At 37.2% G+C, this 288358-nt stretch overlaps 2 protein-coding genes across 2 annotated transcripts; both read left to right on the top strand.

The window, feature by feature from the left end:
- Positions 1-166645: 166645 nt before the first annotated feature.
- UFL1 (UFM1 specific ligase 1) lies at positions 166646-227997 on the top strand. Its single transcript, XM_060115163.1, has 19 exons — positions 166646-166796; positions 168168-168313; positions 169599-169627; positions 184505-184602; positions 185127-185241; positions 187333-187463; positions 206944-207002; positions 209336-209482; positions 210786-210961; positions 211599-211778; positions 213519-213639; positions 215755-215871; positions 218920-219037; positions 220171-220334; positions 220418-220548; positions 222587-222667; positions 222987-223072; positions 223600-223780; positions 226087-227997. Exons 1-19 carry the CDS (start codon positions 166720-166722, stop codon positions 226300-226302), a joined length of 2373 nt encoding a protein of 790 aa, XP_059971146.1. The 5' UTR covers positions 166646-166719; the 3' UTR covers positions 226303-227997.
- An 8897-nt stretch (positions 227998-236894) lies between these two features.
- Positions 236895-276434, top strand: FHL5 (four and a half LIM domains 5). Its single transcript, XM_060114727.1, has 6 exons — positions 236895-237093; positions 261378-261545; positions 262409-262583; positions 264564-264733; positions 269196-269382; positions 274317-276434. Exons 2-6 carry the CDS (start codon positions 261390-261392, stop codon positions 274478-274480), a joined length of 852 nt encoding a protein of 283 aa, XP_059970710.1. The 5' UTR covers positions 236895-237093; positions 261378-261389; the 3' UTR covers positions 274481-276434.
- Positions 276435-288358: the final 11924 nt, after the last annotated feature.

Raw genomic sequence — 288358 nt, 5'->3', positions numbered from 1 at the left:
AACCTCAACTGTGCAAGTTTAATAAACTAATATGGACTGTACTCCAGTCTGAATAGTCATTAGTTTTAAGCCCTTCATTTATGAGAAACTGACACGTTAGCTCTATTTCCAAGGCTATACTTTCCCAATACCACATTCTGAGGTTTTTGTTTTTGTTTTTGTTTTTGTTTTTCAAAGAAAGAGAAATGTGCTGGTACCTCACAGAAACAAGGACAGGGAAATAAAAATTCTTGCTTTACACTATAAGGTGTTACAATTTAACAAGAGTAATGCTGTAATAGGAAGGTATCAGAAGTGGGGAGACAAAGAAGGCTGCTGTTTCTCCTGCAAGTCATCAGAATGTCTCCTTGCTCATCTGCTTAACAATCAGATGTGAATATCTGCAGAATGAAGCCCATTAGGTACAAGAAGACAGTGTTACAGATTCATAGGGCAGGGTGTGACAGCCTTTCACTCCCAAACACAAGCTTTTGCCTGTGCTTTTTAAACATAAGTAGCACATAAGAGCACATTAAAATTACACAATGTGCAATGTAAGACATTTTCATTTTAAGCCTCATTGCATCTATTTCTGACACATATAATGCAGTAAATCAACCAATAAAGAAAAATCATAAATTCTCAGAGAGGACTTATGATATGAACCATGTTATCTCTTCTGTGAAGTTAATAACTTCCTCTGTTTTTTGGCTAAAATCTCAACCCTTTTTCTAATGTCCCTTAAAAACTTCCTTCACTTTCTCCCCAAGATAGCACTACATTTCCCTGATCCACAATAAGCTCTTACTCATTTTATAAAGTATTATCATCCCTTCTCAGAAACTCACTGAAAATAGAAAAGAAAAAGTGCTGATTATCCTTCTCTTTTGGTGGCAATAACAATTTTTCCCCATCAAATAGAAGTGATAAAAAGAACAAAATTCAGGTCCTCCCAGCCAGGCAAATGAACTCACAGGAAATTATATAGTAAATTATACAGTAACATCTAAGCTTTGTGTATTTTTATATGAAAAGGGCATCAGATTAGGTGAATTGAAATGACCTATCACCTAGACATTTTATTTATTTAAAAATACTACTTGCTGAAATTGAAAAGGCAGAACATTTTGATAAAGATGAAATTTTACTCTTTTAAAACATTATTATCAAAGATTACCCAAACTCCACTCCTGACTACCACCCTTTTCTTTAGCCTCAACCTTCTCACACATCATTGCCCTCAGCAGTGTACAGTAAGGTGACATAACATGTATGCCTGGAATGGAAGGATGCTCAGGACAGAAGGGAATCAGAGAGGGCGTGATATTAGAGAGGGCAATTCAATAGCAATTTTAAAAGCCTCAAAGTTCAATGACTTAGCGTTTTGAGTTATGAAATAAATGAAAATGAAAAAAAGTCCTGAGTATGAAAGTAGACAAAAAAATTACCTTGTCAAACTGCCATGCATCCATCAACGGTAGAATCTGTAAATAAATGGTTGCAAATGGTTGCAAATGGAATCCAATACAGCAGAAAAAATAAACAAATTGCAGCTAAGTACAACAACATAAAAGGATCTTAGGAAAATAATTTTGAGTGGCAAAAAAAAATTGTAGAAAAATATATAACAGAATAATTCAGTTGAGTCACATAAACTTCAAACACTTAATCTAAACAAAAGCTTGGTATATAAACATAAAATTAAGCTATATAGAAAAACAAGGGAATAATAAACCCAAAATTCAAGACAGTGGTTATATCCGAGGGTGAAGGAAATGGAACGAGGACTCAGAGAGGAGTGTCTATGACCTCAAGGGAATGGATTTCTTTGTACGTTGGGTGGTAGATACACAGGTGTTCATTGTGCATTGCTTTTTAAAATGCTTGCATGTATTTAAAAGTATCCTTTGGATTTTATTTATATCTAATTTTTAAAAAACAAATTTTAATAGTGTCATGTACCTTGATACTGACTAGTCCTTAAACAAACACTGATCATCTAAAGAGATAGTTCCTGAAACTGAAACTCAAACTGAGAAGACAGGCTTTGGGTCCCATGCTTTTGGATCCCAATATTGAGGAAGGATGTCTAAGATATACTTCTGAAGGTTATTTGCTGATGTGGTGCCCAGCACAAGGAGGAAAGCCAGAAATGGAATTCTGCTAATTCTGGGAAAGCCGGAAAGTCAGGAATTCCTAGGGAGAAAGTCAAGTCCTAGTTTAGACAGTTATTTTTAGTAGTCTGTTTCTGAGAGACTATTTTTTTTTTTAATGAACATACTCTGGAAATCCATATTTTCAGCACCACAGAAATAAATAGCCCCTTATCTTGACCTATGTAAAGTCAGGAGTGTACTAGAAAATCTGTAGTTCCATGCACTAATCACAGATTTATCAGAAATGACTATTGCATAATGTATACTCAGAGGATGTAGAACTGACAAGTGATAATGCATATGTTCCTATTTTAGAAATCAATCTCTAGATAAAGTTCCTTTTTTGTTTTAGCTGAATATTCAGTGTTGCTTCTGATGGAAGGTGATTTAAATTTATGATTAAATTTCAGGTTACTTCTCCTGAGACTGCTATCAAATTTCCCTCCAGTATTGAACAATATTCTAGAAGAATATAATCTTTTAGATATTGAGAGAAAAACCTTATCAATAATATAATTAACATAATTCTTTCCATATAATGTCTATCCTAGATTAGAATCCATGAATTCCCACAGGAATTTTTTTAAAAAGGGAAGATAAAATCCAATTTTATGTCGGCTAATTTACTCTTTATAGTTATAGTTTATTGGAAGCAATGAGAAAAAGACAGTACAAGCATACCTCAGAGATACTGAGTGTTCGATTCCAAACCACTACAATAAAGCTAATACCACAATAAGCAGAGTTGCACAGATTTGTTAGTTTCCCAGTGCATATAGAAGCTACGTTTATGCTCTACTGTGGTCTGTTAAGTGTGCAATAGTATTATGTGTAATAAACAATGTACATACCTTAATTTTAAAATATTTTATTTCTCAAAAATGCTAACCACCATCTGAGACTTCAGTGAGTCATAGTCTTTTTGCAATAGTAACATCAAAGATCACCAGTCACAGACAACCCTAACAAATATAAAGATTTAAAAGTTTAAAATATTGCAAGAGTTACCAAAATGTGACACAGAGACATGAAGTGAGTAAATACTGTTAGAAAACTGATGCCTATAGACTTTCAGGATGCAAGGTTGCTAAAACCTGCAATTTGTAAAAAAAAAAGAAAAAGAAATATCTGTGAAGCACGATAAAGCGAAGTGCAATAAAACAAGGTATGCCTGTATCAATTCCAAGCGATCAGAGAAATTTCCGGAGTTAAAATATATATGTATGACTATACAAATATATGATACACATATGCATAAGCATATATATTTATATATAAAATATATAAGACAACAATAAAGATGGAAAACCAAAGATAAAAATCACAGAATCTTAAGCGAGGGTAATGAGCTAAATTAAAAATGTCACAAATATTATCTCAAGGCATACAACATTCTGTTTACAATGAATGAGTGGGAAGGTGATTAGAATAGAAGTGTCCATTTAATATATATGTACTTATATATATGATATATACATGTAATACTCTCACATACATAGGTAATATATAATATATTTTTATATTATATATACATAAACAATCTCACACACTACAACAGTTAACTAAAAGGTTTTGCCCTTTTAGGGCCAACATAATTAATATCAATCACAATTGGCTCTTCTTTTTGCTGACTCGCAGGTCCACCTGGACACCAATCAATGTTGCTGGTCTATAGGATGCTACCCCCGTTATTCATACCGAACACCTTCCAAGGATTCTTTAAATTCATGTATCAAACGCAAAAGCCATAGCAGCCAGAGGGGTACATTGCAGATGAGACCAGTGACAAGTTGGGAGAAGGAACAAATGGATATATTATTTCCACTAAAATCTCATACTTAAGTACTTTTTTAAGAAGCATACCCCCAGCCCAACCCAGAAGTCTGGAAGGAGAGAATTCAGATCTAAAATCTTAACATGCTTCCTAGGATCAAATCAAGTCCCAGATGAATGGAATGGTCAACCCAGATTTCTGGGTCTTTAAACACTGGAGTCCTTGAAGATAATGAGGTCTGGACTGAGGCCAGTTTGGAGGTCCTCCAGGCAAATCTGTTTTCTGTTTTCAGAGCTGATTCCTTAAGTAGTTGGTTCTAAATATGTAAGGATTGTTAAAACTAGGAATACCAATGAGGCCCGGCCAGACTTTATTGCAAACATAACATCACTCCCTTTTTGTATTGCTTTCATTGTTTGCATGAAACTAATCCAGAAATAATTTTCTTTCAACGAAAGATGTGTAATACATGTTTAAAAAAATATTTGTGAAGAATATCCGGTTTCACAGTTAAGAAAACATTAATTTTATGTCCATCAGCATTTGGAACACCCTCTTTTGTTAACATATTTGACTGTAAGATTATGTGTCTATTTATTTATTTCATTAAATGCCAAAGCAGAGATTTCCAGAATTTCAACAGAATTGTTGTTATATAATACAAATATCCCTTCCTTGTTGATGAAGACTCTTTTTTTTTTTTTTTTTGCGGTACGTGGGCCTCTCACTGTTGTGGCCTCTCCCGTTGTGGAGCACAGGCTCCGGATGCACAGGCTCAGCGGCCATGGCGCACGGGCCCAGCCGCTCTGCGGCATGTGGGATCTTCCCGGACCGGGGCACGAACCCGTGTCCCCTGCATCGGTAGGTGGACTCTCAACCACTGCGCCACCAAGGAAGCCCCGAAGACTCTTTAATGATTACACATTAGCTAACACGGAAACAGAGAGCAGGGATAAAATGGAATTTGTGGTTTTAATTCTTGCCTTAGTCACCAGGTGAGCCCCACAATTTCTCTAAAAGAACATTTAAGCAGAGAAAAAGTAGAGGTACAGTACCAACAAAAATCTGGGTGTGTGGAAAAAGAACACATTCCAAAAACTTCCTTCCAGGGACGTAGCCTCTAGAATGCCAAAGCCATACTTTAAATCTAACAATTCCTCCAAATGAAAGCCTACTGTTAAAGGTATAATAAAGCTGTCTTCAAAAGGATTGTACTTGACTATTTTCAGACCTCATTTCTCATAAAAATCAGAATGCTTTGTCCATCAACAGCTAGCAGAAGGTAATCCCAAAATTTTCACAGAAAGAAAGTAAAAAGTGCTTTTTAAGCACAGGTGTTCAACAAGTGTGTAAGGGTTTATGTGTGAGAATGAATGAATCACTGACCTGCCTCTAATGGCGTGGCTGAGAATTTGTGGGTAACACTAGGAAAGAGAAGCATACCTCTGGCACTTGGCTGCTCTACATCTTCTGGGTAGCATTAGAACAGAATCAGAAAATGGTGGGCTAGCTCACCTGCCTCTACCCACAGCCTAACGAGGCACATGCCCAAATATATCTTTTTTGGAAGTAACAGTAAGATCACCATGAAGTAGGTCAAATACCTTTGAAAATAATTTTCATAGAGGAAGGGTTCAAAAATAAGTGGAAAGGGATAAACTTGCTGGTTGTATTGTAAGGACTCTTATTGCAAAGGTGTCTATGTCACAATATCTATGAAAAGGATCTGGAACAAAAATCCCACACACTTAGTGTATAGTAATTTGAAACTTAACTGTGAAGTGATTCTGATCCACCCAGCAATTTAGCCTATAAGAGAAAATGCATTTTGTTTCATCTTAAAAAAAAATCACCTTAAATGCTTGTCTCACCCCACTACAGAAGGTAGTCATTGGGAATGCATAAGTTACTATTTAATGGGTACATAATTTTACAATAAGTCCCAGCTATCTGCTCCTCCCTCTAATTATGAACTCAAGAAGGACATAATTCACTACATATGGTACAAAAGGCTGATGGAAAGGATTTAAGTATCATGTATAACTTCTTTCTAAAATGTTCCTTTTCAAGATAACACAGTTTTCAGACTTAAAACACAAATCAGGGGAATTACTCACTCACTTTGAAAATTAGCAAATGCTTCTGAAGCAAAATGGGAATTGATAAGAAAAGAAGATTTTAATTATTTCATACAAAGACTCAACATTTTTGCAACCCATGTATTCTTTCATTGGAATCCACTCAAAGAGGTGTTTTAGCAAAAGGAGGGAATTAGCCAAGAAATATAAGACAATGGGACTCAGAAAACAGAGAAACCAACACAAAGACAATAAAGTCCAAGAGGATAGATGCAGCAGTCTTAGAAAGGTCCGAGGCTAAATTGTACCAGGAGGGTGGAGGCTTCCTGGAGGTAGGTCACCAGGGAACAAAATGATACTGATAGATCACATTTGAGAATGAACAGATATACATAAATATAAGCAAAAGGTGAGGCCATTATTAACTCTAGGAAAAACAAAAGAACGCACAAAAAAGGAAGCATAGCATAGCACACTACTGTGGCAGAGACTACGGGTAGCCAATCCCATATTCATCTTCCCCTTGTTTCCTTCTAGCAGAACTTCAATTTATTTGGGGGGCAAAAATGTGTTCAGCTGAAGAACATTTCCCAGCCTCCCTTGCAGGTATGGGTGGTCATGTGAAACTATTATGACCTATGGAATTTTAATAGAAGCTGCTGTGTAAGGCTTCTGGGAAAGCCCTTTAAAGGAGACACAGACTGTATGCCCTTTGCCCTTCCCAGACTTCCTCACCAGGAATACGATTACAATGCCTGATGTAGTGGGACAATTCTGTCGCCATGAGGATGCAATACATGGTAAACCTGGAAAACAGGAAAGGTAGAAGGATCTTAGCTTTCTGATGACATCTTGGAGTCTCCTAATGAGCCCTTAACTTCATGTTTTGTGAGAAAAATAAACTGCTAATTTGTTTGAGCTAATGTTTTGGAATCTGTGTTACTAGATGAACACAATTCCTAACCGAAATGATTATATTAAAAGGAAGTGGGGTGGGGATGTGTAAGAGAGATAAGTCCTTTTTGATATATGTAGGATGTTAAAGATAATGTCTAAAGTTCATAAACCAAGAAATAGTGGTAAAAACACATTATGGAAAATATGAAAGTACATACCAGAGGAAATTTTACAAGTTGAAAGTGATTACTCCTAGAATGGAGTGGGATGGGGTAGGAATAGTTATTTTTCATTACATGTCTTTAGTATATCTGTACTTGGAACATGTATTACTTTGATAAAAATTAAACTAATTAAAAAGAAACAAAAAGATGAAAACAAAACAAACAACAAAAAAAGAAGATTTTGTTTAAAATCTATGTTTTAACTCTCCAACTCAGAAAACATTTTTAATATCAAAAGGTGCAACCATAAGCTTGATTTAAATGTTACTTTCAGTTGGGATTTCTTTTTTTAAGGGAGAGGGGATGCCAGAAACTTTTCTCCATTTGTTTTGCACTCTTTCTCAGTGTGAAATTGACAAGAAGCAGTACAAAGCTAATGACAGGGAAAGGTGGGAATTAACAACACAGGAAGAGTATTTTTGAGCTTTTATTTTGACTAAGATAAATATTTACTGCTATTGTCTTGCCTTTCATTTGTCACAGAGACGATACAGCTCATACTATAAACCCTCGCATGAAGGATTTATTGTCTTTAATAAAGCGAGACAGCAGTGCTTACATATATTATCTTCAAGATCCTCTTCTGCTTGTAGAGGGGATGGTTGATAAATGGAAGTAAAGCTCCATGGAACAAACTGAAGAGAATGGCTATGCTATTTTATGGGCAACATTAGAAATAGTCTTACCGAGCCAATTCCCAAAACAGAACGGCATCATACACCTTTAGTGCCACACTTTGAAGAATTTCACACTTCAGTTCTCAAAATTAAGAAAAGTACCACAGAGCTTTCTAGTGCTCCTTTTTCTTTACATTTCAATCAACCAGGATCACATTTATCAAATGGGGGTAGGAGTGGTGACGGGGGATCAATACAGTTTTTAAAAGGATACACAAGGAAATTAAAACTCTTCTGTTCCTCTACATGTTTCATCACTGAACAAAAGGAGGTTAGTGGGTATTTTGCTTGTATCACATGCTGCCAGCCGAATTCTTTCATCAGGTCTCCAGTTGAGACCTCTAACTGTGGAACATGCTGTGAACTTCCTGAGTGCACGTGTCCAGGAAGATTCCTGGGTAGTTTTTACAAGTGATGGTGTTGGTTCTTTTTTAGCTGCTCACTCTCATCGTTTCCCATCTTCCTCAGAGGTGAGTACAAATCTCCCTGGCTTCTTGTTAAGTAAACAGATAAAACACTGGAGAGGTGACATGGAAAAGGTAAGGTGCCCTCCATTTTGTTCTGACTGTGAGACAAAATAAGGAGTGTAGTTTCTTCAAAATCTTTCCTGTTCATCATGTTGAAATGAAGAGAAACATTATTTAAACAATAAGGAAATTCTGGCCCTTCAAGTTGAGGATTGTTTTTAAATATACAAATATTCACTGTAATAGAGGGTGTGGCAAGAGAGGAACCTTGGAACAGGTGTGCACAGGCACTACTAGAAGAAAAGCATATTGGTCCATTTTGTAGAGACAGCAACTTGGCAATATGCATGAGCCTTTCAATAAATTTAATTGCCTTTGACTCAGTAATTTCACTTTGAAGACTCTGTCCTAAATAAAGTGGGAAAAAATCTGATGTTCAACAAAGACATATGCTATTGAAAAAGCTAAAAGCAATATAAGCACTCAAAAATGTGAGTGACAAAATGCATCATGGAGCGTTCATACATGCAATAAAATTGTATTTCTTGAAAGAACAAAGGACTTAGTTATATGCTCATAGAAAATGTTAAGTTAAACTTTGTTATAAAGCAGAAACTAATACACCATTGTGAAGCAATTATACTCCAATAAAGTTGTAAAAAAAAAAGAAAATATTAAGTTAAAAAGGATAGGATACAAAACTATGTACAACATAGCTATACATATAATATATTCCCATATATATTTATGAATACATCATACATATGCATATAGTGTTTTCTAAAGAGATATGAAACACATAAACATTTACCTATATATGTATATTAAATGATATATGTATTACAATATATTATATATGTCTAATATATTTGAGGTCGTTAGAAATACCTCAGATATTATTAGTTTTTGTTTCCGGATGTTAGCATTATAACTATAGGTGGATTTTATTTGCTTTCTAGTTTCTGTACCATCCTGTATTGTTATAATTGGGTTGCATTTTTTATATTAGAAAAATAAATGTTAAAACTGTCTGGTTTAGTAGGCTGTACTTAAGAAGTCAGCATTTTTCATAGTACAGATCACAGTAGTTCCATAACTTTGAACCACCCAGTTAACTCCTCCAGTTGGGAGGAACTAACGTCCAGAACTAGATTCGTTAGCAGGAACAAGGCAGGCACTAGGGAGTATACAGATATGGAAAGAAGCTCAGAAAGAAAATCACACGTGGAACACTATGTATATCTGGAGACTAACACTAACCACAAAATGGTGCCCAGACAGGCTGTCAACACTGGGAAAGTCCCACCCTGAAGATTCCCGAAAAGATGGGCAGAGCAAGGAAAGACAGCTGTGGCTCCTAGAATAGGGGCTCTTCAGCGACCCAAGCAGGCCATACGGACAAGAGCTACTCAGTAGACTATCAGCAGGTTGCCACATTCCAGACTCTAGGACAGAACTTCAATCTCCAAAGATATGGATAATAGGAAAAGCAAGATGAAATAAGCATTGGAAATAAAATAAGACATTAAATTCCTAGAAGTGTAATTCAAAGTAAAGATTGGGTCCCAGCATTAAGGGAGAAAGGCAATACGGTCCTGGAATTAGAATAGTGGAACTTGGAGACAGGTCAGAGTAAATTCTAAAGCAAGCATGGCATGAATTGAAATATAAGGCCAGTTCAAGGTTAGGTTTATAAAAACAAAAGAAATGGTACTTGCTTTTAGACATATTATGTTTGACGGAATACCAAAACATATGGAAATAGCCAAAAGACAGCTGACCTAGAAATTAGATTAAGGTGAGCAATCCAACAGGAAAAAATATTTGTAGTCATTGGCACAGAGATGATGCACTGTTGTCTTTGCCGCCTCCCAAGATCTGTCAGTCTCTGCTCTTCTCTGCCCACTCTGCACGTTAGGAAGCTGATCTCTGTCAAATGTTTACACAGTCTTGCTTACCAGCTGGCTTCAGGTTACGTTTAACCAGAGGAGGCAGAGACAGGGAATTACAGAGGGTGGTAGGAGCAGGAAGTGGTCAGGGTACTTCTTATTTCTTTTACCATTTGATTCTTTTTTTTTTCTTTTTCTTTTCTTTTTTTTGCGGTACGCGGGCCTCTCACAGTTGCGGCCTCTCCCGTTGCACAGGCTCCGGACGCGCAGGCTCAGCGGCCATGGCTCACGGGCCCAGCCACCCCACGGCATGTGGGATCTTCCCGGACCGGGGCGCGAACCCGTGTCCCCTGCATCGGCAGGCGGACTCTCAACCACTGCGCCACCAGGGAAGCCCTGATTCTTTTTTTTTTTTTTTTAACTGGAATAGTTGCTTTACAATGTTGTGTTAGTTTCTGCTATACAGCAAAGTGAATCAGTTCTACATATACATATGCCCCCTCTTTTTTAGATTTCCTTCCCATTTGGGTCACCACAGATCACTGAGTAGTGTTCCCTGTGCTATACAGCAGGTTCTCATTAGTTATCTGTTTTATACATAGTAGTGTATATATGTCAATCCCAATCTCCCAATTCATCCCACCCTTGGTATCCATAAGTTTGTTCTCTACATCTGTGTCCCTATTTCTGCTTTGCAAATAAGTTCATCTGTACAATTTTTCTAGATTCCACATATAAGCAATATTATATTTGTTTTTCTCTTTCTGACTTACTTCACTCTGTATGACACTCTCTGGGTTTATCCATGTCTCTGCAAATGGTACTATTTCGTTCCTTTTTATGGCTGAGTAATATTCCATTGTATACATGTACCACATCTTCTTTATCTATTCCTCTGTTGATGGATGTTTAAGTTGCTTCCATGTCCTGGCTATTGTAAGTAGTGCTGCAGTGAACATCAGGGTGCATGTGTCTTTTAGAATTATGGTTTTCTCTGGGTATATGCCCAGGAGTGGGTTTGCTGGGTCACATGGTATTTCTATTTTTAGTTTTCTGAGGAACCTCCATACTGTTCTTCTTTTTTCACATCTTTCTTGCTTCCTCCTTGCTTCCAAGTCTGGCTTCTGACAGTAACTGCATCCTTCCATGACTATAGCTCCCACTTAGCAGTTACCTCCTGCCAGGTTTCAAGCCTCACTAGCTCTTATAAGTTAGATTACCCACTTTTTCCTTCAGCCCTTGAAGTGGAGATAATTTCCCACCACCATTATTCCCTGAGTACTGCACCATCATTTTGTTGAGACTTTAACCCTGTCAACACCTCTGAAATCCTTTTATTAAATACTTGTATTAAATAATCCAGGGGTAAAATTACTTTTCTAATAATTTCATGACTGAATCAGATGATGGGGAAAATTTGATGGGGTGTGTGGAAAGGCGTTTATATAAAGAAAAGATTCCTCTTTGATCTAGAGGAACTAGACAGTATTGAATATAGACACTTGGTATCTTGGTGACATAGACAAAGAGTGGTGAGGAATCTTAGAGAAACAAGATGTGACGATGTCACAGAAATTATGGGAAAAGAGAGGATGAGGAAAGTTTCAGTCAGTGATGTGAAATGCTTCAAAGAGGCCATGGGGAGTAAGAATAAGGGAAAGGGCATTTAATTATTGAGTAGGCATTAAGTGACCTTTAAGAGAAAAGAGTATAAACAACAGAGGGCATATTTTCAGGGGGTGTGAAAAACGAGTAGTGAAGAAATTGGAACAGAAAATAGACTCCATATTTGTGGATGCTTTGGCAATAAGGAAATTCAAAGTAAATGATAACCATAGTACAAGATAGGTAAAAATTTGTTTCTTTGTTTTCAAAACAAAAGAGAATTAAGTGTTTGAAGGCAGAGAGAAGCAGAAAGGGAGAAACTGAAGAGGGGTGGGGGTGGGAACAGTAGAGAGGGCATCACTGCAAAGGTGAAAGGTTTAACTTTGAGAAGAAAACACGGTTAAATGTAAGAATGCTATGCTTCAATTTCTTTTTTCTTTTTTAATTAATTTATTTTATTATTATTATTATTTTTGGCTGTGTTGGGTCTTTGTTGCTGTGCGCAGGCTTTCTCTAGTTAGGCGAGCTGGGGATACTCTCCATTGTGTTGCACGGGCTTCTCACTGTGGTGGCTTCCCTTGTTTCGGAGCATGGGCTCTAGGTGCATGGGCTTCAATAGTTGTGGCTCAAGGGCTCTAGAGTGCAGACTCAGTAGTTGTGGTGCATGGGCTTAGTTGCTCCTTGGCATGTGGGATCTTCCCAGACCAGGGCTCGAACCCATGTCCCCTGCATTGGCAGGTGGATTCTTAACCACTGTGCCACCAGGGAAGCCCCAATTTCTTTTTAATGTACGGTAATGCTTTCTTCTAAACTAGAGAAAAAAGTAGATAAATAATATCACATAGAAATATTTTATATTCTGTTCGGAAATGAACTATTGCAAAAGCTCATAGTGTATGGTAGAAGGACCCTCTCCCCTACCCCCTATAGTATTAAGTCTCATCTGTGCTGTTAGCTCAATTCTGGGGCATCTTGAAGCAGGAGCTATGCATAGACCAGTGGTATCTGGATATTTTCATCCTGAACTCAAATGGTAAAAAAGGAAAATGTGAACATATATCCCATGTGCAATATTTAGAAATTATTTGCATTAAGTTCTATAATATATTAATTCCAAGGTCTGGTTTATAAATTCAGTCCATTTCCCTATTTGGTTAATTGGCATATGTACCTGGGAAAGACACTCTATAAAAACATCTAGATCCAAATAAAAAAAGTATTTCACTAGCTGCTTCTACTAAACCATTATACCTTTTTTTCTATCTTGTCCAGCAGAAAGGATAACTTTGAAACTGAACTGGTGAATTTTACCTTTCCTGATATCAGTCAGATCTTACAAAACAACAAACATAATATTCTATTTGAAACATAGAGATAAAACCTACAAAAGCTCTTCATTTGGGAGATTTTGAAGAGATTAGAAAATTCTGTTTTCAGATATGCAGACTTTAGGGTTTATAGGTGATAACGCTTACCACTGTTTTTGTCAACAAAGCTACATAGATGGGAACATTTCCAAGAACCTATTTTCAAAATTCTCTTGTCATAACATAAGACTCTTTAAAAAAGCATTCATTTTCTCAATCTTTGTTAAAATGTCACCTTTAACTTGAAGAGTTAGATTATGTGTTTATTTCTTTTAAAAAATATTTTCCAGGTAGTGGTATGCCTCCTCATCCTCAAAAAGGTCAGCAAATTTGTAATATTTGTCTTTTTTAGAAGAAAATTTGTATCTTTTTTTTTTCAGTTGTCAACTCCTTTAAGTACTTGCCATGAGACAAGCAGAAAATTGCTGGGTTAAAAAAAACTTTCATGGTCACTCTTTTGTGTTTAATAAAAAATAGAGTTCTACCATTCAAAAGTCTTTCTTTTACAAAACTAACTACATTAATAACATTTGAAATGGTACAATTTTATTTTCAAAGTCTTTGCTACAAGTAATAAATAAATGAATTTCAGTTGTGAAGATATCTCTATAACCATAACCAAGAACCTTGTTTATAATTCCAAACAAATTGGCAATTTTATCAATGGTTATATGTATATACTTGTCCATAAAACAAATAGTTTGCAGTTAATGTTTTTTTAATCTAGTTATTTATACTGAGAATATATCTTCTATGGGACATCTTCCTTTGTTTGTCCACAAAAAGAAATATAATCTAGCAAGTACCATGTAGTCTGAATGTTAGACAGTTATCCATCTATATAGTAAACTTCCACAACTACATGAAATATATTTAATACAGTTTATTTTAATCAGTGTTTCCCATGCATGTTCCAATAGAATTTTCTGACAAATATGTTTTAGTTTAGCCCAGTATTAATTACCACAAAATATTTCAACTATTTTTTTTAAACTAGGGCAAGAATCAATGTTTCCCTAATGGTACATGGTATTTTTTCTTCACTACTAAGAAACCTCAAAATTGTCATCCAAACATTTATTATATTTGATTTAATTTTATAAAGTACTGGATTATTATATGATTCTAAACATTACTGAAAAAAATGGTCATCTTATTCCAAATGCTTAGTTTTTCAATGTCCTGCTACTCATGCTGGCTTTATACCCTGATTAAATCAGGGCTAAATAAACATGACAAGATTCATCCTTAATGACACGAAATGTGTAAATTTCAAATGGTTTCTGATAATTTCAATTATTTTTTATCAACATCTCAAATATTGTTATGATCTTACTGTTTTTAGCTTGAAATGTGGCTGAAGGAGAGCCAGTGTTAGAAGTCTGAGCTCTGCCATTTTCTTGTTTATTTGCACCTGTGTTATTAGTAATATATTCAAGCTATAATTTCTTTGCAGGAATCTTTTTTAAACAATTTGTTCACTTTGAGAGGCTTAGTTTCACCAAAAGTAATTAATATAATCTGCAAATCCACCTAATCAGGCCCAAATACATTGCAAAAATCACAATATGCTGAAATCAAATGAGTGCACAGAGGACTTGTGTCAACACCTTTGTTATAAGACACCTAATCCTGCCTCACGATAGCTCATGATGGCTGAGTTATGACACACATGCCTGCGAGGGTGTCAGCATCAATCCTGAAATTAATTATTAGCAAATCCTAACGAATAAACTCACCTAACTCCATATTGGAAACCACTGGTATAAATGACCCCTTGAATTTCATCTCATCACAGTGACTGCGTCTGTAAAGATGTTCATATGGTTCACTGACAGTCAAGATTTCACTCTGACCCAGCACCTTTAAAAACCTCTTCTAAGGCTTCCCTGGTGGCACAGTGGTTGAGAGTCCGCCTGCTGATGCAGGAGACACGGGTTCGTGCCCCGGTCCGGGAGGATCCCACATGCCGTGGAGCGGCTGGGCCCATGAGCCATGGCCGCTGAGGCTGCGCGTCCAGAGCCTGTGCTCTGCAACGGGAGAGGCCACAGCAGTGAGAGGCCCGCGTACCGCAAAAAAATATAAAAACAAAAACTCTTCTAATCATTAGTACTTTTAAATCAGTCACTAAATGATTTGCAACATGCTAAGTCAAAATTATGTATGTACATGAACATAAATCCAGTATTTTGAACAGAATTTGCACATTATATTTTCATTGTTAATAGGAGATATCTTACATACAAGAGAGTTCCAAATTTGGGGAAAACAATATCAAAATCACATACATTAGTAAGAAAATTATTTCCAGATCAAACACCTACTTTTAATATACTTTTCCTTCCATTTTCTTTAACATAAGGAAACATCTTAACTGATTGAATGATATAGCTGGCCATTTCTTTTGTTCTTTATTCAAAGTAATGGACTAATTCCAACTAGAATATAACTGGCAGCCATCTTAAAGGTGATTTTTTTTTAACCTTCATGTAACTATATCATGGTAGTTGACAAAAGAGTTCATTTTTACACTTATTTGTTTAAAAACACAAAACTTTCTTCCGCAGACCTAAGAGAAACTATATGTCATTTGCTATTTCAATTATATCATGAAGATATTTCTAAAATGTATTCAAATCCACATCCCTTTCCTGGTAAATTGATATGTATAAAACAGAAAATGCAATATTACAAAAGGCTCTTATGTGAATGCTACAGAAAAGTCTATCACCTCTAGGAAACCTGGCAGTGTAATTAGTCTAGCTGCCTAAAATAAAGCTTCCCACTCAGATAAAGCGCTGGCTCCCAGATCAGCACTGCTACCTTAGATTCAGTCAGCTAGGAGTTCTTTTGCTTTAAAATTCACTTATTGAAAACCAAAAGCCTAATTACTCATTCAGTCACATTATCATATTGCTCACCTTATGTGAGCAGCATAAATAAAACAATTTACTTCACACATTTCAGTCTTTACATTTTAGCAAAGATATCCAGTTGCCTTACAGCATCACAGCTCTACCCAATTAGATTAAATTCATAGGGATCAAGAAGTAGGGCAGGTTCTCCTGTTGCTTGCTCTTGTGCCCCTGTAGCCAAGTAGCCTTTAAAAAGGCTAAAGACAGCCAAGCTTCAATTCAATCCAATTGTTGGAAAGCCTGAGGAAGTTGGCACCTTAGATCTTAGGGAGTTAGAAGCCAATGAGTGCCCTTTCTAAGATCCTCTCCCTCAATACTAGACAAGGGGAAATTTCTCAACAACTTCTCCGTACGATCTCTGAAAAAGAAAAATTAAGTTACAGCATAAGAGGCTGTATCTGCCTTTGATAAAGTATAACTAATAAAATATTAATAGTGCCATAACCCAGAATTTTGACAGTTAAAATTCAGATTATTTTCAGTAAGGTATGCATTCCTAGATTTCAGCTGAGAAGTTTTTGGACAAAGAACAGTTCATAAAATAGTCTTTTCTCAATATTATTTTGATCAGGAACCTCTAAGGAATCATAAAAGTTGTTACATAGTCACTTAACTTAATTTACAAAATTGTACATGACATTTTTAGGTGAATTTTCATGGAAGTTTTTGAAAGGATATTCATATAAAAACATTGTTTTATTTTATAATGTGTAGTTAGGGTCATGGCTGCAACAAATTCCCTCTGACTGGTACAGGAAACATCCCTGAGAGAAGTAAGCAGATGGCAGACAGCAGAGCGAGATGCAGAATGAGCCCCATTTACAGAGGTGGTTACTACTACTCAGCTCCAGCTGACTGCTGGCCCAGGCTTCTCATAAAAGTCTTCTGATTTTTCAAAAGAAACCAAAAATCTAGTTAGACCAGTTAGAAGAATTCCAAGGTAATAATTAAAGTGAACTGTGATGGTAAGTTCAACTACCTGGTTAAGGTGAGGTTAATGAAAAGTGACCAGATCTGGGCATATATTGAAGAACAAGCTAACATCCCAATTCACACAGCATTTGTGCCAACAGTTTGAAATGCAATGAAAAGATGCTGACCATTTCTTATAAAACTCAACCTCTCTAGTCTTGGTAATAAATAAAATACGGCATTGGCTTCAATTAAGGGAAAAAATAAAAACACCTAATGTCTTCCAGAATCTGGCCCCGAATCTCTCTCTCATCATTTATTTATAAACATCCCCTCCCCTGCACCTCCACTTCCATTCTAGCAAATGACAATTTTTTCCTGAACACACTGTGTTTAATTTTGGTCAAGACTTTGACCAGACTCTGTTTTTCTTCTGCTTGGAATGTCCTCCGCTTATTAAGTCCCACTATTCTCTCAAGTTTATGAGGACTTTATTAGCAGCCCAAGTGATCTCTCCCCATTTCTTCCTTAAATTTGCAATGTGTTTAAAGAAATAGGACTAGATAATGAGGGAACTTTGCATTTGTTCCCACTTCTGCCTCTTTGGAAAGAAAATACCTAAAACTTGCAGCAATATATTTCTTACATCCTCTTAAATATTTCTTCTTATTCAAAGACCCAAGTCCTATATAAATCAGAAAACAAAATTACTATAGTGGAAGCAGATGCAGGAAGAACTCTGTAACCGTGCATATAGCATAGTGCAATTTTTCAAGGACTAGTGACTACTGAGAAAAGCAGATAACCAGAGACACAGGTGGGAGGAAGATAAACCTGCAATAGGGCAGAGGTGCACCTGTGAGTGCTTACTGGCTTTTGGAATATGAAATAGGAAGGGCACATTGAATCAACCTGTTCTCTGTCAATCTGAGAAAAAGATTTAACCACTCTTGAACAGCAGCAAGACCAAGGACAATTTACTCACTCTGTATTCTAACAATCTATGTTTTAACACATCTTCAATGGGGAAAAGAGAGTAGCCATGGAACATAAAGGAAAAAATATCACATAGTAAGGGAAAAAAATACAGCATCTGGAGACTCAAACAGCATATGTCTGAAAAAGATCTACTCAATGATTTGGAAGAAAAGTTAAGGAACTTATGCAGTGTGTGTATGTACGTAGTATATAGAGAGAGATATTGTGCATAGTTTTGTGTCCAACTTTTTTAACCTAATTTTTTTGTGAATATTTAACCAAGTTTTAAATATCCTTGGGAAAAACTAATTTTTACTTGCCATATAATATTACACGTGGGGATGTTCCAGAATGCATTTACCATTCACTTTGTTTAACCATTTTGTTATTTCAGCTTTTCACTGTAGCATGTATGTTTGTAGAACATTTTTTTTTCACTGTTAGGAAGATTAATCAATGTAGAATTAGAGTCAAAGGCAAAAATTATTTAATAAATATTGATGGAACAATGCAAATATTTTTTAAAAACAATTTAACATATACTGCATATGGAATATAGAATAGAGATAGAAGAAAAGGAAGAAAGAAATAGGGAGAGAAAAAGGAAGGAAGGAAGGGAGGGAGGGAGGGAAGAACAGAAGAAAATTCCAAGATTTGTCTCACAGGGAAAGAACAAGCCACCAGTACTCCAGCCTGACACTTCATCCTTGAATGAAACTATAAAAGTGGTGGCACCTCAAAGACAAGGCAAGGTGAACCACACCCCAAGCAGAGATCAACAAGAAAGAACACTGGTCCAGGCCAGGACACAAGGAAAGGACAGGGATTCACTGCTATCCTGAGGATATATTCTTCTACACAGACACCATCATGGGATGAGGAGACATTTTGAGAGGTCAGAAATTCCTGAAAAGGAATTAAATTTTGTATTGACCTAAAAAGGACTGTTTAAGATGTAACGGGCTAAGTTAATTTGAATAAGCAGGTTTAAGATCTTTTTCTACTCTTGGAAGAAATGTACCTTGCAAGAAGTAAGAAATCATCTAAAAAAATAAGGAAAGCTACATCTCAGTACCCATATAATTTCTGACTGGTAAAATTATGCACACTATAGTCAGCTTTTTATTTTTTCCACCTTTTTAAAAGTATAATTAACAAATAAAAATTTCATACAATTGTATGATGATGTTTTGATAAATGTATACACTGTGAAATAATCACCTACAGTTAACTTTTTAAATACTTCAAACTATATGCTTCCCTACACTGCTACCAAAATGGCTGAGAAGAAGAAAAAACAAGCAGACAATATCAAGTGCAGACAGGTTGTGGGAATAACAGATACTCTCATTCTGCTGGTCTAATTTAGTAAAATCCCTGGGGAAAACTGCTTATCAGTATCTTCCAAAGCTTGACATATGTAATCCTTATGACTCAGCAATTCTATTCCTGTGCCTAGATCCAAGGGAAGTGTTTACCAAATAGCATTCGTAAGAGTGTTCTCAGCTGTGCTTATTTGCAATTGCAAAAAGAAGGGGAAACTCAATAGCCATCTACAATACAATTTACACACCCTCCCTCCCTCAGAATTCCCTCTCACCCTCCCTCTCTCAGGATTCCCTCACACTCTCCTGTTATGGAAAGCTTGGCCTCTGTACACTGGTGTTTGCCGAATCAAATCTCGGGACATAGAGCTTTGGGTGAAGTAGAAAAGCATAGCTTTATTACTTTGCCAGGCAAAGGGGGACACAGTGAGTGCCTGCCCTTGAAAACTGTATGTCCCAACCCAAGAGGATTTGCTGAGTGTTTTATAACAATGGTTCAAAGGTGGGCTCTCTGACAAGATAAAGGTGTGATCAGGGCTTGCACTCCCTTCATCTTGTCTCGTAGCAACTGTTCGAATCTGCCCTTTGGAACTCGGAAAGTCATGGAGGCTGCAGTCTTGCCTACAAGAAATGGGGGAAGAAAGGGCCTCCAGGCTGGGAGCCCCACAGGGCCTCATTTGGTTTCACTCCCTCACTCAGAATTCCCTCACTCCCTCCTTCATTCAGAGCTCCCTCAAACCCTTCCTCTTTTAGAGTTCCTGTCAGAGTTCCCTCATACCCTCCCTACCATTTCTCAAAATCATGTCCTTGGGTGAAATGAAATCCTCTTGGGAATCCACCATATCTTCAAGAAAACCTGTCCAAGTGCTCAGGTTAAATTTGTGCTGTCTCAGAACTAGCGTCAGTCTTCATAAAAAGCACTGCCAACATATGTAATGGATGTAAGAAACTGCAGATTGATGCCTTTGAGCTAAGACATTAATTGAATGCACCTCTGTGTAATCCCTGATTCACTGCATAGAGCTCACAATCTACAAGGTAAGAAAACATATGACCAAGGGAGAAAAAGTGAGCCACAGTTACCAGGGCTTCTGGTAAAGGTCCTATTATGGACAGAGGAAATTTATGTGGCTCAGTGAAGAATATAAAATGAGATTATTCTCTTGAGAGTAAGTTTAAGAAATACTTTAAAAGATTTACCAGTTTTCCTTCACCAAACTTTCTCAAACTTGGACCTCTATCATCTGTCTGTAAATTATTCCCAGAGATTATACTATTGTTCCTCAAAGTGATAGAATTGTATGAAGCAACTCCGAGCTCCTTCAAATCAGAGGCTTAGAGAGCAGGATAAAAGGTGACCATATATCTGGTGCCCACAGGGAAAGTGGGGATCTTGCCCCCAAGCAAAATGACCGTAGTGCAAAGAAAATGAGACAGCCTCTGGCACAGATAGCCCTAGAACATGCTCCTCCATTTCCAGAAATTAGGCATTAGATCAGAATTTGAATATCTACAATCTCTAAGCTAAAAATTGTGTAATTTAACATGTAAGGCAAAGAAGGAATTCTTGTGGATATAATGTTTCCTCACTTCCCTCATTGTTCATTTTCCTTAGGTCTACGCCTTTCACATTCACTCTGCTTTGGTCTCCTCCTTGCCCCAACCCGATCTCTACTTTTCAATGGCCCATTCAACAAGCATTTATTGAGCATATACTATACTGCTCTGAACCTTGAAGATATTAACATATGTAGTAAGTACATAGAAATAAATCTTGCAAAATATATCAAGTATTATAGTAACAATACAATAATAATAATGAGGGATTAAAATTCAAGAAGTGACATAGGAGGAAAATCCTAATTATAGAGTTTGAGAGAATTGTGGCTTTTCCTTGGGGATTCATAGTAAAGGGTTGACTGCTAGTTTTCTGGAGTAATCGAGGAATAGTTTTAAACTAGAGCCAAGCGACTTGACCAGATTCCTTGTGCAAAGATATTCCTGCTCCACTACTCTGAGATCCAGACTTTTCTGTTGGTGGTGATGCATCTCTAAAGGAGTCAAGTGATATCTATTGTGAAATGCACAGTTTATTGTTGCTTGAAAGGAAATAACAGAGAGACACACAGAGAGGGTTATTAAAGAAGTATCCAGCTCTACTCTCACATTAAGGTTTCTCTAGTTTTTTCAAAGGCTAATCCAGGGAAAGAAAACTTATTTCAACACTTGCCATCCAACATTAATATTTCAGACCAACATAAAAAAGAAAATGCAAGGAATAAAACCAGTCAAATATATACAATCTGCTGCAAATACAAAGAAATCCAAAAGTGGCTTGCCAATGAATGAGATTTTCTAGAGTTACGGGCATTATGAACAAGTCTGTCATTAACAAATCTGGAGAAAAAGCCTATGTTAATCCTGTGAGTCCGTCACATTCCCATTTTCTCTGTGTGCCTTTCTTTCTTCCACTGTTAATTCTTCTCTAATTCCAAAGGTATGAAGAAAGAAAACCAATTACCAAGAGAAAATGAGAACGATGTTAAGAATGTTTTTCTCCTTAGATTTTGATTAGTGGCTTTATGTGACTCAGTTACTTTTAGCTATTGGCTTGAAGATATTCACTTCACTTACATAATTCTCATTGTATATATATTTTTCTTTTTTGTTTACAGGGCTTTAAGCATGGTATATGATACACACCTTGACAGTATACATTGAAAAATTCATATGATAGTGAATACTGATTTTGTATATAAAATGAGCAAGCTCAAATCTGCCTAAAATTGCCTTATGGTAGCTGAATTACACCTAATGATTTAAGCTACAAAATAATGTGCCTTATTTTATAAATCAGTTAATTCTTAAAACTGCCTAGTTACTGATCAAAATTAGATTTTTTAAAAATCAAACATGATTCCTAGCTTTTGTATAACTAGCATGAATGTTACTTTGGGAGCTAATGAGTTTTATTGGCCCAGCTATTATGTAAATTTTTTCTTGCCAGCTGTAGCTAAACGTTTCTGGGTTATTTTCTAGTGCAAATATAAGTAAGGAGGGTATTGCAAGTGGTAACCTTAATAAACAACTGTTTAAAACAACTTTCTCACTGAAAATAATACAAATGCAATTTAATTTTAAGTAGAAATAAGCAGATGAAGATAAAAATAAGGTCTACCCGTCTATTTCAGATAAAACCCACTACTAAATTTCCAGCTGGGAAAAACAAGAAATACACTGCAGCAAAAATAGAAGGCATTTTCTGGGAACTTTGGTGGTATTATTATTAAAATATTTGCAAATTCTTGAGACCCACCTATTGGGAAATAATCACTGTTCTCTATTTGCACCCTTGAGAGTCAGAGGCATGCAATGTTATTGTGTCCTGCACAGCATGCTTACAAATCATAGACTGTCAAAATCAAGCATGCAGACTGCAAATAAAAAGCGAGAGCATCTTGGAATGAAACCCAAGAGATTAAGATCAGAAGAGTCTACACCTTGAGTTACGTTGCTGAGAGGGAAACCTGTGATTTCCTATTGGTTTTTTATAGGTTTTGAAGTGATCTATCCTGGACAATCTTCTTCCATGTGGGGCTCAGATAAACAGTAAAAGTCAGTTGAGTTCATTCATTATTCTTTTGTTATTTATTTATCACAAAATATTTGAATCAAGATTTCACAGAAAATTTCCCAGTAAGCCTGTTAGCAACTAGCTGAGCCATATTCAGGGTTTATCTGAACATCTGAGTCTACTGAGAGAATTCTACATATGCATCCACATGTGAAACTGTGAAGAATATAGTGAAATGGAAAATATGCTCCTCAGAACTTTGATGTGCTCAGTAAAATCTTCATCTAGTACCTAAGCATTTGAGAGCAACATTTGATAAAGTAGCCATGGCTAGGGAGCAGGGAGGTAGCTTTTACCATTTTTTCTTTTCCTTTTTTTCCACATGTTTCTCCAAACCTGGGAGTTACAAAGATGCACTCAAAGGATCGGGCATCTTAATGACTTTAACAATATAAGAAAACATTTCAAGAACATTTTAAAAAACACTTGGACATTGGGATAAGATGCCCATGAGAACTAAGCTTACATTGTTTCTAGCACAATTATAGAATTTATATTGCATATCTCTTTTTTTTTTTTTTTTTGCGGTGCGTGGGCCTCTCACTGTTGTGGTCTCTCCCGTTGTGGAGCACAGGCTCCAGACGCTCAGGCGCAGTGGCCATGGCTCACGGGCCCATCTGCTCCACGGAGTGTGGGCTCTTCGCGGACCGGGGAACGAACCCGTCTCCCCTGCATTGGCAGGCGGACTCTCAACCACTGCGCCACCAGGAAAGCTTTCTCTGTGTGTTTTATTATTTGTTTTTCACTTCTCTCTCTCTCACAAGTATAAACACATCAAGGATGAGAATTCTTTTGCATTTTTTTCATGTGTGTAACAAACATGATATTGGACACAAGGAAGGAGTCAGTAAATATTGTACCTGAAATAATTAATTCAAAATATTGCGTGAAAGGGAGAAGGAAAGAATGCTAACTGAAAAAATCAAAATGAAGGGCTTCCCTGGTGGCGCAGTGGTTGAGAGTCTGCCTGCCGATGCAGGGGACACGGGTTCGTGCCCCGGTCTGGGAAGATCCCACATGCCGCGGAGCAGCTGGGCCCGTGAGCCATGGCCGCTGAGCCTGCGCGTCCGGAGCCTGTGCTCCGCAACGGGAGAGGCCACAACAGTGAGAGGCCCGCGTACCGCAAAAAAAAAAAAAAAAAAAAAAATTGAAGCTGAATGTTAGAAGGATGAAAGTCTGACCCCAGTAACAAAAGACTTTAGTTTGCGAATAAATCTGAAGGGCCAAAGGAAGGTTAAAGTTCTTAAGTTCTCTGCAGGAGATCACTTAGGGCCTGAATCAGGAGATGGAAATATTAAACTCCATGAAACATATACAGAAACAATGGTACTAAGAAGGAAACAATAATTTAAGAAAGAAAGAGAGAAAGAGAGAGAGAGAGAGAGGGAGGGAGGGAGGGAGGGAGGGAGGGAGGAAGGAAGGAAGGAACAAAAGAAAGAAACAATATGGATGAAGTAGGAGATCGTGAAATGACTTGACAACAGGATTAGGAATTAAGTATAATGAGTGATTTTCAGTTCAGAATCAACTTGAAGGAAGGCTGAATAGCTCTGAGGACTTCTGGCCAGGATTCAGATTACATGTAAAGCTATTACAGTGGTGGTGACCACAACTACAAGATAAAAAAGCCTACTCTTTTAATAGCTTGAATTTGACAATACATTTAGTCAAAATGGGCAGTCATATCAGGTTGACAGTTTTGCCTCAACTGATCTAATTTGTTGGCTGATTAAATCGACTTGAAAAGTTTTTTTTAACAAACATGGGTGCACACAAATATAGTCAGAATCAACCAATCCAAGAGCTGGTATTTATTGAATGTATCTATGGATTAGCATATCTGTTAAGTAAATTAACATACTTGGGGGAATTTGTAGCTTTCAGCAGATGTTTGGCTACTGGCAATAAATAATTATATCACTCCTAAACATTGCTTAACTGATAATATAAAGAGTACAGCAAGGGCTTCCCTGGTGGCGCAGTGGTTGAGAGTCCGCCTGCCGATGCAGGGGACACGGGTTCGTGCCCCTGTCCAGGAAGATCTCACATGCCATGGAGCGGCTGGGCCCGTGAGCCATGGCCGTTGAGCCTGCGTGTCCGGAGCCTGTGCCCCGCAGTGGGAGAGGCCACAGCAGTGAGAGGCCCACATACCGCAAAAAAAAAAAAAAAAAAAAAAAAGAGTATAGCAAGGATGAAAGAATAATTATTACATTCCAGTAAAACTCTGGCTCAAAAGCAAATTTTAAAACACCCTGTTTAAAAGCCTACCAGCAAACAGTGTGGAGGAGTATTGAATCCTGTTCTACATAGCACTGCTAATGCAGCTGAAAGGAGGAAATGGGTTGAGTTTTTTAAAGGTAAAGAGATGAAAATAAAAAGGAAAGCAGGTCTCATAAACTGAAACGGTCCGTTGAGGAGCTTGTCACAGAACACACAAGGTCTGGCTGTGAAAATAAAACCTCTGACAATCCTGATTAAATCTAAAAACAAAATAAATAACATAGGAAAATACAATCTACGTTATTAGGTAGCAAAGAGCAGATCCTGGCAGAAGAGCTAAGGGCCACGCTTTCTGCAGTTGGCTTGCTGACCCAGCAGTTTGCAGGTTCAGGGTTGGAGCAAGAAAAATAACTGCCCTGGGTCTGACATGCAGTGAGGCTCAAGCAGCTGCAACAGCCGATTTGAGGACCTTGTTCCAGTGGCTTTGTTTGTGAGAAAAGACTAATTAGTGAGGACAGAGACAGGGGTTTAATGTGAAGGTTGGTCAAGCCTGCAGACATTTTTCTTGAAGTGGAAAACTTTTCATGTTGAAGAGTAAGTTTCAACATTCTTTATTTCTTGGGATAGAAAAACAGATCATTATCCCATCAACACCAACACATTCAGTAGAAATATGAAGATTCATTTTTGCATTTGTAAAGATGTATGAGAGTGTGTGTTGTTTATTCTTTAAAGTACTTGCCTTTGACGACAAGGTTTGTGCCTTTCGTGAAGTTTGATGAGAACCTAGGCATTGGCATGGACAGGTAGCTCCTATAAATATTTGAGTGATTCCCCTGGTCCTTGAATTTTTGCCACCAGATGAAAAGGAAATATTGATGCCTAGCGTTCTCCCCAGAAGTCCCTGAAAGGCAATGGCTCCTCCAGAGAAGTCTGTCTGGCTCTAACATAGAGCTTCATGTCTCTATTTTGCAGCACCGAAAGCAGAATGAGAAAATACTGAAGGGAGGACAGGACCATCATTCCACATTGTCAATTCACGAGCTACTGATAGGGCATGTAAAGCACAGTGTCGCAATCACCTGAAATTCCAACCCCTGACTCCACAAATCAGCCAAGGTGCTTGTGCCTGGTGGTGAAGCTCTAAACTGCTGTAAGAGGGAAACATCTACTCATGTATTTTTGTTTAGATGGAATGGTAGACAAATCCAGTTAGCCATATGTGCTTAGTTTTTTCTTTTCCGATTTCAGTGTCTAGGAGGATTAAGCAAACACTATCTAAAAGTAGCTAATAATCATCCCAAGAATATTCTTCTTAAATATGCTCAAAATAACACAATATGCCATATTTTTGCATGTGTTCTTAAATGTACATAATTAACATAAAGACTCCTACTGTTCAGTGATTCTGCAATATGCTTTTTGCATTCAATATTCAATTTTGAGACCTGCCCATGTTGATACTTAGCCCGCTGACAGTGGGGAGGCCTGATTTTACAAAAAGATAATTGGGTGTCAGAATTCCAAACCAGGAAAGTCATCTACACAATGGTAACCAGACACCCAAATCCAAGGCAAAGTTCAAAGTGAGATGTGCCATTGAAACCTACCCCAGCCACTGCATATTATCACCAGCTGATCAGCACTCTGAGACTTTGTTTTCCTAATATGGGACAGAGATGATTTGAAATGTTTCAGCTTTAAAAGACTTACCTTCTTCCTTCAAACACGTCCATCAAAGTTATATGCTGTGTAGGATTGGGCTCCGCCTTGCCCTAAAAATGACTTCCACTCAGCACTCAAGCTTTGGTCTTTGAGTTTTTATTTCTAGCTCTAGATTACTCTACCTGCTGTATGATATCCCTTTGTTTGAACCTTTCAAAATTTATTTCTCTATTCACACAGTAATGAGTTGTTTTCATTTTTTCTAATTACTATACAAATAATGCTACACTGAAAAATGTTGTTCATGTTTTTCTGTATATAATACCACAAGGATGTGATGACAAAATCAGTCCCAACTGTCAAAAGAAGTTCATGTCAGTTATTCAGTTAAATACTCAGCTGACATTAATGTTTTACTGTCAAATAAGCACCCCCAACACCCTCAGAGATCTTAAATATCACAGTCCCACAATATTTGCTCTAAATAAATATTCTGAGTTGCCTTGTTTACAAGTCTATACGGCTGATCTTTTTTCAAGCCATGTATGTTCAGTTTTCTCTTTCAAAATTTGTTTCTTGTGAGTATACACGTTCCCTATCAGGTGTATCACCAAGAAGTTCCTGAATCCATGTGTATGTATATAGGGAATAGGGGAGTATAAGTCTTGAATTCACTGAGTCATTTTTTTTCAATCGTCTAATTTTGGTGTTTAAGGAGATGAGGATGGTCATCACCAGCCCAAGCTACTAAACCTCCTTCCTACACTGCAAGTCTTTAAGATAGCAAAGTTGTTTTCTTTTTTTAATAGAATTCTTTGGCCTTTTTTAAATTATAGAATATACCTGAAAATGGAATTTTTGGTACTAGCATATGGACATATTCAAATTTAGTAACTATTACCAAAATACTCAAAGTTTTGGTCTCCTTTATTCTCTTATCATCAGTGAATGAGAATGATGTCTTTTAAATTTGCTGATGATCTTTTGAATAGTCCATTTTGATGTCATTTAACTTATCCTTTTTTACTTTGTGACTTGTATTTTATTGTGAACTTATTTTTTATTATTAAGATATTTTCTTCTAGTAAATATAAAGTAAAATGGATATGATACACATATTAGAGAAAGAGATGGAGACAGACAGACAGATAGATGAATAAATAACTTCATCTAGAAAGGCCAAAAAATTGCATTGTTTTATGAAAATGTCTCAATATGCCCTCACATGCACTGAATATCATTGATATGTCTTAATTTTTGTTCAATTTGATAGACCAAAAAAGGACCTTAATGTTTCAAATTACATTTACATTTATGAATAAAATAATTGAAATTCTTTCTACATTATTGACTATTCTGAGTTTTTTCGGTGTGAATTCTGCTTATGTTTATTTTCATTGAGACACCAGTGTTATTTTTATTTTGTAATATTCTTTATAGCAAGGGTCTTGAATTCTTTTTCTTTAAATAATTTCTAAAAATATTTGTTTAAAATGATTTGGGAAATCAGATATCTTGTATTTCTAAAGTAGATATTTTCACATTTATTTTTCTTTTTGATTTCTTCCATTGCTTTTATTAGTTTTATTTATTTTAGGATCTCAGATTCACAGAGATGGTTATCTTTTTTTTTTTTTTTTTTTTTTTTTTTTGCGGTACGCAGGCCTCTCACTGTTGTGGCCTCTCCCGTTCTGGAGCACAGGCTCTGGATGCGCAGGCTCAGTGGCCATGGCTCACGGGCCCAGCCGCTCTGCGGCATGTGGGATCCTCCCAGACTGGGGCACCAACCAGTGTCCCCTGCATTGGCAGGCGGACTCTCAACCACTGCGCCACCAGGGAAGCCCTATTTAATGTTCTTAAATGGCATATTCTTTACATGTTTTCTTTGGAATTACCTGTCCATTATTTAATGTTTATGTTCAAGAATTTTAGAACAAACATTTATGTTTATCAAAAATAATATGTGCTAAAATATTCATGTCAGTCAAGCCATAACCATGGCATGTATCTACTCTTCAGAACACTCACTGTGGCTATGATGGAGGTGCCACATTATACCTCTTTATGACCTTTTATGTCCATATCAGTCAAAACACCTGTGAGGAACTTATAATCTTCATGAGTGATGAAGTCACAAATCAAAATAATGTCCCAATTGAAAATGGAAAGAAATTTAATTCATAATGCTCAAAAACTAGGTAGGAGATAGATGTGAGGAGGAACTTTGAATGAATCAAATTAAGTATGGAATGTTCAGAGTGTTTAAAATAACTGATAGGTGGAGGAGCAATACATTATTGATAATTAGTTAATAATTATTGTTAATTGGGTAAAAATTCTTAAAGCTCCTCTTGTTTTACAGTGGGACTTGATGTTGAGTTCTGATACTTCATCTTACAAAAGTTAAAATTGCAATCAAATATGAGATTTAAATTTTCTTTCAACACTGCAAATGGAATCTAATGAGTTCATAATTTTTCCATCACACTGGACCTCTCTCTTTCCCACTATTTTTCAAGCTTAGCAGATAAGTAACATGAATGAGAAAATCTAAGTTTTATTTGGTTATAAAGGTTTATTGACCAACTGGAATTTTAGAAAGTATTTTTCCACTTGGAAAATGACACAACATATTTTCGAATTTATATTATGCAAAGAAAACCACCATCTTTCATTTTTTGAAGCAGGTAGAGACATAGCAAAGGAAATGTAGAAAGAATGTGAACAACAGATATTATGGAGTATGCCTTATAGGTTGCTTCTAGGACTATTCCTACTGCACAGTATTTTTTAAATGCCAGTTAAGTGCTAAATGTGGTCTATGTCATTTAACTCAAAATGTTATGAGATAGGTACCACTTTTATTCCCATTCAGATATGAAGAGAGTAAGGCAGAGAGATATTAAGTAGCTTGCTCAGGGTCAGCCAGCTAGTGAATGATGGAGCCCAGAATTTCAGTCCAGACAGTTTGAACCTAGGCTTTTTAGCTGCTACTTGGTACCACTTCTTTCCAAGGACTTATACTCTTCAATGGCCCTGTGGTTTTAGGTCGTGACAAGCCACAGGCTGATGTGATGCCACTGAGACTAACTGATCCTTGAGCCCTCTGACTTTAACCCTCTGTGCACTGGCATGAACAGGTGCAGCTTTTAGATTATCTGAGCACCTAAAGTAATTGTTGAAGATTTTGGCTGTTTTCTGGGAGAATCATTGAAAGGGCAGAAGCTTGCCTTGCTTGTTAAAACACTTTACACATGTGAAAAGACTTGGTGGAAAAAAGGACTCGGAAAAAGGACAATTTCTGAGTTTACATGGCATTACATAGACGAGAACAATTTCTGATTTTTTAAATTCAACATTTAAAAACTGAATTGAGTCAATAATTTTACTTTGCTAAACAAAACACAAATTTATTTGGGGCAATTAATATGAAATTACAGATTACCTCAGATGTTCATCCTCTGCTTAAATGAATACCATCCACATTTGCCAAGTTTTTTTTCTTATGTAAACTCATTTTTTTCTAAATATAAGCATTAGTGATTTAACTAACTCTTAAAAAGCGTGTCTTTTTCCAGATTATAGAGTCTTATTGTTGTATTAAATGTCTCAGCTTGTAAGCTTTGACCACACAATAAACATAGCACCACATGATATTAAAATCTAATTAGCCAATTCCATATTCATAAATTCACAGTCATCATAGGCAACATCTTACACATTCTGAAACTTCTTAGTTTATAGGGAAATTTTTTAAATGCCCAGTACCTTTTGCAAAACTCAGTTGAACATTTCCCTGCAGTTTTGCATTATTAATTGATAAAAATGAACCACCTCAAGAGAATTGAAAGATAACATATCCTTTATTTTACCTTTAACCTTTCATCAAAAGAATCTACATATTAGTTTCATAGCACTAAATTATATATATGATAAAGTCTATTAAAGAAACATGCACTAAACATTCCAATTTCAGAAGTCAGAAGGGCAAAAAATGTAAGCTGTGTCTCTGGTTCATTGAATGAAGTGTCAGGCATTTCATGCAGCACAGTGAACAAATTATTATTTCTGAATTGTACATCAACCCAAATCTCCTAAAAGCTCTTTCTTATACCAGCTGCTAAATGATTAATAGTGTTGCATTGATAATTTTCACAAAAGACACTGCTGAATAAGAGAACAGTGTGTCCAAGAAAATGAGTTTGAGGTTCAGGGAAACAAAACACTTTTTCATAGTTTTAAAAGAAACATAGTATTGAGTTATGCAGACTATCAGTTTCTCCCAGTAAATAAGCATGTGCCAACCCCAACTTTCTTCACTAGAACATGGCTTAGGAAGTTTATTTTTAGTACTCGGCATATATAGTAATATTACATATTAATATTAATATAAAATTATATTATATATTGTATAAATTTTTTCAATATTTTATATGCTGAGTATTGAAAAATAGATATTTGTATATACACACATACATACATATGTAATCTTGACTATGTATGTTAGACTGATGGTTTTAATACAAATATCATTAATAAAAATATTTTCTTTTGAAACTTTACTAGTGATTTGCTTTATGGCTTTTGTTTGTTTGTTTGTTTTTTGTTTTTTTTGCAGTATGCGGGCCTCTCACTGTTGTGGCCTCTCCCGTTGTGGAGCACAGGCTCCAGACACGCAGACTCAGTGGCCATGGCTCACAGGCCCAGCCGCTCCATGGCATGTGGGATCCTCCTGGACCGGGGCACGAACCCGTGTCCCCTGCTTCGGCAGGCGGACTCTCAACCACTGTGCCACCAGGGAAGCCCGAGTTACTTATTTTATAACTGGAAGTTTGTACCTCTTAATCCCCTTCACCTATTTTACCCAAACACCCACTTCCCTCCTCTCTGGCAACCACCAGTTTGTTCTCTGTATACATGAGTCTAAATTTTAACACAAGTCACTATAAGTACCTTTTCCATTCACTAAAGCTTTCCTCTCCCAAGACAAGCCTCTAAAAACCAAAGTGACAGCCTATAACTTCGGACTTCATCTTTTTCTTACCCCAGCTATGTGGTTTCCACAGTGCTAATATCTGCTATTTAAGTACTCTACATGTACAGTAAATACCTGCCAGCAAATTCCTAGAGCTTTAATATATTTTGAGATTGTGCTCATACACATCTTAATTTTACTGTATTATTTTGTTACAGGACTTTATGACATCATGAGATACAGGTAAAAGAGTGAATAAAAAGGAAACTCATGACAACATCTAATTAGTGATTACAGTTAGCAAACCTATGATAGGAAAGACTACTGTAGACATACAAGCTGGGAACAGAGAAGGAGTGAACTCAAGAAAGCATAAGGTGAGGCAGAACAGCAACAGCCAGAGCAGTCAGGAAGCTACATTCTTCAATGTCCACAGGGGCAGCTTAAGGCTTGCCTGGCTTATCCTAGCATCAGCCAATGAGACACTACCTGCCATCCCAGCAATATAGCCCAACTCCTCAGATGCCTACAAAATCTGATAGTACGCTAGTGCTAAGAAAGAAACAACAACAGATAAGTAATTCAGTATAAGGCAGGTAAGGTATTCAATCCCAGCCAAATGCAAGAAAGAGTGGCAAAACAAAGTTTGGGAATGGGACGAATAAGTAGAAAGCTTGCCCCTGCCAGGTATGTATGACAGGGTACACAGGAAGACAGTGATCAGCATTGTAGAAGCCATCAGAAGCTGGTATAGGCTCAGAGGAAATAACTTTCTGATCATCAGATTTCAAACCCATGAAATGTTTAGAGGAAGGATGGAAAGGAACTTGGCGTGTATCGAGCACTTACTTGTTAATTTGCAAAATCATACTATGAGGAAGGTTATGTTTCCATTTAAAACAGATCAGAAATGGCATTGGTCATAATTAGGCAATCTAGAATTTGAGCCAAGCTGCCAATGACTTTATGACTCTCAAGCCAAAAACACTGATGATCACACTGACATTCCATGAAATTCTTCTTGTATCCAAGTATGATGGGGTAAGTGTCCTAAGAGCTATTACTAAAATTCTTCCTAATAAGGGGTGTGCCTTTGTTTAAAAACAGAACTTAAGGAACCATTTAGGGAGGAGGTGGGACCTGAGGTTCAGCTGGAATGAGGCTGTAGATGAGAGAGCTAAAGTGGGTCTGGGGTAAGGAGTGGCCAAGAAGAAGGCAGGGAAATTGGAAAAGTGGAAAAGAATGACGGAGGAAAAGAGAAGGTGAAGTAATGTGACAGGCAGATTGTGCCTCATTACTGAAATAGCCAAGAGACTTTTGAAACCAGGAATATCTTACTTTGATTTTGTAATTGTTTGTATTGCTGCCATGTTCCTTCATCTTTTCAAACCTTTGCCAATCCATCTACTCAAATGCCTTTGTGTGAGTGGTTTGTTTGGCAAAATTTAAGAAATGGTATTGAGTTTCACATTTAGATCAACATGGTATGAACCAGGGACCACACAACAAAAATGGAAAAACAACCTTTAAACAGAACAAAAGCAGCAACCAGAACCAGAAAACAGAAAGAAAGCATATGCCCTCTAGGAAGTCACAAAAATTTTCATAAAAACATTGTGATCTTCAAGAGTAGAAGGTGGATTTTGAGGATTAGAGAGATGCTGACAACCAAGTAGCCCAAGTGATTTGGAGAAATCATTTATCAGTGAACATCCTTGAGGAGGACTTTAAATACCAGATTTATTCCTTAGTAGTAAATCAGAACATTACTATTTTTGAATCAAAATTCTTTCTCCTCTACCCAACAAACTGTCATGTTGAGTTTCTTTATCAGTGTCTGTATGTTGATATCACTCCTAAGCAGGTTTAGGAATTGCCTACAGAATAAGCCAATGAAACATGTTCCTCGTGTAGTCTATATCTCAAATTAAACAGTGAAGTGTTGTTATATATAGAGATGTTGCTATAGAAATGTATAGTTGAAAATGTGCTTCCTGACAGTAATGAAATTGTCTGCTTTTTATTTAAATGTGTTCTGATATGAAAGTAATAATGCACCTTTCAAATAATTCTTTTAAACCTTTCATCAGTTCTTTTCCAGTGATGGCACAACTTTGGAGTTATTAAAACTTTAGCTTCATTTGTCAAACCCAGACAGGTATTGTATCCTCTAAAAATGGAATTGAAGCATTGTGTAAAGACAGCAGTGCCATCAGAGTGGTGGTGTTTGAAAGTGAACCTGTCATAAATTCTAAGTGTGGTTCAAATAAAATCATTCTCTGCTTATGTCAAACCAGGACTCAGATAGCAAGAATACTTAACTATGTTCAATGGGGCTTAATGTTTTGTCAGTCATTTATCTGCACATTGAAAATATCCTGTCAAGCAGAGGTAGACTTTTACTAAAATGAATTACAAACCTCCAGAGGGAAAGTGCCCCATTGCCCAACTGTAAAGTATCCACAGAGACCAAAGAGATTGTTTGTTTTCCTTTCGTTTTTTAACCAATGGAAACTGTATTACCCAGAAATTCTCTTCATTATAGTAAATATTTAATAGATTTATTTTTCCAAGGTTAGTTTTTGAAGGAAGTGTTTATAACTGGTGTTTAGTGTTTAATAATTAGAAATAAGAAGTATAATAAAGTGCCATTTATTGGGAATGCAAACAGCCAACAGACTCAGGTAAATGGTGCTTTAGACATTTTTAATAGGCTGAAAAAAGTTAACCTGTCATTTCAAGAATTTACTGGAAAATTGGACTAAAAATGAGTTTCAAGTGAAGACTGGATATGTCTGTTTACTGATTATAAAAAAGTAAGAAAGCATCGAGGGCAACAACAAAGGACACAGAGGCCACTACAGAGCAGAAAACTCTGTGAAAAGAGTAAGGGAAAAGTGATGGAGATTTATTCTTTAGTATGCATTTTATTATTTGAGACACTGTAACTGGAAAGGTAAGAGACAAAACTAGCCAGAGGGAGGGCTATGTACATAATTATAAATCTAATCAGAGGGTTGAGGGAGTAAAGGTGAGTTCAGGAGGTGCTGTGGGTAAAAGAATTGTCATTCCATGGATCTCAGAAAATTGTGCTGGGCATGGTAGGTGCTCAGTACACTGACTAAATGAATTCTGAACTTTAGATGAAGGTGACACTGGATATTGCAGTTGACCCATGCATACGGATAACAGAATAGGATAATATGGACTTTGGTCTCTGGAAGACTTTGGTTTAAACTCTAGTTTTGCATTTTTAACCATGTGAACTTTGTGCCTTTCATCAAGTCACTTGACTTAATTAACTTTGGTTTTCCTTAGGTGTAAAAGAAGGATAGATAACAATAGGAGACGCCATAAAAGGCTGCTGAGAGGATTGATTAGGGTAGTATATGAAAAACATTCAGCAAAGTGATTCGCAAATAGTAACCTCTCAAACAATGGAAGCTTAAAAAGGGTTGAGGATCTAAATTGTGACTTTAAAAAAATTTATATTGAAGTTATTTTAGGCCTATAGAAGACTGTGTACAAAGAAAAATAGTACACAGGGCTTCCCTGGTGGCGCAGTGGTTGAGAGTCCGCCTGCCGATGCAGGGGACACGGGTTCGTGCCCCGATCCCGGAAGATCCCACATGCCGCGGAGCGGCTGGGCCCGCGAGCCGTGGCCGCGGAGCCTGTGTGTCCGGAGCCTGTGCTCCGCAACGGGAGAGGCCACAGCAGTGAGAGGCCCGCATACAGCAAAAAAAAAAAAAAAAAAAAAAGAAAAATAGTACACAGATGTTCCCATATACTAGGGGTCTGTAGACTTTTTCTGTAAAGGGTCAAATAGTAAATATTGTAGGCTTTGTGAGTGAGATGCCTCTATCACAGTTATTCAATTCTGCCACTGTAGGGTGAAAGCAGCCCTAGACAATAGGTAACACAATGGGCACAGATCCCTTCTAATGAAATTTTACAAAAAACCGTGATGGGCTAGATTTGGCCCATAGTTCTCAGTTTGCCAACCCTAAACTAAACTATAGACTTTATTCAGATACCCCCAGTTTTGGCACCAATGTCCTTTTTCTGTTCCAGGATCCAACCTGGGATATCACATGGTCCTTTCTCCTTGATCTTCTCCAATCTGTGACTGATAGTTACTTGTTGTTTACTTTTTTCAAGAACTTGACACTTCTGAAGAGTACTGGCCATTTTGTAGAATGTCCCTTAATTTAGTTTTTCTTATATTGTTTAATGATTATACTGAGGTTATGAAATTTTGGAAGAGTACCAAAGAGGTGACATTCCCTTCTCATGGCATCGTACTGGTGTATATGATATCAGCTTGACTTATTATTGATGCTGTTAACTTTGACCAGTGGTTAAGGTGTTGTCTGCCAGTTTTCTCCAATGTAAAAAGTATCGTTTACCTTTCTAAACTCTATTTATTACAAACAAATCACTAAGTCTGACCCCCTTAAGAGGAGCGGAAACTAAGCTCCACATTTTGGAGGGAGGACTATTGCTATAGACTGAATATGTGTGTCCTCCTAAAATTCATATGTTAAAACCTAAACCCCAATGTGAAGATATTAGGAGGTGGGGCCTTCGGAAGGTTATGAGGGTGATGCCCTCATCAATAGGATTAGTGATCTTTTAGAGACCTCAGAGATCTCCCTTCTGCCAAGTCACAACTCAGCAAGAAAACAGTCCTCTATGAACCAGGAAGTGGGCTCTCAACCAGACATGAGATCTATCTGGCATTGCCTTGGAATTCTCAGCATCCAGAACTGTGAGCCATAAATTTCTGTTGTTTATAAGCTACCCAGTCTATGGTATTCTGTAGAGCAGCCATTATAGACTAAGTCAACTATCAAATAATTTGTGGACATGTGCTAAAAACACTGTAGTAATCAATAAATATTTTGGTCGAGGCTCTGCAAATATTCTGTGAATCCTTAATTATCTTGTCCACTAATGTTAGCATTCATCAGTGTTTCATCCACCATTACTACTGTGGTGTACAAATAATCATTTTTTTCCTTAATTCCCTCTATAGCTATTAATTGAAGTTCTTCTGTAAGGAATGTTTGCTGTTTCTTTCCTTCTTCCTTCCTTCTTTTCTTCCTTTCTTTCTTCAATCATTGATTTATAACAGTATGTACTCAAGGATATTTATTTTATTTTTTGACTTATAATCCAATACTACCGTTATTTATTTTACTGCTCAAATTATACAGTTTGGGCTGTCAGGAGTTCTTTTAGGATGGCTCCAATTTATTTTAGCATGACTTCATCATTTTTCTCTTCTTCATTTTGTCTTGTTTTGTTTTGTTTTAAGCACTTCTTAACTTTCTAGAACTATAAAACACCCCAGTCTCATCTTTATTTCCCTACCCCAAATATGTAATCAGCTATTCCTTCAAGAAGCCCTTGTTCATTATATCGGAGAACAATATTTAGAAACCAAAATCTGGGGGTTTGTTCTGCTTCTGGCTACTGAGATTTCATGCTTCCAGGCCCTTTCAGAGAACAGAACTAGGAAATTTAAGTACGTATCTTCATTCATGTACCATATATATAAATAAAATACTACATACCCAGTTAAATTTAAATTTCAGATAAACACTGACTTTTTTAGTATAACTGTGTCCCAAATATTGCATGGGGCATACTTACACTAAAAATATTTCTCGCTTATCTGAAATCCACATTTAACTGGATGTTCTGTATTTCTAATTGCTAAGTTTAGCAACCCTATTATTCATTTCTATATATATCTTTCTAAATGTATATGAAACTAAGCATTAGTTCATAATGATATCACCCATTCTAATCCGTCACCACAGGGCCTCATTCTAGCCTTCCCCTAACTTGCTGATTTGTAACTTCTTCCTATGGCAGTGAGAAACCTCACTCTCTGTATCTACAGAATATTTATTTATTTGTTCAATCCTAGTTTACATGAAAAGTAATCTAAGGATAGTGAAACCATACCCTTGTGAGAAACAAACTTACTAAAGTACAGTTTTTTTGGAGAGTTTACACTTTTAGCCTTATAGTATTTAGATGAAACAAAAAAATTTTAGCTCACTTCTTTTCTTCCCCACTGCCGTCAGTGAGGTTGTGCCATGCATTTGCAATAGATTTAGGATTTATTTGTCCTCGTCTGCATTCCATCCTGGGATCACCCAAAATTTTTTAAATTTTTTATTTGCACATAATGAAAGTCACTTTGTAGTTTATAGTTCTATGGGTTTTGACAAATAAATGGAATCATGTGACCACTATCTCAGTATCATATAGAACAATTTAATCACCCTAATAATTCTCTTATGTAACCCTTTGTAGTCAACTCTTACTCCCATTCTCCCAATCTCTGGCAACATCTGATCTATGTTCTATTCCTATGGTTTCACTAGAATGTCAAATAAATAAGATCATATACTATGTAGCCTTTTGAGTCTGGTTTTCTTCATTCAGAACAGTGCATTTAATATTTATTCATGCTGTTGCATGAATCAATGTTTCATTCCTTTTTCATTGCTGAGTAATATTTCATCATATGGACTGAACACAGTTCTGTTTATGCATTGACCTGTTGAAAGATATCTGAATTGTTTACAATTTTCAGAGATTGCAAATATTCACATACAGGTCTTTGTGTGAACATAAGTGCTTAGTTTTCTTGGGTAAATACCTATGTGTGAGACCACTAGGTCCTATGATGGTTTTTTAAAACTCTAGTATTTAAGTTTCAGGTGTTCAAGTATTATAATTTACCATATGGATACACTGCTAAGTGATCACCAGCACAAGTGTAGTTATCCACCACTATACAGTTGACCCCATTCACCCATTTCATTCATCCTCCAAACCCCTTCCCCTCTGGTAACCACTAATCTGGCCTCTGTATCTATGAGTTTGTTTTTGTTTTATTTTGTTTGTTCATTTGGGTTTTTTTTATATTCCATATATAAGTGAAATCTTATGGTTTTTGTCTTTATCCATCTGATTTACTTCATTTCACATAATATCCTCAAGGTCCATGAAAACAAATGGCAGGATTTCATTATTTTTGTGGCTAAATAGTATTCCATTGTATATATATATGTGTGTGTGTGTGTGTGTGTGTGTGTGTGTGTGTGTGTATACATATATCACAATTTCTTCATCTATTCATCCATCAGTGGACACAGGTTATTTCCATATCTTGACTATTGTGAATAATGCCATGAGGAACATAGGGGTGCATATATCTTTTCAAACTAGTGTTTTCATGTTCTTTGGCCCAGAATTGAAATAGCTGGGTCATATAGTAGTTCTAGTCTTAATTTTTTGAGGAATCCCATAATGTTTTCCTTATTGATTTCATCAATTTACATTCCTACCAATAGTATATAAGGGTTCCCTTTCCTCCATATCCTCTCCAACATTTGTTATTTCTTGTCTTTTTGATAATAGCCATTCTAACAGGTAAGAAGTGGTATCACATTGCAGTTTTAAATTTGCACTTCCTTACTATATCATGCTGATAGAGCATTTTCTATATGTTCATTTGCCACTTGTATACATTCTTTGGTGAAGTATCTGTTCAGACTGATTGCCTACGTTTTTTCTTGTTGAATTTTAAGTTCTTTATATTCTGAAAACAACTTCTTTATTGTATATATGATATCCAAATATTTTCTCTCAGTCTGTGGTTTGCCCTTTCATTTTCTTAACATTGTCTTTTACAGAATAAAAATTTAATTTTAATAAAATATAATACTTATCAATTTTTCTATTATGGATCATGCTTATGGTGTCATACCTAAAAACTCATTGTCAAACTCAAGTTGACTCAAATTTTTTCCTCTGTATTCTTCTAGAAATTTTATAGCTTTGCATTTTATATTTAGAACTATAATCTATTTTTAGTTAGTGTTGTATATGGCTTGGGGTGTGTGTTGAGGTTATGTTTTGTTTTGTTTGTATATAATTGTCCAAATGTTCCAACACCATTATTTGAAAAGATTATCCTTTCTCCACTGATTTGCCTTTGCATCTTTTTCAAAATGAGTTGACTAATATAGCGGTCTATATTTGTGTGGGTCTATTTATGTGCTTGCTAATAAGTTTCATTGATCTATATATCTCTCCTTTCACTATTACTTTGCTATTTCACTATCACCATACTATACTAAAGCTATTATCACTCTAGCATTATAGAAAGTCTTGAAATCAGATAGTAAGTCTTCTAAATTTATCTTTCTTTTTAAAAATTGGTTTGACTGCCCTAGTTCCTTTGCTTTCTCATATGTTATAGAATCAGCTTTAACTGATTATTTTGCTCAGACTTTGAAATGGCATTAAATTTATATGTCATTGGGGATAATTGACCTCCTAACAATATTAAGTCTTCTAATCAATAGACATGGTATTTTTTTACCTCTTTATTGGAGTATAATTGCTTAACAATGGTGTGTTAGTCTCTGCTTTATAACAAAATGAATCAGTTATAAACATACATATGTGCCCATACCCCTCCCTCTTTCATCTCCCTCCCACCCTCACTATCCCACCCCTCCAGGCGGTCACAAAGCACCGAGTTGATCTCCCTGTGTTATGCGGCTGCTTCCCACTAGCTATCTATTTTACGTTTGGTAGTGTATATATGACCATGCCTCTCTTTCACTTTGTCACACCTTACCCTTCCCCCTCCCCATATCCTCAAGTCCATCCTCTCGTAGGTCTGTGTCTTTATTCCTGTCCTACCCCTATGTTCTTCATGACATTTTTTCCCTTAAATTCCACATATATGTGTCAGCATACAGTATTTGTCTTTCTTTTTCTGACTTACTTCACTCTGTATGACAGACTCTAGATCCATCCACCACATTACAAATAGCTCAATTTCGTTTCTTTTTATGGCTGAGTAATATTCCATTGTATATATGTGCCACATCTTCTTTATCCATTCATCCGATGATGGACACTTAGGTTGTTTCCATCTCTGGGCTATTGTAAATAGGGCTGCAATGAATATTTTGGTACATGACTCTTTTTGAATTATGGTTTTCTCAGGGTATAAGCCCAGTAGTGGGATTGCTGGGTCATATGGTAGTTCTATTTGTAGTTTTTTAAGGAACCTCCATGCTGTTCTCCATAGTGGCTGTACCAGTTCACATTCCCACCAGCAGTGCAAGAGTGTTCCCTTTTTTCCACACCCTCTCCAGCATTTATTGTTTCTAGATTTTTTGATGATGGCCATTCTGACTGGTGTGACATGATATCTCATTGTAGTTTTGAATTTCTTTAATTATTAAAGATGTTGAGCATCCTTTCATGTGTTTGTTGGCAGTCTGTATATCTTCTGTGGAGAAATGTCTATTTAGGTCTTCTGCCCATTTTTGGATTGGGTTGTTTGTTTTTTTGCTATTGAGCTGCTTGAGCTGCTTATAAATTTTGGAGATTAATCCTTTGTCAGTTGCTTCATTTGCAAATATTTTCTCCCATTCTGAGGGTTGTCTTTTGGTCTCGTTTATGGTTTCTTTTGCTCTGCAAAAGCTTTGAAGTTTCATTAGGTCCCATGTGTTTATTTTTATCTTTATTTCCATTTCTCTAGGAGGTGGGTCAAAAAGGATCTTGCTGTGATTTATGTCATAGAGTGTTCTGCCTATGTTTTCCTCTAAGAGTTTGATAGTGTCTGGCCGTACATTTAGGTCTTTAATCCATTTTGAGCTCATTTTTGTATATGGTGTTAGGGAATGATCTAATCTCATACTTTTACATGTCCCTGTCCAGTTTTCCCAGCACCACTTATTGAAGAGAATGTCCTTTCTCCACTGTACATTCCTGCCTCCTTTATCAAAGATAAGGTGACCATATTGTGTGGATTTATCTCTGGGCTTTCTATCCTGTTCCATTGATCTATATTTCTGTTTTTGTGCCAGTACCATACTGTCTGGATTACTGTAGCTTTGTAGTATAGTCTGAAGTCAGGGAGCCTGATTCCTCCAGCTCCATTTTTCGTTCTCAAGATTGCTTTGGCTATTCGGGGTCTTTTATGTTTCCATACAAATTGTGAAATTTTTTGTTCTATTTCTGTGAAAAATGCCAGTGGTAGTTTAATAGGGATTGCATTGAATCTGTAGATTGCTTTGGGTAGTAGAGTCATTTTCACAATGTTGATTCTTCCAATCCAAGAACATGGTACATCTCTCCATCTATTTGTATCATCTTTAATTTCTTTCATCAGTGTCTTATAATTTTCTGCATACAGGTCTTTTGTCTCCTTAGGTAGGTTTATTCCTAGATATTTTATTCTTTTTGTTGAAATGGTACATGGGAGTGTTTTCTTGATTTCACTTTCAGATTTTTCATCATTAGTATATAGGAATGCCAGAGATCTCTGTGCATTAATTTTGTATCCTGCTACTTTACCAAATTCATTGATTAGCTCTAGTAGTTTTCTGGTAGCATCTTTAGGATTCTCTATGTATAGTATCATGTCATTTGCAAACAGTGACAGCTTTACTTCTTTTCCAATTTGGATTCCTTTTATTTCCTTTTCTTCTCTGATTGCTGTGGTTAAAACTTCCAAAACTAGGTTGAATAAGAGTGGTGAGAGTGGGCAACCTTGTCTTGTTCCTGATCTTAGTGGAAATGGTTTCAGTTTTTCACCATTGAGGACGATGTTGGCTGTGGGTTTGTCATTTATGGCCTTTATTATGTTGAGGAAAGTTCCCTCTATGCCTACTTTCTGCAGGGTTTTTATCATAAATGGGTGTTGAATTTTGTCGTAAGCTTTCTCTGCATCTATTGAGATGATCATATGGTTTTTCTCCTTCAATTTGTTAATATGGTGTATCACGTTGATTGATTTGCGTATATTGAAGAATCCTTGCATTCCTGGAATAAACCCCACTTGATCATGGTGTATGATCCTTTTAATGTGCTGTTGGATTCTGTTTGCTAGTATTTTGTTGAGGATTTTTGCATCTATGTTCATCAGTGATATTGGCCTGTAGTTTTCTTTCTTTGTGACATCCTTGCCTGGTTTTGGTATCAAGGTGATGGTTGCCTCGTAGAATGAGTTTGGGAGTGTTCCTCCCTCTGCTGTATTTTGGAAGAGTTTGAGAAGGATAGGTGTTAGCTCTTCTCTAAATGTTTGATAGAATTTGCCTGTGAAGCCATCTGGTCCTGGGCTTTTGTTTGTTGGAAGATTTTTTATCACATTTTCAATTTCAGTGCTTATGATTGGTCTGTTCATATTTTCTATTTCTTCCTGATTCAGTCTTGGCAGGTTGTGCAATTCTAAGAATTTGTCCATTTCTTCCAGGTTTTCCATTTTATTGGCATAGAGTTGCTTGTAGTAATCTGTCATGATCTTTTGTATTTCTGCAGTGTCAGTTGTTACCTCTCCTTTTTCATTTCTAATTCTATTGATTTGAGTCTTCTCCCTTTTTTTCTTGATGAGTCTGGCTAATGGTTTATCAATTTTGTTTATCTTCTCAAAGAACCACCTTTTAGTTTTATTGATCTTTGGTATCATTTCCTTCATTTATCTTTCATTTATTTCTGATCTGATTTTTATGATTTCTTTCCTTCTGCTAACTTTGGGGTGTTTTTGTTCTTCTTTCTCTAATTGCTTTAGGTGCAGGGTTAGGTTGTTTATTCGAGATGTTTCCTGTTTCTTAAGGTGGGATTGTATTGCTAAAAACTTCCCTCTTAGAACTGCTTTTGCTGCATCCCATAGGTTGTGGGTCATCATTTCTCTATTGTCATTTGTCTCTAGGTATTTTTTTATTTCCTCTTTGATTTCTTCAGTGATCACTTCGTTATTAAGTAGAGTATTGTTTAGCCTCCATGTGTCTGTATTTTTTTACAGATCTTTTCCTGTAATTGATATCTAGTCTCATAGCATTGTGGTCGGAAAAGATACTTGATACAATTTCAATTTTCTTAAATTTACCCAGGCTTGATTTGTGACCTAAGATATGATCTATCCTGGAGAATATTTCATGAGCACTTGAGAAAAATGTGTATTCTGTTGTTTTTGGATGGAATGTCCTATAAATATCAATTAAGTCCATCTTGTTTAATGTATCATTTAAAGCTTGTGTTTCCTTATTTATTTTCATTTTGGATGATCTGTCCATTGGTGAAAGTGGGGTGTTGAAGTCCCCTTCTATGAATGTGTTACTGTTGATTTCCCCTTTTATGGCTGTTAGTATTTGCCTTATGTATTGAGGTGCTCCTATGTTGGGTGCATAAATATTTACAATTGTTATATCTTCATCTTGGATCAATCCCTTGATCATTATGTAGTGTCCTTCTTTGTCTCTTCTAGTAGTCTTTATTTTAAAGTCTATTTTGTCTGATATGAGAATTGCTACTCCAGCTTTCTTTTGGTTTCCATTTGCATGGAATATCTTTTTCCATCCCCTTACTTTCAGTCTGTATGTGTCTCTAGGTCTGAAGTGGGTCTCTTGTAGACAGTATATATATGGGTCTTGTTTTTGTATCCATTCAGCCAATCTGTGTCTTTTGGTGGGAGCATTTAGTCCACTTACATTTAAGGTAATTATTGACATGTATGTTCCTATTCCCATTTTCTTAATTGTTTTGGGTTCATTATTGTAGGTCTTTTCCTTCTGTTGTGTTTCTTGCCTAGAGAAGTTCCTTTAGCATTTGTTGTAAAGCTGGTTTGGTGGTGCTGAACTCTCTCAGCTTTTGCTTGTCTGTAAAGGTTTTAATTTCTGCATCAAATCTGAATGAGATCCGTGCTGGGTAGAGTAATCTTGGTTGCAGGTGTTTCTCCCTCATCACTTTAAATATGTCCTGCCAGTCCCTTCTGGCTTGCAGAGTTTCTGCTGAGAGATCAGCTGTTAACCTGATGGGGATTCCCTTGTGTGTTATTTGTTGTTTTTCCCTTGAGGCTTTTAATATGTTTTCTTTGTATTTAATTTTTGACAGTTTGATTAATATGTGTCTTGGTGTATTTCTCCTTGGATTTATCCTGTATGGGACTCTCTGTGCCTCCTGGACTTGATTAACTATTTCCTTTCCCATATTAGGGAAGTTTTCAACTATAATCTCTTCAAATATTTTCTCAGTCCCTTTCTTTTTCTCTTCTTCTTCTGAAACCCCTATAATTCGAATGTTGGTGCGTTTAATGTTGTCCCAGAGGTCTCTGAGACTGTCCTCAGTTCTTTTCATTCTTTTTTCTTTCTTCTGCTCTGCAGTAGTTATTTCCACTATTTTATCTTCCATGTCACTTATCCGTTCTTCTGCCTCCATTATTCTGCTATTGATCCCATCTAGAGTATTTTTCATTTCATGTATTGTGTTTTTAATCGTTGCTTTATTCATCTTTAGTTCTTCTAGGTCCTTGTAAACTGTTTCTTGCATTTTGTCTATTCTATTTCCAAGATTTTGGATCATCTTTACTATCATTATTCTGAATTCTTTTTCAGGTAGACTGCCTATTTCCTCTTCATTTGTTAGGTCTGGTGGGTTTTTATCTTGCTCCTTCTCCTGCTGTGTGTTTTTCTGTCTTCTCATTTTGCTTATCTTACTGTGTTTGGGGTCTCCTTTTTGCAGGCTGCAGGTTCGTAGTTCCATTGTTTTTGGTGTCTGTCCCCAGTGGCTAAGGTTGGTTCAGTGGGTTGTGTAGGCTTCCTGGTGGAGGGGACTAGTGCCTGTGTTCTGGTGGATGAGGCTGGATCTTGTCTTTCTGGTGGGCAGGTCCACATCTGGTGGTGTGTTTTGGGGTGTCTGCGGACTTTTTATGATTTTAGGCAGCCTCTCTGCTAATGGGTGGCGTTGTGTTCCTGTCTTGCTTGTTGTTTGGCATAGGGTGTCCAGCACTGTAGGTTGCTGGTCGTTGAGTGAAGCTGGGTGCTGGTGTTGAGATGGAGATCTCTGGAAGATTTTCGCCGTTTGATATTATGTGGAGCTGGGAGGTCTCTTGTGGACCAGTGTCCTGAAGTTGGCTCTCCCACCTCAGAGGCACAGCACTGACTCCTGGCTCCTCAGTTTGGGATGATTTGTTGTCTATTCATGTATTCCACAGATGCAGGGTACATCAAGCTGATTGTGGAGCTTTAATCCGCTGCTTCTGAGGCTGCTGGGAGAGATTTCCCTTTCTCTTCTTTGTTCTCACAGCTCCCGGGTCTCAGCTTTGGATCTGGCCCCGCCTCTGCGTGTAGGTTGCCGGAGGGCGTCTGTTCTTCGCTCAGACAGGACAGGGTTAAAGGAGCAGCCGCTTCGGGGACTCTGGCTCACTCGTGCCGTGGGGGAGGGAGGGGCACGGAGGCGGGGCGAGCCTGCGGCGGCAGAGGCCGGTGTGACGTTGCACCAGCCCGAGGCGCGCCGTGCGTTCTCCCAGGGAAGCCGTCTCTGGATCCCGGGACCGCGGCAGTGACGGGCTGCACAGGCTCCCCAGAAGGGGGCCGTGGACAGTGAACTGCGCTCGCACACAGGCCTCGTGGTGGCGGCAGCAGCCCCAGCGTCCCACGCCCGTCTCTGGGTTCGCGCTTTCAGCCGCAGCTTGCGCCCGTCTCTGGAACTCCTTTAAGCAGCGCGCTTAATCCCCTCCCCTCGCGCACCAGGAAACAAAGAGGGAAGAAAAAGTCTCTTGCCTCTTCGGCAGCTCCAGACTTTTTCCCGGACTCCCTCCCAGCTAGCTGTGGCGCATTAGCCCCTTCAGGCTGTGTTCTCGCCGCCGCCCCAGTGCTCTCCCTGCGCTCCGACTGAAGCCCGAGCCTCAGCTCCCAGCACCGCCCGCCCTGGCAGGCGAGCAGACAAGCCTGTTGGGCTGGTGAGTGCCGGTCGGCACCGATCCTCTGTGCGAGAATCTCTCCGCTTTGCCCTACCCAGGTACGTGGGGAGTCCTTCTTGCCTTTTGGGAGGTCTGAGGTCTTCTGCCAGCGTTCAGTAGGTGTTCTGTAGTTGTTGTTCCACGTGTAGCTGTATTTCTGGTGTATCTGTGGGGAGGAAGGTAATCTCCGCGTCTTACTCTTCCGCCATCTTCCCCGGAAGTCCCATGGTATATTTTTAACTTAGATATTCTTTGATTTCTTTTATCAGAGTTTTGTAGATTTTAGCACTCAGAACCTGCCCTTTTTTTTTTTTGAAGTTACATGTATAATTTTATTTTTAAAGCATCATACAATAAAATAGATTTTTTAGGGTACAGTTCAATGAATTTTAACACATGCAACCACCACTATAATCTGGATACAGAACAGCTCCATCACCCCCAAAATTCCTCATGCTACCCTCCATATGTCACACTTTCCGTACCCCCTGGCAACCATTGATCTGTCCTCGTACACTATGGTTTTGTCACTTGGAGATTATCATATCAATGGAGTCGCACAATATGTAACCTTTTGAGACTGGCTTCTTTCACTCAGCATAATTTTTTTTTTTTAGCAATTTAGCATAATTTTTTTGAGCTTGTGGGTAGAGAATGCTTTTCCCCTTAAGCTTTATTTTTTTTAACATCTTTATTGGAGTATAATTGCTTTACAGTGGTGTGTTAGTTTCTGCTTTATAACAAAGTGAATCAGTTATACATACACATATGTTCCCATATCTCTTCCCTCTTGCGTCTCCCTCCCTCCCACCCTCCCTATCCCACCCTTCTAGGTGGTCACAAAGCACCGAGCTGATCTCCCTGTGCCATGCGGCTGCTTCCCACTAGCTATCTATTTTACGTTTGGTAGTGTATATATGTCCATGCCACTCTCTCACTTTGTCACAGCTTACCCTTCCCCTTCCCCATATCCTCAAGTCTATTCTCTAGTAGGTCTGTGTCTTTATTCTCGTCTTACCCCTAGGTTCTTCATGACCCTTTTTTTCCCCTTAGATTCCATATACATGTGCTAACATACGGTATTTGTTTTTCTCTTTCTGACTTACTTCACTCTGTATGACAGACTCTAGGTCCATCCACCTCACTACAAATAACTCAGTTTCGTTTCTTTTTATGGCTGAGTAATATTCCATTGTATATATGTGCCACATCTTCTTTATCCATTCATCTGTTGATGGACACTTAGGTTGTTTTCATCTCCTGGCTATTGTAAATAGAGCTGCAATGAACATTTTGGTACATGACTCTTTTTGAATTACAGTTTTCTCAGGGTATATGCCCAGTAGTGGGATTGCTGGGTCGTATGGTAGTTCTATTTGTAGATTTTTAAGGAAACTCCATACTGTTCTCCATAGTGGCTGTATCAATTTACATTCCCACCAGCAGTGCAAGAGTGTTCCCTTTTCTCCACACCTTCTCCAGCATTTATTGTTTCTAGATTTTTTGATGATGGCCATTCTGACTGGTGTGAGATGATACCTCATTGTAATTTTGATTGGCATTTCTCTAATGATTAATGACGTTGAGCATTCTTTCATGTGTTTGTTGGCAACCTGTATATCTTCTTTGGAGAAATGTCTATTTAGGTCTTCTGTCCATTTTTGGATTGGGTTTTTTGTTTTTTTGTTATTGAGCTGCATGAGCTGCTTATAAATTTTGGAGATTAATCCTTTGTCAGTTGCTTCATTTGCAAATATTTTCTCCCATTCTGAGGGTTGTCTTTTGGTCTTGTTTATGGTTTCCTTTGCTGTGCAAAAGCTTTGAAGTTTCATTAGATCCTATTTGTTTATTTTTGTTTTTATTTCCATTTCTCTAGGAGGTGGGTCAAAAAGGATCTTGCTGTGATTTATGTCATAGAGTGCTCTGCCTATTTTTTCCTCTAAGAGTTTGATAGTGTCTGGCCTTACATTTAGGTCTTTAATCCATTTTGAGCTTATTTTTGTATATGGTGTTAGGGAATGATCTAATCTCATACTTTTACATGTCCCTGTCCAGTTTTCCCAGCACCACTTATTGAAGAGGCTGTCTTTTCTCCACTGTATATTCTTGCCTCCTTTATCAAAGATAAGGTGACCATATGTGCGTGGGTTTATCTCTGGGCTTTCTATCCTGTTCCATTGATCTATCTTTCTGTTTTTGTGCCAGTACCATACTGTCTTGATTACTGTAGCTTTGTAGTATAGTCTGAAGTCAGGGAGCCTGATTCCAGCTACATTTTTCGTTCTCAAAATTGCTTTGGCTATTCGGGGTCTTTTGTGTTTCCATACAAATTGTGAAATTTTTTGTTATAGTTCTGTGAAAAATGTCAGTAGAACCTGCACCTTTTTTTGTTTAATTTGTATCTATTTTGTCTTTTGAGCAATTGTAAATGGTATTTTTACATTTCAAATTCCAATCGTTCATTGCTGGTATACAAGAATGATTGACTTTTGAATATTGACCATTTAGTCTACAAACTTGCTAAACTCACTTATCTACTCTAGGACTTCTTTTTGTAGAGTCCATGGGATTTTCTAGGCAGACAATCCTGTTGTCTGAAAATATAGGTCATTTTATTTTCACCTATCCAATCAATATGTCCTTTATCTCTTATTCTTATTTCACTGGCTAAAACTTCCAGTACATTATTAAATAGAACTGGTCAGAGACAACATCTTTGCCTTGTTTACACCTTAAGAAAAAAGCATTTACACTGTCAACACTGAGTGTGATGTTTGCTGTAAGTTTTCTGCAGATGCCCCTTATTAGGTAATGGAAATTTTCTTATTCTTAGTGTGCTGGGAGTTTTTTTAATCACAAAGGGAAATTGAATTTTATTGAATATTTTTTCTGCATCTATTGATATGATCATGTTTTTTTTTCTTATTCAGTCTGTAATATGGTGAGTTACATTGGTTTTTCAAATTTCTGAAGCAGTCTATCATTCTCTGAATAAATTTCATTAGATTGCTATATACTGTTCTTCTTTCATAGATATTGCAGGATTTGATTTACATGTATTTATTAAGAATATTTATGTCTAGTTTCATGACGGGTATTGGTCTGTAGTTTTATTTTTGTGTAATGTCTTTTCCAAGTTTTGGTATTAGTGTAATGTTGGCCTCATAAAATGAGTATGGAAGTATTCCATCTTCTATTTTCTGGAAGAGATTGTGTAGAACTGGTATTATTTTCTTTCTTTATATTGCTAGAACTGGCCAGTGACAACATGTAGGCCTGTAATTTTATTGTTTGGAAAGTTTTAACTATGGTTTAATTCTTTTATAGATATATAACTATTCAGGTTTTCTATTTCTTCTTGAGTGAGTTTTAGTTTGTGTCTTTCAGGGAATTAGTCTGTTTTTCTTAGTTGTTGAATATATAGGTACAAAGATGTTTTTAATAATCCCTTACTATCCATTTAACTGTAGTTTTGTAGTAATGCCTTATCTTTCATTCCTGATACTATTAAAATGTGTTTTCTCTTTATGTTTCTTGGTCAGTCTTGCTAAAAGTTGATCAACTTTGTTGATATTTTCAAGAACCTCTGCATTTTAACTTTAAGTATGTAAGTAATTAAATTTCTTCTCTGGCAAGTACAATATCTATATCATATCTGATTCAGGCCTGTTGATACTGAGATAATGTATTTTATGCTTGAAGATAAGTAAACTTTCTCTTCTGCTAGGGCTTCAGTGAAGGGTTTTGTTAACCTGGTTAGGAAAGGAGCTGTGTTTGAAGTTTGTTGTTGCTACAGTTACCAACAGTGCACCAGAGCCTTCAAATTCCTCTGCTGATATTTTGTGTTTAGAGTGTGGGCTAGTTGTTAGAGGGTTTTCCTTAGTGTTCGCTCCCACTTGCTTTGGGTCCCCCCTTTGCCATCTTCTCAAGAGAGAATCTGCCTCAGATGTATTTCACTCTTTTTGGTTTTTTGTTTCTTTGGGGGGTTTTTTTGTCTGTGCCCCACGGCATGTGGGATCTTAGTTCCCCGACCAGGGTTTGGAACCGCGGCCCCTGCAGCGGAAGCACAGAGTCTCAACCACTGAACCACCAGGGCCTACCGACTCTTGTTAGCCTGGAGGGTGGTGGTCTGGGAGGGGAGGCCTTCTCTGATGTTCCACTTAAACCTCATTCTTAGGCAGTACCTGTGAAGCTGTGCCTAGATGTTTTGCTTTCACCATTTCCTGTTCCTTCTCCAGCTGTAATGATGGGTCTAGCACGTACTCTTGCCCTTTTCCCAGAGGTGGAGTTTTTTTTTATTCCCCTCCTCATTTTTCTTCTCCCTTCTGCAAAAATCCAGTTTTTTGCAACAGTTTTATAAAGTACATGCAACAGTTTTTTGCTGTTCTTCCCTATGCATATCAACGCTTTTGTTGCATAGGTGAAGTAGAAAACATGGATCTGGGAGGCCTTTTGTCAGTGACTGCTATTCCCTTCATCCAGTCAGAGCCACAGGGAACTGTTCTCAGGATTCTTTATGATCTTCTGTGTGAGCATTTGATGTCTGTCATGGAGAAAAAGCCTACAAAGGGATATAAACTACCTATCCTGTGGCCCCCAAAGGCTTCACACTCACACTAGCCCATATGTGGCTTTTAACAATGCCTTCAAAAGAATGTTAGCTCCATGTTCTTACTGGTCAGGATGGTTTTTTGGCAGCATCTGCCCAAGTAATCAAATTCCAGGGTCCCATTTTTCCCTCTCTCACCATTTTTTTGGAGGTAGTTGTTTGCTCTGAAAATTCTTTAATTTGCAGTTAGTCCATCAGTTTTCTTGTTGTAAGGGTGGGAGCAATGTCCTTTCCAGCTCTCTACATCTTTGAGCTCTCAGCTGACATTTTAAAAGATCCTTTAAATATATTCAAGGATATTGCTAAGATTAGAGTCTTTATTCAGCTCAAAGAGCATCATGATTTGCAGTAATGCCACAGATATGGAAATAGGTGAGTCCTTATGTTAGCAAGATATAGATTGGCAAGAACTATGATATCAGTATATAAGGATGATTTAAAAATTCAAAATTTAATCACAAATGCTACAACAGATGTTTTGCAAATGTGAATGGCTTAGCTGTTCTAACGCTAAAATGTACTTTATAAAACAAAAGTCAACAACACAGGGAATGAATTTCATTAGAGTTACATCAACAGTTCTATAAGAAAAAAGCCTATAGCATGGCATTTACAAGTAGTGTCACTATACAAGTTGACAAGAAAAAATATCCAGAGTGTGGACTTGGCACTCAGGAAAAAAATGACTAAGAAATCCCAGAAGAATGTGAAGAGAGTTCCAACAACAACCTCTAAACACCCTTCAAGGCACAGCCAGAGAAGAATCTCACTCTAATTGTCACTTTCACAGAAAGTCTGGATCCACGTATGCTTACAAGGTAATCCCAATAGTCATTTACGTCTCAGCTTTGTATAAGCCAATGAACAATATTACAAAAATATTTACAGATAGAAAATGCTACACAGACCTCACAGAAAAATAACTATCATATATAAATACAAGTGCCTCCAAAGGAGCAGGGAAATTGTTAATTTGTACTCCGTGCACTTTTATCACTGTAAATTTGCAAGTTTGGGCCAGGAACTAGAGATCAGTGTTGCTCTACATAATAGTGAGAAGGTCATAAGGAGAAGTGATGCAAAGGTCAGCAGAAGAGCAAGGAAGTTGGCAGTCAGCCCGGGTGCTACCTGGATAGGAACAGCGACAGTGGTCTCTAAGTGGGAAATAAACTGTGTGATTTTAAGTTATTGTGAGGTGAGCAAGCTGACCCTTTAGTAAAGCTTTAGTAAAAAAGCTGCTTCATGTAATTTCCTTCTATCTGTGGTGCTTTGGAGTGTTCTGATCCCAAAGTAGAAGATGTTTCCACATTTGGATCAACCCCAGGGCAAAGATAAAGGACTTTGTCCCGAAGCAGGAATTAGTCAAAAGGGACTTAAAGAATTTTATAAAGAACAGATACATGTATACGTATAACTGAATCACTTTGCTGTACACCTGGAACTAACACAACATTGTTAATCAACTATGCTCCAATATAAAATTAAAAAAAATTTTTTAAAGATGAATGAAAGTCCCTTTACCTCTTCCCACCCCCATTCTATGCCACAGAACTCAGCAAAGACTTGAAAGGGATTTTGGATTTTCACAGTTCCTGAAATGAGGCAGTCTCCACGCCCCCTGTGTCTGCCAGCAGCCATCTATCTCCCTATGTGTCTCATTCTTTGTAACACTGGAGTCCCATTGCCCCCTTGTTCCCAGCATATATCACTCATCTGGGAAATCAGAAGAATGTACTTGGTGTTTTTGTTTATGATAATTCCAGTGAAGAAAATAATCCACTTGCTCCTCCATCCTTGCAGCTTCAAACACATGAACCACAAAGCCCCCAAAGGGAGAACGATGACCCAGGACCTATAGAACAAAATGTTTCATGAAAAGTCGTCACAGCAATCCACTGGTACTGGTTCCTGGCATTATTTTCAACACACTGTTCTTTGTAAGGATCTCACGTTTTTCTAAAGCTAACCCAGTAAAATGTGCTGTAAAATCTTCAGGGAACTTAGGTATTTGACTCTAAACCCCAAATGCTACCCACCAACCACAGCTGTCTACTCCTCACTTTATCATCCAGCCAGAACTACCCTCCTACAAGTACACGGCATTATCAGTCATGAGCACTGGTATATTTTCAACATGCTCATTAGCTGTATAGAAAAAAATTGAAAAAGTTCCTTGAGAAAGAAAGAACACTTTCTCTTAAACATGAAGTGTTTAGCTAGTTGCCTAAAAAACCTGAAAATAAGGACTTTGAGCCATGTCATTCAACACTGAAAATACTTATGGATACTGACAGACCATCAAATTTAAGTATTAAACTTCACATTTTCTCTAATTGTAAACAACTAGAAGACTATGTTAACAGTGCCCCTCAAAAATTTCAGAACAGAACAAAACGTATTAAAACTGTATAACAATATTTCACTGTTATCTCTCTGTGGTGAATTACGTGTAATTTTTACTCCACAAATTTTTTTTTGGTATTTGTCCAGTTCTCTCCAAGTTGTGTGAATTTAATCTGTGAGCTAAATAAACTAAGAAAAATTTGTCTTTTCCACTATTAGATTCTTTGTGGCAGATATTTATATTCTATAGTTAGAAGGGTTTTTCTCCCACACAGCTTAACTGTCCTATAATTTTAAAAATGAAATGTTATTTTAAAAATAGCCAAGAAACTATTGAGTATGTAGAGGGGTATACTATCTTAGGTAAGCCAGAAAGGTCACAAGCTTGGAAGCAAAAACCAATGTATTGGGCTTCCCTGGCGGCTGGGCCCCTGAGCCATGACCGCTGAGGCTGCGCGTCCGGAGCCTGTGCTCCACAACGGGAGAGGCCACAACAGTGAGAGGCCTGCGTACGGCAAAAAAAAAAAAAAAAAATCAATGTATTTTAAAGTAGGATCTTTTAAAAAGGCCAAAATTATCACTTTAGAAAAAAACAGCTAGTCAAATGTCTTCATTTTACAAGTAGAAAACTAACACTGGAAAGGCAAAACGACTTTCCCCAAATTACAAATGGAGTGGGATGCCCAGAAACTTAGGTCTTCTTTCCCTCTGTCCTGCCCATGATTTTTACCTTACCACAGAAATTTTAACTACTTAGTACAAAATGACATGTGGTCTTTCCTAAAGGTACATAATGCCAGCGTCTTCTCCATTTGTTCATCTTAACGAGTGTCAAGTATAGAGAATTAAAAACTAAGCTTATAAAGTTGAAATCCTGGCTCATCCCACACAATTAAATTCCATCATCATACATAAGCAAATGGGAAAAAGAGGGAAATATCATTCTATTTTGGCGAAACAAGTTTGTTATTTGTCATGCATTGAGAAATATATGTATATGTGTATATATATATATATATATATATTTTTTTTTTTTTCGGCTGTGTTGGGTCTTTGTTGCTGTGCATGGGTTTTCTTTAGTTGTGGTGAACAGGGTCTACTCTTCACTGTGGTGCATGGACTTCTCATTGTTGTGGAGCACGGGCTCTAGAGCACAGGCTCAGTAGTTGTGGTGCCCAGGCGTAGTTGCTCCGTGACATGTGGGATCTTCCCAGACCAGGGCTCGAACGTGTGTCCCCTGCATTAGCAGGCGGATTCTTAACAACTGTGCCACCAGGGAAGTCCTGGTTAATGCATTTTTGAACCGATGATATAATTTTTTCTAATTCTTCTGCTCACTATTGCCATTTTCTTTACTTTAATTTTAATATTTTACTTTTAAATCTTTCATTACCCTGAAGTTAAATATATCTCTTTAATTGCCATCAAGTTTGCTTTGTAAATGTCATTAGTTGTGATCTAAATAATTTTCCTAAACATTTTAGCTTCATTACATATCACCAAAACAAACAAGCAAACTAAACTAAATTAAAGTGAGTTAAGCCTTGCCTAGAGATAAGCGTCACCCCTGATTTTGACAAGCACCAAATACATGGTGAAAATAGAAGTGAGAGACAAGAATCGTCTGGTGTTAGGTTTGCATTTTTATTTTTACACTTATGATTCATATCAGTATAACCCAGATGCCAACTGGGGTCATGACATTTCTTAAGAATTAAATGAAAATTGAGTTAAACTTCTATCACAAAAATGATGAGGCCAATGTTTCTCTTAATGTGTCAGGACTGCTTGAAGGAGATGTACTTTCACGTTAGAGTTCTGTAACTTCTCATCTTTTCCTACCAAGCTTTTGTTCCCATGGAATTCAGTCTTACCTATTTTTTTCCTCCTAGAGCTGCTATTCTTTTTCTGCCTCAGGTATAAATTATTTGACTATCATGAAAAAAATAAAATGAAATGGAATCTAACAGGTGGCAGATAAGGAGTAACGCCAACATTATACAGAATATTATATCAATCACACAACAAAGAGGATTCAAATAGTTAAATGGACAAAGAACATTTAAGGTTATTCAAAAGAAGAGGAAACCCAATTTTAAGTAAATATTTAAGAAAATTTATAACCATATGTTGACCAAAATAATTAAAGTTGAAATACGATGTTTATTACCTGATACGTTGATGAAAGAAACTTCTTTAGTGATAATATTTCATGCCAACCAGGATGTCAGTTCATCACCAGGATGTGACCAAACTTGGTTATATTTGCAATGCACAGTGTGTAAAAAACCTTATATTGGTACTTTTTTGGAAAACAAAATGACACTATTTACCCAGAATCACAACAAAGTGTTTACCCTTTGACCTAATAATTCTAAGGAAATCATAATTTTTAAAAATTTTTGTTGTATATATTCTTTTTTTTTTAATGTTTAGATTGCACGTATAAGTGATAGCATAGAAGATACATGTTTCTCTGTCTGACTTATTTCAGTAAGCATAATACTCTCTAGGTCCAACCATGTTGTTGCAAATGGGGAAATTTTATTCTTTTTTATGGCCGGTATTCCATTGTGTGTGCTATCTATGTTATCACTTATATGTGGAATCTAAAAAATAAAATAAATGAGTTTATGTAACAAAACAGAAACAGACTCACAGGTACAGGGAGCAAACTGGTGGTTACCAATGGGAAGAGGGAAGGGGGAGGGGCAAGAAAAGGGAATGAGATTAAGAGACATAAACTACTATGTATAAAATAGATAATTAACAATGATATATATTGTACAGCACAGGGAAATATAGCCATTTTTTGTAATAACTTTCAATGGAATATAATCTATAAAAATACTGAATCACTAAGTTGTACTTGAAACTATAAATCAACTATACTTCAATTAAAAAAACCAACAACAAACAAAAAACAAATTTAGTTTAGATGTCACATTAAAAAAAAAAACTTACCCTAAAAATTAAAAAAATAAGGACGGAGAAGTAAATTATGAAATAGATCAATGAAGTGCCATTTAACAATTTTAAATGTTGAAAATATGACTTTTTAACATATCATGTTAGGTAAAAAATACAGAACGGAAAATAAAATCTAAGTTCAGCATACATATGCATATATGCATACATATGTGTGTATATACATATATATACGTGTATGTATATATATACAAGCAGCATGGGGAAACATGGTAAGATTAAAACAGTTTTTTGAATTAAGTGAAATATATAGAGAAATTTCTTCTACTCTCTTTATTGTTGTTATAATAGTCATACGAGAAATGAAGTGTTTTTAGGGCAGAAGAGGACATGTTGAATAAGGCTTATATATATCTCCTGCTTTCCTAAGTTATGTCATTTCACTGTTGACGTATCCCATATCCTCATTAATTAAAAGAAATAAGAAAGATATATTCCTTGCTCCAAATTTTTATTTTCTTTACCTAATATAGAAAACTCATTCTAAGCAATAACAATTTCTTGGAAGGAAGTTGTCTCCCAGCAATAGTGAGATATACTGCCCTGATTAGGCATCAATACCAACACTGGAAATGAAATCATTTATTCTAAGGTGAATTTAGACATGCCCTGATATTACCAACTCACTTTTTTGGGTTATGAATGCTAACAGATTTTCTAATATTTCACTTATTTATTTATTGAGGTTCTATTATTTGCACCCAGCAAATTGAGTTCCAGGTCTTTCACATTTTTCCCCATACCATATTATCTGACTGTTCCATTTTAGTTATTCCAGTGGGTTTATACAACATTGTGGTGCCAGGTGTTATTTTAGGTGCTTTATTGGTAATATCTGTTTCATCTCTAATAAACCCATATGGAAACTGAGGCACTAATAAGCATCCCACTAGCGTTGGAATGTGAGGTGTCAGACTGCAGGGTCTGGGCTCATGACATTTGTGGTGAGACTGCATCTACAAACACCATGCCAATTCTCTACTTGGTAATTCTGCAGGCTATTGCACAAGCATGGTTGTTTTAGTGAAGGAGGTTAGAATCAATCATTCTTTTCCCATTAGCTCCAAATATTAATAAACTGATGTTGCATTTTCTCCCTTTAACCTATGACATTCATACAGCTGTCTTTTGAGCACTAAGAAATCAGCGTCCAAGCTGAAATATCAGTTAACATGACTGATGAAGCAGAGAGAAATTCTAGAGCTGTCACCCAACTATAATTATATACAATTTAAAGTTTTAAATCATAACTGTGTGATGAATGCCTCACTTAACACACCTAAAAATACGTTTGTGGTCAGGCTGAAAGTTTAACCAGTCCTTATGGCATACTAATTTACTCTTTCATCTGTTCTCCATAGAATCAGTCTCAAGGTTGCAAACGGTTTTCTTAGTAGCAGTGTACGTAAATGAAGTCAATAACTCCTTCCCTTGACTTCTTACTGACTTTTCTTTTTTCATTAAATAAAACAGACTGCTTAAAAATTCCAAATTTTATGATGAATTGTATTAGATACATTTTTCTTTTAACCTTTAAATATCTTCTAACTGTTAATGACTGTTACCTTTTTTCTGTCATTTAAACGAGTCTACCATACCAGATAGTAGTTGGAGTCTAAGGAACATGTTTTAATTCAAGTTTCTAGAGGTTAAAAATTAATTCCATATCTAATTTATAATCTAGAGACAGAGCAAAATGTAACAATTTATTTTGCAATTTTTATTTTGAATTTTGGTTGGCAGGGTTGGGGGTGGGAAGAGGTAGCATTCAAGAATGCACAGTTTTTTAAATGTATTTAAGCAAAAGTAAGGGGAAGGGAGGTATGGAAGAAGGGAATTACAAGGAAAAAAGATTAATTTGGGAAAGAAAAACACTTTCATTAAGGCTTAAAACTCATGTATCAAAAACTGCAGGGTTTTAACTGCACATTATTCTGAGTGCACGTATATTAATAGCATTTTCTAGTGTAAACAGTAAACATTTGTGGAAAGTTTACCTTTATCGCATAGTACTGTGACTCCTTTCATGACTTAGTTATTATAAACTATGATCATGTACATGGGCTTGAATGGACATCTTCATGAGCTACTTGAGGTGATGAATCATAATATTTACGTAGCTCATTCCCCATGCTAGTTTTCACAAAGCGCTAAGTGGTACTAAGAGTAGTACAGAAGACAAAAAAGTCACACTCTAAAGTCAACACAATTTTAGTGAAGAATAGTGTATTTGTTCTCTAAGTATAATGAAAAAAAATGGTATTTTGCAGTGTTGAAAATGTAGAGAAAGACAGGGAAAGCTGTTTCATTATAGAAACGTTAGTCTATAATGGTCTAATATGATGTTGAGATCACCATAAACAGAATAGATTATTCAAATTGAATTTTCAAGGCTCTATTTCAGTTTTTGTTTTCTGTTTTATTTTAAGGGAACCCTAAATGGGCAATTGAGTCTAATTTCCAAACTTGTTCCGCAGTTACATATTTGAATGGAGAAATTTTGTACACTAAAGTCTTCTATAATATTATTTCATGTTTGCAAAAAATTGAACTATCAAGACTAAACTCATGTTTGTCTGCGAATCTTTCAAAAATCAATCCTAAATCTGGTCGCTATCAAGTAGAAATAACCTTAATGTTAAGATGTTAAACAAGATCATCGCTAATTATTAGAGAAATGTAAATCAAAACTACAGTAAGTTATCACCTCCTGCCAGTCAGAATGGCCATCATTAAAAAGTGTACAAATAACAAATGCTGGAGAGGGTGTGGAGAAAAGGGAACCCTCCTACACTATTGGTGGGAATGTAAGTTGGTACAACCACTATGGAGAACAGTACTGAGGTTCCTTGAAAAACTAAAAACAGAGTTGCCATATGATCCAGCAATCCCACTCTTGAGCTCAAATCCTGAAAAGACGGAAATTTTAATTTAAAAGGATACATGCACCCCCATGTTCATAGCAGTACTATTTACAATAGCCAAGACACAGAAGAAACCTAAATGTCCACGAACAGATGAATGGATGAAGAAAACGTGGTATATATACTCAGTGTATTATTCAGCCATAAGAAAAATGAAATAATGCCATTTGAAGCAGCATGGATGGACCTAGAGATTATCATACTAAGTGAAGTAAGTCAGAAAGAGAAAGACAAATACCATACGATATCACTTATATGTGGACTCTAAAATATGACACAAATGAACTTATTTACAAAACAGAAACAGACTAACAGACATAGAAAACAAACTTACGGTTACCAAAGGGGAAAAAAGATAGGGGAGGGATAAATTAGGAATTTGAGATGAGCAGATACTAACTACTATATATAAAATAGATAAACAACAAGGTCCTACTGAATGGCACAGAGAGCTATATTCAATATCCTGTAATAAACCATAATGGAAAAGAATATAAAAAAGAATATATATATATACACACACATATATATCTATAACTGAATCACTTTGCTGTACACCAGAATCTAACACAACATTGTAAATCAATTATACTTCAATAAAAAAATTTTTAGGGACTTCTCTAGTGGTCCAGTGGCTAAGACCCCCCACTCCCAATGCAGGGGACCCAGGTTCGACCCCTGGTCAGGGAACTAGATCCCACAAGTCAACTAAGAGTTTGAATGTTGCAACTAAAGATCCTGTACGCCACAATTAAAAGATCCAGCATGCTGCAATGAAGATCGAAGATCTCATGTGCTGTAACTAAGACCCAGTGCAGCCAAATAGGTATTTATTGAAAAAAAAAAGGAAAAAAATTAAATAAAATTGAAAAAATTTTAAAGATGTTAAACAAGATCAAAGTTGTAGACCTGTCATTATGTCTTAATTTACCACATGCAAATCAAATTGTACATTCAATCACCAATATTTTAATTTATTGACATACATAGGTTTGATGTAGTCTTTTATAGGCATGGAATTATATATGCTTCCTAAAACTTTCAAGAAAGCTTGCAAATTTTAAATATCTTCTCTCTACTATCAGATATACAAAATATCAGCACTTTCTCAGTAATAATGATGTCATATTAAATATTATGCCATTAACAAAGAGTTTAGATCATTGTTAATAAAACTAACTAAACCATTAAAATCTATAGAATGAAATCTTTTCTCATATAAATCATATGGGTAAATCACATGTTTTTATTGCACTACTTTAGAACAGCTTTCTTACCATAAGCAAAACCAACTTGAACTAAATTCATCTCTCCATCACAGAGTATTATCAAGCTGGTCACTAAGCTATAATTTGTCCATATTTTTAATATAGTTATGAAAGGATTCAAGGTCCATGTTATTTTTTAAAACTCTGGAGGCTGGGATTAACATATACACACTACTATGCATAAAATAGAAGGCCAACAAGGCCCTACTGTATAGCACAGGGAACTATACTCAATATTATGTAATACCCTATAAAGGAAAAGAAACTGAACAAGAATATTTACATATATGTGCATATATATGTATAACTGAATTGCTGTACTGTACAACTGAAACTTACACAATATTGTAAATCAACTATACTTCAATTTAAAAGTTTTTTAATAAATTAAAAAAACTGAACTCTAAAACAAACAGAAAATATAAAATTTTTCTAGAAATTTTCATTTAACAGCAGACGGTGTTAGGAGAAAAAAGAACATTTTGGACTAAATTAGGAGAATATTTTCAAGTGAGATGTAAAATGAGAAAAACATGATTTCCCACCAGAGCCTAAGTCATAAATCATTTTCAGGGAAATCAGTGTACATTCCTTTCTGTGTCTGGGATTTCAGTCCATTATATAATACATCTTTCTAAAACAAATGAAACTCTTTTATACCCTTGCTAATAGAAAACTAATGGTAATGGTAGGTTATACCTCAGATACCTCATTTATAATATTTCTATGCTTATCATTTTGTATCTCTATAAAGCTTCATTTTTATGTTCCACTGCGTAATTTTTAAGAAAAGAAAATCTGTTCTAAATCATTAGTTTTGTGTATTAGAAAACATACATTCACTATATACCATGGCATGTTTTTAAAGTCAATTAAAATCAAAAGTAAATGTGTTGCATTAGATTTGCAAGGCCTGAACTAGTCTTTAATAATAATCTTTAAAAAGCTTTCACATAGATCTAAGCGGCTTTCATAACTTCTTTCAGGGTTGATTTGTCCTGGAAAGAGAAATAACAATAGGATAGGATTAGATGACTATTGTGCTTTCATCTCTAGCTTTCAAATAACCATGTTATTTAAATTAAGAGGTAGGATTATGCTTTATTTTGTGTGTGCAGTGTATCGAGATTCCGACGTCAAAGAACATAGAATCTAAGAGAAAAGGTAAAATGTCCTCAAAAAACACCAACACAAGATGAAAGTTAAAACACCCATAAACTGGGTGCCCATAAAGAGCAATGGAGGTGCAAGGGTTCCTTTCTGCTTGGGAGGAGAAGGGTCAGGGAGGACAGCTGAGAGGGAAGTGGTATTTGAGCTAAACCTTGAAGGATGAGTACAAGAACAGAGTGTCAAAGAGCATGGAACTATTCTTTCACAGCACACTCATTCATGCCTAGGAGTATTTTTGGAACAGAGCACTGAGAAAGACCAGCTTGGGAAATATCACTGTACAAAACTGGTAGCCATGACATCCATGAGGCAAGTAGGGGCCATGCTCTGAGCAGTGTTGTTTTATTTTAACTACCAATTTAGTTATATGATATTGATATATTCATTAATTAATATGGTAATATTTAACCCTGCAATCTAGGGCAAACCATATTTGTTTGTGGCATATTATTTACACATTTAAACTGTATTCCCTAAAAAACTTTTTTGACATTTTTACATCTATATTGAAAAGTAAGATGGGTATGACATTATTTTGTGACATCTTTACCAGTTTGGGTTTCAGGGTTGGGTTAACTCTGTGAAACAAGATGGGAAGCATACTCCACCTACACACAGACTGGTGGTGTTAGATGTGGCATACAAATTACCTATGGCAAAAAAAAGTTCAAAAGAGTTCACCAATTAGGCATTCTGTTTCCAGAGCATTCAGCAGAGTTTCTGGATGCTTTTTCAGGTTTTACCTGTTATTTTCTACTTTCTATGTAAGAAAATTCTGGAAATACATATACATATATATGTATTTCATAGGTATATAAAAGCATACGGATATTTTCTAAATATATTAGCACAAAGCATAGCCTAGTCAATGTAGCTTGGTGTTAAGAGCCTACTTGAGTCAAAGTATCTGGATTCGAATCCCAGAACTTGAATTCCAGTTCTACCACTTACTGAACATGTGAGATTTGGCAAATAAGTTTACTTCTTTCTGCATCACGTTTCCCAGCAGTAAGAGAGGGTGTGTAATAGTACACATCTCTTTGGGTTGTTCTGAATGATTTGATACATATAAAGCGTATATGGAATGGAAACATAGCATTTAGTATTTCAACTTCCTGTGGGCTAAAAATGAAAATAAAACCACCCCATGAGTGATAGACCTTTTTTATGATAATTAAGATTAGTTTTATTTAAATTTCTGGTTCATGCTTATGCAGCACGTGCTTTGGAACCCTTTAGCTTTTTGGGTGTCTCTCTGCAAGAATTTAATGATCTGTAACTAACACTTGATCAGGTGTTATATAAAAGGAACCTATGATAATTTTGTGATGTGAGGAATTCACTGTTGAGGTGAATAGTTTCACCTGCTAATTTATGTATTTATCAGTAAGGTATTTAAGTTGCATTAACCATTCTGTTTGCTAATATGGTGGGGCACTGGGTTCCTGGGTTCGCTGCATCGGTATTTCTTGGAGAACATCAGACCAGCCTCCTAATCTCTAGTTTCTTCCCTGGGAGGTTTCACTTATCATTCCTCTATCCTCTGCCACTCAGAGTTGCATGTTCCATCTTCCATGTTCTCAGAGCTCTCGGTTTTTTTCCTCAGCAATTTTCAGGATCACAAATGTACTTTTGCAGTTACTTCTGTAATTAGTTTAAAGTCAGAATAGAATGCAGGCTCCATAAACACATGGACTGTATCTGTCTTATTTACATGCTGTATCTTGATTACCAGTTTCAAAATCTGAGAACTAGTAGACTCTCAATAAATATTTCATAAAATAAATGAATGAATAGATGCAGTTAATCAGTACTTACCAAACAGTACAATATAGTGTTAATAATATAGACTTTGGAGGGAGAAACTTTTGATTTTGAGTCCCTCTCTGCCATTTTGCACAGATAAGTTTCCTCCAAGAAAGTTACTCACATCTTTCTAATATTCAGTTTCCTCATCTGGAAAAGGGGTGCAACAAAAATTCCTATCCTCACAGAACAATTGTGAAGTTAAAGTGGGATTGTATTCCTGAAAGTCTCAGCACAGCTGCCAGTACATAGAATACAATATACTGTGGTTATTATTAAGGATTATTATTGAATAGGTTATGATACCTTCATTCTGATTATACCATTCATTAATATGAAATGAACTTCTCTATCTGACATTATTTGGTTTGTGTTTAAAATATATTTCTCTGGAAAAATTCTGAACATTAGTTTCTCTTTTGTTAAATGTATGTGTTTGCTGTGAACTAAGTCAGTTTGGTCCCCTATGATTATTAGATTCTTTGGACGGCAGTATTTCAAATGGCCTGAAATACTTCAAGACTGAAGAAGACTACAGGCCCTACCTCACTACCCAGTAACAGGCTGGATATTTCGGTCTCACTCCTGTCACATCTGCCCAAATTAACAGCAAGTGGCACAAGAACAGTCGTAGGATCTGCTCCTAGGAAGCTTGATGAAGTCCCAGCTCCCTGTCCTTTGAAGCAGTCTGGCAAGAAGAGTCACATGAGGCAGATGTGACAGTTTTCTAGTGGCAGAATCCAGCCACGTTTTAATCAGAATCAGGTGATAGAATCCTTTTTTTTTTTTTTTTTTTTTGTGGTCATCTCAGGGCCAGACTGAATCTAGGCCTTCGGATACTGCTCCAAGGGAATGAGCTCCTTGTTTTTAAACCTTATTTATGCAAAGGCACTGGTGCTTGATTAATATCTCTGGCCAACCGACAAATCTTAAACATCAGTAATTTCACCAATGAAAATGATTTCTCACACCCCATTATACTGATTAGTAAACTATCTAGTTCTAACCAGAGATAAAGAGAGTTGACTTGCTTATAACTGCTGCCTTTGCAGTTACAAATGACAACTCTAAAGAAGTCTTTCAAATTCTGATTACTCTCTTACCCACCCACCCACCCCATGTTAACCATTCTGGGGGTGTATGTAAACCAAAACTCACATACACAGCATTTTTAATTTAGCTGAAACATTTTAAAGTAAGTTAAAGCAATGTAATGTATTTGCTAGATCATTTTACATTTAACTCTTTGCATCCTAGACATGTTTATGTACCCTCTCTGGGCCTCAGTTTATATCTATAAAATGAAGATAATGATAGCAATTTCCTTACAGGGTTGATGTGAGTTTCAAATGAGTTAATACCTATCAAACACTAGAACAGTCTGGCTTATACTAAGGTTCGATAAATTTTGGTAGCAGTTGCTACCAGTACTGCTGCTATTACCATTTTATAATTATTAATATTTATTGGGATTACAAGCAGATTTAAACAAATTCTTTGGGTTCTAGTTTGTAGTTCTTTTGGACGACATTATTTTTTTTTCTGAGTTCTCAGAATCCTGCTCCGTTTTTGTTTGTGGGGTTTTTTTTTTTCCTTTTTTGTATCCCTTAATTCTCTCTTGGTTCCTATATTTATTTTTCCCATTTACCCATTTATGAGAAGACAGAACTCTCCCTAGAGAGTATGGGTCAGGTGAGTGGGTAACCAGCAGCTTCCCCACAAACCCTTCTTGGACTGCTCAGGCAAGTCCCCAGGAAACTAGGGACCCCTAGGAAATCAAATTTCCCCTCTCAGAATGGAAGCAAGAGTGAGAATTGGTATGTACTGTTCTTTGCCTGATTTCTGGTTCCTCTGAAGCAACAGACAAATGCCAATTGCCCTTATAGGTGTGAGACCAGGTTTTTTGTGGGTTTTTAAAAAAAATATTTATTTATTTGGCCATGCCGGGTCTTAGTTGCGGCACGCAGGTTCTTTTAGTTGCGGCATGCGAACTCTTAGTTGCAGTATGTGGTATCTAGTTCCCTGACCAGGGATCGAACCCAGGCCCCCTGCATTGGGAGTGCAGGGTCTTAGCTACTGGACCACCAGAGAAGTCCTGTGAGACCAGGTTTTAAGCCTCCAGAAGAGAAGATCCCAACCCACAGCCCCTAGGTTAGATTTAGATGCCAGAAGTAATTGCTTGTCATACATAGTGCTTTTGTTGTTGCTCTTATTTGCTTTGTTTCATAGAATTTAAGTCAACATTTAAAAATTGGGAGATCTGGGCTTCCCTGGTGGCACAGTGGTTAAGAATACGCCTGCCAATGCAGGGGGCACAGGTTCGAGCCCTGGTCTGGGAAGATCCCACATGCCGCAGAGCAACTAAGCCCGGGTGCCACAACTACTGGAACCTGTGCGCCACAACTACTGAAGCCTGTGAACCTAGAGCCTGTGCTCCACGATAAGAGAAGCCACCGTGATGAGAAGCCCACGCACCACAACGAAGAATAGCCCCCGCTCGCTGCAATTAGAGAAAGCCCACATGCAGCAACGAAGACCCAACGCAGCCAAAAATAAAAAAAATAAAAATAAAAAAATTTGGAGATCTTCCATTAAAACCCACATTTCAGGTTTCTCTTGAAATACGCAAAGATCAGGCAACAAACAAAAAAATTTGTGTAGCACCAAGAAGCAGCTGCCCCTGCACAGAGGGCATGTGCTTTCAGTTTGCCTGCGTGCTTCCACCACGCATGGACTCCCCACCATAAGGTCAAGTAGTCTACATCTAATGGCTCTGTTCTTTCACTTATTCTAATACAGAATATTTCCTGTACTCAATCTACCTGTATCTGTACCCCATGTCCCCTGCCTTCCTTAATGTTAAAAGGTATAAAATGTCAGGCTTCCACCTATGGCCAACCCATTGCTTGTGCTGCTTTGAATCCCATTCTCTTTTTTGCATACTCAAAGATTTTGCACTCTCTTGAACTATCAGTTTCCCCCTCTCAACTGGCTTATTCTTATCAGCATGCAAGCATGCAGTAATATCTTCCATTTTTAAAATACTCCTTTTTTTCACAACCCACATCAAACTACTGCCACATTTCCCTTTCACAATAAAATTGCAGTTAGTTGATGCATGAGTTGTCTCTCCCTCTCTTATTCTCTTTCAAAGCCACTTCAATCAGATGTTTATTACCTCTACTCCTCTGAAACCACTCTTGTCACAGTCACCAATAACTTCCATCCTGCTAAATCCCAAAACAAACTCTTTGTTGTTACCTTAACTAGACATCTCATCAGCATTTGAAAAGTTCCTCAATAATCCTTGTTTAAACACTTTCTTCTGTTGGTTCCCATGACATCACACTTTTATGTATTCCTCCTAACTCACTCACCCTTTTCAGGCTTCTTTAAAGGGTTCTCTTCAACTTATCTGCATCTTACTGCTTACTCTTCCATCCATACTTAATGTCCTACATCTAATTCCTCACACCTCTTCTCTTCCCTCCCCTTACCCATGTTGTAGGCTTCGAATATTCCTCTATATACTGATAACACTCAGGATTCTCTAGTTTCAAATATTACTCTGAACTCTGTACTCATGACCCAGACTAATTCAACATCTCCGCTTGAATACAGATTAGGCTCTCAAGCATACATGTCTGAATCCAAACGCTTGAATTTCTTCTTCAGACCTGCTCTTGCCTCAATTATCCCCATCTCAGTAAAAGGAACCACGATTATCCAGTTCTTTGTTCTTGACTCTTCTCTTTCTCTCATACCTGATATATAATCTATCAGAAAATCCACTCATGCTCCTTTCAAGATATTTGTCTGAATCTGACCACATCTCACTATGGATCATCACTAAAACTTTAGAAAAGACTACCATCATCTTTCACTTAGATTATAGCAATTGTTACCTAACAAGTCTCCCTGCTTCTACTCTCAACTTCCTAGTCAGTTATCTACCACAGTGACCTTTATAGAAGTTAAATCGTATCATACAATGGTCCTTGTTTAAAGCCCTAACTAGCTTGACCAAATCATTTCAGTTTGCCTGGGACCTTCCTAGATTTAACATGAAATTTCTATGTTCCAGGAACTCCCTCAGTCCGGGGCACTGAGGTAGTAGGTCATCCTATCTATTATGTACAGAAAAAAATAAAATCAGATAAAACTAAAACCCCTACTATGCACTCAGTCAACTACATGATCTTGTCTCTGCTTTCCTCTTAAATATCATCTCCCATTACTCTTTGCCTTAATCATTCTACTCTAGTCACATTGGCCTTCTGCTGTTATTCAAACATGTCAAGATTGTTTCTGCCTTAAATATTTGTTGAATAATTGAATGAACAATATAAAGTAGGAAAGCAAAAAAAAATCATGATGGTGGCATTTTTAAAGAAAATTAAGTATATATTTCTTTGAAATAAATGAGAATTATTTCTATTCACTTGATATTGAAATGTCTATCTGCTTTGCTAATTTATATTACCAGTCTGGTCCCAGTAGCATCTGAGTTTTCAGCTTCTGCTCTAAGCCATGCTAAGGAGCTCAGGCCACGGAGACATGCTGTATTAGGTAAATTAAGCTCGGGAAGATAGAAGGCCTCATCCATGCCTAGCATCCAGTTACTGAGTAGTTGATGGACACTCTTAATTAGCTAAGAGAGTATGGTTAGAAAGAGAACTAGATTTTCTATCAGGAAACATGGGTCCTAGTCGTGGTTTTGCCATAGTCTAATCATATGACCTTCAATGAGTCACTTATTCTCAGGCATTAAGTTTTCAGATTTTTTTCTGCTTTTTCTTTGTTTGTTTAGTTGGTTGTGTTGTTCACTCTAAAATGACAGGTTGAGTTATAAAGTTGTCTCTAGATTCTTCCAGCTCTACAATTTTTAAATGATTGATTTTCTTTGGCTTTTCCCCATGTGCCATACATTCATATTTTCCAGATACAAGAGTAATAAGTGTACAATAATGTGAACCTAATCTATTAAGGATGCCACAAGTTAGAGAAAAATAATGCTGGCTACATGGGGCCTCTCCCACCAAACCTAGACAGTATTTTTTGCATGACTTTTAAAAAGATTATTCAATGAAATGCAGACTAGTTACAATTATTCATGTCATCAAGCTTTTAGCACTTCTTTGGGGCTCTGTTTCTGTCACTGTCAAGCAACTTTTGGATGGTAGTATAAAGTTGCCCTTGCTCAATTTCCTCCTATTTCTTTTCATTATTCCCTTTCAGATCAGACATCATTCTCCTTCCCATCTTGGTGCTTACAGTCTTCAAAGATTTTGTAGTAATGTGCCTTGACCTAGTAGCTTTCTAAGCTAATTTCAAATCCCTGAAGTTTCATGAAAATTCTGTTGCTTCCGTTTTTCCAGAGAGGTAGACTGTAAATCACATTATTAATATTTCAAATCTAGCTTCATGATCCCATATTTAAAATTCTATTTTTGTTTTGAATAGAATAAATTCCATCACATATTCCTTTCCTAAATGGCAAAAATCCTAGGGAAACTGAAAAGTCATATCTCCTGCTGTGTCATTTTCACTGCAGAATGGAAAGAAACTGTCACCTAGCTAGTTCATAGTTTGATGCTTCAGAAAACCTATTCCAACTTACATTTTTCTTTCTCTTTCTATTTCCCATTATACATACTCTTCTAACTTCCCCTTAACTATGAAACTTGCTTATTTTTATGCTCCCTGAAATATAATTTTCCTTGCTTTTTAATGTTAATACACTCCTTTCTCCTCCTAGGTGTTTAGCTCTTCATGGGTGTTTCATTACATTTTACTCATTTTATAAACTCTTCCCATTCATCTGTATGAGACTTACTTTTCTTTTCCTTCTAGTGAAGGACAGATGACAGTTGTCTGTCATCAGCCAACTTTATGAATTTATGTCTTGTCTGTTTTTTTTTTAATTTTTCTTTATTTTTAATTTTTTTTGTTTGTTTTGTTTTTAGGAAGACACTTAATAATTCTCAGTATTACTGCAGCATCTTTCATTTTATAACTCACTGTATTTTAAAATTTATACAACTTATTTATATAGTAACTACTGGAAATAATTAAATGGTGGTGCACAGTTTGTAAATATTTAGAATTGGGATTATAAACAATTATATACAGCAATTGAAAGTAAATCACTCTTCTTCCTTGGAATGCTTAATCTGGTTATGGCCTGGCCCACCCATGAGTGTCTCATCACTCAGGCCTCCTTTGTTGTTATTGGGTGGCAGGGATCTTCAAACTGGCTTGTTTCACTCAGCTTCCTTTCGAGCCAGAGGTGGTTTTGAGTTTATCTGGAACATGATAGGACTTAATAAATATTAGTTTCCCGTCTCTTCTGAGCAGAGACCGATACACATTCTATCCCCTAGGACTGACTCTTTTTGGTAGAATTATAAAAATCATGTACAACTTAATAGGTCATAAGGTGAAGATAAATTTCTCATATTATGCCACTGTGTGTGATTATCAGTGATGCTCATTCTGTCTGTGTTCAGTCAAGTGAGGGAAGAAACATATACACAAATGATTACCATCCAGTGGGAGTATGGGTTCTAACAGTATTAGTGAAGTGCAGTGAAATCACTAGAGATGAAGTCATAAATTATGTCTTGGAAATTCAATATTTACACAAAAAGCTAAGATTTGAGCATTATCGTTTGCATCCCAGAGAGGGAGAATAGTCTGAGTAAAAGCAGTTCTGAACAACTGAAGCATAAGATCTGAGTAAAGTCAAGAATGGTTAGCAGCAAAAAAATGAAAGTATCTTAAGTTAGTGTAAGCAAACTATAATATTATAATTATACATATGCTACTAAACCCAAAGAAAACCTAAACATCTAGAACACAAAAGATATGGAAACTAGAGAGGTGCTGGTTACAGGACTGATAGTTCTTGGAAGTCAAATGAGTTTTTCTCATGGTTTTGAGAACAGAAGAAGTTTCAATATTGTTAAGATGTCAAGTCCTCCCAACTTGATCTATAGATTAAATGTAATACCAATCAAAATCCCAGCAAGACATTTTGTAAATATAAACCAATTCTGATTCTAACATTCATATAGAAAGGCAAAGACCTAGAATAGCTAAGACAATACTGAGGAAGCAGAAAAAAATTTGTAGAACTCACATTTCCCTATTTCAAGGTTTACTATAAACATACAGTAATGAAGACACAGTATTAGCTAAAGTGGGATAGAATGGAGTGACAAAAAATAGATCTACAAATATAGTAAATTGATTTTCAACAAAGGTGCAAAGACAATCCAATGGAGAAAGGATAGTCTTTTCAACAAATAGTGCTGGAACACTTGGATGTTCATATGCAAAACAGTGAACCTAGACATAGACCTTTCACCTTTTACAAAATTAACTCAAAATAGATCATAGATCTAAAAGTAAAGTGCAAAACTACAAAACTTCTTGAGGAAAACAGGAGAAAATCTGTGACGTTGTGTCTGATGTTGAGTTTTTAGATACAACATTAAAAGCATGATTCGTGAAAGAAAAATCATTGATAAGCAGAACTTTAATAAAACTTAAAATTTCTGTGCATTAAAGGACACAACGAAGTGAAAAGACAACCCATGCAGTGGGAGAAAATATTTGCAAATTATATATTGATAAGGGGTTATTAACCAGAATATATAAAGAATCCCTGCAATTCAACAACCAGAAAACAGACAAACAACCCAATTTTAAAATACATAAAGGACTTGAATAGACATTTGTCCAAAGATATACATGTGACTGATAAGCACATGAAAAGATGCTCAACATTACTAATTATTAGGGAAATACAAATCAAAACCTAACAATGAGATACCACCTCACACCCATTAGGATGGCTGCTATCAAAAAACAAAAACAAAACAAAACAAAAGAGAAATAACAAGTGTTAGGATGTAGAGACATTGGAACATTTGTGCACTGTTGATGGAAATGCAAAATGGTGTAGTCTTTATGGAGAACAATATGGAGGTTCCTCATAAAATTAAAAAGAGAATTAACATTTGATCCAGCTATTCTACTTCTGGATATATATTTAAAAGAATTCAAAGCAAGGATTCAAAGAGATATTTATACACGCATGTTCATAGCAGCATAATTCACAATTTCTAAAACATGGAAGCAACCCAAGGGTCCATCAAGAGATAAATGAATAAACAAAATGTGGTATATACATACAATGGTATATTATTCACCTTTAAAAAGGAAAGAATTTCTGTTACATAATACAATATGCATGACTCTTGAGGACATTATATTAAGTATCAATAAGATACGCCAGTCACATGAAGACAAATACTTTGTGATTCCACTTATATGAGTTATGTAGTCAAATTCATAGAGACAGAAAATAGAATGGTGTTTGCCAGGTATTGGGGAAAGAGGGGAATGGAAAGTATGGTTTAATGGGGACAGAGTTTCAATTTTGCAAGATGAAAACTGTTCTGAAGATAAACGGTAGTGATGGTTGTACAACAATATGAGTGTAATTAATACCACTGAACTGTACACTTAAAAATGGTTAAAATGATCAGTTTTATGTGTACTTTATGATAATTAAAAATAATTTAAAAAATTAAAAACATCTGTTCTGTGAAAGAGAATAACAAGCCAAAGACTAAGAGAAAATATTAGCAAAACACATATCTGATAAAGGACTGGTATCCAAAATATACAAAGCGTACTTAAAACTCAACAAAATGAAAATAAATAACCCAACTTTAAGAAGAGCAAACAATATGAATAGACACGTTACCAAAGAAGATATAGAGGAAGCAAATAAGCATATGAAAAGATTCTCAATGTCATATGTCATTAAGGAAATGCAAATGAAAACAAAATTAAGATGCCGCTATTAGAAGGGCTAAAATCCACAAAGTTTGAAATCCTAATTACTGGCAAGGATGTGTAGCAACAGAACTTCTTATTCATTGCTAGTGGGAATGCAAAATACTGCAGCCATTTTGGAAGACAGTTTGGAGGTTTCTTACAAAGTAAACGAATTTAATCACATGATCCTGCAATCGCTCTCCTAGGGTATTTACCCAACTGATTTGAAAACTAAGTCCTTGTAGGGACTACAAAAACACCAGACTGACTTGGAGACAGACCCCCTGCCTGGGCCTAAAGTAGAAGGAATAATCCTCTACAAACCAGAGGCAAGGCCTTTATCTTGCATGGGGATGAGACCCAAATTCACAAGATCCCTGAGGTACAGAAACCTCTCACAAGAACTACTATAAAACATAGGTCTCAACCAGTGACCCAATAGATCCTGGTTACATGGAAACAGCAACATAGAGACTCTTGAAAAATCTAAGGAATGTCCAGGCTTTTAGAGGAAAAAAAACTCCCACTGGAGACTAGCTCAGGAAAAGCCATAATGGGATCATTCACACTAAGGAAATAGAGATCAAAGAGATTAGAGAGAAGTTTTAAAATAATTATGTTTAAAATATTCAGAGAGATCAAGGCAGCAAGAGATTCCATGAAGAATAAAGATTTTATGAAGAAAAAAACTCAGATGCTTTTGAAAAGGAAGCAAATGGAGATTCTGGAAATAAAATAGTCATTGAAACGTTAAAAAAATAAATAGATAAATTAAACAGCAAGCTACTAAAAGATCAAACCAGTTAAGAACTGAAAATGTTCAATAGGAATAGAAAGAAGTGGAGAAATTTAAGAAGTATTTAGAAAGTAGAATTATCAAGATTTGGTAAAGGTACTTAAGCCTCCAAAAAAATTCATTCCTGACCCAGAAGAGAGGCACTGTTGCTGTGGTTTAAGCTGATGTGGTAGCTTCTTCACAATGCCTAGCCCTTGGTAAGCACTCAACAAATGCTATTGTTTCCTTATTTTGCTGTTGTCCTATTATTAACATTGATTAGCAAGGCTGAAAGGTAAAGAAGGAGGTGGTGAGCCTCCTAATATGTTAGGGAACAGAGAGCCAATCTTTTGTTGTTTTCCATTGTCAAGCTATTTTACAGACAGCCTGGCACTCCAGAGCTGCTGTGTTTTAGTCACATTATCCAAAAGAAAAATAGACTGAAATATGAAATAAACCAGATAGCTCAGAAAACATATATCAGTGTATGTAATAATGTACTAAAGGATTAAGGAAGCAACCCAAATCAGCCTTGGAGAGATAGGATGGTTAAATCAATGATGCTGGTGTGGCAGCAGCAGCAGCAAAGAACAACATACTATTATTACCTGGTTATGCTGACACGATTTACAAAATTCAAAAAACATATAGAAAAAAATTTATTAAAATTAAAGAGATGCAGTTCTAAAGATTTCTTTTGAAAAATACACAGATGTTATTTTTATGGACAAATCCTCATCAAAATAAGAAATAATTTTTATGGGAATATGCAATGCTCAACAGTGTGCAGTAAAATAAGCACACTCTCACGTTGTTGGAAGAATAATATGTATGGCTTTAAGACATTATTATCAAGTTTCAAAAGGCCTAAGAACATTTGTACTTTTTAATGTAGTAATTCAACTCCCAAGAATTTACTCTAAGAAAATTGTAGAAATAAAGAAATATATGCATTGCCATGTTGTTTATAATAGCAAAAACACTGGACACAATCTAAGTAGTTAGTCAAAAGGTAGTGGTTGTAATACATGGTATGGTTATATTGGAATATTATATGGCCAAAAATCTATTTATAAGCAATTTTTAATAACTGGCATGCTGATTATTCTCCATTTGGCTCCCTACCCTGCCAGATCCATTCTCTTCCATTCCATTCCTTGATCTGCCTTTGAGAGGTCAACTGCTACAGACTGCATCTCACAGATTCTTTGCCACTCGAGTGCCCACTGAGCTCCAAGAAAACGTGTCTTTATTCTACCCATTGGGCCCTATAGCTTCCTTTGTTGCAAGTCTCTGATGACACAGCAACCCTGTTTTGTTTCTTAATCCTAATCACACTTCCGTCTGGAGTCCCTTCAAGAAAGTCTTTTTATTTAGACCTTCTTAGTAAATTCTGTATCCAGACTGAGATGCCTGTGAATTTCTTACGTCATAAAACTGCATGGTCTACATGGTCTAATGTGAAAATATAGAGAAAAACTTGTAAAAAACTTAAACATGAAGTGTTTTACTACTTTCCATTGATTTACAATATACACTGTTCTTTCACAGAAAGTTTCCTGTTGTCCACATCAAAATAGATGTCTTGCCAGAAATTGCTATCACTTTTCACTTTCAACTGAGGTCTTTTTATTCTTGAAAGATTTCAAGAATATTTTGTCCCTGCTTTTTTTGAGGCAGGAACGTAAGTATATTGCCACTAAAGACATCTTCATAATGTATAATTGCTCAAGCTTCCCTCTACTCTTAATTTTCCTTGTATTGAGAGAGTTCGACTAATGTACTTTTGGCATTTTTTTTTGTAGTTGTTGTTAGTCACTTTCTTCTTAGGAAGATAGAGTGCTTTTTCTGCCTGAAAACATAGGAAGAATAACTAGACACGCCCCACCCTCCAGTTTTCTCTTGAAACCAGTCTCCAGCAGAGACTGTTAGTCTTCATTTTCACTTTCATGCTGGAAGTCTTGCAGGAGCCAGTTCTGGGGAGTGTGATGAAAGGAGACCTTGCCCAAGTCCACACTTTCTGTAAATGGATGAAGTCCCCTAATTCTGGAATCCAGGTACCAAGCCCATTTGGCTAATGGACCTAAAGCCACAACACCAATGATAAATACCAAATGATAAAGGTATTCAGGACCTATATTATTCTCCTTAAAACTTTATTTTTTTACATGACTCAGTAATGCATCATTTAAGACTTAAGCAATGAGGCTACTTTAATCCAACAGATATTTCTTCTAAATATCAAGATAGTAAATTAGAGCACTGTTGCCTTTTAGTTTCCCATATCTTAAGTATTAGTCATTCAAATAATTTTGAAATCTTTTATTAGTAATTCTATTAATTCCACTTGAATAATCTTCATTTAATGAGTCACTGTGCACCCTTATTTTCTTCTTAAATGAAATAATTTTAATGCAATCATTTTGTGCCTATTTAGATTTTATTATTATTAATAATGCTATATTTTAATGTTATATTCATTATGTGATCTTTTAATAAAAATCTGTTGAAAGTAACCCATTAATTCATTTCCTTCAGACATTATGAAAAACGTATTCTGTTGACCATTTGGCAAGAAGAGATTATTTAGCATGGGACATAGTTCATACCAAATGATGAAGCATGATTATTTTACTTGCATGGGATGGATGAGTGATTGTTCATTAATCCCACAAAAGTGTATTGAGCACTTAGCATGCATCAAATACTGTGCTAGTTACTGGGGATACATTGTCTCTGCCTTAATGGAGCCTAAAAGGAAAATTATACAAATGATAGACATTAATTGAGTGATCACACCAAAAATTATGTAATGAAAAACTATGAATAATACTAAACATAAAAATGTATAGTATGACCAGGGTTGGCAGGGAAATGTAGGGAAACTTGGTAGATAACTTAAGGAACCCTTTGGCCTACAGTTAATAAAAATTTTCAGCCTCTAAAATTTACCTCTTGTCTCTAAGTAGAATCACCACAGTAACTTGCAATATTTATAATCAATTTTTTTTCCTTAAGATTCACCCAAAGACAATTATATGGGGAAACATTTTTTTCAAAATTATAGGCACTGTGATCCAGATATCAGGACACCTAACCTCTACATCTGAGCCTTCCCTAATTCCAATGGGAGCCTTAAGAATGTAATTTTGCATCTTTGAACCCCAGTTGCTTGGCTTGCAAAATGAAGTTGTTGGACAGGTCACCTCAAGGACTACACCGATCTAAATAGTCTATAGTCTATAACTTAAGAGAAATACTCTCTATTACTAGAATAAGCTTGTGCCTATAGAGGTTACCTGTCATATAGAAGCTACAAGAATATTGATCTTAAGTGAAAACACAGAACTGTATACTTTTAGTCCTTCATTAAAATAATTTATAACTATGCAGAACTACTACATGAGGTAACAATAGCAATTGGTTACTGTTGTGGATATTGCATCTGATTTTTCTGGGAAATTGTTTCCCAAAGGTATATCTGTTCCCCAACAGAAATTGGTGTAGGATATACTAAGTAATGACTAGAAGCTAAATTAAATTGATTTATATATAAGTAGTAGCCACCCCAGAAGATTTTCATCTTCCCCCAGAATAACGTAAGTCTACCTGCTATACATGCTTGTAGAAACACTCCATTTCCTCAAAACACAAAGAACATTGATAACTACCTGTTTAATAATGTCTTTCTTCCCCACTAGACACAATACCTCCTTCACTGCTGCATTGTTTAGTTTTTGCTGCATTAACAAACAACCAAATTTAGCATCTTAGAACAACGAATATATTTATTCTTCATGATTTTGTGACGACAGCTTGGCCCAACTGGACACAGCTGGGCTTGCCTAAGCATAACTCTAGGCTACTGGTTGGGTTTATATCTGCTCCACATATTTCTCATTCTGGAACCAAAACTAAAGAAACAGTGACAACATAGGGCATGGTTTTATGGCAAATGGCAATAGTGCAGCAGGAAACAAAAACTCATGATGACTCTTAAGCCTCATTTAAAAATGGTCACACTGTCTCTTCTGCCCATATTTCACTGGTCAAAGCAATCACATGGGCAAGACCAAAATCAATGGAATGGGGAGGCATAGTTTGCCTATGTGTTGAGGGAGGGGAGAATGAATTGCTAAACAGTAATAAAGGCTACAACAGCTGCCCTACACTCACTGCATAGCACAGTCCATGTCACATAGTAGACGTTAAGTTTTTTTTTTTGAGGAATTCATAAAATTTGATAACATGTCATTCATCTTCCCAAAATAGTCCATGTTCTCTTGTCTATCTTTGCAATGCAAATGTTCTTTTCCCTTCATATGATAATACTACCTTAATACTTTAATTTTCCCCAATTCATGGGCCAGGAATGGTTTACCATCATATCCCTATTTCTGCGGTCAGTGACTTTCACATAGTCATTTCTCAATAAGCATTTTTAGATAAAAGAAAAATAAATTGATGAAGCCATAAAACAAATGTTATATGGTTTGTTCATTTATTTGTTTGTTTTTGAGGTGCTTTTTGTTGTTTTTTACAAACAATAAAGCTAAGGCTGATATCTAGTAAGTGGTGAATCCTAGGGTGCTCTAGCATCTTTCTATATAAATCAAGAAAGTAATCACTCTTTTGTAAACTCTACTTAAGTCTTATGGTACGCTGGTTGGAAATAGTTTTTAAAGCCAAATGTACACTATTGAAATTATATGGGCACCGTGGAAATGTTCCTATAGACCAATAAATTTCAACCCTCATGCTTTAAGGATGATCATCATCTTAAGAATTAATATTTACTATCTCATAACAGTACCTTATTTTGATGTACTAGCTATTACTTCACATTAAAAATATTTTCCGTGTACCTATTAGACCAAAACCACTGTTTGATATACAAAGATACATAAGAAACAGTTTCCTTTGTTCAGGGTTTGCTGTCTGGTTGAGTAGATATGCTATGTTCCAAAATAGCTACAGTAATATCTGTGAGTATCAAATGAATAAAACATAAACCTATAGGAATTCAGATAAAGGAGAAAACATCATAGAAAAATGATGGAAAATCTCATGGAAGAAAAAGAATTTAATGGAAACTTAGAAAATGAGTAGGATTTCTCATAACTGAATTAGAGAGGGAGGGTATTTCAGGGAGAAAGAATTCAATAAATTAAAAAGTAAAAAGTATCATCCAAGAACACCAAGAAAGTCATAGTAAAAGCTATATGTAGGAAAATAACTAGAGACAAGGCTGGAAAAATCAAGAATAGATTGTGGATGAAGGCATAAAATGATAAACTAAGGAATGTCAATTTGATTTTGTAAGCATTGTAGAGTCATTGGAATTTTTCACTAGGGAATGAATGCATCACAGAGAAAATATATATTTAGGACTATTAATTTGGTAATAACATAGACAATGAATTTGAGGAGAAGTACCATAGAGGTAATTTAAGAGAATGTTTCCGTTATCAAGGTATGAGGTAATTACACCTAAATGAAGGTGGATGACTACAGTGTAAGAAAGGACTACATAATGAGTACAAAAATCAGATGCCTTGGGACTAAAATAAAGAGCAACATGGCCATGGTTTCATTCATGGCCCCAGAATTCAGATCGGAGGATGCTGGGGCCAGAGTACTGAAAGCACAAGTTGTGCTAAGGCCCAGAATCTCTGAAAATGGAAATAAGGTCAAGGGTTAGTTACTCCAGAGATGAGCATGATTCCTAAAGCAGGAACATATCCAAGAGACATAGCTCAGGGGCAGGATATGAGCATCATTAGCCAGAGTCCAAACTGAACAGGGCATCTAGATTGTGGATTTTATAAGAGAGAGGCCATAAGTTCATTCAAAAGTTCTAATATTGGACAGAAGTTATTAAGTGAATAAATTGAACTAACTTTGACTATTCTGGCTCAAACCTAGGAGAAATTTCTCTCACTGGGGAGTAAGAACTATTCAAAGCTTGTTGGAGTAATTGAATGGTCATGTTTGCTGTTGCCACACAGTCCAGCCTGAACATAGGCAGTCCATGCACCTGGGCACTAGGACTAGAAGCAGAAGAGATGAGATGATGGTGATTCACTTCAGGGAGGTGAAACTTACATGGTCCACATTGAAACTTAATTCATGTATTTTTATCAAGTGAAGAATAACTTGCATGATCTGTGACATCCAGTCATTTACTCTTCAAAGAAAGGCATGTTTCCTATTCTAAATCTTATTTAGGTTATGTGATTCGGAGTTTTTTCATTCTAGTTTTTTTATGCAGTAAGATCTCTTACATGAAGGAATAAAGATGCTAATGAGACTACATACACAGAGAAACAGAAAAGAGTGTTGAGGTGGTACAGGAGAAAGAGAGGAGAGGAAGAAGGAGAGAGAGAGAGCCTTTGTATTAGGTTAAACAGAAATCATTAATAAAGATATAATAAAAGTGTACTTTGCAAACATAAAAAATATATCTAAGATATAGTTCCTTCTCAAAAGGAAACTTTAAAAAATATTTCCATTGCTATGGATTAGTATATTACCACATAGAATATTATCAAATGATGATTTTATTCATCCATGAGTGTGCACATTTGTTGTATGATTCATAACTCCAATATGCAGAAGCCTGACTTCTAAGTCACTAAGGGGAGATTTTAGATGCAACACTGTGCCTCTGTTCCTTGAAAACTGTCAGCAGATACTGAAGAAAATAATACATTCTCTACTTACCTCTAGGTACCAGGATACCAAAAATAAGATTTCTTCTTGTTTGTGAACTGAAATTTCAGTGTGGGAAATCTAACAACACAAGAGTTCAGTGCCAAGAGAATTCACTGATTATCAGTGGATCACAGAATTACCAAAAAAGCACAATGTAACTGTGGCAGTAAGTTTCAAAGATGTGGGCATCAACCACATGTCTAATTCAACCGAAAGCAGAACAGTACATCTGTAGTCACCATCAACACATCTCTATCTCTTTCTGAATGGAAACTCTTACTCACCTGTCTATTCTACACCTACCCAATCTCCACTCACCTTTTACTTGTAATCATCTCTACTGTTTGGAGGTTTTTGGTCATGTTGCTTAGTTCTGTAAATCTTTTCCACTTTCATCTCTACTTTGCTTTTGCTTTACTAAATGCGTTAGGTGTTGGTGTCAATAGTGGATGGAGATATGGTATGTGTGTAGGGGGGGATTGTGTGTAAGAATGAAATTTAGAAAAGGTACCAATTTCAAGGTCAAATTGTTGCTTTCTTGCCTCTCCACCCCAACGTCAGAACCCACCAGCAGCAGAATTATTGTCCAACAAATAGGAGTCAACAGCAAAAACATACTACATACTGAGTATGAATTGGTAAGTTAAAGGAGAAAAATCTGCCTTATTGTAACTGCCATCTCCTAAACAGTCACATGAGTCAGAATCTCCTGTGGAGCTTGTTAAAAATATAGTTTCCTCAGAATCCACCGCCCCCCCCCCAGAGATTTTGATTAAATAAGTCTGGTATGAAGATCAGAGGTATAAATGGTCAACATGCTCTCCAGGTGATCCTGGTTCATGGTCCTACACATTGCAGTCGTTATTCTAGAAATTAAAGAAATAAATACTTCTCCTAATATGACTGAGAGCAAGTGATAGCAGAGCTGATAGTAAAGGAGACACAAGGAATAAAGGTCCAGATAATCAAAAATCTGTCAACACGTGAGAGGAAACACAAGGCCAAAAGTAGACCTCTTCCTTAGATGTTAGGATCTCAGATTTCCTAAAAAGTAAGAGAAGAAAATAGATTAGATCATGGAAGTTAAAAAATTTCACATTCCTTTCAGGCTGCTGCCGTGTAACTAAAATACATTAGATCCCACTCATTCCCATTTTCATCCCCCAACAGCCTACTTTTCCAGCTCTTTCACTACTTTTACCACTTACTACTTTACCATCTCTTTCAAACCCAATTCCTTAGCCCTTTTCTCCTTGTCTATATCTCTACTAGCTTCACTGTCTTCCCTCAGCTTCCAGTTCCAGAGACCTTTTCACCAAGCCTACTGTCAACACTCTTACGTACGTTTCACTGTTGCCCACACCACTTGTTTTACTAAACCCCTAAGCTGAGATGAACCCAATCCTACTTCTACTTCTCTGCATACACTGAACACCACTGAATAAAAACCACACAACCATACACACTGATGCCACTACACTATATGATCTTTGCTCTCAGCTGGGCCTTTAACCCCACAGCAATCCTTTTTACGTGTTTCTAGTCAATTCGGCCTCTGTTTCCTCACAGTAGCTATTCTAAATCTTTATCAGTTCACTTGAAGACCCTATTAATTTTCCCAACACAAAAAATAAAATCCATCACATAGGAGCTACTTTAACTTCCCATCTCCCTGCACATAAATGCCCATGTCAGCATCACTAGTCAAATATTTCTCCCTGTATCCACAGCTATGCTCACCTTTCCCAGAAAAATAAGTGCTTCTGTACAAAGCTAATGGATCTATCCCACCTTCTCCAAGACTCTGCCTCATCACTTTTATTTACTTTCATCCTTATCTACCTCTCTTTCATCATTGTACCTTCCCCTTAATATTTTCATGGCTATCCCATATTTTTTTAAATGCTTACTAAATTTGCATTACCCCCTAAAACAACACTTCTTTATTTCCTTACTTTTTGTTGGACATTCATAAAATGGGTATTTAAGCACTCTATTTTTTACATCTTCCATTCATTCTTTAACTCCCAATATTCTGCCTTACTACTCCCGTCTTCTTACTCAAGTTGATCTTGCTAAGATCAGCAATGACCTCCTCATTTACAAATCCAGGTAACACTTCTCAAAACCTAGCTACTTAACTCTGAGGCATTGGCATCATCTGTTCTTGATGTGTTCTCTTCCTTTCGACTCTATGACAGCAGTTTCCCCAGCTTTCCTTTTATGTGGCTGCCTCTTTCATAGAGCTGTGGGCATGTGCTAAGTCTTCCACTTACCAACTATGTGACCACTCTGATCCTAGTTCCCTCCTCACATAAAAGGGAGATGATAATTATATATACTTCATTAGGTGGTTGTGAGAATCAAATGATAAAATATGTCATAAGTGCTTAACACACAATGCCTGACAAATAGGAAGGTGGTACAGTAACTGAGAGACAGTGTGGTATTGATCCGTGTATTGTATGGTTTTGTTGTTGCTGTATTATTACCACTGTTACTATGATTATCTTAACTATTCCTTATCTCAAAATTTTTCCAAATGAATACTTTTTTGTGTTTCTTAAAATATAGATTCCTGGGCCTTACCCCACACCTAACAAATTGGACTCTTTGGAGTTGATCTCAATAATATGTATTTTAAAGAGTTCCTTGGGTGACTTTTCTGCTCACCGAAGATGGAGATTCACTGTCTTACCCTCTTCTGTTGGCATGGACCCTAGAATCAGAAAGGCTTGCAATCAAGTTTAAGGATAAAGACTTAGCTTAGTTTTAGCTTTCTTAACTTTAGCTTTCATGTTAGCAAATATAGCTTAGTACCATCAACTACATAGGTTTATTGAGAAGATAAAATTAGATGGTGTATATAAAGGGTCTAACACAGTTGTCTTCATATAGGCCACTCAACAAATATTTATAATACATTCGATTTTCATCCTCAGTCAAAAGGTGAAAAACAGTATGAATGCAGTAGAGAGAGCAAATCCTATCCCACCCTGTGTACCTACCCCCCAAGATATATCTGTGTAAGTCTTCTCCAAAGATACAGCTTTAGTTGCCTTAGTTACTGAGAAGTCCAGTAAGTATGACAGTAAATTAGAAGGCAATAGACCAAGAAAAAAGCTGTTAAGTATGCCATAACTTAGAACCAACAGACCAGGAAAAATGGAATGAAGTTAGTGTCTTGTACTGTGAAATAAATATATAGTGAACTAGGTCATTTTGGCAGGTAGGTCTCATCTAACAGTGAATAATGTTCATATGATAAAAATCTCCAACGTGGGGGCTTCCCTGGTGGCGCAGTGGTTGAGAGTCCGCCTGCCGATGCAGGGGACACGGGTTTGTGCCCCGGTCTGGGAAAATCCCACATGCCGCGGAGCGGCTGGGCCCGTGAGCCATGGCCGTTGGGCCTGCGCGTCCGGAGCCTGTGCTCCGCAACGGGAGAGGCCACAACAGTGAGAGGCCCACATACCGCAAAAAAAAAAAAAAAAAAAAAAAAAATCTCCAACGTGATTAGAACTATGCTTGCTAATGTGAGAAATTCAAAGAAAGTTCCAGATTTGACCTCTGCCCCAAAGGATCTAATATCTAATGGGTTGAAAGACTAAAACACATAAAAAATTGATACAAATTTAAATCATGTTTTTCTATTGAATTAAAATATAATCAGCACTTAGCACATGTAAAGTCATACTATTTACATAGTGATTCAGTTGCATAAATATCTTACAACAAGCAGCCAAGAATATCTGTATAGATAATATAAGGGTAACCGAGGGAGGAGAAAAAAAGGAATTTCAAAGAGTCAGTTAATACGGAAGTAGCCACTCTGAAGTTTCCATATCAGAATTTCTGTAGTGCCACACCTTTAAATTCTCTTCCAGGTTCATTGTTCTGGGGGCAGAGGTTTCTTTGTATGATTAAGTTGTATGACTGTTAAATTGAGTGCATTAATTTCTCTTTTCAGTAGTGAAAGAGAAGAAATGTTGCAGAAGTCATCATAGAGTGCTCCATGGAAAATTTGGGAACTGAGATGGAACCTTAAATGAGGTTTGGGTCACAAAGAAGACAAGGTTGCGCTCAGGCAAAGAAAACATTACTGGAAGGATGGGGTAAGATTGAATATGGCTTGTCCATGGAATAATGAGAAAGCCAATATGGCTTCAGCAGGTACCTAAAGTCATGTTAAATAGAGAAGATGTGATTGCACTTGCAGAGACTGAGAAGCCTGGTAAGGAATGCAGATTTGCTTCTATGGAAATAGCATAATTCTTTTTTTAAAACTGGTAACAAAACAATGGATAATATTAGTCTGTTAGTCGTATTCATGCACTCGACAACTAGCCACTGATAGTTAACAAAGCAAAATGCTAGACATTGTAGGAAATAAAGTTGAATAAGACAGTACACTGCTCTCAAATCCATCTAAAAATTAGGATATAAGATCATGACAAAAATAATTATAATACAGCAGAATATAAGTGCTATCAGAGTAGATACATGACAATACTTTGAGAAGAAGTAGGTAGTTAACTAATGAATTGTAGTAACTCATGATATTTGGATAGGACCTTGGAGATAGGTGTTACATAGGTAAAGATAAGAGAGGACTCCTGGGAGGAAAACAGTATGAGCAGAAGCAGTTCGTTTCAACAACTATTGCATACCCACTGTGTGCCACGTCCTGGGTGATGGGGTATAAAGACTCACCACAGCCTCTGCCCTTAATTGCTTAATATGGGTGAGCAGGGACATTTGGGGAGATCCATTCAGGCAGAGCATTTATATATGAGAAAGTAATCAAATGAAGCTGGGAAGATAAATTGAACCAATATATTAATGAGAGCCTTAAATGCCAGACTAATTTATACTCAATTCTACTGCGTATAAGTTCATTGAAATCTGTTGCCATAGTTTCTAGCAGCGGAGTGAAATTATGACAGTTGTGTTTTGGGCAGTCTAAGATGGGAAATGTATAGAACAGACCTTAAGGAAGAGACTTTAAAACTAGGAGGCTAGGGCTTCCCAGGTGGCGCAGTGGTTGAGAGTCCGCCTGCCAATGCAGGGGACACGGGTTCGTGCCCCGGTCCGGGAAGATCCCACATGCTGCGGAGCGGCTGGACCCGTGAAACATGACCGCTGAGCCTGTGCGTCTGGAGCCTGTGCCCCTCAACGGGAGAGGCCACAACAGTGAGAGGCCCGTGTACCACACACACACATACAAACTAGGAGGCTATTATTACACTAATAAAGTATGGAGTGATAATAACATGGGATAGCTGGTGACAGCAAGGTGACAGTAAAAGCTGACACATATCAAGAATATGTTAGTGCTCTAGCCATTTGCTCAGGGCTTAAGTGATTTATCTCATTGAATCCTCACAATAACCCTATGTTTTGGATACTGTTATTATTCCCAATTGACAGGTGAGTAAACTGAGCACAAAGACACAAAGGAGCATGCCCATGATCCACAACTAATAAATGATGAAGGCAGATTCAAGTGTACCCAGTCTCTAGAAATTGTACTTTTTAACCACTGGCTATAGAGTTGAAAAGAGATATAAATTTTGAACTTGCATGTCTAAGTAAAAAAATAACTCAATTAACAAGTATAAGGAGGTTTAAATACCTTTTTCACTTAAAAACTTTATGAGTTTGAACAAACATTATGTCATCACTTTCCTAAACCAGACTCACTGAAAACGTTAGTGGTTTTAAAATTCAGTAATAGAATTTTACAGCAGAATATATCTCAGAGAATACAACTTTACAGAAGAGGGAACTGAGACCAAGATTAAGGGAACTGCCCAAAGTCAAAAAGATAGCTAGGGACTGAACTCAGAGTGAAATCCATACCCCCTGTTTTCTGGCCTACTGTAACACAGTACACTGATTTTATCATACAGACAAGGATGTAACTCTTCCATTATACTTTCCATAGCAAACATGGAAGATCATAATACTGAGTCATAGAGGGAGAACAGTTTTTACTCATAAATTCCAGAAATATATGTGATTGGTTGCATACCTACTAACTCAAAATCAAAACTGTAAGGATATTAACCATTAAGCCCATTTTTCATTTTAACAGTTTTAACAGATGAGTTTATCTGCAACAGTGGATTTTCAGGTAATGACGTTGAGCAGGTCCACTTCCATATTATACCAAATTCTTAGTGAGCAAATAAAATCCTTAAACTACCTTGTTACCTCACAATGATAAACAAATATCAGGGCTTGTTTTTTATGATGGGAGTGGGGATCACCAAAAGGTGTTCAGGTTTGAAATGCATTGCTGTCTTGAGTGGACATCTTTCCAGGAGAACTTTGACCTTTTTTCTTGTCTCATTACCAGGTGTTTCTCCCTTTGCAGGAGCAGATTAAAAGCTTAGCCAGACCCATTTGCTCTCACTTATTTTATGTTATTGCCAGACTCAGAGACAAAGAACAAAAGGAAGCACACCCATTTCATGTCTTTTTTAATGGAATGGAACTCAGTATAATATCTTCAGAACATTAAGTATGTAAGAGAATGTCCCAGGTTAATGTAGGACCAAAATACTTGGAGAACTCTGTGGGTTCAAGGTTAATGGAATGTACCAAGAGGGCCTCCATACAACCAGAGAGGGCACACTGGGAGGCTCAGAGAGCAATGGTGCAGGTTTCTCTGCCAGGAACAAGACAAGTCCAAATAACAACTCGGAATATTTTGTCAGTTATTTCCCCTTAACCCTCTCTAGCCACAGATTAATAATAATAAGAAGAAGAATAAGAAGAAGAAGAAGAAGAAGAATGATGATGATGAAAGGAGTTCAGAAGTAAGAAGAAAATATAAACCAGTGAGGTTGTACAGAAAGGCTTGATTCACTTCAAATTCATGGGATTAGCAATTGATTAAAGATGAATGCATTAATAACACAGGGTTCATGACACTGGGGAGAATAAGAAAGATATCAGAGAAACACGTTGAAGTGGGGTGTAATGAAAAAGAGGAAAGCCAATAAAAATTTTAAAAGCAAAAGAAGGGGAGAAGAAAGAAAATGAAAGAAATTAAGCTGACAGGAAGAAACATATGAAATGCAGCTGTGATGCTCATTTGCTCTTCTTTTAAAATGTAAATTACTTCTGATTTTGAAGTCAAGGTCTTGATATTTTCCTGTGGAAATATAGCCATATACACTCTAAATAGTCTCTTCTACAAAGGAGAGAAAATTAGAAAAGATAATGTAGTTGTACTGTAAGGAATTAAAAAACAGTCCTAAAAAAGCTAAAGGCATTTCAGTGGAAGTTGTCTGCGTCAAACAGCTTTAAAAACCTCCAAATTTCCTAGCCTGATGTAGGCACAGAGAGAGCCAGAGACTTGGTTGCCTGGCAACCGTGCTCATCACAGGCAGCTGGGGTAAAAGGAACCGGCTGGTGCCAAATGGCCTTTCACCTGCTTCGTTAAAGGGAAATCAGAGTGAAAGAGTTACCTCGAAAGGTCCAAAGTCCCTCTTGAGAAACCTTTCTCTAGCTTCACTTTGTTTAAGGAGGCACTTGAAGGGGGATTGCTAATGCCTGAGTAATAAGGGGCTCTCTTTTTCTCCCCTCCTCCTCCTTTGGGTGCCATTCTGGACAGAGCAGGCTGAAAGCTTGGTGTTGGGACGTTGTATGCAAGGGAAAGGAGATCACTTTTTTCTTCATTCCACCCCACTTCGATGTAAAAACAGAATATTTTTATAGTTATTCCTAACTCGTGTATATACATTATTAGTCCTGGTATTATCAGAAAGTAAATTTAATGAAAAAATGAGATGTTCATGAAAGGTCATCACTAAAAAAGCTACAAGCATTTTTCCTGGTTTTCAGAATTTTAACTATCAGTTTGTAGCAGAAAGTATTTAAATATATGTATATATATCTCACATAACTCACCTCCCCACTCCAACTCCAGGGTTGAGAAGTTGAAGAGGAAATACACTTTTATTCTTAACATGACTTTCCCAAGGCAGTTTTTTGTGATTGTCAGTAGCTATAGAATCATCCAGAAGACTTTGGTCAATGAAGGTGAAGAGGTGTCAAGCAGCTAAAAGGAAACAGGGAACAGCTTATCAGCACTCCTAATACTTCTCCCAGAGGGCAAATCAATTACGAAAGACTTGGGTCAAAGTAGATAGGAGGAATGTAATTTTGCTCTAAGTTGAAGATACATCTGACCGCAAGTTTACGGCTTTCACCTTCTCAGGAGTGGCTGTGGGGACATTCACTGACATTACTTGTCTAACCTTATCTTAAAAGTAAAAATTCCCAGCAAATGTATTATGTGACAAAATGTGAACTATTTGGTCAACCAGTGGTTCTTAAGTAATTAAATGTTTAAGTAGATTATTTGCTCTTCTAGGACAGAGTGTTTCTGTAATAATATATTATTAAATAGCTTTTTAAAAATAGTCTTCATTTACAAAGTTAAAATGGAAGATGATTTTGTTTCCTCTATTTTAAAAATCTAACACCATAATTCTTTTGGGGAAAAGCAGTTTAGGGTGGAAAATGAGACCCTGAGGCCATAGGTTAGCATACAGGTCTTTAACTTTGGCTGTACTTTAAAATTACCTGGGGAACTTTTTAAAAACACTGATTTGCTACTCACATCCCCCTCTCCATCAGGGCTGTGATCTTGATTTCACATCTGAGTCAATTCTGTATGAAACAGCATCAATATGTGCCCATGAACTAAGTTAATTTAGATTTAAAAGTTTTAAAGCTGTCTTATTTTCTGGGAGATGGACTTTAAGAGACTAGTTACAATATTGTAGAAAAATGAGCACAGTGTTTGGTGTTATTTATGCCTAATTGCTTTTCCCAACACCTGTGTCTCTCTAGTAGCCTTCCATTCTATGCTGTATCTCAATATTAATGTCCTAAAAGAGCTAAAGAGGCAATTAATGTTAGCAAAAATATTCTACATTATGTAGAAGTGTAAGTAGTAAAGCAAATGGTAGCTCTTACTGTTAGCATCCAGCCAGGTTACGCTTTGGTAGCAGAGGGCCATAATAGCTAGACTGCTACCGTACAACTCCAAGTGACACAATTTACTTTATAGAGAAAAAAATTATATATATATATATATATATATATAGGCTGAGCTATTTTTGCCAGAAAACCAAGACATATTTCTTTAACTTGTAGTATTATTTTCTGATAGAATTTTTAGAGTGCATGTAATATTATAGTGTCCTATGAAAGAAATAGAATGATCAATGTTGTTAATAATTCTCTACTTCTAATATTACTGATGAAAACTGGTGATTTGTATGCAAGAATTAGGATACATCTTTTGTCATTTGCTACCATACACCATTTACAATAATCTATAAATTTCATCATTCCATGCCTAATAATAGAATAAATTCTAGACCATTCTATGTTAAATATACTTACCTGACTTACTGCTTCAGCTGATTGAGAAGTTAGTGTTATTGCTACCTAAGTAATAAGACTAAGAGATGCACTGGATTTTCATTTACTGAAAGTTCTATTTATTGGCTACAAACTGTCCCTGAGAACTTTGTCCTTGAGTCTTGTAACTGTTAGGGTTCCTAGTTTCAAGGAAGAGAAATCTATTCTGTCTAACTTACTGGAAGGATGTAGGATATTAAGAATTATTAGGGAAACTGGAACTCAGGCTCCCCAAATAGGCAGAAACTAAGCAAAGAGAGGCAGAGAGCATCAGGTGAGGTCACTCTGCAGAACCAATCTGTTCAGAAAGCAGCCATTAGCTCCACTGTCCTGAGCATTGTGAGACACCACTGCCACTGGGTGTTACTGTAGAAACCACCGGATGCCACTGCAGTCATTGTTCTACACCGCAACTAGAACTAAGCTTAAAACTGCCCCTCCATCTTTGTATTTACTACCCCAGAGTCAATGTTCCTGGCAGAAGAATTCAGTCTGCTGAGCTATTATCACCTGCTCACAGCCCTTGATGTCAGGGGTCAGGGGAAGGAAAGTTTTTCCTCCATTGGCTGCTGTACTGGGAGCTGGGGCCCTGTATCCCACCCAGATTCTAGGATGGGATATTTCTTAAAATACAAAAGAGATTTGAAAAATGGACAGCCAAGAAAAGGGGACATGTTTCTACCACACCTCCTAAGGAATACACATGTAATAACTCCATCATCAATAAAAGTTGAGAGGGAGGGGGCATACATTCCACTGATAATGAACTTGTCCATCAGTAGGAGAAGGGATAAACTGGTATTTCATACAATGGACTATCACTGAGCAATTAAAAGGCATGAGGTACTGATATATGTAACAACATGTGAATCTCAAAACATTTTACTTAACAAAAGAGCCAGGTAAAAAGAGTTTATATATAATAGAGACATTATTATATTGATTGAAGTCCTCAAAAAGGCAAAATCCAATCTAAAGTGAAAAAAACAGAAGAATAGTTTTCTCAGGGTTTGGAAGAGTGCTTGGACCAGGAAGAGAGATTAGAGAACTTTTTGGTGAGGAATATCTTCTATAACTTGTTAGAGAATGGGCTGTATATTATTTTTTTCAGACCTTGTTGAATTGTATCCTTATGATTTTACCTCAAAAAGAAAACTGAAATATAAAACTCTAGTTAATAAGTTTGCTTTGCAGTTTATCAGTTCTAAAATTCCCTTTTGTGTATTCTAGGCTTGAACAAACAAATAAATATATCGATGATAATTAGAGTAAGGTTTCTCATTTACACACCTATATGATAGTTTTTCATTCTATTCCCTGAGAAGGCAGAGGAACAAAAACACACCAGTAGCAATGGCATGCCTACTTTTCAGATCCTGGTTTACAAATTCCATTCTCCACTAAAGGGAACCAGGATTCCTAGGAAAAATAGACGATATCAGTGCTAAGGCATGGGAAGTACAAGACAAGCCTTGATGTGACAGAAAATAAGGAAGTAAAGATAAAGGGACAAGTCAAACGAATACATGAGTCAGCTCAAAAAGACTCCCACTGGTCAAATATGGGAGAGTTTGACCACCAAACTAAATATTGATAATAATGGATTATAACCTGGTGAGTAAAATAAAAATCCATGACTCCACACTGACAGAAATAAATAGATGAATGAATAAATAAGTAAATAAAATAAAGGAGGGGGAAAAGGAAATGCACTTTTTTACAGTAGAATGCAGACCAAAAAATGAAGAAAGAACAAAGGAGTCAGAAAACCATTAGTGGGGGCTTCCGTGGTGGCGCAGTGGTTGAGAGTCCACCTGCCGATGCAGGGGACGTGGGTTCGTGCCCTGGTCCGGGAGGATCCCACATGCCGCGGAGCAGCTGGACCTGTGAGGCTGGGCCCGTGAGCCATGGTCGCCAAGCCTGCGCATCCGGAGCCTGTGCTCCGCAACGGGAGAGGCCACAACAGTGAGAGGCCTGCGTACGGCAAAAAAAAAAAAAAAAAGGAAAGAAAACCATTAGTGGATAGCAAATCTAGTACATAAAATTTGATGAACAGTATATTTACATAATCTCAAAGTATCTCTCCACAGTTATCTATTGATTAAGAAGGGAAAATAGTGACTTCATCATGGAGAAACCCGGTGGACACCACTTTACCCAAGCAATCAAAATTAATATCACTAATATTAGTGCAGTCTGAATTGTGTGCCACAATATGATTCACTGAGAAAGCTAAAATATCATTTCAGTGAAGTTCCAGACAAAAATGCATAGCCTGAAACTAATAACAATGAAACATCAGATAAATTCAAATTGAGGGATATTCTGCAAAACAACTGATCTGTAACTTTCAAAAATTTAAGGCAAAAAACACTAAGTATGGCTGAGGATCTGTTCCAAATTAAAGGACACCAAAGGGACATGAAAAATAAATGTGATCCATGTTAATGATTTGGATCTTGAAGAGGGAAAAAATAAGAAAATGTCCTTATTATGATAACTATGTTGTCAACAGGTAGGAGAATAAACACGTTCTTAGGAAACACACAGTGAATTATTTAGGGGTAAAAATTCGTCTCTCTGAGTTACCTTCAAATGATTCACAATAATAATAATAATATGCAAGTACATAGAGAGAAAGCAATGGGACAAAATGTAAATAATAGAATCTGGGTATGGTATAGGTTATATGGGTATTCCTATTTCCTTGTACTGTTCTTGAAAACTTTCTGTAAGTTTAAAAGCATATCAAAATTAAAAGTTACAAACAAATAAATAAACTTATGTCAGATCCTCTCCCTACTCCCCCTCAAAAAAAAGCTGTCCACTGGAGAGACAGTATTAAGTCAAAAAAATAGTACAAAAGAATAGTACAAAATTCCAGTGTTTCTAGCTCCAGGGTCTATGAAGTATAGCTCCTAAACATAGGATGGAGGAGAGCTCTTCTTTTGCTCTACAAGGAAAGGTCCCTGAAGGTAACACACGCCTTCCTCTCAAGTCTGGTTCTATCTTGTTTGATTGCAAGAGTAGGAGTAAGGAAGCAAGAATCAAGCTGATTATTCTTTTACCTTAGGGGAAAAAATCTTTTATTGTTGATGAAAGACTTTTGATACATTTTTTATAAATTCTAAAGAAAACTTTTTTTTAAAGTAGCTGGATATTTGTAAGCCTATAGCTATTCTGAAGACTGGAAACGCACACAAAGGTTTGAGCACTATCACTAAATGTGCGAGGTTTAAGCATTCTGTTTAATGAGATCAATATTCTTTTTGTTTGAGAAGAAAATGGACTGAGTTTGCTGGCAGTGGGATCCCAGGACATTTGCATCCTTTTCCTTGCTAGAAAATTTTTTCTATTCATTTATATCTTGTGGTCTATAGCTTTCATGTGTTAAGTTCCAGCATATTTTTCACTCACTAATGAACTCTGATTAGAATTCAACCCTTGAAGGTAATATTTATTTATCTCAGTAACTCTTGAAAAAATCCAAAATAATAAATTATCTGTTCTTTTCCAAATTTGCCATATTTATTAGAAGTGGCACTTTCTGTCACTCATTAGATATAAAATGTCTAAGATATAAACTTATCATAAGAAGACATTCACATAGTCTTGACATTAGCTCAGGCTAGTCTCATGGGATGAAAGACACTCTCTCTCATTGTCTGTTTTCTTATAGTTGATTAAACATTTTCAAAGTTAAATTCAATTCTTATTGGAGTAAAAATTTGTATTGGACATCTTATAAATATACCATCCTTTATTATCTCTCTGATTGTTGGTTTCCTCATGTGTAAAATGGAAATTATGAATGTTACATGAAATAAAGTGCTTAGTACAATGTCTGGTACATAAGTGCTCAGTAAATGTTACATCGTTTATTTTATATTACACAGGTTCAAGTTGAGAATACCATATTGAACACATGTTTATCAGCTCCAAGATTAAGAAACAAGAGATCTCAGAAAGATTTTAGCAGCTAGAGCAGCAAAATGACATTGGTAATTAGAATCTCAGGCTCCTGCCATGCAGGGGGGGAAGTTGATAAAAAGTTAGCTGGTTTCTACCACCAGCCCTTTCACTATCCCAGCAAAGCATAGGATTTGGAAAGATCTGATCCAGAGGATGGCAGAAAATTACAGAGAAGAAAACAGGTGTGGGGAGTGGGTGTAGGAGAGAGAAGGTAGCTTGAAAGTCTATGTTCAGTACCCTCACTTCTCCTCCTCCACTCCCACATACTGAATACAAGTCTTCAGGTACCCCAACCCGAGAGGCCAGAAACTGAAGGTTTAATCACTGGTAACAGATGAAAATAAAATCACTGGAATATAAGGTACATTAGTAGAGCAAGAATGAGGCACATACTTGAAAATAAGAGTAATTATTGACCTACTGTATACATAATAGCCTGATTCCAAGACCTCTGCCCCACCTTGCACAGATTACTAGAAACCAATGGTCAGGCCTCAAGTAGAATATTAGAGATTTTTTTTCTGTAGATATTAAAATATTCCAGAGGTAAACTTCCCTGCATTGAAATTTGGGGGCCTGGGCGACTGGCCATCATTTGGGCCAATTTCACAAGAGTGAGGAGTACTCATTACAAGCACAGAAATCACAGAGCTTCCAACCAAAATTGGAGAGCCTCGTTGTTAAATAAGAATGGTCACCAAGAATCATGAAACATATTCAGAAATTCTCAAGAATATAAGAGGGAGGCCAAGTAAGCAAACCCAGAAAAGAAATTCAGAGGAAAGATAATGCAGGAAATGCAAGAACATTTCAAAATTAAACACAAAATGCAAATTAACACATCAGGGAGATAGAAGTTTTTGCATCAATAAAAATGGATGATATTTAGAAGGAAGAACTCAGTTAAAATAACATTGTTGAAACAAAAATTTCTACAGAACTTTAGAAATAAACAAAAATGTCAAGAAGATGGCAAATGTGAGAGAAAAGCTAAGAGCTAAGAACATCAAACCAAGAGCTCAAATAACCTATTAATATGGGTTTCATAAGAGAATAGAAGGAATGTCATGGGCATAAAAAATATTTTTTAAAAAGAGACTTTTTCAAAACTAAAGAGTGTACATTTCCAAATTGAAAGAACCGAAAAGAGTACCAGTATACTTAATATCTTTATCCAAAACAAAGCATATTGTCATGACATTTCAGAATACTATGCTAAAGAGACAATCCTAAACAATAATAATAAAAAGAGATCACATCCAAAGATGGAGAATCAGAATTACTTAAAGATTTCCAAAACAAGCACCCAATGATTCAGAGAGGAAATAATTTTCAACCGAGACTTTTTTTCATTTAAGGATAAAAGTGAAATAATGATACTTTCAGTCATGCAAAGATTTACAAAATTTGCCTTTGTTTCTTAGGCAGCTGTTGGAAAGGAGTGCAGAATGAAAAAGAAAATTCTACACAGGCATTCATGCCAAAGTTTGAGAAAAATACTATTTCCTTGTAATTTAAGTGACAGGTCATCTATATAGAAAGGAAGAAAAAGGGACAATCTATAAATGATAAATCAACAAAATTTTAAGCATTATTATTTAAAATTATAAGTTAACCAATATAGAAAAGAAAAAGTGATAAAAATTATATTGAAAGGGGAATAAAATGGAGGAGGGTGGTATAAGTAAAATGAAATTTTATCACTCAGAGAAAGGTCATAGATCACGTTTGAAATTAATACACAAAAACAGTTTTGTAAACATATCTCCATATGCCTATAATTGGGATTTGGATCTATAATGACATACCTGAAGAGACTGCCCATTTCCCATCTTCTCATGGAGGCAAAGTTCTAAGAGAAGATGAGTAGATTAAGAGAAATGTTTTAACTTACACTGAGTTGTCAGAGGGTGTCCATTAAGCATCACGTCTTAAATATCGGGAGCAAGGTTCCAGGGGCAGTGGAAACCTGCACCTGACGTAGATCACTCTCTAGCTGCCAACACTGGTGACATCTCAGGCAAGATATGGAAGAGAATACAGTTCACCTATTGGCTCTAGAGCATTGTTCACAAAGCAGAACTAGGATATTGAGAAAATGCTAATACTTAGAGCATATGATACTAAGTATGGTTCAGCTCCACCCCATGGGTAGCCCACTGGAGCATCAACAGGGATAGCTTGGCCATTTCTTTCTCTTCAGGAGGCACAAGTCACTACTGGCGGCAAAGGATACCTGATCATGATTATAGGTGTCACGTCCACTTACACTGCAGTCAATTCGCTTTGGGAAAATCTGAGACACACAGGAGGTGGGGTGTGCTGAGAGCCTACCAGTCAGTTAGATGAAGCTACTTGCTCCGTGGGCCTAGGCACAAGCTGTTAAAGCAAGTCTTCCTGGAAAATCCTCCAATTCAAAAGACCTAAGGGGACATTTTTCTACCTAAGATCTAAGATTATCACTACATTGTAGTTCTCTCTACAGTCCCTGATGGAATTGTGAGAATTTGCTGGATCCCATGTTGGATGACAACTGCACAAAGCTCTTTGTTGTTATCAGCCAAGCCACAGATAACTGCAGAAACATGCTTTTTCTGTTAGTGACATACCCTGCAAACTCCAAGCTTCATGAGTGAAAGGCATCTCAGTGGGGACGGCTGCAGTCAGTGGCTTCAGATAGCACATCACAGTGCACTTTCCTCGGATGATATTATACACACACCCCATCCACATCGTCCTGTAATGACTGCATAAATTGGAGGAAAAAGAAAACTCCAGAATCAAGTATGAAATATGAGGTATATAATTTGTGCTTCATAAATCTGAGTTCTGTTTGTCCTGCAGCAGTATAAATTTTTAAACCGAGGATGTTGTGGAGAGATCTATCGTGAACATATTGGATTGTATTTCTCTAATTGTAATTCCTCGAGTCTGTAATAACCTGTGAGGAGGAGCAGGACATCCCATGATAGGCTCCACTCTGAGCGCCAAGTCTTTCTCTGGTTTCAGACGATGTTCCTGTCGTCATTGTTTCCAGCTTAAACACTGACCCCTGAGTGAGATGTATGCTTTTTTTTTTTTTTTTTTTTTTTTTTTTTCCGGTATGCGGGCCTCTCACTGTTGTGGCCTCTTCTGTTGCGGAGCACAGGCTCCGGACACGCAGGCTCAACGGCCATGGTTCCCGGGTCCAGCCGCTCCATGGCATGTGGGATCTTCCCGGACCAGGGCACGAACCCGTGTCCCCTGCATCGGCAGGCGGACTCGCAACCACTGCGCCACCAGGGAAGCCCGGGATTTATGCTTTATACTTCTCTTTTTCTCTCACTCACCCTCTTTCCCTTTGTCTCTTCCTGATCTGTATCTCTGGACATTGATCCCTGTCTGCATGCTGAGGGGACCCTTCCCTTCCATGCTCTAACCCTTCCCAGCTCGCCCTCTGCATGGCTGGATTGTATACCTGTTTCAAAGTCTGGCTCTATTATTTATCTATTGCTGTGTAATACATTATCCCTAACTTGGTGGCTTAAAATTACAATAGCAGTTATCTCACAGTTTCTGGGGGTCAGGAGTGCAGACATGGCTTAACTCCCAGGCTCAACTGGGAGGGATCCTTTTTAAAACTCACTCCTGGTATTGTTGGAATGATTCAGATCTTCATAGCTGCTGGACTGAGGCCCTACTTCTCACGAGCTGCTGCCCAGAAGGCCTCCCTCCATTCTTACTGTATAGACCTCTCCATAGAGCATCTCACAGTGCAGCATTTCAGCTCGTCCCTGACAGTGAACAAGCTATAAAGTGAGAGGGAGTGCTGGCAAGATGGAAGTCACTGTCTTTTGTAATCAAACTATAGGAGTCATAACCAATTAATTTTTCTGTATTCAATTCATCAGATGCAAGTCACTAAATCCACTCAAGGAAAGGAGGTGAATACCAAGAGGTGGGGATCATCATCATTGGGGGTCATTTCAGTGACTGCCTACCTAGCATGCTTATGGTGAGGGGAGGGGAAGTGTTTTTAGAGGCTGAAGGAGAGAACTGAAGATTGGGATCCATGTCAGAGCTGCCTACCTCCCTGGCTCTATGGCTCACCCACTATAAATCCACCTCCGTCCTTTTCTGTCTTCTTTTTTTGTTTTGTTTTGTTTTGCGGTACGCGGGCCTCTCACTGTTGTGGCCTCTCCCGTTGCAGAACACAGGCTCCGGACGCACAGGCTCAGCGGCCATGGCTCATGGGCCCAGTGGCTCCACGGCATGTGGGATCTTCCCGGACCGGGGCACGAACCCACGTCCCCTGCATCAGCAGGCGGACTCTCAACCACTGCACCACCAGGGAAGCCCCTTTTCTGTCTTATTTGATTCAGCATCCTAGACTCTCGCTTTGTCCTTACCATAGGTGCTATACTCACTGAACCCTTGGTTTTAACCATTTGCCTGATTCTCTAATTTTCTGTCCTGAGCAATAGGAATAACTAACATTTATATCTTGTATGTGTACAGATTACAAAGCATTTTCCTGTAAGGAACCGGGTTTCAGGAAGAGATATAACCAAAAAGCCGAAAAATAGTGGTCAGAGAAGTAGAAGCATCCAGGTAGTGCAGGATCATAGCAATGAGTCGTTTCAATCATGCAGTGGTCAGCCTTGTGCTTTCCACTTAAAACTAGAGTCACCAAATCACCACTGAAGATCTAGGGTATTATTTGTAAAATGCAGAGTTTTATCATTTGGTTCTTTTTGTAAGTTTAGTAAATCAGGTATAGTTGATTACTATAATAAACACAGAGAATTGTAAGAGTTGTAAATCTTAAATAGAAAAATACCACATTTATTTTGAATATAACCATAGAAACTGAATTAATATCAGGCCTCTTTGCTTATTAAGGTCAGGTTCTGACAGTGGTTGCTATGGTTGTGTTTGATGATTTTCATTGACTGCATAACAATTAGAAACATTTTTTTCTGAAAACTGATTTTTCTGGTAAAAGGGAACTGAAGTGAATTCAGGGTCCAGCCACCTTTTATACTTTGAGCATTTCTTTCACAGTCATAGTCATAGCAACACATAAAATCAATCAGCAGAAAATGCTTATTTATGTCACATATGGATTTTCCAACAAATAGCTTTGAAAACACCTTTCGTGTGGATAATAACTAAGAGTAAAAGTGGACTGTCTGATTCCCAGTAATTACAGTCTGATGTTGTTTTAATCACGAGTAAGTAGTCTATCCTTAAGAAACTAACAAGCCCAAAGCAGGTCAGGACACAAAGTGTGGCTCACATGAGGAGATAAATGGGAAAAAGAAGAGATAGTTATTTTATTCTGTCTTGTGTACTTCCCTCTCCACCATACCACACTATTGATTTCGGTGTTTTTCATTTCAGTAAAGGTATTTAAGTCACAGCTGATGAACAGTGTTTGTATTCCATGGGCACACTCTCGCAGATTTGGATTACATACAGATGAAAAATAGCCCATATGGCTTTTGAACAAAATGAATGGCTTGCAAGCCCTGAAAAAGTCCAGTGGAAAGGTTGTCATGCTAAAAGGTTAATTCAAATTTGACTCTGCATGATGGACACTTTTATTTATAGAACCTTTGGCTAATTTTCAGCAGGCATGTTTTCTTATAATTAAAATAATATGAACAGCTAATAGCAATCAGCTTTAAAGAACTGAATATTTTAGAGAAAGGGATGATTAATAGGCTTTTTAATAACCATTTTACACTAGGTGTCTCCACTAGAGAACACATAAAACATTTGTATTCAGCCATTGTCTGGTTCAAATGTCAGGAAATAATAAGTTGGAATAAATGAGAAGTGAATTATTTAAAGCTGTCTCAAATAAGTCATTGATATTATCATGTAAATTTGATATTTCCCTAAAGGTTCTAGAATCATTCTCTGACATGGCATAACTCATAAACTCAGAGAAAGTGGACAATTAGAAGCATTATTTTTATTTTATTTATTTTTTATTATTTATTTGTGTGTGTGTGTGTGGTACGCGGGCCTCTCACTGTTGTGGCCTCTCCCGTTGCGGAGCACAGGCTCCAGACGCGCAGGCTCAGCGGCCATGGCTCACGGGTCCAGCCGCTCCACGGCATGTGGGATCTTCCCGGACCGGGGCACGAACCCGTGTCCCCTGCATCGGCAGGCGGACTCTCAACCACTGCGCCACCAGGGAAGCCCTAGAAGCATTATTTTTAAAATGGGAATTTCCGTATTTATTCATATACATAACATATACCAGCAAAGCAGCAAAAGTTTGTCATGGAAACGTTATGTACACATTCAGACAGATATAGAGATAGGTAGGTAGATAGATAGATAGAAAGATAGATAGATAGACAACAAGAATCATTTCATCATTACAACTTCTATAGAATTTAGCAAACTTTTCCTCAAATCTCTGAGAATGACCGAAGAACTAGTTGAAAATCTAAAGTGGAAAAATGGAAAACATAAAAAAAAAAAAACTACATACAAGGGAAGTAAAGGTTTAAAAAGAAAGAAAAGGAACATATCAGAAATGTAAGTTTCCCAGATAAGTGTCTACTCCCACTGTGATAGTAACAACCAACCCATCCCCAGCTCCTCACCCAATTTCTCTTTTCCGCTTCTTCCTCAATAATAAAACCCTGAATTTCATCTGGGTATACCTTTTAAAATTAAGACTACATATCACCACCTTCTAGGAAGCTAACAACAACCAATAGCTTGATCCTGACCAGTGGAATATAAGTGGCAACAGTGTCTGCATCTCCTGTCACCTGTCCATTCTTTCCTTTCTGCCGACCGGAATGCAGATGTACGTGCTTTGGCCAGAGCAACCTTCAGAGGTAATGGGTGAATCTGGGGATGCCGTGCTGGTAAGACTGAGCAATAAAATAAAAGGAGCCCCGGTCTCTAATATCATGGAGGGTCAAACCAGTCCTGAATTGCTCTAACTTATACTTGAAGGGAGAAAGCATTTTCTACCTCTTAAACTCACTGTTGTTTTTTTGTTATTGCTGTTGTTGTCTCTTTAGGGTGAACAAAATCCTAATTAAATCATTCTCTAAGATGTGAATTTATTCTAGAGAAACAAGTCAGGCAACATTTCCACAGTGTAAGATACACTACTAAACTTTAAAAACGAAAACATATTGTCTCCATGGAGAGACATAAGTGCACTAGACCAATCATTCTGCTTTCATGTACATCAGAATCACCTGGAGAGCTTGTTAAAACACAGATTTCTGGACCTCACCCCAAAAGATCTGATTCAGTAGGTCAGCTTGGGGCTGAGAATTTGCAGTCCTAATGATGTCCCAGGTGATGCTGATGGTACCTAACTAAAGGACGCATGCTGGGTCTCATTGTCCCAGAATACACCTCCACTTCTAACATATGCAAGATACAACTGTGCCTTGACCTATCATCAGGCTATTCTAATTTCTAAATGTCATGCAAGGCCACTTTCAAAATCCTGGAATACTTTACCATTCAAACAAGCTCCACATCTTATTTTAAATTGATTACAGCTTATAAAAATAGTGAAATGAATATAATACAAAGTCATGTTTTTATTCCTCATTTACTGTAATAGATTTAAGTTCCACTTCAGAAATCAGGTAAAATATAAACCATCTAAATTATAGAAAAGGGGTTTTGGGAGGGGGATAGTATAATTACCAGATCATTTGTTTCTGAATCACCTAGAGCACTTATTAAAAATGGAGGTTCTGGGCCCCATCTCACAACTACTGAGGCAGAATACCTGAAGGTAGGATCTAGGAGCCTTTTAATTTAACAAGCTTCCCAGGTGATTCTTATAAACCCAAATGTTTTCTAATCTTCTTGATCTTCTTGAAATGTCACCAGAGACACTAACTCAGACTCTTGGAGGAAATTTTTCAGCCTGACTGAGCATGAAACAACAGCCAGAATGACCTACATAATGCTGCAGGCAGAAAGCTTGAAACCCACTTGTAGTAACCAAGGGGTAGTTGATGGCATGAGGTAGCAAGCAATCACCAAAAGAAAATCATCTAAGTAATGGAATCCCTCTATTGAACACTGTGTTTGAAAAATATTTTTCCCCAAGGAGGAAAGTGGGGACTGGGATGAATTGGGAGATTGGGATTGATATATATATACACTACTGATACTATGCCTAAAATAGATGACTAATGAGAACCTACTGTATAGCTCAGGGAACTCTACTCAGTGCTCTGTGGTGACCTAAATGGGAAGGAAATCCAAAAAAGAGGGGATATATGTATATGTATAGCTGATTCACTTTGCTGTACAGTAGAAACTAACACAATATTGTAAAGCAACTATACTCCAATAAAAATTTTTTTAAATTTTTTTCCCACTCAGATTCATACAAGTATATGAAATCTACCCATCTTGTCACAAAAGGTATTGTTCTATAGCAGGCCTTTTGCAGAAGTCACTAGCAGATATATTCATATTGAGGAGAAAGCAGAGAAAGCCTCATCCCCATTTTTTCAGCACTGCAGAGACCTAAATAGTAGCAAATAGATAAGAAATAAGACACACAAATGGTCAACAGGTAGGGAATCTGATCATGACATTCCACCACTTGAAATCTTTTTGGGCTCCCCATGGTCACGAGAGGGAAGTCCAAGTTTCCTAGTACAGCAAAAAAGGGCCCTTCATGACCTCTCCTTTTCTCATACCTCCAACTCCACCTCTCACCATCCCCCTCCTCTTACTTGCACCACATCAGACTACTTGCAGTTTCCTCTAATGTGCCCCATTCTCTCATCTCTAGGCTTTCCCCTCTGCTTGGAAAGTCCTCTCTACAAATCTCTACCCACCCACACCTTTTCTCCCCGGATAACTCCCACTCATCTGTCAGGACTCAGCTCAGTACCACCCCCTTGTGGAAGTTTCATCTAAAAGCTCCATCTTCCTTCCCTCACTCTCAATATACATACTAATGAATAAAATTACTATTCCCCAGCCCCAAATTATGAACTGTAAATCCGAGCAATGGAAAACATTTCTGAACCATAATTCATCCTTGATACACTCTTCCACTCTATCATCTCTATCATGCGATTAAAAGGAGTATTGAACAGTGAGTGATGTCCTGAGGAAAACTAAGGAACAGGGACTTTTCCTTGCTGCTCACTCCAGCCAACTTTCAGGAGTGGGAGAAAGTCATCCTTGGAGACTTCCTCACAGACATCTTGGATTTCTACTGATCTTCTCTATGGCCCAGCTCTACTGATCTTCTCTATGGCCCAGGTATGGGTCCAGAAGAACCTGGCTTGGGGACATGTTGTGGATAGTGGGCCAGGGTATGTAACTAAGTTGGTGTGGAATGAGAAGGCCTTTGCTGCCTGGGGCCTCAAAAAGAAAAAGAAAAAAAAATGCCCTTACTCAACCAGAATGCTGTTATTCCCACGAGACACTTACTAACAGGACCTCATATTCTGGGTGTTTCCTCTTGAGCTCCACTTAATTTCAACTCTCTTTGAAACTTGCCTATTCTAAAGCCAACCTCAAGTTCCCTACTAAAAAAAATAGTTCATGCAGATATCAAGAAACAGCCAGATGAACATGGCATATGGATCTCAGAAGTAGAGGCGCCAGCAGAGAATGAGGTAAACCAGATGATTCAGGCAGAAAGCGCTGCCTCAGAGGCACTTCTGGACTCAGCCTGATTTATGGTCTCAGCAGTATTCTAGTGTTCAGGTACTAGTCGTCACCTTCCTGTGCCAGGCATCCAGCCAGCCTATTATAAACAGCCACAGGCCAGGGAGAGATGCACTTTACCTAATTAACTTAGATGACCCAGCATCTCTACTTCCTATGTCACCTGCTTTCCAGGGTTCTGTTTTGGCAAAAGCACTGCTCTGGCTCAGCTCTCCACTAAACATTCAATCCTGGCATGTGGTCCTGGCTCCTTTCCACATATGCATAACCTAGGTCTCAAATTTGCTACCTGGCTTCTCTCTCTTCCCTTCATTTCCATGATTTCAGAATTTTTATGCTTCCCGCCATGATGGGTACATCAGTAGGAGATGGGGTTTCAAGCTAAGACTGACCATGATGTATTTTAAGTTTCATTTCATTTTTGGTCAACTCTGTATGTTTCATGCCATATTGTAGACTCTGTGCCACTCTAAATGTTCCAAGTTAAAAGGATAACTTCAGGTGCTAAGGCGTAGAAATACCAGAACTGACTAGATGAAACCATCAGATTGAGGAACGCCATAATGTGGGAACTTGGGCATGGTTCCTACTGGGATGTTATCTCTTACAAATACCTCATGAATTTCTTGGTCTGCCTGTCATCTGCCCCACCAGGGCTTCTTATATTTTTCTGGCAATATTCATATGATGGTATTGATGTTACTTACAGTTTTAAATTACTTTAAATGTTTGATCAATTTGATTTTGAGCTACTTTTTATTATTATCAGTATTCATTAATTTGGAATTATAAAATTCAACTTTGCATTTATTACTGAGATTTATTTCACTGATCCTTGTGCAGAAAGAGTGCTTTTCTCTTTCCTAATCCCACTGGGTAAAATATAAACCTACATGATGAATGGAAATATTTCTCTCATCATACTGGTCACCCTCTTAGGAACTTTCATCTCTTTATAGGCTATACTTTGAAAAATCTCTTTGTTTTACAGTTCAAAGTAAATTCATCACAGAGGGTGCCAGCTTAGAGCAAAAGGCAATAAACGCTTCTTTATCCAAAGACCAGGAAAAGCATTAATTATAACAGAACGGTGTAAACCTCCCTACTCTGCTTCAGAAGCATCTCTCAGTTCTTTTCCACTGGGGTACAATCTAATGTTATACACTCATATTTTGGCCTTTACTGTTGAAAAGAAGATGATAATAGCCAGTGATATTCCTCAGGCTAAATCTATCAAATGTTTATTCTAGCAGACTTGACATATGATAGATTTAACCAACAATACTATACACCCACCTTTCTCTCTCTCTCTGTCTCTGTGTGTGTGTGTGTCTCTGTTTCCCTCCACCCCTGCCACACACACAGTAACTGTACAGATCTGATAGAATATTAAAAGAATATTAAAAATAGGTATTCAGATGACCTATACTCAAGTATAAAATCAGAGAATCGAATGTCAATGAAACAATTTTCTTCTTTCCTTCTTAGAAAGTAAAATTTCTAAACTTAGAAATTTTAAATTGCTAAAACTAAGTTTCCTGGTGTTATTTTTCCCTTTTCATCTTATTTCTCACAGTCAAAATTCCATGGTAAAAGAAATAAGGTAAAATTTCTACTTGCCTCTTTTCTGGTATTTGAGGAAGTTGTTTTTAAATGCCAGTTGTCATAGCAGCAGGGCAGTGTTCCAAGGCTGTCTGTCAGACCAGTTTGACTGTTACTAGTAAAAGCTTTTCCTCATTGTTTTAGTCCTTCTTATATTTGGAATTATATTGAGAATCTTGTTGATTGATAAAGAAAATATTTTTGGCTGTATTTTCACTAGGGAAAACATAAGTTTATACTGAATTATTGAATCAAAACATGAAATTAAATGATTATTTTGCTTAATTTCTTTTCACCTTTGTGACAGAACTACTATCCCTTACTTTCCTTGATCCCACAAATACCCTGGTTTGTTAATATTTCTTTTCTTCTGTATTTTTGTTACATTTGTACAAGTTATTTTCAAACTTCAAAACAAACATATGCCTATAAATTCTGTGAACATGAAAAAAGTTTTTCAATAATGCCTCTTGGAAACTAAATGCTAAATCCCACCTTACAATAAGAAATCTCAAATGGTTTAGGGTCTACAGGAAAAAAAAAAAGCCCAGAAGATTCTCTGCTCTGAATTTTCTAGCTTAGAACTGTTTAGTAACAATCCAAGTCCAAGGAGAAATTTTCTGTTCCCATTTCTAAGTTCTATAGTGAATCCGATTCCATGTGAGTTAATTTATATGGGATAAAACTCCACAGTCATCGGGATCATTTGAGTACCATAAAAAGAAAAATCAATCCAGAATAACTGATCAGTGATAATTTTCTAACCAAGGATTACAGGTTATATTTGTGTTAAAGCTTTCAGGAAATCTCTTTGTGGTTTTATAACACTGGGAGAAGATTGTGAACCTGTCTTTTCCTCTCCCCCATACCTCCTCATTTCCAAGATTGGTTGGTAGGTGAGCTCCCATTCTTTGTGTCTGAGGCTACATCTTTGCATGGCAGCAAATCACCTTAGTTATTTGAGTAAATCACAGCCATTTATTTAACAAATATTTATGGAAGGCCTATTTCATGTCAAGCTATTTGCTAACCCCTGGGGCTACAAAATCCGATTAAGTTTCTTGCCCCCATTGAGTTTTCCATATATTGGGAAACACAAATGACTTATCTGACAGTCAGGGTCACCCTGTCATCCCTACTGAGTGGTGGGAAAAGTGACACCTCTGAAGTCAGATGGAATTAAGTTCAAATTTCTCTGCCACTCACTGGCTGTGTTACTTTCAGAAAGTCACGTAACCACTTTGAGCTTTAACTTTTGCAACAATAAGTAAGGATAATAACACCCTGCAGCAGTCTATTTAGTCAATAAAGTTTTCTTGACATGACTATATGCTAGGCACTTTTCTAGGTTTTGGGACTATATCATAAACACAGCAAAAATCCCTGCTCTGGTGAAACACATTTCAAGAATATTGCCTGCCACTGTTCAATAATAATAGCTATTGCCATCACTGTTATAATATATTTAGTAAGTGTAATTCAAAGAGAATTACCAAGAAAAAATGTTTGCCCTCTCAGATTTTACAATGAACAATACAAGTACAGACTGAAAATAGGGCACCTAAAAATGCAAAACACAGGGCTTCCCTGGTGGCGCAGTGGTTGAGAGTCCGCCTGCTGATGCAGGGGACACGGGTTCGTGCCCCGGGTCGGGGAAGATCCCACATGCCGTGGAGCAGCTGGGCCCGTGAGCCATGGCCGTTGAGCCTGCGCGTCCGGAGCCTGTGCTCTGCAACGGGAGAGGCCCCAACAGTGAGAGGCCCGCATACAGGAAAAAAAAAAAAAAAAAAAAAAGAAACACAGAGCAAGCAATATGTCCAAAGTTGAGATGTATTCATTTCAAATAAATGCCAGGAGTATGAATTTGAGTGTAGTGTTAGGATTAATATTCAATTATGAGGGGATAGCCAGAAGAATTCAATCGGAGCTTATGCTGTGAAAACGAAGTTCCTGTCGCACTACTCAACATAGAAAGGTCAGTCAAACCATGTTCAGTTTGTACCAGAGCTTGCACATGGGTCTCAAAGTGCAGGCTCCCTCTCACCTGGCTGATTTAGCTACTGCCATGGCTGAAAGTGTAGCTGGTCCACCGTGGAGACTGACACTAAATTCTCAATGTGATAGCACCTCTCTAGGAGACCAACCAGCCACTTTGACAGAAAATTGGTTATTTCAGATCTTTTCTACTCCAGAAGGTCAGCAATTCTTTCTTTAATAGAATTGGTACCTATTCTGGGTATAGTTTGGTTCTTGCATGCAGACCCTTGACTAGCACCACTCTGTAAGAGCTTACAGAGTGTATGATTTATTATTGTGGGACCCCTCATAACATCACCACAGGCCAAGGGACCCACAGGAAAAGTGGTGCAATGATGTTCACACACAGACTCCCCTGGTCCTTCCAAAACCTCATCGCTCAAAAGTTTCCCTCCTGGGGTTTCCCTGGTGGCACAGTGGTTGAGTCCGCCTGCCGATGCAGGGGACACGGGTTCGTGCCCTGGTCCAGGAGGATCCCACATGCCATGGAGTGGCTGGGCCCGTGAGTCATGGCCACTGAGCCTGCGTGTCCAGAGCCTGTGCTCCACAACGGGAGAGGCCACAGCAGTGAGAGGCCCACGTACCGCAAAAAAAAAAAAAAAGTTGCCCTCCTGATTTCACATTGCAATGGCCCCTTAATTGCACAACTGAGATCCCATCTTATGTGTGCAGTGTTGTCCTTCAAAATACAGTGCATACATTAAACCAATGGCTATTTTATAGTGTTATGTCCCTGATAGTGGGGTCTGGGAACCAAAGAGTAGAAATAGGAGTGGCTTATCTAAATGTCACTCTCAGTAACCCACTTGGAGAATTTATGCTTCCTGTTCCCACAACTTTTGGCTTTTCTGGTCTAGAGTTTCTTGTTCCTGGGAGTGGAGGAGGAGATCCTTCCATCAGGAGCACAGCAAGGTGTCCATTAAATCTAAATTTATGTTTTACCACTGACAGTTTTTGAGTTCCTCATACCAAAAGACCGGAAGGCAAAAAAAAAAAAAAAAAAAAGAGAAAGAAAAAGAAAAAAAGAATTGTTATACATATATGTATTGTAGTAGGAAGAATTGAGCTTGATTATCTTGAGGAGATACAGTTGCTGTTATGTAATGGGCAGAGCGCCTGGGACTTGGCAAATTCACTGGCTTATCTCTGAGTACTTCCACATGTATGACTACTCTTAAGGGGCAACTGTAGCAACCATTTCCTACCAAGGGTGCAGAAACCAGGGTCTCATCTCAGGAGTAAAGCTCTGGAACAAGCAAAGCAGATCAACAGAAATGCTGGCTGAGAGTGAGAAATATATAGAAATGGATGATGAATATCAGTTGTGACCTCAGCATCAGCTGCAGCACCAGGAAGTATAGCTTGTCCTACAAACCCTTCCATTGTAAAACATTTTTAATAGAAATTTTGAGTGTCCACCACCCTGAAGAAGCTCTGGCAGGACAGAGCAAAACTTAATTGAAGCAAGAGTGGATCTAAATGGTGAAGAGGATAGAAGGTAGAATATGTGTTGTTAAATTTATCTCCTAGCCTAGTTCCCGACATATACATGCTAGTCAATTTATATTTGTCAAATATTAATAACCTGCTTTCTACAGGAAGAACTGTGTAAAGGATTTTTTCAGGAGGCAGCTATTTTAAGTTCCTGGAGGTCAGAGGCAGCTGTGTCTTTTCTTCTTTGTACCCTCTTGGCCGTATGTGTTCCATAGTCATTTTCCAAGACACCCAGAGGTAAATTGTTAGTGCCACAACAGAAATTAAATCTCCTTTCCCAGTTTCCCATGGAATAATCCATAATGTATAAAGTTGGGGGATGTTCTCCATTTATCATTATTTATTGGAATGTCTGATAGAAAGAGAAAATAATGCTTAGAAAGGTGAGTGTACTAGGAATTCAATGAAATAGACCCTAACGACCACCCATAACAACCGCTGACTTAGAGGACTGAGAACATGCATTGGAGAAGATAGACCCAGCTGACAGGGAGCTGATGTGATAAGGATTCTGCAGGTGTTGCACTCACTGCAAATCTACAATAACAATCATCAAACCAGCAGGAATTCCTCCCAGAACCTATAGCCAAAGTAAACAGAGAGATAGCACATCTGAGTTTCCTTCCAGATTGACAAAGCCAAAGCCACCTGACCTGTTAAAACATACTTCATGTTGGATGGCTCATTTTCATTTGTCTAGTGTTGATTTTACTACCTCATATATTCCTTATATCAGTCCTATGAGAGAAATATTATAGTTACATACAGATGAGGAACTCAGGTACCTCAGCCAAGAAACCAACTTGGCCTTGGGTCACCCAAATAGTGAGTGGTGGGTCCACCTTCCAATCACAGGAGTCTCTAAAGCTTGTTCTCTTAAGCCCCTTGTTATACTGCCCTCAGGAGACTGGCTGGAAGAATAGCAGCAAAAGTCTCCTAAGTTGGATGTTATGGTGGGCTGCCCATATTCCCCTGCAAGACACAGACACCCCTTCCCCCAGCTGCTGGGAATGTTGGCTGCTAATAACTCATAGCTGAGTCCTGCCTCCAAAACTGCCCTCCAAAGAAGAGAGCTGTGTAGCTCCATAACACACTACCTTCTCAGAGAGAGCTTGGATCTTATCCTGGTAGGCGTGCAGTAAAGCCCCAGGGTCCTGCCTCAATTTGAGATACCATCCCAGTTTCAGAGATTCTCATGGAATTCTCATGAAGCCTCTGCTGTAATGCCATCTGAGTTCAAGTTTACTCTTCACATGATCCTGCTCCTTCACTCCCTAACTGGTACTGTGCCCAAGAGCATGTCCCAAAACCCTCTTAGGGACTCAACCTAAGACAGATGGATGGGGAATGGTCCTTGGAAGCAGAACCTAAAATGATATGTTGAGTCACCCATCGGCAGGCTGACAATGAGTGGAGCTGCTGCTGAATAAGAGAATAAGATTGAGCTTTATACTACTTACAGAAGATACTGGTGTAATTATAACAGATTCCTTTTGTTTAAAATTTGTACTGTGTATTTTCTTCCATAGTTTCACTTTTGGCCATTCTGTATGTTTGTATTTTTTAAATGTCCCTTATAAGCAGAATACAGTGGATTTATTTCTTCATCCAGTTTGACAGTCTTTTATTAAAGTATTTGTCACATTTGAATCTAATACCATTACTGATATGTAGTGGTTCATAGCTACCATCTTACTATCCCTATCCTGTTTTGTTTTGTATTTGTTTTTCTCTTTTATCTTCTTTTGGATTAACTATTTCTAATTTATTTGTTTCTCCTAATAGGTGTGGTTTATATATTCTTTTATTTTTATTGTACTAGTGAACTGTTATCTGTGATCACAGCTTGACTACTTGATTTACTAAAGACTTATTTATGTATTTTACCATTTTTTAACCCCAATAATGAATATTTTTTAGGCTATTGTGTTGGTGTGTTTCTAAATATATTTACAGCCTCATAAGCCATTATTATTATTGTTTAAAAGACAGTGTTCCTTTACATTTACCTGGTGTTTATCCTTTCTGATATCCTTCATCCTTCTTTACCTCCAACATTCCATCTGTTGTCATTTTCCTTTTGCCTGATAATTTCCCTTCATAATTTCCTTTACTGTAGGTTTATTACTGATTAATTTTCTGTTTGTGTTTCTATTAAAATGTTTTTGTCTCCCCTTCTGAAGAATATTTCCACTGAGTACAGTATTCTGTGTTGGTAATTATTTTCTTGCACTTTGAAGATATTATTCCCTTGTCTTCTGCAAAGTCCATTGTCAGTTCATTGTTGTTCTTTGAAGTGACACAACTTTTTCTCTGGTTTCTCCTAAGATTTTATCTTTGTCTTTGTTTTCAATTGTTTTACTATGTGGGATTTTCTTTGTACTGGTCATGTTTGATGGTTGTATACATTAGTATCTGTGGTTTGATATCTTTTATTAATTTTGGAAAATTTTTAGCCATATCTCCTCCAAGATTTCTTCTGTGCCATCCTCTCTATTCTCTCCTCCAAGGACTCCAGTTGTAGGCATTTTAACTGCATGTCATATTCATCATATGTTCTTTTCCATCCTTTTGTGTCAGTTACTTCAGTTTGTATATTTTTTCTGACCTATCTTCCAGTTCACTATTTTTTTACAACTGCATTCAGTCTCCTGTTTTTAACTAGCTTAAGTTATTTTTACCCTTACTCCTAAGGGTAAAATTTTCAACTGAAAGTCTAGTTAGTTTACTGGTATACTTCCTGTTGCCCCAATTCCAGTGTTTGCCCTGCCAATGCTGTGAGACTGCTAGAGAAGCTCTGCATAGCCAGACATTAAATACTTAATTTTATCGATTTGTTTATTATTTTAAATATAATTAAAAGTTACTAATTATTTTATTTATTTTAATTTTTAGTTTTAAATTTCCATTCAATTCTTTTTATAATCTCTACTTCTTTAGTTAAAAATGTCAACTTGTAATTGAATGTCAAATATGTTATCACAGTAATTTTAAAGATTGTGTTTCTGCTATCTTTAATATCTGTATCTCTTTTGGATATGTTCAGTTTTTTTCTTCGTTTTTAATCAGTTATTTTACTTTTATGTTTCGTTATTTCTTATTGAGTCTTGAAAATTATACGTAGAAATATCTAGGGATCATTTGAAAATATAACTTATTTCTTCATCCAAATGTATTTGCTCTGCTTCTGCCAGGAATAAGTCTAAAAAACCTATCTCCTTAATCCAATCATGAATGGAAATTATTTGAAGCTGGGGTCAGGCCTTGCAAGAGCTAGTTTATTTACTGGTTGGTTTACTGGTATACTTCCTGTTGCCCCAGTTCCAGTGTTTGTCCTGCCAATGCTGTTGCCCCAGTTCCAGTGTTTGTCCTGCCAATGCTGTGAGACTGTTAGAGAAGCTCTGCATAGCATCCCAGCCTCTCAGTTACTGCTTTCAAATTGGCAAGTGCATTGAGGGGAAAAGGAAAGACCAAATGTCTGACACACACCTTCCTGTTCTTCCCTTCTCTCTCTTTTTTTTTTTTTTTTTTTTTTTTTGCGGTACGCGGGTATCTCACTGCTGTGGCCTCTCCCGCTGCAGAGCACAAGCTCTGGACGCACAGGCTCAGCGGCCATGGCTCACGGGCCCAGCTGCTCGGCGGCATGTGGGATCTTCCCAGACCGGAGCACGAAGCCATGTCCCCTGCATCGGCAGGCGGACTCTCAACCACTGCGCCACCAGGGAAGCCCTTCCCTTCTCTTCTTGTCTCAGACTTGCAAGTGCTCTTTACCAAGGTAGTCCTGAAATGCCCTCGACCAGATTTTTCGGTTCATAATTTTACAAACCTTTTGTTTGTTTTACAACTCTGTTTAGTTGTTCTTCAGTTGTCCAAAGAAGCTAGATCATAATTTCTGGATGCAGAACGCTATCAAATAGCATATTGCTAAAAGATAAAGAAAAAAATTGTTTGGGGGCTTCCCTGGTGGCGCAGTGGTTGGGAGTCCGCCTGTCGATGCAGGGGACGCGGGTTCGTGACCTGGTCCGGGAGGATCCCACGTGCTGTGGAGCGGCTGGGCCCGTGAGCCGTGGCCGCTGAGCCTGCGCGTCCAGAGCCTGTGCTCTGCAGCGGGAGGGGCCACAATGGTGAGAGGCCCGCGTACTGCAAAAAAAAAAAAAAAAAAAAAAAAAAATTGTTTGGAAGCCACAAAATAGCAGAAAGTGTTGTCTAAGAAGACCTGAATATGTTAAGTAGGAGATAGAAAGTTAGGAAAATCACCAAAAGAGGAAGAAAAGTTTACGAGATGCAAATGACAATTCCTAAAAGACAAATTAAAATATTCAACCTATACATGACAGGAATTCCAAGATAAGATGAATAGAAGAAAAGGAACAGTTAAAAAGCTAAAAGCTAATCAAGGAAAGCTCTTATTCACTAAAATTAAAACAAACAAACAAACCCTGAATCTGCAAATCAAAGATTAAAAGTTCAAAGTCTTAGGAATAATTAACGAGAAAAATATATATTTAGATGTATTCTGATGAAATTCTGAACTTAGAGTGTGGAAAAAAAGAAAAAAGAAAAACCTTGTATGCACAAAGAGAGAAAATGCAGTTCAGTTTTTTTGTAAATGGAATGGAAAGATTATTTCATGACGTTATTACTCATTGTTTTCTTACATAAAAGACACCAAATTTTATGTTCATTTACATCTCTACAATAACTAAAGCCTATATTTTTAAATTGGCTTCAAAATACATCGAAAGCTTCTTCTGATTGATACCTCTGCTTGGTATCAATTTAGTGGTTGTAGTTGAGGAGAGCTATCATCTTCTTTGTTGTCAAGTTCACTGTGGGAAACTTAGGGATAATGTCTTCATCTACCACAATATATGAAGATTTAACGTTTTTCTCAATTTCCTTATCATGCTTTGTATTTTCTGTTCATGATTGTGCATCACAGATCCAGGTTTCAAGCAAAGATTTTTTTTTTTTAATTTTTAAAAGGTGAATAAGGACCCTTAAGTTAGACAAAGGAGGACATGCAAAATAATAAAAGGTAACAATTGAGGATATTTGTGAAAAGGGGCCTCACTTTGGTTGGAAATGGAATGAAGCAAAATCATATGTTTATAAATGAACATTGAATAAAGCACAATTTCAGCACAAATTTGAATTGATTCGACTGATAGAGCTGAGTTTTGGTTGGTTGGTAATTAATTAAAGTCAGAAAAAGAAGCAATGTTCTATAAAGTGGTAACTTTTATTTTTAAAAAAACCAGCTATATGGACTCCCACAGACTTAGTAAACTATCACACACCCCTGCTCCTCTGTCTGACAGACTTGCAAAAACCATGGGGGTGAATGACATGAGCATATGTTTTTAACACCATGGCAGACCCCACCTTGATTCATCCACATAGTAACATAATACCACTTGTTTCTTGGAGTATGTAAAGTACAAAATTTTCCTTATACTCTGCATATTTTCTTTTTTCTAGGTAATCTCTCTCTCTCTCTCTCTCTCTCTCTCTCATACATACACACTGCACACAGAAGATACATACAGAACTGGAATTCTGCTGATTCCCTTATAAATATATATGCAACAAAGAGTTAGCAATACCTTCCCAAGTCTTCAGATAAACAGCATTCCAGTAAAACGAACCATCCTTTAATGGCTAAGATAAACGTAGGCAAGGAATACTCCAGAAGTATGTAATCCCAGTTCAAGAAATCTTGCTCTCAATAATTTTTGTTTAAAAAGCTAGGAAATAATGCTAAAAATAAAGGCTAAAGGAGAAGATGATTGAAACATCACTGTGTAGGTTGAAGAGCTTAATCATTAAGAACAACAAAGCTGGAATGAAACTGCTTACGTTTGCATTTCAGCTTTGCAGTGAACATTCTCTCATTTTTGACATTCTCTCATCTTTGACATTGATCAATAGAGAGAAAGACCTTCCAATGTGGTATAAAAAGTCAAAAATAACCACTAGTACAATAAAAATAGAATGCAGACTTCCCAATTCACCAGAGGGGAAAACAAGCCAACACACTGCGTCCAAATAGGAATCCGGGAAAGAAAAAACAGAAACTGGCAAGTCTGGAGAATGCAAAAAGCAAGTACGAAGTAAAGCAGAATGAAGTTTTTCCCTCATCCTCCTCCCACTCCTTCCACCTTCCATTCCTGATTCCTTGAAAATGCCAACTCCCTTCCTGCTTCTTGTTACGTATCTCAGCAAGGAGAAAAGTCGACATTTGGTACTGCATCTAAAACTAGAGATAGAAACCAGGGTGCTCTTAACATAATAGTGCACAGGACATATGCACTGTAATGTGTCTGAGTAGTAAGTCTCATTGCTTTGCAACTTCCCCTCCACAGAATCCAAAATGCAGCCACCTCCACACAATCCCAACCCTATCGAAAGTAGAAACAGATGGGAATGAGGAATAATTCCCCTGAGGCTGAGAAGACCACCGGGCCAGTGGTAATTGGGAGGTGTGAAGAGAAAGCAGAGATCGGAAGAAGCAGAGATTTTAAATTTCCTAGCAACTGTGAGAGGGGAAGCCTCACAAGGCAGCTCAAGACTTGAACCTGAAAAGTTGGATGCAAGAGATAAATAGGACAGAGAAGTCACCCCTAAATTCTACTGGGCTCTGTGTGGGCTGGAGTGTCGGCCTCAAGACAGAAGTGCTACTCTTTGCATTCCTCTGAATCCTGTAAGCATTTGGTCAGCTAAGAGTAAGGGTATCTAAATTCCACCCCTCCCGGCTATAGGTAAGGGCAAAAAAAATCTCAAAATTAAACAAAGGTAAGATTTTCCTGATAAATCATGTGAGATCTTTGTGAAGAATATCTTCTTTCACTTACCTATAGGCCTCTGAATAGAGTTTGCCTTCCTGATAAATATGCACCCCCAATACTAGCACATAGTACGTTCCCTGACCACTTATTCAAATGTTCAACAATTTATTATTCAACTACACTGAGGAGAGAGTCTTCCAGTTACCAGGGAAACCAGCTTAGAGAATCCAGCTCTCTGCGGTGTTAAATGGTCTGCTATCCATCTTGAGACTCTCCTTTGGGTCAGCTTGACCTGTACTAAGTTCCTGATACTTCTTTTCTGTGTCAGCAACAAATCCTTAACCATCAGAAGGCAGAAGTAAACATGAGCCTATGCCTTGATATCTTAGTTTTCTCCACTTTCAATGCACTTCACAATGGCAGGGCAACCAATAGAAAAAGCTTTCTTGTCTATGACCCTAATAGTAAGTCTCTCCACAGAAAGCAACATGAATCGCAGCTTTCAGTCCTAGGCGCAGCTACAGCTTGCTCTAGAATTGTCAAATCAAATGTTTTTGGTTTTTTTCAACATCTTTATTAGAATATAATTGCTTTACAATGTTGTGTTAGTTTCTGCTGTATAACAAAGTGAATCAGCTATAAGTATACATATATCCCCATATCTCCTCCCTCTTGCATCTTCCTCCCACCCTCCCTTTCCCACCCCTCTAGGTGGACACAAAGCACTGAGCTGATCTCCCTGGGCTATGCAGCTGCTTCCCACTAGCTATCTGTTTTACATTTGGTAGTGTATATATGTCAGTACTACTCTCTCACTTCGTCCCAGCTTACCCTTCCCCCTCTCCGGATCCTCAAGTCCACTCTCTACGTCTGCGTCTTTATTCCTGTCCTGCCCCTAGGTTCATCAGTACCTTTTTTTTTTTTTTTTTTGGATTCCATATATATGTGTCAGCATACAGTATTTGTTTTTCTTTTTCTGACTTACTGCACTCTGTATGACAGACTCTAGGTCCATCCACATCACTACAAATGACTCAGTTTTGTTTCTTTTTATGGCTGAGTAATATTCCATTGTATATATGTGCCACATCTTCTTTATCCATTCATCTATTGATGGACACTTAGGTTGCTTCCATGTCTTGGCTATTGTAAATAGTGCTGCAATGAACATTGTGGTACATGACTCTTTTTGAATTATGGTTTTCTCAGGGTATATGCCCATCAGTGGGATTGCTGGGTCATATGGTAGTCCTATTTTTAGTTTTTTAAGGAACCTCCATACTGTTCTCCATAGTGACTGTATAAAATTACATTCCCACCAACAGTGCAAGAGGGTTCCCTTTTCTCCACACCCTCTCCAACATTTATTGTTTCTAGATTTTTTGATGATGGCCATTCTGACTGGTGTGAGGTGATACCTCATTGTAGTTTTGATTTGCATTTCTCTAATGACTAGTGATCTTGAGCATCCTTTCATGTGTTTGTTGGCAATCTGTATATCTTCTTTGGAGAAATGTCTATTTAGATCTTCTGCCCATTTTTGGATTGGGTTGTTTGTTTTTTTTATATTGAACTGCATGAGCTGCTTGTATATTTTGGAGGTTAATCCTTTGTCAGTTGCTTCATTTGCAAATATTTTCTCCCATTCTGAGGGTTGTCTTATCATCTTCTTGGTGGTTTCCTTTGCTGTGCAAAAGTTTTTAACTTCATTAGGTCCCATTTGTTTATTTTTGTTTTAATTTCCATTTCTCTAGGAGGTGGGACAAAAAAAGATCTTGCTGTGATTTACATCATAGAACGTTTTGCCTATGCTTTCTTCTAAGAGTTGTATAGTGACTGACCTTATATTTAGGTATTTAATCCATTTTGAGTTTATTTTTGTGTATGGTGTTAGGAAGTGTTCTAACTTCATTCTTTTACATGTAGCTGTCCAGTTTTCCCAGCACCACTTATTGAAGAGGCTGTCTTTTCTCCACTGTATATTTTTGCCTCCTTTATCAAATATAAGGTGACCATATGTGTGTGTGTTTATCTCTGGGCTTTCTATCCTGTTCCATTGATCTATATTTCTCTTTTTGTGCCAGTACCATACTGCCTTGGTTACTGTAGCTTTGTAGTATAGTCTGAAGTCAGGGAGCCTGATTCCTCCAGTTTCATTTTCCTTTCTCAAGTTTTCTTTGGCTATTCGGGACCTTTGGTGTTTCCATACAAGTTGTAACATTTTTTCTTCTAGTTCTATGAAAAATGCCACTGGTAGTTTGATAGGGATTGCACTGAATCAATAGATTGCTTTGGGTAGTATAGTCATTCCCACAATATTGATTTTTCCAATCCAAGAATGTGATATATCTCTCCATCTGTTTGTATCATCTTTAATTTCTTTCATCAGTGTCTTATAGTTTTCTGCATACAGGTCTTTCATTTCCTTAGGTAGATTTATTCCTAAGTATTTTGTTCTTTTTGTTGGAGTGGTAAATGGAAGTGTTTCCTTAATTTCTCTTTTAGATTTTTCATCATTAGTGTATAGGAATGCAACAGATTTCTGTGCATTAATTTTGTACCCTGCAACTTTACCAGATTCATTGATTAGCTCTAGTAGGTTTCTGATAGCATATTTAGGATTCTCTATGTATAGTATCATGTCATCTGCAAACAGTGAGAGTTTTACTTCTTCTTTTCTGATTTGAATTCCCTTTATTTCTTTTACTTCTCTGATTGCTATGGCTAAAACTTCTAAAACTATATTGAATAATAGTGGTGAGAGTGGGCAACCTTGTCTTGTTCCTGATGTTAGGTGAAATAGTTTCAGTTTTTAACCATTGAGAATGATGTTGCCTGTGGGTTTGTCATATATGACCTTTATTATGTTGAGTGAGGTTCCCTCTATGCCCAGTTTCTGGAGAGTTTTTATCACAAATGGGTGTTGAATATTGTCAAAAGCTTTTTCTGCATCTACTGAGATTACCATATAGTATTTATCCTTCAGTTTGTTAATATGGTTTATCACATTGATTGATTTGCATACATTGAAGAATCCTTGCATTCCTGGGGTAAACCCCACTTGATCATTGTGTATGATCCTTTTAATGTTCTGCTGGATTCTGTTTGCTAATATTTTGTTGAGGATTTTTTCATCTATGTTCATCAGTGATATTGGCCTGTAGTTTTCTTTTTTTGTGACATCTTTGTATGGTTTTGGTATCAGGGTGATGGTGGCCTTGTAGAATGAGTTTGGGAATTTTCCTCCCTCTGTTGTATTTTGGAAGAGTTTGAGAAGGATAGGTGTTAGCTCTTCTCTAAATGTTTGATAGAATTCACCTGTGAAGCCATCTGGTCCTGGGCTTTTGTTTGTTGGAAGATTTTTAATCACAGTTTCAATTTCAGTGCTTGGTATTGGTCTGTTTATATTTTCTATTTCTTCCTGGTTCAGTATCAGAAGGTTGTGCTTTTCTAAGAATTAGTCCATTTCTTCCAGGTTGTCCATTTTATTGGCGTATAGTTGCTTGTAATACTCTCTCATGATCCTCTGTATTTCTGCAGTCTCACTAGTTACTTCACCTTTTTCATTTCTAATTCTGTTGATTTGAGTCTTCTCCCTTTTTTCTCGATGAGTCTGGCTAATGGTTTATCAATTGTGTTTATCTTCTCAAAGAACCAGCTTTTAGTTTTATTGATCTTTGTTATTGTTTCCTTCATTTATCTTTCATTTATTTCTGATCTGATCTTTATGATTTCTTTCCTTCTGCTAACTTTGGGGGATTTTTTGTTCTTCTTTCTCCAATTGCTTTAGGTTTAACGTTTAGTTGTTTATTTGAGATTTTTCTTGTTTCTTGAAGTAGTATTGTATTGCTATAAACTTCCCTCTTAGAACTGCTTTTGCTGAATCCCATAGGTTTTGGGTCGTCGTGTCTCCATTGTCATTTGTTTCTAGGTATTTTTTGATTTCTTCAGTGATCTCTTGGTTATTTAGTAGCATATTGTTTAGCCTCCATGAGTTTGTTATTTTTACAGGTTTTTTTCCTGTAACTGATATCTAGCCTCATAGTGTTCTGGTTGGAAAAGATATTTGATACAATTTCAATTTTCTTAAATTGACTGAGGCTTGATTTGTGACACAAGATATGATCTATCCTCGAGAATGTTCCATGTGCACTTGAGAAGAAAGTGTATTCTGTTGTTTTGGGATGGAATGTCCTATAAATATCAGTTAACTTCATCTGGTCTAATGTGTCATTTAAAGTTTGTGTTTCCTTATTTATTTTTGTTTTGGATGATCTGACCATTGGTGAAAGTGGGGTGTTAAAGTCCCCTACTATTATTGTGTTACTGTCAATTTCCCCTTTTATAGCTGTTACTGTTTGCCTTATGTATTGAGGTGCTCCTATGTTGGGTGCAAATATATTTACAATTGTTATATCTTCTTCTTGGATTGATCCCTTGATCATTATGTAGTGTCCTTCTTTGTCTCTTGTAATAGTCTTTATTTTAAAGTCTATTTTGTCTGATATGAGAATTGCTACTCCAGCTTTCTTTTGATTTCCATTTGCATGTAATATCTTTTTCCATCCCCTCACTTTCACTGTGTATGTGTCCCTAGATCTGAAGTGGTTCTCTTGTAGACATCATATATATGGGTCTTGTTTTTGTATCCATTCAGCCAGTCTATGTCTTTTGGTTGGAGCATTTAATCCATTTACATTTTAGGTAATTATCCATATATACGTTCCTATTACCATTTTCTTAATTGTTTTGGGTTTGTTTTTGTAGGTCTTTTCCTTCTCTTGTGTTTCCTGCCTAGAGAAGTTCCTTTAGCATTTGTTATAAAGTTGATTTGGTGGCGCTGAATTCTCTTAAATTTACTTGTCTGTAATGGTTTTTATTTCTCCATTGAATCTAAATGGGATCCTTGCTGGGTAGAGTAATCTTGGTTGTAGGTTTTTCCCTTTCATCAGTTTAAATATGTCCTGCCACTCCTTTCTGGCTTGCAGAGTTTCTGCTGAAAGATCAGCTGTTAACCTTATGGGGATTCCCTTGTATGTTATTTGTTGATTTACCCTTGCTGCTTTTAATATTTTTTCTTTGTATTTAATTTTTGATAGTTTGATTAATATATGCCTTGGTGTGTTTCTCCTTGGATTTATCCTGTATAGGATTTTCTACACTTCCTGGACTTGATTAACTATTTCCTTTCCCATGTTAGGGATGTTTTCAACTATAATCTCTTCAAATGTTTTCTCAGATCCTTTCTTTTTCTCTTCTTCTTCTAGGACCCCTATAATTTGAATGTTGGTGTTTTTAATGTTGTCCCAAAGGTCTCTGAGACTGTCTCAATTCTTTTCACTCTTTTTTCTTTATTCCGCTCCGCAGCAATTATTTCCACTATTTTATCTTCCAGGTCACTTATACATTCTTCTGCCTCAGTTATTCTGCTATTGATTCCTTCTAGAGAATTTTTAATTTCATTACTGTGTTGTTCATCATTGTTTGTTTGCTCTTTAGTTCTCCTAGGTCCTTGTTAAACATTTCTTGTATTTTCTCCATTCTACTTCCAAGATTTTAGATCATTTTTACTATCACTACTCTGAATTATTTTTCAGGTAGACTGCATATATCCTCTTCATTTGTTTGGTCTGGTGGGTTTTTACCTTGCTCCTCATCTGCTGTATTTTTCCCTGTCTTCTCATTTTGTTCAACTTACTGTGTTTGGGGTCTCCTTTTCACAGGTTGCAAGTTTGTAGTTCCCATTGTTTTTGGTGTCCGCCCCCAGTGGTTGAGGTTGGTTCAGTGGCTTGTGTAGGCTTCCTGGTGGAGGAGATTGGTGCCTGTGTTCTGGTGGGTGGGACTGGATCTTGTCTTTCTGGTGGGCAGGCCACATCCAGTGGTGCATTTTGGGGTGTCTGTGACCTTATTATGATTTTAGGCAGCCTCTCTGCTAATGGGTGGGGTTGTGTTCCTGTCTTGCTAGTTGTTTGGTGTGGGGTGTCCAACACTGGAGCTTGCTGTCCGTTGGGTTCAGCTGGGTCTTAGTGTTGATACAGAGATCTCTGGGAGAGCTGTCGTCGATTGATATTACATGGAACTGGGAGGTCTCTGGAGTCCAGTGTCCTGGACTCGACTCTCCCACCTCAGAAGCTCAGGCCTGACACCCCACCAGAGCACCAAGATCCTCTCAGCCACATGGTGCTCTTATTTCCAACAGATCCAGGATACTGACTGATTTGGTAGGAATTCTCACCTTCTGCTGTCTTCTGTCAGGTGTCCCAGCATCTCTTACTGCAACAGCTTTGGGGCAAGTAGTGTCCAGCCAGTAAAGTTGCATCCTATCCTCATCCCAGCTGTTGGGTAGGAAGAAATTGCCCTCTATCTTTCTGGGGTTTTCTGGCTGGTCAAAATGGCTGAAACTCTCACCTTAAATACCATCTTTTCATAAAGACCCAAATGTTTTGTGAATCTATGTTAGTTTTTAAAATCTATTCATCATGACTTGATATTTGGCATTCTTGTTTGGATCTTGAAATAGAAAAAGGACATTTAATAGAAAAGTTGGTAAAATCCGAATGAAGGCTAGAATTCAGTTAAGGTGAAGTACCCTTAGTGTTTTGACAAATGTACCATGGTAATATAGAGTATAAGATTTAGGGGAAACTGGGTGTAGGGTGTATAGGAACTCTCTGCATTATCTTTGTATTCCATTCTTCTGTAAATCTAAAATGATTCCCAATTTAAAATTTATGTTTTAAAAATCTCTTTACTGACCGAGTAACATTGCCTCCAAGAAGTAGGCAGTTGAGCCCTGGATAGCAATTGGAGAAAACAGCTAAAATAAACACCTGAATTGTATACACCTAAAGTCTCTGCAGAAAAGAGCAGCTAGCAGCAGTGACACCTCTTCCTCAGAAGATCAAAACTAAGTCTGAACTTAAATCTTATGTCAACATTTTATGGTATTCTGTTTTTCAGCAAATTAACTTTCTTCTAGTAATAGAGATTGTGGCAATTCTTTTTACATTAAGGTATTCTTAAGGAGCAAAATCAACACAATAGTCCAGAGTAATAGAACTTATTCACCAGACATCTATTCATGAAAGAGATTTCTAACAGTCATTTAACATTTCACTCCCACTAACAGGACTCTCAGTCATGGCCAATACAACAAGAAAACCAAATCTATTTATAAAATGATAAATGTAAGTGGATTAAATTCCCTCATTCAATCACACAAAAAAATGCTTAATTTGACACCAAAAATAATGACAAACTAAATATATTTTATAAAGAAAAAATACACAGAGGGATTTCTAGATGAAAATGGTATAATGAGTTCATACTTTGAAAACTGTCTCTGTTCCAGAGATATTTAAATGACAGAAGACAAATATTAAAAGAGAAAACCAAACACTTAACAGTTAAGCATCATGATGGACTAGAAATGGACATGTAATAAAAATGGCCAGTGGGAACTGAATCCACACAATGGCTAGGCTTTGGGGCCTGAAGTTGACAGTGGGAATAAAGGAAACTGTAAGAGTTCCACATAAAAGCAGTGCCACACTCACTTTTTGAAACCAGAGTCTAGATTTTGGCTGCACCAAGTCCTGAAGAAAGCTTAAAAACTAATAAATAATAAAACAAAAAAAAAATCTTGTAAAATGCTGCCTGCGATTATAGTCCAAATTAGGGATACAGAGGACTTAAAAGAGCATCCTGACAAGCATCTAAGGCCAACAATCTTCCTCTCCCTTACCATTCTGACTCTGTATTCAGTATTCCCAACACCATCACAGGAAACCAACATTAAAAACACTATAAGACCTGGTTCTGGATTAGGGACAAATAGGATGAGTGAGGGCAGCAGCAAAACCACTCCACAGAGATGGGTAAAAAGCAAGTAAGAGATAAAATCTCCCACTGAAAATGAGTATACCCTACCCCCCCAAAATAGTCTTTAAAATATGTGTGATGGGCACAATTCTAAGATTCCCCTAAAGATTCCCATCCCCTGATGTACATGCCCTGTGTAATTCCCTCCCCTTGATTGTCAGAAGAACCTGAGAATATGATGAATGGCACTCTCGTGATTTGGTCACATTATATGGCAAAGGTGAAGGGATTTTGTAGATGGAGTTAAGGTCCTTAATCAGCTGATTTTGAGATACTCAAAAGTAAGATTATCCTAGATGCTCCTGACCTAATTATGTGAGCTCTTTAAAGGAAGTCAGAGATGCTTTCTCCTATTGGCCTTGAAGAAGCAAGCCACCATGTGTTCTATAGCTGCAAGGAAATAAATTATGCCAACAACTGCTTGAGCTTGAGAAAAGACTCTAAGCCTCAGATGAGCCCTCATCTGGTACCCTGATCATAAGACTCATCTAATTTGTGCCTGGACTTCTGAAACATGGGAAGTGTGACAATAAATAAATGGTGTTTTAAGCCACTAAGTCTGTGGTGATTTGTTACACAGCAATAAAATACTAATATAAATTCCAATGCCAGAAAAGGCAACCAACAAAATCAATAACTGGTACAGGAATTCACTCCAGATGAAATCCATCTCATTTTTTAAAATCTAACAAAAACTTTAAAATGAATATGTTGCAAATATCCAATGAGTTAAACAGAGGCATCACTTCAATTTTTTTAAAAAGGAAATAAAACGAATGAGAAGTAAACAGAAACAAAATAAAGACATGTAAGTTTTAAAATTAACATCTTGGAGATATAAAACATAGCAATTGGAATGGGAAATGCAATAGAGGGGATAAACTTTATAGTGTAGAGAAATTGAGAAATAATTGGTAGGAAGACAGCGTTAAGAAACTCACTAGAATGCAGAGCAGAATCAAGGAAATTTATAAAAACATGAAAGAAACCAAGATTAAAAATTATTTGTGAGTTTATAATGGAAGGTTATACTCAAAAGTCTAAAACAGTATTAATATATGCTAAGGAATATTTAACATGCAATTAAAGCATAATGAGGTCCTTGTAGTCAAGAGAAATATGAAATAATGAATAAATGTAGATGGGATTCTAACTAATATAAACATTAATCATAAATTGTAAGAATAACACATTTCTTGCAATCTGGCAGACTGTCTAACCAGAAAAATATTCCAAATACAAAACACCTAGAAATGATGAATAAAATTTAAAATATGAGCTCATTAGTGGCCTCCAGACAATGAGGATAAGGTGCCAGACTCTGGCTTAGAATAGAGGAAGGAATATAGAGACTTAGGGAGATAATATTGGAATAAAACTGCCACATGCCTCTGCTTAGCCGCCTCCAGAAATTCCTCTTGGTAAGACCCAAAGGACACCTCCTTCACCAAGGTATTAAGAAATGCATTGGTGAGGGGAAGACCAACACTCTCAAAAGCTTTATGGTGGCTGTTCTCTATAGGCTAGAGATGATGGTGGCAGATGCCATCATAAAATCGGGCTCCCTGCTTTCACTTCCAGATGGATAGAAACCAGGTGGCACTGTTGAATCATTAGACACTTGCTGGGTGCAATTACCATAATAAGCCAATGGGGTGGGGCAGTAATCAAAGTCTTTTAACTTAAAATGATCTCTGGTTGTAGCTAATTGAGTACGAAAATCCCTAGGAATAAAATAGATGGGCAGCCATTAAAATACTGCTTGACATGTAAAAATGAAAAAAAATTTTAGGCCTAGTGACAGAGACTTGTGTGTCACTGTATTAAAGATAAAAGACCACTTGTCTCATTCTGAAACTTAAACCTGTTCTTGGACCCAGAGTCCCTTGATTAGAGGAAGACCTTGCCCATGCCATAAATGTTCACTAAAACTCTCCTCTAAGCCTTCCCCTGAGGGACATGTGGCTATGTACCAGGGTGACTGTGCACTGTGTACTCAGACATTCAGAGGTTAACAGATAGTACTCTGAACTCACCCCCAGAGACCTGATATGCCACCCCAGTCAGGCAGTCAGAGGACCTTGTGGAGGTAAGGGGATAGATGAAGTCTTGGCCTGAATCCATCTCATAGTTGATACACTGGGACTGCAGACCCATTTTGTAGTTATTTTCCTCCAAGGCTGGGGACATCTGCACACTGGTTCTGTAACCCACAGTGTGTAAAGGCCGTTATGGTAAGAAGCCCCTTTACCTTGCCCCCATCGTTGAAAGCAACACTGTATCACTGGGTATCACAGAAATTAGTGCCACCATCGAAGACATGAAAGATGCAGAGGTAATGATTCCTATCATGTCCTCTTTTTACTCCCCTATTTAGCTAGTGTAAAAGCCAGATATATGCTCAGGGATACCTATGTATTATAAAATTAATCAGGTTGTAGCACCTACTGCAGCTGCTATTCCCAATGTGGTATCATCCCTGTAGCACATCGTCACAGCCCTTGGCACCTTTTAGGCAGTCACTGACTCAGCAAACATTTATTTTCTATACCAGGTAATAGAGAGAATTAGAAGTGATTCGCCCTCACTCTTTTACTTCAGGGCTGTGTCAGCTCTTGGCTCTCAGTCTCCTTATATCCTAGAGGGACCATAATTGTCTTGATAGTCCACAGAGCATCACACTTGTTCATTAGATTGACGGCAATATGCTGATTAGACCTGGTGATCAGGAAGTAGGAAAAGTAGATGCTTTTAAAAGGTACATGCCTGCCAGAGAGAGGTGACATAAAACTCAGGAAAGTTCAGAGACCGGCCACTTAGATAAGTTTTTAGAGGAGCAGTAGTCTGTGGCAGGTAAGGATATCCTCTCTAAAGGGAGAAAAGTTGGCTGTGCTTGGCACTCCCACTGCAAAGAAAGAGGCATAGTGCTTGGTAGAACTTTTTATATTTTAGAGAGAATGAATACCATAGTTGGATGTGCTGCCCCAATCCAATTATGAGGTAATATATAAAGCTGCCGGTTTCAAGTGGGTTCCAGAGTAAGAGAAGTCTCAATGTTGGTCACAAGCTGTGGTGCAAGTGGTCCTGCCGTTTCGGCTTTATGACCCAGCAGATTCAATGATACCTAAAGTGCCTCTGGCTGACAGGCTCAACAGAAGAATCACAACACAGATCTTAGGATTCGGAAGTAAGGACATGCTATCTTCCTCCAACAACTCTCCTTCATTTGAAAAGCAGGTCTCGGCTTTGAACTGGGTCCAGCAGAGACACAGACATTGTGTGACTATGTGACCAGGACTGTCCATCATGAAATGTGACATTTGTTGTGTCAAAGTATGGAGTGGGACATGTGCAGCAGCATTCTATGCTTAAACTGAAGAGGTACACTCAAGACCAGGCTCAAGATGGTGCAGACAGCACAAGTGAATCACATGAGCTGGTAAAACAGACCCCGGGGCGCCTCTATTACTGCCTTTACACCTCCCCCTCACCAACACCTATGAATTCATAAGCAGTGCCTTATGACTGGTTCATAGAGGAGGGATAAAGCACAGGCTTTTTTCAGAGGTAAGTCTACAAGGTACTATTTCCCCAGCCAAGAAGAGATCAATGCTTTATTACAGTCCCACTTAGGGGTGTCCCTAAATGACAGTAGGGGAGAGAAATTCTCCCACTGAGCAAAACTTCAGGCAATAATTTGTGATCCACTTTTTGTAGAAGGAGAGGTAGATGTGTGCAAATCTAAACTAATCTTTGGTGAATGGCTACTGCGTTGTCTAGCTAGTGAGGGATCTTGAGAAATGTGAAGATTGATGACAACACGAACTGGAGGAAAGGTACATGGATGGACGTGGTGGCCATGAAAATGCCTTGCTCAGCTCCCCAGCTCCACAGAGCATAACTGACCTTGAGCTCTTGCTCTTCTGGATTCACCACCACAGTCCTGTCCAGGCCACAACTCCCAAATGCTGCACTAAGTCAGTGACTTTGCACAGTGGCTTATGGATACAGACCCATACCTGCAGACACAGGACCTTTTAAATGAAGTACTTTGGTTCAAGGACTCCCCATCAGCCTGGGCAAACTTTTCTGGAATTGCACTGAGGTCTGATACACTATACACATTGCCCCTTCCTTCTTACTCTCTTTCAGAAATGTCAGCGTTGCATTTCCCCACTGCCTTTGCGTTTCCCTTCCTTTTTTTCTTCACAGGTATTTCCCCAATAAATCTATTGCATATTGTGGGGGGTTGTATTTTAATATCCAAAGATATCAGGTCATAATCCTGAAATCTGTAAATCTACCTTATTTGGAAAAAGGGGTCTTTGCAGCTGTGGTTAGTTGAGGAGTTTTGAGATGAAGAAAGTATCCTGGATTGCCCAGGTGGGCCCTAAATGCTATCACAAATGCCCTTATAAGAGAGAGGCCAAGCAAGATCTGACATAAACACAAGCAGAGGGAAAGCAACAGCAAGAGAGAGATTTGAAGCTGCTGGTAATGGAAGGTGTGCCAGCAGCCAGCAGCAGCTGGAAGGAGCTGGGACAGATTCTCCCCTAGAGCCTCCAGGGGAAGTGTGGTTCTGCCAACAGCTCGACTTCAACCCAGGGAAACTGATTTTGGAACTTCTGGCCTCCAGAACTGCAGAAGAATAGACGTGTGTTGTTTGAAACTACTCAATTTACAGTAATTTGTTAGAGCAGCCACAGGAAATTAATACATATGTCTAATTCTGTCTCAGTGCAAGCTACTAACTCATACAAATGTTACCACCCGTAGTCCAAGAGAAGAGGCAGTGAGTTTTGGGGGCGAGTTCACTCACTGCCCAGCAGGCTAAGACGATGCCACACTGAGTGCTATATGGGGCATGGACAGTCCCTGGCCCAAAGCAGCCCAATTGCTAATGGTCACCACAGATGACCTGGAAGGCATTTGGAAGATCAAGAGGAACAATACCTACAAAGACAGCAGAAATGGTTGGTTACTGATAAATTGTATTGCTTACTACAAAGGAATCCTAAGAAACTGAGCGTTGCTAAAAAGCAGTTAAGGACTAAGTGAGAGATCCATTGGCCTCTGTAATCGCTTACAGAGTGGAAAAGAAGACACAGATGAGCAGCAAGCTGAAGCTCTGAAAGTTAAAGGTGCAGAGCTCCACAGATGATTAAATAGTCAAGGAAGGTCTGTGGTGGAAAACCAGGGGACCCTGATGCAGAGGTCCCTGTGCTGGAATATGTAACAGAGTCTTCTTCCATGTAAAGCAACAGGTGCCCCTCTCGGAAGCGGCCCGCACTTCCTCTCCTGGTTGCCAGCCTGATGACTAGGGTTAAATCCAAGCATAGCTTGCACGGGGACAAGCCAGGCACAGCAAAGGAAGAGGAGACTAAACACCCGAGGAGCAGCTACACCAATGGGAGCCAGGAGAGTGCATCTGGCCTTGGATTGAGAGGGCCCTTAACCAAAGGGCCGGAATATAAGACCGGATAAAGTAGGATATATTAATTTGGAGCATTTTCGCAGGGAATGAGATCTAACAACCTGGCAGGAACCTCAGGGAGTGGGTGCATTTGTTACCAGAATGGCTCCTGGAAGTCTGAGAAAGTGATGGCCCACGCTAACAGATGGTAAAGAATACAGGGGCTGAGAGAAGTGGTGTGCTGGAATAAATGTAAGGCTAGAATACTCATCAGAGGATTATGTTCCACTGGAAGAATGGGACATCAAGTAAAGAACTATTCAGCAAGGCCATGAGGAATGCACTGGTCTGGGCAATAAAGATGTTAAAAGGGCCTCCCTGGTGGCGCAAGTGGTTGAGAGTCCGCCTGCCGATGCAGGGGATACGGGTTCGTGCCCCGGTCTGGGAGGATCCCATATGCCGCGGAGCGGCTGGGCCCGTGAGCCGTGGCCGCTGGGCCTGCGCGTCCGGAGCCTGCGCGTCCGGAGCCTGTGCTCCGCAACGGGGGAGGCCACAACAGTGAGAGGCCCGCATACCGCAAAAAAAAAAAAAAAAAAAGATGTTAAAAATATATATATAACTGTATTTTAATCTTGTTATTGCTTCAGTGCACAGGAATTGTGTAAAGCATTACAGCAGATTATGTTTAAATTGGGTGTGCTGAGGATTAGGAAAAAGATAGTGGTTATTTTTCCTAAATAAAATACATTTCTTCTCCTCCACAGAAACCCCCCTTTTTTTTTTTTAAGGATAGCACAATTTAATCCCAGGGTAAGGGAAGACTGTCTTAGAAAATACAGGAGCCATAAATGAAGCAGTAGAAGACTCCAACTACATAAAAGGTTAGTTATTTTTATTGTAACAGCACCACAAAGAAAGTCAAAAACAAATGATCGATATGATCCAGCAATTCCACTCCTGGGCATATATCCAGACAAAATTATAACTCAAAAAGATACATGCCCTGGTGGCCCAGTGGTTAAGAATCTGTCTGCCAATGCAGGGGAGATGGATTCGAGCCCTGGTCCAGGAAGATCCCACATGCTGCAGAGCAAATGAGCCCATGCACCGCAACTACTGACCTCAGAAAAGAGAGACTTGCAGTAAAGAACATGGAAGACAGAGGCTAGGCCAGGGACCTTACTTCTAATCTAGGGCATTCTAAAAGACTACAGTGGTTTTACCTTCAGGGTCAGTCTTAAGGCCAATTTAATTCAGAGATAAAGAGGGCACTTGCCAAAAAATATTTCTAACCATTTATGCCTAAAATTATTCTACATGCACAAAGAAAGTCTTTATTCTCCAATGAGAGAAACACAATAAAATACTAATACCAGGAAGAGTTCATCCGAAGATTAAGTGGATATTGTATACAGATTAAGAAAATTCTAGGGCTGGAACTGAGACATCAATTACAGCAATGTTTTCATTTTATGATGAGCCCACTGAAACCCAGAAAGCTATAATATACAGAGTATAAGTAGATTGTGTGATAATTTTCTAAATCCCAAAACACTAGGACCAGAAGTAAGCTTGAAATTTTAAAGAGATTTTTCTAGGACAAAAATAATAAATGTACGTTTTCTGTACTGATATGCTAATTTAATTGAACCTGTAACCCTGCAAATGTCATTGAAAAACAAGGGTTTACATAACTATAAAATGATAGACCCCCAGTAGATTATTAGGGAAATTTAGTGCTATTTGAGATTGATATTATGATGTATTCTGAAGACCTCTGGACAAGAGTTAAAAGATGTGGGTTCCCTTCCTATTCCACTAACCCACTGTATGGTCCTTGACAAACAACATAATGGACCTTTTAGGAGCTCCTCCAGTCCCGTGAGTGTAAGATAGAGGGCTTGATCTGCTAAGCCAAATTCCACACAATTCTCGAAAAATCACATTTTCTGTAAATTTCTTGAGGGTTCTGTCTACAAATACTTCATTGTCTACACCTTTGATCTTACCCACTAAGAACATCTTATGATTCTTACATAAACAACAACAAAAAAACCAGATCATTCAATCAATAGATCAATACTATTACCTTTATCAAAATTTCCTTAGATCTCATATAGCAGACCCTAAAATGATGCAAACTGTAAATCTCTGATACCAACTTAATAAATACTATAGTGGGGCCTCCCTGGTGGCGCAGTGGTTGAGAGTCCGCCTGCCGATGCAGGGGATACGGGTTCGTGCCCCGGTCCGGGAGGATCCCATATGCCGCGGAACGGCTGGGCCCGTGAGCCATGGCCGCTGAGCCTGCGCGTCCAGAGCCTGTGCTCCGCAATGGGAGAGGCCACAACAGTGAGAGGCCCGCATACCGCAAAAAAATAAATAAATAAAATAAATAAATAAATAAATACTATAGTGATAAAATTCTAATAAAAAATGACGAAATGTCCCACAAGAAAGAGACAGCAACAAAAATACAATAACCACTTATCCCCATGAATGATGAGCTTATAAATTACAGACCTGGCCTGGTAACGCCTATGAAAATTTTCATAACTAAAGATTAAAAATCAAGATTTAAAAAAATTCCCTCTGTAATTACAATCGACCAGAAAGGCTTCTAATCAACACTGACTTCAAGCAAGATTCTGTATGCTGGCTCTTTAAATACCTAGTCAATTAAAACATTTTTTTTAATAAATCACAACTTCTGCTTAAATTTTATAATCATATCAGGACTTATGAGTTTTATTTCTTCCCTTGAACCTCCATGACAAAATTCTTTAAAAATCGTTTTCAGAGACTTGACGTTGCCAAATTTGCACTGTCCCTTCCTCACCCTCTCTCTAACAGTCAAGGAGGCTCATAGTAAACTGAGTGATGCCATGCATATTAGACCGATACCTGCTGCTCCAGAAACAAGGACACACAAACGGTAGCCTCTGACCCACAGGTTAAGCTGGGCCTAATATGAAAGAAATTTTTTCTAAGAATATTGGAAAGAAAAAAGTCTAATCTTATACCAGTTATTCAAAGAGTGAGCATTATTCATTAAAATACTTAACTATCTGGAAAAAATAATAACTGAAGTATTCCTAAAGGTTTTTTTTTTGAAAAACGAATCATTTTAAGTTTAAAGAAAGTTAATGGGATTCTCTCTTTCTTGTTAATTTATCCAGCAATATTATAGTCTCAAGAGCATTGATTTCCATCAAACAAACACCTGGTCTTCCTGAAAGCTGGTACATTTCCACACATTTATCAAGAAATTGTTCCAGTTTCTCAGCTTTCCTCATTTACAGTTTCAGGGCAAGATCCTGACAGCGATTTCTGCACATAAGTCTGCCTGACTTCAGAGGGAGTCCTGCACACAACTTGGCAGTGCAAAATGACCCCAGCTTGATAGACCATGCCCCTCTTACATAATTTATAGTTTCCAGTTCCCGACTTTTTATTTCCCTAAATCAGTTGCTCAGCTCTTCTGAGCTTTCTCCCTATATTCTCTAATATTTTAAGGCATAAAGTTCAAAGACGATTTTTAGTTTAATATTGATTTAATATATCTTTAATACACAGTCATTATGGCCTCAGGTGCCTAGAAGTTCCAAACACTTACTGGCACTGACTTTCCAAAAGAAAAATTATAAATTATAATAGTCTCAAGATTAATCCAGTTTATCGCAATAGAATTAATAAGAGCAAGTAGTTGTATACTTTTATTCCATTGCCGACAGGAATAAATATGATTTGTTTTTTTCACAGGAATTTGTCATTTAGGAGGAGTGCTGCTTCAAGTAACAAAATATGCAAATTAAAGTGGCTTGAACGTTAAGGATATTTTAGTAATTCATTCATCAAGACTTTTTGAAGTAAAAGTTTTAGAGTTGGTTACTTTAGCTACTCAAAAATATCAGGACTCCGGTTGGCTTCCCTGCCACTTTGTTGGCTCCCCCCTCATGGTCACAAAATGACTGCAGCACCTCCAAGCCTCTTGCTCTCAGACTACGCCTCCCAAGGCATGAAAGAAGAGTGTGGGCTTCAGTTTATGGTTTATTCCCTGGAGGTAGGGGACATGAATGGAACTCCACCTTTATCTGCTCACATTTCAATCACATCCCTGAAGAAAATCAGGATTTTGTTTGCAATGAAGTGGAGTTGGTAGTGTCTACAGCTGAACTCCTTGCTCAGCCACAACAGAAGCCATGTTTATCAGGTATTTTGTGTGACTACTCTTGGGGTCGTCACATATGTCCAGAAAGTTCCCAACAAATATGCACAGTATGTATGTGTAGGGCAGTGATGCCCAGGCCCTCAACATGCTTTTTCTCCAATAAAGAACCCCATTTTTAAATAAGGCACCATAGTCAGATATATTGAGATGACTTATGGAATACCTCAAAAATGGCTTGTTATCTTCACTTTATCATTAAACCTACCACTAGTACATATTTTACTTAACTATGCATCCACTCACATGAACGCCAATGGTATAGACTTCAAAAAATATTCAATATGCTTGCAGTGAGTGCCTTTTATGGTATGTGAATGATACCTTAATAAAGCTTCACCACCACCACCACCCCAATAAAAGGTAATGGAGCTTCTGCATTGGTGCTCTTTCTCAGAATATTTGCCCTTGGAACAAGCTATGATGTTGTGAGGAAAACCCAGGACTGATGTAAAGGGTACATATAGATGTTCCAACCAAAGCCCCACTAGACCCTCAGTTGACAGCTAGCATCACCTACCAGACAGGAGAGTGAGCAAGCTTCTAGATGATTCCAGCTTCCGCTGAGGCTTCAGATATCATGGAGCAGAGACAAGTCATCCCTCTTCTGCCCTATCTGAATTGCTGACCCACAGAAACCATGAGAGAAAATAAGTGATGATTGTTGCTTTAGGCCACATAGTTTTGAAGTCATTTGTTACATCAATAGATAACTGACACTAATGAAATCACAACACAAATTTAAAATGAAATGTAAAATGAAAAGGTCTCTGGAGCAGTAAGTATACAATTAGGGGATGAATTTATTTCTCACAATAAATCCACGAAAATTCAGGGAGTCAAGAAGGGCTTATAGCTGTGATATGCTGAATGGGTGGGCAGGAGCTACAATCAATAAGCTAAGTGATTTTGTTAGAGAGAATGGGAAGGGAGCCATGAGTGTAGACTGGTTAGACAAATCTCCCAGTTTGGGAGCCCCAGTCTGTCACAGTTAGCTATGTAACCTTGGACAAGTAGCCTCTATGAGTTTGTTTTCTTATATGAAAACTAAGTGTTTGGGAAGATTAAATGAGATGATGCATATTCAATACTTAGCCTACGGCCTGACCTAATAAATGTTGGTTAGTGTTGTTACTATCATGAAGTACTTGAAGTGCCACGAACAGCATGGCTCCAAACTACCTATACCTATGAAGCTGCTGCTTAACCCATAGATTTTAGAGACATAGAAATAGAAAGTCTTTCAAACACATTATCTGTGAAGTTCAAGCATCTTCTTTCACATTTTCTAATTCCTAATTAATTCTCAAAATCACTTGTTGAAAATAATCATAGAATCAAGAAGTGCAGTTGCTGCTAAACTGCTGAACAATGAGGTTGCCATTTATGTATTATTTTATGGAATTTATGGAATTTGATGGTAGTAAATATTATTTCAGATGATACGTTCATTGCAAGAGAGGCAGTATTGTCTTGCCATTTTTCATCACTATCAGATATTAGCTTTTTCTACATGCTATTTGCTATTTTCGAGAACAAGGGAAGTCAGGAGTCAAAAAAAATGATCTAAAATACAGGAATGGAAGAAGAAAGTTGACTATTATTCTTCCATTTCAGTTATGCATGTTTGCAGTCTGAGAAGCTCATCAGTAAGCCAGCAGGTTACTAAACAGCTTCAAGCAGCCATGGCCTGCTACTGATGACCAGAGAGCACACCAGGAATTGGATTCATCTGATATGGACATCTTCGGTTGCACTTCCCTGAATGACTTGAGATGTAAACAAAAAGAGAGGTTGACTTCTAGCAAGAAACAAGCACACGTTTGGAACTGTGCATTCTCACTGTGTCATTCTGCTACTTTAAGGGCATCAGCAAAGAATGCCATCTGAGGTCATTTATAAAATAAAGAACATCTAAGATTTAATGTAGAGTCTTATCTGTATCTTACCTGTCTTGCTGTCCCTAGCACCTTATGTGATTCCTAGATCACAAGAGGCACTTGATAAATGTATGCTGAACTGAATTTAAGTACCAGGTCAGAAAGTAGTCTCAAAACCTTCAGAAGAATACTCTACAGACCATTGAGCATAAAGAAGTGATGTTTTTCCCCTAAGCCGAATAAAACCACACTATACCTGCTGCTGTACGTTTCTCACTCCCTCCAGGCCTTTTCCAGCTAAGACTACACAGCTTAGCATGGTAAATAATTACAAAATCTCTGCAACACGATGGTCGAGTTCAAATCCTAGCTCTGCCGCTTTTCTGTTACCTTGGGCCAGGTCACTTACCCTCTCTGCGCCTTAGTACTTCATTTCCAAATGGAGAATAGCAGTGACTACCTGTTAGGGTTATTGTAAGGAATAAATCCATAAGCATTTGTAAAGTAAATAGATTGAAGCAATCACATGATAAGCAGCCAATAAATGACAGTTGTAATGATAGGCATCCAATCGGTTATTGTTCAAGGCATGAAGCCCAGGCAAGGTCCTAATTCCCCTCCCCTTTGCCAAACAGGTTAAGAAGCCACACGAATGTGACAGCAGAGAATGCTCTTTGCACTTACACAATCTGAGGATGACTGGAGAGGATTTTCTTTCCACCAGAGGTCTAGCCATTGTGGTGGATGCTGAATCACATTGATGGTCCTTGGAAAGCCCAGCTGTGAACAAAAACACAGTCTTGTTTTATTTTGTGGGCATTTTCCTGCCAGTTTGGTTTTGATTAATGCCAAATATGTCCTGAAAATTCAACAAGCCCTTGATTTTTGTCAGCAAATTATTCTGTCTTACCATCTTCCCCCAAATCATCACTAGCCACACTGAGGAACACCTCATTTTATGTATTTTTAAATAATGTATTATAAAGACTTGAAATGCTGCCACCTAGAGACAAGTATTTAATAAAATTTACGAAGACAGTGATCGTGAAAGACCACTAAAATAGAACTTGGACATGCATTCTAAATATCATTTAAAAATTCTATAAAGTAACTTGGTTATTTACTTATTTTATATAAAATAAATAGGATCAAACAAAAAAAGGGAAAGTAATTCAAAGTAGAAATAAATAGCATCCTTCATACTTAATATTTTTAAGCTAATTTTCTATCACAGGCAATGTGCTAGAATAATCCTTCACTCAGAACACATTATGAATGAACAGGAGTGAGAACATCTTGCCTTATAGCCTACCACCCATGCCTAGGGGTCAAAGTCCTACCTGCTGTACCCTGATAAACCATATTCAAAGTAGAAATAAACCATATTCAACCTGACAAACCATATACCCTGATACCATATACTGATATGGTACCCTGATAAACCTGATAAGCCATATACTTCTTCAGGAGAGCACAGACCAGATGGTGTATGCATGGGGTAGTTCTTAGAGCCTTAGCATCTCTCTCATGTCTCTCTCTGTGCACACACCTTTGGGTAAACTACTTTTAGTGTTCAAAGGTTGACATTACATGATGGAGAATAGGACATAAGCAACTAGTTATGTTCTTTGGTTACAATTAGAAATTTCATGAGGATCAGAATTTTTTTAATTTGTTATTTCCATCCCACAAGAAAGAATGTTTACTAATATTATCCATTATACAAAGAGGAAAAACTCCAACCATAAATATATCAAAGTTTTCTACATTTTCCATTACTATGTGACCAGCGCCTCCTGTCCAGCCTTCAAATCTCTCTTGCTGACATGTCACTTTTGGAAACTATTAATATTTTTGATTCTTGTTAAGTGAACTGTATTTTTTCATTGTTTTCACCATTAATCCTTCCCTATATTCTGGTCCACTTTGTATTCATCTACAAACTCCAAGAGTAGAATCATTCCATATGTGCGATTGTCCCACCTACAATGAGAATAGAATAAAATAGTCATGGAAATATCAGAGATATTTTTAGGTCATTTGGTAGAAAAGTGTTACATTTAGGAAAAATATTTTAAAAATTTGACTCTCTAGCAATATTTTAGCTACAGTCCAACATGTAGTTGGAAATCTGAAAGGGATGAAAGTCGGCATGCCTATCATTAGACTCTGGCAACCCCGTTTCCCAATTATCCCCAAGAAGTGGTATGATCACTACAACTCCCCCCATTTAGTGGCTGTACTCTCATACAGTATATAATGCATTCAGAGTTGAGATACAAACTTGGATCTCTATGTTCACAACATGATATGATTTGATTATATGTGTCTAAATTCAACCACAAAACATAGATTTCAATTAGGAACAGGCATCACAGTAAGATAATACAGTATCACATTTGTTCTGGAAGGCTGGATCAAGAACAAGAAAAACATAGGTGATGAAAACTTTCTCTAATTTTTTTCTCCCTATATTATCATGGTTTTGCTCTGCTACAGTCAAACTTGGGACTATTCCATTCTTTTGAAGAAAATGCAAATCAGGTTCTAGTTTTGCAAACTCCATACTGAATTGAGTATTTGAAGCAATTTTATGGTATCTTTTATGTAGTGCTGTTGAATGCCTTTTGTTAATATTCTACTTCAAATAGGTAGACAAAATATATGAGGAAAGGATTCATAAGCTATGTGAAGTTGCAAAGAAGGGAAAATATAAGGAAGCACAGCAATGCATTCCTGAGATCAAACACCCAGACACACACACACACACACACACACACACTCACAATTGCAAGTGAAAATAATCAGAAATAGAGAGTCATGGCAAAGTAGGACATCTCTAAACCATTGAGAGATGCAGATAAAAGTCAACATGTGAATACTTGCTTACTCACCCCTCACATTTATAAGTGGAAAGCTTCCAATTCATGGAAATTAAAATTTATTCATGTGAAATCTCAGAACAAGAAGAGGATGGAGAACAGAATAAAACTTTTTCCATCTCTGAATGGCTACTCTCTCCACTCTCCTTAAAAGTTAGTTGAGAATTAGAATTTATCTATGGTGGGAATGGCCTGGCCAAAGGATATGTCCAGATTCTAACAAGCAGGATACTCTCTGAAGGAGAATTTTACCTAATTTCTTTTAATGGTTCTTCTAAAGCTAGATTTTATGTAAGAGCAGAAAATAGTTCAAAAACTATACCTTAAAAATTACTAAACTTTGTTTGCATATAAAATTACCTTGACACATACAATGATTCATTTGTTTAAAGGTCAGTAATTCTGACCATCTATGAGGTATCCAAACTGTATTTGGTTCGTAGAATTCTGGATAATATTAAATGATCTCTTCATTCACCAAATTCTAATAATTCATGTGATTCAAAACAATATATAAATGCTAAAAATGAAAAGAAATCAGATTTCAATGGTTTCCTAGCATTTTCATCCATAACGGTACAATAAATCATATCCAGCCTAATGATTACCAAATTTTTCCATAAAATGATCTAACATGTAGTGTCATTTTATCATCAAATTGCAAAGTCCTATCCATACCACTCCCAGGACCTCCTTTGATAGAGCTTCCTTGATATACCAGGGAGACGTAAGCAAGGTCGAGCAGAATTCACAGGAAATTTCATTGACTAAGATGGCCACTAGCATCATGGGAGCAGGTGATACAATATCACAAGAAAAGCTCAAAAGAATAAATTTTTCTCTGAAGTTTTTTTCGCATTAAAATATCTTCTCAAATTCTGTCCCAGTTTAGCCCCTAACCCCAATTCCATCATTTCATAATAAATAAAGCCATTATCAAGAAAAGTCAAAGAAAACAGTTTTAGATATTTTTTTGAGTTCCTTCTGATGTGCTTATCTGGCGTTGTACCATATCGCCAATTAGCTCTATAAAGTTTCCAGATTCATGCAGGTGTTCTAGATATTTTGGTACCTGAGTTTAAATCTTTCACAGCAAATAAATAAACATAAAAATGTACCCCCACTTTATCACAAAGAAGATTGAAATAAGTCCAAAGTCAAAATGAAATGCAAAATGAAAGACTTTATGAGGCATTATTAATTCACTTTTATTAACAAAAAAGTTTTTATAGATAGCTTCTATCCCTCATGAACAAAGGAGAGCTAATAAAGACACACCAATGCCATCCTTTTAAATTCTGAGCCCCTTCTCCTAGGTACCCAGTGCAGTTCATCCAAAATGAGTTCTAGGCTACTAGAAGCTACAACTATATGATTACTGACAGCTCATAACTAAGGTCAAATAAATTTTCTTGACCGAAAATTCAGATACTCAACAATGTGTAATATTCTCATTGAAACAGTTCCACAATTAATAATATTAGCATTTCCTTATCTGCTTTTTAAAGGTAATCTATAGTAAATGTACTTATTCTTTTCTCACCTATAACTGCCTTATTCAAATCCTTCTCTGACTATACTAAAGGTAAAATAAGAGGAATCTTCTCCCCTCCAATCCTCACAACTCTTCAGGATCAGACTAGTTTTCATGAACTATGTCTGCCATGTTATTTTTCTCCTCAACCACATCCGGTGGCTTCCTGGTAAAAGCTGAAGCAACCTAACCTGCCTTCCATGCCTCCCATAGGTTTTACCCAACCTGCCTTTCCTCTCTTAGACCCTGGTGCATGGCCACTCAAAGCTTCTCTTCTACATGGGCTTGTCTGGCCTTTGTTTTCAAGCACAATGTGTTGATTCCCTATGGCACAGCATTGTTCCCCAATTTTCTTCACTTGGAATGAGTTCTCATCCTTTTCTCTGCCAGTCTGAACCCTAACCATGATTTCAGGTTCAGGGAAAGTCACATGTTCTCTCTGAAGTTCTCCCTAATCAGCCCATCTCACAGTCTATACTTCCTAGGGACTTGTATTGCATTTATTGTCTTAGCTCACCAATTAATATTTATCATATTCCTTGTATTTTTAATTAACTACTTGAATATTTATATATCTCTCCACACATATTTGACTTTAATAAGGATAGAGACACTCTTTTAATATTGCTTTTGTGTTTAATTGTTCTTCCCCAGTGTACTGCATGTAGCAGGTGTTCAATGAATTCTTAATTCATTCAAAATAAACTCAAAGAGCAGCACAAGGGATTCATGCTACGTATAAAGCATTTCTTTCCAGAGAAATCTGCTAAGCATTACTCTAAGTTGCCAAGAGGAATATTATCCCCTGGGTATCATTAAAAATAGGTACACACTATTTTGTACTGGATGATATAAAGGAAGGGAATAACTCAAGAAAGAAATAACCAGGGGTGTATTGGCCCCAGTTCTCCTGTTTCATTATTCTTTAGCTATTTCAATGCCTTCCAGACTGTAAACACCCAAAAGAAAGATAATTTAGTACCTAGTTGTGTGCTTTCATTTTCAGTGTGCAGGGAATGAAGAAAAACCAGTAACAATAGTGAGTTCTACTTGTAGTTCTAAAGTTAGGCCTGACAAGTGAAAGTTCTAACATATACAATATAGCAATATCACATTATATCAGATAGTTTTCACGCTATACACCTACTACCAGTGCCTTTCTCTCTTTCATCCTTTTAATTCATCTCTACTGTCATCAATTCTGCCTTTTGATTGGTCTGCTAGGCCATTTAAATTTAATGCAATTATTGATATAGTTGATTGAAGTATACCACCTTCCTTGGTTTCTTTTTTTGCTTCTCTGTTCCTCCTTTCCTGCCTTTCTTGGGAGGAAGGAGGGGTTAATCAAATAATTTTTAGAATTTTATTTTAATTTGTATATTGACTTTTTAGCTAGACCTATCTATTTGTATTATTTGGTTGTGGTTATCCTAGGGATTAATTTATCACAGTCTACTTAGACTTAATAGTGTGTTAATTAATATAAAATTAGGAATCTTGTAGGTATAAAATTCCATTTAACTGTCTCCTATTTTTGTGCTATTTTTTATTATATTCAGCTTGTATTATAAATGTTTTACAAACCTCAGTCAGTTATCTTGTAAAGGAAATAAAGGAAGAAAAAAGTCATCTTTTATATTTATGTATATATTTGCCATTCCCTGTTCTCTTCTTCCTTGCAGTAGATTCAGTTTTCATCAGGTGTTATTTCCCTCTGGCCTAAAGGACATTCTTTAGTATTTCTTGAAAGCACAGCCTTGATGATAACTAATCCTCTCAGCTTTCATTTACCTGAAAACATCTATATTTTTCTCTCATTTCTGAAGAATATTTTCACTGAATATAGAATCATAGATTGGTGGTTATATATTTTTTTAATTTCAATACTTTAAAGATGCCATTCTATTGTCTTCAGTCCTCCAATGTTTCTGCTGAGAAGGCAGCTACCATTCAGATCATTGTTCTTGTATATATAAAGTGTCTTATTTCTCTGACCACTTCCAAAATTTAAACTTATGTTTGCTTTCCAAAACTTTGACTATGATGTGCCTAAGCTGTGGTTCTCTTTATATTTATCCTGTTTAGAGTATTCTGAGCTTCCTGGATCTGTAAACTGATGTTTTTCACTTCATTTGGGCCATTATTTCTTCAAACTTGTTTCTTCCCCATTCTATGTCTCCTCTTTTTCTGGAATTCAAATTAAACATATGTTAGATCAGTAGATGTTATCCCAGAGGCCACCGAAGCTGTGCTATTTTTTCCCAGTCTTTGTTTTCCTTCTATTCTTCAGATTGGATAATTTTTATTGTCTTGTCCTCTAGTTACTGACTTTCTTCCACTTCATCCAATTTCCTGTTAAGCCAGCTTAGTGATTCTTTTTCATTTCAGAAACTGTACTTTTCAATTCTAAAATTTCTTATTTTGTATAGATTTTCTTTTTTTACTGAGATTTCTCATCTCTTCACTCTTTATAACCATCGTTTCCCTTAGGTCATTTAAAATGTTTATAAAATCAAGTTTAAAGTCCTTGTATGCTAATTTTCACATCTGATTCATTTGCTTTCCCCCACCTCCTTAATTGTAAGTCACATTCTTCTGCTTCTTTGCATATCTAGAATTTTTTATTTTATATGAGGCATTGTGTTCCAGTGTAGAAATGCTATAATCTATTCTCTTCCCCAGATGACCATTGATTTTTCTTCTGGAAGTGAGTTAAATTACTAGATGATCACCTAGAACTTGTGGAGGCTTGGTGTTAGGCTTTGATAGGGTAGGGAGGTGGAAAACCCTGGGGGTTCACCAAACTCCCTAATTTGAAAGAACTCAAACTCCAAACTCTGTCTTTTCTGCTTTGAGAAGCATCTAACATCTCTATTCACTTTTTCATCCTTTCAGCTACTACTTTCTGTGGATTTCTTGGAGTCTCCCCCATGATTGCATAGTCCAGAAGTCACCCAAGTATTTGAAGAGAATTCTTCTTATTTTATGTCTTCTTCTCTAGGAATTCCTCCTTTACAGTATGTCCACCTAAATTTTCAGTCACTCTGCCATCCTTGAACACCAACCTTTCATTTCTCAAGCCAATAAGATTCTGGCTTTCTGCTTAAGTCTAGATATTCTATATTATGCAGTAGCTTGTGTAAAAAAAGGGAGGTCATATAAATGTGAATCTCATCTGTGCATATGGGTGTCTTCTTTAAAGGGCTAAATCCTCTCTAAGTTCTGTCTGCTTCTGGCTACTATCCAATGCCTTCAAATTATATACACACAAACATACACACACATATGTATTACAACTGTTATCTGTGGAAAGGTCAGTCCAGTTATCTGCAATAACTGAGATTACTCTTCTAACACCCTTGTATGGCTTCTCATCACACCTAGAATTGTATCAGAATTCTAAATGTGACCTTTAATAACTTACATAATCTGTCCCTGTCTGCTTCTTTCATGCCATCTTACCTGCTCTCTAATTTGCTCATTAGGTTTTGGTCGCACCTGAAATCCTTGAACTTAGCAAACAACATACCTGCTCGGGGATCTCAGACATGATTTTCCCCCTACTGGATCAGTGTTTCTCTTACTCCTTATATGGATAATCTCACTTAACCTTCAAGTTTTCACCCACATGTCACTGCCACAAAGACAGTAGAGCTGATTCCATAAATTATGTTAGTTGAGTACTACATTATGAAGGGTGAAAGCCTAGTACCTTTCTCCTTATTGGCTTAGAGAAAACTGGCAATCCAGATTCAATCCACCACTGCTACCACTACCACCATACCTTAAAAGCAGAGGATCGCAGGATTCCTTTCTTGGGTGACTATGCCTAAAGTAAAGACCTAACAGATCCCTCATCACTAGCACTCCACTGTAAAACTGCCCAGTTGGATTATGCTACAAAGAAGCCCACCAGTTGATAGTCCAACCTACACATATGCAGAGAGAGCTTCCTGTCGGTTTTAGTGTCTCACTCTGAAATGTGAGTAGTCAGTCAGGGACGACCAGACTGTTGAGGAAAAATCCAGGATAAAGGGCAGAGAACAAGACAATCTGCAAAAAGGAATGTGCAGAAACCAGAAATTCTAGAGAAAAAGCAGAGACTGTCATACAGAGTGAAGTAAGTCAGAAAGAGAAAAACAAATATCGTATATTAACACATATATGTGGAATCTGAAAAAAATTGGTATAGACGATCAGAAATAGAGCCACAGTTGTAGAGAACAAACGTATGGATACCAAAGGGGAAGGGGGGTGGGATGAATTGGAAGATTGGAATTGACATATATACACTATTGATGCTATGTATAAAATAGATAACTAATAAGAACCTACTGTATAGCACAGGGAACTCTACTCAGTGCTCTGTGGTAATGTAAATGGGAAGGAAATCCAAAAAAGGGGAGACATATGTATATGTATAGCTGATTCGCTTTGTTGTACAGTAGAAATTAATACAATATTGTAAAGCAACTATACTCCAATAAAAGTTACAAAAATAAAAAAAAATTTTAAAACCTCTCATGAATGTCCTCAGAACTAAGCTTTGCTTCTGTAACAGAATATAATAGGAAATTTTAACTGAGGCACAAGATGAGGTGAACACTGGATACTAAAATGAGTTAAGGGATAATATCCAGGAGAACTTAAGTGTGTCAAAGTGGTGTGGTCGAGAATTAGATACTAATTTTTCTAAAACTCACATGAAGAGGATTAATGGGTTATCAGTGGGGTTGGAAAGAGCATTTGGGGAGAGAGTTGCTGAGATGCTGTGAACCTAGGGGAAGACAGAGGATCTTCAATACAAACACCTAGTGGTCTTGATATGTGCCCAGAGTTAGGGGAACCCAAAGGACTGATGATTGACTCCTGCCCAGGGACTCTGAAGGGCAAGAAGAGGAAAGATGCTACTGCTTTACAGTTTGCTTTCATTAGGATGCATGTCTATTTTCTGTGGTAAGATGTGGCCACAGATGAAAAGGAACAAGCTTGGGAGTTGTCATAGATCCTGTCCAAAACTGTCATCTAAGAGGGGAAACAGGCCTCAGCAGATTAGAAATTGGAGGTAGACAGCTACACTCCTGGTGGCTGACTGCTTTATTCAAGGGTGTGACTGCTTGAATAGAGTACATTATTCTAAGCCAAGAGAGAGTCATTCCAAGGAGCTTGGTCTCTAAAGTATTCACTAAACTGTTCATGAGTGGGGAAAAAATTCAGCATTAAATCACTTGTAGGCCCACATGAAGTCATCTTTGGATAGAACTAGTAGTGAAATGATTGCCCAGTTGTACAAAGAATACAGCCAAGGTGTTAGTGGAATTCATGTTGATACGAATACATGCCGTTCTTCCTTTTTATATAAGTTTCTCCAAAGGATAATTAAAGTTACTTTATTAGAAAGGATAGGAGACCAAACATTTATATTGCATTTCCTATATTCCAGGTACTTTCTATAAACTCCATATTCATTCATTTGACCTTCTCAACAACCCTATTAAAAAGATGATCACCATTTTACAAATGAAGAATCTAAAGCCCAAGAAGGTTAAGTATTACTAAAGTCACATAGCTGCTAAGTGGCATAGCCAGGATTTAAGAACATTAGTCTGGCTCCATAGCCTGTGCTCTTAATCAATATATTTTACAGTTAGCTCTCTCATTCTAGATAAATAGATTATTTTCTGGCACATTCCTTATTATAACACATACTAATAACACTATTCTGACATGTTTTCAATTTGACTTTAAGAAAGTAAAGTCAACCACTTAAGAGAGTAAATTTCTATTGTTTTTCAGTTGTCTTTATATTCATTATCTTTCTTAGAAATGAAGAAAAAGAAATCTATACTACTCAAGGACTACTGCTATCATGGGAATAGCCTCTGGGGTTCAGAATCACCAGTTCCCTTATGTTGAATTAAACCAATAAGTAGATTACTAGTTTGATTAAAAGATTCTTGGTAGAGACAAAATGTAGGTCAATGCATCACAATTTAGAGTTAAGTTTGATAAGGGCTGTGTTTTAAACATGTTAGACACATTAAAAATAAGCCTGGCTTAAGAATCTAATAAAAGGATATCAATTTTCTGCTTAGAGGTCAGTATTTTGAATATGGTTGAGTTTGTTTTTAATCTAAGTAGTTGCCAATATTCTCAGTTATAAATTTCACAGTTTAGGTCTTGAGACAGAGTTGACAGACCTCAGGGAAAAAAAGGTGAAATATTTTCCATTTCAATTATCTCTAAAAAGCAACACTGTTAGCATCACAACTGAGGTTTTTTCAGGTCTCTCAGGATATATCACACATCTGGTTCACTGGAAAGATCTAGATTCCCTGATAACCCTAATTAATTTTCATTCATTCATTCAACAAATATTTCTTACACTGCTCCTGTGTGGTAGGCATATGCTGGGCACTGGAAATCCAAAATTGAATAAGATAAATACAGTCTCTATCCTCATGGACCTTGATAGTGAATATCTCACAGTTATTTAGATTTACATATTCTATACACCATTTGTAGGTTGAAAAAGTAGATAATCAGGCACGTAGGAATGTTACACGAAATACAGTAAGTAGCCTCTAGATGAGGACCCGAGGGGATTTCCTATAAAATAAAGCATATGGGCTTTATGATGTGAAGTTTAAACATCGGGATGCTTATTTTTCTTTCTCTTCAGATGCTCTATTTTTCTGGTATACCGCTATCATTTTGTAAGAAGCAGTCAGTTTGTCACATTTATAAACAAAAATTTTACTTCCTTTAACCGTATTTTCAGTGAGTGTGCTTCTGTTGACTTTCAGTTACCCACCACTACGTGCTTCCTTTTCCTAAGGCAGAAGCTGAAGCAGGGCACAGACGACTGAAGCAGCATGCTATCCAGGGATTAGCATGTAACAATTGGGTGGTTTGGAAATAGCAGCTTCCTTGAGCTTCCTAGCTTGAGTCAAAATAATGAGCCCAAGAGATTTTGGATGAGAAGTTTCTTGGCCCTGATAATACTTTAGTCAGGCTTAAAATATACCTCATTCTAGTTAATTCTCACTGTCTTTCAAAACAAACATCACAATGATATTAAATAACAAAAAGAATATATTGGCAACCAATAACATCCTTAGTACCAAAACTGAAAGTAGCAACTAAGTTAAACAAGGCTCTATATTACCTAATGTTCTTCATAAACTCCCCCTGAGGGGTGCTAAGCAGTTAGCAGCCTCCAGAGAACACTTGTTTGCCAAAGAGCGGTGTGAGATGCCAAGAGCACTGGAATCAGATCAACTCCCTGCTTCCTTTGACTCTGGGCACTTCCCAAATTGAACTCTCTCACCAAACCATTATTGGAGATGCTCCTTCTTCTTATAATCTCTGGATTTCACAATTTTTTAAAACTATGTCAGACCTTGTTTACTTTTTCAACTCATTTTATCTTTTACTGTTTCAGATTCCCCCTCATTTCTCCTTATTTCTTTGTTATTTCAGGATCTCCTGAATCAGAGTATATTTTTTTCATGTGGGCTGCTGGGAATGAAGTCAGCAAGAATCTCTCATCCATACTTAATTTTCTCCATAGCAGGTACTGTAGTGCAGCAACACTTTTGGACAGAAATACGGTAGGGCTTTTGTTGCAGCTGCCATACTAGTTACCGGAAGATCAATAAATGATGAGAACACCTAACACAATGAATGATTCCAGTGGGGTTGAAATGAAGATATTGGAAACCACTTAAAATTCATACACACACTTATTCTTTGGCTCTCAAGATTTAAAACTTAACATGCATAGTACCTAACCACTTCCTGAATACATTGTTTGAAAGAGGCTTAAGACTGATTATTTTTCCTTATGTTTTGCTAAACATATTTAGAGAAAGAGAAAAAATTTTTAATTTATTGGCAATCAATTTAATCAGGTAAGAAGTAAAGAAATTCAGTTATAGTTCATTTGTCCAGTATTTGTCCATGTAAGAAAATTTTCTTGATAGCTAATGTTTACTCTTTCTAGCATAAACACTTTTAAATTTATAATCATTTCACCTTCAACCAACGATTTCAAAATTCCTATACACAATTTCTTTCTTTCTTAAAATCTGAACTCTGAATAGAATTTTATCTTTTTCTTGTTGAAGAATTCTAGTTACTCATTTGCCCTCGCTCTAAATGTGCCTTTAGTTGTAATTGTGGTTTTTACAGCTTCTCCATGTTTCCATGGCTGACAGAAAATGCCACAACCTCACAAAATGAATATAGTTCAAATTTCCATGTCCACACTCAGGCTGTCAACACTGATCAGCAGCCTTTCTCTTTTTCTTGTTCATCTCTCTTTCATGCAGATTCTAAACTTTTACCTATGTCCACAAGCTTCCAATTCCACTACCCACTTTCACCTCCTTCATCTTCCTATTACTTGAGAAAATTGAACCATGAATCTGCAAGGACTAGTCCATTCCTAACTCAACATTTTAACATCAGCTTCCCTTCCTCAGGGGATGAATGGGCCCTCTCCCTTCAGCCTCTGCTCTCCATCTCTCTTCTGGTGTACTGGCAGGATTTCCGTCAAGTACTTCCCCTGACTCTTCCATCTTAAATCTGTTTTTCCTCTTGACCTAGAAATATATTTAATCTATTCCATCTTTAAAAAAAAGAAAACAAAACAAAGCAAAACAAAAACTCCCATTGATGCTGTACCATATTTCAAACTCCATTGTTGTTCATACTGATTCTCATTCATGATGACTTGTTTCTTGAGCGTTTTATAATTTTGAATTTTGAGCTCAGTTAATCTAAGTCTATAGAAATAATGAGGGAATCTGAGTTAAGTGTGGATCTTTCTAGAGAGTAATTTTATTTGCTTCTGTCAGATACCCATCGCCACATTATTTTAATTTCTAGAATTGGGATTATATAAATCCAACTACTGATTCCACTTGAAGTCATGGTTATATTTAAGGATTCTTAAGAAACTAATTCTTTTTGCCCTACCTAGAGCCAGAGCCAAGGACAAACAAGTGACCTTGGCATGTATCTTTGTTGGTAGGAAGACATTATTTTCCTAGCTTGTCTTTTCACTAAGCAAATATCCCTTTGAAGGAACTGGCTATAGGAATCACTTTGCATAAGTACAAGGTATTGGGCCATGAAAACACAAGTCTCTTTGAATCAGAAAATACCTGAATGCAGCCACAAATCTGGTATTGGCTTACTATGTCAGATTCCTGCTTTTTCTTTACTTTTGAACAATGAGGAGTGCCCTTGTGAACTTTAAAAAGCTATTGCATTATAACCAGCATATTTGGAGTAGGTGATCTAGCCCTCCATATTGCTGAAGCGAAAATCCCCAGGTTTTTCTAGCAATAAAGATGGGAGTTCTGCCTGTCAAGGTAATATCAGACTGAATCATTGTAATTATGGGGAGCTCCAAAATACCAAGTTTTATATATCTACAGAACAAAACATGTGCATTGTAACTTATTTTCTGGTAGAAAGCAAAAAATTAGTCCAAGTTTCCTCACCTTTTTATTAACAGAACAGGTAAAAATAAAAATCTACATTGCACAGCTAACTATGGAAATTATATTTAACATAATTTCCATTTCAAAAAGGTGGAGAAAATTAAGCCTTAAAAATGTAAACAAACTGCCTAAGGTCACACAACAATTAAGGGATGAATCTAGAATGTAAATCCAGAATTCCCTTTTTTAAAAAACCACAATAAACAACAGGATTCTATCCTCCAAGAACTTCTAATAATGTAATTATTGAGTAGACACTACAAAATAACTATCTTCAGAATAAAAATAAAAGATGTATAAAAGGAATCTAAGACATACCAAAAGATGAAGACTTTGTAGAAAAGGAGAGAATATTTTTAAAGAATAAAATCGAACTTATAAGTGAAAAACCTAGAAATTGCTTACGATTTTCACTTCCAGTAATTGTGACCAAAGTAAATCAGGTCAACTTTCATGCTAATAACTATTAAAGCTGGCAAAAAAAATTTTTTTTTATTAAATCTACTTGATTCCATTTGAGGATGAAAGAGGCAGGTATTAATTGAAAGAGCAAGATCTAGGGGATGAAATCAAAAAAAGAAGAACTCTATATTTGGGGCCACTTTTCCTTTATGTACATGCTCATACCAGAAGAGATATCTGGGAGAATCAGGAACTTAGCAGGATTTTGAACAGATCATCCTGCCAAGGGAACAAAATTGGAGTTCACTGCCTGCCTAAGACAGGGGTAGTAATAAACACCTCAGACATTGGTTTGGAACCACAAAGAAATATACCCTACAAATGAGGGTCTATCATAAAAAGACAGGCTTTTTATAAGAACTGAAGCCCAGATAAGAATCACCTCAAACTTTTATTAAATTAAAATGATCTGGAATTTCTAGCTATCTACCAGAAGAAAATATAAATCCTCTCTGGTGGAAAAATAACACCATTATACCCCTAAATTATCTCTATTACTTTATGGTAAATGTGATGTTTACTTTAAAAAATAAACAAGGTACAGGGTGACCAGACAATATGATCACAACCAAGAGAAAAATAGGTAATAGAAACAATCAGAAAATCCAAATAATAGAGTTATTAGAAATAGATTTGAATATTTTCAAGGAAGTAAAAGATGGGATTAAAAACATTGGCAGACAACTAAAAATTGTACAGGGCTTCCCTGGTGGCACAGTGGTTGAGAGTCCGCCTGCCGATGCAGGGGACACGGGTTCGTGCCCCGGTCCGGGAGGATCCCACATGCCGTGGAGCAGCTGGGCCCGTGGGCCATGGCCGCTGGGCCTGCGCGTCCGGAGCCTGTGCTCCACAATGGGAGAGGGCACAGCAGTGAGAGGCCCGCGTACCGCAAAAAAAAAAAAAAAAAAAAAAAAAAAAAAAAAAAAAAAATTGTACAAAAGATAGAATCAAATGAAAATTCTAAATCTGAAAATGTATAATGACCAAATATTAATAACTCAATATAGAGGTTCATAGTAAATTAGTCATAGATGTAAAAAGGATAAGTCACCTGGAACATAGGTCAGAAAATAATGTACAGAATAAGGTACAGATAAACAAAAGGAAGGAAAAATAGAGAAAATTACACAGGAGATTCATAGGGGATGCTGAGAAAAGTTTGAACAGACATATAATTGCCAGCTCAGAAGAAGAGTGAAAAATATGGCTGAAAAATAGTTGAAGGGAGTATGGCTATGGAATTTTCAAAGCTGGCAAAAGAGATCAAGCCACAGATTCAGGTAGCATTAGAAGAGATAAATACAAAGAAATGTACAGGTAGGCACATCATAGTGAAATCAATGAAAATGGAAGAAAAATAACAAAATCATAAAATCAGTTATAGGCAAGGCAGACAGACTAGCTTGATGGGATCCATAATAAGACTCATTGCCTTTCCAATAAAAGTTATGGAAGCCAGAGACAATGAATTGTATTTTCAAGTGCCAAAAGAAAATAACTGTTAACCTAAAATTCTATAATCAATGAAAATGTCTTTGAGGCATTAGGATATTCACTGACTAAAACAAGAGAATCTGTTTTGAGTAGACCCACTGATGCTGTTAAATAGATTCCACTAATGGAAATAGTAAAGGAATAATGGTTACCTCTAGGTAGGAAGAAGATCATAGTGATTGAGACTGGGCATGAGAGGCATCTGGGTGCTGGTAAATTTTATTTATTGACCACCTATTTATTTATAGGTGGTGGTTACAGGTATGTTTACTTTGTAATGATTCACTGAGATTTATCCTTATGATTTGTGCACTTTATGTAGGTAAGTTAAACAGAGAGGATTAATGAACTCAATGTAGATTTGAATAAACCACCAAAAGAGCAGCATAAGGAAATAAAGAGAAGGGTACAATGAAGGGGAAGTTTAGAGGCACAGAGGCTAGAACATCCAGGTGAAGTTACAAAAGGAGAGAATTGAGAGCTGAGAGAAGTCAGAAGCCTCTCTATCCGGCTGCAAAAAAAAAAAAACTGTCAACCTAGAATTCTAAACCATGATAACTTAGCCACCAAATATGAGAGAAATAAAGACATTTGTATTCCTTCATTCACACATTGTTTTTCAACAACTGTTATTGAGCACTTACACTGTCTAGATACAGGGACATAGTATTAATGAAGACAAGTAAAGCTCCCACTCTCAGAGTTCTGAGATCAGAATTCTGAAATGAAGCTCTTGGGGCAAAAATAAGGGTGTCAGCTGATCTGGTTCCTTCTAAATTCTCCAGGGGAATCTGTTTCTTGCCCCTCTGGCTTTTAGAGTCTGCCAGCATTGATTGGTTTATGGCCACATCACTCCCTTGCTCAGCCATCACATTGCTTTCTCTCTGACTCCTACTGTGTCCCTTTTCTATGGACCCTTGTGATTCTATCAGTCCCACCCAGATAATCAAGAATAGACTCCCCATCTAATATTCTTAACTTAATCACACCTGCCAAGTCCTTTTTGTCATATAAGTTAACACTCACAGGTTCTGACGATTAGGATGTGAACATCTTCGGGGGTCACTCTTCAGCCTACCACAATATGTATGCATTTTATTGAATTTTACTTCAGAGTAAAATTGTTGAGGAAGGAGATGAGATGTTTATTACATTCAGCATCCATGGACAATGCCAAACAGTGTTTTTAAATTGTTACTTCCACCGGCAGTGTTTCACATACTCAGCAACACTCGATAATGTCAGTCTTCTTAGTTTTAGATATTCTGGTGGGTGTATATTGTTATTTCATTATTTTAGTTTTCACTACATGTATTTTTCATATACATTTCCCTAATAAGTAATGAAGTTGAGCACATTTCATGTTTAATGGTCATTTAAATATTCTCTTTTTTGAAGTGTCTATTAAGTATTTTGCTCATGTTCCAATTGCATTGTAATATTTTCCTTATTGATTTGTAGAAGTCCTTTATATTTTTGCATATAAATTCTTTTCAGACATATACATTGAAAATTCTCCTAGTCTGTGTCTTGCTTCAATGTCTAATGGTATCTTTTGATGAAAGTTCTTAATTTTAATGTATTTTGATTTATCATTTTTTTCCTTTGTGGTTAAGATCTTGGGGGTAATGTATAAAGAATTTGCCTATTTCAAAGACGTGTAACCATTATTTGATGTTTTCTCTTACAAACCAACATGTTTAAAGGATTTCTCTGGCTGCTCTGTAGTCTTAGATAAATGTAACGATTAGGAGATTGCTAGTATAAACTCCATTACTCAAAGATATCGGTGCCAAAGTCTCAGTAATTCTCCCGAATTTACTTTGTGGACTCAGTGGCTGCCGAAATTCTTGCTACCACGTCCACATTACAGGCATTAAAATGCAGGAAGAGGCAAGAGAAACGTGTTCTTCCCAGATTTATCAGCTTCAAAGAGCTTCTCCCAAAGCTTCCCCCAAGACAGCTCTGACATCTCCTTACCCCCTTCATTTGCAATAAATGTGAGGAATAGAAATTTTTTAATCTAGTTACTTTGTCACTCTAATATAGTTAGGATATAATCTTTAACAAAAGAGGAGAGAACGGATCTTTGGGAAATAATTAGCAATATTTACCGAGAGGGGAAGAGTAGAAGCAGGAAAGAAAATGTTAAACCTTGGACTAATTTGGAGAAATAAAAATAGTGGAATAGAGTTTAAAAATCATATAGGTGGAAAAATTAGAGTTTTCTAAAGTCCTTATATTATTCAAGAGGAGAGCAGATAAAGGTTGTTAGAGCAAAAATAAGGGAGAAACTTACTTTGCCAAGGATGAAAAAGAAGGGAAAGTGTATTTCAGAAAGGTAAACTGTCATGTGCAAATATGCAGAGCCCTGCAGGAATCCTGCAGGTTTTGAGAAAGCTAACAACGTGGCACTTGCCTGGTTCCCAGCATTCCTGAAGGGTGCTGAGGAAGATTAGGCTGCAGCTGGGGCAAGCATTTGGGGATAGACTGTGTAGGGTTATTTCAGGAGATTTTTACGAGTCTATACTTCATTTCTTTGACCAATGAAGAGCTATTAAATGTTTTGAAAAGCACAAGTGGCATGATAAACTAGGCTTTTAATACAATTATGTTTTAAATATAAATATGTTGTAGAAATGTAAACTGAAATCAACAAAACAGTTCAGTAACTATTGTAAAAATCAATTATAAGGTGACAATTTAATATTTCACCTTAAAGGCACTGTGCTATGTATATCTGTTTAGTACAAAAATAAATGACTTTGTCCCTAGACTCAGGTAATTTATAAGACAGGTTGCTGGTGGTTGTAGAGAGAATTGAAAGGAAGTGAAGGATATCAGAGATCAGAGACAAAGAACTTTCTGGGTTCATGAAGCACCAGAAAATGCTTCCAGTGGTTGGTTTTTCTGCACCTCCATTCCCCCTCCCCAATACCCACACACATACAGTGTCCCTTTCCATTGTTTGGCTTGTGTGTTGTTGAATAAATGTCACCAGGAAGAGAAAACACTTTTGGGTTTATAATATTATTTCATGCTGTATGTTTAAATTAGAGCATTTCTTATTTGTTCAAGATGGCAGCATATCAAATTTCTGAAAGCCCATAAATAATTAATAATACTTTACAGACTTGTAAACATTTTTCTTTTTCATATTGTTTTTCTCTGCCAAATTACCCAAAAGAAAGCTATCATAGACAGAATTAAAATGTATGAAGCCTCCATATGGTATTGTGGCTTTTCATGGTATAGCTATAGTGTTGAATCTCAGTTCTGCCTCTAGTGTTAGAATCAGTTTCAAGTAGAACTGCTGAATCTTTTTCTCTCCCGTATCCCTATCTATTGTAGTGTGTATTGTTTGCTTGAAAGATGAATGTCTCATATTGCAAGGAGCACAGATGTGCCTCTCTTTCTCAGCTATAATGATGAAAAACTCCAATAAGCAATTATTTCGTGAATGGGTTTCACGGAATGCCAACTCATGCTGCAGAACTAATTCATCCTTCTGTTAACAACAAACATTCACCCAAATGTTCCCCCACCTGCCACAATAAGTATGCTAACAAATACAAGATTTTAGAAAAACAAAGTATTTACCAAGTTCTAAAGCAGTGTTCAATCATAGTAATATTATGGATTTTTATGGGGAAAAATCATTAGATTTTAACATATTGCAGTATATCACAATCTAGAACATTGTACTGTTAACAGTATTTCAAAGAAGCAATCTTGTTACAAAAGTTCTTTCAACCTCAGGAAAAGCAGTGGAAATTTCTAGCATAACTTATAAAACATACACACCTTGAGGAGTTGGGTATTTCATTACTGACCCTTTGTTTACTCTCCAGTGTTTTATTTATAACTGAAGACTTGAAGAAGCAAATTAAGAAGCTTTACTGTTGGTATTAAAAGGTTTTTTTTGAAAGGAAACCTCAATGCTTTCCATAATATTTGGGGTTCCGTCTAAACTCTGGGTTTTCTACCTAATAAGCAAATCAGAAAAGTTCTTGAGGCTCATTATTTACCAAATGGACAGTCTCTAATTACTTCAACTACCGCATCACCACCACCTCCAAGATAATCAGTGTATAACCATCCTTACGTTTGTATCTCAGGTCTAAAAGGAAGAAATGGCCCCTCTGATCTCCAGCTTAGTCCCTCTTTGGTTTCCTGTGGCTGCTGTAACAAATCGCCACAAACTTGAACAACAGAAGTCTATTCTCTCCTTGACTCTTCCAGCTTCTGGGAGCTCCAGGTGTCCCCAGGCTGCAGGCTGCATCACTTTACCTTCTGCTCTTCTGTGTGTCTGTCTTGAAATTCTCTCTGCCCATCTCTCACAAGGATACATGTGATTATGTTTAGGGCCTACCCAGGGAATCCAAGATAAATGTCTCCTCTCAAGAGCCTTAACTTTATCGCACCTTTCATCATATAATGTTCACAGATTCCAGGGAATTGACACGGATATCTTTTTCAACCGACCACACCATCTATCTGTGGTTTTATCCCATACTTTCCTGCTTCTGCTGAGATTTTCTCCCTCTGATTCCCACCCTTCCCCTTGCCTCCCCCTCCCTCCCCCTCATATCTTTGATTCCTTGCCTTCAATGGTTTCTTCCCTTCATCATATAATCTTAACGTATTAGTCTTTTAGGGATGCCATAGCAAAGTACCACAGATTGGGTGACTTAAATAACAGAAATTTATTTTCTCACAATTCTGGAAGCTAAAAGTCTAAGATCAGGTGTTGTTAGTATCAATTTTTTTGAGACCTCTGTCCTTGGCTTATAGATGGCCATCTTTTCTCTCTCCTCACATGGTCTTCACTCTGTATATTTGTCTCCTAATTTCCTCTCCTTATAAGGACACCAGTCATAATGGATTAAGGACCACCATAATGACTTCATTTTAATGTAATAACCTCTTTAAAGACCCTATCTCCAAATACAGTTGTATTCCAAGGTGCAGGGGGTTAGGACTTCAACCTATACATTTGGGGAGAGCAAGATACAGCCCATAACACAAACCATTCTTTCCCATTCCGGAAAACAACAACAATGGCAACAACAAAAACTTCCCTTCTAAAGAACTATTCCCTCAAAGTTCCATCTGTATCAGACAGTTTCTTCCCATCAAATACCCGGTGCTCCTCCACACTTCCTGGCCCTCTTGCCATAAGTCAGAGCCTTGGGACTAATTTTCAGTAGGCAGTATGCAGTTCTAATGGACCAGTAGGGGCTTGTACTATGAAAATGTGAATATAAAAAGGAAAAGTGGGCCTCCCTGGTGGCGCAGTGGTTGAGAGTCCGCCTGCCGATGCAGGGGACACGGGTTCGTGCCCCGATCCCGGAGGATCCCACATGCCGCGGAGCGGCTGGGCCCGCGAGCCATGGCCGCAGAGCCTGTGTGTCCGGAGCCTGTGCTCCGCAACGGGAGAGGCCACAGCAGTGAGAGGCCCGCGTACAGCAAAAAAAAAAAAAAAAAAAAGGAAAAGTAATTTCCTTTTAGAGTCACGCTCTCATAAGACTGGCAACAAATGGGTTATAATGTTCGTTTCACAAAAAGCGTTTTCTGTGATATTCTTAGTTGCATTTTGTTCTCGTGCTGTCAGCATTCATCAATGGAGATTATAAGAAATAGATTTATGAAGTCCATCATGACATTTCTGTAGGAAAACTATTTAGTGCATCTCCAAAAACCTTTGCTTCTCCAGAGAAGTCAATGATCATCCTGTAATTGACATATTTGTTTGTTTGGTTTTGGCTTTTGGTTTTTTGTTTTGCTTAAAGTCATATTTGGGATACAAGTTATACAATTAGAATGTAAGCTCAATAAGGGTAACAACTTGGGCTGTCTTAGTCATTCACTCATCCCCTATACTGGTGCTCAATAAGCATTTTTTAAATAAATGAACGAGCAACTTTAAAGGGTTATATGGCCTGACTATCTGCATTGTCATTTTTTTCTCCAGATCTTGACTTTCTATGTTTACTTGTATTTCCCTACATCTGATTATTTTTTATTTATCCTTATTGAAATAATTATTTCTGTATCAATAATTTTTGAGTGTACTTTTTCTAAATTATGAATGCACATACTGCAAAATTTATAAAAATATCTTCAATAAACATTTAAGTTAATGAATTATTTCAGTTGACCTATATTGTTTCCACAGGCTTGATAATTTTTGAATGGTAAAAATGACAGGGACAGCCCTACCAAGAGACTTTCTGCACTCCTTTTACATCAAGTCAGCAGTCATCACAGAATGGGTTAAGGCAGCAGATCTGAAAATATAAGTCAGGAACTTCTGGTGTCCCCAGAATCTTTTGGGGGGGGCGGTCTGTGAGGTCAAAACTATTTTCAAAAAAATACTAAGACATTATTTGTCTTTTTTGCACTTATTTTATCATGAGTGTATGGTGAAGTTTTCCAAAGACTGCATAATGTGTGATAGCATAACAAATTGAATTAAGAAGCTAGCTACCTTCTATTAAGCCTGTTAAAAAGAAACCAAAACGGAGGGCACAGTTTGAATATACCTCTAGGCCAAACACAGATAGTCATGTAACCAAAATTTAAAGATGTCTCAACTTCCCTATAACGCTGACTCTGACCTTAAACAAAACTTAAGCTTTCCTCATATCAGCATCACCTCATAGTTTCCTAGCCAATCAAGTGAACATATACACAAACAAGTCAGATAATAAAATGCTATTACCCTAAAAAGAATGTAACTTTCTAGTTACTGATCACTATAAGAAGCAATGTACTTCCTCATTCATGCTTTATAAATTTTATTTATAAACTTTTATTTACAAATTTTATAAAGTTTATTTAAACTTTATGAACTGAGCTATAACTGCTGAAAGCCAACCTTTTACCACTCTTAGTTTTGAAGTCTTCTTGCTCGTGAATAATTTGTTTCTCGATCAATGAAATATTTATATCAAGTAAAATTCTCTGAATTTTCTTTTGGCAAGCCAAATGTTAAAAAGATTTACAAAAACATGAAACAATGCCACTCTTCTCACTAATTTTTTTGTTCTAGGAGACCAGATAATTTTACCACAGATATGTATGTTAACAGATATATACTGCAGTCATTTTCAATAATTATTTTATTTCTGTTTTAATTTTTAACATGGTAAATATTTTTATATAGGACCCACATACAAAAGCTCTTTGGGAGATCCTCAAAGTGTTTAAGACCACAAAATTTTCCTGAGACTAGAAAGTGAGAAACTCTAGGTTACTAGAAGGAGCTCCCTCCTCTATGTAGTAGAACAAAACCCAAAACAAATGTTTTCTCTTTCATCCTTCTTTGGACAGCTAGTCCCAAGGAAAACCTATGATGTCACAATTGGCACCATCTTAGAACACACATACACACACACACACACAAATGCTCAATAGAATGAGAAGAATCTGAGTGATGGCTACACAGATAGACAATATACAGATCTAGAGATGTAACCCCAAAGTTTGTTTTCTCTTTTCACTTCCATCTGACATTTACTCCAAGTCCAAACCAGAATTACCTTCCCTCAGTACCCAGCTAGGATCTCTATCTGATTTTCTTAGCACAATTCCCCAATCAGAGAGATTTCTGAAATACTCAATCGGTGACCCTTGCATTTCTGATGCCACTGCCCACAGATCTTTTTACAGGAGGCTATTTCTCAGAGGTATGGCCTTGCTCTGGAATGACATATATATTTCATAGCAAGTGCCAACTCTGATACATTGTCAGCGGTTGGCTGGAACATTGTTTGAGAAGAAATCTGAGGCATTTCCAGGCTTAGCAAGACAAATGCCATCATTGATTAGTGGTCTTCCCTGGGGGCTAGAAGGAAGTGTTAGCTTGTGTGCTGTGTATTTGCTGACCCTATAAAATTGATTAGAATTGCTGTTGTCAAACAAATGTAGAGCAAGACAATAAATGTTTAGTCCATGTAAAAATTATGCAGAAATATAGTTACTATGGTAAGTAATAACAGATATCAGCAATATCTCCCTCATAAACAAACTCTATCTGCTTAAAATATAAGCATATATTTTAAGATTCAGAGAAACAAATTCAATTAAAAGAGCATAAGAACTGCCTTAAAGGTTTGCATTCACATAGCCTGTATATCTATATATCTGAAGACATTTTTACCTTTCACATGAACTAGGATAGATGCCAATTACCCTTGATTTTGGCACTTTAGGAGCTTGGCCAGAACTTACTTTCAGAAACAATCTCCTCGGAATGGAATTTAGGAAGGTGAATTTTAAGGGTGCCAGCTGTGGCTCTTGACAACTTCCAGATGTTGTCACTGCTGCCGCCATAGTGTGGCATCTGCTGCAAGTCCTATTTCTTTACAACATGTCATCTTGTTGGTGTAATTAATAATTAATGCATAGAGAAAGAAGAAGAGAAGGAAGAAATTGAGAGAGGAGAAGAAGCAAGAGAGAAAGAAGAAAGAAAACAGAGAAAGACAAATACTGTATGGTATCACTTATATGTGGAACCTAAAAAGGAACAAAAAAAAGTTTTTTAACTCATAGATACAGATACCAAACATATCAGTAGTTGCCAGAGGTGAAGTGTTGGGACTGGGTGAAATGGCTGAAAGTGGTCAAAAGGTACAAAAGAAGAAAAAAAAGGATAAGGAGGAGAAGGAGGAGAAGAAGAAAGACACAGTGGTTCCTGGAGATTTGAGCCAGTCTAACTTTTCCCTTGCTTGGCAGGAAGCACAGATACTATGTATTTCTTTAAAATGTGTTCCTATGACTATTAACGCTACCTACCACTGCCTTAGCACTGATACAAGCTGGCAATATATCCCTTTAAATCATATTTTGTTGGTGAAATAGAAGAATTTGCAGCTCCTTTGAGAGCAAAGCCCAAGCACTGACAAGAACACTAATTTGTTCCTTTGCGAATTTTCCTTTTTGTCATTTTGCCTGGGAGTTACACTGTGGAGAAGTGTACACTGGAAAGAAAGTGATGCCTGGAGCTAATAAATCTGACTCTAAATACAGCATTGTGAAGGAATTGGGGGAAAAAAGCAAAACCAGAAAAGACTAATATAGTATTTGTTCCCTTGGAAACAAAAGAATATTTAGTGCTTTTGGAATAAATATATATATTTGCAGCACAATTTTCACAAAAGTGTGGCTCTAAAATGAAATTCTGCCAATATAATCACAAATAACACTAGTGAGGAATAAATAGCAGGCATAAATAGGCAGAGAATTTTGGGCTTCCCTGGTGGCGCAGTGGTTGGGAGTCCGCCTGCAGATGCGGGGGACACGGGTTCATGCCCCGGTCCGGGGGGATCCCACATGCCGCAGAGCGGCTGGGCCCGAGAGCCATGGCCGCTGGGCCTGCGCATCCGGAGCCTGTGCTCCGCAGCGGGGAGAGGCCACAGCGGTGAGAGGTCCGCGTACCGCAAAAAAAAAAAAAAAAAAAAAACCAGAGAATTTTATAGTTTACAAAATATTGACATGCATTTGACTCCATAGGTCAGACTACAAAGATTATGTACCAAAGATAACGTGATGGGAGCCAGAATCGATGCTGGTTATTGCTTTACTGATGAAGGTAAAAGGTCAGAATGAGCAGAAACTTGCTCCCTCACCTCCCAACAAAACCTACAAATAACAAAAGGGAGTTTTAAACCTCATTTTGGAATAATAAGGAAAAGAAAAATATACAAAAGCATGACATATTCTAAGATAAATCATTAAATAAATGGCTTTGCAGGATTTAAATTTTTAAAAATGATGATCAGTAGAAAACAGTTTGAGTTCCTTAAGAGTAAATCTGGAAAAATTTACTCCTTCTAAGATTAATAAATTTGAATTATGAAATTCTATAAACAAGGCGGCATTCCATGATCTTCCCCTTAAACAAAAGAAGTATGGCATTTAGGACAATCATACCCAAAGGCACATGTTAATCTCTTTTATAAAATAAATGAACCACACTGTTTGATGTTCCTAAAGTACCCTCTGGCTCTAAAATTTTTAGAATTTAGGGTCTTATTGTATGAGTGTCACCAGTCTTCACAGGTATATGTCCTTGATTCTCTCTTAATCAATTTTGTTATTAAGTTGAATAAAGACTTAATCATATTTATCAAATTTATAGATGACAAGTGATGGCAGAAATAACAATGTTGAATGACACAGATAATTTTTGAAATAGCCTTAACCATTTAGAACAGTTTGTTCTTTTGGTATCCCCAGGGCATACCACAAAACCCGGCATATAGTAGACCTCAAACACTATTTGTTGAAAGAATTAATGAATGAATGGGTTAAAAATAACAAGGCGAAAGTTATCAAATAAAATTAATTTGTTCAGGTACAGAATAGACTAAACCTGGTTTGATAGCAATTTAGATGAATACCAGTCAGATACAGTTCATTACCAGCTCAATTTAAGCCAAGAGTCCAATTAAAGGAAGTATAATATCTAGGGAAATTAATCTCACTGTCATCACTCTAGTCAGACTATGTGTAAAATACTAAATTCCTTCTGGACATCACTTTCTAAAGTTGACATTGGCAAACTAGAATTTAACAAGAGAGGGTAGCCAGGATATTCAGAAATCTGGAAATCTTGTCATGAGATATAATTGAATTATCTGAGATGTTTAACTTGGAAAAAGAAAACAGGAGGGACATGCTTTGAATATCTGGAGAGTTGTCATGGGAAAGATATATTCGAGTCATCCTGTGAATCACCCAAGGAAAGAATATGGAAGCTAAAGAGAAACAGATCTTGCTTTAGTATAAGGAAGGAATTTCTAACAGATCTGTCCCAAACTGAATTACTCTACCCTGCAAAGAAGGGAACACTTCATCACTTCAAATGTTCAAGCAAAAAGTACATCATCTATCAGACACTCACAGATTATTACTGTGGATGGATATTAGCATGGATGATCTGAAGAGCCTTTCCTGCCCTGATATCCTCTGATTCTGCGACCCCTGAGTGATTTGCTGCCTACCTCTTCAACATCATCACAATCTCTCTTTTCATTGACTTAGCTTCTTTTCATTTAATATCTGATAAGTTCTCTTTGTTCTTTCTCCCATCATTCTCATTTGCTCATGAAGTAGTCCTACAATCTGACTTCGATTGCAACCACTGAAGGGAAAAAAGGTGGCCTCTGAAAAGTCACAACCTCTTTACCTTAAAAGCCAATGGGGTTGCATTTATTTACATTCCCTTTGATCATGCAGAGGTATTGTTAACTGTTCGATCCCCTATACCTTCTCACTTCCCTTATTACTATCTCTTCAATTTCATCTTCTTGCTTACTGACCTTTTCTCTCTCCTTCCACCCATGAATCACAGTAGTTTCCTAAGGCATTGATGCTTTCTATGTACAAGATTATACTGCCATTTTTGATGATGAGGTTAAGGTAACTGTTATATCCCTAACTACAATAAGATAATATCAGCTATGTAATTAACATTGTCTATGTCTTTGTAATTTCTCTACAACAACAATGAATACTGACTTGCTTGAAAGTGCCCGTTTTGCAGTTGTTTAAGTTGGTTGCTGTTTAAGCTGGTTAAGTTGGAGAAAGTTTATCTTGGAGGAACTTTACAGGATCACAGCTCATATCAAATCAGTGAAACCATCAATCCACATCACAGATATTAGAATATTTCATTAGCCTTTGAAATTAAGATGACTCTAAGGATGGTGTCACAATCATGTACCTAGTGTACCCGAGGAGACCTTGAATCCTTCCCACATAATGTACACGTCAAAATCTGACTTGTTTGTAGACACAAATTGTTAGAAAATATTCTAGAAAATTGAAGCTCTATGTTTCAAGTCTACACGAAGATTGTTCTTAAAAAGAATCTCTCATCTCTTATTCAGTAGTCACTAGTGCTTACCATTATTCTATCAGGTAAAGTATCAGATGTTGGCTAACACTGAAATAGTTCCCAGTCAAATTTTTATACCCCTTTCAAAATAACTGAAACTGTAGTTGGGATATATGGTTGCTAGGTGGAGGTGGTTGCTTTGAGTCTCATGAGCTCAGAGTCTGAACAAATCTGTGCCCTTATCAAAGGTCTAAACAAGAGCTGTCCAACAGAACTTTTGGTGAAGATAAAATTGGTTTTCTATACTGTCCCATAAGATAGCCATGAGCCACATGTGGCTATTGAGTGGCTTTTGTGACTAAAGAACTGGTATTAAATGATATATATATTTTTAAAGACTTTATTTTTTAGAGCAGCTTTAGCTTCACAGCAAAACTGTGAGGAAGGTGCAGAAAGTTCCCATATACCCCATTCCCCCACATACGTACAGCCTCTCCGTTATCAACATCCCCCACCAGAGGGGTACATTTGTTACAACTGATACACTTACATTAACACGTCAGAAGCACCCAAAGTCTGTAGTTACATAATGGCTCACTCTTGGTGTTGTACATTCTACTGATGTGAACAAATGTGTAATGACAAGTATCCATCATTATAGTATCATACAGAGCATTCTCACCACCCTAAAAAGCCTCTGTGTTTCACCTATTCATCCCTCTTCCCTTCCCAAACACTGGCAACCACTGATCTTTTTACTGCTTCATAGTTTTGCTTTTTCCATAATGTCATGTAGTTGGAATCATACAGTATGTAGACTTTTCAAACTGACTTCTTTCACTTAGTAATATGTGTTTGTTTTCTCCATGTCTTTTCATGACTTGATAACTCATTTCATTTTGGTGCTGAATAATATTCCATTGTCTGGATTCACCACAGTTCATTTATCCATTCACCCTTTGAAAGAAATCTTAGTTGCTTCCAAGTTTGGGTAATTATGAATAAAGATGCTATAAACATCTGTGTGCAGGTTTTATGTGGACATAATTTTTCAGCTTCTTTGGGTAAATACCAAGGAGTGTGATTGCTAAATCATGTTAAGAGTATGTTTAGTTTTGTAAGAAAGTGCCAAACTGTCTCCAAGGCAGCTGTACCAATTTGCATTCCCATCAACGAATGAGGATTCCTGTTGCTCCACATCCTAGTCAGCATTTGGTGGTGTCAGCATTCTAGATTTTGGCCATTCTGATAGGTGTGTAGTGGTATCTTGCTGTTTAAATTTACATTTCTTTGATGACATATGATATGAAGCAACTTTTCATATGCTGCTTTGCCATCTGTATATCTACTTTGGTGAGGTGTCTCTTAAAGACTTTGGCCCATTTTTCCATCTGGTTGTTTATTTTCTTATTGTTGAATGTTAAGACTTCTTTCTATCTTTTTTTTTTTTTTTTTTTTTTTTTTTTTTTTTTTTTTTGCTGTACGCGGGCCTCTCACTGCTGTGGTCTCTCCCGTTGCGGAGCACAGGCTCCGGACACACAGGCTCCGCGGCCATGGCTCGCGGGCCCAGCCGCTCCGCGGCATGTGGGATCTTCCGGGATCGGGGCACGAACCCGTGTCCCCTGCATCGGCAGGCGGACTCTCAACCACTGCGCCACCATGGAAGCCCGACTTCTTTCTATCTTTTGGAAAATAGTCTTTTATCATATGTGTCTTTTGTAAATATTTACTCCCATCCTGTGGCTTGCCTTCTGTTCTCTTGATATGGACTTTGCAGAGCAGTTTTTAATTTTAATGAAGTCCAGATTATCAATTATTTCTTTTATGCATTGTGCCTTTGGTGTTGTATCTAAAAAGTTATTGACATACCAGAAGTCATCTAAATTTTCTCCTGTTATCTCCTAGGAGTTTTATAGTTGCATTCTACATTTAGGTCTGTGATCCATTTTCAATTAATTTTTATGAAGAGTGTAAGGTCTATGTCTAGATTAATTTTTTTTTGCATGTGAATGTCTAGTTGTTCCAGTACTATTTGTTGAAAAGACTGTATTTGCCCCATTGTATTACATTTTGGTCCTTTGTGGAAGATTAGCTGACTATACTTACGTCGGTTTATTTCTGGGATCTCTATTCTGTTTCATTGATCTGTTTGTCTATTCTTTCACCAATGCCACACTGTCTTGATTACTGTGGCTTTGTAATAAGTCTTTAATTCAGGTAGTGTCAGTCCTTCAAATTTGTTCTTCTCCTTCAATACCATGTTGACTATTCTGGGTCTTTTGACTCTCCATATAAACTTCAGAAACAGCTTGTTGATACCCACAAGGTTACTTGCTGGGATTTTGATTGGGATTGCATTGCATCTACAGATCAAGTCGGGAAGAATTGACATCTTGATGATATTGAGTGTTCCTATCCACAAATATGGACTATCTCTCCCTTTATTTAGTTCTTCTTTGATTTCATTCATTAGAGTTTGTAGTTTTCCTCACGTAGATCTTATATATATTTTGTTAGATTTATACCTAAGTATTTCATTTGGGGGGGGCTTGCTAATGAAAACGATATTGTGTTTTCAATTTCAAGTTCCACTTGTTCATTGCTGGTATAATCTTAATTTTAATTAACTTAAATTTAAATAGCTTCATCTGTCTGGTGGCTATCCTTTTAGTCAGCACAAGCCATCTCTACAAAGTACAATCATGAATTCTTCCTTTTTTAGGAATTATTCCCTTTTTAGGAATAAATGTAAATGTTACTACTGTACCAAAATGTAGTGCTGCACCAAAACATTTACATTGACTTACTCATTTAACATTTATGGAATATACCAGGCACTATGTACCAGTTGTCATCCTAAATGCTAAAGAGCATCTAGGAGCTCACTGAAGAGCTCAGACTACTGAGAGGTGTAGTGAGTAAAAATTACAATATAATTTTGCTTGCTGCTAGAAACATCTGAATAGAGAATTGTGGGGACACAGCATATGAAACAATTGCAGGAATTTAAAAAGTTTCATTGAAGAGTTTTATTTAAGCTGGGACATCATGGAAGAATAAGTTAAAAAATAAATGTGGGTAGAGGAGAGTGAAGAAGAGGACAGGCATTCCAGAAAGGACATGAAGTCCTGAAAAGCCTTGGTGTATCTAGGACACAGTGTGCTACTCCACATGTGGTATGCAGCCACAGAGGATGCTGCTGGAAAGTAGACTACATGCTGATCGTGAGTCTTACATGATCAGTAAGAAGTTTGAATATCAAGTAGTCACATAGTTCATTATACTTCCCCTATTGCTATAAATTTCATACTTTATATTAAATGCCTTTTTAAAAATCTGCTTCCTTAGATTTTCAAGTTGTTTATGGCAAGATCACGTCTGCCTTATCCACCACTGTACTCCATGGCATCTGGTAATCAATAAGTATTTGTTACATGAATGAATGTTTCTGCTTGTTCTGAAACTTGATGCCCTTTGTGACCACATCACCTACTCTATTCCAAGTTACCTCTTTAATGTCCGATGTTCCACCTCTCAGTTTGCAACCACTATGCTCAACAGTTTGCCTGTTTGGTGGCAGTACTTAGTGACAGGTTTTATTACTGTTTTCTGCATTTTAAATAAAGCTGGGAACTTTACTAGACAAGAACATTTGTGGCATTGGCTTTGAGTGCCCCAGAATGAGATACTGAGATGGGAAAGTAACTGAAATAACTCCCCTCCATCAACTCTACAGGGCATATAGTTAAAAGGAATTATATATGTAGAGTATATACATTTTTAAAAAATGAAGAGTGAGGTATGAAAGTAAAACGGATCAAGAAAGGTACTCCAGAGTAACTATCTACTTTTTATCGATTTCAACGTAGGGGAAAGCAAAACAAACATGCTCCTTGTTTCTTCCATTCCATTCATAGCCATATACATTTACTACCTTATGTTTATATTTCTTCATTATTTGATGGAGCTAACCCTCCCCGTAAGAGAAATCGGAAAGGGTCTAGACTACATGAAAGCAGTTCCCAACATTTATGGTACCCAAATTACTCATATTTGTGCAAAAAAAAAAAAAAGTAATTATCCAACAGGTTCAAAGCTTTGAGCCCAAGTAAAAATAAGCATGATTCCCTATACAAATGGGATTGCCCTTCCTTAATAGCTAGAGAGGAGGGGATGCTAATTACAGGCCCCGGCACGTCTCCTCCCCGCCCCCACCCCCAAAAATAAAACAAAGGGAGGGCAGAAAAAAAAAGAAGAGTGGTTAATTTGATTATCACTGCGCCAAAACATTAAGGATAATGCAAACAAAGACCTAAAGTAACACTTTATTAACTTGGCTTTCCTGCAACCCATCCGCGGCCGGGCAGAGACCTCGCGGCTTAACTCTCAGCAGTCCCCGCCGGGCTCCCATAGCCGAGGACAAACCTCCCGCGCGGGGTGGGCGGGGCTGCGGCCTTTCGGGCCCCGCCCACGCCTGCGTCCGCCGCACGCGTTTCGTAGGTGCGTCGGGGAGGAGTCTCTTGTCCCTCTGCGCGGCCCGTTCCGCGTCGGCTCCCGTGGCTTTTCGGCTGACGTGTCTACTGTTGGTCGACTACTTGGCGAGTAGGGTAGAGATGGCGGACGCTTGGGAAGAGATTAGGCGGTTGGCGGCTGACTTCCAGCGGGCGCAGTTCGCAGAGGCCACGCAGAGGTGCCTGACCCTCCCTCTCCATTGTGGAGTCCAAAATAGCCCCTGGGCGGCCACGCCAAGATCTGAGGCCGCAAACCCCAGGCCTTGGACCCCGGACCTTCCCAGCCGCTGTCAGCGTTCCCGCCCCCTCCCCCGCTCCCAGAGCCTAGATTGCGGCTGCCAGTATAATTCTCGGCGGGGAGAGACCGACAACATCCCCCGACCCTTTAAGCCCCAGCCAGGTGCAGGCGCGGCCTCCCCCCACGACAGCTGGGGCTGGTGACTTGGAGCTGTCTTAAGAACGTCCCTCCGACCCTTACTTAACCGTCAGCAAGTCGTTGCCTGTTATACACTTCCTGACTTAGAGCTTGAAAGGAGAGGCTAACCCCGAAGTACAGTACTTTGCAGATACTCTGTTGACCCCTTAAACATTTTGCCTTTTTATTCACCAGAACAGGTGTCCTAGGCCAGAGCCAGGGTCTCATTTGTCATTTTTAGGGACTCCGCACACTGATATTTCCCACTAACCTTTGGGGGGAGGGGTGTACTGAAAAGCACTCTAACTCTGCTTTTTTTTTTTTTTTTTTTTTTGTGGTACGCGGGCCTCTCACTGTTGTGGCCTCTCCCTTTGCGGAGCACAGGCTCCGGACGCGCAGGCTCAGCGGCCATGGCTCACGGGCCCAGCCGCTTCGCGGCATGTGGGATCTTCCCGGACCGGGGCACGAGCCCGTATCCCCTGCATCGGCAGGCGGACTCTCAACCACTGTGCCACCAGGGAAGCCCCCTAACTCTGCTTTTTACCATTACCGAGCACGTAAAAAGCTAGTAGAACCCTTTTTTATCCGTTGACTATTCCTTGTCTTGTTCCTTCTGGGGCTGAAGACTTTAATTCCTTGATGCTGTGTTTTGTATCAGTGCGAGCAAACTAGGACACTTAACGTGTTTTCCTATCTCCTGCCTACAGATGAGTTGTATGAATGAGGCAATAATGCATTCAATAAAAGAAAATTTTGGGGTTTTTTTTAACTGAAGCTAAAGTGAAAATTGAAATAAAAGTAGGGCAGTTTTTTCCCTTATGTAAATCACATGTCCTAATTTTTCAGATTTGAAGATTAGAAGGAGGCCTAGAAGAGAGAGCAAACTTGAAATCTGTAATAGAAAGATTTGTAACAATGAACTACATGATTTAAGTTCATGTAAACCTGTTTACTCCCTAGAACTTTTTAAAATTATTGAATTAGTATTATACTAATAAAAGATACAGATTTTGTAATATAGAACCTAATGACTACCCGAACCTTTTTAAAAGCCCATTTTCATACGTTTTCTTAATCATATTATGCACTGAATATATCAAATGCATTTTTAAAAGTTAACTTTTGTTTCCCTCAGGTTGTCAGAACGGAATTGCATTGAGATTGTGAATAAATTGATTGCTCAGAAACAGCTAGAAGTAGTTCACACACTTGATGGGAAGGAATATATTACTCCAGCCCAAATTAGTAAAGAAATGAGAGATGAGCTACATGTTCGAGGTGGTAAGTAATTCCTTAGTTTTTTTCTTCTGGTTCTTTAGAAGCAGGGAAAAAAACCCTTAAAACTATACATCATAAGTGATTTGGAGGTTATAGGACACCCTTTCAATTGTTAATAATATGGTAATCAGCCGTAATATTTTTAATAGATTTAGGTAAACATGATCGTATAATTTAAGTGAAGTCAAATATTGTCACTTTAAAAATAGCATTTTTATTATTTTGGGTTATGTGTTCTGTATGTGAATTAATCAGCTGTTTCTTTTCACAGTTTATGAATTTATTGGGTGACTCAGGGGTGGATACTTAGCTGCCTCTTACCAGGTGATAATTATGAAGAGGGAATAGAGCTTTTAAAGTATAGATTGTTGAAAATCAAGGTTGTACTACCATGCTCTTTTTTAAACTTTAAGTATTTGCAAATTAGGAATCAGTTAATAGGGTGCTACATCTGTTTGTAGGAAATGCTATGACAAGCATACAAGAAAGTTTTTGTTTCCTTTGTCTTGTAGAAATTTGAACAAATTACTGAGCAGATTTGAACACTTTGATTAGATTAGATGCATCTGTGAAAACAGCTCATTAGATGTCATTAGATATACCCTTGGTGGGTTGTTTTTTTTTTTTTTTTAGCGGTACGCTGGCCTCTCACTGTTGTGGCCTCTCCCGTTGCGGAGCACAGGCTCCGGACGCGCAGGCTCAGCGGCCATGGCTCACGGGCACAGCCGCTCCGCGGCATGTGGGATCTTCCCGGACCGGGGCACGAACCCATGTCCCCTGCATCGGCAGGTGGACTCTCAACCACTGTGCCACCAGGGAAGCCCTGGTGTTTGTTTTTTATCTTCCTGCATAGTCCTAATAAAATATTAGCTATAATTTGGAATACTTAACAGATATTCTTTAGCTAATAAGTGGTAACCTACCAGTTTCAAATAATTGAAAAAAGTTTACCTGAATTTAGTTGTCTGTATCTCTTTGGTCACAGTAGATAAAGTTGCAAAGGGAGGTAAATAACCCCTGTATATCTGGCTAAACCGTGTATCAGCTGATTCTCTAATTGGCCTGATATGACAAATGGAACTTTGAAAATAAACTATTGTCTGTACCTTAAGTCATGAAAATTTATTCAGCTAATGGTTTGCGTTTGAAGACATTAATAACTGCAGCCCTGTGTCCTTTGTAGAAGGAGGACCTTGACGGTCCAAAACAAATCTGTTGGAATTTACAGTTTTTGGCTGGTATGTACTTAACACATAATGTAAAATAAATGAATGTCTTTTCTTTAAAGGTCGAGTAAACATTGTTGATCTGCAACAGGTAAATTTTAACTTTATAATAGTTTTTACTTTGATTCCTCAACTTTTTTTATATCATTAATTTTTTCAGTGCCCTAAGTATTCCCTTGGTACTGGTATCATGTTTTGTGTTTGTGAAGAAATAATTACATAACCCTCACTGACATATATTGAATCAGTTTAATAAGTTCTTCTTTCTCAGTTGACTTGCTTATTCTTTATTCTTTACGAAATAACCTCATAGTTGTCATTTTATGTAATTACAGAATTTATGTAATTTTGGGAGAAAAATCATCGGTTTCATGTTTATTTGTTTTTAATATGTGGAAGTAAAAGAAATGTAGATATTTTTAGAAAATACAGGTGTACATGTCATCAGTAAGGTACACTACAGTATATACAAGAAACTGGCAAATTTTGTGTGAAATGGTATAACTTCTTTTTTTTTAATTTTTATTTTATACTGGAGTATAGTTGATTTATAGTTTTTTTTTCAGATTCTTTTCCTGTATAGGTTATTACAGAATATTGAGTACCATTCCCTGTGCTATACAGTAGGTTCTTGTTGATTATCTATTTTATGTATAGTAATGTGTATATGTTAATCCCAAACTCCTAATTTATCCCTCCTCCTGACTTTTCCCCTTTGGTAACTATAAGTTTGTTTTCAAAGGCTCTGAGTCTGTTTCTGTTTTGTAAATAACTTCATTTGTATCATTTTTTTTTAGATTCCTCATATAAGTGATATCATATGATAATGGACTTTCTCTGTCTGACATACTCCACTTAATGTGATAATCTCTAGGTCCGTCCATGTTGCTGCAGATGGCATTATTTCATTCTTTCTTATGGCTGAGTACTATTCCATTGTATATATGTAGCACATCTTCTTTATCCATTCCTCTGTTGATGGACATTTTGGTTGTTTCCAACCTAATTGGAAGCAATTTACCTATTGTAAATAGTGCTGCAATGAACATTGCCATGCATGTATCTTTTTGAAGTATAATATTCTCCGGATATATGCCTAGGAGTGGGATTGCTGGATCATATGGCAACTCTATTTTTAGTTTTTTAAGGAACCTCCGTACAGTTCTCCATAGTGGTTGTACCAATATACATTCCCACCAACAGTGTAGGAGGGTTCCCTTTTCTCCATAACCTCTCCAGCATATATTGTTTGTAGACTTTTTGATGATGGCCATTCTGACCAGTGTTAGGTGATACCTGATTGTAGTTTTGATTTGCATTCTCTAATAATTAGTGATGTTGAGCATATTTTCATGTTGTTTTGGCCACCTATATGTTGATGGAGAAATGTCTGTTTAGATCTTCTGCCCATTTTTTGATTGGGTTGTTTTTTTGATATTGAGTTACATGAGCTGTTTGTATATTTTGGAGATTAATCCCTTGTCACCCACTTCGTTTGCAAATATTTTCTCCCATTCTGTGGATTGCCTTTTCGTTTTGTTTATGGTTTCCTTTGCTGTGCAAAACTTTTAAGTTTAGTTAGGTGCCATATTTTATTTTTGTTTTTATTTTCATTACTCTAGGAGGTAGATCCATAAAGATATTGCTGGGAGAAAGATGCAAGAGGGAGGGGATATGGGGATATATGTATATGTATAGCTGATTCACTTTGTTATACAGCAGAAACTAACACAACATTGTAAAGCAATTATACTCCAATAAAGATGTTAAAAAAATATTGCTGCGATTTACATCAAAGAGTGTTCTGCTTATGTTTTCCTCGAAGAGTTTTATAGTATCCAGTCTTACATTGAGGTCTTTAATCCATTTTGTGTTCATTTTTTTGTATGATGTTAGAGAGTGTTCTAATTTCATTCTTTTACATGTAGCTGTCCAGTTTTCCCAGCACCACTTGCTGAAGAGACAGTCTTTTCTCCGTTGTATATTCTTGCCTCCTTCGTCATAGATGAATTAACCATAAGTGTGTGGGTTTATTTCTGGGCTTTCTGTCCTATTCTGTTGATCTATATTTCTGTTTTTTTGTGCCAGTGCCATACTGTTTTTTTTTTGTTGTTGTTGTTGTTTGTTTTTTGTTTTTTTTGTGTGGTATGCAGGCCTCTCACTGTTGTGGCCTCTCCCGTTGTGAAGCACAGGCTCCGGACATGCAGGCTCAGCGGCCATGGCACATGGGCCCAGCCGCTCCGCGGCATGTGGGATCCTCCCAGACCGGGGCACGAACCCGTGTCCCCTGCATCAGCAGGCGGACTCTCAACCACTGCGCCACCAGGGAAGCTTTTTTTGTTTTGATGACTGTAACCTGTAGTATAGTCTGAAGTCAAGGAGCCTGATTCCTCCAGCTCTGTTTTTCTTTCTCTGGATTGCTTTGGCTATTCGGAGTCTTTTGTATTTCCATACAAATTGTAAAACTTTTTGTTCTAGTTTTGTGAAAAATGCCATTGGTAATTTGATAGGAATTGCATTGAATTTGTAAATTGCCTTGGGTAGTATAGTCATTTTGACGATACTGATTCTTCCAATCCAAGAGCATGATATATCTTTCCATCTGTTTGTGTCATCTTTGATTTCTTTCATCAGTATCTTACAGTTTTCAGAGTACGGGTCTTTTGCCTCCTTAGGTAGGTTTATTCCTAGGGATTTTATTCTTTTTGATGCAATGGTAAATGGGATTGTACCCTTAATTTCTCATTCTGATCTTTCGTTGTCAGTGTATAGAAAAGCAAGAGATTTCTGTATGTTAATTTTGTATCCTGTGACTTTACCAATTTCCTTGATGAGCTTTACTTATCTGGTAGCATCTTTAGGATTTTCTGTGTGTAGTGTCATTTCATCCTCAAACAATGACAGTTTTACTTCCTTTCCAATTTGGATTCCTTTTATTTCTTTTTTTTCTCTGATTGCCATGGCTAGGACTTCCAAAACTATGTTGAATAAAAGTGGTGAAAGTGGACATCCTTATCTTGTTTCTGATTTCAGAGGAAATGCTTTCAGCTTTTCCCCATTGAGTATGATGCTAGCTATAGGTTTGTCATATATGGCCTTTATTATGTTGAGGTGTGTTCCCTCTATGCCCAATTTTCTGGAGAATTTTTATCATAAATTGGTGTTGAATTTTGTCAAAAGCTTTTTCTGCATCTATTGAGTTTATCATATGGTTTTTATTCTTCAGTTTTGTGATGTGTGTCACACTGATTGATTTGCACATATTGAAAAATTCTTGCATGCTTGGGATAAATCCCACTTGATTGTGGTGTCATTTAAGGCCTGTGTTTCTTCTAATGTATTGTTGGATTCGTTTGCTAGTATTTTGTTGAGGATTTTTGTGTCTATGTTCATCAGTGATATTGACCTGTAATTTTCTTTTTTTGTGATATCTTTGTCTGGTTTTGGTATCAGGGTGAAGGTGGCCTCACAGAACGAGTTTGGGAGTGTTCCTTCCTCTGCAACTTTTTGGAAGAGTTTCAAAAGGATAGGTGTTGACTCTTCTCTAAATGTTTGATAGAATTTGCCTGTGAAGCCATCTGGTCCTGGAATTCTGTTTGTTGGAAGTTTTTAAATCACAGTTTCAACGTCGGTACTTGTGAATGGTCTGTTCATATTTTCTGTTTCTTCCTGGTTCAGTCTTGAAAGGTTGTACCTTTCTAAAAATTTGTCCATTTCTTCTAGGTTGTCCATTTTATTGACATATAGTTGCTTGTAGTAGTCTCTCATGATCCTTCGTATTTCTGTGATGTCTGTTGTAACTTCTCCTTTTTCATTTCTAATTTTATTGATTTGAGCCTTCTCTTTTTTTTTCTTGATGAGGCTGGCTAAAGGTTTATATCAATTTTGTCTATCTTCTCAAAGAACCAGCTTTTAGTTTTATTGATCTTTGCTACTGTTTTCTTTGTTTCTATTTCATTTATTTCTGCTTTGATCTTTATGATTTCTTTCCTTCTACTAACTTTAGGTTTTGTTTGTCCTTCTTTTTTAGTTGCTTTAGGTGTAAGGTTAGGTTGTTTATTTGAGATTTTTCTTGTTTCCTGAGGTAAGGTTGTATTGCTATAAGCTTCCCTCTTATAACTGCCCTTGCAGTGTCCCATAGGTTTTGGATTGTTGTGTTTTCATTTTCATTTGTCTCTAGGTATTTTTTGATTTCCTCTTTGATTTCTTCAGTGATCCATTGGTTGTTTAGTAACATATTGTTTAGCCTCTATGTGTTTTTGTTTATTATAGGTTTTTTCCTGTAATTGATTTCTAATCTCATAGCATTGTGGTTGGAAAAATGCGTGATATGATTTTGGTTTTCTTCAATTTACTGAGGCTTGATTTGTGGCCTATGATGTGATCTATCCTGGAGAATGTTCTGTGTGCACTTGAGAAGAAAGTGTAATCTGCTGCTTTTGGATAGAATGTCCTATAGATATCAATTAAGTCCATCAGCTCTAATGTGTCATTTAAGGCCTGTGTTTCCTTATTGATTTTCTGTCTGGGTAATCTGTCCATTTATGTAAGTGGGGTGTTAAAGTCCCCCACTTTTATTGTGTTACTGTTGATTTCTCCTTTTATGTCTGTTAGCATTTGCCTTTTATGTTGAGGTGCTCTTGTGTTGTGTGCATATATATTTATAGTTGTTGTGTCTTTGTAGATTAATCCTGTGATCATTATGTAGTGTCCTTCTGTGTCTCTTATAACAGTCTTTATTTGAAAGTCTCTTTTGTCTGATATGAGTATTGCTACTTAAGCTCTCTTTTGATTTCCATTTGCATGGCATACATTTTTCCATCCCTTCACTTTCAGTCTCTATGTGTCCGTAGCTCTGAAGTGGGTCTCTTGTAGACAGCATATATATGGGTCTTGTTTTTGTACTCATTCAGCCAATCTTTTGGTTGGATCATTTAATCCATTCACATTTAAGGTAATTATTGATACATATGTTCTTATTGCCATTTTGTTAATTGTTTTGGGTTTGTTTTTGTAGGTCTTTTTTCTTCCCTTCCTCTTTTGTTCTCTTGTGATTTGATGACTATCTTTAGTGTTGTATTTGGATTGCTTTCTCTTTTTTGAGTGTGTATCGTAGATTTTTGGTTTGTGGTTACCATGAGGTTTTGATACAACAGTGTGTATATATACAAGATTGTTTTAAGTTGCTGGTGTTTTAATTTCAAATGCATTTCCAATGTCCTGCATTTTTACTCTCTTTTTCTCAAGATTGCTGGTTTTGATATTATATCTGTGTGTGGATGATTTCCTACCTTTAATGTATGTTTGCCTTTGCTGGTGAGCTTTTCCATTTGTAGTTCTCTTGTTTCTAGTTCTGGATTTCTCTTTCCACCTAGAGAAGTTCCTTTAGCATTGGTTGCAAAGTTGGTGTGGTGAATTCGCTTAGCTTTTGCTTGTCTGTAAAGCTTGATTTCTCCATCGAATCTGAATGAGAGCCTCGCTGGGTAGAGTATTCCTGCTTGTAGGATTTTTCCCTTTCATCACTATCGTAGTACTCCCTTCTGGCTTGCATAGTTTCTGCTGAAAAATCAGCTGATTTTCTTATGGGGATTCCCTTGTATGTTATTTGTTTCTTTTTCCTTGTTTCTTTTAATATTTTCTCTTTGTCTTTAATTTTTGTCAGTCTGATCAGTATGTGTCTTGGCTTGTTCCTCCTTGGGTTTATCCTGTAAGGGACTCTGCGCTTCCTGGTCTTGAGTGAGGGTTTCCTTTCTCGTGTTAGGGAAGTTTTTGGCTGTTACCGCTTCAAATATTTTCTCATGCCCTTTCTCTCTCTCTCCTCCTTCTGGGACCCCTATAATGTGAATGTTGGCACATTTAATGTCCCAGAGGTGTCTTAGGTTGTCCTCATTTTTTTTCATTCTTTTTTCTTTATTCTGTTCCACGACAGTGATTTCCACCAATCTATCTTCCAGCTCATTTATGTCTTCTGCCTCATTTATTCTGCTGTTGATTCCTTCTAGTGTATTTTTCATCACAGTTATTGTATTGTTCATCTCTGTTTGTTCTTTAAATCTTCTAGCTCTTGTTTAACATTTCTTGTATCTCCCCAGTCTGTGCCTTCATTCTTTTTCCGAGATCTTGGATCATCTTTGCTATCATTATTCTGAATTCTTTTTTAGGCAGATTGCCCATTTCCACTCCACTTAGTTGTCTTTCTGGGGCTTTATCTTATTCCTTTATCTGGAACATATTTCTCTGCCATGTCCTTTTAGTTAACTTTCTGTGTTTGAGGTTTCCATTCCACAGGCTTCAGGATTGTAGTTCTCTTGATTCTGGTGTTTGCTTCCTGGTGGGTGAGGTTGGTTCAGGGGCTTGTGCAGTCTTCCTGGTGGGAGGGACTGGTGCCTGCCCCCTGGTGGACAGGGCAGAGCTGGGTCCTGCCCCTCTGGTGGACAGGACCATGTCAAGGGGTGTGTCTAGAGGTGGTTGTGGGCTCAAGACAACGTTAGGTAGCCTTTCTGTTGATGAATGGGGCCTGGTCCCACCCTGTTGGTTGTTTGGCCTGAGGTGTCCCAACACTGGAGCCTGCAGGCTGTTGGGTGGGGCCAGATCTTGGTGCCAAAATGGCGACCTCCAAAAGAGCTCATGCCGAGTATTCCCTGGGGCCTCTGCCACCAGTGTCCTTGCCCCCGCAGTGTGCCACAGCAGACCCCCACCTTCCTAGGAGACCCTCCAGGACCCTCAGGTAGGTCTGGCCCAGGCTACTGTGGAGTCACTGCTTTGCTCTGGGTCCTAGTGCATATGAAACCTTGTGTGTGCCCTCCAAGTGTGGAGTCTCTATTTCCCCTAGTCCTGTGGAGCTCCTGCACTCAAGCCCACCGGCCTTCAAAGCCAAATGCTCTGGGGGCTCTTCCTCCTGATGCCAGACCCCTAGGCTGAGGAGCCTGACGTGGGGATCAGAACTCTCACTTCTGTGGGAGAAACTCTGTAACTCTGTAGAGGATCCAGTTTGTGGATTATCCACCTGGCGGGTACGGGGTTTGATTATATTGAGAAAGGACCCCTCCTGTCATCTCCTTGTGGCTCCTTCTTTGTCTTTGGATTTGGAATATCCTTTTTGATAGGTTCCAGTCTTTTTTGTTGATAGTCGTTCAGCAGTTGGTTGTGATTTTGGTGTTTTCTTGAGAGGAGGTGAGCTCACATCCTTCAGCTCCACCGCCTTGTTTCCCTACCTTCCAAAAATGAGCAGAACTGATGTCGTTAGGTTAGAGGACCTTGGTCCTTGTCTTTTTTGGAGAAAGAATTCCACCGTAAAGCAGGCACAGAGTTTATCGGAAGCACAGTATGTACAAAGAGAACGAAGAAGCAATTTATTTAGAGCAAAGCAGAAATACACACACAGAGAAGAGTGTGGACGTTCTCCCTGATGAGGAACACACCAGAGAGGGGATTTAAATCACTTATATGGAGGCAGTTTGTCCAGGCCTTTGTTTTCCTTTGGCCAGTCATCTGACTTCGTTTCCCACCTCTGACCAGACCCAGGGCCCTTCCTGATATGCATGTGCGTCTTTTTGCCAAGGTGGATTCCAGCACAGAGGCCTATGGAAGATTGACAGCACCTTTTATGGGGCAGCACCCCTTCCTTTGTGACCCCCAAGGAGTCTTTCTGCACATGTGCAGTCAGGGAGGTTTCCTTGACCTCAGGAGTGATAGATGCAGTCATCTTATCTAATTACTTCAGCAGAGCTCAGCTCCTGCCATTAACTTTGTCGTTGAAGTGTCTAGGGCATACAAACCTCCAATTACTCTGCCCGACAAACTCTAGCTGTTCAGCCCAGGGGCCTGTCTACCTTCTACCTCAAATCCCCCCGAGAGACGTGAACCCCAAGAAATCTTTATTGGGAGGATGAACAGCAACAATCTTTCCTCTATAGATTCTTCAGGCTGGCAAGGGGCCCATAGATCCTACCTACTTGGGGTCATGGAGCCCTCACCAGGTCTCATTAAGGTGCCCCAGGGTGACTTCTGTTATTATTCTGCCAAGATCTGTTTCAAGGAATGGTTGGAATCTCTGGATCACCATCATCTTGTCTGGGAAACTGTTGCATCCTGGAGAGAACAAACTGAACAAGTAGATTAAAAGAAGGCAAGGGCCAAAGATCAGTAAAAGAATTATTGTAACCAGAGGCCCAAGCAGGAGTAAGAACCAGGTTACATTTGGTAACAGTTTTGATACGGGTCCAGATAGAGTCAGTACTTGGCTTATCCTGTCCAAAGGATGGAACCATTTGGCCTGGTCATATATTTTTGATGTCCTTTTCTATTAACCCAGTGTGATTGTTGTAGGTGTTACAGCCCCAGTTAGAAGCAGTTGGAGGATTGACAACCTGAACATTAATAGACAAAACAGATCTCATTTTTTTTTTCCAGGAGAATAAGCCTGAGATCCAATATGGACCTGGTGCTTTGGGGAGACTTGTAGCCACGTAGCCAGTTGTCTAGTTTTATCTAAGTAGGTTTTAACATTTGATGTGGTATTAACACATAAATAACAGGAGCTATTGATCACTACACATGTCTCTTCTTTCTGTTAATGTATGATCTAAAGCAGTTCTATTATTTAAAAATGTAGTAGTTACAAAAGGAGACCTTGAAAACGTAAGGTTGTAGCTACCAGCTGTCAGCTGGTATTGTCCTGAGAACGGCTGGTGGCGTCAAGTTTGACACAGCTCATAAAACTTAAGTTCTCAGCAATACAAAGTCTTTTCTGAAATCACGCCCATAGTGTTACCTAGTATTACCTTGGATGGCTGAACTACAGCTCCTTCATTTTGACTTTTAATTGTAATTTTTCCCTTAATAGCCAAAGCAGATGTCACCATTAATGATTTTAGTGTTTTTCTAGGTATGAGAAGAGGCAAGAATTTGGGATCAAAAAAATCCTTCCCTGAAATCTAACTGTCAGAAGGCCTGTTCTGTCACTTTTTCCCAGAGCACAGAGTGCCTCATTTCTGATTTCCATCCCGAACTCTTTTCATGGGATGTTGAAGGTCAGCAGCTGAAGCAGCTCATGATTTAATCCTTGTAGAGGTAGATGGCGAGTGCCAGTTTCCAGTTGGCAGGGCGCTTTATAATCATAAATTTGAACGTGGTTTGGGTGGCATTTTATGACCATTTTGTACCATGGCGCTAGGAATGTTCATTCCCAGGTCTGGTGAAGATTTTGCTGACAGGCCACTCACTGTGCTATTTATTACTGGACCAGGTCTTGTTATCAGTAGCCAAAAGTCTCTGGACCACCTGTCTTACTAGTCTCTTATGATCTAGGAAAATATTCCCTCTTGTTGCTTCCGCCCATATCTAGAGTTACACTGTTAACAGTCATTGATTTCATATGAGACTATATATCATCATTTTATCAGAGATCAGTCACACATTTGGTAATGTAAGAAATAACAATTTTGTAAAACAGGCAATAAAAAATAATATAGCTAGCAGTATTAGTAAGGTCAGAAGTAAGGGTTTAAGTCAAGAACTTACATTAGGTGCAGCCTAGTATATCCCCAAGTTGTCTGTCTTAGTCTGTTTTGTACCACTTTGTATCTTTAAGGGAAATTATTTACATTGGCATTGTCCATAAGACATTCAGCCTAATTTCCTAATGTTACTAGGCTGGTTATCCTTAGTATAGTCTAATTGTTCCTTTAAACTTAAATGATCATAGCCTGGTGTTAATCTCCGGGTTATAGATCATGAAGTATGTGATCTTTATCCAAAGGTTGATTATGAAGTTAGGCTTCAGAAAGAAACTTAGAATGTCCCTTTAATAATTTAATTAGGGCTTCCCTGGTGGCGCAGTGGTTGAGAGTCCACCTGCCGATGCAGGGGACACGGGTTCGTGCCCCGGTCTGGGAAGATCCCACATGGCGCGGAGCGGCTGGGCCCGTGAGCCATGGCCGCTGAGCCTGCACGTCCGGAGCCTGTGCTCCACAACGGGAGAGGCCACAGCAGTGAGAGGCCCGCGTACCACAAAAAAAAAAAAAAAAAAAAAAAATTTAATTAAATTTTGTAAAAATATAATGTTAACAGCAAGGAACTATCTGGGAAGTGAGTCTTAGTAGACACAGGCCTTAATTAACAAAACTAGAATTTAATATTTAGTGAAACATAATTCTTTTTCTAAAATTGCCCTCATTTCCACCAAACACAGCCAAGACCAATTTGTTTTCAAAATAAGTTTGGTCCATTGACCACATAGGCTCCTCCATACTGACTCTGGTTTAACTCCTCAGAAGGAGTCTCAGACTAAATTCCCAAAAGGCCTCTCAAGGCCAAGAAAGCCATGCCAAAGGCCTGCCATCAGATTTTGCTTAGGTGGATTTCTGTCTTCTAGAGGTCCCTAAAGTATTTTGAGATTACTGTACATGTCAGGAGGCAGGCTTTTTTATTTACCTGATAAGGCTCTTCATAACCCAAGGGTCTCCAGTTTCTGGAGGGACCAGGCAAAGAGAAAAGTGTTTTAATTTTATCCTCAGGTGTAAATTACCAAATTGTTGTAAGCCATAAGTAGCTTGAGGAGAAGGGCTTTTCTGTATCTGAAAAACAAAGATTAGAAGTTGGTAATATGTCAAAGTCATAAAAATTAATCATATTTACCAGTTCATTTAATCCCATGTAATTAATTTTTGTTCTGTTTGAGTCCACTTTTTCCATTAGTTTTGTTGACCTTGCCTGATGATTGAGGATGATAGTTACAGTGATAATTTCAAGAAGTTTGTGTTAAGGCTTATATGATTTGTCTAGTGAAGTGGGTGCCTCGATCACTGGAGGTTGAAGAAGGTATGCCCCAAGTGGAAAACACATTTTTTAACCATTTTCTTTTCATTGTGAGGGCATCAGCCCTGCAGCCAGGGAAGGCTTTAACCCATCAAGTAAAAATGGAGTTTGCCAGGGAGCTGAGAAAAGCCAGGTGGCCATTTTGGATTTCCCATAGCCCTGACTGTTTAATTTACAGCTATTGTTTACCCATTTTAAGTTCCCTGATTTAGGAATAGACCATTGCCATGTTACAAGGACATCAGGATGGCAGAGCCTGACAATCAGACTTTGTGTCTTTGTGTCTTTGTAGAAGCAGAGTGAACTTTATCTACATGTGTCATGATCTTTACAGATTCTGTCATTGTTACCTTTTATTTGACAATATGTCTCCTGTAATTTAATCTGTTAAATAATCTCAGTTAGTGTAATATTTTTCTGAGATGCCTCAGGGGCCCTCTGAAGTGCCTTGAAGTTAGCTGGAGGTCAGAAGAACTTTAATTAGAATTTGACACTTGGGAAGTTTGTTAAAAAATATCACAAAAAATATCGAAAAGTTTTAAAACAGTCAAATAGAATCATAGATCATTGTGAAATAATAACTTATTTACTCATCCAAAGTAACAAAAGATTTCAAAAGCAAATACAAATCACCTAAAGACAGAAATTCACACAGTGTGTTATCAAAAGCAGCATTCCAAGAAAACTTTGTTCTCTTAACAGAGAGAGAAAACTAAATTCCAGTCTTTGTATCTTCTATCACCGACAACATATATTCTACTTGCTTCACACATTGAAATGCTTCCCTTATCATTTTAGTAACTTTAATTACATATTATACTTGTTAACCCTTAAAAACCTTAACCTCTAGTGAAAACCAAGAAGAAAGCAATTGTGAACTGTTTGTCGTATTGGCATTTCCTGATTAGCAAACTTAATATATTCCATAACCCCTAAAAACATGCATTTTCCCAAAGCACAATTTCTTTTTTCAATGTAATACAAGGCATGTGTCTGATAAACCCAAACATCTTTAGTTTCCCTCTTGCGAGAAGACAAAAGTAGGCGAATTTAGATTCGTTCAGCGATCAATATTCCAGTATTTTATCTTAAAAATGATTTAGATGTTTAATGACTTTTTATCATTTGACTTGATTTAGCAAAACTAAAGTCTCAAGGTACCAAAAATCTGGAAAAACTAAAACATAATTATTCCCACAGTGTTTACTCAAAAGCTTTTATCCCATACCAAGTTAATTCTCTTGTTGACAAATGTAACAGATACAGTGTGAACTTAATGACTTTCAGTAAACCTAGGTACAACAAAGGTATTATACTTAATATTGATGACTCTAGAGACATGTCTGTATTAATAAACTTAAACTAACTTTAATATCAGATATCAGTTCAATACTGAATATTTCCCAGATCATGTGAACCTGAAATTTGTTTAGCTTAGTTTCTCTTGTATATAGAATTGTTTGATTATAAGCACTTACTTTTCTTTCAGCCAGTTATATAGAGTTCATTTACGAATTAGCCTCAGCAATATTATCCGCAGACAGAGACACATACTGAGATATACATAAATCCAGACAGACAGAGATCTCACAGTTTCTGCTTGAGGTTTAAAATGCCTCTTTGCTTTTTTTTCCCCTTGGCTTGAAGTTCTACTAATTAACCCAAGGCTGAAGTCTCAGGCAAAGCGGGCTGTGTTTGTCTCTCAAGGTACATGATAAGAGTCAACTTCAGTCTTTCTCCTAGGCATATTTTTGTTCTCTCAGGGTCAGAATTCTGAAAAAAAGTATTTTAACAAGCTAGCTTTCTCTAATTGCATATGCAGAAAGAACCAGTTTTGCAATTTCAAAAGGGTTTTATCGTAACCAGTTTTTTCTGGAGTCTAAAGAGTATTGTGGCCATACAGTGTCAAAAATATCATCTTTTTCTATATTCATAGTTTCATAGCTAGAATTTAGACCAAAGAGTGCTCAAATTGGCCCTAATGACAGAGGCAGACTGGCTGATACATTGTTGTCCCAGGGATACCTTCCATAGTGTTTATGACTAAAAGTGGACAGAAAGAACGAAAAGAACTTAGTGCCTTGAGAGCGTTTCTGAGGGGTGTTTTTTTTGGTTTAGAAGGAGATCCTCCCGTGTTGAATAACCTGCAACTGAGAACAGTGCTCCTGGAAATGAAGTCCAGCATCCTGGAAACATTACTCGGAGGCACCTGGAGGAGATTCAGAGTGTCCTCTGAATGTCTTTCGATCTTAATGCTGATGGGCTTCGGAGCATCCTCTACTCCCCCACTGATTTCTAACCAGACATCTCTGGTCAGCTTTGGTTCCTTGCACAGGGTGCCCTCCCTTCTTACCTGGGGTGGACATTTGAACCAGTGCAGAGCAGTTGCCGGTTTTCCCTTAAGCTTTATAGACATCAGATCTCCCCTATGTCCTATAACAAGATTTCCTACTGGGATGTACTCCTTGGGATTGAGCATTTGTAAAATTTATGACATTATCTGCTGGGAATTGGCCAGCCCAATAGGCTGTCCATAGCTGTGTAAGGGTTGCCAAAGCTTGAGGGGTGGGGGGGTCCGAGAGGTAAAAGGAGGAACTCTTGGAAGAATTGGAGTTGGGAAACATAATTATTTTCCAAAGTCATATGCCCTGGTGTTTTTTGTAACAAAGATAAGACCTCAGGGAGCCTGTGCACTCAGCCTGAAAAAGACAGCATTGGCAGTTTAGAAATAAAAAACAAAAGATCTTCTCCCAGGAGGGTGTGAAAATATGTAGTGAAAAACAGACCCTATGTGCAAGAAAAGTAGGAAAGAAAGGTGCAGGCCAAAGGAGAAGGTAAGGAAGATAGTGCAAGCAGAGGTCTCTAGCCATAGTTGAGAAAGACCTGCAAGTTACCTTGGAAGCAATCCAAGTCATGGCGCCAGATGACGTCAGCAGGTGAGAGGACCTTGGTCCTTGTCTTCTTGGGAGAAAGAATTCCACAAAAAGACATTGTAAAGCAGGCACAAGATTTATTGGAAGCACAGTATGTGCAAAGAGAACAAAGAACCAGTTTATTTAGAGCAAAGCAAAAATACACACCCAGAGAAGAGTGCAGGCATCCTCCCTAATGAGGGGCACACCAGAGAGGTGATTTAAATCACTTATATGGAGGCAGTTTTTCCAGGTGTTTGTTTTTCTCTGGCCAGTCATCTTGCTTCATTTCCAACCTCTGACCAGACCCAGGGCGCTTCTCCACATGCGTGTGCATCTTTTTGCCAAGATGGATTCCAGCGCAGCAGCCTATGGGACATTGACAGCACCTATTATGGGGTAGCACGCCTCCCTTTTTGACCCCCGAGGAGTCTTTCTGCACATGTGCAGTCAGAGAGGTCTCCTTGACCTCAGGAGTGATAGATGTGGTCATCTTATCTCTTTAATCTGGCAGAGCTCAGCTCCTGCCATTAGCTTTGTCCTTGAAGTGTCTAGGGAACACAGAGCTCCAATTTACTCTGCCTGACAAACTCTAGCTGTTCAGCCCAGGGGCCCATCTACATCTACCTCCTACCTCAGAACCACCAGCCAGGATCTGCTGAGAAGCCTTGTTCACGAAGCCAACAGTAGGTTTGGCTGACGTCTTAGCAAGCCTGAGAACCACAGCAGGGGCTGAGATGCATGGGCCAGCTTGATCCCCTGAATTCTGGCCTGCAGAGCTTCTCCTGAGCGAGAGAGCCAGGGCTGGGTTGATCCTTGGGCCAAGTGGCTGCCTGTGGGGCGGCGGTCTGGCGACTCCTCCGAGGCAATGGGCGGTTTGGGTCGCAGACTCACCAACTCACTGTGTGATCTCTGGCGAGTTGGGACTTGCCTGTTGTGCCCCACCAGACTCCCCAGACTACAGGAGGGACTCTGGAGGAGAAAAGACCCCTGAAATGGTGTAACTTCTTATTACGAACTTTCTTAGCAAGTGAAAATGTACTTGTTCAGAAATGAAAGTAAATAAGCAACAAGCCTCTAATTTTTTATTTGAGACTTTTTATAATATTTCGTATCAATTTAAAATTCACCTAAGGATAATTTTTTTAAAGTAAGTTTTTTTTTAAAGTTCTAAATATGTAATTTCAAACTTAAACAGTATGAACTTATCACTAATAGAATTTGTACTTATTTTCCAGGCGATTAATGTGGATCTGACTCATATTGAAAATAGAATTGGTGACATTGTTAAATCAGAAAAACATGTTCAGCTAGTGTTGGGACAACTGATAGATGAGTATGTACGATATTTAAGAACACTTTTTTGGTTTTTTTGTAAGTAAATTTATACTTAAATTTAGAACAGTTGTGGCCACTTCAGCATTTTGTTTAGAACTCTTTTAGTGCTGATTTTCATTGTAAGGATCATTGTACTTAAAAAGTAAGTGCTTAATTGTTTGGAGTACTTGGAAATAATATAAACTTTTATTTTTTTCTATTGTTTTAAAGCAACACAAAACATAATTTTTTCATCTTTCCTGTATGAGTTTAACTCTGAAAGCAGAATTGTTCCAAAAATATTAATGAAAATGATTACAGAATTTTAATTGTTGAAAACAATTTCAGCATTTATTATTTGATTAACCTTACATTTAGTTACATTGATAAGAAAATTTTCAGAATATGAGTAATGAATGGTGTTTACCTAAACATATTCATTACTTTTGGGGAATACCTTATTGCAACAGGAATTAAACATAATAGATAGAGGAAAATTATTATTCCTAATTGGGTTTTTCCTTTTTTTTTTTTAACTATTAGGAACTATTTGGATCGGTTAGCAGAAGAGGTAAACGATAAATTACAGGAAAGTGGTCAGGTAACCATATCCGAACTGTGTAAAACCTATGATCTTCCCGGAAACTTTCTGACACAGGTATTTTTTTCTTAATACTATAATATGTCTTTTCAGATAAATAAAAGAATTTTAATGGGAGGGAAGAAACTATACCTTCTTACCATTAATTGATTTTTTGCAAGTGTTTGACTACTGATGTTCTAGCAATATATTTAGGGAATACTTATACATTGATGGCTCTGATGCGATTGTTTAGAAGTGATTGTAATCTTCCTGAACCCAGAGACACCCTAAACTTAAGTAGACTTAAGTTCTAGGCCTGCTTTGATGCAGTAGCAGGTTTACCATAAGCATATAGGCTTATTTAATGTTCTGATAACAACTGTACAGAAACTTTAACCAGTATCATCAGTTCTGATTGCCTAGTTATATTTTAAGAAATAACTGATGAAGACTATAATTTAGAAGGGGTGCTACTGGCATCTTGTGTGGTAAAGGTCAAGGCTGATGCTAAACATCCTGCAGTGCACAGAACATCCCTTCCCAACAAAGAATTTTCTTGCCCAAAATGTAAGTAGTACCAACATCTTTTGATGTCACCTTTTTTCCTCCTCTAAACTGTCAGTGTGACAGGAAGAAGAACCAAGGAATCACTTATATTCTCTTTAATTTTTGGTACTTGTGTCAATACTCAAATCAGATATTTAGATTTATAGTGTAATAACAATGCTACCTGAAAATAGAGGCTAGTTCCCTGTTTGTTGTTTCTTTTTTCTTAAAATGGTTTGACATTTTAGGATTATAGAAGTCCATTTGGTACCGTGGAAAGTGCACGGGCTTTGGAGTTAAACAGACCTTGATTTGAATTCTGTCTATGCCACTGCTTAGTTATTCAGTGTCAGGAAAATTATTTCATGTCTTTTGTGCTTCCAGTTACATATCTGAAAATGGGAATAATTGTCTCTTTCATAGATCTCAGTGAGGTTATATTCATGATATATCTACTGAAATGGCTAGCACAGTGGAAGTACTCAATAAATGATGGTTTTGTTTTGTATTTACTGCAACAAATAAGGGAAAAGCCAAATCCCTTTTTAGGTATACTTTAACTTACCAAACCATAATTGCATGAGATTAATTTATAATACAACAGATTTACTCACTCATTTTAGCTGAGTGATTTCTCCTAATTGCATCTAAAATACCATTTAGGGCACAGATCTGTTTTACAAAGCATTTCAGGAGCCTAAGCTTCTGAGCAAATGTATGTAAATCACAGAAGATAAAATCGGCAAATATATGTAAATCACAGAAGGTAAAAAAAAAATGTTTAGACACTTAAATAAAAGTATCAGAACAAATTCAAATGATTTCTTATAAAATTGTGCTACTGATACATTTTAGAAATATATATAGTTTCTTAATATTTTTCAGTTTTAATTTTTCTCAGTATCACAGGCAGTATTCTAAAAGCTCATTAAGAAGTTGTTTGGAAAGCATTTTTCTGTACCATAAAAGTATCAGCCAAGCTGACTTGAGTAGATTTAACTTGTCCTGGGAAGGCAAATATGTCCAGGCTTATTTTATATGTACCTGATCCCAGTCATAGTGTAGCTGTGGACAAATACTGTCTTGAGATTACCAAGAAATCAGGTTGTCTGTCAGTATAGATTCTGGACACAGTTTGTTAATATTTGCATCACAGAAGATAACTTTTCAGGTCTTATGTTTCCCTAGGTCGCAGAATCTTGGAATAACATTTATTTCTCTCTGTTAGTGTTAGAAGCTCCATATAGGATCCTCTCCAAGACCCATGTATATGTCTTGGCTGTCTGTGTGTCAGACTGCCTGTATCTAGAAAATTGGTTAATCAATCTCTTTTATTTTACCATAGAAATAGGCCTTATTTTAGCACGTAGCTGAGCCTTTTAACATTCAGCTATTTGATTCATTCGATTCTTGTCTCTGCCATAAGATTACGAAGTTTCCTAGATCCTAAGTCTTCATTTTACCTTATATATCTTGTTAATTCATGCTTGCTGAAATTATTCAATCATATGATTAATACAGCATCAGCATGCAACATGACTCTCGTAAGACTGTACGAATGTAAATGTGTAATTTTGTTCTTTCAAATTAATAAGAATTTTCATCCATCTTTACCCTCAGGCGCTAACTCAGCGACTAGGTAGAATTATTAACGGACACATTGATCTTGATAACAGAGGAGTAATATTTACTGAAGCTTTTGTAGCTAGACATAAAGCACGCATCCGTGGGTTGTTCAGTGCTATTACCCGGTAAGCATATTTTAAATTATATTTTTACGTTTGTTTGATTATTGTTTGCTTTTTTTTTTTTTAAAGCTGAATTTCATTCAGGCCCCTAGTTTATTAAATAGACAGAGGGCAGCTTCTGTGAAATAGGAATGGGGATTCCAGAGCCCTAGAACGTGGCAACACTCTCTCCAACGCACATCTCCTTTACTCGCCTACCTTCACCATCCTTATGACCCCAGATGTACTTCTGCAGAACACCCAGATCATATATAAAGTCACCCTGGGATCGTGGAAAGAGTATGCAGTCAGAAGTCCTTGGGTCATATCCCTATCACATAGTAACCTTGTGACCTTGAGTAGATAAGTCAGTCAGTCACCTAACTTCTTTGGGCCGCAGACGGGGCTGGATGACTTTAGAACTTTTTTTTTTACTAAATAACATTCTAGAATTCTAATGAATAACAATTTTACTTTCAAAATCACTTGAACTTAATGTTGGGGGCCTGTGTAACAAACTCCATTGTGGAATTAAGAAAACCTACATTCTCAATTCTCTCTTTTCTCCTGTGTCATTTAGTTTATCTCAGTGGTTTTTGGGTCCCACCAGCATTTAAATGTCCAGATTTCTCCATTTTAAAACAATCAAACCTCTCTCAACCCCATATTCCACTCCCTTTACCATCTTGTTTATTCCTTTCCTTAACGTGAACCTTCTCGAATTGATGTCTACAGTTACTATCTCAGTTTTCTTACCTTCAGTCACTTCTCAACTCACCCATCTGGCTTCTACAACTTACATAGCAATGATGTCAGTATCATTAAATCTAATGGGTATTTCCTGTCCTTGTTTTACTTTATAGCACCATTTAACCCCAATTACAGCTTCCTTCTTGAAATGTTCTTATCTCTCTCTCTCTTTTTTTTTTTTTTTTTTTCCTTAACACTATACTTTCGTGGTTTCTTTTTACCTCTTTTGGCTGTACCTTATTAGGCTGTACCTTTTCTGGCTCTTCCTCCTTTCACGAGCCTTGAAAGTTTTATTTCAGGCCATCTTTTCTTCTCAGTCCTGTACTGTCTGCCTAGGTGCTTTTACCTTTCTTCTAAGTTTCAGACTCATACTATCTGTACAGTGTTTTATTGCAGTGTTTTATTACAAGTGCCTCAAATTCAGCATATTTAGAATAACTCACTACTGTCCCACTTTCCACCTCTTCTGAATTTATTCTTCCATTACCAGTAAATATCATCAGGTTGGTTTTGCCAGAAAACTGGGAGTCCTCCTTTATGCCATCCTTTCTCTTACCTCCCTTTCCATAACACAACATCTTTTGAATTCATATTTTAAATATTTACGTAATCTTTACTTCTCTGACATCACCATTCTTACCACTTCAGTCCGTTTTTTACCTAGACTGTTCCAGGAGCTTTCTAACAAGTCCCCCTTCTTCTACGCTTATTACCTTTCAGGACATTTTTTCGTGGCAGCCACAGTGATTTCTTTTTGTTATTCAACAAATCAAAAGCACGCATTGAACACCTAATACATTCAGGGCCCCGGTGGAACAAAAGACTAAAAGGATAGAAGAGAGAACTTGCAATCTAATGCAGCAGTTTTCTTTCTCTCTTTCTTCCTTTTTTTATCTCACACTTACAGAAAAGTTGCTAGAGAACCTTTCTGTTTTTTAATTCTGTCCCATTTGAGAGAAAGTGGCTGACATGATGTCCCATAATCACACTTTAGTCTGTATTTCCTACAAACAAGAGCAACGTCCTATAGAACTACAATACAAACATCAAAATCAGAAAATTGACCGTGATCCATTACTACCATCCAGTCCTTGGATCCCATTCATGTTTTACCAGTTGTTCCAATAGTATTCTTTATACAAAAAGGATCCAGTTCAGAATCACATAGTGCATTTAATTGTCATGTTTCCTTAGTCACTTTCAATCTGGAACACTTACCTTACTTTCATGACCTTGACACTTAAAGATCACAGGCCAGTTATTTCATAGAATATTCAATCTTTCCTTTCGGCTACTTTGTCATACTTATATTCAGGTTATGCATCTTTGGCAGGAATATCACAAAAGTGATTATATGTTCTTGTCATTGAACCCTATCAGGTGGCATACAATTTAGATTTTTCCAGTTACTGATGAGGTGCACTGTGACTTCTTAATAAGGAGATATCTGCTAGGCTTCTCATAAAGATTCTTGTTTCCCTTTACAATTAAGTATTTATGTGGAGGGCAGTTTGAGATCATGTGAGTTACCCTGTTTTTCATCAAATTTTCAGTTCATTCATTTATTAAATCACTGTAGATTTATGGTTTTCTATATTATTCATTGGATTATAATCTATTGTTAACATTATTTAGATTTTCAAGTTGGCTCTGATTTAGCTAGTGGAAAGCCCTTCAAGCTGGCTTCTGTGTCCTTTTGACGTGTCCCCATCATTCTCCCAACACTTCTTTTCTTTCTGGCGCAACAAGAAGTTCCAGGTTCAGTTCATACTTTACCTGTCCCAACCTTGGAATCAGCAATTTCTCCAAGGAGCCCTGGTTCCTTTTAGTAGAGTATAGTATTTAGAAACCAAGATCTGGACACTAGATTGTTTATTGCTGTTTGGTTGTTCCTGCTCCCAAGCCCTCTCAGCAGACAAGCGAAGGTATACACGTTAGACAATTGTATACACCCCCCTGTATATCTATATTTTTGTATCTTTGTGTATCAGGAACCATGAGTTCACACTGATACCTCCAACACTCTAAGTCTTGTTCCAGTTTTCTCCTTTTCCATAACTGTAACTCCCTTCTCTGTCCATGAGAAACCTAACTCCCATTATCCTTACTGTATTTACTTATTTGATTAATTCCCCTTTATGTGACTGATCTCCCATTTTCTGCTACAGCTCTCTTCCCTATGTGGATGTCTGCTTTACATAGGCTCTGACAGATTCCACCAGATCACCCTTCTAACACAAGAACAGTAGTTTTTTCCAGGAGAGGAACTGAGAAGCTGAGTGATAGGAATGGAGGGGGACTCCGTTTTGTAACTTTTTTGTACCCTGAACTTTATCACTTAGTCAAAAAAACAACAACAAAAAAAACTAAAAGTGTATTTTTCCTATTAACAAATATTTATCCTTTTTCTTTGACTAGTTATTGTGGTGAGTGTAGTTATCATCTGGTTCAGCAAATAATATTTTCCCAACTCATAGTAGCCCTGAGTTTCTCTGTATGGAGGTCTTATCAAACCATGAGAGCAAAAACAAATTTTGAACCACAAAAGATGTTGCTAGGCTGTGTGGCTTCTAGATAGTTCCATTTAAGGTAATGTATCTTCATATTTGCCTCTTAAATACAAGGAACCAACTCACTTTTCTGGTCTAACTTCAGAGAGAAGACCTGCATATCTGATTGAAAAGGGTTTATGTTTATTGTTACTATAGGTAGCCAGAAAGAAGAGCACGAAGTAATTAGTGAGAAGAATGAGATATATAGGTATACTAAGCTACATTGTATTCCAGATTGAAATAATACAGCAGCTAAGTTTCATTGTACAAAAAAAGCTAGAAATTTTGTGCAATCCAATTAAACTTTTATTGAACATCCACAGTAAGTTATGCACCCAACAATTTTAAGATAAAAGTTCTTCAAGGTGCCCTCTGCATTTTTGTAGGAATGTGTTCAGGTAGAAAGGAACAGAAAACAAAAAACATGAGAAGGTTGTAATAAGATAAACAGAGGAGAGCAAACTTCACATAATTGGACCTAATTGGTCTGGGGGGGCTCTAGATAATTCAACTGAAAATTTTAGGTAAAAATAATTTAATACAAACCAAATTGATCTATATAGGAACTTGGTAAAAATAATAGTTTAGTCAAAAATCGGTTTTAAGTATTAATTCATATTTTGACAACTGTTTCTGCTCTCCCAGGTTTGTCATAGGGAAAATTTATAACATTTTAAATAATCAACAAGAGAGAATCAAGTAGTTGGAATAACTTAAAAGTCTTTTAGTTATATGCATAAGAATAAAAACACAGACTAAACCTAAACCAGAGGATTGGTATAATTGGCTTAAAATGAATAAGGATGAAAAAATTGGAGTCAGAAAAAAGTCTAGACCTTTTTTTTCAATAGTTTCCTTTACTTAAAAGAAATTATAATTATTAGAAAAGCATTCACAGGGATCTATCCAAAAGAAATGAAAACATATCTCTGCGCAAAGGCATGAAACAAATCTTCATGGCAGCATTATTCATAATAGCCCCAAACTGGAAATAATCCCGATGTCCATCAACTGATAAATGGATACAAACAACAAAATATGGTATATCCGTACACCAGAATGCTATTCAGCAATAAAATGGAGTGAATACTGATCTGTGCTTTATTATGCATGAACCTCAAAGACATGCTAAGCAAAAGAAGCTGGACACAAAAGACCACATACTGATTCCATTTATAAGAAATCTCTAGAAAAGCACATTTGTAGAGGCAGAAAGCAGATCAGTGGTTCTCTAGGTCTACGGGTGGCAATAGGAATTAACTGCAAACATCTAGGAAGGAACTTTTTGGGTGATGGAAACCTTCTAAAACTGGATTGTGGTGTTGGTTGCTCAGTTCTATTAATTTATTGAGATTGTTGAATTGTATACTTAGAATTGGTTAGATTTATATGTAAATTTTGTATATCTCATTAAAGCTGTTCAAAAAAAAAGAAATGTATAATCATTACAGAAAATACTGATAAGCAAAAGAGAGAAATTAAAGTGGATTTCTCCCAGTCATACACCCTAACTGGAATACAGCATTCAGTTTCCTTTCAGTATGTACATGATCTCATTTTTCTTCAGAAATGGAATCATATAACATTCACTGACTTCCCAGGTGAGGAGAGCCTTGCAGACAGAAAAAATAGAATGAACAAGAAATTAACATACAATAAAGGGCAAGACAGATAGTCAAGAGTCACCAAATTTGAGGTGGAATTTTGGTGGGAAAGTAAATTGATCCCAGAATGGGAAGACAGATCAATTACCTGGTATTTCAGTAGCATAATTCTGCTTAACGTTGTAAAATTTGGTGCAGTTTTTTTTTTTTTTTAGTTGATTTACAGTGTTGTGTTGGTTTTTGGTGTTCAGCAAGCAATTCAGTTATACATATATATGTGTATATATATTTTTCTTTATGTTCTTTTCCATTATACTTTATTACAGGATACTGAATATAGTTCCCTGTGCTATACAGTAGGGCCTTCTTGTTTATCCATTTTATATATAATAGTTTGTATCTGCTAATTCCAAACTTCTGATTTATCCCTCCCCCACCCCTTTTCCCCTTTGATAACCATAAGTTTGTTTTCTGTGTCTGAGTCTGTTTCTGTTTTGTAAATAAGATCATTTGTATAATAGTTTAGATTCCATATGTAAGTGATGTCATATGGCATTTGTCTTTCTCTGACTTCACTTTGTATAATAATCTCTAGGTCCATCCATGTTGCTGCAAATGGCAACATTTAATTCTTTTTTATGGCTGAGTAATATTCTATTGTGTGTGTGTATATATATCACATCTTCTTTATCCATTCATCTGTTGATGGACCCTTAGGTTGCTTTCACATCTTGGCTATTATTAATAGTGCTGCTATGAACATTGGGGGTGTGTGTATCTTTTCAAATTAGAGTTTTTGTCTTTTCTGGATATATGCCCAGGAGTGAGATTGCTGGATCAAAAGGTAGCTCTATTTTTAGTTTTTTAAGGAACCTCCATACTGTTTTCCACAGTGGCTGGACCAATTTACATTCCCACCAACAGTGTAGGAGGGTTCCCTTTTCTCCACACCCTTTACAGCATTTATTATTTGTAGACTTTTTGATGATGGCTATTCTGACCCATGTGAGGTGATACCTCATTGTAGTTTTGATTTGCATTCCTCTGATTAGTGATGTTGAGCATCTTTTTGTGTACCTATTGGCCATCTTTATGTCTTCTTTGGAAAAATGTCTATTTAGGTCTTCTGCCCATTTTTGATTGGGTTGTTTGTTTTTTTTTTTTAATTGAGCTATATAAACTGTATATTTTGGAAATAGCTCCTTGTTGGTCGCATTGTTTGCAGACATTTTCTCCCAGTACGTAGGTTGTCTTTTCATTTTGTTTATGGTTTCCTTTGCTGTGCCAAAGCTTATCAGTTTGAGTTGGTCCCATTTGGTTATTTTTGCTTTTATTTCTGTTGCCTTGGGAGGCTGATCTAAGAAAACATTGCTACAATTTATGTCAGAGAATGGTTTGCCAATGTTCTCTTCTAGGTGTTTTACTGTGTCATGTCTTACACTTAAGTCTTTAAGCCATTTTAGAGTTCATTTTTGTGTATGGTGTGAGGGAGTGTTCTACCTTCATTGATTTACATGTGGCTGTCCAGCTTTCCCAGCACCACTTGCTGAAGAGTCTGTCTTTTCCCCATTGTATATTCTTGCCTCCTTTGTCGAAGATTAATTGACCATGGGGGTATGTGGGTTTATTTCTGGGCTCTCTTTGTTTTCTATTATTGTTTTGGCCGTGTGGCTTGCAGGATCTTAGTTCCCTGACTGAGGATTGAACCTGTGCCCTTGCCAGTGAAAGCACAGAGTCCTAACCATTGGACCACCAGGGAATTCCCTGGGCTCTCTTTTCTGTTGCATTGATCCATGTATCTGTTTTTGTGCCAATAACATGCTGTTTTGATTACTGTAGCTTTGTAGTATTGTCTGAAGTCAAGGAGGGTTATGCCTCCTGCTTTGTTCTTTTTCCTCAGGATCACTTTGGCAATTCTGGGTCTTTTATAGTTCCATATAAATTTTAGGATTATTTGTTCTAGTTCTGTGGAAAATGTCATGGGTGATTTGATAGGGATTCCATTAAATCTGTAGATTGCTTTGGGTAGTATTAATATTTTAAAAATATTAATTCTTCCAATCCAAAAGCATGAGATATCTTTCCATTTCTTTGAATCATCTTCAGTTTCCTTTGTTAATGTTTTGTAGTTCTTAGCATATAAGTCTTTCACCTCCTTGATGAGGTTTATTCCTAAGTATTTCTTTTTTTGATGCAGTTTTTAAAGGGAATTTTTTTTACTTTCCCTTTCTGATATTTCATTGTTAGTATAAAGAAATACAACAGATTTCTGTATGTTAATCTTGTATTCTGCTACCTTGCTGAATTCATTTATCAGTTCTAGTAGTTTTTGTGTGGCGTCTTTAGGATTTTCTGTATATGGTATTATGTCATCTGCTTATAATGATAATTTTATCTCTTCCCTTCCAATTTGTGTACCTTTTATTGCTTTTTATTGTCTGATTGCTGTGGCTAGGACTTCTGATACTGTGTTGAACAGAAGTGGTGACAGTGGGCATCCTTGTAGTAAATTTCAGTGGGAAGGTGTTCAGCTTTTCACTGTTGAGTATTATGTTGGCTGTGGGTTTGTCATAAATAGCTTTTATTATGTTGAGATATGTTCCCTCTGTACCCACTTTGGTAAGAGTTGTTATCATGAGTGGATGTTGAATTTTGTCAAATGCTTTTTCTGCAGCTATCGAGATGATCATGTGGTTTTTGTCTGTTCTTTTGTTTATGTGGTGTATCCCATTGATAGATTTGCTATGTTGAACTATCCTTGTGAACTTGGGATGAATCCCACTTGGTCGTGGTGTATGATCTTTTTTATGTGTTGTCGGATTCGGTTTGCTGATGTTTTGTTGAGATTTTCTGCATCTATATTTGTCAGAGATACTGGTAATTTTCTTTTTTGGTGGTATTTTTGTTTGGTTTTGGTATCAGGATGATGGTGACTTCATAGAATGTCTTTGGGAATGTTCCCTCCTCTTCAGTCTTTTGGAAGAGTTTGAAAAGGATCGGTATAAGTTCTTTGTATGGTTGGTAGAATTAATTCCCCAGTGCAGCCATCCCATCCTGGACTTTTGTTTGCAGGGAGTTTTTTTTATTACAGATTCTGTTTCACTTCTAGTGATCATTCAGTTCAAATTAATTTGTTTCTTAATTCAGTTTTGGAGGACTGTATGTTTCTAGAAACTTGTCCATTTCTTCTGGGTTGTCCAATTTGATGGCAGATAATTGTTCATAGTATTCTCTTATGGTTTTTGTATTTCTGTGGTATCAGTCGTTATTTCTCCTCTTTCATTTCTTAGTTTATTTAGTTCTCTTCTTGGTGAGCCTGGCCAGAGGTCTGTAGGTTTTGTTTACCCTTTGAAAGAACCAGCTCTTGATTTTATTGATTTCTTTTTTTTTTAATTGCAGTATAGATTTACAATGGTGTGTTTCAGGTGTACAGCAAAGTGATTCAGTTACATGTATGTATATGTGTGTGTGTATATATATTCTTTTTCAGATTCTTTTCCCTTATAGATTATTAAAAAATATTGAGTATAGTTCCCTGTGGTATACAGTATGTCCTTGTTGTTTATTTATTGATATTTTATGTATAGTAGTATGTATATGTTAATTCCAAGTTCCTCATTTATCCGTCTCTCCTACCTTTCCCCTTTGGTAACTATAAGTTTGTTTTCTATGCCTGTGGGTCTATTTCTGTTTTGTAAATAAGTTTATTTGTATCATTTTTTTTTTTAGATTCCACATATAAGCAATATCGTATGATATTTGTCTTTTTTGGCTTATTTCACTTAGTATGATAATCTCTAGTTCCATCCATGTTGCTGCAAATGGCATTATTTCATTTTTCTTATGGCTAATATCCCATTGCGTGTGTGTGGGTGTGTATGTATATCTTTCACATCTTCCTTATCCATTCATCTATCAGTGGACATTTAGGTTGCTTCCATGTCTTGTTTATTGTAAATAGTGCTGCAATGAACATTGGGATGCATGTATCTTTTCAAATTATAGTTTTGTCCAGCTATATGCCCAGGAGTGGGATTATAGGATCATATGGTAGCTCTAGTTTTAGTTTTTAAGGAACCTCCATACTGTTCTCCGTAGTGCCTGTACAGATTTACATTCTCACCAACAGTGTAGGAGGGTTCCTTTTTCTCCATACCCTCTCCAGCATTTACTGTTTGTAGGTGTTTTTGATGATGGTCATTCTGACTGGTGTCACGTGATACCTCATGGTAATTTTGATTTGCATTTCTCTAATAATTGGCATTGTTGAGCATTTTTTTCATCTGTATTGGCCATCTGTATGTCTTTGGAGAAGTGTCTGTTTAGATCTTCTACCTGCTTTTTGATTGGTTTGTTTGTTTCTATTTTTTTAACTCTCTTTCATTTATTCCCTCTCTGATCTTCATTATTTCCTTTCTTCTTCTGACTTTAGGTTTTGTTTTTTTCTTTTGATTCTTTTAGGTGATAGGTTAGGTTGTTTATTTGAGATTTTTCTTATTTTTTGAGGAAGGCCTGTATTGCTGTGAACTTCCCTCTAAGGACTGCTTTTGCTGCATGCCATAGATTTTGTATGGTTGTGTTTTCATTGTCAGTTGTCTCAAGGTATTTTTAAATTTCCTCTTTGATTTCATCTTGACCCATTGTTTGTTTAGTAGCATGTTGTTTAGTCTCCATGTAATCGGTTTTTTTCTTGTTTTTTTTCCTGTGGTTGATTTCTAGTTTCATGCTGTTGTGGTCAGAAAAGATACTTGAAATAATTTCTATCCTCTTCAATTTGTTGAGGCTTGTTTTGTGTCCTTGTACGTGGTCAGTCCTAGAGAATGTTCCATGTGCACTTGAAAACAGTGTGTATTCTGGGTTTTTTTGGATGTAATGCCCTGAAAATATCAATTAAGTCTAACTATTCTAATGTGTCATTTAGGATCTCTGTTGCATTATTGATTTTCTGTCTGGAAGATCTATCCATTGATGTGAGTCTGGTGTTAAAGTCTCCAACTATTGTATTCCCATCAGTTTCTCCCTTTATGTCTGTTAGTATTTTTTTTATGTATTCAGATGCTCCTATATTGGGTGCATATATGTTAAGGAGTATAATATCCTCTCCTTGTATTGATCCTTTTATCATTATTCAGTGCCCTTGTTTATGTTTTTTTATGGTCTTTGTTTCAAAGTCTGTTTTCTCTGATATGAGTATTGCTACCCCCTCCTTCTTGTCCTTCCATTTGCATGATACATCTTTTTCCATCCCTTCGCTTTCAGTCTATGTGTACCATTTGCCCTAAAGTAGATCTTTTGTAGACAGCATGTTGTAGGCTCTTGTTTTTTTTTTTCTTCACAATGGTGTATTACTTTGTGCTTTATAACAAAGTGAATCAGTTATACATATACATCTGTTCCCATTTCCCTTCCCTCTTGCATCTCCCTCCCTCCCACCCTCCCTATCTCACCCCTCCAGGCGGTCACAAAGCACCAAGCTGATCTCCCTGTGCTATGCGGCTGCTTCCCACTAGCTATCACGTTTGGTAGTGTATATATGTCCATGCCTCTCTCTCGCTTTGTCACACCTTACCCTTCCCCCTCCCCATATTCTCAAGTAGGTCTGTGTCTTTATTCCTGTTTTACCCCTAGGTTCTTCATGACATTTTTTTCCTTAAATTCCATATATATGTGTTAGCATACGGTATTTGTCTTTCTCTTTCTGACTTACTTCACTCTGTATGACACACTCTGGGTCTATCCACCTCATTACAAATAGCTCAATTTCGTTTCTTTTATGGCTGAGTAATAGTCCATTGTATATATGTGCCACATCTTCTTTATCCATTCATCCGATGATGGACACTTAGGTTGTTTCCATCTCTGGGCTATTGTAAATAGGGCTGCTATGAACATTTTGGTACATGACTCTTTTTGAATTATGGTTTTCTCAGCATATATGCCCTGTAGTGGGATTGCTGGGTCATATGGTAGTTCTATTTGTAGTTTTTTAAGGAACCTCCATATCGTTCTCCATAGTGGCTGTACCAATTCACATTCCCACCAGCAGTGCAAGAGTGTTCCCTTTTTTCCACACCCTCTCCAGCATTTATTGTTTCTAGATTTTTTGATGATGGCCATTCTGACTGGTGTGAGATGATATCTCATTGTAGTTTTCATTTGCATTTCTCTAATGATTAATGATGTTGAGCATTCTTCCATGTGTTTGTTGGCAGTCTGTATATCTTCTGTGGAGAAATGTCTATTTAGGTCTTCTGCCCATTTTTGGATTGGGTTGTTTGTGTTTTTGCTATTGAGCTGCATGAGCTGCTTGTAAATTTTGGAGATTAATCCTTTGTCAGTTGCTTCATTTGCAAATATTTTCTCCCATTCTGAGGGTTGTCTTTTGGTCTTTTTTTTTTATTTTTTAAGAAGATGTTGGGGGTAGGAGTTTATTAATTTATTTATTTTTGCTGTGTTGGGTCTTCGTTTCTGTGCGAGGGCTTTCTCTAGTTGTGGCAAGCAGGGGCCACTCTTCATCACGGTGCGCGGGCTTCTCACTATCGCGGCCTCTCTTGTTGCGGAGCACAGGCTCCAGACGCGCAGGCTCAGTAGTGTGGCTCATGGGCCTAGTTGCTCCGCGGCATGTGGGATCCTCACAGACCGGGGCTCGAACCCCTGTCCCCTGCATTGGCAGGCGGACTCTCAACCACTGCGCCGCCAGTGGAGCCCTGTCTTTTGGTCTTGTTTATGGTTTCCTTTGCTGTGCAAAAGCTTTGAAGTTTCATTAGGTCCCATTTGTTTAATTTTCTTTTTATTTCCATTTCTCTAGAAGGTGGGTCAAAAAGGATCTTGCTGTGATTTATGTCACAGAGTGCTCTGCCTATGGTTTCCTCTAAGAGTTTGATAGTGTCTGGCCTTACATTTAGGTCTTTAATCCATTTTGAGCTTATTTTTGTGTATGGTGTTAGGGAATGATCTAATCTCATACTTTTACACGTCCCTGTCCAGCTTTCCCAGCACCACTTATTGAAGAGACTGTCCTTTCTCCACTGTACATTCCTGCCTCCTTTATCAAAGATCAGGTGACCATATGTGCATGGGTTTATCTCTGGGCTTTCTATCCTGTTCCATTGATCTATCTTTCTGTTTTTGTGCCAGTACCATACTGTCTTGATTACTGTAGCTTTGTAGTATTGTCTGAAGTCAGGGAGCCTGATTCCTCCAGCTCTGTTTTTCGTTCTCAAGATTGCTTTGGCTATTCAGGGTCTTCTGTGTTTCCATACAAATTATGAAATTTTTTCTTCTAGTTCTCTGAAAAATGCCAGTGGTAGTTTGATAGGGATTGCATTGAATCTGTAGATTGCTTTGGGTAATAGAGTCATTTTCACAATATTGATTCTTCCAATCCAGGAACATGGTATATCTCTCCGTCTATTTGTGTCATCTTTAATTTCTTTCATCAGTGTCTTATAATTTTCTGCATACAAGTCTTTTGTCTCCTTAGGTAGGTTTATTCCTAGATATTTTATTCTTTTTGTTGCAGTGGTAAATGGGAGTGTTTTCTTGATTTCATTTTCAGATTTTTCATCATTAGTGTACAGGAATGCAAGAGATTACGGTGCATTAATTTTGTATCCTGCTACTTTACCAAATTCATTGATTAGCTCTACTAGTTTTCTGGTAGCATCTTTAGGATTCTCTATGTATAGAATCATGTCATCTGCAAACAGTGACAGCTTTACTTCTTCTTTTCCGATTTGGATTCTTTATATTTCCTTTCCTTCTCTGATTGCTGTGGCTAAAACTTCCAAACCTATGTTGAATAAGAGTGGTGAGAGTGGGCAACCTTGTCTTGTTCCTGATCTTAGTGGAAATGGTTTCAGTTTTTCACCATTGAGGACGATGTTGGCTATGGCTTTGTCATATATGGCCTTTATTATGTTGAGGAAAGTTCCCTCTGTGCCTACATTCTGCAGGGTTTTTATCATAAATGGGTGTTGAATTTTGTCGAAAGCTTTCTCTGCATCTATTGAGATGATCTTATGGTTTTTCTCCTTCAATTTGTTAATATGGTGTATCACATTGATTGATTTGCATATATTGAAGAATCCTTGCATTCCTGGAATAAACCCCACTTGATCATGGTGTATGATCCTTTTAATGTGCTGTTGGATTCTGTTTGTTGGTATTTTGTTGAGGATTTTTGCATCTATGTTCATCAGTGATATTGGCCTGTAGTTTTCTTTCTTTGTAACATCCTTGTCTGGTTTTGGTATCAAGGTGATGGTGGCCTCATAGAATGAGTTTGGGAGTGTTCCTCCCTCTGCTATATTTTGGAAGAGTTTGAGAAGGATAGGTGTTAGCTCCTCTCTAAATGTTTGATAGAATTTGCCTGTGAAGCCATCTGGTCCTGGGCTTTTGTTTGTTGGAAGATTGTTTTGTCACAGTTTCAATTTCAGTGCTTGTGATTGGTCTGTTCATATTTTCTATTTCTTCCTGATTCAGTCTTGGCAGGTTGTGCATTTCTAAGAATTTGTCCATTTCTTCCAGGTTTTCCATTTTATTGGCATAGAGTTTCTTGTAGTAATCTCTCATGATCTTTTGTATTTCTGCAGTGTCAGTTGTTACTTCTCCTTTTTCATTTCTAATTCTATTGATTTGAGTCTTCTCCCTTTTTTTCTTGATGAGTCTGGCTAATGGTTTATCAATTTTGTTTATCTTCTCAAAGAACCACCTTTTAGTTTTATTGATCTTTGCTATCGTTTCCTTCATTTATCTTTCATTTATTTCTGATCTGATTTTTATGATTTCTTTCCTTCTGCTAACTTTGGGGTGTTTTTGTTCTTCTTTCTCTAATTGCTTTAGGTGCAGGGTTAGGTTGTTTATTCGAGATGTTTCCTGTTTCTTAAGGTGGGATTGTATTGCTAAAAACTTCCCTCTTAGAACTGCTTTTGCTGCATCCCATAGGTTGTGGGTCATCATTTCTCTATTGTCATTTGTTTCTAGGTATTTTTTTATTTCCTCTTTGATTTCTTCCGTGATCACTTCGTTATTAAGTAGAGTATTGTTTAGCCTCCATGTGTCTGTATTTTGTACAGATCTTTTCCTGTAATTGATATCTAGTCTCATAGCATTGTGGTCGGAAAAGATACTTGATACAATTTCAATTTTCTTAAATTTACCAAGGCTTGATTTGTGACCCAAGATATGATCTATCCTGGAGAATATTTCATGAGCACTTGAGAAAAATGTGTATTCTGTTGTTTTTGGATGGAATGTCCTATAAATATCAATTAAGTCCATCTTGTTTAATGTATCATTTAAAGCTTGTGTTTCCTTATTTATTTTCATTTTGGATGATCTGTCCATTGGTGAAAGTGGGGTGTTGAAGTCCCCTTCTATGAATGTGTTACTGTTGATTTCCCCTTTTATGGCTGTTAGTATTTGCCTTATGTATTGAGGTGCTCCTATGTTTGGTGCATAAATATTTACAATTGTTATATCTTCTTCTTGGATAGATCCCTTGATCATTATGTAGTGTCCTTCTTTGTCTTTTCTAGTAGTCTTTATTTTAAAGTCTATTTTGTCTGATATGAGAATTGCTACTCCAGCTTTCTTTTGGTTTCCATTTGCATGGAATATCTTTTTCCATCCCCTTACTTTCAGTCTGTATGTGTCTCTAGGTCTGAAGTGGGTCTCTTGTAGACAGCATATATATGGGTCTTGTTTTTGTATCCATTCAGCCAATCTGTGTCTTTTGGTGGGAGCATTTAGTCCACTTACATTTAAGGTAATTATTGACATGTATGTTCCTATTCCCATTTTCTTAATTGTTTTGGGTTCATTATTGTAGGTCTTTTCCTTCTGTTGTGTTTCTTGCCTAGAGAAGTTCCTTTAGCACTTGTTGTAAAGCTGGTTTGGTGGTGCTGAACTCTCTCAGCTTTTGCTTGTCTGTAAAGGTTTTAATTTCTGCATCAAATCTGAATGAGATCCATGCTGGGTAGAGTAATCTTGGTTGCAGGTGTTTCTCCCTCATCACTTTAAATATGTCCTGCCAGTCCCTTCTGGCTTGCAGAGTTTCTGCTGAAAGATCAGCTGTTAACCTTATGGGGATTCCCTTGTGTGTTATTTGTTGTTTTTCCCTTGAGGCTTTTAATATGTTTTCTTTGTATTTAATTTTTGACAGTTTGATTAATATGTGTCTTGGTGTATTTCTCCTTGGATTTATCCTGTATGGGACTCTCTGTGCCTCCTGGACTTGATTAACTATTTCCTTTCCCATATTGGGGAAGTTTTCAACTATAATCTCTTCAAATATTTTCTCAGTCCCTTTCTTTTTCTCTTCTTCTTCTGAAACCCCTATAATTCGAATGTTGGTGCATTTAATGTTGTCCCAGAGGTCTCTGAGACTTTCCTCAGTTCTTTTCATTCTTTTTTCTTTCTTCTGCTCTGCAGTAGTTATTTCCACTATTTTATCTTCCACGTCACTTATCCGTTCTTCTGCCTCCATTATTCTGCTATTGATCCCATCTAGAGTATTTTTCATTTCATGTATTGTGTTTTTAATCGTTGCTTTATTCATCTTTAGTTCTTCTAGGTCCTTGTTAACTGTTTCTTGCATTTTGTCTATTCTATTTCCAAGATTTTGGATCATCTTTACTATCATTATTCTTAATTCTTTTTCAGGTAGACTGCCTATTTCCTCTTCATTTGTTAGGTCTGGTGGGTTTTTATCTTGCTCCTTCTCCTGCTGTGTGTTTTTCTGTCTTCTCATTTTGCTTATCTTACTGCGTTTGGGGTCTCCTTTTTGCAGGCTGCAGGTTCCTAGCTCCCGTTGTTTTTGGTGTCTGTCCCCAGTGCCTAAGGTTGTTTCAGTGGGTTGTGTAGGCTTCCTGGTGGAGGGGACTCGTGCCTGTGTTCTGGTGGATGAGGCTGGATCTTGTCTTTCTGGTGGGCAGGTCCATGTCTGGTGGTGCTTTTTGGGGTGTCTGTGGCCTTATTATGATTTTAGGCAGCCTCTCTGCTAATGGGTGGCGTTGTGTTCCTGTCTTGCTAGTTTTTTGGCATAGGGTGTCCAGCACTGTAGCTTGCTGGTCTTTGAAGGAAACTGGATGCTGGTGTTGAGGTGGAGATCTCTGGGAGATTATCACCATTTGATATTATGTGGAGCTGGGAGGTCTCTTGTGGACCAGTGTCCTAAAGTTGGCTCTCCCACCTCAGAGGCACAGCACTGACTCCTGGCTGCAGCACCAAGTAGGTCTTGTTTTTTTATCCAATCTGCCACTCTTTGACTTTTTTTTTTTTTTTTTTTTTTTTGTGGTATGCGGGCCTCTCACTGTTGTGGCCTCCCCCGTTGCGGAGCACAGGCTCCGGACGCGCAGGCTCCGGACGCGCAGGCTCAGCGGCCATGGCTCATGGGCCCAGCCGCTCCGCGGCATATGGGATCCTCCCAGACCGGGGCACGAACCCGTATCCCCTGCATCGGCAGGCGGACTCTCAACCACTTGCGCCACCAGGGAGGCCCTCACTCTTTGACTTTTGATTGGAGCATTTAGTCTGTTGACATTTAAGGTAATTATTGATAGATATGTATTTGTTGCCATTTTAAACCTTGTTTTCCAGTTGATTTTGTATTTCTTATTTGTTCCCTTCTTTTTCTTTTTGTCTTTCCTATTGTGGTTTGATGGTTTTCTTTTGTATTATGCTTTTCTCTTCTTTTTGGTTTTTGTGAATCTGTTATATGTTTTTGATTTGTGATTATGCTGCTTTTCAAGTATGTTAACGCATTCCTGTATCTACTTGCTATAAACTGGTAGTCATATAGGCTCAAACACATTCTAAAAAAAAAAGTCTGTATTTTCTTACTCTTCTCCCCCATATTTTTTGATTTCGATGTCCTCTTTTGCACCTTCATGTTTTTCCTTTTGCTGTTCATTGTAGTTATTGCTTTCACAGTAATTTTTTTTTAATCTGTGTACTGGCTTATTTAAGTGATTTACTTTCCAGTTGTGATATTTTTTTTTCTTTCCTACAGATTCTTGCTTCTTTTCTATTGAGAGAAGACCTTTCAATATTTCTTTTAGGATAGGTTTAGCATTGCTGTATTCTTTCAGTTTTTGCTTGTCTGAGACATTCTTTCTCTCTCCTAAATGATAATCTTGCTAGGTAGAGTTTCCTAAGTTGTAGGTTTTTCCCTTTCAGGACATCGAATATATCTTGTCACTCCCTTCTGGCCTGAAACGTTTTTTGTAGAGAAATCAGCTGATAGGCTTAAGTAGGTTCCCTTTGTAACTAATTCTTTGTTTTCTCTTGCTGCCTAGAAACCTCTCTTTATCTTTAACTTTTGTCATTTTAATTATAATCTGTCCTGTTGTGGGTTTGTTTGGGTTCATCCTTTTGGGACCTTCTCTGCTTCCCATACCTGGATATCTGTTTCCTTCCTTAGGTTTGGGAAGTTTTCAGCCATAATTTCTTCCAGTACGTTTTTGATCCCCTTTTCTCTTTCTTCTTCTGGGATCTCTATAATGTGTAGATTGGCACACTTTATATTATCCCATAGGTCTCATATATTGCTTTCATTTTTTTTCATTTGTCTTTCTGTCTGCAGTTCTTATTGGGTAATTTCCATTATTCTTTCTTCCAGATCATTTATTCATCTGCATCATTCAGTTTGCTATTTATTGCCTTTAGCTCCGCTTTCATCTCAGCAAATGAGTTTTCTAATTTTTCTTGGTTCCTCTTTATGGTTAGTAACTAGTTCCTTGTTACAGTGATCTGCATTTCTATTGATAGCCTTTCTTAATTCCTTCAGTAGTTTTATTACCTCCTTTTTGAGCTCAGGGTCTAGTAGACTGGAGAGGTGTTTCGTTTTGTGTTCTTTCAGGGGAATCTCTTGATCTTTTAATTGCATTTGGCTCCTCTGCTTCTTCATTTTACCTCTATTTCTCTTATGTAAGAGTTTAGGAGAAACAGTTATCTCCTGTGGTCTTGGAGGGCTGTTTTTATGTCGGAGCATCCCCGTGTACCCTGCATGAGTCTAATATTTTTGGTGTGAGAGCTGTTTTTAGTGTGGGGCCCTGCCACGTCTTTTCTCAGTATGTGCTGGCCGATATCCCATTGATGGGGGTGTGACTGGTGTTGTGATGACCAGAGCCTGCAATGGATATGAGCAGGGCATCCTCTTTGCTCTGTGGTTGTCACAGCCCTTTTGGGGACAGGGTCTGCTCACCAGTTGTTGGAGTAGAAGCCCCCAGATACATTTCTAAGCTACTACAGTGTGAGATAGGCAAGACTGGAGTGCTTCCACTGGGAGAAAAGCCACTGCCTATTCCTCCACAGGAGCTGTTTGCTGGGAGGGCACCTATGATCTTGCCTGTCACTCATGCAGTCTCACGAAGTATGCTCTTGTTGGCACTGCCCCGGCCCCTCCTCAATCATGGGAATGCAGGCAATCGACCTGGGTGACCCTCAGGCCCTGTGCTCACAAAACCAGCAGCGCAGATCCACTGAAGTCAGGCACCTGAACTGTCATAGTCGCACACCTGGACCTGCCCTGGGAGCTACAGAATCAGCCCAGACCCCAGCTCCACCTCCACATATGCATGCCCACAAAGCTTGCAGCTGCTAATGCCAGACTTGCCCCAGCCACAGGATCACCAGTAATCTGCTTGGAATTCCCACAGGTGCTGAGCTTACAAAGCCACCAGCAGCAGCATAAACCCGCGGATTGATCAGCTGCTGGGACACAGCTCAGATTTCAGCCCCACCTCCAAGTGTGGGCAGCACTCCCGGGCTTGCATGCTCCCAGAGCTCATAGAGGCAGAGCCACACCTGCTGTGAGCACACAGAGATTGAGGCTGCTCTGGTGGGGCCTTGCCCCTCCCTTTGCTTGAGGGTCACCCCATTAACAGTGGGGCTTCTATGGCAGACCCAGGCTCAGTCCTGTGTACACCTCCTGTTGCAGCCCAAAGCATACTCCACCCACTTCAGGCTGTCTCTGCACAGCGAATCCCAGTCCTCTCCCCAGGTCTGTCCCCTGAAGCCCAAGTTTCAGCAACTAGCCCCCATGCCCACTAGCAGACATGCGTCTGGCTGGGGAGTACAGCAAGGTGGTCAGGACCGTCTGTGCCAGCCTCTCTCTGTTCTGCCTGTGGCAGGCTGGTTGCTGCATTCTCCTCTGAGCCTCTGAAGCTCTCTTGCTGGCCCGGCTGATCTTCCAGTCAGTGAAGGGAGTTCCCAGTGTGAGGGAACCTTCCCTCTTTCACGAGTACCTCCCAGGGATGTAGATCCTGTCCCAATTCCTTTTTTCTTTTTTTTCCTACCCAGTTAAATGGTGATCTTTCTTGCAACTTTGGTTGTATGAGATCTGCTAACATTCAGTAGGTATTCTGTGAGAATTATTCCACATGTAGATGTATTTTTGATACATTTAGGGGAGGAGGTGAGCTCCACGTCCTTCTATCCCGCCGTCTTGATCTATGGTGTAATTTTTGCCTTCATTTTTTTCTTCTAAATTAATTTGTTTTTCATAAACTAATCATCCTAGTTTTTTTAATTCATAAGTATGTGTAACTCTATGATGAGTAAAATGTTTTTTTAATTTTTTTCCTTTCCATAAAGGCCTACAGCAGTGAATTCTTTGATTTCAAAATATGGATTTCAGGAGCAGCTTCTTTACTGTGAGTTTGCTTTAAAGGATATATCACTTAATTAGCTGTTGAATAGACTAAATGTAAAACTTAACTAATTTTAATGTTTTTACCTCTTTTAATCTTAAAACTTATGTAACTAAAATATTTCTAGGGGGCTTCCCTGGTGGCACAGTGGTTGAGAATCTGGCTGCCAATGCAGGGGACATGGGTTCGATCCCTGGTCTGGGAAGATCCCTCGTGCCACAGAGCAAGTGAGCCCCGTGCGCTAAAACTACTGAGCTTGTGCTCTAGAGCCCGCGGGCCACAACTACTGAGCCCACGTGTTGCAACTACTGAAGCCCGCGTGCCTGGAGCCTGTGCTCTGCAACAAGAGAAGCCACTGCAATGAGAAGCCTGCGCACCACAGTGAAGGGTAGCCCCCACTCATGGCAACTAGAGAAACCCCGCGTGCAGCAACAAAGACCCAACACAGCCAAAAATAAATAAATAAAATAAATAAATTTATTTTAAAAATGTATTTCTGGTTGAGAAGTTTCTCTATACCAATTTTCATATACGTGTCTTGTTATACCCACCAAACATTTAGTGTTGGGTACCTCAAGAGGAGTGGAATAAAAAAAAATTGTGTGTGTATAAAATACTCTGTTATGCATATGCATATAGAGATTTAAAATTTGGGGATTAAGAATAATTTTTACTTTGTTTCTTACAGATTTTTACTACATTTTCTTATGAAAGTAGTGTTTGGCTAAAAAAATTTTTACAAAAGGATTATAGCATTAAAAGTAAATTCTTAGCATTCAAACAGTAGTACGGTAATATCTTCAAAATAATTTTGGTCCATTGACTATTTTGTGTTTTTGTGGAACTCTTATGAGATTTCGAAGGTTTTTTTTTTTTTAAAGCTTGGCTGGAGTAATTTTTAAAAGCAGTGACTTAATCTTTCAACTCAGGTATCTGTGCAAATATAAAATTAAAATGAATAATGGAAAAGAAATTTAAATACAGAACCAAAAATTAATTTTTGTTTACTATATTTTTCAGAATATGGCGTTAAATTTAAATTTTTTAAGACAAATTTAAAATTAAAATGTGACGTATTTCTGAATTTCCATAATCGAAGTTGGTGAAATTTCATTATAATGTAAAGTTCTTCAAGTAATAACTGATAAATTGATAACTTTGTCTGAATTTAGCTTGGATTTGTGTTGTACAATCACAAAATTTTAAAATATGTGCTGCAGTCAATTGTGAAATCTAGACCTTTCTGATGTACTCTAATTTACTGAGCATTGGAATTCTGAAATTCATATGTAAACTAATTTTTATTTCTGTTAAAAGCTAACTTTGCTGAATCATTCTTTGTGCCAGACATCTTTTTTTTTTTTTTTTTTTTTTTTTTTTTTTTTTTTTTTTTGCGGTACGCAGGCCTCTCACTGTTGTGGCCTCTCCCTTTGCGGAGCACAGGCTCCGGACACGCAGGCCCAGCGGCCATGGCTCACGGGCCCAGCCGCTCCACGGCATGTGGGATTTTCCCAGACCGGGGCACAAACCCATGTCCCCTGCATCGGCAGGCGGACCCCCAACCTTCCCTGCACCACCAGGGAAGCCCCCAGACATCTTTTGACTGTTCTTGTTGGTTCACTTAGGAATAACTCCTTCCTATCTGCTTTGTCTCTTTTTAGGGTATTTTGATATTTAAAACAACAAAGTGTGTAGTCGAATGTTATAGTTTAAATAAAAATAATAAATTTGGTGTTAATGGCAGCACTAGTAGGTGGCAGAGTTGAGGTTTGGACTTAGGCTATCTGGGTCCATATCCATCCTCTTAACCATGGCATTATATTTCTGTTATAGGTAGGATTAAAATGTGTTCCTTCCATTTAAACAGTGGAAATGTAATAATTTATACAGATTTTCATGGCTTTATTTCACACTGTTGATTCTAATAGGATCCAGGTGTCTTGATTTTTCTAAATATGAGGAAATTGAACTTGGTAACACTAGTGATTGTGTATTATCTATCCTCAGAGTGTATAATTGTCTACTTTTAATCATGAGATAAATATTGGCATTTTTTTTCCAAAATTAGACTAAAAAATTCAACATTAATTAGTTTGTATTACAGTTCAGTATCTTTAGCTAGTTGCCAAAATTTCCTGAATTTATGACCTGAGTATTCTCATAAATGGCAGGAAAGTTTTGTCTAAAATATAATGTCTTTATTTAGTATGAAATTTAAATTTTAAATTGCTTTTTTAAAGTGTAAGAATAACTAAATTGTGAAATTTTAAAGTGTTTTACTTTTTGAGATTTTTACCTGCTCTGATTTTTTTCTGTTTGTTTGCTTTTCTTTTAAGCTGTTCTTGAGGAACTTGTTAATAGTGGACGCTTACGAGGCACTGTGGTTGGTGGGAGACAGGATAAAGCGGTGTTTGTCCCTGACATTTACTCCAGAACACAAAGTACTTGGGTGGATTCATTTCTCAGGCAGAATGGCTATCTGGGTAACTTTTTTTCTTTTTAACTAAAAATCATTTCTAATATTAAACACATTCTTAGAAAGATTGTACTAGCCCTGGGAGTACACATGTACTTTACTGTTGGCCAGCAGACTATAATGGTTCTCTTTGAGTATAAAAGTAGTCATCACACTGTAGGTTTTTGTGGGTCATGTAACTGAGTTTAATTCCATAGTTATTGAACAGTTGTAATGTAGAAAGGCCAGAAGCTGGTATTGATTGTTACCAGCCTTCTAGTAATGTGATACATATATATATAAGATACTTCAAGTTCTTTTTAATTCATAAAAAGTAATTATATTTATTATATCTTATAACTTATGAAGTTGCTTGGTTTTTTAGTTACATAATCTTAGAAATATTGTATTGCTGTCAGTTTTACAGTGTTCATTTTTATTAGTTATCCAGTACTTCAGAAACATAGAAGTTATTCTAAATTTTGTTTCTGAGGTTCCATCATTTGGATAAAGTAGATTGATTGAATTTAATCATTAAAACAGGTAGCATATATATATAAAACTCAGTTTGATCAATTTCATAACCCAAGTCAAACTATGTAAGGGATCAGTTACCTATAAAGTATACCTATAAGTCATTAGTGTTCAGTTTAAATGTGTGCTAGAATGAATACTGGCTTGGCTTATGTTTTCTTGACTTTCTACAATGTGCCTTCTCAGTTTCTTCAGCCAAGGACTTGGATTAGAATTTTGTTGTAATTAATTTCCTTAAATATTATTATTTGAGGACAGAGAGAGCATGGTAGATATCTCTAATAACTTTAATGGCTGCAAACTTAAGTCTTAATTTTTTTACTTTTGTTTTATATGCTAAATCTTTTACTAGTATAAATTAGACTAGAGATTGCTTTGTCCTCAGTTGTCTAATGAAACATTTGAAAAATAAGTTCCATTCCTTTAGTTAACTATAATCAAAATTCCAGTTTTTGTTTCTCTACTTAAATCATTACATTCCGTTATCCTCATTTCTACTTTTATTGCTCTTTAGTCCTCATGTTTCCCTTTGACTCCTCAATTGGAGAGTAAGAGACAAAACTGAATTAATGAAGTACTTGAACCAATTTTTCTACAAATATGTTTAGTAATAAAAATTTGGGAAGGTAACATAACCAGGGAATAGGCTATGGTACACTTCTATGTTTTATTCTTAAAAATCTCTATTAGAATACAGTGCATTCACAAAGAATAGATTTTGGTAGAACTTAACTTTTTCTGAGGTTTCTAAAAGGTGTGAATGATGATTCTATTCCAACCTCGTGATGTATTTCTAGAATTTGATGCTTTGTCCAGACTTGGAATCCCAGATGCTGTGAGCTACATAAAGAAAAGATATAAGACTACACAACTCTTGTTTTTGAAAGCAGCTTGTGTTGGTCAAGGACTTGTGGATCAGGTGGAAGCATCAGTAGAGGAAGCCATCAGCTCTGGAACATGGGTTGATATTGCAGTATGTTTTATCTTTTTCTTATTAATTTTCCTTTAAACCAGTGACAACTGATACTTCACTAGTATATGGCCATTTTAAGAATTAGGATGTAGCTTTCAGGAAGGATACTTTCATGGTTGGCCGGGGGAGGAGGGGTATTAATGAAAATGTTAATTTCAGATAGTAGAAAGAGCTAAGAAGAAATGTATTTTGGAGGCAAAGTTATCAGGACTTGAAGTTGGAATGTTTTTGAGTTTTTGAGAGGAACTCAGTGTGACTTGTAGGTTTGGGGCCTGACCAACTGAATGGAGAGTGGTTCCATTAATTGAGATGGGGGAGCAATGGGGAAGAGAAGATGGGAGCTGGGAGTCTGAGGTCTGGAGGCGCAGACCACGTTGTTTTGAACAGGACATGTTAAAATGTGAGATACCTGTTAGGTACATGAGTGGAGGGAGGTTAGGGAAGCAGTAGGATATGTGATTTCAGAGTTCGGAGTGAGGATAAAGGTAGAAATACAATTTGGGAGGTTGTCAGCATATAGATGGTTTTGAAACCATTGGACTTAACGAGATCACTTAGGGAGAGAATACATATAACAAATGGTTTATCTATATTATATTGCATTTATACTTTGTTTTCATTTTGTTTGTAATTCTAGCCTCTGCTACCCAGTTCCTTATCAGTGGAAGATGCTGCAATATTGCTTCAACATGTGATGAGGGCACTCAGCAAACAGGCTTTAGCTGTAGTCTTTAGCGATACTATTGTAGTCAGTGAAAAATTTATAAATGATTGTACAGAACTGTTCAGTGACCTGATGCACCAAAAAGCTGAAAAGGTATGCCAAATTTCCTTTCACCTACTAATTTTAACAGTACTTTCACATTAGAATCATCTGATGACTTTTGAAAAATGAGGTAAGCAGTATACCCAAAACTGAACACTGTGTTTCATACATTATTTTCCTTCAGTGCATCATTCCTTTTTATTTCCTCTCCTGGATTTGTTTTTCTCCTTCATTCCCGTCAGAACATAGAGTTAGAACTTAGGAAGCTGCTTTTATAAATTGAAATCTTATAAATGAAATTATATATTTCACACTTAAGTCACCTGAGGGTATTGGTCCAACATTAAAATCCATAAAAAATGATGCCTGTGGATTATATACATAAATGTGTAGTATATTTATCAATCAGTACACATTATATTTACTAAATCTAGCAGAGCCTCATAATTTTACTTATTTGGGATATACCAACAGGATAACTTACTGAGGAAAGAAATTGTTACTATTAAAATTGATTAGTTCCTCAGAGCAACTGCTATGGAAGTGTTTAGAAGCAGAGGTCATGCCAGGTCTGCTTTAATGACTGTTCAATTCATGTTTCTGGTTAGCAGCACCCTCATTATAAAGCCTGCTCACAAAATAGGTAGAAAAAGCCCATTTATATCTCAGACTGTTAATAAATTCATGAGGGCTTATTAAATATATAAATAATTTGTATTTATTTGTATTCCTTTTAAGCTCCTTAATAGTCTTAAAAATGATATAACTTTTCTACATTTGGCCTGCAAAGCAGCAAAGAGGAGTAAAAAGTACACAGGATTGATATCAGTAAACCTGAGTTCTAATTTCAACTTGTTTACTCTGTTTGCCTTTGACAAATACACTTCCAGTTTCCTCATCTTCAGAGAAAAGGATGGTGATGCCCACTCTCACAAGGATAAAAATAAATTAAGGAGCAATGTAAATAAAATGTTTAGTACATGTTAGCTGCCAGTTACTAAATGACTACATAATTATTTTCATTTGAGACCCTTTACTAAAATAAAAATTTAACACAATTATTGATTTTTTTTTTCTTTCCTTGCACTCCTCCCTCCAACCACAAAAATAAATTCAGGAAAAAAAGGTGATTTTTTTGTTCGAACTGTCAACATCCTTAACATTTCTTTGCAAAACTGAAAAGGAAGTATTTTTAATGTGAAAATGTATGTTTGTCACTACAGATTTAGAACTCTTTCCCATGATAAAGAATCAGTCTCTGAAGTTGGAAATAGTTCATTGTTCCTAACATAAATTAATAAAAAGCAAAGATCAAGAATGAGTCCAGAGGGGAAAAAAGTTCACATGCCTAAGTATGCAACTCATATGTGATCATTATGGTGGGGTGCGGATGGAGATTTCATTATCTTTCTAGTAATCTCAGATATCCAAGTGGCACTGGACCTTGGGAGTCTTAAAAAGAGAGGTAGCAAGGGTCATCCGTTAAGCAGTGCTAAAATTAGCCAATAACAATTGAAGAGGATTGCATCTGATGCTGTGTGATCAGCTGTTCAGTGATAGGATAGGATTTCTCACTAGCTGGTAATAAATGCAAAAAGTCAAGAACAGCGAGGGAGGAGACTTATTTGGACCATGGAGAAACAATCTCAGAGTGGCAGCTGAGACAAAGCTCTATAGTTCTTAGCAATGAAACCAAACAAGAACAGTTAGGTTGTGAGTATATAAACAACTTTTATTTTATGCTTTTTGTAATGTTATATATTTTTGCCTACAAAAAATGTTTTATTTCAGGAAATGAAAAATAATCCTGTTCATTTAATCACTGAAGAAGATCTGAAACAAATCTCCATTTTAGAAAGCGTTAATACAAGTAAAAAGGATAAAAAAGATGAACGAAGGAGGAAAGCAACAGGTAACAAATTATTATTAGCAAAGAAGATTCAAGATGAGTTTATTTGTTGCAGTGAACTTTGCACTTATCAGACCTTTTGAAAGGCCTTTTATTTGGTTGATTCACCTTTAGCTGTTAATATTAACCAAATCTTTTTCTAATGAATTAACTTTTGATTATGAAAATGAAAATATTGGTGATTACTTACTGTGTTTCATTTTGTGAGAACTAAGCTAATTTCATGATCTCCTGTTCTCATTCTTTGTTCCTGCCCCAGTAGCTTTTTTTTTTCTTTCTTGATTCTCAAATTTTGCAAATTTGTGTTCACCTCAAGGCCTTTGCACAAGCTGTTCCCTCCCAAGCTTCAAGTAACTGTTTCCTTCTTGTCATTAAGAGCTCACCTTTAAATGTCAGTTCCTCACAGAGGCCTCCCTAACCACCCAGAATAGTATACACAGTCACTCTCCATCGGATTATCCTCCCAGTTTTTTTTTTTTTTACAGCACTTTTATCACTGTGATGTCTTTTATCATCTGGGAGTCTGCTCCATCTCATTTATTGTTGTTTCCCTAGTACTCAGAGCACTCCTTGGCATATTTTAAGTGCTCCATAAATATTTATTGAGTGAATGAATTTCCCAAGGACTTTAAAAAATTCTTTTAATTTAGAGTCACTGGAAATTATCCTAGGTAGCACTGGCATACTAGTACTTGCATTTGGAAATTAACATGTATTTTCCGTACTTTTTAAGTAGGAATAATTTTATTAGTGCTGTATCAGGGTTAAAGAAATTAGATATTCAACATATTTCATTATTAAATACAGCTATATTAAACACATGTTATAAAAACTTTATTTGCTGTGGGAATTCACTATATCTTTGAGATTCCTCTTCAAAAACCTTTTTCTACAAAATCAATAATATTTTGAAATTTCTGTTCTAGGAAAACTACATAGTAAATTACTGCAATAAATCATAATATTCATAAGCATGCATAGTTTGTTATTTTAAGATATAATTATAAATCCACCTTAATTGATTGCACTTTTGTCAGTATAACTAGTCTGTTTTATATCCTTCTAAAAATTCAGGTTCATCTGGTGTTTTGTTCTGATAGTGCTGTTTTATAATAGTTTAATTACAGTTCAAGGAATAATGTCAAACAAGAACATCTTTCCCATAAGAAACTTATTACCAAATGTAAGATACATTCACTTTAAACTTGTGCTTTTGAAATTGTGTTTTTCTGTCATGAAAGCAATAGAACTTATAGAATATGATGAAGTCTAAGGGAATTCTTCTTAGAGTTTAGAAAAAGATCTTTGTTTATATAAATCATTTTATTGAAAAAATGAATCTTTTATGAAGAAATGTATTTTCAATATTTTTCAGTGTTACAGTTCCATTACTAAAGTATCCTATTTTGTTGAATAGATATTTTAAATGTAAATATATAATAGCAGAGAAATACCTCAGTAACAATTTTACTTTTATTTAGTGTTTTAGTTTGTTTCATAGTTTGTATTTTTTTAGTCTTCATTTAGCCAGTAGGTGATTGATAACTGTATTTTTCTACTTAATCAATTTAATATTTATGGTCAACATTTACTGAGCCCCTGTTATGTGTCAAGCATTGCCTTAACCTCAAGTATGCAGACGTTAGATGTTCTCCCTACTGTCAAGAAGTTATCTTTTTGGGTGGCGGGAGAGTCAGGATGTCTCCTGTAAACCTGGGGAATAATCTTTCAATCAAAAAGACAAAACCAAATTTGTGAGGTACTGTAGTTGGGGATGTTAATGAGGCTGTGGTAACAGAGATAAGCAAATTAGGGCACTTTTGAAGAAGGTAGAAGAGGAGGTAAAGGAATGGGTTTGGCCAGGAAGAGACTGCATTTAGAGGAGGCAGGTTATCTAATGAGTTGCTCAAATTCAAGAGGTTTCATATCTTATTAATTTTTACTGATTGAGTTTACAAAACTTGTTTTAATAAAGAAACTACAACCTTAAAAAGTGGCTAAAAGGTCAGTTATTTGGCTTTATTTTTCTACTGTAAAGTTAAATACAACGATATATTGTCATTATTTCTAAAAACAGTATTTAGTTAGGTAATACTAACTAATGTCATTTTCCACCAGAGGGCAGTGGAAGTGTGAGAGGAGGAGGTGGCGGCAATGCCAGAGAGTACAGAATTAAAAAAATCAAGAAGAGAGGGAGAAAAGATGACAACAGTGATGATGAACCATCTCACACAGGTGTGTAGCTTATTTCACTCTTCCTTTGTATGTGCATGATTTTTTTTTAACATTTTCTTAAGATGCATACACTTAGGTGTCTATGCTTAAAGGAAGTCCTTGCTTTGCAGAGTTTCAGTGAGCACAGATTTCAGTTAGTTAAATAACACCAGAGTCCCAACAACACAGTTCATATTTCAGTTACCAGGGTATATTAACTGTGAGTAATTGCATAAAGTACAAACTTTGTTGCTGTCTCCTTAGTTTACAGATCAGCACGTAAATAACAGATGTGCGTCATGATCTGTGACAATCACATATTTCCAAGTTTTTCAGAGGCTGATCACTGTACATCTTATTCACTTTATGCATAGAAAACACAGCATGTAGTTGTGTTGACTTCTTGTCCCCCAGTGATAAATCCATGTGACATTTTATAAAAATGGATAATCGATAGAGGGAATTGGCCAACAAAGATAAATTTGCAGGAAAGGAAAAGTCATAACCCTGGAAATAAAATATAAATCAAGAATAAATGGAGTTATAAAAGAAATGCCTGACCATGGGAATGTTGGCATTGCCTCTGTTCAAGAGACTCTAGCTGCGCAGTCAGAGAAACTTGGTGAAGGCAGAAATAAATAAGGGAAATGGTTGTGACGAAAAGGATAAAAATGTCTTAGAGGATGTGAAGTTGGCAAAATGCTTCACATTAAAGGAATTCTCAGAGATGTTTCACAATGCTGAAAGGGCAAAGGATAAAATGTTGGAAGCTGATCCAGAGTTTAAAAAGGAATATGACAACTTGCCCAGGCATAGAAAAGATGCTTCCTCTGTATTTTAAGTTACTGGATGAGAAGGCAAGCCCTGTTCATACTATTCTTGATGAGTGTTTTACAAAGAAATAAAACATTTTCATTCTCAGTGTTTCTGATGTGCTAAATTACAGTGTACTAAACTAGAACTATTAGTCTTATTTTTCATTTCCCTATACATTTATAACCAATAGTAGAGCTTTGAATGTTTGCACAAACATTTTTAAAAAGTTACAGAACAATCGTAAATTTTCCCATTGTTTATTAAGAACACTTTGCAGTTTTAGCTTGCACAGATTTTTATGGTCTCCCAGCTTCCATGCAAAAGAAATTAGAATATTTTACGAATAGTGAATCTCTACAAAGTTAAGTAGAAAACATTAATTTCATTAATTTCATGCATGTTTAATTTTTATGGTAACACCTAATTGGTTGGTTGCTTCTATCTAAGCAGGAGAATTAAGTATGTGCATCTTTCTTTGTCTAGACTTGTTAGTGTTTGGTATGGTTAAGTTAGCAAGAGACATCTTTGCTTTTCTAAATAAAACTGATTTTTTAAATATGTTTGTTTTTAAAAAATTAATGAAACTGTGATACCTCCCCTCCTCCTTTTCCCCACCAAAAAAAAAAAAAAAAACTTGATGATTTGACATTTTCTTTTACCTCTTCCACAGAATTTATTATGTATGGGCTTGGGAGATACAAGTGTCAAGTGACCAGGCTTCAGATGTTAATGTGCTGCTACCTGTAACAGAACAATTGCTTAAGATCGGTCTAAAGTAGTCTAAGATATGTAACAATGGCTACTGTTCTCAACATACATAAAGCAGTATTAATTAAAGGAAAAGTATCTTAGAAACTATGAGCTCTACCCTTATTTTAATTAGCATTAAGACTATTCTGTGTGAGTTTTACTTTTTCATTAATAAATGGATTTTCCTGTTTTCCCAGATGTAACAAGGAGTGGGAGTAAAGTAGCATTTAAAAAAATACTTCTCTAAAATCTGTAGCCCTAAGTAATTGTTAAATGAGGTATGTGATACTCTTTTTGTGTATAGTATAAGAGAGGAGCTATAAAAGAGTAAAACCATTCTCCCTATAAAAAAGGTAATTTCAGTGCTTTTGAAAAAGGGTTCTGTTGTAATCTCAGAAATGGAGGACGCAATTAGGTTCTCAGCTAAAATATACAACCAACTCTGTGAAAGATTACTAGAAGGAAATACAATTTAATAACTAGTAAAATGCATGCAGGAAGCAAACGGAGAAATCAGATACTATTTGTTAAGAGATCAGGAATGAACAGCAGATCTCAGAAAAAAAGGATAGTACTTTTCCATCTATTCTAAAGCTATATAATAAGTAGTTGTACTTAGATCTTGATGCATAGTGAAAATTGATTTTTGAGCTATTCTATTTTTATTTCCAAGGTTTTACTTATAGAGTCAATAACCTAATTTAGCTGGGAATAATCACTTTTTTATAGTTTTACAATTAGTAATGGAAATATTGTTAGCTTTCTTTGCAACTCATACTTTTCCAAGTAAGTGAGTAGGCATGACATTTCCACAGTTAACAGTTATTTCCATTACATACAAATTTTCCTTGGTATAGAATTATTTTTGTGAGAGCAAAAATAAATTATGGGTGTAAAATTTTAAGTTGCTTTTTCTTCCATGCCTTTCCAAAATAGACAATTTTTAGCTGGGTGTAAAATTTTAAGTTGTTTTTTCTTCCATGCCTTTCCAAAATAGACAATTTTTAGCTCAATTCTACTGGAGTTGTGGTTCACTTGATTATAAAGACCTTTCCTTAAAAGCTTGTGTGAATTATAAGGATGATTGGATTTTTATTAAATATTTATTTTTATAAAGAAGGACATTCTGCTCAGTATCCATTGTTCAACAGAAAAATTATCCTTTCCTAAAAGATTTTTTTTTATCCACTTGTTTTGATTTCCAACTATTTTCATCATCCAAGTTAGTTTGGGGGGGAAAAACTCGTCTTTATTATTTTTTGATTGACTTGTAGAAAACAAGTTAGAAAATTATTACTCAAAAGAAATGCCACCATATGTCCTATTTTAACAGTGTTTTCATTGGTTATTACTATTGGTGATTTTGGTGACAGAAACTAACAATGGAGACTTTATGGTAGGCAATAAATGAATTACCATCTTATTAAATATATTAATGGAAACTTATTTGCTTGTAGGTTGCTTATTTTTGTTGTTTTTTCCTATGGCTCATTTTTATTACAGGAAAGAAGAAGCCAGAGATCACTTTTATGTTCCAGGATGAGATTGAAGATTTTTTACAAAAACATTTACAAGATGCCCCTGAGGAGTTTATTTCTGAACTTGCTGAGTACTTAATAAAGCAAGTATAAGAACATATGTTTTCTTTTTTATAATAGAAATTTAGTGAGTTATTACTTAAAATTTTTACCAAGATCATAGAAAACATAATTTAGGTGTTTTCTTTTCAAACCTTAAAATTTAACCTAGTCATCAAATTCCAGATTTTGTTTGCTTACAGAAACAGTTCAACAAACATTTAAGTGCTTTGGGCAAGGCAGTGTCGGAAATACAGGGCAGGAGTGTGGAGGTGGCCTCCTTCACTCATCTTACAGTTCTAATTGGGAGAAAAACACCAGCACTGATCACTGGCTGGTCTCTAACACTGCATGAAAGTACATCTAATATGAAGAAGAGTATCTTCTATTTGACAGAGATTAAAAAGTTCACTTTTAGGGAGAAAATAAAGTAACACAGTGCCCTCAAAGAGAATAAAATAGCACTACCTTATAAGTGAGCCAGGCTAAATTTTTTTATACAGAAATAAAAGAGATTGTGTATAACTTGACTACTGCTAACTAACATGGTTTTCCCCCAAGTTAGTCTCTATGTGTAAGCTTCTCTAAATGCAATCCAGGAGCCTAGTGCATCTAAATTTTTGAATTAGAAGAACAGCTTTTGTAGTGAGATTTTTAAAAAACTTAGGTGAACATTCTTGTGCATGAATACATTACATAATTACATTTTTCATATATAAAAAGATGAAATAGTTACTATTAATCATTTGCCATAACTTTTTAAAATAATCTATTCTGAGTTGGGCATAAAAAGATTTTTTTTAAATACATATCTTTTATAGTACATTAGAAATTGAGAATTTGTTATCATTCCTGAGGATGGGGAACAAATGTATAGGCTACTGTTCTCCAAGTTAACTTTAAAAAGCTGCTCCAAATTGAATTTGAACTGAAGCTTTTGTTACTGTTTTTCTTATTGTCTTTCATGCAATAACTTTGAGTACTTTAAAACAGAGAAAAATAATTCATTGAAGTTATAATTTCTGGAATTTGAGGGAAAATTCTTATTAACTATTCTCCAAATTAATCTTGTTTAACAGGGATCTTTTTTAAAGCCTTATTTGCATAAAAGCAAAATTTCTTATCTACATAAACCCAGTACATTTTAATAAACTAAATATATTTATGTCATGCACAGACCTCTAAATAAAACTTATCTCGAAGTGGTACGTTCAGTATTCATGTCTTCAACTTCTGCCTCTGGAACTGGCAGGAAGCACACGATCAAGGACTTGCAAGAGGAGGTTTCAAACCTTTATAATAATATTCGATTATTTGAAAAAGGGATGAAGTTCTTTACAGGTATTATACTTAACACTGTTTTTTCATTGATTCTCATAATTGTCCTTGAACATTCATTTTAATGAAGCGCTTTTATTTTCCAGATGATACCCAGGCTGCTCTTACGAAGCACTTGCTGAAGACAGTGTGTACTGATGTCACTAATCTCATTTTCAACTTCTTGGCTTCGGAATTAATGATGGCTGTAGACAATCCTGCAACCATTACAAGTGAAGTAAGTTAGTGACTTTCTTGCCACTCTTGATGTGTTTTGCTTTGAAATCCAAGCATGTTTTATTTTCTCACATCTAAAAGGAAAATAAAAGGAGTTTTTAGGAAGAAATCTGTCAGATTTTTAGTTCAAGTTTAGTACAATATATATACAGTTGCTACTAGGATTGGTAATATAACCAGTCTATTAACAGTAATAATAAAAATAAGGAAATACTAGTCATTGTGTCTGGGAATGCCTGTAAGAAATATAGCATGCGTGCTTGGCCTTCTACTTCCTATTATTGTACAGAAAGCAACAGGAAAACGTTTTATTATCTCTGAAAAAAGTAAATAAATAAGCTGAGTAGCCTACAAAATCTTTTTGTAAGCTCATCAGATGACTCAGATTGGATTTAATTTCACCAGGTAGCCTTGCAAAGAGTGAGGGTCACTATTCAAAGAGGTGTAGGATGGAGAGACGGGACAAATGAACTGGCTTACTTTAGGCAGATCTTCAGGGAGAAGCAGTGTCCATCATAGAAGCTGGAAGTAAAGCAGCTGAAATTTTAACAAATGCTTCAAGGTCTAGGCTAGCATCACAGTTTAGAATCCAAGGAAGCACCCAGAACAAGGAAAAAAAAAGGGTAATGATGCTTAGTTACTTTGGAATCAGCTACTTTATTTTTTCCTGATTATTGTTACGTCACATCCCTTTTTCCTGCTGAGTTGCAAGTCCCTTATCAGTGTTTTGACTTTGCAGTTATTTTCATTTCGTGACACCATCTCATTTATTTAGACTAATTCCAGTTCATTTTCTTAAATTCTAATCTCAAATTCAAAGCTCATCTCTTCCCTTCTTGCAATGTAAGGTGGAGCCATGGCTCCCAGTTGCCTACAGGAGGAAAGGTATGGCCTATCCCTAGGACTCCTCCTCCTCTTCTCCCTCACCCTAGATCTACTTAAGGTTGGAGATTTAGGAAGAATGAAAGAGACAGCAGTGCCTTCATAAGACTGACTGCATATCACTGGCATTGATCTAGGTCAAACCAAATCAGTCTAATGCTTGTGGCTTCTCGTGATGTGGCCTTTGTTGCATAGGTGGGAATATGTTGTTTTGTGGGGATGTTTTTAGTATCATGTGACTCCTTCTCATAGCAAGTACTCCCCGTAAACCTCCAGATAAAGGTCCATTTATCTCTCCTACCCCAGCAAGGTACTGTTTCCCTCCCATTCTTTGCATTGAGCAGTGATTCTCAACTGCTTGGATAGTTCCATGTACCTGCCTGCATGCCAGCCTCTGCTGTGGGAAGTACCTGAGGTCCTTCCCATGCCCTTTAAGGGCCACAGGAGGATTGCTGTAACATGGGGTAGGAGTCAATAGGTTGGTCCAATCTTCTAAGACATACTGTAATTTTCAGGGCCTGCTGGCCAAGCCATTCCAATAAGGCCTCCTCCAGAAATTTTGCACTAGAAGGAACCCTAAGACTCTGGTCAAGAATGCCACCAAACTTCACAAAGCACAGCTGTGTGGAGAGGGGTGCTGAAAAGGTTCCACACACCAGACAGTATAACAAGCATCCATACTTCTGTGGTTCAGGTCCCCTCGCTTATAGGCATCCTGGAACTTTATGGCCTTCTGGATCTTTATGAGTGGGGCCCCCTCACTTGGCCTTAGAGAAAAACACTCTTCCCACCACAATAGAAAAAAGAGGGAGCAGCCTCTTACCCCAAATTCTCTTTTTCTTGCGCGATGAATGGTGTGTATGTGCTCATTCACTCATGCACTCTCTGTTTCTCATTCTTCTTATACTGCTGGAGCAGATGGGAGGAGTAGCGGCTGCATCTAGCGTCTTTGACTGACTGTGGACTAGCATTCTGATTTTAGAGTGTTTTAGCATATTTTTATCCCTAGTTTGTGGTCTAAAATATAAGAACAAAGATAAATTTCACTCAGCATTCTGTTACAATAGTAAATACTCATTTTTTGTTTTGCTTTGTTTAAACTTATATCCAGTACATGTCAAAGACACAATTCCAAAGGAATTTCTTTTGCCCTATAGGTAAGAAAAAAAATTCTAAGTAAATTATCAGAAGAAACTAAAGTAGCTCTCACAAAACTCCATAGCTCTCTGAATGAAAAGGTAAGTGAAGTTTTATTCTATTTAGATATTTGGGCTAGAATTTGTGATCTTTGAATAGATAGATTTTTATCAGAATAACTGAAAACTAAATCTAAACCTATTATCCTGCACTCAGACATCTCTTTGGCAGGTGAAGGAAGAGACCACGCTGGGGGCATTTTACCCTCTAGTCCTAAATCACAGTTTCAAACTTCATGACAAAATGACCTTTTTAAAAATTGTATCCAGGGTGTAAAATTATAAAACGGTATTAAGTGACTGCTTTTCTTTAGGCAACCTGTTTTATAAAAGTAAATCATGGTATTAAATACCTTTTCAGAGCATAGAAGACTTTCTTTCTTGTCTGGATTCTGCAGCAGAAGCTTGTGATATTATGGTGAAAAGGGGAGACAAAAAAAGGGAAAGGTAACATTGAATTAATGTCTGAAATTTCGTATCTGAAATTGCAGTCTATCTGAATCTTGCATAGAGAACTGTTGTGTCTAAGTGGCTGTAGACCTTCAGTCATAGTCAGTCTTCATATCCTTAGGTGTCTCTTTCTGACCCAATAGAATAAGGTAGCAGAGTTGCTAATCCCATAATTGATCAAGCCTGGGAACTTCTTATTAGCTTTAAGACCTTCTTTATAGGAAAGCTTATTTAATCCAATGCACATCTGTTTGATCCCCAACAATTCAAAATAAAAAGCATACTTTGAGTATCCCTGCTCCATATATATATATATGTTTTTCTGTCATATTCTAGCATATTAGTTTGTCCATGCTGTTTAGGATTATGTGTGTCTGTATCCCCTAAAAGGACCTTTAAAATTGTCATGGAACTAGAGTAATTAAACTAGAGATGCTAAAAATGAAAACAGAAGAGAAGAACTGAAGTTGGTGAGAACTTGTTAAAATATGATAACGTATTTATGTTATTTTATTTTTATTTAGGCAGATACTGTTCCAGCATCGACAGGCACTGGCTGAACAGCTAAAAGTCACAGAAGACCCTGCTCTCATTCTGCATCTCACATCAGTTCTGTTGTTTCAGTTCTCAACCCACAGCATGCTCCACGCACCTGGAAGATGTGTCCCACAGATCATTGCTTTTCTGAATAGTAAAATTCCAGAGGTATTACATTTTCAGTGCACTTGAAACTTTTATAGCTTTTAGATTCTGAATATTTTGAATGGATAGATGTGAATCACTGTGAACACTAAGACACAAACCATTAACATCATCTTCCTGCTTCCAAGAATGGAAACAGTGAATAAGGAGGTTGATTTTTAAAACTCAGCATAGCTCAGGAATCTTTCAGGATCCTGTAAGATCCATGGTAAGGAATATTCTGAATCTGGAAATTAAGCTTTTGGAAGAGAAATAATAATGTTCAGTCTTCCATTTCAGTTTATGCAGGTTTAACCCGTCCTTTAAGGACCAGCTCAAAAATTCTTATCCTGCACAAATTCATCTGAGAAACTCTTCAGCTAAAGGTAAATTGGCTTCTTTGAACTTCCATATCACTTTGACTGTATCTTTGGTGACAGAAGCTAGCTCAGTCAACTTACATTAAAATGATCTGTGTTGGGCTTCCCTGGTGGCGCAGTGGTTGAGAGTTCGCCTGCCGATGCAGGGGACACAGGTTCGTGCCCCGGTCCGGGAAGATCCCACATGCCGGGGAGCGGCTGGGCCCGTGAGCCATGGCCGCAGAGCCTGCGCATCTAGAGCCTGTGCTCCGCAGCGGGAGAGGCCCGCGTACCGCAAAAAAAAAAAAAAAAAAAAAAAAAATGATCTGTGTTCATGTTTTATCTCCCCCAAACTGTAAATTCCTTGAGAGCAAGGACCTTGCTAGATTCAGCTTTCTAATTCTATGGCCAGTAATTTGTAGAGATGAAGACTGTCAATGTATTGGGTTGGCCAAAAAGTTCCTTTGGTTTTTTCCATAAGATGGCTCCAGTAGCAGTCAGTTGTCTTTACCTTTATTTGAAACAATTTTGTTAGATTGTATTAAGACAGCTGTCATATCAGTGTGCTGTTAAAAAGAAAACATCAAAATTGGTGAATTCTTGTGTAGCCATTTTAATATTGGAGATGGGAGGAAAAAAGCAACATTTTCAGCATATTATGCTTTATTATTTCAAGAAAGGCAAAAACGGGCTTCCCTGGTGGCACAGTGGTTGAGAGTCTGCCTGCCGATGCAGGGGACGCGGGTTTGTGCCCCAGTCCGGGAAGATCCCACATGCCGTGGAGTGGCTAGGCCCGTGAGCCATGGCCGCTGAGCCTGTGCTCCGCAACAGGAGAAGCCACAACAGTGAGAGGCCTGTGTACCGCAAAAAAAAGGAAAGGTAAAAACACAACCAGAACAGACAAAAAGATTTGTGCAGTGTATGGAGAAGGTGCTGTGACTGACTGAATGTGTCAAAAGTGGTTTGTGAAGTTCTGTGCTGGGGATTTCTCACTGGACAATGCTCCACAGTCGGTAGACCAGTTGAAGTTGATAGCAGTCACATCGAGACGTTAATTGAGAACAATCAACATTATACCATGCAGGAGATAGCCGACACACTCAAAATATCCAAATCAAGCGTTTTTCATCATTTGCACCAGCTTGGTTATGTTCATCACTTTGATGTTTGGGTTCCACGTAAGTTAAGTGGAAAAACCTTCTTGACAGTATTTCTGCATGTGATTCTCTACTGAACCATTAACGAAAATGTTCCATTTTTAAAACAAATTATGATGAGCAATGAAAAGTGGATACTGTACAATAATGTGGAACAGAAGAGATCATGGAGCAAGCAAAATGAACCACCATCAACCACACCAAAGGCAGGTCTTCATCCAAAGAAGGTGATGTTGTGTATATGGTGGGATTGGAAGGGAGTCTTCTATTATGAGCTTTTTCCAGAAAACCAAATGACTAATTCCAACAAGTACTCCCAAAGAGACCAACTGAACGCAGCACTAGATGAAAAGCATCCGGAATTAGTCAACGGAAAACACATAACCTTCCATCAGGATAACGCAAGACTGCTTCTTTGATGACCAGGCAAAGACTATTACAGCTTGGCTGGGATGTTCTGATTCATCCGCTGTATTCACCAGACATCATACCTTCAGATTTCCATTTATTTCGGTCTTCACAAAATTCTCTTAATGGAAAAAAACTTCAGTTCCCTGGAAGACTGTAAAAGGCACCTGGAACATTTCTGTGCTCAAAAAGAAAAAAAAATTTGGGGAAGGTGGAATTATGAAGCTGCCTGAAAAATGGCAGAAAGTAGTGGAACAAAACAATGAATAATATGTTGTTCAATAAAGTTCCTGGTGAAAATGAAAAATCTCTTTCATTTTTACTTTAAAAACTGAAGGAACCTTTTGGCCAACCCAGTACTTTGTTCTACAGAAAAATCATGTTAACTTTTCTCCTCTTTTCACAGGTTCAACATACTCTTTTAGTAAAGTATCAAGGTTTGGTTATAAAGCATTTAGTCAGTCAAAATAAGACTGGGCAGGGAGAAGATCCCTTGACTGATGAATTAGACAAAGAACAAGAAGATATCATCAGTATGACTCGTAAGGAGCTTCAAGAACTTTCCTCATCCATTAAAGACCTTGTTGTCAAATCCAGGAAATCATCGGTGACAGAAGAGTAATGATTTTAATTTACTTAATGTTGTCGTATAGTAAACATGTTTTCCCCAAAGTTAAAGGTGAGTGGTTCCAAAAATATACACATTTCACAGTCTGGAATCCCCCACCCAACAGCACTTCCCACACTCACAATTCAGTTAAAACAGTAGTGTTGTATTCATTGTAAATCTTATAAAGATGTGAATTTTTGTAAATTGGGTTCTCCATGGAAGATTTCTTTTTCACATTATTCTAAAAATTATACATTTCAGGTTTATTTTCTTTCTAGATGCTGAATGAAGAATAAATTTTCTGCTTTTATCTCTAGGAAAGGACTCATTTGTTGTGTTATTGGATTTCAAGTGACACATGTAAATTTACACATATTAAGCAGAAACTTAAAATGCGGTCATTTTTTTTTGGTGTTGAAAATAGTGTATTTTACTGTTAAATTAATAGAGAATGGTTCAAACCTAAAATACAGAAACTTGCAAAAATATTTTTTTATTACTAAGCCCTCATTCTTATTTCTGGCAGATAGATGGCCCCTAATCTCCCCCACAAGAGTGAACTTTTATGTGGCTGGGAGCTTCAGGGATGTGTTTACAGGTGCAGAAGAACACCCAAGGAGCCCGTGCACTGCTGTGCTCTATTCTAAAGTAAGATGCTAACAAGAGTGAGAGAAAAAATATAATTTACTACTGATAGGTCTAAGTCACATTTTAACATTGTAATAACTAAAAATTTAAGATAGTTTTTAACCCAGTTTGCATTTCTGAATTTCATTTTTTATATTAATAGTCACCATCACCTAATACTTTGTTGTAGGGGATCTGTAAGTGCATTTAAATCATTAGAACTTTTTTTTCAAAAATAGAAACACTTATTAAAAAATAGGTGTTCCTGGGCTTCCCTGGTGGCACAGTGGTTGAGAGTCCACCTGCTGATGCAGGGGACACAGGTTCGTGCCCCGGTCTAGGAAGATCCCACATGCTGCGGAGCGACTAGGCCCGTGAGCCATGGCCACTGAGCCTGCACGTCCAGAGCCTGTGCTCCACAACGGGAGAGGCCACAACAGTGACGTACTGCAAAAAAAAAATAGGTGTCCTTGTTCTGTAAAGATTAGTAGTAGTTAAAAGACTAAAATAGTTCCTTGGAGTAATCATTTCAATCAGATGAGTTTCAAGCAACAACTTATTGTATATAAAAGAGGAACTTATTTGAGATTTAATTTACTATTTTAAATATTTTTTAAAAATACTGTTTTATATAATACCTTACATGGCATTTAAAACTTTTTGAAAATGAATACAAAGATTGGTCTACCTCTACACTAATTCTAGACAAAGTATTAATATTGATTGAAATATAATTTGCTAAGCAAAGTTGATAGGAATGTAACAAACTAAAAAATATTTTCCATTGCTAATTTTCTATTAATGTGTTTTCATAAGGGCAAAGGAAGAAAAATGACAAATCCTCTGTGAACACAAATTCCAATTAGTTTGTTGATTCAGCTTCCAAAATACTGAACACCCAACCTGATTTTTTATTCAGTCTTTAAGGACCTTACCATTTATGTTTCAAGAGATATCAAAGTAATCCACATTTGAGTCAAACTAGATCATAGACAGTGAAGCAAATAAAATATTCTGTCTTATTTTGTTTGCATTAAATTTGTTTCATTTATCAAAATGGTTATTTTTCCACAGTAAATAAGAGCAGTTTTTATTTTTTTGTAAATAAAATTATTTAGCTGATTTCATTAAAAATCTAATTTCATTAATAAAATAAAAGCTGTTCCATGTTTATCTACTATGATCTTAATGGGCAGATTTAAGAATGTTATTTAAAATAAAGTCTTGTTTCTGTTAAATTTTATGTACTTTGAAGCTTCTGTTATTTAATTACTAACATTAATTGATACATATATGTATTTACATTTTTAAATTCTATTCTGAACATTTTTAAAGGATTTTGTTATATTTTTCTTACACAAAAATAATTCCATAGTCCTTTCATTCCTTGAAAGTTTGCCATTTTGTGAACCATTTCACCTTAGTAAATCATTTGCAGTTAGCTAGTTTTCAGCAAATGTGTAGCTAAACTCTCATCTGCTACTTTCTACTGTTGCAGATAATAGTAGAGATATTTGAATAATGTGCTCAGGTATTCACATTCATGTGTTCCATCTCCAGACCATGTGTTTTTGAATAGTCAAAGGAAACTCACTTCTGACCATCAGAAAGATTCAGTGAAGAGTGGTACATCTTACCAAAATCAGTGTATTTTCCAGAAAGACCTTAATGCTAAATTAGAACAATAAATGTAGAAATTGCTTAACCTGAACGTAGAACCATCTTGAACTTTTTGGAGAATGTATTGATACTTTAGTCAGACCATGAAGCACCAAGGATGAGGTCAGAGTGCAACAGTGAGCTGAAGAAGAGTGTGTGAAGAAACGGTTCAGTCCTTGCTCAGAAATGCCACTTGACCCATGGCCAAATGGGATTTTTTTTCCTATCAAGAGCTAATTTACGTGAGTTGGATAGGGGGTGGGGACGATGGAACGTTTGCTTTCTTTGACTAATACCAATGAAGTCTTTGACCCAGTGTACATGGGAGATGAAAGAAAAACATATTTATAAGCTCTGGGATGTACATTTTCCACAGAACCTAGGAGCACTATTAAAGTGGCTGTTAAAATGATGTACAGACTCACTCAAGTTGCTCCACTTTGAAGGCCACACCAAGCCAACAGGAGAATAAATAGAACCCAGGACTCCACAGCAATCAGAGAAGGAAAAGAATCCAAATTGGAAAGAAAGAAGTAAAACTGTCACTGTTTGCAGATGACATGGTATTATACATAGAAAATCCTAAAGATGCTACCAGAAAACTACAGGAACTCATCAATGAATTCGGTAAAGTTGCAGGATACAAAACTAATATGCAGAAATCCATTACATTTCTAACAATGAAATATCAGAAAGAAATTAAGGAAACTCCCATTTACCACTGCATTGAAAAGAATAACATACCTAGGAATAAACTTACCTGCAAAAGACCTGTGCTCTGAAAACTGTAAAACACTGATGAAAGAAACTGAAGCCCACACAAACAGATGGAAAGAGATACCATGTTCTTGGATTAGAAGAATCAATATTGTTAAAATGAACATACTACCCAAGGCATTTTACAGATTCAGTGTAATCCCCATCAAATTACTGATGGCATTTTTCACAGAACTGGAACAAAAAAAATTTTAATTTGTACAGAAACACAAAAGACCTCAAATAGCCAAAATAATCTTGGAAAAGAACAGAGCTGGAGGAATCATGCTCCCCAACTTCAGACTATACTATAAAGCTACAGTAATCAGAAAAGTATGGTATTGGCACAAAAACAGACACATAGATCAATGGAACAGGATAGAGAGCCCAGAAATAAACCCACATGTTTATGGTCAATTAATCTACAACAAAGGAGGCAAAATTATACAACAGAGAGAAGACAGTCTCTTCAATAAGTGGTGCTGGGAAAGCTGGACAGCTACATTGTAAAGAATGAAATTAGAATGTTCTCTAACAGCATACACAAAAATAGACTCAAAATGGATTAAAGACCTAAACATAAGACTGGATACTATAAAACTTCTAGAGGAAAACATAGGCAGAACGCTCTGACATAGATTGAAACAATATTTTTTTGGATCTGTTTCCTAGAGTAATGTAAACAAAGGCAAAAATTTTAAAATGGGACCTAATGAAACTTAAAAGCTTTTGCAAAGCAAAGGAAACCATAAACAAAATGAAAAGACAGCCTACTGAATGGAAGAAAATATTTGCAAACAATGCTACTGACAAGGGATTAACTTCCAAAATATACAGCTTATACAGCTCAATATCAAAAAAAAAACAATTAAAAAAATGAGCAGAGATCTAAATAGGCATTTCTCCAAAGAAGACATACAGATAGCCAACAGGTACATGAAAAGACGTTCAACATCACTATTAGAGAAATGCAAATCAAAACTACAATGAGTTATCACCTCACACTGGTCAGAGTGGCCAGCATCAAAAAGTCTACAAATAATAAATGCTGGAGAGGGTGTGGAGAAAAGGGAACCCTCCTACACTGTTGGTAGGAATGTAAATCGGTGCAGCCACTATGGAGAACAGTATGGAGGTTTCTTTAAAAACTGAAAATAGAGTTGCCATATGATCCAGCAATCCAACTCCTGGGTACATATCCTGAAAAGATGAAAACTAATTCAAAAGGATACATGCATCCCAGTGTTCATAGCAGCACTGTTTACAATAACCAAAACATAGAAGAAACCTAAATGTCCATCAACAGATAAATAGATTAAAAAAAATGTGGTGTATATATATGCAACACACTACTCAGCCATTAAAAAGAATGAAATACCATATGCAGCAACATGGATGGACCTAGAGATTATCATACAATCAGAGAGACATATAATTATCACTTATGTGGAATCTAAAAAAATCTAAAAAATGATATAAATGAACTTATTTACAAAACAGAAATAGACTCACAGACATAGAAAACAAACTTATGGTTACTACCAGAGGGGATAGCAGGGGGTAGTGGGGAGATAAGTTAGTTTGGGATAAACATATACACACTACTATGCATAAAATAGATAAACAACAAGGACCTACCATATAGCACAGGGAACTATATTAAATATCTTGTAATAACCTATAATAGAAAAGAATCTGAAAATATTTTATATATATATATAATTTTATAGTTGATTTACCATGACTTGGTAAATCAACTATAAAATTAATTAATTTAGAAAAATAGAACACAGGACAGACCTCTTCCAAACCACCTAAGAAAGAAAGCCTGACTTTTGGGCCTTCAGAAACAGTGTTTATTCCATTTACATCACACACAAAAAAAGAAGGAAAAACTACTTTGAACAGGTTATTAAATTTTTATAAGTTCCCAGTGTTGTGTTTATCTGTTTTACCAGGATTGTCTCTATTTGCACCTCTGTTCCTCTTCAGTGATTAGTAGTAAGACCTAACCTAGTAAGACCTAACCTGGATGTGTGTTTGAAGAGCAGGAAGGGATTGCATTGGGGTGTGATGGAAAAAAAGGAGGACATGGTGAATTTAAATCCCTGGCTCAATAATCTCCTGGATCCTGTAAGACAGCTAAGTACAAAGAATATGAATGAAAATCTTAAAAATGTGCCTTGCTTTCAAGGAGATGGCAAGAATCAACAGTTGTAGTTCCATACAGTATTTTGAGAGAAGCAAGCAGAGGATGTTATGGGAGAAGAAAGTCAAACTGTCTTGCACTGCAGGGAGGGGAGCTGAACGGGCTGGGGGTAACCCCCTGAACTGAGTCCTGAAGGAAAAGTAGGGCTAGCCTGGTATGGGCATTTCTGGGCAGAGAAAAGGAGATTCTGGAGTACTAAGATAAATTAATATGAAATGAGACATTTGAGAATCCCTAAAGTAGGAAAATAAGAAAAATGGTTTGGGGAAATAGTGTAAGATGAAGCTGGAGAGGTCAGAGGGGGATCACAAAATGCCTTACATGCTAAACGGAAAAGTTTAGCCATCCTCCGAAAAACAAGGGGTTGCTTTTAAAGATTAACCAGGGACGTGAGGTGATTAGATTGGGTTGGCCATTCTGAAAGGCAGTTTGACAATTTACCAAAATCCTTTAAAATGCATACATGATTTGTTTTGCATTTCTCTAATGATCAGTGATGTTGAGCATCCTTTCACATGTTTGTTGGCAATCTGTATTATCTTCTTTGGAGAAATGTCTATTTAGGTCTTCTGCCCATTTTTGGATTGGGTTGTTTTTTTGATATTGAGCTGCACGAGCTGCTTGTATATTTTGGAGATTAATCCTTTGTCAGTTGCTTCGTTTGCAAATATTTTCTCCCATTCTGAGGGTTGTCTTTTCGTCTTGTTTATGGTTTCCTTTGCTATGCAAAAGCTTTGAAGTTTCATTAGGTCCCATTTGTTTATTTTTGTTTTTATTTCCATTTCTCTAGGAGGTGGGTCAAAAAGGATCTTGCTGTGATGTATGTCATAGAGTGTTCTACCTATGTTTTCCTCTAAGAGTTTTATAGTGTCTGGCCTTACATTTAGGTCTTTAATCCATTTTGAGTTTATTTTTGTGTATGGTGTTAGGAAGTGTCCTAATTTTATTCTTTTACATGTAGCTGCCCAGTTTTCCAAGCTCCACTTATTGAAGAGTCTGTCTTTTCTCCATTGTATATTCTTGCCTCCTTTATCAAAGATAAGGTGACCATATGTGTGTGGGTATATCTCTGGGCTTTCTATCCTGTTCCATTGATCTATATTTCTGTTTTTGTGCCAGTACCATACTGTCTTGATTACTGCAGCTTTGTAGTATAGTCTGAAGTCAGGGAGCCTGATTCCTCCAGCCCCATTTTTCTTTCTCAGGATTGCTTTGGCTATTCAGGGTCTTTTGTGTTTCCATACAAATTGTGAAATTTTTTATTCTGGTTCTGTGAAAAATGCCATTGGTAGTTTGATAGGGATTGCATTGAATCTGTAGATTGCTTTGGGTAGTAGAGTCATTGCAAATCAAAACTACAATGAGGTATCACCTCACACTAGCCAGAATGGCATCATCAAAAAGTCTACAAACAATAAATGCTGGAGAGGATGTGGAGAAAAGGGAACCCTCTTGCACTGTTGGTGGGAATGAAAACTGATAACAGCCACTATGGAGAACAGTATGGAGGTTCCTTAAAAAACTATAAATAGAAGTACCATATGACCCAGCAATCCCACTACTGGGCATATACCCTGAAAAAAAACATAATTCAAAAAGAGACATGTACCACAATGTTCATTGCAGCACTGTTTACAATAGTCAGGACATAGAACCAACCTAAATGTCCATTGACAGATGAATGGATAAAGATGTGGCACATATATCCAATGGAATATTACTCAGCCATAAAAAGAAACGAAATTGAGTTATTTGTAGTGAGGTGGATGGACCTAGAGTCTGTCATACAGAGTGAAGTAAGTCAGAAAAAGAAAAACAAATACCGTATGCTAACACATATATATGGAATCTAAAAAAAAAAATAATGGTTCTGAAGAACCTAGGGGCAGGACAGGAATAAAGACACAGATGTAGAGAATGGACTTGAGGACACAGGGAGGGGGAAGGGTAAGCTGGGATGAAGTGAGAGAGTAGCACTGACATATATACACTACCAAATGTAAAACAGATAGCTAGTGGGAAGCAGCTGCATAGCCCAGGGAGATCAGCTCAGTGCTTTGTGACCACCTAGAGGCGTGGGTTAGGGAGGGTGGGAGGGAGACACAAGGGACGGGATATGGGGATGTATGTATACATATAGCTGATTCACTTTGTTTTACAGCAGAAAGTAACAGCATTGTGAAGCAATTATACTCCAATAAAGTTCTTAAAAAATGCATATACTAAAAAAAAGAAAATGCATTTTGATTGTATGTTATGTTAAAAATTATCAAATATATTAATATATATTTTTTGCAACTACATAAAGCTCTCCATCCCTGCAGAGAGAAAAAAAGAAGTATACGTTATTTGTGAAATCAGTGTCTCCCCTTCTGAGAAGTAAAATGTGGACTTAAAAATGTGTACAAATATTTTTCCCATCCTCTGATAGAAGAGGAACATAGACAATGTGTCTTTCAAGGAAAGGAGGCAATCTTCTTGGCTCTGAAATATTTTTGTTTATTCACATGCTAGTCTGCTGAAGAAAAACCCTTTCTCTGACTAGTCAAGCTAAAACTAAACTAGTCAAGCTAAAATTCCCACAGGTTTTCTTGTGTTTCTTGTTATTCAATGTAAAGAAGAAAAAAAGCACTTTATCAAACTGTTTTCCTACTAAACTTGTCTTTACTCACCTAAAATGCAGCCTTAAACTTTATTATATAGACTTACAGGTTAGATAATTCCTTGAGGGCATGAAACACAGTACAGAATGTATAGTTGTTTAAATAGTGTCTAGTTAATGTAAATGAACTTTAAGTGAGTGTTCTATATTTTTCTCCTTCCCTCTTTCCCACCTAAATCCAAGTCCTGTGATTCATACCTTATAAATGCTCAGGCTAAGTTTTGGTGTTGAAGAAAACAGATCAGAGACAGAGAGAGAGGAAAAAAAAGAGGAAGCACTATTCCATCACATATTTCATTATATTGCAGCCATTATTCACAGCCACTTTAAAAATATTTAATTGATTTGGAAAATCATTCACAGTATATTAAGTATAATAGATATACCATATGCAATGTGATCTTGGTTTTCTAATTAAATACATTTAACTATAGCTGTGTAAACATTTGCATGAAAACATTTACATAAACATTTCCTTGTATAGCTATATGTATGCATAATAATATTTGGGTGACGTTTTGAGTTCTGTCTCTTGGATTGCAAGTCATTTTAAACTTTATTTTTTTCATTCTTATTCCAGACTTTCTGCAAGAAGCATGTATAATTCAATAAACTGATATCTTTAAATAAACAGTTTTATAGTGATATAAAGAAATGATAGAAGGGGACCAGACTGAGACAGATGTCAATTGTTTTATGACTGATGACAATAATCCAAGTGAGAAATGTGAGGACCAGAATGAAGGGATAATGACAAATTTGAGAGATATTTAACAAAGTAAAACCAACAGAAGTTGGGGTTGGGGATGAATGATGGGGATGGTGGAGAATAAATGAGAAAAGTGAGGAGTCCAAGGTATGATGGGTTGGATGATTGTGCCATGCCCTGAAATAGGAAATACAGCGGACTCTCTGTACAGTGGGGAGTTGGGAGGAGATGAGGGTGTTTTGGGGACTGCTGAGTTTGAGATGCCTGGGGACCTCTAGACAAAGACAGCTAATAGTCAACAGGATACAGGTCTGACACCTTAGAGAGTGATACCAGTTGAGAATAGAGGTTTAGGAGTCATAATATATCATTAATTGTTTTCATAAGGAACCCCGCAGAGAGCGTAGAGAGAAGCATTCTGAACTGAGGATGAAGCTCTAGGGAAGGGTGAGGTGAATAAAGGGAGAGGAGGCTGACGATGCTAATAAGCCCAAGGAGAAAATCAGGAGAGTGTGACTTAGTGAAACCAAGGGAAGAGAATTTCAAAAAGAAATGGACATGGCAGAGATGAGAAATTTCAGGTAAGATTAAAGACTATTCTTTGGGGTGTTAAGATCTTTATTGAGCTTAATGAAGCTTTTCTTTGGTGGAGTAGTTTGAGAAGGGAGCAGGAGGCCATAGGTTAGATACGTGAATGTAGATTACCCTCTCAGGAAGCACAGGCTTAATAAAGAGGGTAATAGTTCCATAGCTAGATGGGACATAGGCGATTTTATACCTCCTCGACTCCACTTCCTCACCTATAAAAGGAGAAAAATCATGCCTGTCTAGCCATGGCGTCAAGAGGATCAAAATCTATTACTAATAATATTTTATTTTAGATTGACTTTTATAATAGATTGATTCAGTAAAAGGACATAAGAACAATTTGTTGCTGCTAATCACCATGTTTACATTTTCATCATATCTTCATAATCAAAGTCGGGTGAATAACAAAGCACAGAGTTGATTGGCTTTATATTTCCCTAGTTCAAGTTTTTTGATTGTATGTAACTGAGTTTGACCTCAGAAAATATTAACATATCATTCCTTTGGCACTTAGAACAAGGACAGTTCAAGTTTGGTCTGAGCATAAATGGAGTTGAGGCGGAACATTTCCTCCCTCACCCACCTTTACGAACTGAAGAAATGGCCTCAGATGGAGCATTTAAGAGCAAATGGATCAATTTGACCCACTGAGAATTCCTGTTGTGGATTAGTTCAATATTCAAACATTTCTTTAGATCCAACTCATGAAATATCTAGCCACTTTTCGAGTTTTGACTTAAGATTTCAAAAGACTATCTGAGTCTGTGCTTAAATGAAGTCATACAGCTGTGGACGTGACATAACAATTGTTGCCAGCTCATAGGGAAATAGACAACAGCAGGGAATGCCAGGTCCACGGTACTGGTGCAGGAAGCAGGCAACTACTTTTGAGTTATCCTAGTCAAATCCAAGGCTCAAAGTTCGCAAATTTCCCAGGAAGGCAGTGATAGAAGCCACAAACCACTGTTCATCTCTCAAGCTACCAAAAACGCTACAGGTGAGAACATGGGGCCACATCTCTTTCCAGATATTTCAAAAGAAAAGCTCTATAGTTCAGCCATTTCTAACCTATAAGAAGGGTTCTGATAGTCACTGAAATAACAAAACAAAAAACAGGAAATACATCATCCTTTATAGAAATTTTTTTTTAATTTAAATATGCCCTCAATTTAGCCTAGGCAGTGGGAATTTCTTGAGTGTATGTGAGTGTCTGTATGTGCACTTTATATTTTAAACTTTCTGGAGATTATCCAGACGTTTCAGATACTAATTCTGGCAGGATTTCCCTTTAAAGATGTCCTGCAGAGAATCTGTTACTCATACTTTTAAGTAAAAATTGACACGGAGTGCTTTTTCAGCCCAGTAGGAGTCAGCTATGCACATGTCACAAGACTTGGAGGAAACTCACACACCCTCCTATTGTCTTCCACAAAGTTTAAAAAGCTGCAACTGGGAGGGACCCTCAGATAGTTTTGGTGGCCCATTCTGTTCCTCTTGGAGTTGACATATGAATGTGTTGGAGGGGAAAGTAAATCATCATATATTCTCCTTTCATATTGTTTAAATCCCTGGAAGAAGCAGCTTTAAGAAAAAGTAAGTTTTGTTTTCTTTTCCTTAATGTTTTCTTTGTGTTTTTAATGTGGTTTTTATTGGCTTCTTTAATTTTTTTTTAAGTACAAGAGAGTCTTATAAACTTTCTAGTGACTGCTTAAAAGAAACTTTGTAGTGATTTGTTTTTACTTAGCAAGTAAGTATATATCTAGAAGTTTCTTAGAAACTTTTAAAACATTTGAGCCAACAGTTATCAAATTTTATATGCTGAGCTTTTCAGATTTCTCATTTCCGTGCCATGTGTATTAAGGCAACATTGTAGCCAGATAACTTTCGAGTTGCCTCCTGAGTTCTGAAAATTGTCTTTATAATTGGAGATATAACTTCATTGTATTCATAAAAAAGGAATGACTCCATACTGGAGTTTTATTTGGCTTAATTTATTTGGATGACTGACTTTATCACTAAGGATATTTTATGGCTGGATTTACATATCCAGAGTACAATTTAAAGTTATTTACAGATTTTAAGTGAGTTAGTGAGATTCCTATTTAAAAAAACAAAAACAAAAAAACAAATCTGCCTATTTTTCACAAGCAGGCATAAAGACAATTCCTAATCTTAGGCTTTCTAAGATTGAATTAAAATGTCTGTTTCTGACCCACACAGATATGTAATACACTGAATGAATCTAAAGCATTGCTTCTTGAAACTGGGATAGCGTTACATAAGCAAAAGTATGCTTCCCATATGTGTTTATGCTTTTTCCCTCACTATTTTAATTAGACCCTTTTTGGTGTCTGTCATGCATTCGAAAACCAAATGCAACTCCTCAGCTTGTCAATTTTCATTTTGGAAATGTAGGAACTAAAAACAATCATTAATAAAATGTGTAATTCTTATAAATAAAATGTAAGAAATTCCTCAAGCCATTTTAGCCCTCATTTCACATTCACAATACTATCGTGTATAAATTCCAGCATGTTTATTAGTAACGTATATGGATTAAAATTTAACACAAATATTGCAAATATATGTATCACACAGGATATTTCTTAACATATTTATGATATGTGCCTAAAGCCATAATCCAAATTGCTTGGTGGGGAAGGTAAACTCTGATGTCTGTTTTCTATACTTGTTCTATTTATTCCCATGTGTTATCATTAGTTGCCAATTCTGGGACTGTTCTACCTAAAGAGCAGCAGATTTGTGCTTTAATGTAACATTACCTCAGGGGCAAGTCTACCTCTTATTTTTATTACACTTGCCAACAACATTCTGAGTAAAGCTGGATTAATTTGGGTTCCTTAAGCAAGCCTAGTAACTTTCTACTATAATATTGAAAATAAAATTTTATCTAGAACATGTTGGAGAAGTTTGATTTGTTTTTTCACATTTTCAATCCAGGAAACATGATCTCTTTAGAATTGAAAACCAAATACTTGTGTTCACATGGAAAGTTCTGAGTCAGATGTCAGCGAAACAACCATACATTTCCATGTTCTTGTAATTATATTTTTCCTCTCTGATTGTCATTTTTCTTGGTTACCTTATGGTACCCTGGAAGGAGCTGTGAAAAGAAGGAGGGGAAGGAGGAGGTAGAAGACTCCTTCCTGCCATAACACCTTGAGTCCCTCCAAAATGATCAGCTTGAGCATTATCTATCTCCACATTAGACCACTTTGGGATCACAGATTCCCTTAAGAATCTGATAGAATCAATGGACCCTCTTCTCATTTAAAAAAAAAAAAACATTGTAAATAGATTTTTCCTTCACATTTCTGGGCTTGATAGACTCTTGAAACCTGTCCTTGAGTATTCTTGAGGAGTCCTGATGATGAACCACTATTCTCCATGAAACCACAGACTTCAGCTTCAGACGAACCCTGGGGTTGGTGGGTTTACCAAATCTTTAAAAGGCTTACGGTGGAAGTATGTCTAAACTGTCTCTCTCAACTATCCTCTCCTGAGGACAGGTATGGTTAAGGTAAGGATTTTAGCTGAAGATGACATTTAAGGGTTCATTTTCAAAGCAGATACATAGTTAATTTGTAGCCATACTTGTTCTGGGCAATGTGTCCACTGAAATAAAAGTAGAAGGTTCTGGGCTTCCCTGGTGGCACAGTGGTTGAGAGTCCACCTGCCGATGCAGGGGACCCGGGTTCGTGCCCCGGTCCAGGAGGATCCCACATGCCGTGGAGCAGCTGGGCCCGTGAGCCATGGCTGCTGAGCCTGCGCATCTGGAGCCTGTGCTCCACAACGGGAGAGGCCACAACGGTGAGATGCCAGCGTATCGCAAAAAAAAAAAAAAGTAGAAGGTTCAAGTATCAGAACAGTTCCTTTCGTGGAGAGTAAGACTTAGAATGGAAGGGTGATAGGATTAAGCCTCTAGAGACCCCAGAATGTGGAACAGGTGACTGCAGTGGGACCTTCCTGTTTCTCTGGCCATTCTCCCCAATCCCCATACCAGCCTATTGGTAGATTGGAACATGAAAGGGAAGATCTAAACTAGTGCCTGTTATCTCATACCCTCTGCTTCAGGGATCACAATCTTTATTCTTTCCTTCTTTATTGGCTCCTCCTATCAACATTTAAACATGTTCAAATTCTCCATCTTGAAAAGCTTTCCTTCATTACTGAGCTCCTCCACTTACCTCACTCTTCGGCTTCATAGCTCAATCTCGTGAAAGTATTGTCTAGACCTTGTAAAGAATCTCCACTTTCTTAGCTCCCACTTCTCAATCAACTGCAGTCTGGCTTTGGTCCTTATCAGTTTCCCCTGCCTCTCACTGAGGTGACTGATCACTAGTGTATTGCTAAATCCAGCAGACATTTCTCATTATCTTCTTAGTATCTCAGAAGCATTTTACCTTATTCTCCACCTTCCCCATCTGGAAACACTCTTTACACAGGGATTCCATGGTATCCAACTGCTGGTTTTCCTCCCACCTCTACGACCACTATTCTCAGTCTGTTTCACAGATTCCCCTTCCTCTTCCCTACATTCTAGATTCCCTTTCTCTTTCTGAGCTAAATGTCATTGCTTCAATTACAATCTATTCTACATGACTGAGTCCAAAATCTTTATGTCCAGCTAAGGCATCTTTTCTGAGCTACAAACCTATATGTCCAATTATCTGCTGAATACAGGACTGCCCAGAGCAGGCTTGGACCCCAGTGAATACAATGCGGGAAGGGAAGGGGCCTGAAGGGCAAGCCAGGTAAAATTTTTGACATAGAATTTCAAAATGTTCAAGTAATGTATGTGGTTTCCCTGCCCTCTCTCTTTGGACCTGGCTGAACAGCTCTACTTGGCTTTCCCACAGTCCTCTCAAATCTCATTTTAATCTAAAAGTAAATTCATCATTCCCTTCTCCTACTTTCCACACTACTTCCCCCAAGTATTCTCATACAGAAAATGACATCATGATACAAGCCAGAAACTGGAGGTGAACTAACTCCACCTCTCCCTCAACTTGTATACCCAAAGAGTCTCCAAATTCTGTCCATGCTACCTCATACATTCACCAGCTTCTCTCCTTTGTCACTGCCATTACCCTATTTCAGGCTGCCATCTTCTTTTACTTGGTGAACAGTGGCCCTTTCATGGGTCTCCGTGCCTCCAGAATTGCCCTCTTCTGCTGCATTCTCCACACTGAAGCCACTGAAACTACTGGTCTAAAACCAGATTTGATTTTGTCAATCTCTTACTTCAAACCTTTTCCTGACTTTCCACTGGCCTTAGGATAATGTCCAGATTCCTTCCCAAAGTAAACAGAAGCAGTAGCATTTAGTGGGTTATAGCAGATGTCCCCAAACTTTAAAGTGCTCAGGAACCACCTCTGGGTCTTTGTTAAAATGTAGATTCTGGTTCTGTAGGTCTGGGTTGGTGCCTGAGTTTTTGCATTTCTAACAAGCGCCCAGGTGATGCTGATAATACTGGTTCATGGACCACACTTTTCATGCTAGATTGGCTGGAGCTTAAGTCTCAGCTGTATTACTCACTAGATCTGGGAACTTAGAGGAGTCAGCCTCTGTGTCTGTCATTTTCCTTGTATATGAAATGGAGATCACGATGGTGTAACTTTTTCTTAGGTTTCTTAGGTTTGAAATGAGGAATCAATGTGTTATATTAAAATTACAGGGCTTCCCTGGTGGTGCAGTGGTTGAGAATCTGCCTGCTAATGCAGGGGACACGGGTTCGAGCCCTGGTCTGGGAGGATCCCACATGCCGCGGAGCGGCTGGGCCCCTGAGCCACAACTGCTGAGCCTGCGCGTCTGGAGCCTGTGCTCCGCAACAGGAGAGGCCCGCGCGCCGCGATGAAGAGTGGCCCCCGCTTGCCACAACTAGAGAAAGCCCTCGCACAGAAATGAAGACCCAACATAGCCATACATACATACATACATAAATACATAAATAAATAAATAGATAAATAGATAAATAAATATAAATAGCCAAGCATTTGAAGCCCTTTTTAAAAAAAATAATTACAAGTGTCTGGCATAGAAAAAGTGTTAAGTGCAAGTTGTTATTATTACTAGTTAAGACCCTGAATAATTTAGCCTCTACATTCTTCTCCCAAGCAGTTTTTACTATGGCACTGATGTGCGCACACAGGCTCACACGCGAGCGTGCGTGTGCGCACGCACACACACACACACACACACACACACTGCTGCTCAGTCATACCAAATGACCTTCAGCAGATTAAGAACTGAGCAAATGCCTCTTTCCTGCCAGGCTTCCATGGGCAACAACTAGTTGCTCAAGCCAAAAACTAGAGGTGAACTAACTTCACCTCTCCCTCAATTTATATACCCAAAGAAGAGCTCTCTGCATACAGACCTAACTCACCCTAGTCACCCTCAAGTGCTCCCTTCTCTGGAAAGAACTTACAGACCACCCTCCACCCAAATCTGTTTGGTGCCACTTCTGCATACCCTCATACTACCAGTGTGCCCTCTTGGGCTCACACTATAAACTCATTTATTTATCTGTATCTCCTACAAGACTGTATGCTCTTTTAGAGAAGGGACTGTGGCAATTACCACTGAATTTCTAGCATCCCATACACTGTTGCAGGCTTAAGATTGCTACTGGACCTTAAACCCATCTTACTTGATTGTTGACAAAGCTTTGAGATTTTCCTTTGCTTATTCATTTTGCCAGAGCAGTATCATCAACGGACCCTGAGTTTTATTTTTCAGTAGATCATTTTGATGTATCAGATTCTCCCCTCTTATTATTTAAGAATATGCTTTGGGTTTTATTTTCAATTTAATTTTAATGATAGTACACGCTTAAGATGGTGGGGAAATGGGCTTCTGGGGTTCTTGTCTTCCAGCTTGATGCTGTCCTTTTTAATGATCCTTTATATTTAATGATCCTTACTGTTCATAAGACAATTTAAGTAAAATATCATAATCATGTAATTCCTAATACTTTTTAAAAGACTATTAATAGTTGTCCTGGTCAAGGTATCAAACTATTTATCATTTTTTTGACAGGGCCAAAAAGTCATACATACAGGTAATTCATTCATTCATATATTCACTCATTCATTCACCAAGTAGATCAAGTCAGTATAGTATCTACAGAAACATTGGTCAAGCTGTTCAATTTTGCTTATATCATGAATCCTTGCACTGTGCTGATGACCATTTCATGGGTGAACAAGGAGATGCCTATCATAAAGTTTGACCAAATGCTTCTCAGTATAGTACTAAAAATGCTTTGATGTTACGTAAAATTTTTCTTCCCATAAAATTCAGCACTTCTTTAACAGATTCATGGGTATAATCTGCATGCAGGAAAAAAAAAAAAAAAAGCATCTGACACCAAGCTGTCATGCCACCTAAAGGAAGTAAGATTTAAAAATGATTTCTGGTCTTGTAATCACATTCATTCTATTAGTTTGTTCCCTTGAAAATTTCTGCAGTTATACTATTACAGAAGATTCTAATCTTTGAGGTTTTTTTTTAACTGAATGACTGTACTCGAATTTTGTTCAATACTTTTCCTTATTTTCAAAGTGACACATTATGCATTGTACAATTTAGAAAGTAATGAACAGTAAAAAGCTTTTTTAAAAATCTATAACTTTAATCAAGCATATTTTCTTCTAAACTTGTTTCCTACTCTTCAAATGTATTTATGTGGTTGAAATCACACTGATTATTTAATTCCTACTTTTTTTTTTCACTTAAAGCAATATCAGGAGCATTTTGCCATGTCATTAAGTACTTTTCCAAACACCATGTTAATGATTTCTAGTATTATTTTTAAAGTCGTTTAGTAAATAATTTTATATGCTTTTAAGCAGTGTGCAGAAGTCCTTTTCAAACCCTAGTTAAGTGTAATTTAACAAACATGCAACAAAATATGACTAAAAACACAAAATATATTTTATGCTTTCTGTAGAGTCAGACAGGAAATATTTTAGGTTTCAAAATTAAGCAACTCTGCCATAATAGTTCAAAAGTAGCCATGGACTGAGGATGTGTTCCAGTAAAACTTTATAGATACTGAAACTTGAATGTCATATAATTTCAGATGTCAAAAAAATTTTATCCTTCTTTTGATTTTTTTTTTGATCATTTAAAAATGTAAAAGCTATGTTTAGGTCTCAAGCCATGCAAACACAGGTTGTGGCTAGATTTTGGTTCTTGGGATGTAGTTGGCAACCTCCACTCTACAGCCTGGTTCCAAGAACCCTGGCTTCATCAGGCCTGAGAAAGTTCTGTGAATGCAGGAATATGAATATATTTTAAAGAAGAGGTAAATAGCTTTCATTAGGTGCTAAAAAATTCTTAACCTAAAAATGTTTAAGAATGACTGTTCTAAGTAATATACATGAAAGCACTTTGGAAACCATAAATCATTATTACAATACCTATTGGTACTTCACTTATGATATTTTTCACTTAGGCACCAAATGATCTGAAAAATTGATTAATAAAAATAAATATATGCCATTGTCAGAATTCCACCTGAAAAACTGATACTCAAAATCCAAAAATCTTATAAACTGTAACCTAAAGAGGAACTAGATAACAAGTTAAATTACCAAACACATTTAAAACAGAATTAATGGTTATTCTGATGAAGGTAATTAGAATATCTATTATTTTGTTTGGTTTTTGACTGAGCCAAGAACTTCAAAATAATGCTATTCATTTCTTCATTTTGTTTCTGTTAAGTTTTAAACTACAAACCTAGCATAATTAGAGAATCCTAATTTACCATCCTGGTAAATAAAAACTGGTATATATATTATTCTCTCTTTTCTTCCCTCCTGCCACATACATATACGCATGCAGTACAGCAAAAGGACTTAGGAATAAAGCCACCTTTATTGTAATATATGTGTGGATTTGAAAGTCCCACTTAATCATGAGCCTCTTCTTTCAGAGTTCTAAGACAATTGTGAAATAGAAGTGTCATACACGAATCCATTTATTATCAATGTTATTATTGTTAAGGCTGGGTTGGAAAACAAAGCTTTTCCCTGAGACTGCCCCTCCCATCCTGAATTGAACTTATTTGCAGTGGGGTAGAGAACTCTAACCCAGTGCCCCCTCATGGGGCTGGGCAGCTATAGTGGGTTCCCTCCAGGAAGGAGGGCAGAGTTTAGGCCTGTGCACTGGCAAATCCCACCGGAAGGAGGGGAAGGGAAGTGAGTGGCACTGGAGCAGACCCCTGTGACCAGTTGCTTCTCAATTAAGTCGCTCCCCAGGTAGAACAGAATCAGTGAGCTAAGGGACCAACATTTTACCCCCAACACTTTCAAAAGAGAGAAATTCCTTTAAATGACCAGTATAGAAACCTGAGGGAAATGAGAGGTTCTCTTATATGATTTTTAACTCAAAAAACTATTCCTGCTTTTTTGTATATATGTAAGTATAATTTTAGTTTAGTATAAATTTAAGTCATCAATGTAAACTGTTAAACTGCCAGGTAAGAGAGATTTCTAGTTGATAGCATACATCCCAGACCTGTGTTTAAGGGTATGGTCTTCAGGTGGCCAAGAAGAGAAGAGTGGGCAAATATATATTCATAGCAATGTGTAGTTGAGTTTTTAAAGCTCTGACATGTAAAAGTATCTCATTTTGTAAGTGACCTTTTGCCTATCCAGGTATGGATGAAATGCCACCCTCCAGGTGTGGTCCCTCAAGCAGGTCCAGCAATGCTCTCTGCCTGGTCCACACTCCCAGTGTGCTGCTTCCCCACATCCACAACTGTGTGGATTCCCCATTGCTCTTCCCCACCTTTTCTTAGAGATTAGCTTTTATTCCATCTTCAAGCTACAGCTCTAGAAGTGTTATCTGACATTTTCTAGAAATTTCCTGAAATTTCCAGGGCCCCCTGTGCCTATGTCCAAGCATTTCAGCTGCCCTCTCTTCTTTCTCCCCCCCCCACTCCCTCTCATCCACAATATTTAGTGAGTGCCCAGCACATGCTGATAATATGCTAGACACCAGTTAGTTTGGCGGTAACAGCATTTGTCCCGCCTGAAGCTTACTGTTGAGTGGGAAAGACGATTAACTAGGGTTACAGTGCACAGTGTGTGCTGAAGTATGGAGAGCCAGGGCCCTGATCTGGTAAGACTGATGGAGTAGAGTAATTATTTATGAGCCTGTCTCCCATGCCAGAGTGGAGGCTTTTCACAGGGAGAGACCTGGTCTTACCTTCACTGCCAAGCACTGTTTGGCACTCAGGAGCTCTTTGTGAAACCTACAGAAGTACCGTTCACTGTGTTCAGAGAGCTGTTTGATATTGTTGGGTTTAAAACTGATAGAACCAGGCCAAGGCAGATGCCAGATTCTGAAAGGTCTGAAATGCTAAAGAGCTTGGACCAGGAATAGGTCACTGAAAGTAGTGTGATCTAAAGACAGCCATTTAAAGACTCTGGGTCAGCATCTATTTATAAAATGGGAAGAGAGTGGCTGTTTGGCTCTAAACAGCCAAAAAAGCTAAAAATAACAAGCTTGTTAAAATTCACTTTGATTAGCACTGTGAGTATTTCCTTTTAAGTATTTACAAAAATTAATTTGGTAGGTATATTCCATTTTTCCTAATTTTTCTAGAAAGAAATACTAGCTCTACAAATATCCTTTTTGGAATTTAGTTTCTATCCCTGTAAAATGAGGAGCTAAAACTGATCTTTTTTAGTTCTTGTGTTCTATAGTCAAGAACAAGTGATTCAAAGGGAAATAAGTTTAGCCTTTTGATTTGTGTTAAGATTTCATTTAATTTTTAAAATAGGCCATTTGGTACAAAATTCAAAGGGCACAAAAGGCTATATACAAGTGGAAAGTAAATCTCACTACCTTCCCTGTCTCTTCATCATTGTTTTTGTGGTTTCTTCAAGAGCGACTAGGTATTTTTAAGTTAAATGTCGGTTAATGAGAAGGTAAGTTTGGTTTTGATCAGTACCAAATGTTACATCACTATTAGGGTAACAAATTATATATAGTCTTAAAATTTTCTGTCTACCACTACTTTAATTCCTCTATATTCTCAACAAGGTTTATTTTTGCATAACTCATAATTGTTTTTAAGGTATTTTGATATGTATTATCTAATTTGCTCTAAAGCGCCATCTATGGGTATGATTTACAATATTCTACCTTATAAGGCAGAATATAAATGTCATGATTTCTGCCATATACGTACTTAGATGCTGTCAAAATGCCAAATGGGATGCTGATAATGGAGTAGTTTTATAAACTGTTACTATGACCTGTCCCCACAAAAATCATGAAAATGATCAACTGAGAGTTAAGAATTTTGAGAATGATTGGAAACTGTATGCATATGACAAGGGGCACTTATGCCTTGTGGCCAGTCCTCAGAGGCAGGCTGCTGGGATTGCCACCCCCTTCCCTGGGCAGTGAAGGGCTAGAGAGAGCTCCTGCTACAGGCTCATAGGAGTCTAAAGGCTGCAGTGACTACTATTGTTGAAAACAGAATAAAAAGTTCCAAAGAGACACCTACACCACACCTGTATCCACTTATTAAACTGCTGGTAGACTTGAAAGACATAAGACATTTGTTATCCTCCGACTTGCCTTACAACTTCAGAGGAAAAGAGAGTATCTGGTGCCTTGTCCCAATAAATCAAGAGAAGAATGTTTACCTAGCATGCTTAGTCACTAGGGAATCATAATGATGCCTCCCAACAGAAAATTCAAAACTGGAGGTGCTTCAGCTTATTTTCTTGGTCTTTAGCCATCACCACTTTCAATAAAGTAGAAATCCTTTAAAAATTACCATAAGTTTTATCTGCAACATTTTAAAAGATCACCCAGTAAGTGTGGGGGCACTTCCAGGCTCCATTTGGAGTATAGAAATGAGTAAGATACGGTGCTCTCAGTGAGCTTATATTATGGTCATAAGGAATACAACAACCTCCCTTCCAAAATTTATAATACAAGTTAGAATATAAGAATTATCTAAGAGAAGCACAAAGGGCCTTCATTGAACATACCATAATACAACTCATAAATGTAACTCATATACTTTATATATACCTTATAATACAAACTCATATACCCTAAAATTCAAAAATGTCTGCAGCTTTAGAACTTTTTGACAGACTCTGTTTCGGAAGGCCCAGAAATGAGCTCTTCTTTCATCATCGTGTTTTATGAAGTTGAAGAAGTTCATAAACCAACAGAATCTATAATACACATTAATGCCAGGATACATGAAAGCCAATATATTATATGGCCAGACTTGTCTTATTCTCAGGAGAGAATTAAGTGATTGATTATGAAATCTTATTTCATGCTCTTAGTTAAACGACTGAATATTCTTCCCAATTCGTTTAACTGGAGTTGTCATTTTTAAGCCATTTTTTGATTTAGAAAACTACTTTATAGGTTCTATTAGATAAAGAATACATCTATCATTTTATACTGGCCACCTTCCAAATAAAGCACACTCTTCATTTCATTGGACAGTTTCTAATACTATCTTTCATCAGAATAGAAATGGTTTATTTCTCATATTTAAAAACATTTGTTGGAAAGAAAATCATGGAAAGTATGTTTTGCTTGGTTCTTCTATGTTCTAAGGAGCACGTACTTTTAGGTTTTCAAGATGACATGGGGTTAAGATGCATCGACACCTGTGGGGATTGGAGCACTTGGCTCAGCTCCTCTAAATTCCTGGGTCCATGGTTATTACCCTAATCTGCTCTCAGGCACTGTGTAAATTGAATATGTTTGCCATCTTCTTAAGGTGAATTAATTAAGGTGAGAGTTTTCTTATCACTAATTTTGGAAGGAAATTAGAGTTTATTTTAAAACACCCAGGAAGGGACTTCCCTGGTGGCGCAGTGGTTGGGAGTCCACCTGCCAATGCAGGGGACACGGGTTCAATCCCTGGTCTGGGAGGATCCCACATGCCGTGGAGCAACTAAGCCCGTGCGCCACAACTACTGAGCCTGTGCTCTAGAGCCTGCAAGCCACAACTACTGAGCCCACGTGCCGCAACTACTGAAGCCCATGCGCCTAGAACCCACGTTCCTCAAGAGAAGCCACTGCAATGAGAAGCCTGTGCACCACAAGCAAGAGTAGCCCCTGCTTGCCACAACTAGAGAAAGCCTGTGTGCAGCAATGAAGACTGAACGCAGCCAAAAAAGCAAACAAACAAAAAAACCACCCAGGAAAATAAAATAGCTGTCTTGGTTTTACAGTGATCCAGTCACAATGTCTTTATAACACATGACACTGAACTCAAAAACTGAAGGAAAAAACGGTACAAAAGATATTGCATTTCCTGTCTGATGAAGTACATTCCACTAGACCATAGCGAAGTTTTCATGTGATCTTGTGAACTCAAATACCTGGCCCTGTGGGGGTGATTCATATGACTAGCATGTGTTAGAGATTCAGTCCTTCCACAGGAGACTTAGTTTCTACAATGGCAGATCACACTTCTTGCTAAATATGCTTGCATTTGTCAATAGATGCAAGAGGAAGCAGGTAGAAACAGTGTTAAATAGATGAATCAATGAGCTCCCTCCCCACTGCTGAGAAAACAGCTACTAGGGCTCAGATACTGATAGTAGTTAATGAGCATGATGAAGGTGATCTTCAAATAGAAAGGAAAACCAATGAAACAAAGCAAAACAAAACAGAACAAAAAAACTGACACAACTACTACATTTAGTATTCCATAGAGTACGTGTTGAATTTTTCAAAAAGCTTAGAGATGGGTGGAAGGAATACTCTCTGATACTTATAATAGATCTGCAGTGATATTTAGATTAGAATCCATCTCCAGAAAATGAGGTTGATTTGGGGGATTCACATGCAGGAAACATCCTGTCCCTACCATGTGCTGACTCTGTGCTAAATACATTTAGATAAATCACCTCTTTTAGTTCAGTCCTTGTATATACCAAACCCCAGCACTACATGAGAACTCAAGACTTTGAGGAGATCCTAAGGCAACCTAGGAACTGTATTTACTCTTCCAGAGCACCTTTTACAGAAATGATAGCAAGGCTACAGGGAGTAGAAGGAATGACAGCTTATACCTATTGAAATGATAGTGGTTCCTTTGGGATAAAAATTGAGGCAAGCCTAATGATGGGTTTAAAAGCAGGAAGTTGGTATCTGGATAGACAGAGATCTAGATAATCCAGTTGCACCTTAAAAGGTGGTATTCTTTATGTCTTAAAATTTTTCTTATATCTCAGTGAGGAAAAAAATCAAAGATGGTATTAAACCTATATATTTTTTGAGAGTCCTACTTTTTTATTTTGTAAAGAATATAATGTTTGGTAAAATGTGGTTATACTTATGTATTACCATGAACTACAATGTACCTGTTTCTGTAATCACTGCCATAATTACATGATTCTGAACATAATCCCTCCAAGAAAATCATACAAAGCACATTTTTCCTTTGTTAGTATCCACAGAACAAATTAACCAGATGGAAAGCTCTCGTCAGCTGTTTTGTTTCATGGGAGAGCTGTGCCATCAGGTCTCAGGAGAATTCTCATTTGACCTCTCTACACAAGACATTCAGCTTCCAACAAACTGGGCTTGTGAATATGTCCCTAGAGACTAATATCAAGCATTCCACCACAATTCTATGATGCTTGTTTTAGGTTATTTTTTTTTTTTTTGCTGTACGCGGGCCTCTCACTGCTGTGGCCTCTCCCGTTGCGGAGCACAGGCTCCGGACACACAGGCCCCGCGGCCATGGCTCGCGGGCCCAGCCGCTCCGCGGCATGTGGGATCCTCCGGGATCGGGGCACGAACCCGTGTCCCCTGCATCGGCAGGCGGACTCTCAACCACTGCGCCACCAGGGAGGCCCTAGGTTATTTTTGATTGATGGCCTGAAGTTATGGCTTTAGTTATTTTTAAAATTGTTTAGTTTTCAAAAGTAGTGTTTGAGGGGTCTAGAAAATAGCCTCCTTCTTCAAAATGGGAACTACACTTATAATTACACTTTCCATCAAGTCAAGTACACCTACAGCCAACTCACTCATGACTTTTCCATTCTAATCTCACTTGATCTGTGGGTGGGATCATAAGCAGCTAATAATGTTCTCATTTCATAGTTAAGGAAAGTAAGTGCCAGAAAGATTAAACAGTTTCCATAGCAGTAGTTTCCATGCTCGTGCTTAAGCAACTAGTGCAAAGATCTATAGCCTCTGCTTTCCAACCCAGTATTTTTCTCAGTATGTTATGTCTTGGGTTATAAGCAGAAAACAGATACAGAAGTACACACAGCTCTGTTCAACTCCACCCTCAGAACTAGGAAAAGAAACAAAGGAAAAAACTAAGAGTAGAACTTTACTAGTTATTCCAACTCCATGATATTTTTAAATCTGTGAATCTAAATTTTCCCACTGTACAACATATACTTATTTTGTCTGGCCTAGTTTACACAGACTTTGGAGGATATATTTTTTCATATATCTCATTTAAGTCCACCCAAATTGTCAGAAATAACACTTCAGTGAAATAATACTTCAGCTAATATCACCTATCTCTGAAGACAATGACCTTGCAATCTTGGTAAAGACATGCTCTGTCTCCGAAAATCATATTCATGGATGCAGAAAGGCTGGTACATCTTCCAACAGAGGATTGAAGTATCTGATCATACAGTTCATAAACTGTTAATGGAAGCCTATTGGTGCCCACAGTTTAGAGAGAAACCCTTTAATAATGTCAACAGATTAACCACATTCCGCTGTTTCTTTGATACCTTCCTCAGCTGGTATTTAAAGGGCATTCTAGCTGTCTTCTTCAGGGAAAGTGAAAGGACTCTCCTAGTCATGAACAGGCCTTTAGATCTTCACCTTCTGTTCCCTAATCCTATCTCAGTCCTTGGATGTATTTGCCATAGATATAATAGATATGAATTAATTCACTACTCAAGTGAACATATGCAAATTCTTAACTTTTTTATACTTGAGCCTTTATCTTTTATCCTGTTGATAGAATCCTCTTTGCCTATGTGTTTTCATTAGTTCTTGTCTTGGACTCCAAGCTCATGGGAAGTAGGAAGTTTTCCATTCATTCATTTCTTCAGCCATAAAGCATGTTCTGAGGTCCTGCTATGCTCAGACCTGAGACACACAGAATTAAGCAACATCCTTACCCTTGAGGAGCTTAGAAGTGAGAGAGACACACATAGTACAAAATAACTGTTACCAAATGTGGCAAAAGAAAAAGAGACATATGTGTGAACTAATGGGAGCAACTTGTGTCCAGACAGATCTGAGAAAGCTGCAGAGAGAAGGATTTTTAGGTGGATCTTGACTGAGAAGTAGGTGGTCAATGGGGGGGGGGACAAGAAGAAAGTCATTAGAGATAGAAGAAAAGTCACGTGTGAAGGCTCAAAGGTGTAAAATGACATAGTATATTTGAAGAATAGGGAGTCATGGGAAGGGGCTAAAGCATAGGTGCAGTGTGTGTGTATCAGATGGTACAGGGTTGGGAAAGGGATGAAGAGACAGTGAGAAAAGTAGACAAAGTAGCAAAGGGTCTCTATGCTAAGTAATGGACTTAAAGAAGAGCTGTTGGAGGTTTTTCTCCAAGGAAGGGAGATGATCATGAGTCTGAGAAAGATTTTTCTTGAGTATTGTGGAAGATGTTCTGGAACTCCCAGGGTAATTGAGCTTATTTAGAGAGCAAAATTCATAGAGTAGAAATGTGCTTGGTTCTACTCAGTAGAGGGAGAAACTTTTAATAATATCTTCAGTTCGATGTAAGCCACTATGGTCCATCAGAGATACAAGGAGGGCCTAAACAAAGATTTAAGGAATGTTTCTGAAGTGGAATCAATAGGATATGGTACCCAGTAAATATATGTACGGGGTACAGGCAGGGAGAGAGGCGAGAATGATTGAAATCACTGCCTTGGCAGACTAGGTGGATTGCATAACCACACACTGAGGATGGTTTCTGTAACTCCTTATAGAGCACAGAGCAATATACTTTCCTCAGTAAGACTTCCAAAGTGCCCTTGACTGGCCATCAGCCCCTATCTGCCCTCACAGCAACAGTTCAAATTAAAATCCTAAATGGGAAAACTAGCACAGGTAAATTCATTTAGGTACAGTTCCAATTAAGATTCTTCATCCACTTTCCATCTTCACCCAAGTTCCGTATATCAATCACACAAGTTTCAAAGACATCAGCGTTCTGAACTAACATTTCCCAAGAGCATTTTAATATTCCTGATGCCCTTTAGATTTCAATTATTTCAAGTTCTTTCCTAAAGAAAAGCAGAAACAGATCTACTTTACAGAATCAATGAAAGACCTGAATGGGCAATTGAAATAGTCATGTAGCACTCTCAGATGAGCACTAATGTATTTATACAGGCTGAATGAGGCTACTTTGAATAACCAGATGAAAATTAAGCCAGAAAACCCAACAAATTTTGAATTGAAGAATAGTGCACTTTTACATATGTGCAAAAGTAGTGATTGTGGCATTATTTTCACCCATTTAGCAAAATTTACAAATCATGTAGTAGAGATAGAAGTCATCTTAAATACCAGTTACTGTATATCCTCTTATCAAGACACATAAATCAATTTGATGATTTTATATAGTACTGCCTTGCTTCCACATGGAACAAAGAAAGCTATAATCAAATCAATGTAACAACTTATATTTGATATTTAGAATATAAGATATATGGTAATTCAACTCCCTCAAGTAAATAAAATTTCTCAAAACCACACCAACATAGAGACATTATTGGAAACCAGAAGGCCCAAATTATATCCTAGTATGTTTCAATTTCACCATTAAAAGTAAAAGCCCTCTTACTTTTGAAACTTGTAATCTCTGACACGATAGTAAGACACAGCTCGTGTCTTATTGTAAAGTAATAAGACAAAGATCATACACATTGGAACCATGTTTTGGCTTTGCACACTTTCATGGTAACTGAGTATTGAAAGAAAGAGAGAAAACTTTGTCTCCTTCTCTCTTTTGTATCCAAAATGGTCACCCTGAGAAATTTACCCTTTCAATCAGCCCACAATTATCCCCATATCTTCCCTGCTTGGACAATAAATTCCATGACCACCATTAGCACACAAAAATATTCTCAGGATATTACTACATCCATCTGGATTACTTCTCTATTGACAAACATAAGGAAAGAACAGTTTAATATATATATCAATACTACTTCTACTCATTTATCACCCACTCATTTTTTAAACTATTAAAAAACAAAACATTGCATATATAGAAAATAATGTTTCTAATATATGCAAAGTATAAAAATAATTTGGCTTAAGAAATCAAATATTTTCCACATATTTGAAACCCTCTGCAACTTCCTAATCCCCGACTAACTCCAGAAGTTAGATAATCTTAAATTGCATCCTAATTCTTGTGTTTATCATCATCATGCTTTTTTAAATAGCTTTAATAACATTTATTATGTTTAATAACATGTTACCATATATTTATCATAATTCCTAATAATCAATTTTGGTTGTTTTTTAACTTTATAGAAATGCAATCATGGTGTATTTACTATTTTATAACTTACTTAGTTCACTCAGTAGTGAGGTTTATCTGTATTAAGGAGGGCACCTATATAATTCATCTGTTTTATTGCCATATAGCAGTATGTTATATGACCATACATCTACTTATTTATCCATTTTCCCTTTGATAGACATTCAGAGTCTCCTGCTACTAGGGCTACTATAAACTATGTTGCCATGATCATTCTTTCAGGTGAGCTTTGCAAGATTTTATGAGTCACAGATTTAGGGGAGAAATTACTGAGTCATATGAAGGATACATATTCAACTTTACAATATAATGAAAAATTGTTTCTCAGAGTGGTTTATCCATTCATCTTTCGTTCTTATTTCAGTGTGTGAATTCCAGTTGCTCCTTATTCTCACCAACGTTTCATATTGTCAGACGTGTTAATTTTTTCTGACCATGAGTACAAATTATTTCATACTGAGTTGAATGAGCTTCCTTTAAAATATCTGTCATTTTAAAATGGAAAATTTTTTTCTTATATCTTTTGCCCATTTTTCCATTACTTTAATTCTTACTGATGTTTTATATATTCTGCATTTTAATCCTTTGTCAGTTATATACGTGGCAAATATCATCTATTAATCTGTCATTTTGTGGCTTGCTTTTCATTATTAATAGTATCCTTCAATGAGCAATTTTTAAAATTATCAGTCTTCTGCATCTGCTAAGTATATGGCTTACTCTTTTATTTGGTAAATACGGTAAAATACAGTGATTCTCTTCTTAATTTTAAACTAAAATTGCATTCCTGGGATAAACTCGGCTTATCATGATATTAACTTTTTCATATGTCACTGGATTCAATTAGTTATTGTCTGTGCTAAATTTTTTGTATTTACTGCAAAATTTATTATTATGAGTATGATTGGCCTATAATTTTTCTTATAATGTTTTTAGATTTTGGTAATCAAAGTTTTAATGGGTTCAAAATTAAGTGGATCATGTTTCTTGTTTTTAATTATTTGGTATAGTTTGTTAATATTGGTGTTATTTCTTCCTAAATCTTGGTAAAATCCACTGGAGAAGCCATGTGGCCTTGTATTTTACTTTATAGGTAGGCTTTTAATTTCAAATTCAGTTTCTCTAAAATTTTATATTTCTTCTTGTGTCCGTTTTAATGTTTTATCTTTGAAGTTTCCCATTTTGCCTAAGTGTTCAAATTCTTTAAGGTTGTTCTGTTAATATTTATTCAGATTCACCTACATATTTATAATTTTTGTTGTTTTTCACCCCTTTATTTTTAAGCTTCAATCTGAGCTCAGTGTCCTTTTCCTTGAAGAACACTATTTGTTATTTACTGTAATATGGGTGTGCTATTAATATATTCAGTTTCTGATTGTCTGAAAATATCTTTTCTTCACCTTTTTTAACAAAAGATATTTTACCTGAGTATAGACTTCTAGGTTGGCTCCCATTTTCTTTCAGCCATTTTATCTTTCCATTGTCTACCTTCCATTTTTTTCTGTTGAGAAGTAGGTAACTTCTCAATTTGTTGTTACTCTGGAAGTAATATTTTTAACCTACTTTTAAGATGTTATTTATCTTTGACTTTTAGTAATTTTACCCAGAGGTGCCTAGGTTGTGTGTTTTTAGTCTGGGTGAGGGTCATAGTTTTTGTTTTGTTTTTTAAATTTGTAACATGATGTATTTTGTCAGTTTTAATAGACTGGACATTATTTCCTCAATAAGAATTCTTCATATTCCCACCAAAATACATAAAACAACTCTTTACATGGGGATAATAATATTTGTTGATTGAATGGGATATTAAAAAATAGACCCCTTATCGATTTCCTGTCTGTGGTATATCTACCTTCCAATCCCTTCTCTCACTATTTCCATTAATTTTCACAAATCTCAGCTCAAAACACTTCACTCTTCTATTCTCAATCATCAGTAGTTATATCTCTTCTATAGACAACATATGTTCATCTCTAGCTTGAAACTTAGGCCATTGGTGATCTTGCCCAGCCTACTTTTCCAAACTTGTCCTCCAATTAGTACCTTCTCATGCCCTGCAAGCCACTTTAAATAGATTACTTGCTATTTTCCATGCAGACCTCATGTATTCAAGTATAAACATCTTTCCTAATTCTGTTGGTCAGTCTCAAGTGCCCTCCCTCAACATCTTCAGGAAAGAAAAGGTTTACACAGGCTCAGATCCTGGGCTTCAGTTTCTGACAGGTGTAGGATAAAATCCTGGATTTGGCATTTTTATCTGCCAAGTTATCTTGGCCTCTCTAAGATTCTTCATCTGTCAAATGGGGATATTAATAATAGACCCATCCTACAGGATTGTTATGAGGATTAAGAGAGAGAATCTACACAAAGTGGTTAACACAGTACATGGCCCTCAGGAAACACACGGGAGCATTAGAACTCACTGTTAGTATTTTTAACAATTCCTTCAAGGATGGTAGAGGCTGCTCTTTGCCCACCACAGCACCCATTCTGCCCTGTAATCCAGAGGTCAGGAACCTGCTGCCACCGCTGATACCACTACCACGACTACCTCTCACAACCTGAAAACAAGTCCCTGGACCCTGGAAAACCTGAGTCCAGGCATTCTGAATGGGAGAAACCACTCACATTTCTACGACCCAGCCTGCCAACAGCAACAGCAGCAGGAACGTATCACTCCCACCTTCCAATGTACACACACCTGTTCGGAGTTAGCAGAGCCAAATTTGCATCCTCAACACTAGCTGTAAGAGGGTCCAGGAGATGTCTTTAGCTGCCTGACCTCTCCAACTAGGAGGAGGATAGAGCCAGGGTTGGGAGAACCAACCCATGATAGCTACCACACGATCCATTCAAATGCCATTTTCTCTAAGTTGTTCCGGAATTTTTCCCAGCTAAAAGTAATTTCCTTCCTCCTTCTCTTAACTGGTGGGTGGTTTTTTTTTTGTTTTTTGTTTTTTGGGTTTTTTTGCAGTACACGGGCCTCTCACTGTTGTGGCCTCTCCCGTTGCGGAGCACAGGCTCCGGATGCGCAGGCTCAGCGGCCACGGCTCACGGGCCCAGCCGCTCCGCGGCATGTGGGATCTTCCCGGACCGGGGCACGAACCCGTGTCCCCTGCATCGGCAGGAGGACTCTCAACCACTGCGCCACCAGGGAAGCCCAACTGGTGGTTTTTAATTATCACTGGACATTAGAACTTTCTGGGAGCTGAGAAATACTTATTCTCATTCTCTACCCCCAGCAATCCCAATTAATTGGTTTCGAATAGGAGTGCACTTTGGAAATTTAAAAAATTCTAACATGGGCCTCCCTTTGTTTAGTTATTTATAAAATGTCCATACTCTTCCTACTAGATTATAAGCTCTCTGAGGATGGGCTTTGAGTCTCGTCTATTTTTAATGTCCTTCATAATTTCTAGCAGATTACTGTGCAAAAAATATATATATATTTACCTGTTTATAGAATGAATGAATGGTGTGTGATGCCTTGCAAACCAAAGCATATTAAAGATACCCTGCATAGCCTCAAGTCCTTGCCTCTCTCCTGCTTGATATTCTCTCAACTATACTTTTTGGGAATCTGTTCAGCATAATAAAAATATAAGTGAGTATATTGGTCACAGCATTAAACTTCTAATCATTAACTCACCATATAACATAACTTGACACAAAATTATTCCTGGTTTTAAAAATAACATGTAAGAAACAGCATTCTCAGCTATAGAAGTTAGGACCAATAAACTCACATGCTTTTAGGTAGAAATCTAAAATCTAAGGGAGATAATTGGAAAAAGAAAGCCAAGTGCATTCATGACATTGGACTTCTGAGCTATTTATCTTATCTTCATAGGTTCTTTGATATATCGGTGTACCTCTAAATCAGTCTTCCAAAACTCCAGTATGCAATGATAAAAATTCTGTGCTTAAACCGTTGCATAATTGCAGAATCAATTTTATAGAAGTTTGGCAAAAATATAATCTAATCCTTTTGAAAAGTTTGACAAGAATGTCTAATTGATATTGATACTAACGTTTCTAAGTTCATGCCAGGAAAAGTTAAATGCTATTCAATTGGGATACTATTAAGATTTCTTATGACTCATAATTATAAATCAGCTCTGTTCAAGGATTTTAAATCTTTGAAAGCAAACAGTTTTCAATATCTTTGCCATATTAACCCTCAGATGGGGGCTCCTGAGATGAGAATCATATAGTCCCTATCCCCTTTCCTACAGTTTTACCTGTTAGAAAATGATTAAAAACTAGCCATTTGGTCTGCTCTTGAGGACACTAGTTATTCTCTGATTATTCAAAAATATTAATGCAAGGGACAAAGAAGAGGGGAAAAAAAGAGACAAAGGCCAAAAAAAAAAGTACAGAATGATGTTTAGGAGTGAATAAGGTGGTAAAATGTGACCTAGTTGGAAAAATTCATACCCTTGCCTCTTTTGCCTGCCCTCACACCACTTAGAACTGCTTTTATTAAAGGTCCAAATAGCTTTGAAAAGCTTTAGTTTCAAGGTCTTCCTTTATCCTGAATGGAGCCGGGTGAAAATCTGTTGGCAAGACTCACCATTCCCCAACTTCGGATGTAATCCTGTGCCATTCTCCCGGTTGTCTTTTCCCCTTCCTTCGCTGCTAATCAAGATCCTTCTTCCCTTCCTTCCTTCCTAACAGACTTGCAAAAGCTTAACTTCCTTCAAATCTTCTTAGAAAGGTCTCCCTTTACTGTAGCTCCCCACCCCTTTCTATTAGTTGCTAAGAATTCTATATGGTTCTAGTGGAATCTGTATCATATTTATGGTCATAACACCTCTAAGAAACTCTATATAGATGTATTCATATACCCATAGTTAAATGATAGACTTTATGAAAATGAGGACTGAATTTCTTAGTGTACTTTCCCCAACTAAGAATAAGACCACAAACGTTCAGTTTATTCTCTTATCTCAAATAATATTCACTATTACCAAGGTAAGAGCTAAGAGAATCCAGACTTCTTGAGAGCAGGGACTTCAACTATTACAGAGTAGACATTTAACACATGTTGACTTGGACCAAATGCCTACTCCCACTGTATAGTTCTATAAAATGCAAAATTACATAGTTCTGAGATATTGAACTGACTCTTCTCACCCTCCCCAACTCCCTGACTTTGCTTTTAAAAAACAGATGGAATAAGATGTACTTTCTCCTTTAAAAAACTGGAGAAAATAGGGTCAATTTTGTTAAGAATCTTTATGGAGCAAGGCCTATTATGTGATTAGAATGGGGATGGGGAGGATCTTCTTGTACTTACATTTAGACAAGTATTTATATTCACTGATATATATTTCTATATCAATATTTATATTATAAAATAAGTATTTATTTAGATATTTAGATTTTAGATATTTAGACTTCTGATCACCAAATGAGGTACAGGTATTATAATGTTGTATTTAGAGTGTTGTTTAAAAGAAAAATTTGAAATTCTACCAATTTTGTGATACCTTTGGTGTTTCTTCATTTTATAATATACTAAAAGCCTCACTAAATGGAAGTAGTCTGGGAGTTCCTAAGTCCTGAGAGGCTGTGCTTCATGGTGCTATTATATACATCTAAAACTAAAGAAATATTAACAATGAAAATGGTATTTTCCATATTAAGTGATAAAAGTTAAAGGTATATACTGTATTTCACTATTAAGAGATAAACACTTGATCACTGTAAACGTGAATAAAATTTCCATTTTTAAATCTTTCAGGGGATTTAGATCTATTTCCTCCTGTTTCCAAGCTCTCAGTAATCCTTTCAGTGTGTTTGTATTCACTAAAAAGGGACATTTCTGTGGAATTAATCAAATAGGGAATTCAGTGTTTCTTGCAGATAATTTTGGCATGTTCCACTGGGAACTTCTAGTCTGAATTTTCATCTTTTCTGGGAAGAGACACATATATTCTAAATCCTTAGTCTTTTCTTTGTTAGTAAAGATCTGCTATAAACAGAATTAATGACAATGTACATTCAGCAAGACACTGCTGGAAACTTCATCATTAAAAGGTGGCAAAATATGTGAGAATGCAATTTGAATGTAGTAAATAAAAACTGGCATTAAAAATGCTGTAAAAATCGTCAATAATTAATTGATTTTCTAATTTTGCTAAAATTAAAAAAACAAATTTCTGATGTGGAGAATTGGAAAATATTCATAGTTCCCAATATATTTATTTTCCAAGAAAATCAGTGGTACTATTTTTGGTGACAATGAAAAACTTGTGTTCGATGCCTAATTAAACCCTTTTGAAATCCACGTGTTTTTTAATGGTTTTCCTAAATTTACAAAATAACTAGAATTCTTACCCTGACCTTGGATTTATGTTTTTCATTCTATAAAATGCTGCTGTTATTCTTCCTTCTGTGTACATGTTAGTTTAGCCCTAAAACCTGAAGAATCCGATAGCTCTTTTCTACCACTGATGGTTTTAACTGCACGTCCACATCTGGAAAATTGCTCAGTGGCAGTCACAAAGACCTAACACTTGGACTGAATCCTCACTGCTGAGGAGTTTTATTTGACCAGCTAAGTGTGGGGCATTTAAGTGGAGATGTCCAGGAGGCAAATGAAGAACAGGCTAAAGCTAGAGATTTAAGTCAACAGTATACTTAGGGAGGTTGAAGCCACAGGTAAGGAGGACGTCCCAAAGGAGAGTCTATGGTACAGGAAGACCTTAGGACTAATGTGCAGAACCCTCATTAGGTACCCGATAAAGAATTGGGAAATAAAAGGATGGCAGGGAAAATGACAATGTACTTGATTAGTACATTAGAAATGTACATTAAGTACATTAGAAATGTACTTAATTTCTATTTCAGTTAGAGCAAAAAAAGACTGTTGTTACTCCCATTGAACTCCACCTCCAGCACTCTCCAACAAGACAGTAAGTGATGACAGTTAGTGAAAGCTCTATCAACAGTTCATATTTATATCCTTGATGTGAAACCATCCTATTTCAACACATATTACATTCTCATTGAATTCCACATTAGTGAATGAGGAATACAAGATGTTTTTTCACACTCTGGCTGCTGGTTTAATGCATTTTGCTAGTAAAACACACAGGAACTGCCCAGATGGGAGAGTAGCCTTTTCTAAATCACTCCAAGTGTCACCATAACTACAGCATATTTCCTAAATTGGTGGGTGTTCATATAAGAAAATATAAATCTATTCAAGTGCTTGACTCATGCTGTATTGAGGCTTTATAATTTATCTTATCAAAAATTTTGCCTTTATATATGTAAATTATTTTTTTATTCATAGGATTAAGCCAAAATGACAACTGCTCAATTTGACTGTCAATACTGCATGGCATCACTTCTTGGGAAGTATGTACTAAAGGATGACAATCCATACTGTGTTACTTGTTATGATTGTATTTTTTCTAACTATTGTGAGGAGTGCAAAGAACCAATCGAATCAGATTCCAAGGTAGGTCTTACCTCAGTTCACAGAATTATTGCATATGAACAGTAGACAAGTGCTTTGGAATGTCTGTTTTTCTTTAGTGTTGACTGTTAATACTCTAATGCTCTGCTACTAGATATAAGGATTTTCAAAGCTATCGTCAATCAAGTTCCAGGCACTATGTTCAGCACTGTGAAACATAAGATACACTTTAATCCTTACAGTGATCTTAGGAGATAGTTTAGGATGTTAAAGATTAAAGAAGTCATTTGCCCAAAGTTACAAAGCTGAAGTGTTATTTCTAGAATGATAAGAGTATAAGTGAATAACTATATAAATAATTGGAGCCGGAAAGATTCAAAAACCTGTATCTTCTCACTTCACATTAGCCTCATCTTCATTAAACCATTGTGCGCTGATACCTCTCACACATACACCCATTCCTCCCAGAATGCACATTATTATATTTTTTTTCTCCTTTTTTGTGGGGGGAGCTGGGGAGGTCTTTGTTTTAGTTAACTAGTGTTGAGATTTTGTTTAGGTAAATCTCAAACAGTAATAGGATGTTACAACCTAAAAGTAAAAATCATTCCATGAAAAACTTTTCTTATAGTTTATAAAAGGAAGGTAGAGGAAATCTGAAGAAACAGGAGAGTACACTTATTTTCCATCTGTCTTTTGTGACCAACCAAGGAAGCCCCAGGCTCTAGTTCTTAATTGCCCCAGAGAGTCACCTCTCTATGGGTAATAGTATCAATAACAGCATGCCCTCAAGCTACCAGCACCACCTACTGGCACCAGAGTCCCAGGAGTGTTTAGTATTGTTTTATAAAATGGCCTGTTTGGTCACAAACATACTTAATTAACTTTTATTTACTGTCTCAAAGGATCTTTGTTACAAAGGCCGTCACTGGCATGAAGGATGCTTCAATTGTGCCAAATGCAATCAGTCTTTGGTGGAAAAGTCTTTTGCTGCCAAGGATGAGTGCCTGCTGTGCTCCGAGTACTATTCTAACGAGTGTTCCTCCAAGTGCTTCCATTGTAAGAAGACCATCATGCCTGGTAAGATCACAAGGCACTTCTGGTCTATAACTGAACCTGCAATGCTTTGAATTAAACCCAGGCACAGGAAGAGTGTAGTACATTAGTCCCCCCCTTATCCATGGTTTCACTTCCCATGGTTAAAATCACCTGAGGCCAGGGCTTCCCTGGTGGCGCAGGGGTTGAGAGTCCGCCTGCCGATGCAGGGGACACGGGTTCGTGCCCCGGTCCGGGAAGATCCCACATGCTGCGGAGCGGCTGGGCCCGTGAGCCATGGCCGCTGAGCCTGCGCGTCTGGAGCCCGTGCTCCGTGATGGGAGAGGCCACAACAGTGAGAAGCCCGTGTATCGCAAACAAACAAACAAAAATTACCAGAGGCCAAAAATTTTAAGTCTGAAAATATTAAGTGGAAAATTCCAGCAGTAAAAGTTTCTTAAGTTTTAAATTGTGTGCTCTTCTAAGTAGTGTGATGAAATCCCTCTCCATCCTGCCCATGATGTGAATCATCTCTTTGTCCAGAGCATCCTGGCCAGTAGTCACTTAATAACCATCTCAGTTATCAGATCAGACTGTTGCTGTATTGCGCAGTGCTTGTGTTCAAGAAACCCTTATTTTAGTTAATAATGGCCTCAAAGTGCAAGAGTAGTGATGCTGGCCATTCAGGTATGCCAAAGAAAAGCCATAAAGTGCTTCCTTTAAATGAAAAGGAAGTTCTCAACTTAATAAGGAAAGAAATTGTATGCTGAGGTTGCTAAGATCTAATGTAAGAACGAATTTTCCATCCATGAAATTGTGAAGGAGGAAAAAGAAATCTGTGCCAGTTTTGCACCTCCAGCTGCAAAAGTTATGGCCACGGAGCATGATGGGTTCTTGGTTAAGATGGAAAAGACAGTAAACTTGTACAATAAGATATTTTGAGAGAGAGACCACATTCACGTAACTTTTATTACAGTATACTGTTATAACTGTTCTATTTTATTATGTTATTGTTGTTAATCTCTTGCAATGCCTAATTTATAAATAAACTTTAACATAGGTCTGTATGTATGGGAAAAAACATAGTGTATATATATATAGGGCTCGGTATTATCTGCAGTGTCACACGTCCACTAGGGGTCGTGGGAGGTATCCCTCACAGATAAAGGGGGGAACTATACTATACAAAACCCTGCTTTGCAGAAAGACATCTTTCTGCTATCTCTTTATCTCATTTAGTGTACTTTACACATGAAAAGATTATTCTTTCTGTCTCCAATGGGCAAAGTACTGTCTTTTGTGTTTTTTCATAAACCTAATTCATAGAAACATTTTGAAGCAGAAACTGAGCCATGGAATAAAGATAAAATCTATACCAATAAATAATACTAACACTGCACTAAACACCCTGTCCTAGGCAGAACCAATAGCATCAGAAAACATAATCCATCATAGGAGAATGGGATCCATCATCATTTTGTAGCTCAACACAAACTGGGAAAACAAGGATCCAAGTAAATTGTTACACCTTTAGGCAAGTACTAATTCTCTGTTTTGATTCTCTTCTCAATCCCTATGGACAGCAGCATATGAACAATTCTCTCTCATTTTCTTATTATAGGTTCAACGATTTTCTAGGAGACCATAACTACACAACATCAATCTCAGGAGTTTGTGCCTTGGGCATTCCTAATATCCCTGTAACGCTTATTATGTCCCAGTTTATCTGAAGCATGTGCAGCCTTTCAGAGTCTACATTTATAGTACTTTCACATCTCAAAATTGTGAAACAGCACAAGAGTTTCCAGCGAAAGAGTGATTCACCATCATCGTGGCTGAACTCTATTTATTGACCTCTTTTTTCAGATAAATGTTTTGGAAACCAGTAAACACTATTTTTTCTATATGGATGATTGCTTTTTTCACCTTAACTTTAGTATATATTTTAAGTAATTTGACATATTATTGCTTAAAAGAACAATTATGCTTGATTTGTACTAACAGGTTCTTACTTTGGGGGTACAGGTTCCCGGAAAATGAAATTCAAGGGAAACTACTGGCATGAAACCTGCTTTGTGTGCGAGCATTGCCGACAGCCAATAGGAACTAAACCTTTGATTTCCATAGAGAGTGGCAATTATTGTGTGCCGTGTTTTGAGATGGAGTTTGCTCACTACTGCAGCTTTTGTAAGAAGGTAAATATCTAAAGAGGATGAAGCTTGTGAAATCTTCCAAACCATCGCTTTTTAGTGGCATTATATGTTTGCAATGAACTGATACTATCATGTTATATCCATCTTTGCACATTCATGTTAATTTTGAATTCCAACATGTTTGAAAGCACTACCTGTCACAGTGAGGAGGCCCATCTATTTTTATCACCATAAAATTCCACCCAGAACATGAATTTAATGTTCCAAAGGCTCAAGTGATTTGATATTCCAGTTCCATTCACTGCTGTTCAGGCAAGATTTCACATATTCTGGTAGAGGGCCCACGCCTCTCTTTGAATACAAAATACTTCTTAGAAAATTTCTGATCCATTTAATTTCAGAGAGATATGGATTTGTCTCACAGAGTGACTAAGGGAACCAATTTAAACAGGATATTTCACTCCTCACATCATGTCCAAGCAATATAAATGTCTTCTTAGCTTGAAGCTTTTATATTTCTAAAGAGTAGATAAAAAATAGAACTACCATATGACCCAGCAATCCCGCTGCCAGGCATATACCTTGAGAAAACCATAATTCAAAAAGAGACAGGTACCACAATATTCACTGCAGCACTATTTACAATAGCCATGACATGGAACCAACCTAAGTGTCCATCAACAGATGAATGGATAAAGAAGATATGGCACATATATACAATGGAATATTATTCAGCCATAAAAAGAAATGAAATTGAGTTATCTGTAGTGAGGTGGATGGACACAGAGTCTGTCATACAGAGTGAAGTAAGTCAGAAAATGAAAAACAAATACCGTATGTGAACACATATATATGGAATCTAAAAAAAAATGGTTCTGATGAACCTAGAGGCAGGACAGGAATAAAAACGCAGACATAGAGAATGGACTTGAGGACACGGGGAGGGGGAAGGATAAGCTGGGAAAAAGTGAGAGAGTAGCACTGACATATATACACTTCCAAATGTAAAATAGATAGCTAGTGGGAAGCAGCAGCATAGCACAGGGAGATCAGCTCGGTGCTTTGTGACCACCTAGAGGGGTGGGATAGGGAGGGTTGGAGGGAGGCTCAAGAGGAAGGAGATATGGGGATATATGTATATTTATAGCTGATTCACTTTGTTATACAGCAGAAACTAACACACCATTGTAAAGCAATTATACCCCAATAAATATGTTTAAAAAAATAAAAAAAGAGTGGATAAATAAGAGCATGACACTCAAAGAGATTGACAAGATCTTTAGGGAAATTCATTAGACAGAAAGACAGAAAGATGACTTAAGAACTGCAAGTGGTTTCCTTCACCTCCATCTCCAGAGCTCCATGCAGGGCCTTTCAACTGGGACACCCATTCAAAACATATTTTCCAATAGGAAAAAAAGTCATTTTTTTCAAGTAAACATGGTCCAATTCTTTTTGTATCCTCTAATCTTTTACGTGAAAAAGTCACTCATCTCTATCACCTTGATAAAGTCTGTCTGTATTCCATAAATATATATCGATGTTCTCAAAGAAATTCTTGACCTGTGAGGCATCATAAGTTTCAAATAAGCCTATAACTTGTGATGAGAAAGCTTGAATCATGAAAACATATTGGATAAGTCCAGTGGTTTCTAAACATTTTTGATCTACAGGCTACTCCGGCAGGTCTCTTAAGACCATTTGCATACTTGCATCTGAAGTGTCATTGCTACTTTCTACAAATGCATGTACAAACATACACACACTCAATGATTTTCCACAAATATGTAAAATACTGGTACTACATTTGAAGAGGCATCAATCAACCCCTATGTTATAATTATTAAATTACACTGTCATGATGGCTGAAAATTACAGTTGAAAGTAACATGCTACAAAACCATCTTACACCCGAAGACTTCCATTACTCTACCAGAAGTAACAACTTAGAAAATGACTTTACAAGAAACAGTCAGACCCTATGACCCTGTGACAGATGAAGCTCCAAAAAATTATCAGTCAATGACATGCATTTAGAAAGGGATGCTGGAAATAAAATAGATTTATCTCACTGTTTTGTGGGACAACTAAGTTGGCCATTTTTAGACTACGTTTCTTAAGGACTTACACTAAAACATTAATGACACTCGTGAGACTCATCTTAAAATCATTTGTTGGGCACACAATATAAAGTTTCTTTCAATGCTATAAGGAGTCAAGAGAACTTCTCTAGTACATCAGAGCTGAGCACTATCTGGGGCCAAAGCCCTGGCGTTTCCCAGGTTAGAGGAGCCTGCCCTATATTTAGGACATGATTTGAAGTCACCAAAAAATTTATGAAATGTTTCTATTGGGTAGTAGATCACAACATGCCAGATTATTTTCTATTTAATTTTTTAAAACCACAAGTCCTTTAAGGAAAGCTGGATATAAATGTTTCGGATCAAGATGATCCAAGCTGAAGAAAAACAAGTTGTCTCAACCCAAGCCAAAGACCAAATATAAAACAAAAGAAAATAAGCAAAAACTACTTGACCATCAGGCTCACAGAACTTTTTTCATACATTTTAGTTTCACAAAATAAAATCTATTTTCTACCAAAAAACAAGTAACCTCAAACTGTAGTACTCTGAATTCAAACTCCTCAAGTTTCACATAGAGTATTCTGTGATTCATATCAGCTTTCATCCACTGGGTGCAAAATCATTATTGCCTCCACTTTGCCAGAGAAGAAACTTGTTCTAAATCCTGGGATCAATCAGTAGCAAAAACCACGCTTGGATGTTAGACTTCATCTTAGCCCGTCTGCCTCTTCAAAAGAATATAATCACAAGCAAACAATTTTTAATGTTCCAGAGTTTCTTCTCCCTAATGAAACAATCTTTGGTGGGTACATCAAGTTTTATTTTGCTGTGAATACAGTTTTCAAGTTTTGAATCTTTTAAGCATTGCCTGCTAATCATTTGACCAAACAAATCAAAGGAATCTGGAATTCTCCTGTGCCTTCTGTAAGGCATCTGAAGTCAGTAGGGGGGTATTTTAAATTGCTTTAGCTCACACACATCATTATGTGTCCTATTTACTTATTTAGCATAGTATACTTTTTCTCCTTTATGAAAAATAACTTTCTATCAAGTATCTTTAATTTTTAAGATAGTCATTGTAAGATTTTAAAATATTTTTAGAATAATCTTTTCAAAAGCCTATAGGATAGACAAGTATCCTATAGGATGGCTATAGGATACTTAGATGTCACAATAGGATGGCTTAGAATAGACTACTTTTTCTATATCTATTTAATTTGCATACAAAGATTACAGGCGGCATCTCAGATATCACATTGCTTCAGTCATTATAAGATATTTCCATGAGCATATGCCAGGTTCCCAGAACAACCCAGGACCTCAAGAGCCGTGGATTTGAAAGATGCTATGACTTAAAAATTGCTGCACAAGAAAAGTTGTCTAATATTTTTCCATCTGATTTTTAAATAAAGATATCTCAGCCTTTAAAAAAGTAAAATCCAGATTAAACTGGTTTAGAAAATAAATCTTATGGAGGAATAACAAGCATCTCTGCAAAACCCTAGCATATCACACATTAAGGTTCAATGTAAAACCAGCACTTATGACTTTGAGCCCTAATGCTGAAAACTCACACAGTTGCCCACAGCACCCCTATTTGTGCTAGATACAATACTGCAGTTGCTTTCCAAACATTTTTTCCCTTAGTGTTTGTTCATTCATTCAATAAAGACTTGTCAACTGCTTATCAGTGCAAAGTAATCTAATCTCAGTACTGTGTTCATGGTTAAGCACATGGGCTGTGGAATAAGACTGTGCAGGTTTGAATGCTAGCTCTGTGTGACCCTAGCAAGTGACTTAACTACTCTAACTCTTAGTAGTTACTCATGTCTAAAGAGAGAAAGATAATAGTCCCTACTGTGTCAGCATGTCAAGAATGTTAAGAAGAAGTTAAGAACAGGGTTGAAAACTGAAAAAACACCTCAGAAATATTATTCATTATTAGCAGATTATGGTGTTGATCAATTCCTTTCAGGGTTACTACTGCTGGAATAAAGCATTCAGGAAAAAAAATAGTTTTGTTTTGTTTTTTTAGGATCCTTAAAAGTTATACATGGACATAAGAACATAGCATAGAAAATATCTGAACTCTAAAAACACGTTTGAAAACCAACAAGAAAGAGAAAGATGAGCAAAGGAATCAAGGGCCTATTTCTTTTTCATTTTCCTGAGTTCATTATGGTCCTGCTTCCTTTCTGTTCCATTGTAGGAGAAACATTAGGATATTTATCACCAGTTCTATTTAATCCCTGTCGCCTTTTGTTTCTCATTTAGATTCAAAAAAATCACAGGGAAAAGACATTCTAACACAATGTGATAGAGTAGCCCAAAGTACCACTTGTGGGCACAGAAGAGAATCACAAAATGTCTGAATTGTAATAACGTCCACAGTCATTGCCTTTTTTGTGATCATTTGCCAGGTGATTAGTTCAGGTGGGATAATGTTTTGTGACCAGCCATGGCATAAAGAGTGTTTTCTGTGCAGTGGCTGTAGGAAAGAGCTCTGTGAAGAAGAGTTTATGTCCAGAGATGATTATCCTTTCTGCTTGGGCTGCTACAACCATCTTTATGCCAAAAAGTGTGCCACCTGCACCAAGCCTATTACTGGTAAGTTATTCAGTTTAATATGGTCCTACCATGAGAGAGTTATGGCTCTGTAAATGCTATGTAGTTAGTTCAGGAAATGCAATTTTAAAAAGAATGATCTTTCCTTTATGTTTCCTTTTGAAATAAACATGGGTACCTATATATAAATATAAATATTATGTAGAACCCTCAAGGCAAGTATAGAGTGTAATTAAGGTAGCTATGCTCTGTAGAGGGTAATTAATACTAAACCTCATGGTATTGACTCTACATAAGGAATAATTCAAGGAAGAAGGAGGATAAGATGAGCGGAGAAGACCTTCACAAGGAGGCCTGATCTGAGGCAGAACTTTAAGGAGTTGACTGGGGGAAGGGATACTTATAAAACAAAGTGCTGCTGAATTCCAAACAAGGGTAACAGGGCCTTAAAACAGAAAAAGTTTTAATTAAATGCAAGTACTGTGCAAAAATCTGAAGCTATAATAATTAGGATAGCATAGGTCAGGAATTAATTAAACCTCAATTTAAGATGCTTCTAACAAACGTATTATTCTCTTTGCTTTCTATTCACTTACAATAAGTTGGGTTTTTTTTGTTTTGTTTTGTTTTTTTTGTGGTACGCGGGCCTCTCACTGTTGTGGCCTCTCCCGTTGCGGAGCACAGGCTCCGGACACGCAGGCCCAGCGGCCATGGCTTACGGGCCCAGCCACTCCACGGCATGTGGGATCTTCCCAAACCAGGGCACGAACCCGTGTCCCCTGCATCAACAGGCGGACTCTCAACCACTGCGCCACCAGGGAAGCCCTACAGTAAGTTTTAATTGTGAATAGATGTGATTAAAAAAAAACAACAAGATAGCATTCTGTTGAAGAAACAAAATATACATGACATGATTTGAAAATAACAAATGGTAAATCGATCTGTGTTAAATGGATTTTCAAGGTAAAGAGCACATTATATTTTCCTTAGAGACACTTCTAAAATGCTAATCCTGTAGTAAAGGAACTGAAGATCTCATCACACCTGAGAAATCCAACAGCTATTCTTTTAGGCAATGTATGGTCACTGAATAACGTGGCAGAACTATACTTCTCTTCTCCATTCCTAGTACTCTTAGGTCATATTTCACTTTTAGCTCAGTTTATATAACACAGAATTAAAGATTATTTTATCCTTTTCCTCCTCCTCTATCTTCAAATATATCACAAAGTAAAACTGAATATTTATTCATCTTCAAATAAAGAGTTTTGCTGCAACCCAGCTTGATAGGCTTTCACTTGCTTGCAAGGGAGGGAGTTTCCTGGATGAACAGAACATAGTTCTGTCTGTCTGTACAAGGAAAGCACCATGTTTTTCGGAATCTCACACTGGCCTATGGGCTATATCTGGCCAGCAAGTATGGTTTGTTTGGCCTGCACTTGTTTGTAAACAACTAATGTAAAATCCATCTCTATAGCCAAAAAGTAAACAAAGAGCCTGCCCAGGGTAAGCAGACTACCCTCACATTCCCAGCCAGGTCACAGTCATATGGAGCTGAGTGGCTGGCCCATTATGTAGGGCATGTCCCCTTTGCTGCTTCCACCTTGGCTCTATCACTCAGCTATGTCACCTCTCCAGCCCTTTCAAGGGCTTACGTTGGAAATCCCAGACTATAGGGCTCCAAATCTTGGGCTCTTAACCACTCTGCTCTCCTGCTTCTATACATCTGGCAACTCCTGAAGCCAAGAGAATAAGCCACCAACTCTACTGGTTTTAGTTAGAAATGGGACTTCCATAAATGCAACAGTAACTGGAGCAGCAAAATCTTAGTAAAATCTGCAATCACAGCCCAATGGATTTAGTCAATTTATTCTACAACACTTTTCTTGAATTGGCCAGAAAAAAAAAAAAAAAAATGGGGGTGAAGGGTGTTCCATGAAGAAATGAGAAAGTTAAACAACTCAGAATGGTTTGAAAATTTTCTGGGGACCCAAATGGCTAATACTGATCTGTAAGTGCCTACACAAGCCCTGAACTTGATGAGTTTCATTTCTGACCCATCACAGATTCATATGATTTTTCTGATAGGTTGTTACAGGTCAATCACTGAGCACAGCTTTTTTTTTTTTTTTTTTTTTAAGGTCAGACAGAAAAACCACATTGTTCCACATGAAGCATAGGGATGATCAGGAACCAGTGATTTGTCCCCAGAGTAATCCACATGCAGGATATGCATTTAATTTAGGACAGTCTTTTGGTCATTATCTTAACCTTCTTTTAGCTCTGTGATTGAGAGACACCAGAAACTAAATGCCTGCAAAAACTTCCAACTCACTTTAATATGTTTTTATCTGATTCTTAAATGTACATAGGCCCTGTAGTAGTGCTTCTTTAAAATTGAACTATTTGAAGTAATGTACCATAGGGAACTATACTACCATATATTTATCTTCTGAAAGTTGTACATTCATGCAAACAATATGTCATCCTAAGAAACTATGTTAGAACGTTTCCAAAACACTATTTTAAAGTAACTAAATCTATAAGGAACAAACTCAAGATGTAATTACAATTTTTCTCCTCCTCTAAGATAGGATTTACCTTGCAAACTTTCTGGGGTAAACGAAGCAGCTTTATCTAGTAGGAAGAGCTCTGATCTAGGGAGTAAAAGACCTTGGTCTTGCCTCTGCCCCTGACTACTGTGTGATCTGTGGGTACAAAACTCACCTCCAAGGTCCTCATTTGCCTTATTTGCAAAATGAGGAATTGAACAAGATTACATCTTTGCTTTCTTCTATTTCTGTTTATTTTTAGTAAAGTAAGTTTCAAATGTTGATTTCTTCAGAAAGGGATGCTAAGGTTCCTGGTTCTTTAAAAAAGAAAATTCAGACAATTTGGTGAAGTTAGGAGCATAGGCTCTGAAACCAGATGGCCTAGGATTGAATCCCAGATCTGCCACTTAGCATGTGGGTGATTTGGCCAAGAATCTGAACTTCTCTGTCTGACAATTTCTGTCTGCAAAGTCGGGTTGATGGTAATATCTACCCCATGAAGGTGAGGTGAGAGCTACATGAAGTAAAGGGCTTAGAATAGTGACTGGCTCATCTTCAAGTGCCCAACAAATGCTAGCTCTTATTCTACGGAATTTTCAGGAATAAATGAAGCCAAATAAAACAGGTGTCAGAGACCTGTTTCATTGTTGACTTTCTTACTGCAAATGACCCTTGTGACCTGAGGGAGTAAATATATCCAAAATCAAAAAACTTTACAGGGCTTCCCTGGTGGCGCAGTGGTTGAGAATCTGCCTGCCAATGCAGGGGACACGGGTTCAAGCCCTGGTCTGGGAGGATCCCACATGCCGCAGGGCGGCTGGCCTCGTGAGCCACAATTACTGAGCCTGCACGTCTGGAGCCTGTGCTCCACAAGAGAGGCCGCCATAGTGAGAGGTCCGCGCATTGCCATGAAGAGTGGCCCCCACTTGCCGCAACTAGAGAAAGCCCTCTCACAGAAACAAAGAGCCAACACAGCCATAAATAAATATCTAGATAGATAGACAGATAAACTTTACAATCAGCTCACATGTTGAGTCAGGACTTTCTTATATTCCTGTTACCAGATGCTTCTTTTTTATTCTTCTTTGTAAAATTCTAGAAAGAATTATTTTTACATTTGCCACCTGTACAAGGCCTAATAATAAAATCAAGAAAACCTCACGTGCATTAAAATGCTGGATGTATAATAATTAGTTTTATGAACAGAGATGATTTATGTATATACAGAACATTATTCTTGCAGTCAGCTTATTAATGTTCTGAATATTAAGGGAATTAATTGGTACATTATTGATTTACTCTTATTAGAAAGTAGTGATGACAGCATCATAAATAAGCTATAAATTTAATCAAGAAAAGGACAAGAATTTGATGTAAATTTATCCCTGGACTAGTAAATTTATGTGAAGACATAAAAATGTTTCCAGGATGAAAACAAAAGTTCATTATCATTGGCAAATAAAGACTTAAGCTTAGGGCATCCCAACCCCTTCCCAATCCTTAGACCTTTTCTCCTTTTCTACGACTCCTCAAAATCAGTTCCTTGAACCGTACGCTGGATTCATATTTGGGATATAGAGATAGAGTCTCACTGAAGACTCAAATTCTCATACCTTTCTTAGAAAACCTATGGCTCAAGTGAGGCCCAAGTTGAAGTGATAGAGGCTGACAAAGCACCTCTTAGAAACTCATCAATGGGTAGCACGGCCTCAGTGGCCAGAGGGATCAGATTCACAGATCTTTGCTACAAGCCTATGCTGAAGTCACCTCTGGGCAAGGTAATAAGGTCATCACACTAGGCTAGCTACAGGATAGTTTAGATGAAATTCTCTACTTAGGGCTTTTGGGAATTGTGTCCCAAACCACAATACGACCATGGGACTTTATCCCGAATAAAATGAAACATGAAAAAAGAGGGAAGAGAAGAAAACTAAAAGTCATTAAAATATCAAATACCAGGCTGGGAAGTATACATTTATTTTATCTTAATTTTGCTTCTAAGTAAACAGGGTCACAAAGAGGGAAAAAAAATATTCATACTTAGATATGTCTGACTTCAAAACCTATACTCTCTTCTCACTGCACTACCCTGTATTTCCTTATGTCTTAGGCAATCCTTAACTGTCTCCAAAAATATGTGCATTGTATACCCAGATTCTACCTACTTATGTAGATTATGGAAAAATTTGACTGAGAATCTGGCTGGGTCTCATAGAAAGAACTTGTCCATGGGCGACTTTCCCAAATAGACACAGGTCACTGGGGGCAGCCTCCTTTCTTAGGTTTCTTGCCTCTACATGGTCTTGCTGTATCTCAGGGTTACTGCTCACTGCTGTATCTCCAGTTCCCAGAAGAGTCCCTGAGAGAATGCTCAATCTATTTGTTGAAAGAATAGATTACTCTTTTTCTCCAATTCCTTTACAGGTCTCAGAGATGCCAAGTTTATCTGCTTTCAAGACCGCCAGTGGCACAGCGAATGCTTTAACTGTGGGAAGTGCTCAGTCTCCTTGGTGGGGGAAGGCTTCCTGACTCACAACAAGGAAATCTTCTGCCACAAATGTGGCTCTGGAGTGGACACTGACATGTAGAAGGAGACAGTCCTTCCCCATCTGAAATCCACCTTGCTTTTGTTCTCACTAAATCCGGAACTTGATCAATGTTGTATTTCTGACTTAATTTTTAGAAAAAATTCATGTAGAGTTTATAGCGGAAGAGTTTTTGCACACAGTCTGATTGAACTATGTTATAAGAACTTAAAAAAAAAAAACCCCACAGACTAACAGAAATGAATATATACTAAGTCACAAAGGCATCTTTCCTTGCAAAATACTGCACTCTGCTGTTAGAAATACAGGAAAATATTTCTTTATTGTAATCAAGTGTATGATCTATACCTAGAAGTCATGGATGTCATTACTGAAAACTGATGTTTTTCAAACCTGCAGAGTAAAAAGGAAAATAAGAGATCCAATTGAAGGGCATACATGAGACTAATGTTTGCATTCCTAACTAGCTAGTTATATATAACATGATTGGCTGTGAATGGTAGAAGAACAAAAAATGATCAGGAGGAAGCGATTACTAATCATCACATTTAAGTATTTTGCCATCTTATCATTCTTTTATTGTTCACAAGTACTGACTTCAGAGTTGAAAAACAAAGCTACGATTTGCCCTCATCCACCCTGCTTCCACAGCTGGTTGGTTACCATATTTAATCAATGGAATTTGAGAATTCTGGACACTATGCCTCTCATTCTCTGCATAGATATAAAAGGGTCCTTTCTCCCTAAGGATAGTCAAAGCATAGGTTTCAACATATTTTGTATTAAATGCATTTCAAAGCCCACAAAGATTTTTTTCTAAATACTTACAGATTCCATGAAAGAAAAGTCTATTCTTTCAAAAGAGCTAACCAAGATAATCAGTCCCCAAAGGCAAACCTTTAAAGTAAATAGATCATTAAATCATCATTTCTGGAAATGAGTTTTAGGGAAGGGATTGAGTGTTGGAACCTGACTTTCACCCAGATATCTAAAGGCATAATAGAGTGCATAATTAGCTCTGAGAGTCATGCATTTTGCCTTCCAAAATTACATAGTTGATTAATGGGAAGACATAAAAGTGGGCTTTAAAGAAACCTAGTAATAATAAGAACTGAAAAAGAATAATTCACTGCTGATAATTCAGGACCTGCAAAGCAGCACAACAGAGCGATAAGGTCTACAGATGAGCCCTCCCCCACTATTCCTCCATGCCCATGCAACTCACCTCACCCATGCCAATGGTGTTCTAGAGCTTCAAGCTCTTGCATGGCTGTGAGGGGGCACTCTCAACCCTCGGTAGCCAATCTACAAATAAACCAGTGTTTATTGGTCACAGCCTTAGTGAAAAGTCTATCACCATGTGTTTAACTTTATACCAGACATCTACTGATGATGACCCTACCTAGCTGCCCCTGGACAAAATTTTCCACATAATGTGGGATAAATGGAAATCAACCTCTGCTCTCCATGCTCAGTTACCACCCTTTGTTATAGTGTCACTTGGGTGGAGCAGAGAGAGGTCACGAGAAGAAACCCACATTGACATAACATTTTAAAAAGTGTCTACTCTCAGATTACTGCATAGCATTAAAGGTTCTGATTGAAGTCTAATTACATGCTGTGGCTGATTACAATTATATCACAAGAGATTTAATTAAAATTGTTATGGAAACACATTTTTTGAAATAGTTTAAAATGCAAGGACATCTGGAGATTAGCAATTTAGAGATACTAATAAAAGGTCAGGCTTCATAGGTGATTTGAAAGATATAATTGTCCTTTTTTTGGTATTAACAATGCCAAGATATTTTCTCTTATTCACATTGTTAAATGTAGGCAAAAATATCAATATTTTTCCTGCATTGTTTGAAATCACACATGTGAAACTGAATATGCCAATTGTTCTATGATCTAGAATATAACAGTGTATCATATATTTAGAAAACCAAGCCATTTTGAATCCGTGTAGATATACAACATGTAATACTGTCTCAGTTAGTCAATTATAAACAAACATACAAAATGTAATGGTTTTTCTTAAACAATTGTGTGGGATGGGGGGGTGGGTGTATATGCACTGATCAGGCTTGTGTTCAATCTTTACAATTAAAAAATTCACAGAACCATTTCCAACACAGAGATTTTGTGATCCTTTGATAAGTGTAGTTAAGTATATATACTTTCACATGACTAAGCTACCTTCTAAATAGAGAATTATTTCTATTTTTAGAAGATATTTATTCTCTATTTAGAAGGTAGCTTAGTCATCAAACATGTATTAAACACTTACTGTGCACAGTTAGAGCTCAATCTACTGTGATTCTGGGGTGGTGGGAGGGTAGATCAGGGTATGGAAGCACGGGAGAGCTGGATGCAGAGAGCTTATGAAAAGTGCCACTATAGACATAACACACATATACACAACAACTGAGAAGGAAGACGCCCTTAGATTGGCACACAAAGATAAAAGTAAAACTCATACACAATATATTAGAGTTGATTTAGCTCAGTAAAGAGAAAACCTCTCTAAGTGACCTATCCAAAAATGGAATGGGCCGTCTCAGGAAGCAGTGGGCTTCCAGTGATTCAAGGTGTGACATCTGCACAGGTAGGGAAGCAGTTAGAAGCAAATTCTGTGTGCTAAGAGAAGCCAGATGGTTTGGAAGTAGCAGAACAACTGTGCCAAAGAGCAACAAGAAATGGGATTGCTAAACGAGAAAGGGTCAGATGAAGGGAGAATAATGAACTCTTAGGATTAAAGGTTTACACTTAATAGAACAGGCAATAGAAAGTTACTAATTGTTCTTAAATAGGGAAGAAAAAGCATTAAAGACAGTGTGTGAGGAACATTGTGCTAATGCTCCTGTGTGGCCTAGAACTGAAGAGGGCGAGGTTCCGAAGGTGAAGGTCTCTGACTGAAGTAATACATTTGGTCAGTGGCTATAGAACTGAAAAGAGAGAAACAGCAATAGGTAATGCAAGCCAAGAGCTAGATTTGTTGATATAGATGAGTAGACAAGTCAATGAATCAAATATTTTGTGTTGTCATGTTGGGGTTAGAGATGAAAAAGAAAAATGAAGAGAAGAATTTCTGCTTCCATGATGACAGGAAGGGTGACCAACCGTTCGGTTTTCACTTAACAAAATCATAAACGTTATTTTGGGACAATCTAGGCCCATTGGTTAAGTGAAGTGTGACAGCGCTACAATCATGGGTTCAAAACTTACTTTAAAAAAACATTAAGTTGTACTTTGGAGTGAAAGATTGGTCAACTACTGTGAAAATGCATAACACTGTCACAAATGGCCTTGGTTAAATATCACTGCAAAATTTAGTACTACAAATGAAAAATCAGCCTAAAAATATAACACCATTTTTGAATTTAAGAAAAAAATACTTTTTAACCTACTTGTTGTATTGACAATAATTCATATTTTAAATAGGAAAATGATTGCTATAGTACATTTTAGATATATTTAATTGAGCACATAAATTATTCTCAAATACATTTACAGATGTTTATTATTACAATAATACTGCTTTTACTTATTTTACAAATTCTGGTTTTCAGAAGTTTCTTATGCTGAATAAGTTTGCATAGTACATATTTCTCAAATTGTTTTTAGATATTTATTTTTTACATTAACTGTACAGTAAGCAAAAGAGGTATGGAATAACTTTTGTAGTGTTTCTACTTTTGTTACATAAGTGGGCATAATGATTTTTATCTTCATTTTTGTAATGCCTAAATTAACCATATGTCCAAATATCATTTTGTATTAATACAAAAATAGCATAATTCAATTCTGTCTGACCCAAACAGTAATGCCTCCACATCTATGTTCTTTCTTAGTGATCAAATTTTAAAATATTCTAAACTAAGAATTATTTTAATTATTATTTGTGATTCTAAAAATGTTCTATCAGAAATATCCCATCCAATTGGATTTTCCTGTTTTGACTGAGGTAGTCTTCTGCTAATTTCTTTTATATATTGGAGGAATACTATTTATATATAAGAGGAATTGTTAAAACTCTTAGTGGTTTTAATCTTTTGTTTTATCTAAAGCAAAATCTGTGTCTGTAACAGACTTCATGAAACTTTTGCTAATCCACACTACAAGCATCAATTAGGTTCTCTCTAGAGTTACATTAGATGATTAATTCATTTAATGTCAGAACGTGTTCCACAAAGATTCAGAAGAATATCTCTCAAACATTTCTAGAGCATTTTTAAAAATCATGCAGCTTTGAAACATAATGAAATTCTAATGGGTACTCAAAAGATAAACTTTTATGTCTTAGAATGGTGTTTCTTCAATGAAACGGAATATCACTAGAAACTATACTTGCTGGGGTATAACCTTTAGCATGAACCTCTTCCCTCAGAAGCATCAGACCTTTAAATCTTTATTATTCTATCAGAAACATTCCAAGGGTCAGCTGGGATAACTGTAAAGAAATGTTTGGGGAACTTTGAGGTCCTCTTTCCAGGAAGAGGTAAAGGAGACCTAGCAAGACTTTGGTAAAATGTCATAAGATAGATTTGACCTTGTAACTTCTCAGAAGTTACTGTGTTTAGATGTGTTATGCCAACATAACAAAAGAACACCAAGGGGCAAGGATACCAAGAGTCTTCATTTGAACCACCAAACTCAAGAGAAATTAGAAATTAGTCCATCCACTCAATCATCCATGTGGCTTCCTAGATGGTCCTAAAAATGCATTATCCAGAGAGAATTAGAGAAGTTCTTGTTCAGAATTCTGAACATTCTGAATTTCCCCAGATGACCAGCTTTTGGACCAGATACCCTGTTGAATGTGGGGTTGGAGGAGATAGTTCTCAAATTGTGAATCAAAAAGGAGGGGAAAGAAACGGAAGAGATTCATGCTCAAGTTTGAGTTTATAAAAGAAATAACAGAGTTTATGTGTATTTGGAATGCCTGGATTGTATATCTCTGTGGTTGAGAAAGGAAACAGCTCACTGTGATAGAATTATGATCCATGTCACAGAGAAGCAAAAAGTATTTGGGTCAAATATTTTCCCACAAATGGTAATAAATTTATGGAGTGGATGCCCATAAAGGGTTCTCTGAATGGGGAACATTAATGAGCTCAACAGACACCCATTCAGTGACTCAAACAGTGACATTAAATTCTATTCCCACCACATACAAAAACAAAAGTTAGGTTTGACATTTATGGAAGTCCACACACTGAATCCCAAAGACTTATTCTTTCTTTATACAAATGACAGCCTATCCTTGATTTGTTTCTGTAGCATCACTTATGAAGCTGTTTATCTGAAAACTCTAACCCAAGGAAATAAAGGAGGGAGTATGGATAAAGAAGAAATGAAGAAAAAAAGAGTGGTGATAAAAAATTAACATTCCTGAAAAAAACAGAAAATTACATTGATATTTAAAAACATTTTTTCCTACAGTATAATGAAACATTTTCAAAACCACAAGGCATTTGAAGAAAGCAAAATAAATGGACAAAGAAAAAGAACATTTTTAATAAAATTTTTGAGAATTATAATTTGGTATCTGTCTCCCCCTCTCAAGGGAAAATTACTCTAAGATGCCACCAACAGATACATAGTTGCCAAAGTCAATAATATTCACCTTCCAATGCTGCTGTGAGGTATTTGCTATTGTTGGCCTTCCCTTGTTCCTTCAAAATCTGACCACAGTAATCATTTCATTATGTATACACATATCACATTACCATGTTGTACACCTTAAATAATTTTAAAAATTAAAAAATTACAAAATTCTCCAGGCGGTTCCCATCAATAGGTGCTCACAGCAATCTTGGAAACAAATCTTCTAAAATAGTAATGATGTTAAATATTGTCCTTATGTTTATGATATATTCTTTTCATGTTCAATACATCTGGCTCATTATTTTTATACAGAGCTGGGGAGAGAAAAGTACTTCTGGAAGGCAATTTGTCAACGTATATAAAAAGAACCTTAAATTCTTTTCCATAAGCTTTGAATAAGAAATTCTGATTTCTAAGAACTTATACTGGAGGAATCATTGGAGAGCCACACAAATATTTTTGTACTGGAAGGTTTACTGCAGTGTTCTTTAAAAATCCCCAAACAAGAAACCAAAGTAAAGGTCCAAAAGAAGAGAATAAATTATGATACCTACTTATAATGAAATAACTTTAAAAACAGCCATGAAAAAAATAACTTTTTAAGACTACTTAGTGACATGAAAAAATGTTCATGACTTGAGGTTGAGTGAAAATAATAAAGTGTTATAAAACAACATGTATGATATATTCCAATGTTAATTTATTAATTTATGTGTGAAGAAAAACACTGAAAAGAAGTACAATAAAATATCAACATTAGCAAAATTTTAAGATTGTCTTCCAATGGCATCCATGACACCTGTCTCTCTTAATGTCACCTAAAGTTGTGCCTCCCTTGCCTGTACACTATCCTTTATCCATTTCTTTAAAACAGATACTCCTAAACATTCTCTCCTCAAGCTTCTTGCTCCACATTTTCCCGGTCAATGAACACATCTAGTTTCTTGATTTCAATTGCCTTTTCTGTGTAACTGAGCCCAAATCTACGTGTCCTGCCTTCAATTCTCTTCTCAGTTCCAGACCCAAGTTTTTCTCTTCCTTCTGAACATCTGCAAATCAGTATTATGTGGGCAGCTCACAACTTTATTATCCTTCCTACAAATTCCACTTATTTTCTTATGTTCCACATCTTAAATGCATCATCCAAACAGAGCCTTTAGATTTTATGACTTGGGCACATGAAAAGATGCTCAACACCATTAGTCATTAAGAAAATGCAAGTTAAAACCACAAGATACCATTTCACACAGACTAGAATGACTGTGATTTATAAGTCAGACAATAACAAGTGCTATTAAGATGTAGAGAAACAGGAACCCTCATACACTGCTGGCAGGTATGTAAAATGATGCAGCCATTTTGGAAAACAGTTGGCAGTTTCTCAAACAGTTAAATATAAAACTACCAAACAGCCCAGCAATTCTACTTCTAGCTATCTACCTGAGAGCTATGAAAACATATGTCCACATAAATGTTCGCAACAGCATTATTCCTAATAGCCAAAAAGTGGAACCACCCAAGTATTCAATTGATGAATGGATAAACAAGCATCGTACAGCCATACAACAGAATATTAGTCAACCATAAAAACGAATGATGTACTGAAACATGCCACATCATGAACTTTGAAAACATTATCCTAAATGGAAGAAGCCAGACAAAAATGGCCACATATGTATGATTCCATTTATATGAAATGTCAAAAATGCAAATTTATAGAGACAGAAAGTAGATCTGTGGTTTCCTAGGGCTAGGAGTGGGAGTGGGGATATAATGTAAATGGGCATGAGGGATCTTTAATAGGGGAATGAAAATATTCCAAAACTGATTTATGGTGATGGTGGCACCACTTGGCAAATTTACTAAAACTCATTCAATTGTATACCTGAAATGAGTGAATTGTAGGATATGTAAAGTACATCTCATAAAGTTGTTTTTTTTTTTAATCTGTCTTGGTTCCCTGCTCTCCCTAGTCCCTTTACACCTAATTCCTATAAGAAAAGCCACACTTTAAAATTTTTCCCTTGCAAGCTTTTTTCATTTCTTTCAAATTTCATTCCTTTACCCTTTCTCTGCCTAGGAGCCTCCTGCCTGTCAAAATGTTAATCAACCTCTAAAGCCCAGATCAAAGTTACCTCCTATGTCAAATCTTTATTGATATCCCTTAGAAAAAAATTAATCAGTTTCCTCAACTTCTTTTACAATTCTGTGAGCAGTTTAAATAACTCAACTTATATTACAGTTAGAATGGGAGAAAATCTAATTAAAAGATGATGGTCTTTGGAGCCAGGTAAACCAGGTTCAGATCCCAGCCTAGCCACTTCCCTTGGCGTGTGACATCTGGTAGATACTAAACTCTCTGAGCCTCGGTTTTTCAATCTTTAATTGGGGGTCTGTAATATAAACTTCAAAAAGCTGCTCTGAATATTAGATGAAATAGATGCAAACTGCTTCCCATCTACATAAAACATATTTAACTTATTAAAAAGTTATTAAACATTAGTTATCTTCACCTTCTTTTCCACCCTGACTCCACCCCTAGATCATGCTTTTACTGATCTTTATAAACCCAGAGCTTGGCAAAATGTCTGTCACTTGGTAGATGACCAACACTTACTGAATTAAATTTTAGTTGTGAAAGTGTTATCATTGTTATAATAACATTCTTCCTGTGTTGATGTCAGTAACCATGATAAATATGTAAATCTTTTTTGCTGCTCATCCTGATTGTGTTGTATGAAGTTGCCCATGTGAGAAGCTGCTAGATTGCAAATCAACACCTGCATCTTCAAGCATCTGCTTTGAATTTTTTAAATTTGTTGTCGCTGTTTCCTCTGCCCAGTGACTACTGATCTGTAGAGTGTGCTTCTTTCAACCAGAATTCACATGGGTTTCTTCAGACACTTAATTTTCAGGTGCCCTGGAGAATAACTGCCTATACTTGAAGTTTCCTCTTGGGCCCTCAAAGTAGATTTTGCATGCAGAGTAGCTTTTATGTTAAGCCATACCATCCCAAATACGCCTGCCAAATTTGGAGTCGATCTAACCAAACAAGTTTTGTTTCATGTACTTACAGCTAGAAGTGTAATTGTACTTACTTTGCTTAAACTGCAAAGTGCATTCTCTGTGTCTCTCAAAAGTGCAAGACAATTTTACTCTAACCTGTTGCTGAGTGTGTGTAGCTCTGGGCATCCTAAATTTCCTTATTGTACCAGAGCAGCATTCATGAGCTGCCTCATTCCTCCCCAGGTACCGTGTTTCTCTTGTTCCTCCTTTTTTTTTTTTTTTTTTGTTTGTTTGTTTGTTTTTTGCGGTACGTAGGCCTCTCACTGTTGTGGCCTCTCCCGTTGCGGAGCACAGGCTCCGGTCGCGCAGGCTCAGCGGCCATGGCTCACGGGCCCAGCCGCTTTGCGACATGTGGGATCTTCCCGGACCGGGACACAAACCCGTGTCCCCTGCATCGGCAGGCGGACTCTCAACCACTGTGCCACCAGGGAAGCCCTGTTCCTCCTTTTTAAGCTTCCCCTTTGACCATTTCACCTCTCCTATTTCAGTGCTCTCTTTGTGTTAATGTGCATTAATTCCCTCTGGACACAGATTCAGACTATTCATCTAATTACTCTGGAAGGAATTCCAGAAAACAGACATCTAGGCACACTTCTTGATCCATATTGCCTGGTCCTTAGCCAGCACCCACAGTTCTGCTTCCTGATATTATGCTCTATATGTAGCTTCTAAAGATGGGATAATAAAAGTCTTCAGCTGGCAAATGTTCAGAGACAGGTCCTGAGATTGGGGGAAATAAAACACTCTGGCTATTGAAACTTTAGTCTAATTCTCATTCTTAGGTTTTTCACGAAATCTCTGTCCCTCATAAGAGGTATGTTTCTAGCTGCTGAAATGAGGACTATGCCAGTTTATGAGGAGAATACTACCAAAATTCACAACTGCTTGGATTCCCAAATGCAAAATAAATTGCTTTAAATCTAAAAAGAAAAAAAAAGGTACAAATGAACTTATTTACAAAACAGAAATAGAGTCACAGATATAGAAAACAAACTTAGAGTTACCAGGGGGTAAGGGGGCAGGGATAAACTGGGAGATTGAGATTGACATACACACATGGCTATATATAAAGTAGATAACTAATAAAGACCTAATAATAATAATAGCACAGGGAACTCTACTCAATACTCTGTAATGGCCTATATGGGAAAAGAATCTAAAAAAGAGTGGATATATGTATATGGATAACTGATTCACTTTGCTGTACACCTGAAACTAACATAACATTGTAAATCAACTATACTCCAACAAAAATTAAGGTCCTTTAATCTGTGATTCATTTTCTAATGTGGAATAGTTGTCAAAAACTTCTTGGCTAATTATCTTCTTTGTGAACAACTGTCAGCTGTAAGGTGAGAGCAACCCCACCACCACCACCCCCACACCCCGCTTCCAAATACATCTGATGCTAAATACAGGCAGGTGTAGGTGACTCTGCTTAGCCTTCTTTACTTCCCCCAAGAACAGCCTCCAGGGTCGAGCGCCCACCATGTCTGCAGTAATGTGGGAAGGACTTGTCTTTTATTTTCTACAACAATCTAATAAAGTGGTACTTTTATTTATTCCCATTGTGCTGATGAGGGAACTGTGGTTTAAAGAGATACTATAATTGGCTTGAGTCATGATACAGATAGGTCTGACTCCAGCGTCTATGGTGCCAGTGATGCTGACGACGCACTACATAACTATGCCTCCCCTCTCGTCAGCAAGCCTAGTGCCATCAACTTGCATCACTTTTTTTTTTAACATCTTTATTGGAGTATAATTGCTTTACAATGGTGTGTTAGTTTCTGCTTTATAACAAAGTAAATCAGCTCTACATATACATATATCCCCATATACCCTCCCTGTTGCGTCTCCCTCCCACCCTCCCTATCCCACCACTCTAGGTGGTCACACAGCACCGAGCTGATCTCCCTGTGCTATGCGGCTGCTTCCCACTAGCTAGCTATTTTACATTTGGTAGTGTATATGTGTCCATGCCACTCTCGTCCTGCTGGCCCAAGTCCTGCTCCCCCTGTTGGATGTCTTCTAAGTCAGTTTCCTCCTGTTCGCTTCCATGGTTCAAGGCTTCATTACCTCTCACCTGGACTTTCATTACCACCTACTGAAGTATGTTTTTGTGCCTCTACAGCATCATCCTTTTATCTGTCACACACACTTCCTCCACCACATAAATATTTCTCAAATGGCACCTGATCATGGCTCCATCTTACTCAGCAGCCTTTGTTGTCTCATTAGGGCTCCTCGAAAATCTAGTCCCACCCTCTCTTCCCAGACTTCCTCTCCCAGTATTCCTTCCTCATTGGAATATGCAACCTTAAGGATGGAGTCTTTGTCTACTCTGTTGGACCATCATATATGTACCTTGACAGAGCCTGGCACAGAGTAGATGCTCAAATAAGTGTTGGGTCAAAGAATGAAGAAATCTTCTGCTTTAGCCTGATCTTATTGCAACCAGAATAAATAAATCCTAGATTTTTCCCAATTTGATTCCTTTGCTTAAAATATGTACCTGTGGAGTCCTCCCTACCATTTCCACTTAGGCAATTTAATTTCCATTAAAATATATCCATTATTTAAGTTACAGCTCATAAGTCAACTTCTCCAGCTGCAAACACCCTCCTCCACCTCTATACTTTGTTTATAACTCTGGTCTCACACTCAATGTATTTGCTTTGAATTATTGTTAATTCTCCCCCATTCGTTTATGAGAACACTGACTCAAAACAGGGCAATGTCTGATTCAGTTTTGTATTCTCTGTAATGTTGAGTATAAAATAAGCCTAAATAAATGCTTGTTAATTTTTTAAATTGAATTGGGTCTCAGTACAAGCCACTTCTGAACTTCTTCCCCATAATTAGTAAATACTGATACACACGTAAAAAATAACAGTTAAAAATACTAATGACACTGACACCAAGGACTTTGCATGGATTTTATCCTCTCAGCAGCCCTGTGAGGCAGGTACTATCCTTATCACATGGGGAAACCGAGGCACAAAGAGGTTAAGTTCTCCAAGTTCCCACTGTTAATAAAAGGGAAAGCCCGAATTTTAAAACAGGAAGTTTGGCTTTCGCGTTCATGCTCTTAAACTTGGACACTACTGCCCCCAGTATCGGAAAGGAGAAATTTTTTTAAGTAAAGCAATGTGTTTATTACTCTGAATATTACTTTGTTGTCGAACTTTTATTAAGCCTTATTTATATTTTGGTTGGTACATAATTCCCTGAATTGCAGAATAGTTATTTGTCTGCCAGTAGGTTTTTAGTTGTAATTTTAAGCATACAGATCCTACACAAATTTTGTTAGATTTATACCTAAATACTTCAGTTATTTTGGAGCTTTTGTAAATGGGATTTTTTTTTTAAACTTTGATTCTCCATTGCACATTACTTGTTTGCAGGAATACAGTTGATTTTTTTGGGGTTGACCTTTTATCTGCAACTTTACTAAACCCCCTTATTGGTCCTAAGAGCATTTTTGTAGATTCCTTGAGAGTCTCTGTGTAGACAATATTTTAATTTCTTCCAGTAGGAGAAATTTTTAGAAGAGCCAAATATAAACATATTTATCTATACCTCAGGCCGATAAGTATGTAAACTTCTAGGAATTTAGCATATTTGGATTTATATTTTGTGTATCTATTTTTTTTTAGCAATATTAAGACAAGTGATGGGACAATGAATTTTTTTCCATTGAAAAAATAAGTCAGTAAATGAATAAAAGTGGAAGACTACCTTTCAGACATAGTGTATGGAAAACTATTTGTCTCACTAACCTCAAAACGTTTCCTTCTGGTAGCAGGACCCTTAGAAGTCATTGCTTTGTGATAATGTTGATTTTTTTTAAAATAAAAATATGGTTTATTCTTTGAAGTATCCACTAGGTGGCAGAAAATTGTTACTGTCTAAAGTGACATTACTGGGCTAGTCCAGGCTCTTTGCTAAGCTTCAGATTTAGGCAAATTGCCTTCACCTCTACCCTTAGCAACGCTGGCCTTGTCACACATGGCGTTTTTTTGCTGTTGTTTTTTAACATCTTTATTGGGGTATAATTGCTTAACAATGTTATGTTAGTTTCTGCTGTAAAACAAAGTGAATCAGCTATACATATACATATATCCCCATATCTCCTCCCTCTTGCGTCTCCCTCCCTCCCACCCTCCCTATCCCACCCCTCTAGGTGGACACAAAGCACCGAGCTGATCTCCCTGTGCTATGCAGCTAATTCTCACTAGCTATCTATTTTACATTTGGTAGCATATATATGTCCATGCCACTCCCTCACTTCATCCCAACTTCCCCTTCCCCTTCCCCGTGTCCTCAGGTCCATTCTCTACGCCTGCATCTTTATTCCTGTCTCGCCCCTAGGTTCTTCAGAACCATCACACGTGGCGGGTTTTTTTGCTGTTGTTTTTTAACATCTTTATTGGAGTATAGTTGCTTTTCAATGGTGTGTTACTTTCTGCTGTATAACAAACTGAATCAGCTATACATATACATATATCCCCATATCCCCTCCCTCTTGTCACGCTTGGCATTTTAAAGCAAACAACTATTTTTAAGCTGGGAAAGAAAAATCAGAGGTTTTCACAGTAATAAATATTAGGTATGAGCACACTAATTATATGTTTGTGTTGCTCTGCTTTAACATAGTGGGAACGGATGCAGACATTGGGTGAAAGGCTGAGAGCCCTCATAGAATGTTCCATCCAGATGTCAGATAGTAAGATTAAGCTGAAAAACCTCCAGTAGAACAATTTTCTGTAACTTTCAAGTCACCATTCTCACCCCTGGTTGCACATTAGACTCACCTGAGGGCCCAACCCAGATGCCAGCTCTCTGATGGTGGAACCTGGACACTGGTATTCGTTCATGCCTAAGCTATAAAATAAGAGGATTAGACTAGGCTTCCTAGTCTATTTTCAAGCTCCAACATTCTAGGATTGATGTCTTAACAGCCTATCTTACTATAAGCTCCATGACTGCAAAAGCTAACTCTGTTCTAGAGCCTTTATTAACTTAGTTAAGCCACTACACTATGAAAGAGTTGGGGAAAAATGAGACACAAAAAGGTGTCATAACTTGCCCAAGGCCACACAGTAAGAGGAAATGTTGAGATTCTTGCTGGCAGTCTGGCTCCAGAGCCCATGTATATACCATTATGCCATAATTCCCTCCTAAATGAATGATTAATGAATGAATGACATCCATCTATCTATTTTTCTGGCTATATCTAAA

This window comes from Mesoplodon densirostris, chromosome 12 (genome assembly GCF_025265405.1).
Source record: "Mesoplodon densirostris isolate mMesDen1 chromosome 12, mMesDen1 primary haplotype, whole genome shotgun sequence".
In the NCBI taxonomy this organism is placed as follows: Eukaryota; Metazoa; Chordata; class Mammalia; order Artiodactyla; family Ziphiidae; genus Mesoplodon; species Mesoplodon densirostris.
This window is presented reverse-complemented; position numbering and strand designations above follow the sequence as displayed.

Bases quoted from the DNA above. Each gene is read 5' to 3' on its own strand.
- FHL5 (XM_060114727.1), top strand. From the start codon at position 261,390: ATGACAACTGCTCAATTTGACTGTCAATACTGCATGGCATCACTTCTT. The intron at 262,584-264,563 runs GTAAGATCACAA...TTGGGGGTACAG, and splicing joins TAAGAAGACCATCATGCCTG to GTTCCCGGAAAATGAAATTC. The intron at 269,383-274,316 runs GTAAGTTATTCA...ATTCCTTTACAG, and splicing joins CTGCACCAAGCCTATTACTG to GTCTCAGAGATGCCAAGTTT.
- UFL1 (XM_060115163.1), top strand. From the start codon at position 166,720: ATGGCGGACGCTTGGGAAGAGATTAGGCGGTTGGCGGCTGACTTCCAG. The intron at 168,314-169,598 runs GTAAGTAATTCC...TTTTCTTTAAAG, and splicing joins TGAGCTACATGTTCGAGGTG to GTCGAGTAAACATTGTTGAT. The intron at 209,483-210,785 runs GTAACTTTTTTT...ATGTATTTCTAG, and splicing joins CAGGCAGAATGGCTATCTGG to AATTTGATGCTTTGTCCAGA.